Source organism: Cryptomeria japonica, chromosome 5 (assembly GCF_030272615.1).
Source record: "Cryptomeria japonica chromosome 5, Sugi_1.0, whole genome shotgun sequence".
NCBI classification, from domain to species: Eukaryota; Viridiplantae; Streptophyta; class Pinopsida; order Cupressales; family Cupressaceae; genus Cryptomeria; species Cryptomeria japonica.
The window spans coordinates 210,286,583-210,543,256 of NC_081409.1; the positions used below are offsets into that span (position 1 = coordinate 210,286,583).

The 256,674-nt window shown below is 37.9% G+C and overlaps 2 protein-coding genes across 12 annotated transcripts; both read right to left on the reverse strand.

Moving 5' to 3' along the window:
* Nucleotides 1-20,442: 20,442 nt before the first annotated feature.
* On the reverse strand, nucleotides 20,443-241,481 carry LOC131051716 (uncharacterized). 11 transcript variants are annotated; one of them, XR_009107183.2, is made up of 16 exons: nucleotides 241,092-241,479; nucleotides 210,135-210,343; nucleotides 199,206-199,276; nucleotides 192,980-193,068; nucleotides 184,905-184,958; nucleotides 168,771-168,866; nucleotides 168,591-168,667; nucleotides 165,979-166,171; nucleotides 126,720-126,794; nucleotides 57,422-57,702; nucleotides 57,164-57,233; nucleotides 56,978-57,073; nucleotides 40,850-40,925; nucleotides 26,670-26,741; nucleotides 22,662-22,710; nucleotides 22,078-22,497 (listed from the first exon to the last, which is right to left on the reverse strand). XR_009107183.2 is itself a non-coding variant. In XM_059221352.1 (15 exons), the coding sequence occupies exons 1-14, from the start codon at nucleotides 241,395-241,397 to the stop codon at nucleotides 26,695-26,697; spliced, it is 1,740 nt and encodes a 579-aa protein (XP_059077335.1). In that variant the 5' UTR covers nucleotides 241,398-241,479; the 3' UTR covers nucleotides 20,445-20,789; nucleotides 26,670-26,694. The 11 variants fall into 11 exon arrangements, 5 of the variants coding, with proteins under 5 accessions (XP_059077335.1, XP_057842312.2, XP_057842313.2 ...); XR_009372570.1 differs by having other exon boundaries at nucleotides 22,078-22,563; XM_059221352.1 differs by lacking the exons at nucleotides 22,078-22,497; nucleotides 22,662-22,710 and adding an exon at nucleotides 20,445-20,789.
* On the reverse strand, nucleotides 193,612-196,032 carry LOC131876326 (uncharacterized). Its single transcript, XM_059221353.1, has 4 exons — nucleotides 195,810-196,032; nucleotides 195,052-195,711; nucleotides 194,535-194,943; nucleotides 193,612-194,421 (listed from the first exon to the last, which is right to left on the reverse strand). Exons 3-4 carry the CDS (start codon nucleotides 194,662-194,664, stop codon nucleotides 193,856-193,858), a joined length of 696 nt encoding a protein of 231 aa, XP_059077336.1. The 5' UTR covers nucleotides 194,665-194,943; nucleotides 195,052-195,711; nucleotides 195,810-196,032; the 3' UTR covers nucleotides 193,612-193,855.
* Nucleotides 241,482-256,674: the final 15,193 nt, after the last annotated feature.

Sequence of the window (256,674 nt, forward strand, 5' to 3'; positions counted from 1 at the left end):
GGAATAGCAGTTAATCCAATTAAGTATAAACAATAATAATAAAATAAAAGCCATCCACATAACACCAAGATTTGTACATGGAAAACCGAGTAAAGGGAAAAACTACGGTGGGAAGCCTACCCACAGTCAGATAATACTTCTGCAGTAAGTATGTGAATTGCAATGAAGGGGCATGCACTTGCAGGAAGGCCAACACCCTAGAGTGCACTTCTCATCACAAAAGGATCCTCTCTAGCTACATACAAATCCAAACTACAATCTGGAGAAGAGTTGAACTGCAAAAGATAGCATCTCCTATGCCTGAGTACAGTTTCGGTTAAGCTCAATACCAAAGGACTAAATCCTCTTACATAAACCCAATTCAATCTCCAATGATCAACCAACTCCTCTGCCTAAATGATATTACATTATTTGCACATTATATTTCTTGACCATGACCTCTTGCATTAACCATGATGATCTACAATGGGATCTTACATCTATATATACAAACCCTTGACCATAAACAATCAGGTTGGCCACCAGATAATAAACCGATTACATAATTACAAACCATGTCGGCCTTAGACCAAACAAAGAATATCCAACACATATAACATCCCAGAAATACATCAATAAGTTCAATCCACATGTTACATTAAAGTCGGTCCATAACTTAGATCAACTGGGACCAAGTATAGGTTCATACGCTTCAGCAATGATCTCCAACTGCCTAGTCTTGAACACAATCATCGTCAGCATCCTGAAACTCCATCAGAAGCTGCACCAACACCACTTATGCAATTCATCAAAGATCTCCATCAAAATCTCTATAGGTGAAACCCTCGTTGGAACCAGAAACCAATCTTCTAAGCAACCAAGATAGCATCTGATCTCCAGACCAAAACCAACTGACCAAATATGAGTACAAGTATCATGAACAAGCCAATTCCATCATTAGACTATACCAGAGCCTACTGGATCATGTTAGATCCAAGTTAACCAAAAACCACTCAACCTGTCGAGACCAGAAGGGTGTCGGTAAAGCATCCAAACAACTAGTGTTGTCATCAATAACAAAACATCAATGCAACACATAATCAATTCCACCAAATGGCCAAAAATCTCCCCCTTTGGCATTGATGGCAACACTAGATGTCAAAAACATCTAAGTACCAAGAAATGCCAAACAAGTCTCCCCCTATAGAAAACAGCCAAGCTCTGAATATCACTCTCTTTCTTTTTCTTAATATCACTCCCCCTTTCTTTTTCTTTTGCTTTTTCACATCAATATCACTCCCCCTTTGACACCAATGCTAGAAATTTGATAGAAATATCAAAGAAAAAACATAAGTCTCTAAATCACAAAGCTGACTACTCCCATTAAGCAGTAGCATCCCACAACAATGTCGGAATGAATAGTATTTCTGATAATGCATGTTGTACTGATGTCAAATCGCATCAATCAAGTATTTACCGGGGCGCAGAAACTCCCAATCTATCTCTCAAGTACTCAAATGATTCCTTTGACAAAGGTTTAGTGAAAATATCTGCAATCTACTCTTTTGTGTTCACATAAACCAGTCTAACTTCATTTGCTTCCACCTTCTCCTTCAAAACCTTATACTTGATAGATATGTGCTTTGTTTTAGAATGAAATACTGGATTCTTTGATATATCAATAGCAATAGAGTTATCACAGTGAATAACTACCAGTGCATCACAATCCACCTTTATATCCTTCAACATTGCTTCATCCATAAAACTTGTGTACAGTTAGTAGCAGCAACAACATACTCAACTTCAGCAGTAAATAAAGAAGTAAATGATTGTTTCTTGTTGATCCATGAAACCAACTTCTTTCCAAGAAAGAAAGCTTGACCAGAAGTACTTTTTCAGTCATCGACATCTTCAGCCCAGTCAACATCTGTATATGCACATAAAGTAAAGTTATCATCCTTAGGGTACCACAAACCATATTTTGATGTACCTTGCAACTATCTAAAAATCCTTTTCACCGCCATCTCATGATTTTCTCTAGGATCACTCTGAAATCTTGAAACAATACAAACAACATTCATAATGTTAGGCCTAGTCTGAGTTAAATAAAGAAAACCTCCAATCATAGATTTGTATCTTGTAGGATTTACCGGTGCAGAAACATCTTTTCTTGTCAATTTCTCACTTTTAACCATAGGAGTACTTACCGGTTTATAATCTCCTATACCAAATTTCTTCAATAATTCCTTAGCATATTTAGTTTGACAGATAAAAATACCATTGTTAGTCTGAGTAACCTGCAAACCTAAGAATAATGTCATCTCACCAATCATAGACATCTCATATTCTTTCTCCATATTCTTAGAAAATTATATGCATAACTTATCTTCACCTCCAAAAATAATGTCATCAACAAATACTTCAACAATCAGTATATCAGTGATTTTATAATATAAATTACTGTCAGCACTGCTCTTAGTAAAACCAAACTTCAAAAAATATTTATCCAACCTTGCATACCAAGCTCTATTTGCTTGTTTTAATCCATATAAAGCTTTCCTTAACCTACAAACCATATATGTATCATCTGATAGTGAAAACCCATCAGGTTGCTCAATATAAACTTCCTAATCAAGATCCCCATTCAGAAATGCACATTTTACATCCATTTGATAAACCTTATAGTTTTTATAAGCAGCATAGGCAAGAAATAATCTCATAGCTTCAATCCTAGCTATAGGTGCGAAATTATGTCCATGATCAATTCCTTCCTTCTAAGAATATCCTTTGCAAACCAATCTAGCCTTATTCCTTATAACTTGACCATCCTCATTCAATTTATTTCTAAAAACCCATTTAGTTCCAATAACATTTTTATTTTTAGGTCGGGGAACCAAGGTCCATGTGTTATTTTTCTCAATCTGATCTAAATCTTCTTCCATAGTTTTCAACCAATGTTCATCTTTACATGCCTCAATTATTGATATCGGTTCAACTTGTGAAATTAAACATACCTCATTAGTTGTCAGTCTTCTTCTTGTCATCACTCCATTGTTCTTATCCCCAATGATTTCATCTTTAGAATGATTCAATCTCACATACCTGGGAGTCTTTTGACATTCTGTTCCTCTTCCATGTTCTTCAGTTACTATAGAATTCTTTGATGTTGTCGGAGTAAGTGGTTCAACTCTTTGTTCTGATAAAGGTGCTACCGATTCAGATATAATCATTTCCACGGTCGGGTCCTTCTCATAAACTCTGATTTGACTTTTGTTCAGCTCATCTACTTTAACATTAGCACTCTCCACAATTCTCTACTATCTCTTGTTATAACATCTATATGCTTTTCTTTCATTAGAATAACCAAGAAATATGCCTTCATCACATCTAGGATCAAATTTCCCAATAATATCATTTCTCCTAATATAACATTTACTACCAAAGATTCTGAAATACTTAATTGTAGGTGTGTTGCCAAACCATAATTCATAAGGTGTCAAACTGGTTTCCCCTTTGATATGTACTCTATTGTATGTATAAACCATTGTACTCACTACTTCTCTCCATTAGATATGAGGTAGACTAGCTTCCATCATCATTGTTCTAGCAGCATCCAAGATAGTTCTATTCTTCCTTTCCACAACTTCATTCTGCTGAGGTGTCTAAGAAGTAGAAAATTGTCTTCTTATACTATGTGATGGGGTTCTCCTAATTTGTTAACACTTCACCTAGTTGGTGTTGCTCAATTCCACCAACTCACCAGGCCTAGTTGCTCTCTAGACCTCCAAGTCCTTCTCAGTCTCTTCTAGGGCTTGTTTCTTAACCATTCCAAGGTGTTTGCTTCAAGTGTTTTAGCTAGGAACCCTACCAAGTTGCAATGCTTCTCATGTGCTCAATTATGGCTTCTTGGCTTCAACTTGTCAAATTGACCTCCTACTTTTGTGAGTTGATGCAGAGGTGTGGAGGTGTCTTTTAACATGTTTTGAATTCCTTTTGGATCCATTTGAGGTTTGCAATCATTATTTTTCTTACTAATTTCAATATTTTGCCTAGAAAAGGGCTAAAAGGAATTAGCCCTATTAGGCCTCCAAAATCCGGTTTTCTAGGGCTTGAGTGAAAACGGTCCAAAAGACCCCCTAGCAAATTTGGTTTTTCTTCAATGTTTCACCTAACCCCAAGTGATTTTTTTTCTTTTGGCTCCTTACTCCACCGTACAATATGCTAACCCCAAAAATGAGGGTTTTTAAGGGTTACTAGGCCTTCTAGCCAGCAATGACTGGTCAAGTTGGTGTTTGGGCATCAAATGACTTTTTCAAGGCATCTCCTTGCATTGGAAACTTTGTCCCAACTTCATGGATCCTTCCAAAAGTTTAAATGGTGGTTTGCCATTCACCCCTACACTTAGCACTTCAATTTCACCTTGTTTCCTCTAGCTAAGTTGCTCCTGGACTTGCCTAGAACAAGGTGACAGTCATATTGAAAGTCATCTCCAGCAATTGTCCCTTCATATGTACATTGTACAAGTGGTTTCCCTTCATGTCCCAATAGTCCGTGATGGTAGAACGTGTGGAATTCATGGACCAACCATTTTACATAAAATTGCTATATACAAGCCAAAACTGGCTATTTGCAAACCAAAGCAAGAAAACACCTATACAAACTAATTAAAAAGCTTGAAATGAAACCAACAACACTGTAACACACTAGAGTAACTCAATCCATTGCTGGATCAATGGATTCAATCCATTTGTATTTACAAAATGAGTAAAAACAATCCAAAATGTTGCCAACTAGTCTAAAAAGGAGTAGTTTCAGATTGTTGAACTTACAAAACACATTCTCCAACTTTGCTAACCATGCAAGAGAGGGTTCTTATAGCATTTCCCATGTGTGGATTCTTCCTAGGGCGTTGGACAATCCCTAACTCCATCGCCAACCAATTCAGGACAAAAGTTGTCATGACAACTTTTTGCAATTTTGCACTTTTGCACTTTCTGGTCTTCTCAACCTATAAGACCTATTCTAAGTCATCACTCATGACTTTTAAAACATGTTTAAGACTAATTTAACCCTCCCTAATGCCTATACCAAGTTTTGACACTTTTGACCATCAAGAAGGTCAACTACCCACTCAAACCACTATTTCAGCACAAAATGCAAACCTAAGAAGAATGAACTCAACCTAGGCCTACATTGACTCTAAACACTAACTCTTGGACCCTCTTGGAGTCCTTATTCACTAAATGACTTGGTTAGGGTCAATACAAACCAAAATTGAGAATACTAAATAGTCTAAGTCCTAAGTGCTCCTGCACCATTCTCCCAAACAAAAGAAAACCATGTCACCTCCTTGGGAATTAGATTCTGATCAATTCCTAGCTTCTTAAACTTTGTCTCAAGCACCCATGTAGCTTCAGCATCATCCATACCCTGTCATTTTATTAGGTGTTCCCAATAGGCTTGATGCCTTGTCTTCTTGGCGATCCTTGAACTCAGAACCTTCTCAACCTTTGGAATTGGTTTGGCTAGTAACTGAAGGTTGTTCACATCATCTGATACCTTTGAGTGACTGCAATCTAAACCTTGAATGGGTCCCTTGTATACAACTAAGTATGCTATGTTGAAAACCGATGACAATCCTATGTCATTAGGTAGATCCCCCTTGTATGCATTTTCTCCATATTTGGCTAGAATGGCACATGGACCTATCCTTCTCATTTGCAACTTGTTGGGTGCTCCTTGTTGTAGCCTTGCTTTGTTTAGGTGCACCATGACAAGATCTCCCACTTGAAATTGTAGGTTCTTCCTTCTTTCATCAACTTTTTGTTTGAGTTTGTTTGTGTTCTCTATCAATGCTTGCTTGACTGATTCATGTACTTCCTTCATTGATTGAGCAAAGTCTTCTGCATATCCACTTCTGCTGCACTTCCTAAGTCTCTCAACTCCAAAATACCTCTTGGGTGCACACCATAGACCACTTCAAAGGGCTCTTGCTGGTAGTCCTATTCATGGTGTCATTATATGCATATTTAGCTTGTGAGAGTACTTGATCCCATGTTTGACCATATTCCTTAGTAAGGCACCTTAATAAGTTTCCCAAACTTCTATTCACCACTTCAGTTTGCCCATCTGTTTGAGGATGGTAGACTGATCCAAAAGAGAGGTTGGCACCAAGATTTTGCCAAAGTGTCTTCCAAAAATGACTCATGAACTTTGAGTCCCTATCTAAAACAATGCTCATGGGTAAACCATGTATCCTCACTACCTCTTTGAAGAATAAATAAGCTATTTGGCATGCATCATGAGTAGTCTTGCAAGGCACAAAGTGAGCTGTTTTGCTAAATCTATCCATAATGACATAAATATTGTCATATCCCTATTTTGTCCTTGGTAAACCTACTACAAAGTCCATACTAATGCATTCCCAAGGTCTACTTGGTATGGGAAGAGGTTGGTATAAACCGGCATTTGTAGAAGTACCTTTGGCCTTTTGGCAAACTATGCAAGTCTCCACATACTTCTTCACATCTTGATTCATCTTTGGCCAATAGTAGTACCTCTGAACCAACTCTTGAGTCTTATTGACTCCAAAATGTCCACTAAGGCTGCCATTATGCTTCTCTTGAATGAGGTTTTCTCTCATTGAGCCTCTAGGCACACAAAGCTGCCCACCTTTAAACAAAAGTCCATTTTGCAAAGTAAAATTAGAAAACTCACTATGGAAGTGATTTTGATACTCCTTACACACCTTGTAGGCATTTGAAAAGTCTTCATCCTCCGGGTACAAGCCTTTAAAACTATCAACACCTATGCTTCTCAATTGAATTTCTTGGACTGTCAAAAGTCTCCTACTTAATGCATTAGCTACCTGATTTAACTACCCTTTCTTATGCTTAATTGTGAATGTGTAGGCCTACATGTACTCCACCCATTTCATATGTTTATGACTGAGTTTGTGTTGTGAGTTTAGAAAACTCAATGCTTGGTTGTCCGTATAGACTACAAATTCCTTAGGAAGGAGATAGTGTCTCCACTTCCTCAAAGCCTGGACTAAAGCATATAACTCAAGATCATAAGAGGAGTACTTCCTCTTGGCATCACTTAGCTTCTCACTATGGAAGGCTACTGGTCTTTCTTCTTGGCTTAGGATAGCACCTACTGCAACATTGCTTGCATCACATTCCACTATGAAAAGTTTCTCAAAACTAGGCAACACTAGCACCAGTTGAGTAGCTATCTTCTCCTTCAAGATTTCAAAACCTTTGTTTTCTTCTTCACCCCACTGAAACTTTGCCTTCATTCCACCCCTAATGGTGTCTAACATTTGTGCATAGATAGCATTGAATTGCCTAATGAACTTCCGTAAAACTGAGCTAGTCCATGGAGGCTTCTCACCTTTGTGGTTGACTTAGGAGTAGGCCAATTTACAATGGCTTCAACCTTGTTGGGATCCATCTTGAGGTTTCCTTGAGACAACACAAACCCAAGGTAAACCAACTCTTGCTTAACTCACACTTATCCAAGTTCATGGTTAGCTTTTCATCATACAATCTTTGTAATACATCTTGCAAATGATTAATATGATCTGCCCCATCCTTACAAAAAATGAGAATATCATCTAGATATACCACCACAAATTTACCTATGAAGTCCTTCATCACCTCATTCATGAGTCTCATGAAGGTTCCTGGCACATTGGATAAGCCAAATGGCATTACAAGCCACTCATAAAGACCCTTTGTTGTCTTAAAGGCAGTTTTTCATTCATCACCCTCCTTAATCCTAATTTGGTGTTATCCACTTTTAAAGTCAATCTTGGTAAATTACTTGACTTCTCCTAAACAATCCAAGAGGTCTTCTATTCTAGGAATAGGGAACCTATATCTGATGGTGATCCTATTTATAACTCTAGAATCAGTACACAATCTCCAAGTACCACCTTTCTTTGGGGCTAACATGGTAGGGACAACACAAGGGCTAATGCTTTTCCTAATTAGGCCTTGGTCTAAGAGCTCTTGGATTTGCTTAACAATCTCAACATTTTGTTGAGTCATTTTATAAGCTTCCTTATTAGGTAAGGATGCTCTGGGAATGAAGTTTATTTGATGGCTTATGGTTCTTTTAGGTTGTAAGGTGGCTGGTTGTCCATCACTTACTATGCCTTTGAATTTCTTCAATAAATCTTGCACCTCTATTGGCAAATCTGGCTACTCTTTCTTGTCTTCCTCTTTGGACTTCATTACTAGTGCAAACCCTATACCTTCACCTTCCTCAAGTGTCTTCGAGAATTGCTTTTCACTTACCAAAAGAACATTAGGACCTGCTGCCCTCTTTTCACCTTCCTCAAGGATAGACTAAATCTTGAATGTGACTCCATCTTTCTTGAATGAGTATGGATTCTTGGCTCCATCATGGATAGCTTGTCTATCAAATTGCCATGGTCTTTCCAATAGAAGATGGCATGCATCCATGGGTAGGACATCACATAACACCTTGTCCTTATACCTCCCAATGGTAAAATCCACCCATGCTTGCTCATTGACTAGGACATGTTGGCCTTTGTTCAACCAAGTGACTCTATAAGGATTGTTGTGAGGTATCCTTTGCAATTTGAGCTTACTCACTGCCTCTTCTCACACAATGTTGTCTGTAGACCCTGAATCATTGATCACTTTGCAAACTTTGTCCATAATCTTGCATTTGATCCTAAATAAGGACCTTCTTTGGCTTGGCTCTTCTCTGATCAGTTCTTTGATCAACATTCTCCTTATCATCAAGTTGTCACCTACCTCTGACTCTAAGGCAACCTCTGAAGTCTTGCTGCTTGAAGACTCTTCTTGAAGATAGTTCACTCTTCTTTCACTACCATATGATGATGACCCCTTCTCTAGACATCTATATGCCGGATGACCAAGTTCGTTGCAATGGTAACACTTCATTGTTGCAAAATATGAGGAACCTCTACCTTGGCCACTAGATCTTCCTCTAAAACCATTGTTGGACCCCCTTCCTCTATTTAATCCTCCTCTATTAGTGCCACTCTCCTTCTGTTCAATGAGTTTAGACTCTCCTTGTGTTCTTTGTTCAGAACTTCTTCCTCCAAAGCCTCCTCTATGGCCTCTATTTTATTTTCCTCTACCCCTGCCCCTATTGCTACTTGATTCATGTCTTCTTTTTAGTTTTTCCTCCACCTTAAGGGCAAGTTGATAGGTTTGATGGATAGATTTTGGGCTCATTTAACTGATTTCTTCTTGGATATTCCACTGTAGACCATTTAGGTACCTAGCAACCTTGAGAATCTCTTCTTCCACCGCATGAGATCTAAGGCTAAGTTTGTGAAATTCCTCTATATAGCTACTAACATCAAGGTCTTTTTGTCTTAAGTTTTGCCTCTTCCTATGAATTTGCACTTCATAGTCATCAGGGAGATAGACTTCTTTGATTTTGACTAACATCCCCTTCCAAGAAGAGATGGGTGATTTGCCCATTTTCTTCCTCTCATCTTGCACAAATTTCCACATTGTGAGAGCAACTCCTCTCATCCTTGACTTGGATACCTTGACTCTCTAGGCTTCAGTTATGCCTTCACATTCAAAATGGTTCTTCATGCCTTCTATCCATTCTAGGATCACTTCTACCTCCATCTTACAAGTGAACAATGGCAATCCTTCTAGTGATTTACCACTCAAGGCCTTCAATGCCTTCAGGAAAGGTTCTTGCTCTAGGATAGGACCAGGTTCGGGTATTTTGTCTATCTCTAACACTTCTTTACCCTTCCCTTCTACTCCTTCTACCTATACCAACACTTCATCTGCCTTGGTTTCGACCTCACCAAGCTTACTTTCTAATTCTAGCAACTTCTCCTTCAGGAGTCTATTCTCTTCCTCCTGATCATCCACTTTCTTTGCCAACTTTGCATTAGTCACCATGTTGTTATCTCCTACAAATTCCACTAAGTACATCTACTCACCTAGCCCAAATCGTATAGGCTCTGATACCAATTTGATGGGGTTCTCCTAGTTTGCTAACACTTCACCTAGTTGGTGTTGCTCAATTCCACCAACTCACCAGCCCTAGTTGCTCTCTAGACCTCCAAGTCCTTCTCAGTATCTTCTAGGGCTTGGTTCTTAACCATTCCAAGGTGTTTGCTTCAAGTGTTTTAGTTAGGAACCCTACCAAGTTACAATGCTTCCCATGTGCTCAATTATGGCTTCTTGGCTTCAACTTGTCAAATTGCCCTCCTACTGTTGTGAGTTGATGCAAAAGTGTGGAGGTGTCTTTTAACATGTTTTGAATGCCTTTAGGGTCCATTTGAGGTTTGCAATCATTATTTTTCTTACCGATTTCAATATTTTGCCTAGAAAAGGGCTATAAGGAATTAGCTCTATTAGGCCTCCAAAATCCGGTTTTCTAGGGCTTGAGTGAAAACGGTCCCCCTAGCAACTTTTCTTTTTCTTCAATGTTTCACCTAACCCCAAGTGATTTTTGTGTTTTTGGCTCCTTACTCCACCATACAATATGCTAACCCCAAAAAAGAGGGTTTTGAAGGGTTACTAGGCCTTCTAGTCGGCAGTGACTGGTCAAGTTGGTGTTTGGGCATCAAATAAATTTTTCAACGCTTCTCCTTGCATTGGCAACTCTGTCCCAACTTCATGGACCCCTCCAAAATCTTAAATGGTGGTTTGGAATTCACCCCTGCACTTAGCACTTCAATTTCACCTTGTTTCCTCTAGCTGGGTTGCTCTTGGACTCACCTAGAACAAGGTGACAGCCATATTGAAACTCATCTCCAGCCCTTGTCCCTACATATGTACACTGTACAAGTGGTTTCCCTTCATGTCCCAATAGGCCATGATGGTAGCACGTGTGGAATTCATGGGGCAACCATTTTACATAAAACTGCTATATACAAGCCAAAACTGGTTGTTTGCAAACCAAAGCAAGAAAACACCTATACAAACTAATTCCAAAGCTTGAAACGAAACCAACAACACTGTAACACACTAGAGTAACTCAATCCATTGCTGGATCAATAGATTCAATCCATTTGCACTTACAAAATGAGTAAAAACAAGCCAAAATACTACCAACTAGTCTGAAATTGAGTAGTTTCAGATTGTTGAACTTACAAAACACATTCTCCAACCTTAGTAACCATGCAAGAGAGGGTTCTTATAGAATTTCCCATGTGTGGAGTCTTCCTATGGTGTTGGACAATCCCTAACTCCATCGCTAACCAATACAGGACAAAAGTTGTCATGACAACTTTTTGCAACTTTGCACTTTTGCACTTTCTAGTCTTCTCAACCTATGAGATATATTATAAGTCATCACTCATGACTTTTAAAACATGTTTAAGACTAATTTAACCCTCCCTAATGCCTATACCAAGTTTTGAAATGTTTGACCATCAAGAAGGTCAACTACCTACTCAAACCACTATTTAAGCACAAAATGCAAACCTAAGAAGAATGAACTCGACCTAGGCCTACATTGACTCTAAACACTAACTCTTGGACCCTCTTGGAGTCCTTATTCACTAAATGACTTTAATAGGGTCAGCACAAGCCAAAATTGGGAAAACTAAATAGTCTAAGTCCTAGGTGCTCCTGCACCACCATGATTGTCACAAAAGTTATTAAACTCACCGAATGTGATGTCACCACCATGATCTAATCTTAAACTTAATCTTGAATCCTGTCTCACTTTCCATTTTAGGTTTAAATAATTTAGACTTTTCAAATGCTTCATATTTTTCTCTCCAAAATGTAGCCCACATCATTCTAGAATAATCATCAATGATTAGCATGAAATGTCTATCACCTTGAAAACTTTTTAACTCTAGCAAGGCCACACAAATCAGTATGAATAAGATAAAGAACATCATTTGATTTATCTTGTATACTCCTAAAAGAGGTTTTGACTCATTTACTCATTTGACATTCTTTACATACCGGATTATAGGGCTTCATAATCTTAGGTATATCCCTAGCAGCCTTAGTTGAACTGATTTTTACAATGCAATCAAAATTCACATGACACGACCTTTTTATGCCATAGCCAACTCTCATCAATCTATATAATCAAACATGTCTTCTCACCAGAGTTTCAGTGAAATATATTACCTTTTGTTTGTGTACCGGTTTCAATCTCCAAGCCAGATTTGTTAATGATTTTGCATTTCCCATCCTTGAACTGTAATTGAAATCCCTTATCTACCAATTGTCCTACACTCAAAAGATTATGCCTCAAACCTTCAACATAATAAACATTGTCAGTATTGTTCTTACTATCCAATGATATAGTTCCTTTTCCTTTGATCATACATGCTTTTTCATCTCCAAATCTAACTAGACCACCATCAAATTCTTGCAAAGACAGAAACTTCTCTTTATCTCCAGTCATATGATGTGAACAACCATTGTCAATTACCCATTCATCCTTGTCTTCAATTTTAGCAGCAAGTGCCTTCTCTTCAGGTACATTTTCTTCTAGTGCCAGATCATCTTCCTTGATAGCCAAAAATATCCATTCCTTCCCATTGTCGGATCCACTAGCAAAGTCTTATGTCGGTTCATCATCTAAATCAATAATGCCTTCCTCATCTGCTATATAGCATGATTTGTCTCTGTTTTTATTATATTTTTATTTGTTCTGATATCCAAGGTTAGGCTTAAATGATCTTCTAACTCTTTCTTCAAATCTTGAATTCCTTTCAGGACATCTAGATGCAAAATGACCAGTCTTATTACATGCAAAACATTTAAAAGGTGTTTTTCCTTCATACTTACTTCCTATGGGTCCTTTAGGTACTCTTTTAGCAAATAGTGCTTCAAGTTGCTCAAACTCATCATCTTCTCTCTTCATATCTTCCAACTCTTTTTCATATAAAGCTTTCCAATCTTGCTTACCAGTTGTAGAAGTAGATGCATGAGAAGCAGGTTCAGTCTTCATAGCTCCAGAAGGTCCAAATTCCTCAAAATCAAAAGCAGATAGTTTCCCAACCAAAGCATCTTTGTTGACAGATGTATTAGCCATTGTTCTCAACTCATTAATAGCAATAGCCTTCATTTTGTAAGTCGGTGGTAGGGCTCTCAAGACTTTAGAAACAATTTCATCTTCGCTCAGAGTTCCACCACAACATTGAATTCTCATAACAATCTCATTTACCCTTTCCATGAATGTAGTAATCCTTTCATCTTCTTCCATCCTCAGGTTTTCATATCTCGCCCGGTAACTATCAAGTTTAGCAATCTTCACTATAGGGTCACCTTCATTAAGAGTCTCCAACTTATCCCATATAGCCTTTCTAGATGATTTGATGATTAATCCCATTATTTTTTTATCGAAAAGAGCTCACAAGAAGGCTTCTCTTGCTCTACAATCATTCTCAAGCTCCTTGTCCAAGTTTTCCAGAGGAGGATTGTTAGATCCCGGATTATAGGGTGTGACACCATTCTGTGTGATCCCCCAAATCTCCTTGACAAGACATCTCAGATGAGTTTCCATATGAATCTTCCATACTATGTAATTTTTTCCATCAAGCCTCAAAATATATCTTCAAAAGATAGCTCCAGAAGAACTGGATGAACTTGAAGTTCTATTAGTTGCCATAGGATCTTCCTCAAGTAGTTAACATTTCTACAAAGAGGACCAAAGCTCGAATACCAATTGTTAGACAGTTTAGATAACCAGAAGACAACTAAGAGGGGGGTCAGTTGTCACAGATTACAGGAACAATCAAAAATTAAAACTTTACTACCGGAACCCAAAACATTAATACCGGAATAGCAGTTAATCCAATTAAGTATAAACAATAATCACTGAATAAAAGCCATCCACATATTACCAAGATTTGTCTGTGGAAAACCCGATAAAGGGAAAAACCACAGTGGGAAGCCTACCCACAGTCAAATAATACTTCTGCAATAAGTATGTGAATTACAATGAAGGGGCTTGCACTTGGAGGAAGGCCATCATCCTAGAGTGCACTGCTCATCACAAAAGAAGCCTCACTGACTACATACAAATCCAAACTACAATCCAGAGAAGTGTTGAACTGCAAAAGATAGTATCTCCTATGCCTGAGTACAATTTCGGTTAAGCTCAATATCGGAGGATTAAATCCTCTTAGATAAACCCAATTCGATCTCCAATGATCGACCAACTATTCTTCCTGAATGATATTACATTATTCGCACATTACATTCCTCGACCATGACCTCTTACATTAACCATGATGATCTACAATGAGATCTTACTTCTATATATACAAACCCTCAACCATAAACAATCAGGTTGGCCACCAAATAATAAACCGATTACATAATTATAAACCATGTCGATCTTAGACCAAACAAATAATATCCAACACATAAGACATCTCGGAAATACATCAATAGGTCCAATCCACATGTTACGTTAAAATCAGTCCATAACTTAGATAAACCGAGACCAAGTATAGGTCCATACTCTTCAGCAATGATCTCCAACTGCCATGTCTCGAACACGGTCATCAACATCATTCTAAAACTCCATCAGAAGTTGCACCAACACCACTTATGCAATTCATCAAAGATCTCCATCAAAAGCTCTGCCAGTGAAACCCTCGTCGAAACCAAAAACCAATCTTCTAAGCAAGCAGGATAGCATCTGATTTTTAGACCAAAACCAACTGACCAAATATGAGTATAAGTATCATGAACAAGCCAATTCCATCATCAGACTATACCAGAGCCTACCGGATCATGTCGGGTCCAAGTTAAACAAAAACCACTCAACCTACTGCAACCAGAAGGGTGTCAGTAAAGCATCCAAACAACGAGTGTTGGCATCAATGACAAAACATCAATGCAACACATAATCAATACCACCAAATGGCCAACATACAACATATTCATCTCCTAGACACAGCTACTTAGGATTTGTATCCTGCAAACATATCATCCTTGTTTGTGGAGTCTCACATTGTAAAAATAAAATGTTATCTTAAGGATATTCATCTCCACTTTGTTGACAACCTCATAAATTTTGTTAGCTCACCTTCATTGCCCATGGAGCTTGTTATACATCAGTTTTAAAATAGTCCTAAATTGTCACCTTCTACATTAATTAGGCATGTACCTAATTGGTTTGTGGCATCATTATCCTTTGTGGACATAAAAATTTTGAGCAATTTCCAAAAACGCACTTTTTGGATTTGGATTTGGATTCCCGATTCTTCAATTTTTTGGGAATAGCCTCTCCAATCTCTAATGGATTTATTTCTTTCTAAGGGGAGAAATTTTGTTTGCAAGCAATGGATCATGTTCTATCTTCGGGCTTTCATCATTGGAACAAGAGCTACTTCTTTATGGGGGAGAGGAGGGAGGTGGACGCGAGGTGGAGGCGAGTTCTTATCCTCATTTTCTCTCTTATGGGGGGAAAATTCATTGTGCTTGTGTGATAAAAGCAGTCATTGGGGGCTCACATTGAGTCCTCCTATCCTTCTCTCACTAGAGAAGTTATTTCATTTTTGGTCTTGTAGAGGAGTTTTTTCCCATTTGGTTTTCTCCTTTTCTTCAATTATGAGAGATCCATTTGTTTGTACATAAAGACTTCATCAAACCCTATAGTTGAGACCCATCCATGCATATTCATCATTATTTTTTTAGCTTTTTCCTAAGTTTAACTTAACTGGGGTGTTCGAGTAATTAGGATATCACCAAGTTAATTATCTAGTGTGGTACTTTATTACAAAATCTAAAATTAGAGTGTTTTCTTATATTTGATTAGGTTGAGTTATATTTAGAACATGTCTCATTCATTATAACAAGAACACTTGTCAACCTCTCTTTTAATCCTCTCCTAGGGTTTGCATATATATTTCATATTTATGCTTTTGTAAGCATTCATAGTAATTTATCCAATTCATTTACAGGTTAATCTAATTCGGATAAATCCTCTCGCAAGGTTGTATAACATTAATCATGGCTTTTCTCTTTAGATGTAATAGGCATTCTTGTTGCCAATGATTTTGAAAACTATGCAATTAGTTATCAACTCTAACAAAAAAATCATCATGAGAACTATACTTATGTTAGGCCTATTTAAGATATATCATTAATAAATAACCTTATTATTTTTTATAAATTACCAAATAACCTTATTATTTTTTATAAATTACTATTCTCTTATGGGGGGAAAATTCATTGTGCTTGTGTGATAAAAGCAGTCATTGGGGGCTCACATTGAGTCCTCCTATCCTTCTCTCACTAGAGAAGTTATTTCATTTTTGGTCTTGTAGAGGAGTTTTTTCCCATTTGGTTTTCTCCTTTTCTTCAATTATGAGAGATCCATTTGTTTGTACATAAAGACTTCATCAAACCCTATAGTTGAGACCCATCCATGCATATTCATCATTATTTTTTTAGCTTTTTCCTAAGTTTAACTTAACTGGGGTGTTCGAGTAATTAGGATATCACCAAGTTAATTATCTAGTGTGGTACTTTATTACAAAATCTAAAATTAGAGTGTTTTCTTATATTTGATTAGGTTGAGTTATATTTAGAACATGTCTCATTCATTATAACAAGAACACTTGTCAACCTCTCTTTTAATCCTCTCCTAGGGTTTGCATATATATTTCATATTTATGCTTTTGTAAGCATTCATAGTAATTTATCCAATTCATTTACAGGTTAATCTAATTCGGATAAATCCTCTCGCAAGGTTGTATAACATTAATCATGGCTTTTCTCTTTAGATGTAATAGGCATTCTTGTTGCCAATGATTTTGAAAACTATGCAATTAGTTATCAACTCTAACAAAAAAAATCATCATGAGAACTATACTTATGTTAGGCCTATTTAAGATATATCATTAATAAATAACCTTATTATTTTTTATAAATTACCATTCCTTAATCATAACAATATTACATCTAAATTTCATATTAATATTTACTTCAACTATACAAACCAAATAAATTTCAATGTTTATAAAACTTCCTTATTCCACATTTAATATTTATGATTACATTCATAATTATTAAATTATTCTATTATCTTTCTTTTTAAAAGTTATAATACTTAACAAATAAATTGGTTAAAAATAATAATCCTCCATACCACCCAATATATGTTGTTCAAAATAAACTCATGTTCACCCATCACTCTTATATAGATGTAAAATATATTGATTTATATTTTACTCATTTAAATCCTCCATATGAATCCACGGTTTTTTTTTCCCCGAAAAAAAATTGTAACATCTTATTGAAATATATGAGATTACATCTAGTAGAAGTTGAAAAAGCTTTGAAGGAGGAAAAAACAACATAAAGGTAGAAGAAGCAGCAATACACAGCCACAAAGGGGCAACTTCAAAAAATGAGCAACCACAAAAAGAAAACAAGCACCACTAAATAAAAGAAATACAACCCACCAAGACAAGACAAAACCCCATCAAGAGAAGAGAGGAAAACAAATTAACTAAACACAGAAAGTGTCTTTGTTAACAATTGAGAATCCTCTAGGTGTTCTGTAATATCCCATATATCAACATCCAAATTTAAACCTTCCTTTGAAAGGGTATCTGCCTCAAAATTTTGCTCTCTATAAACATGAACAAAGGATGCGAGGGCAAAAGAGTTGGGCATCCTTTCAACCAAATATTTAATAGGAGTGAGTCAAATTTTCTACATGGTTTATCCCATTTATCCAATTGATGATGACTTCTGAATCTCCAAATACTTGAATTTTATCTAATTTCATGTCCATGGCCAAAGTCAAAAGAAGTTTGAGGGCCATAATTTCTGCATAGTTAGTTGTACCACTACCCAAACCAACACTGGAGGAGATATAATGATTTGAATTACAAAATAAGATGCCTCCTGTCCCACAAATTCTAGGATTGCCTTGACAGGCCCCATCAAAAAAGCCCCACGGATGTGAATTCATGTTTATGGTACATCCATCCATAAATCCTTTGTGGTAGCATCTCTCATAGATTTGAAAAATGTCAACAAATGAAAAAGGTTTTATACAATAAAACTTTAAATAGACTTTCAACCATCATTTTTAAAAATATATGTTCATAAATTGTCTTAAATTTTATAATATTTTTTTATGACTGCAATATTTCTTCATACTATTTAAATTGAGTTAGAAATTAGATATTTTTAGTAATTTCTTAAACATATCACTAATATTTCAGGCATACATTTAAAAAAATATATATTTTATTAATTTTTATTGATTTATCCATTCTAATTAGACATATTTTTAAATAAGAATTTTTTTTCGTAATATAAGAAAAAGGTTCTTGAAAAATATTAATATAGAAGGTGATCAGATTTTTCTAAAATATACCCATTGTTTGCTAGTTTCTACATGTCAAACAAAGCTCTTTATATTTATAATAAACCTATGTTGATTAAAAAATAAAAAGATAAATATAATAATTAAATTAAATAAATTAAAATATTTATCTATTAAATATTTTTCTCTAAGAACTAGATTTGTAGAAAATGTCTCAATCATAGCAATTACATTTGATTATGGAAAACAAGGTCAATAATTTATGTGCAACAAAACCTTAACATATGGAATGGATGGAATCTAACTACTGTTGGTAGCAACAATGCAGGAAAACTGCGGGGGAGGGGGGGAATCAGTTTTAACCAAACTCAACCAAATTAACCTCAACTTTAGATCTGATCAAGAACAACAATAAAAAAGATAAACACCATATCAACAACACACATAACACACAAAATTTTGACGTGGAAAACCTGGTTAAGGGAAAAACCACGGTGGGAATCTACCCACAATATGATGATAATCTGCAGTAGTATGTGTAAAGATTACAATTGGGAATGCACATGCATTCAAGCACAATGCCTGTAGCTCACTGCCTTACAAAGATCGGACAACAATCCATATTACATGAACTAAAAGAATAACATCTCCAAATGGTTGATCATAGTTTTGGTTAAGCACATTGTCTGCACAACAACACTTCTTTGTACTTCTCCACTACGGAAAGAAAAATTTGCATGCTCGCACATACAATACTCTCACAAATCATAGACACAATTGCAAACACACATCTTACATCATTACAACACTTATTTATACAAATCATCAACCTTGACCTTAAGATCCACTCAACACATAAGACCTAATTACAAAATTACATCACACGATACATAAATCCATATGCAGACCAATACAATGTTGGCAAGGATATAGCATGGACCCAAATCAAAACCACGAACATGCAACACCACCGAATATCACACCAACATCACCCACAACACACAACAACCATCGAGTCGACCAAAAGTTGTATAACACGAAGAAAACCATCAGACCAATAAAATATTCAATATCGCGCACCATGATCAACACAGACCACCAAAACGCATAGAACACGATTAGAGAACATCAACAAGCAACGTGAATTCCTCTGCAATAAACACAACAACTCGGATAACAAAAACATCCTTATTTCATCACCAAAGCTCAAGAACACCAACAACAAACTGAAAGATGTGCTTGTGAAGTTCCAAATCATGAACCACCTGAACAAAGGACACACATGAACATCCCAAACACTCTCCAAATTCCACACAACATAAAGAATCAATTCAAAGCAATAAAATCTAGAATTCACAACTCTGAAATATCGAACCAATAGAAAAACCAACCATCACACCGGATCAAATAATTCGACCAAATCACCTTCACATTGAAACTCATACCGAATCAACTAGAGATAAGAATCACAAAAGCTATTAATCTGCATCAACACATCTACAACCAAACCATCTCAACTCGCTGTAACAAACAAATTCTCTGCAACAAAAATATGTTGACATCAATGACAACACATTCCAACAACTCTAATATCCAACAACTACAACATGGGTGCCTTACAAACACCTTCAATTAATGGTGATGTCATATAGAGAGAGCTAGTAAAGGTCAAGTCATATCATATTTCAAATTTTCATCTTTAATCAAAGGTAATTTCTTTGTGATGTTTTTATAACTCTTTTGGTACATTAAAAACATTTTCATTAAACTATGAGAATAAATAAACTAGCATGCCTTTTTTTAAAGGAATATGGATAAAGTATACCAAAAGATATCATAAGTGTTTATTATTCGGCTTAAAAATTATTATATTCTTATATTGTAATTAAAATCAAATCATATTATATTATGATATTGTAATTAGTATTAAAAAATTTACATTTTTTTAATTGAAGTTGATATTACATTATATTGATTAGTTAAATTATTTGTAATATGAAGTTAAAATTATTATTATTAAGATGATTATATTATTATATTTTTATATATTCTTGTTTTTAATTGAAACAAAAATAGGTTTTGAAGGGACCCAAAACCCTTTACAAACAGATTTTGAATGGATCTAAAACCTTCAACCAGAAAGTTGTCATAACAAAAGGAACATCAAAGCACCAGACAACCATGGGTAAAAATGGCACTCATAGCCAGATACATGGGTTTTAAAAATAGGCTCTCACAACCTAAAAAAAGTTGCAAAAATAACAACCAATATCCAACCTAAAACCAACCCCCAACCAAGAACCATGAAGATTTACATTTAGAACTACACTTGTGGAAGCAGAGAGACATGTCAAAAGAAGGCTTAGAGAACTTAGCTTTCTTGCCCTTAACAAAAATCCAACCCTCTTCCACTTGCGTTGCCTTATCATGCCAAGCCAGTGAAAGACCACCATTATCTTGAGAATGAATGCTTCCAACCACTGTCTCAGAAATATCATCAATATCCCTCCCTGCAGGCATGGCATTATTAGAAAAGCCACCGAATTTGATACCCAGAATGCTATATATTCTTGTTATTATATATTCCATTCAACTCTTTACAAAAGAAAAAAGCTTTTAATACCAAATTATTATTTTTGGATTTTTATATTTTATTTAACTCTTAACCAAAGTGAAAAATCAACACTACATCATCATCATCCTCATTAAATCATTATTATAATATCATGATTTTGATATGTATTTTTATAATTTTATATTGCCATTAAACTCTTTAAAAAAGAAAAAAAGCTTTTAGGATTATTTTATTATTATTATTATTATTAACAAAAGCAAAAACCCTATTAAGATTGTATTATTATTATATTTTTATTTTATAGTCGTCTTATTATTTTTCTCCTTGAAAAAGGGGATTTTATGTAAGAATACTTTCAGTTTCCCATAATTAATAATACTAGCATATCTATATTTTGAAAAAATTATGTAAAAGGCATCAAAATAAATCATATTTGTTCATTATTCCACTTAAAATTTATTATATTATTATATTGTAATTAATATTAAATCATTATTATATTACTATATTGTAATTAATTAAATTATTATTATATATGATTATATTATTATATTTTAATTATTCTTATTACTATATTTTTATATTTCTATTAAACTCTTTACAAAAGCAAAAATGTTTTTAAGACTAAATTACTACTATTATATGTTTATTATACTCTTTACCAAACAACAAACAATTAAAACTAAATGGATTGAATTAGTATATTATTAAAACTCTTTAAAGGCCCTTTTGCTTCAATCCCTACTTAATCTGCAGAAGTGAAATTCATAAATAACAGAGCATGCAACACAATTGCACATAAGGACACTAAATTTACATGGAAAACCTTGTTAGCCAGACGCTTGAAGTTACTGTCCAAATCTAGTCTAACAAATATAACAAGTTTACATTAGATTTCTATGGGCTACAGCCCAAAGGAAGCTACAACTCCCTAAAACATGATATTCTACAACTTACAATACTTTGCACAAGAAGGCTACAACCTCAAAACCGTTTACTTGACAATATTTGATGATTAATTTCCTACTGCAATATCCTTGCTCTTCTACATCTGTTGTTTTCTACATTTTCCCATGCATCATACTCATTTATTTATCTTTCCAACAAGCTTGAACTTCTATTTATATCCTTTGCAAGCTTTTATAAACACCGATTAGGTCAGCCTCAAGATAATGTGTAGATGAAATTTGCAACACTTAACCAATCAACCACAAAAACACATATGCCAAGAGAAATTACATATTTGTGATTCATATCAAAGTTCAATTGAGCCCAAAAATATCATAACACATCCTTCAAAGTTGGCACGAGCATAGATAAATGTGAAAAACATGCTCGTATCGGCCCAATAACCATAAATCACCAAGAATATCAAATTCTGCCAGCTTGTGGTACCACAGAGAGGCAAATATCATCATGTGGATCACAATATACATATTTTTCAGGTTTGCCAACAATCCCTATCCACTACTTTTACAATTTCAGATAATTTCATGTTGGCGCAAACAATTGAACACTAATGCTTGCCAATCCTTCCAAATTTTTGGAACAGCCAACACACTTTCACTAATAGAATTGTTTGTAATGCACTAAACCTCATGAAACTTGATCAAGACAGCCACGCTATCTTCATGGATATAAATCTACAACCGCAAGGGAAAATGATATGATGCAAAGGAGTGCGGAGACAAGAACTGAACTCGTCCTTCCTAGACAACCATTCACAAGAACTGAACTTGTTCTTACTCTATTAACACAAAAAGGTTTTGCAGTAGCCTCTATGCTTTGTAACTTGGAACATACATACCTTGTAGCAATATTGACCAACCTTACGAACCACAAGACCATATGTGCATCTGCAGAGAGATGTAGAGCAATTTATTAATCCTCTATGATGCAAAACTTTGTGCCTTTAACATTCTTGAGACTTATGTGTTTCTCTCCATACCACATATGAAGTCTTTCATCAGAAGCATATGCAACAGTACATCAATTAAAGTATATTGGCAGATGACATCCAACCATGAACTTTAGAAGATAAGGTACAATTGTGTACCAAAGACATCATTCCAAGTCTACAACACAACTCTTCATTAAGGACAGCATACAAGTGCATGTAAGATAGGTTGACATCAATGACAAGACAGACACCACATCTACAACACTTCATGTTTGTGTTCATTTAAATCCAATCAAGTTTTACTTGTGATTCTCTATCATTGTATTTAGCTGAAAATTGCCAAAGTTCTATAATTTTGTTGAAATTGTTTCTGCATTGGACAAGTTTAAAATATAAAATCTCTTGTCTAGTATAGAAGTCCTAAATTACCTTGTGCCCTAGCCTAAGAGAAAAAATGCATGATTTCTTTTAAGTTTGTTTGTATGTTTTACAAATTCTAGTTTTAGAAAGTATGTCATTTCTTTCACTATTCTAAACAAGGAGATTCCCCTCATAATTTGAAGAATAGTTTTACTCTACACATTGTTTTGTTTTGTGTTGCACTAAAAAGGTGAGAAATGAAACAATAACAAATAAAAAGTCAAATGTCCACATCACTCAAGAAGGCATGAAGTCCATCAAACAATGCTCTGATTAGCATATCAAGAGTGCGATATATGCAGATATTCATTTCTTTTCTTTTTCAAAGAAGACCATATCAACAAATCTAACATGTGTATGATTTTCTTATACTCGTGGAGTTCACTAGCTACACCTTATAAGTTCACAAAATCATTAATGAGTTGTAGAAGAGACCTTACTAATCAAATATGTAATTCAAATTGGTCATTTTGCATGCAAAGCCAAATTGATGATCTCAAACTTGAGCACATATCTTCTCATTTTCGCCTTCCCATAGAGGTTGTGAGAAAACACTTCGATCTAAGAGGATGATGAACAAAGTAGTGTTGTAGCTCCTAGGAGGTAGTTAGAGAACATTCATAACAATGAATAATTCAAGGAGAATCGCAATAATGATGATCATGTGTGTAACCAATGGCATGAGTAGAGAAGATTTAATCATCCACTTGGGTTGACACCAATGTCCACATACAATGGCAATGCTATAACTCTTTCTTAACAATTGCAAGGATGATGAAAGTAATGCAAGTATTTTTTATCTATATGATGTTGAAAGATCTAAAGGGATAGGAGATTAAATTAGGCATGAGGGGTCTCACTTTGCCTCTTATTTTGAGGTACTTATATCAGTGCTACCAAGAGCTGAATAAAATTCATGTCTTAAGAGAAACAAGTGGAAGTGGTGGTGGATACATGGGGAAGGTTGTCTAACAACAAAATGAACATGAATCCTCCTCTCAATCAAGTCATCTATTCATCAAGAAACTACCAATCAACAATGGTAAATGAGCAAGAAATAATGAAAATAATGAAGATCAAAATCAAAGCAAGATGAGCATTAGATATCCTCATCTTAGTCCACCATAATTGTAATATCCCCTTGTCCAACATAGGAATTTAGGAAGGGCCCCTTAACCTATTTCATCTTCATAGGCTAATTTAGGGCTTGGCAAAAAAATATTTTTAATTAATTAAATTAAGTTGTCTTACATTACTATTTTTCAAACTTCAGTTTAATTAATTACTTCATTTTAAAAATGGCCATTTGTGTTAAAGTGTTTTTTTAGGCAAGTGAATTAAAAATTGAAAGGGTCACTTTATGCAATTTAAAAGTGAAAGTTCTCAAAAGTTCATACGTGAAATATAAAAAAAGTTGTAAAAAAAGGGGGGGAAAGAACATCTACAATCATTTTCATATTTTCTCATTATGGAAACAGAGATTTAATGCTAAGCTTCTAATTTGCAAGTTTTGGGAATTAAAGCTTATAAATTTATTGGGATTTGCCAACAATGAGTGAAGAATATAACAAACTTTGGCGTGTTGTTTGCACAATGAAAGAAACAAATGAAAACTCATAATTTTTATTTAAGATGGATTTAACCTAACCACACCATTTTGAGTTTCATAAGGAGGTCATACAACTACCAAAGGCAGTAAAAGGGTGGATCAAATTATATTTTAGAAGGCTATAAAGCCTTTCCACATGCTAGTGTAGCCTTCCAAAGGATTTACAATGCTCGTTGTAGCATCATTTCGAGTAGGCACTACAATGAAATGCAAGTCTTAAAACGACCAAAATAGCAATAAAAACAATTGGAAATGGAAAACAAAGCAACAATCAAGATAAGGAAAAAGAGGTCAAAAGAGCATATAATTTAACAAAATCAGAAACTATTTAAAACCTCCCATTGTACATAGATTTCCCCAGGATGTTCGATTTGGATGTGTGCTCACTTGAAAATTCAGCAACATAACAATGCTCGGGCAAAGGAGTGAGATGGGGATTAAAAATGGTTGTTATGAATATATAGTTTGAGGATGAAAATAAATGGATGTTTGAGATTGAAAGCTTAAGACCAAGGGTAGAGAATAGATTGGTCATCTCACCTCATGGGATGGTGCTAAGTGGAACCATGAGCTAAGAGGGAGAAGTAAGATTGGAGTAGAATAAAGGAATTAAAAATTCCTTTTGGGTACTTGAGGGGACAAGACCCACGTGCTTATGTAAGGGGCCCATGTGCTTAATGTGATGGGAGGAGTTAACTTCACTTAATCAAACATTAACTGTGCACACATGATTAAGGAGTGAACTGAGGAAATTAGGAGAAAGGTAGAAGTGACGAAAGATGTGACATCTGAAAGGGATTAAGTAAATAAAAGAATTTATTTATTTAATTGATGGGAAGAAGTGGACTAAGGATGGGGATGAAAAATTAAATTAATTATTTACCTTAGGTTAGGACTTGGGAGAAATAGAAGAAAAGAGATAATATTGATTAAATAATAGGATATTATTTAGTTAATATAAATTATGATGATTATATGAAATAGGGGTGAATTGACCAAAGGTGGTCAATTTTAGGTGTATAATACCATTTTGGGAACTTGTCGTAACATGTTTGTAAGGCCATACAACTCTTGAAGTGGGTGAATAGTAAAAAAAGAATGCTTATTGGATTATTCGTCAGAGATCAACACTTTGAATTTATTATTTTATTATGTTCAGCATTACCAATTCTCCAAGTAGTAACTAAAAGTACGAAGTTACGATAGCAATTTATACATTTATCAATATTATATAGTGCATGTATTATTTAGAAATTTAGTAAAATAAAGTTTGTTAGCAATATTTGGAATTGTTAAAAAAATGCGGTGATTATTTATGAAATTATGTCAAAGAAACATTGGATAAAAATTGATTGACGAAATGCATGCATAATAAATAATTGTGAAACCTACAAGATTTGATAAAAAAAATCTAGTCAAAGTATCACAACAACAGGAAAAAGAGACTAGAAAAGAGGATAAAGAGAAGGAGGCTAGTAAAAAAAGATTGATCCAACAAATCAATTGCAATTTAAATTAATTCTATAAACATTCAAGACTCCCCCTATGATTCAAATAGGATCAATTGTCCCTTAAATTGTTCAAGGTTTTCTTTAAATTACACTGCTAAGAAGAAAGCACTACTTGAAATTCAGCAAATCTCATTTACCATATTTACAAGGGATGAATTGTAGCATATGCTCTAGTTTTTGGAACTAAAAAAGCAACTACAAATCACTATTTAAGATAATGATGCTGTGTTAGTTACCTATACCAAATTTAATAGTAACATAAATCATTTCAGCTATAAATGTAAATCCATACTAAAAAGACCAAATAACGCTACTTGTTGAGTAAACAAAATGCATTTTATAACCAAAGTGAGGCCTTGAAGAAAGTAGAAATACCTTTGGTGTTCTTTGAAATTGAAAGTCATGTCAATGAGCTAAGAAGTCTTGGTCCTAAAGTTGTGATATCACCTGTCATGTGATCAAGATAATGAGATAAAATTAGATGTAGGGGAAGAACAAAAATGGGTAAACACAAGTCAACATCTAAAAAGTGATAGAATTAAAATTGAATTACAAACAGAAAAATATGAAAAATGAAAGATAAATATCATTATTTTATTTGGTATTGTTTCTGCTTAGCAAAGATAGAGGTCACCAAGCAATGCAACATAAAGTATGGGAAATGAACATTTAATTAATAAAGTTCAAGTGAACATTATTTTCATGAGAAGAACTAGTAAGTGTTACTTGATAAAGGTTTGATCAAAGATGGTGAAATCATCCCTAATAACACATACATAGTGAATTCAAGTTGTCTAATTAATGCAAGAGCATTCAGGTCCACGAGCAATCCTTATCACTCAAAAAAGATTTTTCTTTACTAAGTTGCTATTTTTTTCTTCTTTGTTTGTGCTTGCAGGAATGATTTGTCAATTTTCTTTGGGTTGCAATCAACTGTCAACCAAAAGTTAGACTCGCCATGTTAAGAAGCTCAATGGGTATTCATCTTTCAAATTTGGCAAAATTTTGACCAAATTTGAGCAAGTTATATAGTTGTTGAATTTCCATGCCTATTTAGAATGTGAAACTTTAACCTACATTAGGATCTTGTCCAATCACCTCTTGAATCTCAACAATGTTCTTATCCCTTCAAATTTCATCCACTATTTCCTAATTAAAAAACATTAATGTGTTCAAGAACTTGTATGCTCTTGCTCAATTCACTACAATTCCTAGTTTCCCTATTTTCTCCACAAAACCTTGCAATTGCAAAAATTTTATAAGTGATGTGGATATATCCTTCCCCGTAAACTCTCGCAATTGTTTAAGACCCCTCAATTTTTGCAATGATCTTTCTTTCACTGCCCAAACCTTTGTGAATTTTTGCAATTCTATAATGGGTGCCTGAAAAAGACTAAGTGACGGTTCTAACCACCTATACACAATTTTCATGGACCCTTAAAGGCTTGACACTTGGCATATCTTGTCCAAAAATGGATAAGCCACCTCTACTCCTTTGTGGGCTATAAATAAGTATTTTGGGCTCCCTTTGGATGCAGATTTTGCTAGGAACTTCATTTGTAAGGGTTGAATTAGAGAGAAGTTGGAAAATATTGAGGAAGTTATATGAATCAATGTACATAATTGTAAGGCTTAGACCAGGGTAGCTAATAAGCCATGTATATTGTCTAAACTATAATGTACTGTACATATGATAGTCCTAATGTAATGTTGTAATGTTTAGTTGCAAGTTAACAACAGATTTTTAGAAGAATTGTCTATAAATTTTATTTTGTTTCCTGACCTAGTAACTCATTAGAGCCCTCGATCTTGACCTACACCAAGTGCTATCAAAGCAAGGTTAAATTCCTTTAAGACTATGGAATCGATAAGTAAGGGGACCCTAAGGAGATTGTTGTAGGAAGAGTGAAGAAGAACCTACAATTGCAAAGTGTTTGAAGACATGGCACACAAATTAAGTTGAACCAATCCTTAGCGCTTAGTTCTACCTTGCACAAGTTCTCATCCACAGACATATGGACAGATAGAAATGGTTAACAAGTGGGTTGAACGACACCTAAGGAATTATGTGGTAGGTCATTAGAAGGCTTCGGACGAATGGTTGTATTTGGGAGAACATTGCTACAATACCACTCATCACATGAGCATAGGCATCATGCCTGTTAGGGTCTTGTATAAGTATGATGTTACATATTTTGTAAACCAACTTATTGCTAATAGTAGAGCACCACATGCTAGAGATTGGATGCAAGAAAATCAAAATATTATGAAAGCTTTGAAGGAAAATATCTAATGAGCTCAAAACCAACAAAAGATGTATGTTGATAGACATGGGACGGAGAGGTTATTTGAGGTTAGGGATTTAGTGTTCATGTTGTTGCAGCTATATAGATTGTCCTCACTTAAGAGGACTAGCACAAAATTGTTAAAACCAAGGTTTTATGGACCATACAAAACCAAACAAAAGATTGGAGAAGTTGCTTAAGAGTTGAAGCTTCCAAAGCACATTAAAATTCACAATGTATTTTATGTTTCATGTCTTAAAAAGGCTCTCGGGTAGCATCTCATGCCTTCTGTAGAGTTATCACCATTTGATGAGGAAAAAAAATTGATCCTAGTTCCAAAAGCCATCATTAATACTCGAGAAAGGAAACTCAAAAATAGAAGCATTTCAAAATATCTAGTTTATTGGAAAGATTTGTCTACAGAAGATGCTACTTGGGAAGGAGAGTAGAATCTTCAACACCCAAATCTATAATTGCTTTAAGACAAGCAATTTCAAGGAGGAAGGATTGTAATGTCCCCTTATTTGACTTAGGTGTTCAAGAAGGACCCCTTAGCCTATTTCATTTCCATGGGCTAATTTGAGGACTTGGAGAGAGAATATTTTAGTTAATTAAACTTAAGTTGTCTTAGATTATTATTTTTCAGACAACTTTAGTTTAATTATTAATTTATTTACTAGGTGACCATGTGTGTTAAAGTGACTTTTTAGGGACCGTAAATGAACTATAAATTAAAAGGGTCACTTTATGCAATTTAAAAATAAAAGTTCTCAAAAGTTCACACACAGCATATAAAAGGAGTTGTAAAAACGGGCAAAGGACATCTTTGGTCATTACCATATTATCACATTGTGAAGTTTGGACATCTTGGTTCAACTCAAACCCTATGACAAAAACCATAAGGGTATTTGTTTTCCAAGAAGTGATTTCTTCCTAATCAAATTGGACATGATTTCAAACAGGACTCACACTTGGACATGTTGCTTGGAGAATAAGAATTTTTTTCCAAATTTAGGAAGTTTTTTTTATGGGAACAAAATTTATTGGAGGTTTTGTAGGCAAAAAAAATAAATTTTGGAATAGCAAGAATATTCAGCTAGATATTATTTGAAGTTAATAGTATATCAAATTAATCTAGTTGCTCCTACAAGAAATTCAAACTTATCAATCTTGGATGCCAAACTATGAAAATTACATGGCTAGATTACCGGTAGTAATGAAGTTTAAATGCCTCGTTAGAGGAGAATACTTGTCACCACAGTACAAGCCTCCCATAGAAGCTACGATCAACATGAATGGGGGTCGTGGGTCTAGGGCTATTCCTAGACTTTAAATTAGTCCTAACATCATTTGAAATTTATTGTAAAGGAAAACATAAATATTTTCTTTTTATGAGCTGCCTAATTGAGGCACAATAAGGCCATTTGTAACTTTTAGAAACATTTTAAAATTTCTCTTATCTTTTGGGGTGGGAATTATAAACTAATATTAGGAGGGATTTCCATGGAGGAGTTAAGAGGAGTTACAAATGGGGCACAATAAGGCCATTTGTAAATTTTAGAAATATTTTAAAATTTCTCCTATCTTTTAGAATGGGAATCATAAACTAATATTAGGAGGGATTTCCAGGGAGGAGTTACAAATTGTAAAATAAAGTAGTGGATAGAGAAAACATAATTAGTATTCAGTTCTTCCATCAACAAATCTATAAAAGGAAAAATTTGATATTATCAATTTCTCTCATTTTTAGAGCACTTGTGTTAAAAATCAGTCCAAGGATAAAATCACTTGAGGTTGCAAGATCTAAGGATGAAAACCCTTGAGGTCGTATTGGAGTTCAGGAACGCAAAATTTCAATTTCTCAGTGATTCCGCCCAAGAATTACACAAAATTCAATGAGCATTTTAGAATTCAATTTCGGAGTTGTTGATCAGTTGAAGAGTTACTTCCAGATTTTGGTAGAAGATTTGATCATTCTTATTTGCTTGCAGATTTTATCAAATATCTTGGTGGGAAAGAACCTTTTTTTTCAGCAGGTCATACTATCATTTGGCCATACCATTTGTAGTTGAATGTTAGTTGAGCCTTTCTACAAACCATACCAATTGGGTTGAAGGTTTGGCATTGGTGATAGTTGCAGTTTTGGATATTAAGTTATCGATGTTTTTTGCATATTGTGCTGGGCATGAATCCTTTCTGTAAAGTTCCCAGTTGATTTTGAACCCAAAATTTTACCCTCCAAGTTTATAAATTTGCAGATGCAGTTTCAGTTTTGATATAGTTTTGCTTTGTGATTTTGCTCAGAGTTTAGAGGGAACATATATATATATACTAAAAAATAGAAATATATATTTGCACATTCAAAAATGGATACATCTTCAATATTTAATGGCAGACAAGAACAGTTATACAAGGCTAACCTCAATCTGAATTTGACTGTGATAAAACTCAGAAATCCAAATAGTAATCTGCAATGAAGTTGCAGCATTCAATATTTACACAGTTGTGGCAGACATACCTCATATAGAATGTTATAAGCGATCTCCAAATGAGGCCTCTAGTGCCTAGATTGCAGGAGTGACGATTCTTTTATCACGCACTTCAGTTTGAAGACAACACAGTAGCTCTCAGAAATTTACAGTAGCACATAATTTTATATTGATTCTCAAAATGACACCAAATAATTCCCACGTCCAGAAATAAAGAATATATCTGAGACAACAAAGGAATGATGAAAATGGACACTAGTCTTTTCCAAAACCCACACCTAGATATTGCAGACATGTATATCAGAAATCTGAGCAACATTTCTGTGCACCTAGGCAGTCCGAGGCTTCACGTAGCAGCGAGGGAAGGACCTCATACACCTTAGATATCTTCTGTTGTCTTAAGCACTCTTCTAAGGCCACGAACTAAGAAAGAAGCCTGCTTTATCACTATCTTGCAACCCTCAATTTATTTCTAAGAAGATCATGCCATTAAAGGAAGAGTCTGCTGAAGAAGGATTCCCATGACCTTCAATATGTATGGTACTATGGTGTAGCTTAGAAAAAGTAATATGACCATTCAAATAACTGCACATATTAGCTATAATGTCATTCACCAAATTAGTTAAACTTCTCTCCTAGAAGCCACCCACAAATATTAGAATATTGGCCACCAAATTCGATACGGATATAAGACATAAAATATCGAACTGCAGATATAATATTTCTATAAGCCTGAACAATACCATAGAAGAATCTCCTAGCAATGATGGCGCCAAATCTCCAAACCCCTCTGTCAAAATCATATATTAAGATGTCTCATATAATAAAAGTGAAGTCCACAACCTGCCTTAACATGTTGATGGCAAGGATATATTCCATATCCAAACAATCTAATAAAATATAGACATCAAGCTCTCCAAAAAGGATACGCCCTGAATACATATCGAACAATTTTTTTTAATCCAATAGAATCATCAAATCAAACCAAGCATCCAAACTTTATTTCACCAAAAATATTGCAATTAATCCTAATCTCCACAAATTTGATACTTAACTGTTAAAACCCTTTTGTGAGATCTCCGATTGAAACCTCCAACAAACTGAACAATAATGTGCAATAGTGAATCTTGAAATGATTCCATACCATAGATGGAATTGGGTTTTCGTCCAACCCAACAAAATCAAAGGGTTATCATCCTATGACTTGTTGAACTAGAAGCCAAAAGCCCTTAGAGCTCTTTAGGAGAAAATAACAAAACCAAATGAGTCCCAATCTGCATTTTTATGACTCTCTAAGGAAGCTTCGAAAAGACTTTTCAAATTTCCCTCGCTTTTTATAATTTAACGTTAGCCATGTACATGTTGATGAACAGCAATAGGAGGCGAGATTCGTCTGCAAGCAAAACACCTATCACACAAAAGAGATCAAGTAAAGATAATATGCTCTATAACAACCAAAGAATTTTATATTATTGCACAAATGAATATTGGAGATACAATTACAATGAATGAATGAAGCCTTATAAAAGAAAAATGAAACCCTAAGTGCAAAACCCTAATGCTAAAATTAGGAGAATTAAAGTAATGCAAAGTAGGAGCTAAATTAAGCTCAACTACATGCTAAAAAAGAAATCTCTCGATAACAAAAAACACCTAAGTTTAGCTTAAGTGAAAAAGTAATTAAAAGACCTAATTAATAAATAATTAGATAAATGTCCTAATTACTCCAATACCCACCTTTAAGATTAACTTAGGGATGAGCTAAAGAGCTAGTGTGAATACAAAATGCATGCATGAATAAGTCTGGGCAACTAAGCCTGATTAGGTACTCATGTACAAACCAAAGAAAATCAATGCAACTCTCACAAACGGAAAAAAGGAGAAAACCCAGTGGGAGAAAACTCCTCTCCAAAAGAGAGAAAACAAAATAACAAGATGATGCATGGAGGACTCAATGATACCCCCAAGAACTACAAACATCATGTATATAAAATCAAGTATCCCTCCATAGGAAGGAAAGAGAGAGACTACATAGCCCCCCCAATAATGTATAATGTCCTACAAAAATGGTGAGTGCTTGAAGACAAAACATAGTCCAATGTCTACGAACAACATTTCTCCCCTTGGGAAGAAGATAAACCACCTACAAATATAGGAATGCTTCCCATTCTAGATAAGATTTGGTAGGAAGCAAAATCCAAATGTAGGATGTTGATGTCTCTAAAATTTGCTCTCGTGTTGCCAAGACGTTGGAAGATGATGCCACTAACCAATCAAGTACATATCCAATCACAATAGAAGGTGACAAACATGGAACCACTAGAAACTGATCTTGAATAAGCTTCAAAGACATAAGATGTGATAATTAATAAGTGCATCACAACTATCATCAAATAGGAGAGATAAACCCTCAAATGTGTCTCCCAAATCTAAAATGTGAGACTCTACAAGCAATGAAGCAATGTCTGTCAAATAGGAATCCCAATTGGGAAGACAAATAACTAAATTATCTTGTTTAACAAGAATAAGAGTCTCAATCAATGAAGGTACAACAACTTGAGATCTTAATGCACTCTCAAGCAAGAGTTGAAAAGCAACAAGTGAGAAATTAGGACACAATTCGTGGCCTTGTTGATTGCTCCCACAATATTTACACCTCCTACAATCCTTATACATCATTCACACCTCAAACTAATCTTCAAAATGATACAAAAATAGAAACCCAATTTGCATGTAACCCAAAAGGAGAAGATTGAGATCTCTAAGTACCTAATGAAAATTATACAAAAAAGGACCTGAGATCCAAATAGAGGACCCCAAGAGATTTCTTATGATATCTAGTTTTCAAAAAATGGAGTCTGGATGTGCAAGATATGGCCCCAAAAGCACAAAACTAAAAACTGACTTTGGAGGCCTGGAACGAAGTATTGGTGCAAAATCTTATCAAACCACCACCATGAGCAGATTGACACTTGAACCAACTTTTTGACAATATCCTGTTTGCCCAATTTTGACTCCGTATGACAAAGTTATGAGCAAAAAACTAGGAGTAGGTCATTTAGGGTTTTGAGCTAAAAATAGAGGAAGTCTACTAAATTTAGAGCAGTGCCTATTTTAGTGGTAATTAACCAAAAAAAATTCAAATATTGATGATGTCAGCTACTAGTGTACCTTGTACCAAAAAAAGCTGAAAAGAAGGATTCGACCACCTTTGATTTTTGAAAAGCACTTTTTAGAAAATTCACTTTACACGTACATGCACAAAAATCTATAAAAATTTCAATGAAATTTTTGAAACACCTTGCACTTTAAGGGAAATTGCAAACCTGCACATGTGTTGGTTTGGTGGTGTGGGTCTGTATTGTTGTACAGATCCGTATGGTACGGTACGAATTTTCGTACCACCAAAAAAATTTGCAAAAAATTTCACAACCCCCAATTTCAGCAATTTGACATGCGATTTATGGGTTTATGGGCCTTATGAATGCGATGGTGACCTCTATTTTTTGCCAAAGTGTGCATATTTTTCAGCTACCTTGAATCTTGCCTCAATTTTTGTGCCCTCAACCAATTCGACCCAATTTTTCAACTGCTCAAATTTTTGACAAAGTGACACTTGATCTTAGGGTTTTTAGATGCAATGAACGCGATGGCAATCTCCGTTTGAGCCCAATGTACACAGAAAATTCACCCCAAGTTGGATCCTTCAAGCATGTGAAGGAACTTGATAAATCTGATTTGATACCATGTAGAAGTTGATGATCAACCACAAGAGCCAAGATTCATCTGCAAGCAAAACAACTATCACACAAAAGAGATCAAACAAAGATAATTTTCTTTGACCAAAGAATTTTGCATTATTGCACAAATGACTATTGGAGATACAATTACAATGAACGAATGAATCCTTATAAAGGATAAATGAAACCCTAATGCTAAAATTAGGAGAACTAAAGCAATGCAAAGTAGGAGCTAAATTAAGCTCAACTACATGCTAAAAAAGAAAACTCTAGATAACAAAAAAACACCTAAGTTTAGTTTGAGTGAAAAAGTAATTAAAGGACCTAATTAATAAAAAGATTAGATAAATGTCTGATTACTCCAATAAGCCAAAGGGAAAATAATAAAGTGACCCTCTTATAATTCACCATTGATATAAATAGGTCACTTTAGCACTTAAAATAATTAAATATGAATAGTCCTGAAAGTCTTAGGACTTATTCGGTATTTAATTAATTAATTACATTTATGACCTTATCAAATAATTAAATAAGTCATTAAATTTACTTATTTTTCAAAAGCTTATAATTTTAATCATTTAATAATATTATAAGGTCAGAATAAAGGGGACATTACACTTTCTCCGAGCTATTTCACTTCCTAGACCTGGCCATACTCATTGAAGTAAATCACTGCAGTCTAGAGGGTTTATTTGGGCTGTTGATGACAGCCAATTCATTTCAGGTATTTGTTTGGCAGTTTTTAAGCATTCTTTGACAGTTGCAGCCAGTCGCACCTTTTCTTGAGGGTATTGTTCTGGTTCTGGGCAGTTTTCTATGTAATTTGAAGTATCATTTTCAATATTTTGAGCAACCGCCATAGGGAGTTTCTGCTGCTAATCGTTTCTGCATTTAGAGTTTAGTTGGATTATGATATTTAACCATTTCTTTGTCATTTCACATCATACCCTAGCTGATACAATTGATCACAAATAATTCAGTCAAGATTGTTTCTGTTATACCCAAAGACATTGTTTGGGAAATTCTAGATTTCATTCCTATAATTACATTGTATAAACTAGATGGTTTTCTGCTAGTTCAGATTAGATTTGTAAGTCTGGATGACTGTGCCACCAAGACATTAGATTATTCATTTCATCATTAATTTCTAACTTAAGTTGGAAGTCTAGATGGCTATGCCACCGAGTCATTAATTATCCATTTCATTTCCAACACTACATTCATTTAGAACTACACAGCTTACAGCCAGAAAAATGGTGCTCCAAATCACTGTATGCTTTCATCTTGACCACATCGAAAACTATGATCAAAAAGTGTGAGGATTTGTGCATTTCATCAAATATTTGTAAACATTTTTAAAAACCTAATTTGAGACATTGCACATTTCTATGAGCATTCTGCTTGACTTGTTGGGCTTCATGAAAGAGTTGTAAGACATCTTCTACCTTAAGAGTGTACACTCTTCCTCCCAACATATTGTCACAAGCTTGGAATTCTTGGAAATCAGTAAGTAGCATCTACATTTTCATGTCATTTATAAAGGCTGTAATGTCCCCTACTAGGAGGCTGTTGATTCCCAAGGAAATAATATGCATCACTACTCATTTCTTTACCTTTAAATTAATTACCTAAACTAGTGACTATGTTTGCTCATAGTACATCTGATATTTGCCAACTTCAAGCCTAAGCCTTTCTTCCTTTAATCCCCAGCCTTGGATGGGGATTTACTTGTCTAGGGCACAATGACACCACCTCCATAATGAAGCCCAGATTTTAGGAACATCAGTCCATTCACCCTTGGGGCTCTAGGGATGGATTTACTCTGCCTCTCCCTAACAACACCGCACCTCTCCTTAAAGAAAAGGAACTACAACTGGTTAAGATCTTGGGACTGTAAATATGTCTATATCTTGCTGTACTATGGAAATTAATTTATACATAGGAATTTTGACATATCTGATTTATATTTCTGATTGTCCTATTACTATTATATAAATCTATAAAATATAAGATATAAGATCAAATGAAACACATTGCATTATAGGCTATGTATATGCCTTAATTCCTAACTGAATTTCCATTATATCATGACTGTACAAATAAGCATAAATAGATAAAGCATGCTGATCTATTGTCTCAGAAATAATCACAATAATTTGTCTGTAATGAAAATGATCTGCTAAGGATCCGATCTTGCAAGTTTTATATTTCTTATCCTTCCATTCCCCTTACTTGATTGTCAGTTTGCTGCTTATATATCCCTTTCATCAAATGGAAGGGTGTGTCTCTTCCACGAACATCTTCCTTGTAAGAGTGGCAACCCTTCATGACTTATTTCACATTCTTAACTAATAACTGTTTTGTATTACATTAAAGGAAAGTATCAATATTACCAAGAATAATTGCATTAATACTCATTAAAATACACACATATATAAATCACTGTCATAAATAATGTTGTTCTTTGCATATACGTATCTTGTTAGTATTTATTTCCTGCAATAGTATTGATCTTCATAGAATTGCTGACATCGGAAGGTCTTTATAATTTAGACTGGAGCTAATTGCCAATGATAACATTATTTCACTCACTCCTATTAATTTTTATTAACTATCAAATGACAAGGAATATGATTTCCGTACCATGGGGAAGATGATCGATCCTCATACTGAGACAGATCCAGGAGATGGGCGATTAAAGTATTCTGGTTGGTTTATGGAATTGTGAAGTCTTACTTTGTAAGACGATTTCGTATTCAAGTTTCTGTTCATAAAATGGATATTAGATCAGGGACATGATAAAGTCCCCTACATTATTATGGAGAAAGTTTATGTTCACGATTGATATATTTCATATTGAAAGTTAGATTAACACATACATATTCTCAAGCATATTAGATCTACAATAGGGTTCTATATTTTGTATGCTTGTATAGTATACAAAGTTATTCAAGAATTGAGAAGCTCTGAGTATTGCACTCTCTTTTATATCGAATAATACCAAAATATTAGTCATATTTTAATGACTTGGATGGTTTACTATTTTATACAATTAAAATAAAATGAGAATTGGTTGAGCTTACAACCTTCCAAATCCCAATCTACCATTCCTAGAGATAATGGTGCACCTCCATTATAAAGGTAGTTCATCATTATTCACCAATTCCAATCCGGTTTCATTTAACAACACTTGCCCTTCACATGCTTTCCACTGACTTCACTTTATCTTTTGACAGCTTCCAGGTGATTTTCAACACAACAAATTGGTAGTCCACATCTGAGAATAAGAATGATGAAAAACTATCAATGAAGACCTATGGAACAATGGCAGGGGTGCACTGACAAGAACAGTGAGGACTCATTCCATCACACAAGCACAATGTATGAGGCCAAAATAAAAACATTGAACACCAAGCATCTGTATGTTGCCCCTCTCCAATCCTAGGAGCAAATAGCCTCACAATCATATGGCATAAATATATATGACAAGAATAATGGAGCATTCAAGTCATTTAAAATAAATTTGAAATTGATCAAATAATCCCGCAATCTTTGAGGCCCAAGTTAAAAGGACACTCAAGTGGATTATCAATCAAATCTTAAGTTCATAGCACCTAGGAACCCAAGATTGATAGGATTAGCTATTAAAGATAATCATACAAGTCTGCAATCTTTGTGTCCCAGGTTGAAAGGGCACTCAAGTGGATTCTCCCTCAAGTTGGAACTTCATGACACATGGGATCCCAAGACTGATCATATTAGATGTAACTAGCATGTGCCACTTTTGCATATGTAAATGTGAACGGGAGTCCAAGCAACTCGCATTTCTTCAAAGAAAGGAAAGGTTTATAAAATGCCGCCACATGTGGGTAACTCTCAACTAAGAGACTGCAAAGCATCTGCACATGAACAAAAAGCTTCTAGCCACTGTTCTGTTCAAACAATAATCAAGGTTGATGATGAATAGACCCCCTTACCCCAAGTACCTTCTATACAGAACAATCAAGTTCTTGCTGCAAGAAAACCAGGTGTTACAATTCATCATGAATTTTATCCAACCTATCTATGACAGCAATGTCGAAACCCAACTCCCACCTCTCTGCCTTTATTCTCATGCACACGTCCAGTCCATGGCAAACTTTAAAAACTTGTTGCCTCAGGTTATAAGTCCTCCTTCTACTCCCAACCTTTCGAATATCGCACCCTCAGATTTCTATCTTCAAGCAGCTCATTTGTCTCACACTTTGAACTGGAATACATATCCTTGGGATCAGTCCAAGTGCAATAAACTACAAGGTTTCCTGTTTCACAGCCAACAACAGATGGGGACACATTGACAATGGAACTTCACATCCAAAACTCAACCCATATCCTAGGTTTATATTTTTTACAAACACCACAGAGAGTATTGAAAATAGCATGAGTCCTCAGTCAGCAAATTGCTGTAAAGGCTTTTCCAGACCCTGTATTACAAAAAATGTTTTCTACAACTCCAGGCCAAGAACATCAGGTACAGTTGCTGGGACAGAAGGACAAATGGTGGCCACCATCTAAGTCACTGCATTCGAATTCGAGTTCGTTCGGCAACTATAAAAATTGGATGAAATTCGGCAAGGACAAAAAATTCGAAAAAAAATTCGACACTAATTCGGCTTATATAAACTATTATTTTTAAATATATGTAATATTTTTTATTTAATATGAATAAATAAATAAATTATTATTGTTTTTAAATATATTAAATATTTTTATTTATATTAAATAAAAATAATAAATAAATCTAAATCTATTCAATATTAATAAGTATTTAAATTTAATATGAAACCTTTAATCTGTTTAATATCAATAAGTAATTTAATATAACATAAATTTAATATGGAACCATAAGTTAAGGAAAAAAAACCTAAGAAACAAAACTAAAATTAATACGAAATTTTATACTGAATGCATAGTCGTGATGAATTGCGGGGAAAGAGCGGCGGCTCACACCCACAAAGCATGAAAGTGTGTCAATGACAGTCTGCGGGGCATGAACAATGCCCATATTCAGTCAATGGCAATCTGCAGGGCACGAACGGGCTACTTAAGTCGACAGACAGAGCAGAAAACCTCAACTTCAATGGCAGTCTGCTGTGCAGGGAGTAGTCGGCAATGAGTGCAGGTGGTGACCTTCAAACCTCGGCGAAAATACCAAAAAAAAATGCTAACCTTTATGTCATGCATATTTTAGACGAATTTTGACGAATTTTATTAATTTTTCATAGGTTCGCCGAATTTCGAACCTGAAGCCGAAAATTCGGCGAATACGGTGACTTAGGCCACCATTGAAGAATTTCCTTTTAGAAAGGGGGGGGGGGGGGACTTTGGAAACGATGCAAGAGCAATGTGTATACTTTCAAAACGCTGAAAGCCCAATCATTCAGAGTGAGTTCTGAATCGGCCACCATCAAAGGTGAAACGGTGACTTAGGCCACCATTGAAGAATTTCCTTTTAGAAAGCAGGGGGCGGGGGGGACTTTGGAAACGATGCAAGAGCAATGCGTATACTTTCAAAATGCTGAAAGCCAATCATTCAGAGTGACTTCTGAATCGGCAACCATCAAAGGTGAGTAGAGAAACATCCCCATTTTCACATCTCCTACATTTTAGCCCACTCCTATTTAGAATCAACAAATTACAAAGCGGAGAAACAATCCTTCTGCAATCATCCATTAATCTTTAAGTACCTTGGGGAGGAGTGTTAACAATGGTTTATGTTTTTTGTAGATGGACCTAATAAACTACAAGGCACAAGGAGGATGCAATATTTTCAGGGTGCATGCACACTTTGAAGGAGGAAGTTAAATGAAAACATGTTATTTTCAGTACAATTCACCTTTTTATGTTTAGTAATAGATCTTGGAAAAGCAATTTATGGCTTTAAGATTAATTTAATATTCATGAGATGACAATTTCTATTTTAAGCAAAGGATTTACTTCTGTCAATAAACTTTACACCTTAAGAAAAATATAAAAAGACAAAGTAGCAACATTATAAGTACCTGCTCCTAAAGTGAAGATGACAATCTCCCCAAGATAAGAAGGTATCTCACAAACTAGTCTTTCTAGGACACCTTCCTGAAACATGAATATCAATAACTGGCTTAAAAATTATTTTATTGTAAAGCAGAAAAAAAGAAGCAAATGAAATCATAACGATCCTCATAAGTGTGTAAGTTTTAGAGGCACAATAACTAGCAGTTTGGAAATTACTGTCAGGTATACTGAAAACAAACTATGAAAGATTAAGAAATATCCAGATGAGACATCTTATATTTTCTTGTACATTTCTATCCATATTCATTTACTAATATCTAGATACATCTTAGGCTCTCTTTTTCTAATTAATGCAAGGTGTGAGGAGAATTTTCCTATGGAAAAAAGTGTTTGACTAATGCATGGTGTAAGGAGAATTTTGCTATGGAAAATAAAACTTTTGTATATGTTTAAGATTTATTGTAAAATGCAATTGTTGCTCGCAACAAAAAAGCAATCGAATGGTTTTAACCTTAGTTACCGGTTCTTGCCAAAAATGGCTGGGTCCTGGTCCTGGTCCGTGCCCGGTCCTGGTCCGAGCCTGGTTCGACCTGGGTCCCACCCAGGTCCTGCCCAGCCGCTTGGGCAGGACCCGGGTGGGACCTAGGAGGACCCGGGTGAGCCCAAGCCTGTGGGTTCCCAAAAATGGGGCCCATGGGTTAGAAAACAAATAAAAACAATTAAAAAACAATTTTTTTACTCTTAATATTTGTATGTTTGAACTGTGAACATATATAATTTTGATGTTTGAAGTTTGAACATATATATATATATATTAAAAAAAAAATTAAAAAATATATATATATATATGTACGGACGAACCTGTACCCATACCCAAAAAAAAAAAAATTTTGCTGAATCCGAACCAGAATCCGAACCGGAACTGGTAACTTAGGTTTTAACTTTAAGACAATAAAAATCTATCAAAATAAGTGAATATGAATACTGGAACTGATTTTTGTGCTCTAGGAGCCAAATTGATCACTTGACTTTGAAATCATTAGTAGGTTTGATGATCCAAAATTATATGATTGATTTTTTTTTAAATTAACCATGGTAATTGACATAGACAGCTAGGAATCTAGGACCATAGAGGGTAGAATGTTCTAACGAGATATACAGGCCATAATGGGCAACCAAATTACATAAATATTCAATTCTTGGCAACTAAAAACAGAGATTTCTAGAGTGGGTCATAATCCTTTACTTGAGGCTGTCAAGAAAGTTGGTAACCTAAAGGAATGATTGGCTAATTGTAGTGGACCTAGCACATACCCATCCTCAAACTAAATTGTTTAAATATGTAATATAAAGTATAAACCATCAAGAGCCATATAAATTGAAAGAACTAGAACCAACATTGAATAAGTAGGTAGTTATCCCATGAGATACTCATCAATATCTTAAGGGTAAATAACTCTACCTCCATTCATGAATGCTGTACTAGCATTAAGAAGTCTTAGAGTTACAAGGTCAACTTTTCGTACCTGAAGAAGCATAACTCAAGGAACAGCTATGTGAGAAACACTTTATTAGACTTTCCAAATAGCTCTATACCCATAACATAAAAAGTAAATGACAACTAGTCTTGTGTATCTGAAAAAGGCATTGTTGGAAAGTGCCCTTTGGAGACAAGGATTTAAGAAAAGGGTGAGAAATTGCAATCATAGGAAATTCTAAATGCAATTTCAAGAAAATTGAGGGGTAGATAAATCATTAGCCTATGTTACCCCGAGTTTTCGGGACGGAGGGACAGGGGGACGGGGAAATGAGTTTCTGGGACAGATTTGTTTTGCTATTTTTGGGGACGGAGGCAACGACAAAGGGGACGGCTATATAAAAAAATAGGGAAAATTTAAAATATATGGGGAAATTTCAAATTTTAAATATATTTATATGATAACATTGATAAATATAAAATCAATGTGCATAGATCACCAACTGTATTTGAATTGTTCATAACCAGAAATATTGTTGCTGATATAAATAACACTTCCGACAGTGGAAGTTAGGCAATATGAAAGCTTATACAAAGTCCAGATTTAAGTACCTTGAATATTGATAAAAATATTGGGTAGAAAACTGGAATAACAACTTAGCTGATGAGCATCCCTACACAATCTGCTCTAACATAATTCTGCAATCCCTAGTACACAATCTGCACTAATATAAGTTTGCAGTCCTTATTACACAATCTCGATCTGCACTTGCAAAATATGCACTAGGATGCTGCTAGGACAGCGATCAATGATCAATCTCTGTACACTATTATGACATTCATTAGACACCTAAAATGAACCCATGTTAGATCTGAATTGTGGTTAAACATGCAGCATTGCCTCCTATGTCAGGGCCGTTGAAGTATAACCCCTCCAGCAATCCCAAAAGCTTCCCAAACTGCTGTATTCGCTATGGATAGTGACTACAGGAGGCCACTCAGTGCTTAAACCCTGGAATGATGTACTGAATGGTGTGAACTGTATGTGGAAGCTTGTAAACTGCTGTTTGGAATCCTTTATTCTGCTGCAAGGTGTGGGGGCCACTAAACAATACAATAAGTCCTTTTTTTTCAAAGTTAGGTTAGTTTTCTCTTTTTTTTAATAAGTGCAAATTGGAGGGGACAGATGGTCGTCCCCAGGACGATTGGGGGATGTCTGAGACGTCCACAGCCATCCCTGGAATGGCCACCCATCCCCCCAGTTTTCTTTTTTGTCCACCCAACAGAAAACATTCTGCAATTTTGGGGGGTTTTAGAAATGGCAAGGAAACTTTGCCTACCATCCTGTTGTGACGTTTTCACACATCGCCCCATTGCAAATGGGGACCCATGTTTTTTTGCTCGTTTTCGCTTTGCTTTTTAGGGTTTTGGTTTGAATCCAGTCGGTTTTGGGAGCTTTTTGAATTTCCTTTTCTAGAATGCAAATTTTGAATGCAATGAATTCGCCAGAATGGTCTAATTTTCAATTGGAATGTTGATGCAGAGCTTAAATTTGACTAAGTGTTGAAGATGAAAAGTGAATTTTTGTCCAATTGAATATTTTTGACCAAATTTTGACATTTTTGATTTTTGATCCTAGGCATCTCAAATGATTTGTTTTCGCCTTTTGAAGTGTTAAAATGTGTAAAATCATGTTATTTTGGCCTGTAGGAGCAAAATCGCTCCTGTCCCTCAGTGAAGGACGGGAGCTCGTTTTCAAATATTTTACTATTCCTACAGGGTCAAGATGAATTACGAATTGGAAATGATGGAGAAAGGCGAGATCTTTCCATTGAATATAAATTGAAGATTTTCATGAGCACAGAAATGCCTCCAGGGGAAAAATCGCTCCTGTCCCTCAGTGAAGGACCGGAGCTTAAAATCAAATATTGCTTTGTCCTTGCAGGATTTTAGCGTCTTGACGATGTGAAAAGGTCCAAAGAGGTACATTTTATCAAATGAATATAACTTGAAGCGCTGTCGGGGAGATCAACAGGATAACAAGTCCGGCTTGAGTAAGGTCCTGATCCTGAAATTTGGCTAAGTCTGGGATGTCCTGATCCTGAATTTGACTAAGTCTGGAAACTGAAAAACCTCAAAAAACTAGATTTTGCAATATAACTCCTGGAGGTCTGAAACCACTCTCAAACATCCTGAAAGTATATATGGAATATAACTTAAAGTATAAGAAATGTCTCTTATACTTAAATGTTATATTCCATAAAAGTTATCCTGATAGAGAGTGCGAAAAGTCAAATTTCGCTCCCGTCCTTCACTAAGGATCCAGAGCGAATTTCGCTCCTGTCCCTCACTGGAGGACCAAGGCGATGCGCTCCTGTCCCTCACCAAGGGACCAGAGCGAAATCCTTCATAGGGCATGTACTAGGCAAAGATCAAGCAAGTTTTATGTTTGAGGGCAAGGAAAGAGGTCAATCGAACCCGTTGAAGACAAATTGAAGATTATCAAACGTCAACAAAGGACCAAAATGCTTAAGTTCGCTCCTGTCCCTCAGGAAGGGACCAGAGCGATTTTTGTTGTAGATGATTTTCTCGCCAAATTTCAACCGATCTCAAGGCATGAATGAATGAAAGGAGGCATTGCGAATCCGTTGAATATAATTTTCAAAGGTGATGAAATGAAATGAAGGCCACAAGAGCAAGTTCGCTCCTGTCCCTCTCCAAGGGACCAGGGCGATACAGTGGTTATGTTGCGTCTTATTCAAGTTTAGAGCCGATCCAAGTCAGGAACAAGGTGGCAAAGGACGTCCTAAGGCATTTTCGATCAAGCACAAGTTACAAAGGTCGTCACAATGAAAGGATTTGCACTCTAAGACCCAGTTCGCTCCTGTCCCTCTCCAAGGGACCAGAGTGATATCTCCATAATGACATAAATTTCAAAAGACAAACAAGTTTCGAGCAACCAAGAGGGTCGAAAGGACATCATTTCACGTAATGAAGATGGTTGCAAATTGGTAAAAACAAGAACAAGCACAAAATGATGAACTTCGCTCCTGTCCCTCAGGAAGGGACCAGAGCGATATTGGATATATTGGCCAATTCATGCGAAATTTACGTGAGGTCAAGCTTTTGCAAGGTCTTAGAGGGTCCATGGTATGATAGGAAGGTGATGCATGAAAATTTCAAACGTAAAATAATCACCAAGATGAACATAGGGACCATATCGCTCCTGTCCCTCTCCAAGGGACCAGGACGATTTACTTAAGACTCTTCATTTTGCTTCAAGTCCATGCCAAGTCAAGGCTTCACAAGGTCATACGGGGTCCAAGGTTTTTTTTTTTTTGAGATGACATGCAAATGTTTTGAACGTCCAAACATTGTCAAACATGCTAAAGAGCTCATATCGCTCCTGTCCTTTGGACAAGGACCAAGGCGATTATTGCAAGAACACTCATATTCCTTCAAAGTTGAGGTAAGGCGAGGATGGACAAGGTGAAGGACGGCGTTTGGAAGACATCACCACGAAGATCGAAGTTTAAAGTTGCTAAGATTATGAAGAAAGACATGGATCGCTCCTGTCCCTCTCAAAGGGACAAGGGCGATGATCCCTCTAAACGTCCAAACACCTCATGCAAGCAAATGGAACGAGCATAGAAGGAACGAGCAAAGATGTTATTTGCTTCACAATGAAAGATCAAAGATCGAAGATGCAAGGTCTACGTAAAAATATAGAGATCGCTCCTGTCCTTTGGACAAGGACCAGGGCGATGAACATCTAAAGGCACTCATGAACGCATACATGACGATCAAATTCGAAGAACCTGACAAAATGGTCGATATTGAACGTGGAGATGAAGGAGTTGAACGTTGAAGTTGCAAAAATCATGACAAAATCATGGATCGCTCCTGTCCCTCTCCAAGGGACCAGGGCGATGAGGTACGTCCCTTTCATTTTCATAATTTTGGTGCCAAATAAACATTTCAAATTTTCCTTAAATGCTAAGTTCGATAAAATTGAAAATCCTATTTAAATTAGCATTTAATATGGCGTTGATCATTTATTAATTATTTTGCCTTTATTTAAAATCGAAATTTACAAATTAAAAAACGTTGGCAAATAATTAATTAAGTATTTTAATAAAAATTGAGTGAGCGCTTGATATTTATTTGTTTATTTTACACAAGGTCGGCCTTTGTTATTTGTTTAAAAATCGTTTAAATTGCCTTGTTAATTACCAAGTCGGCCTCAATGAATTGATGGTGTAAGCGCTTATATAAGGAGGGTGGTGAAGATCATTATTTTCACATTGTCATTTTGTCATCTCAAGTGCGATTTAAGGAAGACAGAGTAGTGCGAATTATCTTCAAGGTGGTGCGAACTTTCATTTCAAAGCAAGGTGGCGTGAAGTACTATCCAAGGAGGTGTGAACACTTGAGCGAACTTGCCAAGGACATATCAAAGGTGGCGAAGTTGTCATTTTGAAGAAGAATCACGTTGAAGACTATCTATACGTCAATTTTGCCTAGGCAAATTTTTCTCATTTGCATTCTAGAGTTAGCTCTCTCCTGAGGTATGGCGATATTGGTTTTATTGTCTTGATTTTGAATTGTTCATCGTCATTTCCTTAATTTTGAATTTTGGAATTTTGTTTTGCCTTAGCTCAGTTGTTTTTAGGAAATGGTTAACAAAGGACTTATCATTAGGTTTCCTAAAAATTTGCTCTCTAATTTATGTTATGTATTGCAAAATCATGTTACTAATTTTGAAATGTTGTGTAGGCATCAAATGGAGATCTCATCAAGGAAAATCAAGCCGGATCAAGGACGGTCTTCGCCAGGACGGTCTTTGCCAGGACGATCAAGCCAAGACATGGGCGACCTCTTTCAATCCAGTGTTCCAAGGCGAGGTACATCATCTTCCTGCACATCAAGGACGCAAGGAGTTAGAACAAGGGCTCGTTGAAGAAGCAAATAATTCCAGATGAATTAATTAAAGATAGCCTCTCAACGACATCAAGTTGAATATCTACCAAGTTACAAGTGTCAAATGAGGTGGCATCCTAGTCATCATTTCTCCAATCAGTGAAGTCCATCTCAGCATGTCCAGATTCAATGTACTTAACTCATGGAAGGTGGCACAAACTCCGATGTACCTACCCCGGTTATCCATTGGTCAATTTTTCTAAAAGGGACATGTGTCCAAGCAATGCAATTTTATCATTGGTCAAACATTAAATGTTATGTAATGGTTGTAACAAACCCTAATTAGGGTTTTTCATTGTTGAATCTTGGCCATTGATCTTGAATTGATCTAAGCCATCAAATTGTATTGTGGGCACTATATAAGCCCAGACATTTCATTTGTAAAAGAATTAGAGAATTAGAGAGATAATATAGAAATAGTTGAAAGTAATTAGTAGATAGAGAGTAGAATAGGAGGACAAGGCAAGAAATTGTTGCCATTGATTGTAAACAAACTCCATTTTCATTGAAGTAATGGTGAAATATGTCGTTTTCTTGCAACTTGCATGGTTTCTTGTTGAAGTCTTCAATCTTAGATGGTAGATAATTAGATGAATGGAGGAAATGTGCTTGATTGATGGTGAAATTCGTATATCCATACTACTAGCAGTTTGTTGATTGCAGACTTGCCTTGCGTAGTCAACTGGAATCGTTCAGCCTAAGCTCAATTTCAATTTGTCACCTCTTCATTGATATGCATCAACTTGGATGGTATCTATGCCTGCGGTGATGATTTGAACATCATAAAGCTTCCCATAGAAGATCGCACTAGTCTTGTGTAGATGTTCCATTGATGTCAAAACAAGACCTAGTTAGAGTTTCATCAAAAATCAAGTCATTGCTCCTACATTCTTAGTATTAGGATTAGATCCTCTCTTCGCCCTTCCTTTTTCATTTTTTCAAATCCAAGTTAGTCAGAGCCTGTGTTCCAGCAAAGCAGATCGGAAGTTCAATGTAAGTCCCCTTGTGATTCCAGCAAATCACATCATACCACTGGAGCTTATCCACATGTAGAGACCCTACCAAAAGGAACCTTGGAGTCATCCTAACTGATCCTTCATGCGAATCTTCAGCAGTTAGAGGCTTTATTCAAGAGAGGATAAGATACCCTTAGGTATTTTATTCTGTGTATGATGGTGTACAAAATACACGTCAACACATCCCCCTGTCCCTGGACCCGTTTTCGTTTCCCAAATGGCTAGAATTATGCCAGAAACGCATCCTCGAGTTTCACTGTCATTAGCTAATAGCTCTTCTAAAACCATGCTAACAGAAAGGGTACAATGAAATCATGAACATCTGTGAGAAGCCTTACTACAGCTAATAGTGCTACTTACAATCCTCATCACTTTGTGCTTGGTAGGGGTTCATCTATTGCTCCACCCATTCCCTGTAGTGTTCCTCAATGAAAAACACAAGAAAGTAAAACCCATTCCAAGCTACAATTGATAGGATTTATGTGAAACTAGGCACTAGGTTTGTCCATCCACCTATAGTTGCATTACCATTACTTGCGCTGATTCCCATGTACCTCTTACACATACAAGGAAATTGTGAGCTAAATATGCATCAAACCATAAATAGAAGCATCTAAAAATACTTGTTAGGAATTGGAATAGAATCTTGGCCCTCTTCATGGGCAATGAGTCAAGTACAATGCAAATAAATGTGCAAGCTACGATACACAATGCCAATTGGAATACTTGAGTGAAAGATATGTAATCAATCTACCAACAACTATACAGCTCATGTCCATGTACTTTGTACAAGCCATTATAACCTCAAACAAGATTAATGCCCTTCACTTCTTTGTTTCACAATTCCAAACATTGTCAATTTAGTGTCATAAAAATCAATTATTCTTATATTTAAGAAGATTCAATAATGTGTTTGCATTGTCTGTTACTCAAAGAAAAATAAATGGGGAAGGAATCAGCGAAAACAAGTGATAAGATATAGCCTCTTGCTAAAAACCATGGGGAAGGAGGGCTAGCATCAGAGTCACTTTTCTACAATCATTTATGTCAAACCTTAAAAAATCATTGTCAATTGACTTGATCCCTTTCTAAATTTGCAGCTTCGTTATCAATTTTTCTTACATGCTTTAAAATACCAAGGTCAAGTGTAACTTTTGCAAGCATCCTATGAAAAGTGAACTCAATAGATTACAATAGTGTCGGTGGCCTAAAAGGCACATGCAACACAGGTTGAGTGTAAATTATGAAATCTCAAACCTCCCAAGATCTCTTTGGTCAGGTCACGACGGTGTCAAGTAACTCATTCGTCTGTTGTGGCTTGTTTAATGAAGAGGATGTTGGTTGAAAGATCAAACTTGGAGCTTGTAACAAGTAACAAGTAACAGTGTCAAGTAACAATGATACTAATTGATTGCAATTGGCTTCTAAATTCAACTGTGTAAGAACTTTTGCATCAATGTTTCAGGTCACACTCCATGAACCATCATCAAGATGAAAGACAACAGTTGAAGGACAAAAAAAATAGAATATATATATATCATGCCCGTACCCAAGGGAGAAAAAATTGTCATATTAGGTACCAATACCCATACTTGCACCCATACTAGAATCGTAACTCAGAAAAAACTTCGAAAAATAAATCTTAAAAACTTGAAAAAACTTACATGATTCACTCACCTTTGATGAATAAATCTTCCTCATACAAGTCTTTCTCTCCTATTGGTGTAGGTCTTTCACTCCAGCAGCCTTCACTTTCAAATAAAAATGCAGGTTTGCTCATTTGTGTTTGTGAAGTGATGCAAAATATGGTATAAACTCTCACTTTCATTGAAATTAGGAGTGGGGAGAGTTTTTCATTTCAAAAAGTGTTTTTCTTTTTGTTTTTGGGCCAATTTAGCCACATGTCCTCCAAGGTTTGCTCGAGTGTGACTTGGGTTCACCCTATGGAGAACCCACAAGATACCTGACCTTACCCTGTACTAAACCCATACAAGGATAGTGGAGAATTCAAGAGAACATAGTAATAAAGGTAATTGTCTCTTTGTTGTTCTTTTAAGTTAATCTAATAGTAATTTAAATTTTATTTTATTTTTTGTAACAAAACCTTTGGTCAAGGTTCTACATTTGGTGGACGAGGATGGCATGCTGATGAGTTATCTCTATGAGGCCATGAAGAGGTCCAAAGAGATCATTTTGCATTACCATGGTGGTAACAATAAAAATGAGATCATATGCCGCATCTATGATTGTAGATGGATGAACCATCTATTTTTCTAATATATTAGGGTCGATGAGGAGGTCATGGAAAGCATTGTTTCATGCACAGATGGGATGGTAGTAAATGATGAGATTAGAGACAAAATTCTTCATGAGTTGTAGGCTTACAAGGGTGCTATGGGGAGGCTCTTTCCTTCAACTCAAGCCATTCAAAGGAGGAGAAACCAACAGCCAAGTAGACAAAATAATCCTTAAATGTTTATCTTGATACTGAGAGTAGAAACTAGACAACTTTTAACAAGTTCCATATTTTTTAATTAATTCTTACATTTTTTAAATGTTCTATTTTTATATGTGGTTGGAGAATTATAGTGCTAGCACACCAAATTTTCAAAGGCTAGCTATGTGTGTTTTATCCCAGCTCTATAGTGTTTCTGGGTGCCCAGCAGCATTCCTGGTATATCAAATTCATCCTGGACAATTGAGACAATTCTTCAGTCGAATGGATGGGCAGAAGTGTACCTGGCATAGCAAATTCATCTAGACATTTGAGACAATTCTACAGTCCAACAAATGTGACACCATGCTCAATACCACTTTTTTTAAAACAGGGAAAAAGACATCATTTTTTGGTCTCATGACCATCTCATCATGTCACAGACGTAGCACTTGTAGAGGTCATAACTTTGTTATACACAATCAAAATTGAGTGCCAACTGTTTACTACTACAACTGGTAAATTAAATACAGGAAATAATAATGTACATGGCAATGCATACCAGACACGGCAGTAAAATATATCTTTATTCGCACATTCAATTATTACAGAGCAGAGACCAAAGATGGTCGGCCAAGGATTACAATAGATCGGACAATACTATCCCCTTCCTTGACAATACACGACATATTTAAAGCACCCGACGGTTGCCGAGAGGTACACAACCGTCAACCAACCGACACATAACCACCCGAGACTGACAACCCACTCAATACAATTAATTAATACCTTGTCGGATAACAATTATTATCAAACATAACAATAGGCAATTTAAGCCGACAACATCATTCCCCCCCCCAAAAGAAAAAGTCGCCTTCCAGACGACAAGCAAACATCAAGTAACATTCGGGAAGACTAACGACAGACAGCGACTTCAATTGGACAACCCCAACTTGTAGTGTACCTGCCAAATCAAATGGGGGTCTAAGGGCAACACCCCCAGCGGGGTCGAGAGGTAGCGCCCCTCACAGGGTCCGAGGAAGCGCACATGATTTTCATGATTTTTTAAGATGCCAACAACATTGATTTCTGCCTCAAATCCACACGACGTGCAGTCTGGACTACATACGAACCACCTCTCATCTTCGTACAGAAATTCCTCTTCTACTTGTGCGTACGGAATTACCCCCGCACCAAGCTTCCCTCTCGATTGGTTGCCGTACACACTACTTGCATGGGCCCCTTCAACTAAGTCCGTACGAATTGTGTACGATTTCCTTCCTCCAACTGATTGTGTACGGACTATGTACGGATTTTTCCTTCATGCGAATTTGGTACTGATTGTGTATAGATTTATGTTGCCTTGCATAGTTTCGTACGGGTGCCTTCTGCCAATTCCTTCGTCTTGAATTCGTACAATCGCACTTCTCCAACTTCGTCTGGCAGTTCCATACGGTTCTTGTACGGACAGATGGTGGTTGTTGCACGATCAATTTCGTCCTCCTCCGTACGGACTGTGTTGTGCCTACCACCATATGGACTTACCTTCCAGGCTAATTCTGTACGGATTTTTTCCAATTTCATATGAATCTCAGCAAATTTCCTTCGGACACCCTCACACCTTGTACGGATTACTGTACGGATTTCTCTATCCAATTCTACACACTCCGTATGGATTTCTCCTTTAGTCAGTTCCATATGGATTCTTCCTTGCAATTTTGTATTCCCGTATGGATTTCTCTATACGGTTTGGCACACCCCGTACAGATATGGTACGGATGGTTCGATCTAGCTCGTACGAATATGTACGGCCCACTTCCTTGTTGATGTACAGCCATGTACGGACTACTTCCTCTTCCTTTATTGCTTTCTCTGCGTCGAGTTCCTCCTGCTTCTTGGCTACGTAATGTGCTTAGAGTGGCCAGTTCTGCTTCATCCCCATGCAGTGTATGGGCTAGGTTTTGCGCATATCTTTGTGGGTCATATGGCCTCCTTGCCATGCGATCCCTTACTCTGTAGGGTGTACGACCGGTGTCGTACGACCGAGATGGAATTCATTATGGCTTGTACGGTTCCTTCTGTTTGATTTTTCCTCTCAATTCCACATTCTTTGACAACACGCTTGCATACGATTTGACTCCGAACAGGTATGATTTCCTTCCATGCAAGCTCCTTTGTTTGTACAACCCCTGTCCTTTGTCAGTGGGCTTTTTCCGTCCACTTTCCATCTCCTTACTACCAATTGTATCATTCATAACTTTACATGCTTCCATCAGTTGCTTTTCACCAAGAGTTGTAGCTTCAAGAAAATTACATGTTGGTGAAAATACCTCTTAGTCCTCCATTTGCCAGTGGAGTAGTCCATTCAAGGAACTCGTCTCATCTTCAGAGCAATCTTCCAATTCATCCATACCCACCCTCAGACTCAAAGTCTGAGGGTGCCAGTTTTTCATTCACCGCCTGGTTCCTCAAGTCAATGACGTGCTTCCTACCATCACTCTTGATCGAGAGTGTGTTTCGCTTCCAGTTATGATTTGCCTTGGTAGTAACCAACCATCCCCTCCCGAGGAGTGCATCGTACGCCTTCTTCTGTAACCAAATGACTACAAAGACCAAGAAAAAATTGTGTCCCAATCATTACTTTTTGTGCCATCAATGTTCCCAACAACTGGATGTCATGCTGGTTGGCACCTACCAAGAGGAAGCTTAGTGGCCAAAGATTCGGCTTCCCCAGACATTTCCATATGTCTTTTGGTAGTACATTTACTCCCGAGCCTCCATCGACAATGGTGTTTGTCAACGTCTTCCCCAATATTTCCATCTTAACGACCATCGGCTTCCTCCCGATGCTCATCATCAACAACATTGGATCACTAGACTCATTCCCTTCGGCTCCCCTCAGTTCCTCTTCATGTGGCTTACATTGTTTTTGGATGACTGTGTCATCACTGACTGTGTTGGCAATTGCCATTCTCAGTTGCGGCATAGTTTGAAGAAGGTTTGCCACCTTGATGGGTACTGTTGTTTGTAGCACCTGTCGGACTATGTTCTTCTCTGACTCCCACAATGACATACTTGCAGTTCCATTGGAAGTTACTTGTTCCTTCGCCAACACTTGTTCTACTTCGGCTTGTTCCTTTTCCGTACTAGAGTTTGAATACATCGCCTTCTTTGTTTGTGCTCTTGTGATTGCCAAAACTACGTCCTCTTGTTCCTCCACGTCCAGCATATTAATACCCTTCTGATTCGGACAGTTGGTGTCTTCATGGTCACCTAGTTCACACCATTTGCACAATAATTGTATGTTGTCTTTCTTGTTATGGCAGTCTCTCACAAAGTGTCCCCATTCACTACAATGTCGGCACTGTATGATAGGACGTCCTCTGGGGTCGTACTGTATTTGGTTTCGCCCTCGTTGATTTCCATAACCACTTGGCGATACATTCTGTGATTTCAATGGGCTGGACTCTCCCTGTGTGAAGAGTACTTGTGTACTTCTCATCTTCAAATTATACAGGCACTCGTTGATTGAATGCCCCAGCACTTGGAAAATTTCACAAAACATATTTCTAAGACAATTACCTTTCATGTGCCCCTCCCTTTTGCACTCAATACACCATAGTTCATTACCTTCATTGTTGGTTCCTTTCTCAGCCTTCAATTCTTTCATCATTTTCAACATATCACGTCGAAGGGCTTGTACGGTTTTGGATTCTTCATCACTGCTACCTTCGGTGCTCTCATCATCATCAGTCTTCCTCTTCTCTTGGGAGGAGGTTTTATTTTCACTCTCGATGTCCATCGCTCGATTGTATGCATCAACGTATGAGGACGGAGGCACTACTTTCATCTTCTTGCGCAGTGAGGGTATCAATCCCTCCGTGAACCACCTCTTCTTCAACCCATCGGTTGGCTGGTTTTCCATCTTGTTCAACAGTTCTTTCAGCCTACGGTTGTAAGCGTGTACACTCTCATTTTTCCCTTGCTTAGTATTATAGATTTCAGCCATGATCTCATTATCATCCCTCAAGAATTTGAATTCTTCCAAGAACGCCCTCTTCAGATCACTCCATCTCGTCTTGTGCTGGGCGTCGAGGTTTGTGTACCAATTAATGGCGATCCCTTGAAGGGTGGCAGGAAATGCCTTCAGCCAGTAGTCCCTGTCATCTTGGCCATTTGCCTCCCAAATGGTTATGCATGTTTTGCAATGCCGTACCCGGCCCTCCGACCTGTCTCCCGTGAACTTTGGCAGTTTCTGCTTCTCCTAGGTGTTCAACATTATTTTCACTCGGAAGGTACGTGTGTATTCGCCTTGTGTGTCGGACCTGGGTGGACTGTTTTGACCACTACATTCTAGTGCTTTCCCTGCACTCTCAGCCACACAGGCGTCTTCTACACGTCCACCTTCAACGTCCCCAGCAATTTGAGTACTTCCAGGTGTGTCGGACCTTAGTGAACTGTTCCGACCGCTATGTTCTAGTGCTTTCCTTGCACTCTCAAACACACACGCATCCTCTACACGTCCACCTCCAACATCCCAACACTTCGAGTACTTCCAGGCTTCGACTCGTCTCTGTGCTCCCTCTGACCGAGGGTCAGCAAATCATCTAATCGCTTGGTCTTGACCACCCTGTGGCCTCTTCTCACCTTTGATGGGATCTACGAACATGAATCACTCAAGGCTGACCTGATTTCTTTTAAGACAACGGCACCAAAATGTTTACTGCTACAACTGGTAAATTAAATACAGGAAATAATAATGTACATGACAATGCATACCAAACACGGCAGTAAAATATATCTTTATTCGCACATTCAATTATTACAGAGAAGAGACCAAAGATGGTCGACCAAGGATTACAATAGATCCGACGATACCATCCCCTTCCTTGACAGTACACGACATATTTAAAGGACCCGACAGTTGCTGAGAGGTACACAGCCGTCAACCAACCGACACATAACCACCCGAGACTGACAACCCACTCAATACAATTAATTAATACCTTGTCAGATAACAAATATTATCAAACATAACAATAGGAAATTAATGCCGACAACACCAACACTCTTTGAAAGTGCATAATTTTTCAAGCAAAAAGTGATTGATTGACTAATTTCCCAACAGTATTCGTCTCTTACCTATGACACAATTTGTAAGCTGATCTTGTCGTCTCTTGCCTTATGTACCTTGTAAAGACCATAACTATTTCATACCAGCTAAGAATGAGTACTATTTTTTCTTAAACCACACAAGTTTAGAAAGGAATCCAATTATTCCATCAAATATCAATGGTTTGTGGTTTCTCCCCTATGAAACCATGCTGAAATTGATTTTGCAGTCTCTCACCTACAACACCATGCTGAAGTTTATTTGCAGTGACTTTTCTATGACACCATGTTGAATTCCTAAGCAGGAGGAGATGACTTCATGGTGATAGCCATGCTTCAGATAATTCCCTGATGACCCTATTGAGGACACTTCATGCACATCTCAAAAAGATCCTTTCTAGTTGTAGTGGCATAAGACATGTCACAATTGATGCTTTGAACATGTTATGATATCAAATTAGACAAGCAACTGAATTCATCCATTCACAGTTGTATGTCTAGAGTTTTGCCTCGCTGCCTAATATCTTATAAAGGGGAATTCTTTCATCTTCCCCACTAGTTAATATTTATATGATAACAAGAGCTAAAAGATAAATAATCAATGCAAATTAGACATATGGTATGTTGGTTTTAAGAAGAGTGGAGCTTGAAAAGTAAGGGAAGCATACAAGAATGTTAGTGCACCATGCAAAAGAGATTGCTAGAAATACCAGAAGTCATGCCAGTGAAGAGTTTGTGTAATTGGAGTTTGAATATAAAAAGTAGAAATGTGTTTTGTAACTTGTTAATGCATTCTGCCAAACAGTTGATGTAATGAAGTTTTGAGTTGTAATAGAAAACACTGAACTATGTTCTCTCAATCAGCATCTGTGTATACTTCTGAATATTCACTCTCATATTCTGTTTGCAACTTTGCATGCTGACCCAGCAGATGGTTGTTCAATTAACTTTCAATTGCACCATCAGCTGAGCTTTTATCATCTACTCCCTCTACTATCTGCCTTGCAAGCATCATAATGACCAGATCTGTAATTTATGTGGGGTCTACTATGATATATATAGGATTCTTATTGCTTTATAGACAAAAAGTACAAAAAAGAATAATCTCAAGTACCAATTCAGGAATATATTCTGTGGATGGCCCAATGATAGATGATGCAAGATCTTTCCCACTAATATTCCAGATATTTTTCTCCCGAGCAGCATAAACCTGTCATAGATAATTGTATTTTGAGATTCAGCTTCTAAATATGAACATTTTTGTCAAAGATGTAAAGATTCCAAAAGTTGAGCTTTAAACCTTAGTAATGATTACACGGTCTGCACAATTGAAAGCTAGTGCAAAATCTTGCAATAATCCTGCTAGGCGGCTGTAACAGACAATCCATGTATAAAGTTGAAGCTATATAAGAAGAAAAATATTTACCAAACTATCATAACAACATTATCTATTTTTTCATAATCAAAAATGCCTTTTGACAGTAGATGTAGATGTTGTAATTGACATAATTCAATCCAATGCCATCCCAGCTATTAAACTTTTAGAAGTAATGAAAACCTGTACATGTGGGGTTGAAAAACAACCCAGAGAGCTTGATCAGAAAATCTCTGTCGAGCAGCCTGGAGAACTGCACATACTTCGGTAGGATGGTGTGCATAGTCATCATATATATCACACCCCTGAATCTTACCAATAAACTCAAAGCGTCTACGAATGCCAATGAAGTTTCCTAAATGTTTGCTTGCAGCTTTAACAACTTCTTGAGTTGCTCTCAGGTCATTTCTTACATCAAAACTTCTATTTTGTTGTTTAGTAAGTGCTGCAACTGACGCAATAACCTGGAAAAGTTGACATCCAAAATGACAAATCTTCATGTGAAAACCAAAATACAAGAACCAAAGCCTCAGAAGCTGAAAGTTGCAACATTTATAAACCTATGAAGACCTTAAGTTTAAACTTTAAACAGACAATCTCACTACTCATGTCAATACCATTATACTGTTCTTATAAAAAGGGAGCAATGTACTCTCATTAGATAAGCAGTGCTTCCACATTTATATTCCAAAAAATTAAAAGAATTATTATACTCTGGTTTGGTTCAGGACAAGAAACATTTGCCTATGAAGCACTGTCAATCTCAACATCCACTAAAGTAAAGTCAAATAGGCCACAATCACAAAAAGATGATAGGAAGCTCAAAAAAATAAACGTAGTAATGAGAAGGCAAGAACAAAAAATCAATACTCACACAAAAACAAACTCCAAAACCAGATTAAATTCTATATCATACACTCATTAATATGTTGAATCTATGACACAATAAAATATAGACATGAATTTCTCCAATATTTTCATCAGTGCTTCCAAATAATTACAAATACACGACATAAAATTTGGAAATCTTAAACTTCAGGAATAGATATCCATCCTTTTCCTTACCTGCACTCATATCCAAATTTGAACTATACCAAACTCAAACTATTCAAAATAAATCCACAACTGACTCAACAATTTGAAACATGATATATAGACATTTCTTAGTAATGTGCATGTTTTTCTATGAACTCTTATCTAAATCACTTTTAAAAACTTTAAAACATAACCAATTACATGCTCCTTTGCTCACATACAAAAGTATACATAAAAAAATGAGTAGAAAAGTGGTTTGAACTTAAGGAAACAAGATTTTTAACTATATAAGCATTCAAAAGTGTTTTTTATGTACAAAAACCATGGATAGGGATAGCCATGCCATGAAAAAAAAGTAAAACATGGAGAATAGACTATAGTAGACAGGATTGTACATCACTAGCTTTAAAACAAATATTCCACTCACATCTCAAATAGACCATTAAAATTGTTGTACAGAAGATACTTGTGTGTGTTTAACACCTTGGTATCTACACGTGCTTTTTCTCCTCCACTATTATTGTCTCTACCTCAAGTTCACACTAGTCAGCCCACACATGGGGCTCCTATGTAAACACAAGAACTTCAACCTCATAGATCCAATCTAATAGTGGATCAACCTCCTCCAATACAAGGGAGATAAATCAAAGCCTATGATTTGCTTTTGATGTTGACAAAGGTTGTAGTGAATATAGACAAGATCGTTCAATCTTTTTGTATATTTTTATTCCATGAGATCACAAATAGTTCAGTTGCACTCACATGCTAAAGCATTGCATGGTTGGCTCAAAAAAATATATGGCAATGTTCTAAAGGTTTGACATCTTACTACTAGATGCTCCCACCATGTATGTAAAAAGAATATGTAAAAAGGGCAAAAAAGACATTGAAATTTCATTTAACTGGAGAAAAAGGAAAAGAACTCAAGCTCACTCGTTAGAAATATATAAGTGGGACTTTAAGCAACATTTACCTAATCTTAAAGTCATCTGAGTTACCTTGCACATATCAGACAAAGAGATCACCTGGTGCAATTCTAAAGATCTCAATGTCAGAAAGTAACATTTCTCCCATATAAGAATCTATTTCCATCCACTCTATGGTTGTTTGGAGACTGACCAAACCTCCTCATTGGCCTTGGAATTCAGACAAAGTGATTCAAGCAGACCACCCTCATTTAAACCTACCTAGACAAAGACTCAATGGACATGTTGGGTAACCAACAAATCTTGTATTGATTTTGAACAAAAGACTCAACCTTCATCTTCAAGAAGTAACAACAAAATGAGAACAAGATGAGTGGATTCAACCCTTATGACTAGAAACACATGTTACTTACAGCATCAATTGTAGTTCTAAAAATTATATTTCCCATAATCCTTTCTCTAAAATGTATTGCACCTAACAATGCATATTAGCAAATCATCAACCATACTATGAGAATTGTTAAAGTGATATTTGATTGCACTACATTAGCAAACATAATTAGTCATAGTTGAACATAGTTTCTTTGGTTACCCCTTATGAGTTTCAAACCTTCAGAGTGCCTTTTTAATATTGTAGACTAAAGCCGATGCAACTTGTCAATTAGCATTATAGGTTGAGGTACTTTCTAGCACGGGAAAAATTCATTAGATTGAGGTAATTTCTGATGAGGTGGAATTTGAAGAGCTTGAAAATTTAGCAAGCAAGCGAGAATCGCATATGAATCTTGAAGATGGTAACACTAAGAGTGATATACTTCTCTCTTAGGAGCATTGTGATGTTTCCATTTTTATGCTATTCAGAATAAAATACCAAAGTAATTTACCCTCTCTTGAACAAAATCACCTCAAATGCTAAGGGTAAGATCAACTAAAATGATTCCAAGGTTTCTACAGTCAGGTCTTGACGAGTGGGTAACTCAATGGTCGATGTGAATTGTTGTTTTCACTTGGGGACTTACACAATTGTTCGGATTAACTTCGTTTATCACGGATGGAATGGGTGTGCTGATAACTTAGGATATGACAATGTAGTTTTGGACTCAAGACTTACTAAAAAAATGGCAAAAAGGAATAGGGTTTAGGAAATCTATTCTAAGCCTAGGAATGTAGGAAATGATGAACAAATTTAGTGGAATCAAACTAGGCAAGGTCTCACCATCAAACCAAACAGAATTTGACACAAGCTTAGTGCAATCATCTAAGGTATACTTCATAGATTTTCAAACTATTACCATCAAGCATTGAGACCATCCAAGTTGATGCATAACAATGGATATGTAATAATTGAAGTTAAGTTTGCATAAATTTCCAGTTGACCACGCACGGCACACTTACAATCAACAAGAGGCTAGTGGTATGGATTGATAGATTCCACACAAATATACTCAACAATTTTTTCATTCAATCTAACAAACATTGAAAGCAAATTCTAATCAAACTTGGAGGAATTGAGAACCTTAAATGCAAAACAACACTTAAGAGACAAAATCACCATCAAATCAAACAATGATTTATATTCAAATAGTTGCAGCATATACCAACAATTCTACAAAAACTCTCCCTTACAAATGAGAGGCAATGAGATATATATAGTCTCATACAAAATAAATGGTCAAGATTAAAACTAAATCAAGGGCCAAGATCATGCCAACAAAACCCTAAAGTTGCCCTAATTAGCGTTTATATAAAAAATGGAGCCACCAACATATGGCCCAATAGAACCATACCTAGTCATCAAATAGGGAATCTTCTAGAAGATTCCTCCTTGCATCTCTCTCTCTCTCCTAGCATACTCGAAGAATCTAGCCAATACAGAATCTAACTCCTCCATGGAAATGTTGCGTAAGGTATCGTGTTGTAAATAAACCCCACTCATAATAAACCCTCTGAAATTTGCAATTCTTTACATATCTCTGCACATTAAACAAACAGTTAGAAAAACACTCATTCTTCAAGCAATGAAGATGACCTTTTGTTATTTGTCTTCCAAGATGTTTATTTCTCTGTCAAAAGGAGCTTGATTAAATGATGCAAATGTATAGGTAAGATAAGTAGACATTTAGTCATTGCTTAGATCTTTTGATCTAACCCACTTCACCTTTTGACTTTTTTAGGACAAGGAGGAGACTGGAAGAGAACGGATTTCAAAAATGCAGACCTACGACTTCGAGAGCAGATTTATGCCAACCATATACCCCTAGGCAATGGCTGGTTCCTTTCTTATCTTATCTATGCATTTGCTTTGTTTAATTCAGTTTTTCTCCTTTGCATAGGAAAGTAAGGATTACTCTCACGGTCTTGTGTGAGAGAAAATTTATTTGTAGATTACTTCTCGTAATCCTTTCTTTTGTTCTGTAGATTACTTCTCGTAATCCTTTCAACTGTATAAAATATAATGAATTAAATAACAATTGAAAGATTTCACTTATGTGACTGTAATCTTTGCCTAGGTACTTAAATTTTCCATTGAATTGTAAATATAATGAAAATTTCAGTAACAGGTCTTCATACTCATCCTTAGTTATATCTTTCATGTACGCTCCTCGTGGAATTCCAAACACCTCAACAATCGCATCCTCAGCAAGGTAGGCAATAATGGCACCCTTAAGAGTCTCGATCATTCGAGAGTGAGGATCATAACATCGTGCACACTCCAGGATAAGCTCATTGCACTGTATGGATTGCGGAAATCCAGCAGCCTGATAAATGCCACTCTTCATAATGTTCACATAGCTTGGGGAAGGAATCTAGTTCCCAATTCCGAACATCCGCTGTCGCATCTGATCCATATTCAGGAAATGCATGTTCGTGTCTGTAACCTCCTTCCATCTGGATGACATCTTGGATTTTGGATAGAATCCAGTCTCAAATATCTTTTGTTGCTCTCTCCTTTCCTTGAGTCCGGACTTTGACATCGTACCTATACGAAGCTAGAAGTTAAAACTTCAGAAAATATTCCTGACAATAATTCTGATTTCCTAATGATTTAGACTAATTTGGGTATAGAAATCAGAAAAATAATCCACTCAATAGATTTCAACAATTGAATGCAAAATGTGACAAGGTTAGGTATAAAACCCTCATGAAATTCACTGAAATTAACAATTTTCACACCAAAGTCTGAAAACACCTCCTTATACTTAGGAATTTATTCAAAATAGACTGCAAAGGAGTATACCAAATCAAACAATGACTAAAGAAAGGTGTGAAAGGTTGTGTTTTCACACAAAACTATGTCTTCAGACACCTTCCGAAGTCAACAATGGTTGCCAGCAAAATCTGAAGACAACCTGCAATTTCACAAATTAATCTCTAAAAACATGTTGCAATCACCCAAATGTGCACAAACTTGATGAAAACAATCATATGTAGGAATGTAAGTATGGTTGGTAAAAAGAATATCTTCTGAGGACAAGTCTGAAAATGAATTGTTTCAGACTTGCCAGCGCCTTGCAAAGTAGTAAAAATCCTTGAAAATAATAAAAAATGACAAAGGAATGAGCTCCATGTAAAATTGCCAAAGTGGGTAGGTGGCTGGAAATGAAGAATCTCTGAGGACAGCCACCTACAATGGAGTTTCAGACCTGCAACAGTGTTCAAATGGTCTGAAAATTGACTGAAAATGCCTCCAATCAGCCTCTAGGCAAAATCGCCTAAGGAGGAAATCAGCTAGGAGAAACTGTGAAGTCTGAAAATGTCATGCACAGGCAGCAATGGAGGTCGAAAAATCTCAGCAACAGAGGTAGATAACAGGTCTGAAACAATAACCAGCAACCTCTCAATAATGGCGCCACACACCAAAGAGGAATATCACCCAAAAATGGAGGTAAAACCTCCTCAACACAAAATCGCCTTGGGCTGGAAATGAGGAAAAATGAGCAACGAAACAATCTTCAACCCAATGTGTCAACTTAACACTTCACCAAAATTCACCAGCTTGAAGGAAAAATCGCCTTAGCCAGCACACACTTGGCAAATATAATAGTATAAAAATGTTGGGATCTCTCCTTTTAAACTTGTTTTCACCATCAACTTTCACCACACAAGCAATGTGGGATAAAAAACTTGTTCTTATACTTGCCTGGCAAAAAATCGATTTGCTTCTAGAAGGTAAAATTAATTTAATGTTCATTGCAAATCAATTATTAATTGTTTTCTATTTTTGAATAATTGTTGCACTTCATTAAAAAAAATTAAATGTTGGTCACTTTATTTAAAATATTTCAAAATTTAAATAAAAAATAACCAATAGAGGAAAATCGATTTAACTTGGGATAAACAAACCAATAAAAGTCATTAAAAAATTAAAAATCATTAAAATATCCCTTTGGGAGAAAATCGATCCAAGTAGGGATAAAAATCCTTATCAAAAATTCACCAACTTGCACAAAAATGGGTCGAGGGGAAAATCGATTTGGGTTTGGAATGAAAATTCCAAATAAAACTTCGTCACTTAGCACAAAAATCCTCCTGGGGGAAAATCGACCCCTGTCTGGACATTCATCCGGACACAAAATCATCAAAATCACTCTCAGTGGAAATTCGCCTAAGGTCTGGAATGAATATCTGCATAAAAATCCACAAAATCTCGCCACAAAAGGTCCTAGTGGAAAATTGATCCATGTCAGGGATCATCACAAGAGTCATTTGCAACCTTATCCATACTCCCAGTGGAAAAACAAGGGCAGTCAGGAAAAAATCCCAACACTTAGTTAAAATTAATCATCTTGGTGGAAAATCGATCCTAGTATGGATTCTGAATGGGGGATAAACAAGGCATGTCTAGATTCCAGGGGAAATCCATGTCCAGTCTTGATTTTGAGTAGGGGAAAATCCTGGGTAGTCAAGAATATGAGGGGAAAAGCACCTCTAGTGTGGAATTTTGACCTTTTAACCCTTAGAATATGGATTTTCATCCGAAAAATGTTTTCCACTCAAAATCACTAGGAAACTTCTAAACTCAATAAAACTCATTTGGACTTGGGCAAATTCACCAATAATTTGAGCAAAACAAAAGGAAACCCATCGGGATAAAGTGCAAAATCAACTTGAATAACTTCCTAATAGCGAGAAGACAACTCCAAAAGGTCTTAAAACACCTAGCACTTTAAAATCACCGACGTGGATGTTCAAAAACACGTTAACGCTCAAAAGTCTACACTTAGACAAAATTAGGATTAATTAAAATCTCAACTTTACACACTTGATCCTATATCTTCAAAAAACCTTAAATGACAATAGGCATGATCGAAATTCCGAGACTTGAGCACGTGAAACTCAAAATTGCCCACTATGCGGCCAAAACCCCAAACTAACCAACGCGGAAAGCAGGAAAAGAGGGGGTCCCCGTTTGCAATGGGGCGATATGTGAAAAGGTCACAACAGGATCCTAGAACCTTACAGATTTTCATCCAAGATTATTTAGATGGATTGAAACAACATTGATTGTGGACATGAAATCTTTGGAAAGCGTAGACTATAGTTGCACAATAGGATCCTAGAACCCTGCAGATTTTCATCCAAGATTATTTAGATGGATTGAAACAACATTGATTGTGGACATGAAATCTTTGGAAAGCGTAGACTATAGTTGCACTATAGTTGCACTACTTGAACTCAACAAAACCTCACTAGGCCCAAAAAACTTGGCAAAGTCTCAACAAAAAAACTCAACTTAAAAAATTGCTTAAATTTCATTAGAAACACATTTTTTTGCAAATTCAATGAGAAGATGCATCCAATGAGTACAAAAGTGTTTTCTATTATATTTGATTGGTTTCTATAGCCTCGGTGGAGTTACTCGCATGTTCCCATTAGCCAACTTAGATATTTCATTTCTTTGCATTTCTTTCTTTTCTTTTCTAGATGATATTTCTTTTCAAGTATTTCCATATTCCATCAATTCCTTTGGCTCGTAAGCAATAAAGCTTACTAGGGTTCGAGAATTACAGTGGCACTGAAGTAGGATATAAGATTTTTCACTAGTCACAACTTCACATGAAAATCTACAATAACTTGGACAAAATTAATGTGCAAAATATAATAATCAAATGATGTCAGCGTCGAGATACACTAAAAGTTTTCCAATCCCGTCAAATACAGATTCAACCTATGATATACTATACAAAAACAATTTCCACTTTAAAAGAACTTCATGGGGTATCATTCAAGAAATGGACAGAACAAAACCCAGTGAAACGCAAAGTGTGTCTTAACAACAACTCCCACATCAAAAGCAGATATCCCTCGGAACTAACACCTAAGCAAAGCCGACCTAAACCTAAAGCAAATCCCGGAAGCAGACCTAAACTAAGGCAAATTGAAAGCAAACCTATTCTAACTATGATACAAGGGGTAGGCTTCAAAAGAAACCTAAGGTTGGAAGTAATGCTTGACGAATTGTCCATTGATGGGCAACGGAACATCCTCACCAATTAAAGTTCTCAACTTGAATGCATTCTCTCCCAGTATCTCAACAATCTGATAGGGTCCTTTCCATAATTTGTCAAATTTGTCATGATCTTCCCTTCTCTCATGGGCTTTCTCCCAATACAGCACCTGGTCAGAAATTCTAAAGGCTTTTACCCGTGCTTGTCTGTCAAACCATCTCAACTATGCCCTGGTGTTTGGCGGAATTCTCTAATGCTATGTCTCTCTTCTCTTCTAGATTCATCAATTGTGTTAATCTTGTTCACACTCTGTCTTTGACCCCCATGTAATCCTAGATAAATCTCAATGTAGGAACTCTCAATCGTATGAGGAAGACAAGCTCTTGGCCATATACCAGAAAATATGGGGAAGTCCCCAATGAATTCTTAACTCTCGTCTGATCTGCCCAAAGGGCGAATCTCAAATGCATGTGCCAATCTTTTGGATTTCTCTCTAACAACTTCTTGATCATACACTGCAAATTCTTGTTCGTTGATTCGGCTAACCCATTACCCTAAGGATAATAATTCAATGAAAACTTAAGGGTTATACCATATTCAAAAGCCCAATTTGAAAATTTCAATGATGTAAAAGAAAAACCATTATCACAAACAATAGCATGTGGACATCCAAACCTAGTAATGATGTTTTCCTCTAAAAATTTAATCATAGCATCAGTTGTACATAACTTCAAAGCTTGAGCTTCTGACCACTGACTGCAGTAATCAGTCGCGATTAGAATGTACCTGTGTTGCGAAGAGGAAGGTGGATAGATCATACCAATGAAGTTGATACCCCACATAGAGAAAGGTCTGGACTCGATCACGGGCCACAGCAGCATGGCTGGATTCTTTTCTCGGACAGCAGCTACCTGGCATGTGTGACACGTCTTCACATGTTCATGAGTATCTCGGAACAAAGTAGGCCAATAATAGCCTACTCTCAAAATTTGATGCGCAGTAGCCAAGCTTGCACCATGACCTGTCCCAAATTTGTTTTGAAAATGCTCCATAATCTATTTAGCTTCATCTCTGCCAACACATCGCAAATATATTACTTCATGATTTCTTCAATATAAAACCAAGCCTTGTAACATAAAATGTTGACACTTTAATCTTAATGCTCTCTTCTGAGCATGGCTCATATGAGCGGGACAATTCTGGTTTAGTAAATAGAAAACAATGTCTCTATACCATTCATCTGGAGTGACATCCTCAATTCTATAGACTTGTTGGACCAATCCGAGTCAATCCACTGCTAAAGTTTGCACTAAGGCTTGACCTCTAACAAGTCTCATTGGTTGGATCTTGATGTCGTACTCTTGGATAGTGGTGACCCACTTTCCTCTCCTTTCTCTTAATTCATTCTACAAAAGGAGCGTCTTAACTGCTGCATTTGGGACTATGGCATTAACTTTTGTCCTCAAAATGTAATGTCTAAATTTCTTTATCGCTTTCACCAAAGCGTAAGCTTGTTACTCCACATTTGGATATCTTAGCTCTGCATCTTTCAACGGTGCACTCATAAATGCTATGGGATGTTCATCTTTATCTTCATTCTTCTACGTAAGGAGTGCAGCACAGTGTTGACGTGTCTGAAATCGCATTGCTACGACTCCATCCGGCCAATGCAGAATAGAATGTACTCGCTGAGTATCCTATCCTCTCTTGAGATAAGGAAATCCCTAATGCTGGTTTTGTTGATCAAAGGGGACGACCTCAAGGTTTTGATTGTCAGGTCTTGACTGCAGGATTACTCAGTGGTTTGATGGTTTTGTTGGAAACACAAAGGGGACTTACGGTGATATGGATAATTGTTGGATGAGTTCCCTAAAACTTTAACAGTCTCGTTATCGATTGGTTTCGGTTGCATGATACTATTTCAGAAGGACTGTGGATTCTTCTTGGTAAAAAAAAAGGGAAAAAGGAGGGATAGGGAAAGAGAGGTACAGCAAGTCTAAATTATTTAACTAAGATAGCATATTAAGAAAAACAGACAAGCACCTCCAAGTAACTAGATTAAACACTATCAGCCATTTAAGCACAATACTTGTATGAATCTAGTGCAATCTTCAAGGGAAAAATGAGTTTTCATACTATTAAACACAACATCATAACTTTAACATTCATTCAATGAGTATTCAATAACCGAACTAAGCATGTGAAAGGGTTCAGATTAACCATGCAAAAGGAATGACAATCAGTCAGTCCCTAATGGTATGAACAGCGAGGATTCTATCAGATGTTTATCTAGAAAATGCTATATAAATGAAAGAAACATAACTGAATAATTCAAATTGGTGAAGAAGGAGACCATGCACTCACAATGAAATTGAAACAGTCTTAACTTTGCATTAAATCCTGTAAATTTCGCTAGAGCTTCAGCAACAATCCATGAACTTCTTACAAAATGAGGAAAAACCAATCCCCTTAAATAGGCTTCAAAATAGATGAATGGCCCAGATCTAATCTAAACAAACGGCCCAGATTCATCCTCACAAAAGGTACCCATAACCATAAATGGAGGGCAAATATCAGCAACTACCCCAAAGGGAGCAATAACTACCCAAAAAGGTAATTAACAAAAGCTATCCAAAATAATTCAAAAAAGTGCACATACACAAAGATTTAAGTTTACAGTTGACTTGGAAGTCAAATATGACCCCTTTTGCCAAAAAGTGCACTTTTCAAAATTTAAAAGAAAAAAGCACTTTAGGAAAGCACTTTCTCTTTTCCAACTCTAGATTCCTCGGTGATGAACTCGACCTTGTCGTGCAGATACTTTCCCTAGATATCCCAATCAGCTGCACATTCTACTCAGACGTAGTCCTGAAATCTCAAGCATAACTTGAATAATTCGGTCGTCGGCGGCATAGGTGGATTGAACATCTTGCAATGGATACCTTGTAGGAGGCTATCCAAATTCTCCAGCTCCTCCCTCCAGTATGACTTGTGATTTTCAAAACATGATATGTCTGCTTGAAGCCCAGAAGCAAAATCTAGATCCTCTACAGAGTAAGCAACCTTGGGATTGAGTGGGTCCTCCCACTGCGGTTGCACCTCACTATCCTCCATACTATTTTTCCAACCAAGAACCATGGATTTGAGGATCCTTTCACCAAGATCCTTCACATTTGATAAAGTGTCATCGCACTTATCATGCATTTTATTGATATTATCCCTCATGTCGTCCTTCATGCTGAGGGTCCAATACCAGTCTTTGAAGGTATTGACACTATAAGGATTTAGGATAGTATCAGCAGCAGGGATCTGAGAATAGGTCTAGAATAGAGCCCTAATGAGGGGTAATGTCTTGGCCATCGCCTCATGAGTGTTATAGCATTCCTTCTTCAACTTACACATTTTCATAATAATGGCTTCCCTATGGAGGGCCATTTCGCATAGATCCTTGAAGATTTGCTCCCCTCTTTCTTTAATGCCTCGCATCCATTCCTTGACGGCCTTTGCAGTATCCCGTACTCCTTCAAATTCTGTCGTGGTCCTTTGTGCCAATGTCGTCGAGGGAATGTGGGATTCGGAAGCATTATGCAATGGTCTCAGGAGTTGATCAATGTACCCCTTAGCCTATTCAACACGAGCTCGATACATGTTCCTTTCAGCTATTATCTCTTCAAGTTGCCTGAGCATGTTCTGTACTGAATCCTTGAATTCCTCCTTTTCCTGCTCCTTGGTGGGTCGTCTGATGGGGACAGTCGTGATGCTATAATCAGTTAGTGTAATCTGATTTGTTGGCTTGACTACAGGTGAGGTGGCGATATGAAGGGTACAGTTCCTTTGCTCATCTTTGGTTATTCTGGAATATGCCTTGGGCTTTTTCTTCCCCTTGGGCTTAGCTTGGTCTATACGTGAGAAGATGCCCTCCAAATCGATGGGTGGCTTGGTGGTGACCTTGCGCTGAGCTCAAGCAATTAACCATTCTTGAGGTACAGTTTGGGTTGATGATATGGTTAAATTGGCAATCTATTCTTTGATGTTTTCAGTCGGCTCATCGCATATTTGCAGTTGTTCCATTACAGGAGGAGTAGAGGAAGTGTCAAGTTCCTTGCTCGCAGTCGAATTCTCTCCTACTTCACTGAACAATTGCCTAGTATTTTCATTTGATGGTTGTTCTTCAATCTTTTCAGGCTCGCGGATATCATCTGTCCTTTGCTCTCCTTCAACAGTGGAGTCATCCTTGGTAGTATTATGGAGCAGCAATTCATGGCGGCTCTCCTAGGTGGGTTCATGCAACTCAATCCCCTGAGTGGATGGAATCTCCCCTTCCTCAACTTGGTTATCAGGTTCGGCCGATTCAATGGCTCTTAGATCGGCATCCAGCATGTTGGGTGCAGGAGGATCATCAGCCCCAAATGCGTCAATATCACTCTGGGAAGGCAGAGCAGGTATATAATCTAGTTCTACTACATCATATGACGAACTGGGGTCCCTTGATGATGAAGTGACCTCTGGTCTCCTAATAGGGATCTTTTCCCTTCTTGTTCTTTTGGATGTCCAAGTTCCTCTGCTGGCCTTAGCATTCTTTCATTTCTCAGGCTTTTCGATCTCTTCCTTAGGTGCACTGGAAGTTCCCTCATCTTCGGAGGACTGAGAATCAAGGTTACCCATCAAGTCGTAGGTGAACTAGACTCCCTCATGTATCAGTCGCTCAATCTGCTGGTGCAACCATTGTTCAGTATATCTTCCTGAGGCTACCATAACCGCCTCGAAATCAGTGATTGGATCTTGCGACCAATCGATGCCTAGCAAAAGATGTCTTACCGCCTCAAATTCTCAGACTTGCAAGCAATTACCTAAATCTGTTAGTTGATCTAGGACCCGGCGGTATTCATAGAGTCGCATTTGCTGCACACTCAGCCTTGAATATTCGTGCCTTCGGACCTCATAGGCATCAGAGCAATTCGTCCAATAATATTCAACTGATTCATTTGCTCTGTATCGCTTGCCATAGGCTCTCTTTGCCAGATTGTCGTGCTCAAAGCATTTCCTTGGAAAATGTTCCTGTAGGCCATAGGAGGCCAGCTCTACAAAGGACTCCGCCTAGGATGGGCTCTTTAGATGGACATCCTAGTTGCCTATAATCATGCGGAATGCGAATCCAGCCTACTTCCTGTCCCTGAGTAAGCTGCCTGCCAGAAGTGACTGCCTTGCGACCTCCATAAGAACTATCTTGTCGGTTGGGTACCATGAAAGTCGGAGAGGGGCACCCTCAAAGCCAGCTATCCGAATGTAGGAGAACCTTGGGAACTGGATAAACCAGGCCCTATATCTCTGTACCAGAATAGTAGTTTTCTCTGAGAGCCTTATGTGTAATCCTCCCTGCATTAGCCTAACCAGGCACATTGTGAAGGCGTCATTGACGCGCTCATATTGACCAACTGCATAGGCCAGGCTGTTCTTTTCTCTTTGAGCTATATCCTGATAGTGTAGTTGTGGGTAACAATCATATACTTTAACCTGATCAGGTCCATTCCCAATTTCACCTTTCATTATCAAACCTGGCAGTGGCTGGTTCCTAGCGAACATGTAGACCAAATAGGAGGTCATAGTGAAGTACTTCTTTGTCTCAAGTTCGATCAGCTAAGTGTGGATGTTGTCACTTATGATCTGGGCCCAGTCAAACTTGGATTTCCCAGCGAAGACCTGCTCTATGAAGTAAAACATCCATTCTTCAAAGTAGTTGGATTGGGGAAGTCCCATAATCCTGCTGAGCAATGTGACCATGTCCCCATGCTCGTTGTGAAAGTCACTTCTAGGGGTCTTTTTCCCAATCCTGACGCTTGGAGGTCTTCTCTCCTTGTACCACTCTTCATTCATTAGTGTTTTGCATCTGGCGGGATTCATATCATACGCCGCCTGTGCCTCGTCCATAGTTGTTGCTATAGGGCTGTTTGGGAAGGGAATATCAAATGCGTCGTCAATGGCTTCAGGAGTGAAGTTAGCAAGGACCATGTCCTCGACAAGCACCAATTTGGAACCTGGTTGGTAATGTCAGGCAGCCTCTACTACTAACTCATAGTTTTGCATTGCCGAGGGAAATCCTGCCACTTGCGCGATGCCACTTTCCATCATCTGCCTAGGCCTGCCATAGGCGTTAAGGGAGAAGACTCGGTTTCTGAAATCTTGGATATCAATATGGCCCAGGTCAGTATCACCGACACTTTCTCAGACACTCTGAACTTTTGACTCCTTCAGTCCCCCTCTTTGATATTGATACTTCATCCTTTCGACTCTGCGAGGGATATCTGATTTGGATGCTCGCAATGTCTCAACTGTAGCAGGCATCTTTGATGATTCTACCGCCAATTTAGGCATTTTTCCTGCACAACTGGACGCAGATTACGAGGCGATATAAAGGAAGTAAAGCGGGTTAGATAAAGGATATGCCAGCATACAAGGATCAATTCGAAAACCGAATTTAAAGAACAGCATGACACCTTAGCTAAAAGCTTGATTGATTTAAACATGAATACTTATGAAGCTTTTCGATTGCGAATTTATACATAGGCATTTTAGGATCAATTTTAAAAAATGGACGATGCTTTAAAATTCTCCTAAGTCTGAAAATGGGTTTCGGTTAATTCCTAGGAATATATTCTGATTTCAATCGCATTGACATCTTATAAACGGAAAAAGATGTGGTTTTTGATTAATCAATTTAATTCATTTTGCACATACATCTATCCGATTTTGCATATATTTCAAATGATTTTGAGGGAGGTGAAGCACACTTACCTGGCGAAAATGAATGGCGTGAATTCACACAACTCGCCTTGCAAGAATGAATTCCAAATTTTGAATGGGAGTCTGCAATTTGAATTTTAATGGTTAACTCCCTATTCTAGATTTTCGCGCCTAAGATTTGGAGAGAGAAAATGTTGTTTTAACACTCAGACTTAGCAATTTTCTTACCTTGGTGATTTTGCCTCCTGCGTGATTTTACCTTGGGCACCTTGCAACTCCCCCTTTAAACTTCTAATCTTCTGCGTTCTCTTCTATGGCGACTTTCTCTCCCAACAGCGCTTCGAAAATCCTCTTAACCCCGCGATATTGCTAAGCTTCGAGACTTTTCATAGGTTTTTAAAGCTTTTGTATCGCGATTTTTGGAGGTTTGAAAGGCTTTTGCTGACTTTCAACTTTAACATTCACGCCACAAACAACGATTTTCGAGTTTGGGTTTTGTTCACGTGTATTTTGTACACTATCAAACACAGAATAAAATACCCAAGGGTACCTTATCCTCTCTTGAATAAAGCCTCTGATTGCTGAAGATATCGTGAGAAAGGATCAATCAGGATGACTCCAAGGTTCTTCGTTGTAGGATCTCTACGTGTGGATAAGCTCTCTGTGGTATGATGTGATTTGCTGGAATCACAAGGGGACTTACATTTGATGATTGAACTTCTGATTTGCTTTGAATATTGCTGGAACACAGGATTTTCACTAGCTTAGATTTGAAAAAAAAGAAAAAAGACGAGGGCGAGGAGAGGATCTAATCCCAATACTAAGAATGTAGGAGCAATGAATGATCTTTGATGAAATTCTAACTAAGTCTTGTTTTGACATCGCAGGACCATCTCCACAAGGTTAGTGCGATCTTCGAAGGAAAGCTTTATGATGTTCAAATCATCACTGCAGGCATAGACACCATCAGGCTGATGCATATCAATGAAGAAGCGACAATTGAAGTTAAGCTTAAGTTGAACGATTCCAGTTGACTACGCAAGGCAAGTCTGCAATCAACAAACTGCTAGAAGTATGGATATACGAATTTCACCATCAATCAAGCACATTTCTTCCACTCATCTAATAACATGAAATCAAATATGAGAAGTATAAAGACCATGCAAATTGTCGAATCGACCCATAAATTTCACCATTTCTTCAATGAAGTTACAAGTCTTTTACAACAACATCTTGCCAACAATCTTTGCCTTCTCTCTCTACTCTACTCTAATTGCTATTCTAATCACCTTCTAACTACTCTCTATTCACTAACTCCTTTCTATTATTTCTATCTATCTGCTTCTATATTATTCTAACTCTCTCTAACTCCTTTACAAAATGAAATGCCAGGGCTTATATAGTGCCCACAATACAATTCGGTGGCTTAGATCAATTTGAGATCAATGGCCAAGATTCAACAATGAAAACCCTAATTAGGGTTTGTTACAACCATTACATAACATTTAATGCTTGACCAATGATAAAATTGTATTGCTTGGACACATGTCCTCTCTGGAAAATTCCACCAATGAATAGCCGAGGTAGGTACATTGAAGTTTGTGCCACCTTCCATGAGTTAGGTACATTGAATCTGGACATGCGGAGGTGGAACAATCCGACTGGATGAGCGATGACTGGGATGCCACCTTGTCTGACACTTGTAACTTGGTAGATATTCAACTTAATGTTGTTGAGAAGCTAGCTTTAATTAATTCATCTGGAACTATCTACTTCTTCAACGAACCCTTTGCTTTGACTTCTTGTGTCCTTGATGTGCAGGACGATTGATGTACCTTGCCTTGGAATACTGGATTGGAGAAGTCGCCCTTGATGACGTTAGTCCAAAGAAGGTCGTCCTTGTCGATGCTAGACTGGAGGAGGTCGCCCTTGTCCTTGCTTGATCGTCCTGGAGGAGACTGTCCTTGATCTGGCTTGATTTTCCTTGATGAGAGCCTTCCGACTTGTAGATCCTTCGAGTTTGGGAGTCGCCATCTTGATACCTACACAACATTTCAAAATTAGTAACATGTTTTGCAACGTGGAAATATAGACTAGAAAGAGGATTTAAGTTTTAAATTAGGAAACATCATGATAAATCTTTGAATTATCATTTCCTAAATTTAACTAAGCCACTTGAAATTCAAAATTCAAAATTCAAAATTGAGACTAGGAGAATCTCGCCATACCTCCACTTGAGAACTAAATCTAAGAAAAGATGCAAAATTAAGCAAGTTTGCTAGGCAAAATGTGGATCGAAGTCTTCAAAATGTGCTTCTTCTATCAACTTCACCACCTCTAGCCTTCAACGCCTTGAGGAAAATTCGCTCCACCTCTAGCCTTCAACAAAAATCGCTCCTTCCTAGACCAAATTTCGCACCTTGTTGCTCTTCTCCAAATCGCACTTGAGTGAATGAGTGAATGATGGATTAACATCGCTCAAGATACCCCCACTATATAGGCGCTTACCATTGCAATTTCCCATAGGCCGACTTGGAAAATAGGCCAAAAATAAATAAAAATTTAATAAAAGAAGAGGCCGACTTTATAAAAACATTAAATAATACCCCAAGCACCCCAATTTTATTTTTAAATTAATAATAATTAATTTTAAATGCCTTTATAATTAAAATTTTGATTTTTTAAAGGCATAAATTAATTATTAAATGTTTTGCGCACTTATTAAATGTCAATTTAATTTCAAAAATATTTCAAGGTTTTATCGAAACTGGCATTTAATGTGTCATAGATGATATTGGCACCTAGGCATGGCAAGATAATGGACATCAACAAGATCGCTCTGGTCCCTGGGAGAGGGACAGGAGCGCCCTTACACGTTGGCCTTGCAATTCTTGTTTTTCACGTTCAACACTTCATCCTGGACATCCAAAATGGCATTTTACTTGAAATCTTGAGTTTGATCTATTCAATTTTTGGAACGAATGCTCCTTAGAACCATTTTCGCCCTGGTCCCTTGGTGAGGGACAGGAGCGATTTTTGTATTTGAGCCTAAGATCATTGATTCTTGGGGTAATTTCTTTGTTCACCATCTTCTTAAAGGCATTTCTGACTTTGCACAACCTTGCCTTGGCGTGGTCTTGGAAGGAAATGATTGTTTTAATGAATATCGCCTTGGTCATTGACTGAAGGACAGGAGCGCCTTTTAGTTTATTGCACAAATTCTTAATCGTATCAACCTTGAATCACTTTCTAAACGTAGAATATCATTCCCCCCTTCATCTTGAGTCCTGGAAGCAAGAAATAGTATTTCACAATGCTAGGTAATTAAGTATTTTGAAAATTTCGCTCAGGTCCCTTGGTGAGGGACAGGAGCGCCCTAGTCATTTTTCATCAACTTGATGGCCTTTGTTACTTCATTCCTCCGTGAAACCTTTTAAACATCATTTTGACCTTGCGTCTTGACTTGGATTCATCCGAATTTGGAGAGGAAGGTTAGCTAATGTGTTTTTCGCCCTGGTCCCTGGGAGAGGGACAGGAGCGATTTTGCATTTATAAGCTCACTTGTGTTTTGCTAGCTTCGAAAATTATCTTCAACAGATCGATTGCGTCTTCCTTCACCCACCTCAAACACGAAACTTGCCTTCCTTTTGCCAAAAACTTGTCTTGAGGGAAAATCGCTCTGGTCCCTTGGAGAGGGACAGGAGCGCCCTGGCCTTTATGAGCTCATTTATGCCTTGTTAACTTTCAAAACTATCTTCAATGGGTTGATTACGTCCTCCTTCATGCCTTTGATGTCTCAATTTGTCCAAACAAGGTCAGGAATGACTCCACTAAGCTTTTTCGCTCTGGACCCTTGGTGAGGGACATGAGCGATTCGCCTTGGACCCTTGGAGAGGGACAGGAGCGCTTTTCGCTCTGGATCCTCAGCGAAGGACAAGAGCGAAATTTGACTTTTTGAACTCTCTATCAGGATAATTTTCATGGAATATAACATTTAAGTATAAGAAAGAAGAAAGATAGAAGGAAAACTTATACTTTAAGTTATATTCCATATATACTTTCAGGATGTTTGAGAGTGGTTTCAGACCTCCAGGAGTTATATTGCAAAATCTAGTTTTTTGAGGTTTTTCAGTTTCCAAACTTAGTCAAATTCAGGATCAGGACATTCCAGACTTAGCCAAATTTCAGGATCAGGACTTTCAGACTTAGCCAAATTTCAGGATCAGGACTTTCAGACTTAGCCAAATTTCAGGATCAAGACCTCACTCAAGCCGGACTTGCTTATCCATGTGATCCCCTGGGCGACACTCAAAATGCAAAGGCTAACTAACAAAACCCTAAAAGACCAAAAAACAAACCCTAAAAAGCAAAAAAACAAGGGTCCCCATTTGCAATGGGGCGATGTGTGAAATGGTCACAACAGGTTTCATGGCGTTTTCAAAAACTTAGAGCTCTTGCAATTTCGCCTTATGGCGTGAAACTTTGACGATTCTATGCCCTTTGCAGACCGCATGAACTTCACGTGATCTTTGGAGGGTCTTCCAAATTCTAACTTCACGATTTTGGCATGGTGCGATTTACCCTTTAACTTTGGAGTTTTCGAGTGCTTTGAAAACTTCTTTTAACTTTTGCATTTACCCCCTTCAAAGTGGGATTTTCGGCACTTTCGGAGGTTTGAAAACTTCGGCGTTTCCACGCACTCTGCCAACTTCGGCACTTTTGGATGTTTTGCCAACCTTTTAACCTTTCGCGTTTTCACTTTAAAGTGCGAACTTCGACACTTTGGGGGCTTTTGAAAACTTTATTTTAACACTCCTCCCTCCCTATGCGAATTTCAGGTTTTGGAGGTATTTTTCAAACTTCGGCGATTTTAGGCGTTTTGCCAACTTTTGAAAATTTCGCTTTATATTTCTCCCTCCTTACGCGATTTTCGGGCTTTAGGAGGAGTTTGAAAACTTTTATATGCATCACTTACTGCTTGAAATGCAGATTTCGGAGATTTGAGGGTGTTTTTAAAACTTTTAACTTTTCGTACTATCCCTTTTGGAATGCAAATTTCGGAGTTTGGTGGGCCTTTGCCAATTTCGGCATTTCAGGGGGTTCTGCAAACTTTTATCCTTTTCGCACTTCATCTAAAAGTACAATTTTCGGCAATTGCAAATCTTTTTTCAAACTTTAACTTTCTACGTATTTTTCCTTTCTAAATCGCGAACTTCGGCACTTGGGTGGGTTTTGCCAACTTCGGCAATTTTAGGCGTTTGCCAACTTTCAAACTTTTCGCACTTTCACTTGAAAGTGAAAACTTCGGCACTTTGGTGGCTTTAGAAAACTCTTTTTACCTTTTATATTTGCCCTCCAAAATGCGAATTTCGGCCTTTTGAGTGGTTTTGCCAATTTCAGCACTTTGGGGCACTTTGCAAGGTTTTCACCCTTTTACCTTCCAACTAGCAAAAATCGCCATTTTCATCCATCTTGCAAACTCTCAAAACATCATGTAATTCTCTCCTTAGTGCAAATTTCAAGATTCGGAGGAGGTTTTGAAAATTTACAATTTTGCACCCTCTTATCTCTCCTTTATCTTCTTCCGAAAATCGGTGTCTTTGGGTCCTCATGCGACCTTCAGACGCTTTTTCCTTTACTTGGCGGACTTCGCCAGTTTCTGTCATCCTACACCTATCCCAGGTGTTTTTACAAGCTTAGACGATCTCTTGGAATTCCTGCCTGAAGGCTCAACTGATCTCACAGATTCACAAGTTCCTTTGATCATAACATCATCGTCCACGGACCAATTACGGGCTCGCTCAGAAGGACGCGAGACACTCTACGCGGAACTCAACAGGACGAAGGCGAGAAGGCCCAAAAAAAAGGAAAGGGGAGCCTGTCGGCGACAGGGAGCATGTGCAACGCACAACACAGGTATTTTCAGAGGCAAAAGAATACAAGTGAAACGGTCTTGTATAATCAGGACTGACCAAAACAGGAGCATCAGCGATGGCAGACTTGATCTCTTCAAACGCTTTCTTTGCTTCTGTCATCCATTCCATCTTGGCATCTTTCTTACTGCATGGGAGGTTTGTCTTTGATATAGCTTCAACTCTTTCTGGACGCTTGTCTTTGATATAGCTTCAACTCTTTCTGGATCAATAGAAATTCCTCTCTCTGAGATAACATGTCCTAACAATTTACCTTTTGTAATCCCGAATATGCATTTCTTGGGATTAAGAGATATCACGTATTTTCTGCATCTTTGAAATACCTTTCTCAAATCTTCAATGTGATCTTCTCTTTTTCTTGAGAAAACTATAATGTCATCCATGTAAATAATGATGCATTCTCCAATTAAATCTTGAAATGTGTTGTCCTCATTTTTGTTTTCAAAAATGAAGGACCAATACATAAATTTTTTGTGAAAAAATGGAAATTTTACTCTATGGCATGCTTCCCGAGGCATAATTTCGACTAATCCTTGGACTGGCTTAATCTTCAGTCCATCCTCAAACTACGTTTCGAATTTCGTTGCATTCTGGATTCGTTTGCTATGTCTTTCCTTCTATTTCAGGTTTTTTCTCCCTCGATGCAAGTGGAGAATTTTCCTTGAACTGCAAGTTTTAATGATTTCCATTGTTTTGGTCTTTGTAGGGAAATTTTTGGCTAATTACAAGCGCACTTTATTGAAAAATAAAAAACTTGTAATTTGCTTTTTATTTCCCCCTTGATGCTTTTTGGCTTTTTCAGTTAAAATAGGGATTTTTTGGTTAAGTTACAAGTAAACTTGTAATTCTTTTCTAAAACCCCTACTTTAATGGTTTTTGCTTGTAATAGGGATTTTAAACCCCTATTACATGTGTGCAAGTGAATTATAACTTGTAGGGGTTTTATTTTCCCTCTACAAATGATTTTAAACTTGCACATCTCTCTCCAAAACCCGATTTTGCCTAGGAGTGAGAAAAGTGACATTTAAAACTTCCTATTTTGCCCAAAAAACCCAATTTTCTCTATAAAGTGCATTTTTGAGGATTTTAAACATGTAATTGCATTTTAAAAACCCGATTTTTGCCTTCTTGATGAAAAAGTGCAATTTTAAACTTGTTATTGCATCCCAAAAACACGATTTTCTCCAATTCATGCTATTTTGAACTTGTCATTCTCTCCAAAAACCCGATCAGCAAGGAAAAATGTTTTTTTTGGATTTTAAGCAAGTTTTTGTGGAAAAATTTTTGGAGGTAGAAGGCATTTAGGATTCCTTCCTATTCTCATGCATTTGTAGACATCTTTCACGCCATTTGGAGGTTAAGATTGTTAGTTTCTTGGTTTATAACAGCAAACACGTTTTTGGTAAAAACCACGTTTTTCTCCTTCAAAGATGCCACGAATCAGCAATCTCCTAAATCGTTTTGGCTTGGTATGCTAAGGCGTTGAGGTTAGAAAGAGTTTTTGCCACTTTCCACACCATTTCCCTTGCATTTGACACCACGTTTTTATGCAAATAGCGTTTTTATAAAACGTGGCTAGGGTTTAGCATTGTGGATTGTCTCTATTTAATGGATTGTCTTCTTCATTCCAAGATTGTTGTATATTTTGGAGAGGCTTTTTCAATTTGAAACAAGGTATGCTTTCTTTTCTTTTCTTGTTTTCTTAGTTTTCCTTTCTAGTTGTAAATTTGTAAATATGTTGTTCTTGCCCCAAAAATTGGTTTTGTGAGAGAGATTTTCCTCCTTGATATGCAATTTTTGAATTGCATTGATCTTCCCCATTTTCCCTGTTTACTTGTATTCAGGATTTTAAATACCGATTACAAGTAGGCTGGAAATCTTTGTTCTTCCTTTACAGTTAAAGAATTTAACCATCTTGGTTAAAATTCCAAGTTGAAAAGATGTGAAATACCCTTCTTTTCAAAATCGGGTTTTAGGAACCGGATTACATGTTGAAAAGCTCTTCCCATTTTCATGAAAATGACATTTCCGGATTTTCCCAATTTTATCCATTCATGTCATCCATATCCGTACTTTCCATTATCGTCATTTTCCGCAAGTCTAATTCTCATTTTCCATCCATTTCTCCATTTGCAAATTTACAAGTGTACTTGCATTCAGGTTTTAAAAATCCGATTGCATGTATGCCCTTTCCAACTTGTATACTTGCGAAAATTTCCCCAAGATCCGAAATTGGTCAAAGTCAAGATTCCCCCATTTCCATTTATTTCCCCTCTTTCTCTCACAAAGTTGTGAAGTTCAAGAGTCGAAGTTTTTCCCATTTGAAGAAGGAAAAATGTTATTTGCAGTTGAATATGATGTTGCCTTAATGCTTTTAAGTCTTCATCACAGTATTCCAGGTTGTCCATCAATGTCAGATTTGTCGTCATTACCAATTCCAAAAAAGATGAAATACAAATATGACAAGTACCAAAACGAAGTTGCACCTTCCATAGTTTCCTCTCCTTTGTATTGTATCAGAGATACAGAGATAGGACATATGGACATGTCAAAATTTGTCAAGAGGGTTGAGGATCCACAAGATAGCAATATGCAGCGGCTGTTGGACAGCCATATCCATCACGCATCTTCTTTCCCAGTGGCTGCCCTAGAACTTGAATTTATTCTCACTTGCGCCCATCACTTTGACAAAGAAACAAGAATCATTAAAAATGATGATGGCAAAGCAATAATCCGCCTTGATGCAGACATAATTGAGAAGGTCTTCAGAATACCTCCCGCACCTGTTTACATGGAAATCTCCAAAGAGAGTGCAGCTGAGTATTATGTGAAAAGGGAAAAAGACTGTAAACGACATATCAACAGATGGATCCATGAGCCACGAGCTGCCTTCTCAAGGAGGGCTAAGTTGTACCGCTGTGACTTCAAATGGGAAATAGGAGACATCGTAACCCTCCTCAACGGGATAATGGGCCTTGAACATTCTAATGTTTTTGAGCCCTGGATGTACCAGTTCATCATGTTTATAAGGCAGTCCCATCATATATCATGGGGAGAAGTCATCAACGATGCTTTGTGTGAACAACTTTCAGCAGTCTCTTCCACCATGACTTTCTACATGAACTCATATTTGGTGGTACTTGGCAGCATCGCTTAGACATTTTTCAGGTCTTTCTACCAAGGGTGATCGCTCACTTATACCAGTATGGGAATATTATGATCAGTTACCTTTGAGACCTAGCAGATTACATTTCAGAAGAGTCCAAGATACATTCTTCGGTTACTTCATGTGTCAGTTTGATAGAACTCTGAAGAACAAAAGGGTATCAGATGAGGCATGGAAAAGGGTGAGTGAGTATGGATGCTTGTTTCTATAGTTCCCGACCTTCACCTGTATGAGAATCGGATGCTATAGTAGGCAACCATACATGCTTCCTAGATACCCAACTGATAAAATCATTCTTATGGAGTTGGGAAGACAAATCATAGCTATCCACACTCATCAATCTGCCAGACATAAGGTTGGAATGGAGATCTCTACAACAAACCCATTAAAAATTGGCTGCTATTCTCTTGTCACATTCGTTAAAGCCAAGGCCATGGAGACCGAAATGCTGGAAATTAAGCTCAAAAGGTTTAAGTCCAGAGCTGATTTTGATTACTGGGGTATGAAGGAGAAGATCAAAAAATCCTTCGTGCACGTGCATCGCATTGAGGATATCTGGGTAGATCTTCGTACACAGATAGAGGTTCTGAAGATGGATTACTGCAGGCTCACTATTGAGCAAGTTGTTGATTTAAACTTGGTGGATATTCCACAAGGGATGATTGACGATGGGCACGTACTTGATCCTGAATATATTTCATGAAGGGTTGAGGAAGCTCCACTTCCTTTAATCCAATGGTCACACAAGGAGTGCATATCCATTCTTGAGAGATTTCAGCCTATCTTGGCTAACACCAATGCTTGGCTGAAAAGTAATGCTGTTAGACTCATAAAAATCAAGATTGGAAAAGAAGATGATTCTACGGGGCCTCTTGGACGTAAGTTTGAGATTCAGGTTGACAACAAGGAAGGCGCATCATCTTCAGGCACAAAGATCAAATTGCGAGTTAGTTGGGCAATAGTGCTTCCTCCTAAGGAGATGACAGTTCATGGGAAGGAAAAGTCACAGTTTCATGCTCAGATGATCGATCTGAAAAATCCAGAAGAAGGGCAGCAATCTGATGATGCTCCCAAGTCTCCAGCATCGGACTTGCCTCATGAGATTATTCCCCCAGTTTCCATTGAGACGCCCCTTTCTCCTCCTGACTTGCTTGTGGATGAATCTCCTCGGAATGCCATTCCTATTTTGGCATACAAACCACGTCCTGATCATCAACAAGAGAATGTGCAGGAAGCTCCTGAAGATACTCCTACTTATATCCAGCTGTCAAAAATTGATACCTCCACTTCTGGTTTTGAAGAATTCATGAGGCAATCTTCATGCCCATTGGTTACTGAACAAACCGTGGTCGCCATCCAAACAAATATTCCTTCCAGGATGACCACGATTATTCAAACAGAAACTGCTTCTCCTTTGCCTACAGCTGCTACTAAATGATAGTTGAAGGCTTTACCTCCATGGCTTAGTTCTTTTACTCCAAAAAGGAAGAAGCAAGAAATCTCACCTAATGCCTTTGATTATCAGCAACTAAAACAGTCTAGATCCAAGGTTGCTAAAAAGTCCAAGACTATCTCCAGAGTAACTGTTGACAGCAACAAGATGAAGGTAGCTGAAATTGTTCAACCCATTGCAGATAAGCCACTTGAAGAGATGGCAGCTGCTGATTACAAAGTTACAAGGATAGAATTGGGTAAGCAAACGCATGAGGTGATTAAACATGACGCTCAGTTTTCTGTAGCTTCATTGGTACAGCGGTATTATGAACTTCTAGCAAAGAAAAACAAGCTAGAAGAGGAAAACCGACAACTTATGGCAGTTGTTCATAAAATCACAAACCCAGTTGCTGAAGGGAGTAACGCCATAGGTTCTTCCGGTTCCCAAGAATCAATTCGTGGAGTGGAAAAGGCTACTCAAAAGTTACAAGCATTGGATTCCTGGGTTGATCAGCTTCATGATCTATGTGCACAAGTGATGAAAGACATTTTTCAGATGATGTCGAAGTTGGAAACCGTTCAAGAGAAACTAGATTAGACTTCCGATACTTTCAAAAAGAATCTGGAAAGTGTTGAAGATAGTTTGACAATCTGGCGTACCATGCCCCAACAACAGTTGAGTGTTCTACAGGAGCATGCCATCATCTCTTCGAGGGTCATGTACTTGAAATTTGAAGAGCTTCTGGAAAATAAGGCCCTTGTTCTTAAATCCCTCATTGAGGAGATTGGTGATACAATGAGATTATGGGGTCAAGTTTTCTGAGATATTGTCTCTTATTGTGAAAAGGCTCTTGCAACATATTAAGTCAGGATGGAGAGTTGATTCCAGAAGAAGAAGTTCTTGCTGATTTACAGATGAGGATTCATAATGAATGGAGGAGCAACATTTCTCGACCGCTTCAATTCAAATGTTGATGAAAGACCACATCTTTTTGCATGAAATTCAGTCCATCCTGGATAAAAACAGCTCTGCACTCCTCCAATGTCATGATACTATCGTGAAGACCATGGTTGTTGCCAAAAACACCCATGAACCGGATCCCGAGGAACTACAAATGATCATCCAAAAGTTTGAAAGATTCGTGTCTTCACGTGCTACAGCTTAAGTGTTTTTCAACACTTAGTTGTATTTTTCCACATTTGTAATCTTTAGTTGTAGTTTTTCTTTTGACAAGTTACATGTAAAAGTCTTTTTGTCAAATGCAAGTTAACTCATTACTTGCACTTTTGTAATTACATGTAAAGCAACTACAAGTTGTGTTCAATTAGGACTGTAGTTGGAATAAGTCTTAGTTAGTTATTGAAGTCTTAGTTAGTTATTGAATAAGTCTTGGTGGTTGAGAGAATCTCTCAAGTTAGTTAGGATCCCCCCACCTTTTTCTCAAGGCTCCTCTTCTATAAATACTTGAGGGGTCTATTGTAATTTTTATCTTTTTGAAAGCAAGCAAAAACTCTATCAAATTTACAGCAAAAAAGTCTTTGAGCTTTCATGTGTGAATTCAAGAATTGAAAGGAATAAAAGGAAATTGCTCAAGCTTTGAGTCTTTGTGCTACATACTTGAGTTAGTGTTCTATATTATCTTTCTTGCAAGTGTTTCTTAAAGAGCTTAATCACATCTGATTTGCAGTCTTTGTGCTACAAGTAGTTGCGGTTAATATAGATTAAAATAAATATTTTGTTGAGAGAAGCTGTAAGTCTTTGTGCTTTCACTTGTTCTTAGGAAAATTTAGGAGTAGATTTTGTGAGAAATAGTTGTGAGTCTTTGAGCCTATACTACTTCCCATTGTTTAAGTAGAAAAGAATAAGATATTCCAGTCTTTGAGCTGTTATAATTTGTTCTTTATAGCATTAGTATAGAAAAAGGTAGATAGTACTTCACATAATCAGGTCTTTGAGCTTGATATTGTTGTCCTGTCCCGAAAAAAGTGACAGAAGTCTTTGCGCTTTCAGGAAACTTCATTTCCTTTCTCTCATTTCATTTTGAAAGTGGTTACTGTTGTTTATATCAAATCGCTATCCTTTTTTGTGAAGAGAAAAGGATATTGTCTTTCTTGAAAGAAGAAGAAAGATTACTATCCCATCCTATTTTATTTTCAAAGTTGTAGTTCGATAGCGAGAGTCTTCCCTTAATTAGGAGAGTTTTACTCACACGCTGTGGTTGAAACCACAATTTTGTATATTTCCCCAAGTGTACAAAATTTTCAACCAACAAAATGCAATATCCATAGCTCTCTGGAACATGGCTCCGGCATTGATTAAGCCTGTAATGTCCCCAAATCCGCAATCTAAAAAAAACATATAAACGATAAATTTCAACAATTGATTTTGGTATGAATAATTTACCTAGAGTGTAATTAGCCAATTCACTTAAGGTCACTTGTTATCAATAAGTCAATTCCCATTTTTAGTTCCTAATGAGATCAAGAGGTTTAGCTGCAATAGGATGCCCGTAGCGCTTATCAGGCCCAAGGGCGGTACACTCCCCCTTGGCCCAACCGTCGGCAAACCTTTAGTCATTCGCAGTGGGTGGCCTACCTGACAAAGGCCTAGTTCCTGCTATCCTTATTACTCTATTCTTCATTAATCTCATTAGGTTTGGATATGCAAATTGCCTCATTCATTAACATGGTAATATCTTAATTCATTCCTACTAGTCCTTAATTGAATAATGTTGTTTATTCCTCAAATTGTAGATGTAATCTATTTATTAGTTAATTTGGTCCATGGAAATTTATTCACATTGTATACCCATATATATATATATATATATATATATATATATATATATATATATATATATATATATATATATATATATATATGTTAATATATATATATGTTAATATATTATATTGATTTTCATTATATTAATCTCTATACCATTGTATTCTAGCCATATCTATGTATATGCTATGAAATGAATAAAATAAACTACATACATTTATGTATTGATGGTTTTAATGAACATCTACTCTTAGGTTTGTAACCCTACTGATTTACAAATAAACTTACTGCAGAAGTAATATTGGTGGATGAGTGACTTACCTGTGTACTTCCCACTTTTGATTTTGTCTTCACCCGATCCTATCCCTGGCGCATTCCCCCTTCTTCCGCCTCACGTCATGCTCTAAATACCAATCGAGAGGGTTGGCGCGGACCCGACCATGGGTTGTGACTGCTGAGGGAGGGGTGAGCAGTGGTGACTATTGGAGTCACCGCTCCCTGGTTCCCCCCGTCACTCTTTTCGGCGCCTTAAACCTTACACACCGCATCATGCCTTAAACCATACGCATTGTATCACATATAATGTGATTTGCTGGGTAAAATACGCCCGTAATAATATTTAAGGTTTTTAACATTATTTTATAAGGCATTGATATATTGTAAGTATTTTGTTTTTGTATATTAATATGGTTCTATTTAATAATATCGCATGGTGATAATATCTTATGTCATAATAATAATAATTATAATGCATTAAGTTTTATATTGTATATTTATAGTTTATATTTATTTAGTAACACAATATCTGGTAAATGTTATGTATCAATAAATATATATTTATTTAACAATATTTTATGGTAAAGTTAATTTAAGAGTTAATAATTAAAACATGATCATTTATATTAATATCAACAAGGAGTCATTTCCTATTTAAATAATGGGAGGTATAAATGTTATCTTTTATTAAATAATTACAAAAATGTGGGGTTATGACAGCCCTCCCCACTCAGAATTGCTTGTCCTCAAGTAATCTGGGATTAAGATGATTAATGGTCTCATCTCCCTCCCATGTGGCATCTTCCCTAGGAAGGTTCTTCCATTTGACTAAGTACTCCGTTATGGTCCTCCTTCTTAATTCTCTTTCCCGCTTGTCAAGGATGAGCTCAGGCTCCAAAATCAACTTCCCTTCATTATCAATTGGGGGTAGCTCGGTACAAGGGGAAATGTGTAGACCCAAAACCTTTTTTAGTCGGGATACATGAAATACATTGTGTATTTTACTGTGATCTGGTAGCTCCAATTCATAGGCCACTTCACCTATCCTTCTCAAAATTTTATAAGGACCATAGAATCGTGGTTTCAATTTCTCAACTCCATTGATTTCAATGGATGACTGCTTATAAGGTTGGAGTCTTAAAAATACCAAGTCTCCTACTTCAAAAGATCTTTCAATTCTTTTTTTGTCTGCATACAGTTTCTGTTGATTTTGTGCTTGGTGAAGATTATCTTTAAGGGCATTCATGATATCCGTGTTTTGCTGGAGGAAATCTTTTGCACCCGGTACATGACTTTCTGAGTGGATGAGATCCTTAAAGGATGTTGCTTCATACCCATAGAGGGCTTTAAAGGGACTCATTCTAATTGACATATGATGGGTTGTGTTGTAACAATACTCTCCAAGATGAAGTCATTTTACCCAAGCATTCTGCTAACCTGAAACATAATTCCTTAGATAACCTTCTATCCATTTGTTTACGATTTCCGTTTGCCCATCGGTCTGTGGATGATAACTGGTACTTGGCGTTAACTCTATCCCCGCTAACTTGAATAGTTCTTGCCAAAATATGCTAAGAAATCGTCTATCTCTGTCACTCACAATATTCTTGGGTAAACCGTGTAGCTTGAAGATTTCCTTAAAGAAGATGTCGGCCACTTGTGATGCTCCGAAACTTGAAGGAATGGCTATAAAATGTGCATATTTCGTTAATCTGTCTACTACTACAAAAATGCAATCTTTATTTTGTACCTTTGGGAGTCCTGTTATGAAGTCCATGGATATACTCTCCCATTTTTTATTTGGGATGGGTAGTGGTTGGAGTAATCCTGAAGGAAAAGTGTGTTCTTCTTTATTTCTTTGACATACCATACACTCTTGGGTGTGCCTCAGTACATCTTCCTTTAGCCCCTTCCATGAAAATCTTTCTCTGATCTGCTTGTAGGTCTTATAATACCCTTGATGACCTGCTAAAGGAAGGTCATGATAAGTCCTTATAATGTCTACTTTCATATTTGATCCGGATGGAATATAGATTCTGTTTTTGTAGAGGATGAGGTCATCAAGTACCCGGTAATTTTCATCTATTTCTTTCCCATCTAGAATGTTGCTAGAGAATTTGTCTTTGGCATATTCGGTACTTAGAGCTGCCTTCCAATCTGTAGATAGGACTGATAAAGACCCCAAGTAGGGCTTCCTTGAGAGGGCATCTACCACAACATTATACTTCCCTTTCATATATTCTATGTCGAAATTATATGCCTGAAGTTTACTCACCCATTTCTGTTGTCTATCATTTAAATCTTTTTGATTGAGAAAGAACTTCAAGCTGTTATGATCAGTTTTAACTATAAACTTCCCACAGATCAGGTATTGTCTAAACTTCTCTAATGCATGCATAATAGCTAGCATTTCTTTATCATAAACTGAATAGGTCCTTTCTGTGTCTCTAAGTTTCCTGCTTTCAAAAGCTATGGGATGTTTCTTTTGCATTAAGACAGCTCCGATGCCTTCTCTTGAGGCATCACAATAAAGCTCAAAAGGTGCTGAGAAGTCCGGAATTGCTAAGACAGGGCAAGAACTCATCACCTCTTTAAGCTTTTCAAATGTCGATTGGGCTTCATCTGACCATAAAAATGCTCTCTTCTTAGTTAAATTGGTTAAGGGAGAAGTTAACTTCGAAAATCCTTTAACAAATCTTCTATAGTAACTGCATAAACCTAGGAAACCTCTGAGATGAGTGAAGGTTCGGGGCTTTGGCCAGTTTTTGATGGCTTCAATTTTTTCTTCATCCACCTTAACTCCATGGGTACTTATCTTATGACCAAGATACAAAATTTCTTCCATCCCAAACTCACATTTTGACATTTTGGCAAAAAGAGAATGTTGTTCAAGTAGGCCCAATATTTCATCTATATGTCTCAAGTGTGCTTCCCAAGTTTTGTTGTAAATCAATATATCATCAAAAAATACTAACAGGAACTTCCTTAACTGTCCCCTGAAGATGTGGTTCATGCATGACTGGAAGGTGGCAGGGGCATTTGTAAGGCCAAATGGAAGGAACAAAAACTCAAAGTGGCCATAATGGCATCGGAAGGCTATTTTGGGAACATCTTCCTTCCTCAATCTTATTTGATGGTATCCTGATCTCAAATCTATTTTTGAGAAGTATACTGCTCCATGTAATCCATCTATAAGTTCATCCACCCTAGGGATGGGGTATCGGTTTTTTATAGTCTTCTTATTGAGTGCTCTATAATCAATGCACATCCGCATGGTCCCATCTTTCTTTTTTACCAATACAACAGAGGAGGCAAAAGGACTGGAGCTAGGTTGAATGTGCCCCATTTCTAGAAGCTCTTTGATAGCTTTCTCAATTTCTTCCTTATAGCCCCTTGGATGGCGATAAGGGGTGGAGATTACTGGTTTTGCACCTTCTTCAAGTTCAATAGTGTGTTCAAAACCTCTTTTGGGTGGCAGTCCTTTTGGGATGTCTTCAAACACCCGTTTATGTTTTCTAATAATGGGTTTAATATCAATATGAATGGCTTCCCCTTGGTTTGAATTTTGGTCTAGTACCATGCATTGGGCAGCCCACTCTCCTTGACTACGTCTAAAAATCCTTTCCATTCTTTTGGAGGTTACCATTCTGGTTGTGCCATCATGCAACCCTTTGATTAGTACCTCCTGCCCATTTTGAGTGAAACATAATTCCAATTTGGGGTGATCGAGGTAGAATCTTCCCAAGGAGTGTATCCAAGGAATTCCTAGGATTACGTCTGAATCCCCTAACTCGACCACATAGAAATCTTCTTTGGTGGGGTATTTCCCTAATGTTATGCTTAATTGAAGGATTTTTTCGTTACATGAGGAAGTGGATCCATCGGCAAGGGCTACTTGGAACCCTTTAAACTCCTGTGTTGTCAGTTTCAACCTCTTAACCAAGCTTTTATCAATAAAGTTGTGGGTAGCCCCGCTATCCAGTAGTGCAATTACTCTCTGCCCTTTGATCACACTTTTGATTCTAAAGGGATGGTGTTTTGAGGCTACGGAAATTGCTGCTAATGATACTTGCACGTCTTCGGTAAGTTTTTTCTTTTTGCTTGGGGGTTCATTGAGTTCTTCTTCTTCATCGCTAGATAAGGCTTCCAAGTTGTGTGCTTGGCTCTTCCTCCCACATATGTGACCCGGTTGCCACTTGTCTTTGCACTTAAAACACAATTTTTTTCTTCTAAGCATATCTCTTTCATTTCCCTCTTTGCAAATGTGGCCACGTTCCCATTTCTCATGACAATGGTAACATACGTTCTTTCTCTTAAGTTCTTTTTCCTTAGCAATGTTTCCCTTTCTAGGCCATTCTTTAGTATATGTATTTTTAGTGAATGTTTTGGATGATCTCTCCCCAGTTGAAGCATCTTCTAGGCCCAAAGCTTTATCTATGGCATCGTCTAGGGTAGGGGGTTTCAATGCCCTCATCAATCCTTTAATGGAGTCTTTGAGTCCCTCCACAAAAAGATAGGTGAGCCTGTCCTCATCCACTCCTGAGACCCTTACGGAAATTTTTTGAAATTCAGTGATGTATTCTTCCACTGTTCCCCTTTGTCTTAAGAGAGTTAATTCTTTGAAATCTTTTTATGGGTGTTTCCTCTCAAATCTCTTAATGAGCTTCCGAGTGAACTCGTCATATGTTGTTATACCATCATGACCTTGTGTGAGGGGGCCATGATACCACCATTCATGGGCTAAACCTTCTAGGTGTAAAATGGCAAATTGGACTGCATCGTCTTCTGTCATGGGGCTGAGATTTAAATATGTATTAACTTTTTGGATCCATGCTTGGGCTGATATTTTTCTGGAGCCATCAAAGTTAGGTATTGATAGTTTATTAACTTTGTGTTTTAGATCCCTGCTGAATGGTTTTCTCTTAGGGGTCTCATTTTTCTTTGCTTCACAAAATTCCCTAAAAGATACAACCTCTCTTACTTCTGGCCCTAATCCAGCGTAGGCCACAGCCATTTCTTCTGTGTTATTCATGGAGGAGTTAGTGTTTGTTTCTTCCCTATTATTTCCCTCTCTAGGTAGGAAATTGGGTTTTTGGATCCTGGAGCTAGAGGATGTATTATGAGTGTCTTCAGAATGATTAGAGTTTTCTTCTCTGCCATTGGAATGATTCCTAAGAGTATTCATGGTGGTATTCATATCTTGTAAGGCTTGAAGCAAAGCCTGGCTTGTTTTTTCATTTTGCTCTATCAGAGCTTGAGTTTTTCTATCATTGTTTTCCATAAATGTTCTAAGTTCATTTTCCAATGGTTCACCCATGTGGTTACTACTTCCTCTGGTTCTCCTTTGATAAGTTTGCATTAACAACCCTTAACAGGATGGCAAAATCAGGCTCTGATAGCAATTGTAATATCCCCAAATCTGCAATCTAAAAAAAACATATAAACGATGAATTTCAACAATTGATTTTGGTATGAATAATTTACCTAGAGTGTAATTAGCCAATTCACTTAAGGTCACTTGTTATCAATAAGTCAATTCCCATTTTTAGTTCCTAATGAGATCAAGAGGTCTCTCTGCAATAGGATGCCCGTAGCGCTTATCAGGCCCAAGGGTGGTACACTCCCCCTTGGCCCAACCGTCGGCAGACCTTTAGTCATCCGCAGTGGGTGGCCTACCTGACAAAGGCCTAGTTCCTGCTATCCTTATTACTCTATTCTTCATTAATCTCATCAGGTTTGGATATGCAAATTGCCTCATTCATTAACATGGTAATATCTTAATTCATTCCTACTAGTCCTTAATTGAATAATGCTGTTTATTCCTCAAATTGTAGTTGTAATCTATTTATTAGTTAATTTGGTCCATGGAAATTTATTCACATTGTATACACACACACACACACACACACACACACACACACACACACACACATATATATATATATATATATTAATCTCTATACCATTGTATTCTAGCCATATCTATGTATATGCTATGAACTGAATAAAATAAACTACATACATTTATGTATTGATGGTTTTAATGAACATCTACTCTTAGGTATGTAACCCTACTGATTTACAAATAAACTTACTGCAGAAGTAATATTGGCGGATGAGTGACTTACCTGTGTACTTCCCGCTTTTGACTTTGTCTTCACCCAATCCTATCCCTGGCGCATTCCCCATTCTTCTGCCTCACGTCATGCTCTAAATACCAATCGAGAGGGTTGGTGCAGACCCGACCATGGGTCGTGACTACTGAGGGAGGGGTGAGCGGTGGTGACTATTGGAGTCACCACTCCCTGGTCCCCCCCGTGACTCCTTTCGGCGCCTTAAACCTTACGCACCGCATCATGCCTTAAACCATACGCATTGTATCACATATAATGTGATTTGCTGGGTAAAATACGCCCGTAATAATATTTAAGGTTTTTAACATTATTTTATAAGGCATCGATATATTGTAAGTATTTTGTTTTTGTATATTAATATGGTTCTATTTAATAATATCGCATGGTGATAATATCTTATGTCATAATAATAATAATTATAATGCATTAAGTTTTATATTGTATATTTATAGTTTATATTTATTTAGTAACACATTATTTGGTAAATGTTATGTATCAATAAATATATAATTATTTAACAATATTTTATGGTAAAGTTAATTTAAGAGTTAATAATTAAAACATGATCATTTATATTAATATCAACAAGGAGTCATTTCCTATTTAAATTATGGGAGGTATAAATGTTATCTTTTATTAAATAATTACAAAAATGTGGGGTTATGACAAAGCCAAATGGCATCCTTCTGTATGCAAATGTACCCCACTTCGTGGTGAAGGTTGTTTTCAATCTATCTTCATATTCTACCATCACCTGGTTGTATCCTGAATATCTGTCCAAAAAGGACATCATCTGTGATCCATTCACAATCTGTAAAACCTCGTCCAATGACGGAAGTGGGTAGTTATGCTTTTCTAATGCTCTATTCAAATTTCTGAAATCAACACAGAGTCTTATCTCTCCACTCTTCTTTCTAACTGGGACCAAATTGGCAACCCACATCAAGTGTCGCACGGGAAAGATAATCATGGCTGACAACAATTTCTTCACTTCTTGATATATGAGAGGCTCCAGCAAAGGGTTCACTGGCCTCTGTCTCTGTCTAAATGGCTTACTGTCCGACTGGCTTTAAGGGAATAGTGTGTGTAATGATTGATGTATCATGTCTTCAAATCATCATATCCCCATGCAATCACATCGGAAAAATCTCTCATGTTCTTCAATATGCCTTCCCTTTCATTGGGTGTGCATGCTTTCCCTATGAATACATTTTTAACTTCTTCATTATTTCCCAAATTCACTGTTTCACAGGCACCTCCACTTGAGTCATGCGGTCTTTCTATTTTCATCTTATCTTGATCAAATATTCTTTCTAGCTCTATCATCCCCTTAGGAATGACATTCGTCTTCAAATATAAGATACCATCAGAATCATATTCTACTTCCTTGGCTTCCTCTTCATCAATAACTGACTAAAGAAAATATTTGTATTTGTCAGAAAATCCAATATATGCTTGTCATCTTCAAACACTTGGAAATTGGTGACATTATCTGGTATGGATGGAACTGATGCGAGCTCCATTGTAAACTTCTTCAATTCTTCCATGGCAATGGGTGCCAAGGAACTAGCAACCTGTGCAAGTGCATTTGCCACTTGGTTCTGTGATCTATATACTGACTTGATATTAAAAGCATGAAAGCTTTCGATGAGATTCCATACTCTATTGCGGTATCTTGTCAATCTTTTGTCGTGGCAGACATATTGCTTTCGCACTTGTCTCACTACAATCTCTGAATCACCAAACACATGTAAAATCTTCACTTTCTTCTAGATGGCTAACAACAACCCATGAACTAAGGATTCATACTTAGCAACATTGTTTGTACATGGAAACTGTAATCTATGAGAGGCCAAATAAGCTTCCCTTGAGAGACTGATCAGTTCAAATCTGGCTCCTGATCCTCTCTTTGACTTTGAGCCATCAAATCTCAATGTCCAAACTTGATTTTCGTAATGTAATTCCTCTTCTTTAGTTTTATCTTCAATATTATCTGCAATTTCCTCATCTGGCTTGGGCGAGGCCTCTTTAATCTCTTCAAGTGTCAAAATTTCAAGAATTCTCTTGTGTATCTAATTCAAAGATATCTTGCACATTGCACAAGAGAATTTAAAATGAGCAGCATTATGAATTCGGCACCAATTAGGCAACAATAAATCTTGAATGCGAGCTCGGTTGCCTAGCTCAACTCCCTCCTGAATATTCTTGAATACAAATCCTCTGAAACTTTCGAACATATCAACTTCTTCATCTGTGTCATGATCACTTTCCACTACAGCTTATGTGGAATTCACAATCTCGCGATTTTCTTCTATCTCTTTTACAGGGCTTTGAAGCATCAAAACCTCAGCAGCTTTAGGTCTATAATTTCCTAGATCAGTTTCTAAGAAAAGAATCTCATTGTTTTCCCCATATTTTGTTATCATTAATCTTAATCTAGGGGTACTATCAATCTTAATCTGGCTGGGTACACCTCTCCACGGTAGCCACATGTGAGAGAAATCATTCGAAAAGTAACCATTCAATCTCCTTGACCAATCTCGACTCAGAAGCATGCCATATCCATTTGGAATGTCTACAACTGATATATCTATGAAGTGTTGGACTCTTGGATCTGCAGCCAACTGCATATGAATATTGTTTAACTCTCCAATCACAGGTACCTCTGTCTTATCTAACTGTGTAACTCTTTTACTAGTCTCTATGGGAATGAGACCCAATTTTTCGCATATAGCCTTTGGCATCACATTACTTGAAGCTCCGGAATCCACCAGACAATTGTGTAAAAGATTGCCGAAAAGTCTTAGTGAAAGCAAGAACGGGGCCAACTCATCTCGATAGTTTACTGCTGGCTTATCCCTATGAACTTGCAAGTTCTCTTCTTTCTTCACACTTTCTTTGGAAATTTCATCATTTTTGACCGCATCTTCGACAGAACCAATCTCACTCTTTGGAAGGATTTCACCTTTAGTGGAATTTTCAGTCGTAACTGGTGAATCCTTAACTCTTTTTACATTATCTCTTGTAAGCAAACCTTTGCCTTCTAACATATCTTCTTTCTTTGGTGCATTTGCAGTCTTCATTAACTCTTCTTTGTTGGGCATATTAGATGAATCTTCAACTACACATACCTCTTCCAACAATTGTTGAACATTTGGTTCATCTTGAGCCACATTTATACTTGCTTGACGAGCATTTGTAGTACCTTTCTGAATATTGGAACTTGTTTGAGCTATAGCTCTTCCCGCAGTATTCTCGCTTAATCCATTTATCCATGTATTTCTAATCTCAGGTACTTTCATCAATTCAGATAATGGCAAACTCACCTCGACTTTCTTGAATTCTTCTAACACACACAGACTCAGCCTCTTCAACTTTTCTTTAGAAGGAGGAACATTCTTCTGTCTATACTCAGGCGAATCTTGTGGATAGCTTGGTGTATTACTAGCGTTCGAATTTGGTGGAGTAGCAAAATTGATCGGAGAAATGGAAGTAGTTAAAGGCTCTTGATGTCTCTGATTCCTCTGATAAACTCTGGATCCAGTGTTTCCCGAGGACTCATGAAACACCTCTTTTATTCCTTCAACTAAAACACTGTTATTGAATGGTGGAAAATAGTAATCTGAATCTTCAATAGGCCCATTGGCTGAAGCGGGTGGAAACTGAGAACAAGGCGGGACCATAGGTCCATTGGCCAATTCTGGAGGAAATCTCCCACTTTGTTCACATATTAAACTTTCTTCATAAACTGGAGGAAACTTGAAATCCTCAATGATTAATGCTTGGTCATATCTCGTAGTAGGGACAATTTCATATCTCGTTGTTGGAGTGCTCTCAGATGCTTCATTATTTCGCACCTCCTGTTGGAAAATATTAGCAACAATCTTGAATTCGGTACAATGCAACTCTAAATGTTGACTAGTGTTGTGTAATCTGCACCAATTTGATAAAGCGGCCTCCGCAAGGAAGACCCTATCAGTCGGTCGACTTTTCGAAGCTGGCAGATTGTCAAGAGGTGATGGCACATTTCCATTGTTGGGTGCAGTGTTCCACATTCTCTTCTAATAGTTCAGATTATTGCCACGATATCCTTGGTTGTTACCACTCTGACTATTCTTATTGTTGCTTTGGTAACCCTCATTGTTATTTTGATAATTCTAACTACTGTTGTTGTCCTTATTTTTGTATTCACAACAATAGACAACCCCTTTAAAAAATTTGTTTAAAAATGAAAATTTTACTCTAAGGCACACTTCTCAAGGTAAAATTTTGCTTTGCCCTTGGACTGGCTTAATCCTTTATCCATCTTCAATCCACGTTTCAAATTTCATCGCATTCTAAGTTCGTTTGCTATGTTTTTCCATTAATTTCGGGTTTTTCCTTCCTGACTGCAGGTGGGTAATTTTCCTTGGATTGCAAGTTTTATTTTTCTCTTGTTTTAGTGTTGTAGGGAAATTTTAAGTCAATTACAAGTGTACTTTATGTAATTTTAAAACTTGTAACCTACTTTTTATTTCCCCTTTGTTGTTTTATGTCTTTTAAGTCATTGTAGGAACTTTTTGGACATATTGCAAGTGAATTTAAAATTGTAAGTTATAAGAAATTGTAATTTCTTTAAAAAGTTCCTACTTAAGTGATTTTAGCATGTAATAGGGATTTTATTTCCCTATTACAAGTTTTAAAGTTACTTTTTAGTTGTAATAGGGATTTTATTTCCCTATTACTTGTAATAGGGATTTTATTTCCCTATTACATGTTTTTGGTCTTTTAAGTTGTTTTTCACTTGTAGTAGGGATTTTATTTCCGTATTACAATTCTTTTTTTGTTTGAAGTCATTTAAACTTGTAATGGGGATTTTATTTCCCTATTACAAGTATTAGTGACTTGTCTTTTTCTCTTTCAAACCCGATTTGCCTAAGAAATGAAAGTGAAGTAAATTTAAACTTGTAAAAGGGTTTCTAAAACCCGATTACATGTCTTTGAAGGCATTTTAACGACCAGCATTCTCCTTCCTAGAGTTCGATTTTGCAAAGACTTCTAGTCCGATTTTGGTGAAGAACCCTTGAAGCTAGGGAAACATGGCAAGTAGAGATCGATTTTTATGCATTCCCAGCTGCGTTTTGAAACACGTTGCTGTTTTTGGAAGGCGTTTTTTACCAGCAAAAGTCGTGACTTTGAGAGCCACGTTTTTCCACCATTCTTGCCACGAATCTTCCCTTTGCGTAGTCGTTTTGGTTTCTCTCTATCATATGTAGGCTTTGCAAGGCGTTTGACCTATTCTTCCTCCATTTTGGTAGCCGTTTTTGCTGTTTACGCTTCAAATCCGAGTTTGCAAAAACGTGGTTGGGGTATTGGAGCTTAGTTTGTTGTCTATTTCAAGAATCGGTTCTTCCATTCAAGGATTGTTTCTTCTCTTTGCAAGGCATCTTGATTAAGCAAGGTAAGGTTTATTTTCTGTTTTGCTTTCATTTCCTTTCCTTTTTGCTTTCTTTCCTTGTTTGATCTTTCTAGATGTATGTTTTGTTTTTGTTTTAGTTCAGGTTTGAGAGATATTTTCCCCTTTCTATCCAAGTCTTGAATGTAATTTGAGAATTGCATTGTATTTCCCCTTTCTTTTTTCCCTCTTTACTTGCATTTCGGATTTTTGAACTTGATTGCAAGTAAGATGAAAAAGTGAGTTTTTCCCCTTTGGTTGAAAAAACTTAATCATCTTTTGCCAAAAGTTCAAGTTTCAAAGTTGTTAAAAAGCTTGTCCTTCCAATTTCGGGTTTTAAAAACCTGATTACAAGTAAAGGTTTTTCCCATTCTCTTGAAGAAGATCTTCCAAAATTCTTTCCTTTTTCATCCGCATTCATCACCCTTGTACACACATTCCATTCCCATTATCTTCATCGCAACGTGCCAAGTTCTTGTTCAATGTCTGATCTACCATTATCTTCTACTCCAAAGAAGATGAAATACAAATACAACAAGTACCAGAATGAGATCTCCCCTTCTCAAGTTTCCTCTTCCATGGAGCATATCAAGGATACGGAAACAGGGCATGTTGACATGTCAAGTTTGTTAATAGGGTGGAGGATCCGAAGGATAGTAATATGCAGCGCCTGTTGGACAGCCACATTCTCCATGCTTCTTCTTTTCCGGTGGCTGCCCTAGAACCTGAGTTTGTTCTTGCTAGTGCTCATCATTTGATAAAGAGACAAGAACTATCAGAAATGATGATGGGGAGGCAATAATACCTCTTGATGCAGACACTATTGAGAAAGTTTTCAGAATACCACCAGCACCTGTGTATATGGAAATTTCCAAAGATAGTGCAGCTGGATATTTTGTTTCAAGGGAAAAGGATTGCAAACGCCACATTAACAGGTGGATCCATGAGCCACGAGCTGCTTTCACAAGGTGGGTTAAGTTATATCGTTGCGACTTCAAATGGGAAATTGGAGACATCATTACTCACCTCAGCAGGATGTTGGGTATAGAGCATTCTAATGTTTTTGAACCCTAGATGTATCAGTTTATCATGTTTATAAGGCAGTCCCATCACATCTCATGGGGTGAAATCATCAGTGATGCTTTGTGTGAACAACTTGCAGCAGTCCCTACCAACATGATGTTCTACATGAACTCATACCTAGTGTATCTAGCAGCATCACTTAGACACTTCCCTAGTCTTTCTACCAAGGGTGATCGCTAGCTTATACCCATATGGGATTACTATGATCAGCTGCCTTTGAGACCCAACAGATTACATTATAGGAGGTTCAGGATGCATTCTTTGGTTATTTTATGTGTCAGTTTGACAAGACACTAAAGAATAGAAGAGTGTCAGACGAGGCATGGGAAAGAGTGAATAAATATGGCTGCTTATTCCTTCGATTCCCGACTTTCACTTACATGAGAGTTGGATGTTACAGCGGGCAGCCGTACATGCTTCCTAGATTCCCAACTGATAAGATTATTCTTATGGAGTTGAGAAGACAAATCATGGTTGTTCATGCACATCAATCTGTAAGGCATAAGGTTGGGATGGGGATTTCTCCAACTAACCCATTGAAGATTGGTCGGTACTCCCTCATTACATCCACCAAAGCCAAAGCCATGGAGACCGAAATGCAAGAGATAAAACTCAAAAGGTTCAAGTCAAGAACAGATTTTGACTACCGAGGTATGAAGGAGAGAATCAAAAAGTCCTTCATACATGTGCATCGCATAGAGGATATTTGGGTGGATCTTTGTACAGAGAAAGAAGTCCATAAGATGGATTATTGCATGCTTACTCTTTAGCAGATTGTTGATCTGAACCTGGTGGACATTCCGCAAGGAATGATTGATGATGGAAATGTACTCGATTCAGAGTATGTTGAAAAGAGAGTTGATGAAGCGCCACTTCCATCAATTCATTGGTCATATAAGGAGGGTACTTCCATTCTTGACAGATTTCAACCTATCTTAGTGTTGTGCGTTGCACACGCTCCCTGTTGCCGACAAGGTCCCCCTTCCTTTTTTGGGTCTTTCCATCTTCGCCCTGTTGAGTACCGCGCAGTGTCTTGCGTCCCTTCGAGCGAGCCCACAATCAGTCCCTAAGATGATGATGTGAACGGAGGAGCCTGTGAATCCATGAGGTCAGTTGAGCCCTCGGGCACGAATTCCAAAGGATGGTCTAAACTTGTAAAATCGCCTTAGATAGGCGTGGGATGATAAAGACTAGCGAAATCCGCCAAGTAAAGGATAAAGCGTCTGAAGGTTGCATAAGGACCCAAAGACGCCAATTTTCGCATAAGGATATAAGAGAGATATAAGAGGGTGCAAAGATGTAAATTTTCAAAAAACCTCCTCCGTATCCTGAAGTTCACACTAAATGAGAAAGATTACACGATGTTAAAGAAGTTTGCAGGATTTGTATGAATGCCGATTTTCGCCAGCTAAAAGGTAAAAGGGGGGTGAAAGCCTTAAAGTGCTCCAAAGCATCAAAGTTGGCAATATGCCCCAAAAGGCCGAAATTCGGACCTTCAAGTGAAAACGCCTAAAAAGTTAAAGTTGGCAAAATGCCCCAAAAGGCCAAAATTCGAACCTTTAAGTGAAAGTGCGAAAAGAATAAAATTTGCAAAGCACCCTAAAATGCCGAAAATGGTGAATACTGCGAAATGTTTTTAAGTTGGCAAAATGCCCCAAAAGGCCAAAATTCGGACCTTTAAGTGAGAATGTAAAAAAGCAAAGTTGGCAAAATGACCAAAAGGTCTGAAGTTTCAAAGTGGTCAAAAGTCCGAAGTTTTCAAAGAAGCTAAAATCGCCGAAGTTTGCAAAACACTCATTATCGCCGAAATCCGCATTCTAGGAGATAGGTGCGAAAAGTTTGATGTTTGACAAACCACGCCCAAGCACCGAACTTCACATGACCAAGGGTAAATGCGAAGTGTTTAAAGGTTGAAAAATAACCCCAATCCGCCGAAGTTCAGATGAAGTCCGAAAATCGCGAAAAGGGTAAACCCTGCGAAATGTTTTTAACTTGACAAAATGCCCCAAAGGTCCGAAAATGCACGATTTGGAAGAGGAATGATAGAAAGTTTAAGGTTTAAAGCTCGCAAAAGCAACTGAAAGCCCGAACCTCGCATGACCAAGGTAAAACCGCGATTTTCGTAAAATTTGCAAAGTGTATGGAAGCTCCATGAATAGCGATTATTGCTAAAGTGTTAGGGTTTTGAAGTTTTCAAACCCTCCAAAAATGCAAAAGTTTGGCAGCTATGGCGAAGTTATAAGTTTGTAAAACTTGCAAATTGTTCTAAAGCCCCGAATTTCCAATAGGAGGTAAGTCACGATTTTTTTTTTTGAAAGGTTGAAAAAAGACATAAATCCGCCGAAGTTCGTGTAAAGCCAAAACCGCATTCCGAAGGGCAATTCCAAGAGGAAATGAAGAGTCTGCAAATCATGTCTAAATGCCGAAGTTTGAGCCAAAGGGCGAAAGTCGCGTTTTTTTTTATAGGGGTTGAAGAGGCGTAAGTATCAAAAGTCGAGCATTACAATCACGCCAAACTCCCCTCTCCATCCGTGAAAATCCCACCATGGACAAACCACGCAGAAGTGTGAAGGTTTAGGAGTTTTCAGAAATCACCCAAGTTTGAAGCCGTAAAGAGAAAACGCGCAAGGTAAATCACTTAGGAAGTAAATCGCCCTCCCAACCAAGGTAATAAAATTGCTAAGTCTGAGTGTAAAACTGCAAGTTCTTTTCAAACCATAGGCACGAAAATTTCAATAGGAAGTTAACCGTTAAAATTCAAAAATTGCAGATTTCCCCCATTCAAATTTGCAAGTTGTGCGGATTCGCATCATTCATTTTCGCCAGGTAAGTGTGCTTCACCTCTCTCGATCTTTTCAAATATTTGCAAATTGGATAGATGTGTGTAAAAAAAAATTGATTAAAATGATTAAGTCTGGAAAATCACATCTTTTTTTCCATTTATAAGGTGTCATGCAAAGCAATTGAAAACAGAGTCTAGGAATTAACCAGAAAACGCATTTTCGGACTTATGAAAATTCCTCAAGCTTTGTCCATTTTGAAATTAATGCCTAAGTAAATTCGCAATCGAAAGGCTTCACAAATATTCATGTTTAAATCAATCAAGCTTTTAGCTAAAATTGTCATGTCGTCCTTTGAATTCGGTTTTCAAATTGATCCTTGTATGCTGGCATATTCTTTATCTAACCCGCTTTACTTCCTTTATAAATCGCCTCGTAATCCGCATCCGGCTATGCAGGATAAATGCCTAAATCAGCGGTAGAATCATCAAAGACACCTGCTACAGCTGAGACATCGCGAGCATCCAAATCAGATATCCCTCGCAGAGTCGAAAGGATGAAGTATCAATATCAAAGAGGGGGACTGAGGGAGTCAAAAGTTCAGAGTGTCTGAGAAAGTATCGTTGATACTGACCTGGGCCATATTGATATCCAAGATTTCAGAAACCGAGTCTTCTCCCTTAACGCCTATGGCAGGCCTAGGTAGATGATGGAAAGTGGCATCGCCCAAGCGGCAAGATTTCCTCCGGCAGTGCAAAACTATGAGTTAGTAGTAGAGGTTGCCCAGCATTACCAACCAAGTTCCAAATTGGTGCTCCTCGAGGACATGGTCCTCACTAACTTCACTCCTGAAGCCATTGGCGACACATTTGATATTCCCTTCCCAAACAACCCTATAGCAACAACTATGGACGAGGCGCAGGCGGCGTATGATATGAATCCCGCCAGATGCAAAACACTAATGAATGAAGAGTGGTACAAGGAGAGAAGACCTCCAAGCGTCAGGATTGGGAAAAAGACCCCTAGAAGCGACTTTCACAACGAGCATGGGGACATGGTCACATTGCTCAACAGGATTATGGGACTTCCCCAATCCAACTACTTTGAAGAATGGATGTTTTACTTCATAGAGAAGGTCTTCGCTGGGAAATCCAAGTTTGACTGGGCCCAGATCATAAGTGACAACATCCACACTCAGCTGATTGAACTTGAGACAAAGAAGTACTTCACTATGACCTCCTATTTGGTCTACATGTTCGCCTGGAACCAGCCACTGCCAGGTTTGATAATGAAAGGTGAAATTGGGAATGGACCTGATCAGGTTAAAGTATATGATTGTTACCCACAACTACACTATCAGGATATAGCTCAAAGAGAAAAGAATAGCCCGGCCTATGCAGTTGGTCAATATGAGCGCGTCAATGATGCCTTCACAATGCGCCTGGTCAGGCTAATGCAGGGAGGATTACACATAAGGCTCTCAAAGCAAGCTACTATTTTGGTACAGAAATATGGGGCCTAGGTCATCCAATTCCTAAGGTTCTCCTACATCCGGATAGCTGGCTTTGAGGGTGCCCCTCTCCAACTTCCATGGTACCCAAGCAACAAGATAGTTCTTATGGAGGTCGCAAGGTAGTCACTTCTGGCAGGCAGCTTACTCAGGGACAAGAAGCAGGCTGGATTCGCATTCCCCATGATTATAGGCAACTAGGATGTCCATCTAAAGAGCCCATCCCAGGCGGAAGAGTCCTTTGCAGAGCTGGCCTCCTATGGCTTACAAGAGCATTTTCCAAGGAAATGCTTTGATCACGACAATCTGGCAAAGAGAGCCTATGGCAAGCGATACAAAGCAAAAGAATCAGTTGAAGATTATTGGAAGAACTGCTCTAATGACTATGAAGTCCGAAGGCGTGAATATTCAAGGTTGAGTGTGCAGCAAATGCGACTCTTTGAATACCGTCGAGTCCTAGATCAACTCACAGATTCAGGGAATTGTCTGCAAGTACGGGAATTTGAGGCAGTAAGGCATCTTTTGCCAGGTCTTGATTGGTCACGAGACCCGATCACTGATTTTGAGGCAGTTATGGCAGCCCCAGGAAGGTACACTGACCAATGGTTGCACCGACAGATTGAGGGACTAATTCATGAAGGAGTCCAGTTCACTTACCACTTAATGGGTAGCCTTGATTCTCAGTCCTCCGAAGATGAGGGAACTTCTAGTGCACCTAAGGAAGAGATTGAAAAGCCTGAGAAAAGGAAGAAGGCTAAGGCTAGCAGGGGAACTCGGACATCCAAAAGAACAAGAAGGGAAAAGATCCCTATTAGGAGACCAGAGGTCACTTCATCATCAAAGGACCCTAGTTCGTCCGATGATGTAGTAGAATTAGATTATATACCTACTCCGCCTTCCCAGAGTGATATTGATGCATTTGGAGTTGATGATCCTCCTGCACCCAACATGCTAGAACCCGAGCTAAGAGCCACTGAATCAGCTGAACCAGATAACCAAACAGAGGAAGGAGAGATTCCATCCATTCAGGGGATTGAATTTCCCCTGAATTGCATGAACCCACCCAACAGAGCTGCCATGAATTGCTGTTCCATAATGCTACCAACGACGACTCTACCGTTGAAGGAGAGCAAAAGACAGATGATACCTGCGGACCTGAAAACACTAAAGAACAACCATCGCACGAAGGCACCAGGCAATTCACCTTCAATGTTCGAATTTTAGCCTATGGGGCCACTTTGAGTTTTAAACTTTGTATTATGGCCATTTAGGCCGATTTTGCGTTTAAGTGGAATTTCGGGTCTTTTCTCCTATTGCACGATTTTACTTTTGAAGGCGTTTTAGGTTGTAATGCCCTTTGCAATTCGGGCCATTGGCTCAAAATGAGCGATTTTGACTTGGTGTTTATTTTTGGCTCCCAAGGAGATTTTGTGAACTTGAAATTACTTTTCACCTTTTCGGCGAATTCAGGGGTTTTTTGAAAATTTAAGTTCTCTCTTACACTTTTCGGCTTAGAGAGACATTTCGCAAGTTTTGGAAAGCCTTAAGTTTTGGGCCAAATAATGATATTACGTGATTTTTAGACTTGGATTTCAGCCTGAAGGCCCAGAATGTGCGATTTTAAATTTGATCTTCTTTCTCATTTTCGGCTCACTAAGCCCTTTTGCGTGACTTAGACGTTCTTCTCTCTTTTTGGCAAAATGAAGATTTCACAATTTGCAGAAAGAGGAGAAAGTCCGAGTTTCTCATTTTGCATTGGCACTTTGACTTGAACATTTCGGACTCTAATGGCAAATCGCGATGACCTTCTTCAACAAACTTTCGGGCATTTACCTCATATCGTGTAACCTAGGGTTCAACTCAAACATTTTGGACGAAAGCACGCGATTTTTCACTTTGCATCTACTGATCATTTTCAGCTTCGTTCCTTTTTCGGCCATTTGGAGGCTTAATAGCACCATTTTGAGATTGTTGTGATTTTTCAGCCCAAATCATGACTTTGCGCGAATTTCATCTTTTCGTTATTCCGACCTTTTCAGTCCCCTTTGCAATTTCGGGTCTTTTGCCTAAGATGCACGATTTAGACTCTATTAGTTTATCGGCTTGATTGGAGTAACTTGAACCCTCAAAAGCTTTCGGCCTGTTGGGTTATTTTGTGAGATTTTAACGTTTTATCATCTTCTATCAAACTTAGGCCTATGGGCGAATTTGGGTATTATGAAGGTTTGGTGATTTTCCTTTTGCCTCTGCGACCTCACATGCCTTTCTTTCAATTGGACAGACTCTAAAAATAACGGGGGGGGGGGGGGGGTCTCCTATGAAGCAAGGTGTGTGTGTGCGAGCACAATAGGGTCCATGAAACCCATTGATTCCCACTTCTCCCAACCCCATAAATGATTGTTTTATCATGGAGTGTAAGGGGTTTGAATAGTACCCCTAGACAAAAGGCTATTCGGAATTCAATTGCCTCTCATTTCCCTAAAATTGTGTTCATTCAAGAAACTAAGTTATCTGTTGATGGTATGCTAAACCGAGCTCCCAGCATTTGGTCTCGAGGTGCATGTCGATGCATTGGAGCCCATGGCAGTATGGCTCTCTTATGGGATCATAGAAGGATTGTTCCTCAATGGTGGATTTCAAGTTGATCCTCTCTCTCCTTGGTTGCCACTAGTTTGAAATCAGGTGAAACTTGTCTTTTCACTACTGGCTATGCTCCGACTAATATTTTGGGCAAAACTCAGCTTTGGATTCATATCAGATTTGTTCGTTCTTTGGTTCCCTTTCTCCCTTGGATTATTGTTGGGGACTTCAATGTTGTTTGTGGCTTGGAAGAGAAAAGAGGAAGTTTAGCTAGGCTTGATCCATCTACCAATCTTCTTAATGATAATATGGAGTTCTTCAAAGTGATTGATGTGAAGCCGAATAATGGGGCTTATACTTGGAACAATAGGAGAAGGGGAACGGAAGCAATTTCAGATAGATTGGATAGATTTCTTGTATCTTGCTTCTAGTTGAGTGACAGATGGAACACTAGCTCGAAGATTTTGTATTGGAGAGGATCTAATCAATAGCCGATTAAAATCTCCATGCTCCCTCCCAAAATCTCAAGAAAGCCTTCCTTTAAATTTAAGCTCATGTGGTTGCGTGATCCTTCTCTCCAAGACTTAATAGTTGTCTGGTGGTATGAAGGGAAACCTTCCTTTGGCACGGCGATGTATGTGTTTGTCAAAAGATTGCAATTTATGAAGTATAAGCTCAAGAGATAGAATAGACAGTGTTTTGGAATCTCCACTTCAACAAAATGGCAGCGCAAGCTCAACTTGATTCTATCACTCGTGTAATTCATGATCACGGATTAGTAGGGAAGAGGCAATGCCAATTAAGGACTTGGAGGAATGGCAATTACGTGAGGAGATTTTCTGGAAACAGAAGTCTAGAATCGACTGGCTTCAGGAAAGTGATAGAAATACTGCTTTCTTCCACAATTTTGTCAAAGCTAGAAGAAATGGCAACCTCATTCCCTCTCTTGTTTCTTCGGAAGGTGCTCAACTTTCTTCTTTGATTGAAATCTCTCAGGAAGCTTTTCGTTATTTCTTTTCACTGTTCACTGATGATTCCCTCCCTGCTTGGGAGGATGAATCGTCTATTCTTATTGCATTCCCTCGCTAGTTACTCATGAAATGAATATGGCTCTCACCCGTCCTATCTTGATGCAAGAAGTGGAAGAGGTTGTTTTTGGTATGAAAAAAGGTAAAGCTCCAGACCCTGATGGCTTCCCTGTTGAATTTTTTCAAGAATTTTGGGATATTATTAAGCATGACCTTCCAACAATGGTTCGGGAGTCTCACAAGAACAAGCAAATGTTAAGAGCCATGAACACTACTTTCATAGCTTTGATTTCTAAAAAAGAGAATGCAAATGACCATGTTGAGACATGGACCAGCTAGGACTCGAACCTAGGACCATCCATACGCTGCTGGAGTGCTCTACCACTGAGCTACTCGCCCCTCTTGGACCAGTCCATCGTCGGTCCGAGTGTGGCTTATTTCCAACACCAACACCCCCCCCTTAAGCCACACCTCTCATGTGCTTGGGGCTCCTAGCTTGGACCTGGCTCTGATACCATAGGTTGGATCAGTTTAGACCCATTGCATTGTGCAATGTAGTCTACAAGATTATCACTAAACTAATTGCAGAGAAACTCAAGTTGTGCTTGAAAGATTTGATTTCGACTGAGCAGGGTGGTTTTGCAATGGGTAGACAAATCCTTGATTGGATAGTGATTGTTGCAGAAACTATTCACTCTATGACGACTTTTAAAGAAAAGGTTATGTTCATCAAACTCGATATGGCTAAAGCTTATGACAGAGTTAAGTGGGCTTTCTTACAAAGAATTCTTCTGGCTTTTGGATTTTGTGGGGATTGGGTGGACTGGGTCATGAGCTATGTCTCTTCCACCTCGTCTGTTGTGGTCAATGGAGATCCTTCTGAGTTGTTCCACGCTTCTAGGGGCCTTCGACAAGGGGATCCTCTTTCACCTTATTTGTTCATTATCATGGCTAAGGGGCTTGGAAGATTTATCAAGGACAGGGTTAGACAGGGCTTGATTCAGGGTTGGAGTTGGGGCAACAATATACCCCCCTACTCTCATCTCCAATTTGTTGATGACACTACTTTGATGGATAGAGCAAGGATCAATGAAGCTGTTAACTTCAAGAGAACCTTAGATTCCTATTTGGCTGCCTCGGGGAAAAATATTAATGAGGCAAAGTCTTCTATCTTTTTCTTTAATACTCCTCGGGCTATTCAAAGCACGATTACCCAAATTCTCAGATTCCAAATTGGGTCTCTTCCTCTAGTGTATCTTGGGATTCCCTTGGGTACGGGGTTTCAACTCAAGGATTTTTGGCAAGAGATTCTGGATAAATTTTGTAAGAGTCAGTCATTGGACTTGCAAATGGCTTTTGTCGGCTGGCAGGCTAACTCTTTTGAAGTTGGCAATTCAAGCTTTACCTATTTACAGATGTTTTGTACAGGTTGGCCCCTCTAGCTTTGTGAAGGAGTTTGATAGCCTCTCACGACAATTTCTTTAGTCAGGAAATTTTCTCTCTTCTAAAAGGAGTTTGGTTAGGTGGGATATGATTTGTAGCCCAAAGAAAGCAAGGAGTCTTGGTTTGAGGTTTGCACGTGTGATGGGACAAGTTTTAGCTACAAAGCTATATTGGAGGTGGTGCACTTGTCAGGATCAAGACTAGGCTAAAATTCTCACCCAGAAGTACCTCGGAGGAGTTAACGGTGCTGATGTTCCCTAATATAGTTTGTTGGGGAAGGGTTCTATAATTTGGGACACTCTTAAAAGAGGTGCATAGCTCATCAAAGAATCAAAGATGGTCTCGTTTGGATCTGTAATAGGGGTGTACTGAAGCCCATTTCTGGCATGATTCCTGGGATGGCCACCCCCTGATTATTTCTTAGTATCCTCATCTTCAAGCCTTGTGTAATTCTTTGTGCGAAGCTAGCTAGAACAGGGTATCAGATTTTAAAACCACCAAGCTCAGAGGACAGCTGGAAGTTACTTGTTGGAAAGACCCTCATGAATGGCTTGCTAGGGGTTTAGAAGAGTGTTGTTAGGAACTCACTAGGATTTTAGCTGGTAGACCTTGCGGTGGCCTTGATTGCAGAGATATTTTGGCTTGGCATCCTAATCTAAAGGGAAAATTCTTTGTTGCTTCTAGTTACAATGCCTTGGATGGGAAGCTTCACGGTCAGGGAGGTGTGCCTTGGTGGAAGTGGGTTTGGAATAGCTTCTCATGGCCTAGATGCAACTTTTTTCTTTGGCTGGTTGTCCAAAATAGATGCCTTACCTAGGAAAATTTGAGGAAGAGAGGTTTTCATGGCCCTTCTATCTGTGTCCTCTGTAGAAATAGTGAGGAAAGTTCCCCTCATTTTTTTTCCATTTCTCATATTCGAGGAGATCTGGCATTTTTGGTAGGGAGCTTGAAAGCAAGCTTGTGTTCATGCTTCCTCCAGACTGCTTGGGTTCTTGGCCTGATTTTTATTATCTGGAATTTATGGTTAGAAAGGAATCGAAGAATTTTTCAAGGATCTGAAATTGGGAGCTCCCTTTTGTGGAAAAAGATTGTAGGCAGACTTCAAGAGACTATTTCAGCAAAATGCGACATGACTCTTATGGAGGCTTGTGATCTGGATACGGTTAGGAACCTTAATTTAGTGGATATTGGAGCTGCTTCTTCTTGCAAGAAGAGATTGCGACAAGCTAAACAGAAGATTCATAGAGAGGGGAGATGGCTCCCTCCTCCTGAGGGAGTTCTGAAGTTTAATACTGATGGGTTGTCTAGAGGGAATCCTGGTCAGGCAGGTATAGGTGGCATTGGTAGGACAATGATGGGAACGATGTGTTCTTTTTTTGCATTTATAAAAGACAATTCGAATAATCTGATGGAGGCCTTAGCTATTTTACATGGTGTTGAGAGAGGATGCTCTCTAGGGTGGAAGAGAATTATTTGTAGTCTGATTCTCAGATTGTGGCTGATATATTGAATGATCGTTAGTTGGAGGGGAGGGGATCCTTGATTTAGGTGGTTCCCTGGAATACATTTCCTTTTGTCATGTTTCTAGGGAATGGAATAAGGTGGCTGACTGCCTGGCTGAGTGGGCTTCTAAGAGGTTAGAGGGATGGGATGTGGATAACTGGGAGGCTCTTCCTCCAGATTATGTGGAGATTCTAAGGAAGTTAATTAAGGATGATGGTAACTTGTAATTGCACTTTTTGTGTGTTCCGTTGGGAACTAGCTTTGGTTCCCTTGTTCATGTTCATGCACCTCCCTATTCCACCCAATAGCTTCCAATGAGGGTTGTGCTCCAGGTGTGTTTCTAGGTACAAAAAAGTTGTGGCCTGTGTGTAGGCATTGTCGTTGGCATTCAACTAGAAGTAGATGAAGTGGACGTGCTGGTGGATTTGTTTTGAATGCATGGACAACAAAGAGAGCCCACTATGCCCTAAAATGTATCTTCATTTGATTCTAGTTGGACTGGACCATCTTGAGAAGTAGCTATGGATGTTACCATGGCTGCCTTTGCCCTCTCCATTTGCAATTTTCTCTCCTCTACAGTTGCAAGTAGGGCATTTATCTCTCTTTATCTCTTCAATGGTCCCAAAACAAGCCTTGGCATCATGATTACTAATGCCTAGAAGATGGTACTTGAGGCGATTAATGCCTCCATGATATATTTTTTCACATTTAATGCAATAAGCTGACCCAAGCTCCAATCATTCATAACCATTTTTCCAAGCAAGGTCTCTAGCTCCTACAAGAGAGTTCCTACAAATGATGGTGGCAATATCGAAGGGGCAGAGCCTAAGGATGAATTGGATGCAAAAGCCTCTCTATTTGCCAATATAAATTAACCTACAAATACAAAAAGAAATCACAATATGTTAATTTTTTAATACAAAAAACAACTTAAATTATACATTAATCACTAAAAAATAGCATAAAATTAGTTGAAATCAGTAAAAATTTAATCTAATGTAAAGATTCTAAACATCTTCAAAAAAAAAGGATTAGAAAAAAAAAAAATTAAGTTGGGAATTGAAAAATAGTGAAAATAGTTGAAAAAATAAAAAATTAACAAAAAAGGTGATGAATCTTATTTTGTGGAATTTAAATCTAAATATACTAATTAGTATTAACATTGATGAAATTTTTTTAGCCTAGATGCAACGAAAATGAAGTAAAATGTTTATTAAAAAAATGAAAATGAAAAATGGAAAACCTACCTATGCTTCTAATTTGCCTTTGAAATTCACCAAAAAATCTCTTTCGAACTTCTTTACTCAATGAAAAATCATTGCAAATGGTGTGTTTTCTGTTGGGGAGGGTTTTGTTGCCTTGGAGAGAAAAAAAGGGGCATCTTTTATATAAAATGGCCTTTCTCTACTACATGACGCCTTTTTTCTTGCGCACAAAGATTTTTTATCACAAACACACCAAGTTTGTGGCGAACACTCGGCAAAAACTCAGCAAGCTAAGGAGGCAAAAACTCGCTGAGGGTTTGACTCAACGAGTAGGCCAAGTATGGGGTAGACTATTATGTCCCTTCTTTTCTGAAATTATTGAGGTAATTAAATAAATAATTTAAGTTGTTACAAAATTGACTTTATATTTTAAATTGCAGCTTATATTCATTATTTAAAAAGGAAAATTAATTAAATGATTAAATTAAGTTGTTGATAAATAAAACTTACAAAATGACTTATATTCTGATGGAGAAGATGAAGGCATGTTGGCTGGAGTCTCGATGCAGCATATTTATGGATGGGTAGACGGACACTAGCCATCATCCACACATCAACATCATGGTTACATGTGCAAAGGGCCCATACTTTCTCAAGGTAGTTGATTGTAGAGTGCATCACAAAGATGTTGATTTTCAGTTCGAGGTCCTCAAGGAGGCTATTGAGGAGGTTGGGCCATAAAATGTGGCCCAACTAGTGACAGATGTAGGACATGTGTGTAGAGCTATAGGAAAACTTATTGAGGCATCCTATAAACATATTTTGTGGACTCCATGTTGTGTGCATGCCATCAACAATGCACTCAAGGACATGGCGAAGATTGAGTGGATTAGAGGAGTGCTCAGTGAAGTGAGAGATGTGCAAATGTTTATCTGCAACCACCACACTTCACATGCACTCTTAAGGAGCTTCTTGAAGGAGTTCTTGAAACTGTCCAAACCATATATGCATCCTGTTTTATTCTCTTGAAGAGATTGATTGAGTTGCAAGAGGCACTGCAACTCATGGCTATGACAATAGATTGGAATCAAAGGGTAGAGTCCAAGATAGAGTAAAGGAGGATGAAGGATATAGTGAAGAGTGATGTGATTTGGAGTGATTAAAAATACACTCTCCATCATTGCTCAGTTTTCTAGGTCATCCGATATGGGGATGGGAATGCACCTAACCTTGGAGAGGTGAATGAGTGCATCGATTATATGCTTGACCGGACGAAGATTGCAGTGTCATTGAAGGACCCCACTTTAGCATTCTACAATGAGCACATTCGACCAATCATTCAGCAGAGATGGTACAAGCTCAACACTCCCTTGCATATGGTTGTCTATGCATTGAATCCTAAGTGGTACTGTTGGTTGAAAATTTTGTACACTTGGGGAAATATAGAAAATTGTGGTTTCAACCACAGCGTGTGAGTAAAACTCTCCTAATTAAGGGAAGGCTCCCCCTATCTAACTACAACTTTGAAAATAAAATAGGACGGGACAGCAATCTTTCTTCTTCCTTCAAGAAAGACAATATCCTTTTCTCTTCACAGAAAAAGATAGCGATTTGATATAAATAGCAGTAACCACTTTCAAAATGAAATGAGAGAAAGGAAATAAAGTTTCCTGAAAGCGCAAAAACTTCCATCACTTCCTTCGGGACAAGACAGCAATATCAAGTTCCAAGACTTGATTATGTGAAGTCCTATCTACCCTTTTCTATACTAATGCTATAAAGAACAAATTATAACAGCTCAAAAACTGAAATATCTTATTCTTTTCTACTTAAAAGAATGGGAAATAGTATAAGCTCAAAGACTTACAGCTATTTCTCACAAAATCTATTCTTAAATTCTCTTAAGAACAAGTGAACGCACAAAGACTTGCAGCTTCTCTCAACAAAATATTTATTTTAATCTATATTAACCTCAACTACTTGCAACACAAAGACTGCAAATCAGATGTGATTAAACTCTTTAAGAAACACTTGCAAGAAAGATAATATAGAACATAAACTCAAGTATGCAGCACAAAGACTCAAAGCTTGAGCAATTTTCTTCTATTCCTTTCAATTCTTGAATTTACACATGAAAGCTCAAAGACTTATTTGCTGTAAATTTGGCAAAGTTTTTGCTTGCTTTCCAAAAGATAAAGATTACAATAGACCCCTTCAAGTATTTATAGGAGAGGAGTCATGAGAAAAAGGTGGGAAGATCCCAACTAACTTGAGAAATTCTCTTAACCACCTGGACTTATTCAATAACTAACTATGACTTATTCCAACTACAGTCTGTTGACGTGGATGAAATCGCATTGCTGCAAACTCCATACGGCCAACGCAGAATAGAATAGCCGACTGATTATCCTACTCTCTCTTGAGATAAGGAAGTCTCTAATGCTGTTTTCTAAGTTTGATCAAAGGAGACTACCTCAAGGTTTCTTTTGTCAGGTCTTGACTGCGGGATCTCTCAGTGGCTTTATGTGTTTATGCTGGAAACACAAGGGGACTTACGTTTGATTGGCAATTCCATGTATAAATTCCCGGGGACCTTTTACGGTTTTCTTTCAGGTGGTGTTGGTTAATTTGAAGCTGATTTAGCAGGACTGCAGATTTCTAAAAAGGGGGGATAAAATTGGGAGGAAAGAAAGGAAGGGTAGGGAGAAAGAGAACTGTAAATGTTAACTAGGACAGCAGGTTCACTCAAGCAGACAGACACCTCCAGGAAACCAAATTAAGCATCATCAGTCATTCAGACGCAATGTTTGCATAAACTTAGTGCAATCTTCAAAGGAGAAACCAGATTTTCATATTACCAAATACAATATTAGTACTTCTACATTCATGATATGTATATATTTGATAATCGAACTGAATCATAAAATAGCCCAGATTAACCATGCAGAAAGGAAAAAAGCAATCAGCTATCCTCTAATGGTATGGACTGTGAAGGTTCTATCAGATGCTTGGTAAGAACTGCTGTGCAAAATGAATAGACATAATTAAAAGCTTTCTAATTTAAATGAAGAAGGAGACCATGCACTCACAAGGAAACTTGAAGGTAATTTTAATCCATTGTATTAATTCCTGCAAAATTCCTTCAGAGCTTTCGCAACAATTCAAGAACTTCCTCCATTTGAGGGAAAACCAATCCCCTTAAATAGGTTTCCAAAAATGGATGAATGGCCAAGATCTAATCTAGACAAGTGGCCCAGATTCATCCTTACAAAAAGGGGGACCCACACCCATAAATAGGGGGGGTAAATATCTACAACTACCCCAAAGGGAGCAATAACTACCAAAAAGGATAATTACAACTTTTGAAATAATCCAAAAAAGGAGGTGTACAAAAACTTTTACAATATGTTGACCAGAAGTCAACTGTCACCTTTTTGGGACAAAAGTGCACCTTTTAAGATTTGGAGGGAAAAAGGCATTTTTGAGAAACTACTTTCTCTATTCTGGTTTCACATTCTTTCTGTAGAAACTGGTCTTCGCCATGCAGGTATTCTCGCCATAAATCACGACCTGCTGCTCGTTCCTTGCGGACATATTCCTGAAACTTGATACATAATTGGAAGAGGGGACCAAAAGGTGGCATGGGAGGGTGGCGAATTTTGTACTACATGCCTTCGAGATACTGGTCCACGTACCTTAAACCGTCCTTCCAGCTGGAGCGATTACGCTCGAAGCACAATATGTCTGAATGGAACTGACCAGCAAAACTCAAGTCTTCAGTGGAATAAGAAACCTTATCTGCTCCCAACCTTTCCTCCCAATCCGGCCGGATTACACTGTCGGATAGGTCATTTATCCACCCCGAAACCATTGATCGGAGGATGGTCTTGCCTAGTTCTTGCATGCTCCCCAGAATTGCCTCACATGCGTCATTTTCTTTGTCAATAATTTCCTGGGCGTCGTTCTTCATGGTGACGGTCCAGTACCATTCCTTGAGAATACTGATGCTATGGGGATCTAGGATGTCAGGCAGTGTGGGAATCTGTGTATGTGTCCAGAAAAGAGCTCTTAGGAGGGGAAGGGTAGAGGCCGCTACTTCATGCATGTGAAGGGATTTCCTCTTTACTTCCAACAGCCTGACTAGAGTGAGCTCACGATGGAGAGCCATTTCCTTTACTTCTTTGAGGATCTGTTCTCCCTTTTCCTTGATGTCTTGCACCCATTCCTTGACGGCCTTTGCGGTATCCCGAATTCCTTCAAATTCAGTTGTGGTCCTTTGCGCCAATGCCCTTGGGGGAATATGGGATTCAGAGGGGTTGTGTAATGGTCGCAAGAGCTTATCGATGTATCCCTCGGCCTGTTCAGCACGGGCCCGATACATATCCTTTTCGGCAGTGATTTCCTCGAGCTGTCTGAGTATGTTCTGCACTGAGTCCTTAAATTCCTCCTTTTCTTGCTCTTTTGTAGCTCGTCCGATGGGGACAGTCGTGATGCTATAATCTGCCAGTGTTATTTGATCTGCTGGCTTGTTCGCGGGCGGGGTGGCAATATGAAGAGTGCGGTTCCTTTGCTCATCCCTGGTTATCTTAGAGTATGTTCTTGGTTTCTTCTTCCCTTTCGCTTTTGCTTGATCCATTCGTGAGAAGATGTCCTCTAGATCGATGGGTGCCTTGGTGGCGGCCCTGCGCTGAGCTCTGGCGATCAGCCACTCTTGAGGCACTGTCTGGGTTGAGGATGGGGTTAAGTTAGCACCTTGTTCTCCCATGCTTTCAACCGGCTGATCACAAATTAGCAGCTGTCCCGCCATTGGAGGGGTGAAAGAAGGAGGAAGCTCCTTGTTTGCATCTGAGTTCTCCCCTATCTCACTGAATAATTGTCTGACATCTTCCTGTGACGGTGGCTCCTTGGTTCCCTCGAGCTCATGGATCTCGTCTGTTCTTTGTTCCCCTTCGACAGTCGAGTCGTCCTTGGCTACATGGAGGAGTAGCAATTCGTGGCGGCTCTGTTGGGTAGGTTCATGTACTTCGATCCCCTGGGTGGATGGGATTTCTCCTTCCTCTATTTGGTCACCCGGCTTAGTCAGATTGGGGCCCTTTTGCTCGGTGTCCGGCATATCTGGAGCAGGAGGATCATTGGCTTGGAATGCCTCTATGTCGCTCTGGGAAGGCGGAGCAGGTATGCAATCCAAATCTATGGCATCGTCGGACGAACTGGGGTCCTTTGAAGATGAAGTGGTCTCTGGCCTTCTTATGGGAATCTTCTCCCTTCTTGTTCTTTTGGACGTCCGAGTCCCTCTGCAAGCCTTAGCTTTCTTTCTTTTCTCTGGTTTCTCAGCTGATGTCCTTTCGTCTTCGGAAGACTGAGAGTCGAAACTGCCCATCAGATGGTAAGTAAACTGGACCCCCTCATGGACTAGCCTCTCGATCTGGTGATGTAACCATTGATCTGTGTATCTTGCCGGGGCTGCCATGACTGCTTCGAAATCCGTGATTGGGTCTTGAGACCAATCAACGCCTGGCAAGAGGTGCCTTACTGCTTCGAATTCTCGGACTTGGAGGCAGTTCCCCGAGTCTGTGAGCTGATCCGGGACCTGACGGTACTCAAAGAGTCGCATTTGCTGCACACTCAATCTAGAATATTCCCGTCGCCTGACTTCGTAGTCATCGGAGCAATTTTTCCAATAATCTTCAATTGACTCCTTTGCTCTGTAGCGCCTACCGTAAGCTCTCTTCGCCAAATTGTCATGATCAAAACATTTCCTTGGGAAATGTTCCTGTAGGCCATAAGAGGCCAGCTCTGCAAGGGACTCCTCTGCTAGGGTGGGGGTTCTCAATTGGACATCATGGCTGCCTATGATCATTGGAAATGCGAATCCAGCCTGCTTGCTCTCTCGTAATAATATGCCGACAGGGCGTGATTGTCTTGCCACCTCCATGAGGACTACCTTATCGGTTGGGTACCGCGGAAGTCGAAGGGGGGCACCTTCGAAACCAGCTATTCGGATGTAGGAGAACCTTGGGAACTGAATGAACCAGGCCCCATACCTCTGCACTAAAATGGTAGCTTGCTCCGAGAGCCTGATGTGTAACCCTCCCTGCATTAGCCTGACTAGGCGCATTGTGAAGGCGTCGTTGACGCGTTCGTACTGACCAACCGCGTAAGCCGGGCTGCTCTTTTCCCTTTGAGCTATATCCTGGTAGTGCAGCTGCGGGTAGCAGTCATAAACCTTTACCTGACCAGGCCCATTCCCGATCTCACCTTTCATTATTAATCCTGGCAGTGGCTGGTTCTTTGCGAACATATAGACCAAATAGGAGGTCATGGTGAAATACTTCTTTGTCTCGAGTTCAATTAGCTGAGCGTGGATGTTATCACTTATGATCTGGGCCCAGTCAAACTTAGACTTTCCGGCAAAGACCTGTTCTGTAAAATAGAACATCCATTCTTCAAAGTAGTTGGACTTAGGAAGTCCCATGACTCGGCTAAGTAAGGTGACCATGTCCCCATGTTCATTATGAAAGTCACTCCTGGGGGTCTTTTTCACAATCCTGGTGCTTGAAGGCCTTTTCTCCTTGAACCATTCTTCGTTAATCAATGCCCTGCATCGGGCCGGGTTCATATCATATGCCCCTTGTGCCTCGTCCATTGTTGTAGCTATGGGATTATTTGGAAAGGGGATATCAAATGCATCACCAATAGCCTCAGGGGAGAAGTCGGCAATAGTTATATCTTCCAGAAGCACCAATCTGGACTTTGGTTCGTAATGCCGAGCAGCTTCCACTACTAATTCATAGTTTTGGATTGCTGGAGGAAAACCTGCTGCTTGCGCGATGCCACTTTCTACCATTTGCCATGGCCTGCCATATGCGTTGGGCGAGAAGACCCGATCCCTGAAATCCTGAATATCAATGTGGCCAAGGTCGGTGTCACCAATGTTGTCCCAGACGCTCTGGACCTTTGACTCCCTTAATCCTCCCCTCTGATACTAATACTTCATTCTTTCAACTTTCCGCGGGATGTCTGATTTGGATGCTCGTGAGGTTTCTGCTGCAGCGGGTGTTTTTGATGATTCTGCCACTGATTTAGGCATTTATCCTGCACAGCAAGACACGGATTACAAGGTGATACAAGAACGATAATGCGGGTTAGATAATAACAGAAGTGCTTCAACAGACCGGGATTAGTTTAAATATCATTTTGGCTAACAATTTGATTAACTTTAACAGCATTACATTCCTGAAGATTTATGACTATGCAATCTCATTTTCGAATTTTTGGATTAATTTTCAACAGAGGCAAAATATGAGAAGTTTGAATTTGAAAAGAGATGCAGCTTCTGGCTAAACCTTGGGGATGAATCCTAAATTTCGGATGTTCGAATAACGGCGATGCAGACTTCAAGAATTTCAAATTTTGCGTATTTGCCTATTTGATTCACATATTTTTAAATGACCATACGCAATAAAGCGTACTTACCTGATTGGAGTGAATGATGAGTGATTGCCCGACCTTGTTGCGCGGGGCAAGCGGATGATCCTGCAAAATTTGAATCCCAACGGTTATCCCTCCTATTTAAATTTTCGCGGTTTGGAGGATGAAAGAGGATTTATCAATTTCACATAGTTCTGTGCCTAGCAATCTGAATTTTAAATGGTTGATGGGAGGATGATGCGGTGTCTTACCTCCTTGTTTTCGGATTTGAGAGCTCTTTCAAATTTTGAATTGCATTCTTTGAATTTTGACAAATTGGAGGCTTCGGATTTAACCTTCGCGGACTTCGGACCTGGGGTAAAGGGTGTGGTTTGCGCTGAATAGTAGATTTTGCGTTAAAAATGTGCCTTCGCGTTTTTCGCTTTGGCTCTTGCGTTACAAACTGTGCCTTCGCGTTTTTTTGCTTTGGCTCTTGCGTTACAAACTGTGCCTTCGCGTGCCAAAGTTCGGATCTTTAGCCCGAAGAGGAGATGCGTTAGATTTTAAACTCGACTTTGCCCTCGTTTTGGTTCGGACCTAAAGTCCGAAAATGATCGCGTTATACAATGTTTCTCCTTCGCGTTGGTTCGGACCTAAAGTCCGAAATGATCGCGTTGCTTTCAATTTTCGTCTCCGCCGAAATTCAGACCTGGGGTCCGAAATGCGATCGCACAGTGTTATGCTACTTCGACCTTTGCCGAAGTTCGGGGCTTAGGGTCTGAAGTGTGATCGCGTGATGTTTCTAAAACTTTGCCTTTGTGTTAGTTCGGAGCTTAGGGTCCGAAGTGGATCGCGTGATGTTTTTTAAACTTAACACTTTTGTTGAAGTTCGGACCTAAGGTCCGAAGTGTGATCGCGTGATGTTTTTTAAACTTAACACTTTTGTTGAAGTTCGGACCTAAGGTCCGAAGTGTGATCGCGTGATGTTTTTTAAACTTAACACTTTTGTTGAAGTTCGGACCTAAGGTCCGAAGTGTGATCGCGTGATGTTTTTAAAACTTAACACTTTTGTTGAAGTTCGGACCTCAGGGTCCGAAATGTGTTCGCACAGTGTTATTTCTTAACTTGAATTTGGAAATTTCGGACCTGGGGTCCGAAAGTGATTGCCACCTTATGTTTTTAAATTTTGAATTTCGAAATTTCGTACGCTTAAGTCCAAAAAAGGGAGTGCATAACGTTTTTTTACCTTAACTTGACTTTCGCCAAGTTCGGACCTGGGGTCCGAAAAGGAGCGCATTCGGTTTAAACTTGCCTTCATGTTTTAAAACTTTTACTTTCGTACAAGTTCGGAACTGGGGTCCGAAAAGGAGATGCATCATGTTAAACTTTGAAATTTTGGAACAAACTTTCGGCATTCTCGCCCGAAAGCCAGATCAGTCAGGAGGACTCATTGGTTCATTATTCCAACGTCGATCAGCCTATGGACTGATCACGAACTCGCTCGAAGAGACACGAGAAACTCTGCTTGGATCCTCGGGATAACGATCAAAAAACTCAAAACAGGAAACGGGGACCCTGTCGGCGACAGGGAGCGTGTGCAACGCACAACACAGTCCTAACTCGACACAACTTGTAGTTACCTTACATGTAATTACAAAAGTGCAAGTAATGTGTTAACTTGCTTTTTACAAAAAATACTTTTACACGTAACTTGTCAAAACAAAATTACAACTAAAGACTACAAAAGTGGGAAAAATACAACTAAGTGTTGAAATACACTTAAGTTGCATCACGTGAAGACACGAATCCTTTAAACTTCTGGATACTCATTTGCAGTTCCTCGGGATTCGGTTCATGGTTGTTGCATGTTCTTGGCAACAACCGTGATCTTCACAATAGTGTCATGACATCGGAGGAGCGCAGAGTTGTTTTTATCCAGGATAGACTGGATTTCATGCAAAAAGGCTTGGTGTTTCATCAATATCTGAATTGAAGCGGCCGAGAATTGTTCGCTCCTCCATTCACGATGAATCCTCATCTGTAAAACAGCAAGAACTTCTTCTTTTGGAATCAACTCTCCATCCTGACTTAATATGTTGCAAGAGGCCCTTTCACAATGTGAGACAATATCTCGAAAAACTTCACCCCAAAATCTCGTTGCATCACCGATCTCGGATTTAAGAACAAGGGCCTTGTTTTCCAGAAGCTCTTCAAATTCCAAGTACATGACCCTGGAAGAGATGATGGCATGCTCCTGTAAAACACTCAATTGTTGTTGGGGCATGGTACGCCAGATTGCCAAACTATCCTCAACACTTTCCAGATTCTTTTTGAAAGTATCAGAAGTTTGATCCAGTTTTTCCTCAATGGTCTCCAACTTAGACATCATCTGAAAAATGTCTTTTATCACCTGTGCACAAAGATCATGAAGCTGATCAACCGAGGAATCCAGTGCTTGTACCTTCTGAGCAGCCCTTTCCACTCCACGAATTGATTCTTGGGAACTAGAAGAACGTATGGAGTTACTCCCTTCAACAGCAGGTTTTGTGATTTTATGAATGGCTGCCATAAGTTGTCGGTTTTCCTCTTCTAGCTTGTCTTTCTTTGCTAGAAGTTCATCACACCTTTGTTCCAACGAAGCTACGGAAAACAAAGCATCATGTTTAATGACCTCATGTGTTTGTTTGCCCAACTCTATCCTTGTAACCTTATAATCAGCAGTTGACATTTCTTCAAGTGGCTTATCTGCAATGGGTTCTACAATTTCAGCTACCTTCATCTTGTTGCTGTCAACAGTTACTCTGGAGCTAGTCTTGGCCTTCTTAGCAACTTTGGATCTGGACTGTTTCAGTTGTTGATAATCAAACGCATCAAGTGAGATTTCTAGCTTCTTCCTTTTCAGAGTAAAAGAGCTGAGCCATGGAGGCAAAGTCATCAACTCCCATTCAATAGCAGTTGTAGGCAAAGGAGAAGCAGTTTTTGTTTGAATCACCGTGGTCATCCTGGGAGAAATATTTGTTTGGATAGCGACCACGGTTTGCTCAGTTACCAACGGGCAAGTAGATTGCCTCATAAATTCTTCAAAATCAGAAGTGGAAGTATCAATTTCTGATAACTGGATGCAAGTAGGAATATCCTCAGGAACTTCCAACACACTCTCTTGTTGATGATCAGAAGGTGGCTCGTATGCTGAAATGGGAATGACATTCTGAGGAGATTCATCCACAAGCAAATCAGGAGGAGAAAGAGGCGTCTCAATGGAAACTGGGGGAATGATCTCATGAGGCGAGTCCGATGCTGGAGACTTGGGAGCATCATCAGATTGCTACCCCTTTTCTGGATTATCTAGATCAACCACCTGAACATGAAACCATGATTTTTCCTTCCCACGAACTGTTGTTTCCTCAGGAGGAAGCACTACTGCCCGACTAACTCGCAACTTGATCCTCGTGCCCGAAGACGATGCACCTTCCTTATTGTCAACCTGGATCTCAAACTTACATCCAAGAGGCCCCATAGAATCATCTTCTTTTCCAACCTTGATTTTTATAAGTCTAACAGCATTACTTTTCAGCCATGCGTTGGTGTTAGCCAAGATAGGCTGAAATCTCTCAAGGATGGATATGCACTCTTTGTGTGACCATTGGATCAAAAGAAGTGGAGCCTCCTCAACCCTCCGTGAAATGTATTCAGGATCAAGTACATGCCCATCATCAATCATCCCTTGTGGGATATCCACCAAGTTCAAATCAACAATTTGCTCAACAGTGAGCCTGCAGTAATCAATCTTTAGAACCTCGACCTCAGTGCAGAGATCTACCCAGATGTCTTCAATGCCATGCACGTGCACAAAGGATTTCTTGATCTTCTCCTTCATACCTCTGTAATCAAAATCAGCTCTAGGTTCAAACCTTTTGAGCTTGATTTCCTGCATTTCAATCTCCATGGCCTTAGCTTTCACAGATGTAACAAGGGAATACTGGCCAATTTTCAATGGGTTTGTTGTAGAGATCCCCATTCCAACCTTGTGTCTAGCAGACTGATGAGTGTGGACAGCCATGATCTGTTTGCCCAACTCCATAAGAATGATCCTCTCAGTTGGGTATCTAGGAAGCATATATGGCTGACCACTATAGCATCTGACCCTCATATAGGTGAAGGTGGGGAACTGTAGAAACAAACATTCATATTCGCACACCCTTTTCCATGCCTCATCTGATACTCTTTTGTTCCTCAAAGTTCTGTCAAACTGACACATGAAATATCCGAAGAATGCATCTTGGACTCTTCTGAAATGCAGTCTATTGGGTCTCAAAGGCAACTGATTGTAATAGTCCCAAACTGGTATAAGTGAGCGATCACCCTTGGTAGAAAGACCTGGAAAGTGTCTAAGTGATGCTGCCAAGTATACCAAATATGAGTTCATGTAGAAAGTCATGGTGGAAGGGACTACTACAAGTTGTTCACACAAGGCATCGTTGATGACTTCTCCCCATGATATATGATGCGACTGCCTTATGAACATGATGAACTGGTACACCCATGGCTCAGAGACATTAGAATGCTCGAGGCCCATTATCCTGCTGAGAAGGGTTATGGTGTCTCCTATCTCCCATTTGAAATCGCAGTGGTACAACTTAACCCACCTTGAGAAGGAGACTCGTGGCTCTTGGATCCACCTGTTGATATGTCGTTTACAATCTTTTTCACTTTTTACATAGTAATCAGCTGCACTTTCTTTGGAGATTTCCATGTAAACAGGTGCGGGAGGTATTCTGAAAACCTTCTCGATCGTATCTACATCAAGACGAATTATTGCTTCACCATCATCATTTTTTATGACTCTTGTCTCTTTGTCAAAATGATGAGTGCAGGCGAGAACAAATTCAGGTTCTAGGGCAGCCACCGGGAAGGAAGATGCATGATGGATATGGCTGTCCAACAGCCGCTGCATGTTGTTATCTTGTGGATCTTCCACCCTCTTGACAAACTCTGTCATATCAACGTGCCCTATTTCCGTGTCTCTAATACGATCCAAAGGGGAAGAAACTTGGGAAGGTGCAACCTCGTTCTGATACTTGTCATATTTGTACTTCATCTTTTTTGGAACTGGAGATGACGGCAAATTTGACATTTATTGGAACCCTGGAATACTGTGATGAAGACTTAAAATTGTTAAGGCAAGATCAGAGTTAGCTGCAAATAACATTCTTCCTTCTTCAAATGGGAAAAACTTCGATTCTTGAACCTCACGATTTTGTGAGAGAAAGAGGGGAAATATATGGAAATGGGAAAATCTTGACTTTGACCAATTTCGGATCTTGGGGAAATTTTTGCGAGTATACAAGTTGGAAACAACATACATGCAATCGGATTTTTAAAACCCAAATGCATGTATACTTGTAAATTTGCAAATGGAGAAATGGATGGAAAATGAGAATTTGACTTGCGAAAAATGACGGAAATGGAAAGTACGGATATGGGAAACATGAATGGATAGAAATGGGAAAATCCGAGAATGTCATTTTCATGAAAATGGGAAGAACTTTTCAACATGTAATCCGGTTTTTAAAACCTGATTTTGAAAGGGGGGGGTGGGGTATTTCACATCTTTTCAACTTGGAATTTCCACCAAAAATGGTTAAATTTCTTAACTGTAAGGGAAGAACAAAAATTTTCAGCCAACTTGTAATCGGGATTTAAAATCCCAAATACAAGTAAAGAGGGAAAATGGGGAAGAATAATTCAAAAATTGCATACCAAGGGGAAAATCTCTCTCACAAAAACCGATTTTTGGGGGAAGAACAACATATTTACAAAATATCAACTAGAAAGGAAAACTAAGAAAACAAGAAAATAATAAAACGAAAGAAAGAAAGAAAGGAAAACATACCTTGAATAAAACTGAAAATGCTTCTCCAAAAATGCTATCAATCTTGGAATGAAGAAGACAAACCAATAAATAGAGAGAATCCACAATGCCAAACCCTAACCACGTTTTTGCAAAAACGCCTTATGTAGAAAAACATGGCAGCAAATGCAAAGGAAATGGCATGAAAGATGATTGAATCTCCTTCAACCTTAACGCCTTATCATTCCAAGATAAAACGATTCATAAAATTGCTGATTCATGGCATTCCAAATTGCAAAAAATGTGGTTTTTTGAAAAAACGTGGTTGCTGTTATAAAGCTAAAAACCAGCAATCACAATCTCCATGTGGTGTGAAAGGTGTCCAATCATGCATGAAAATAGGAAGGAATCCTAAACGCCTTCCTCCTCCAACAAATTCTCCACAAAAATTTGCCTAAAATCCTCAAAAAACATTTTTCCCTTGCAAATCGGGTTTTTGAAGACAAAGTGCAAGTTCGAATTGCATAAAACAATGAAAATCGGGTTTTTTAGAAGTTATAACAAGTTTAAAATTTCACTTTTTCAACATGTTAGGCAAAATCGGGATTTTTTGACCAAATAGCAAGTTTAAAATGTCAAAAATGCACTTTATGAGCAAAATCGAGTTTTTGGAGACAAAGTGCAAGTTTTAAATTGTCACTTTTTCATTTACAAGGCAAAATTGGGATTTTTGGAGAGATATGCAAGTTTAAAATCACTTGTAAAGGGGAAATAAAATCCCTATAGCAAGTTATAATTTACTTGCACACATGTAATAGGAGTTTAAAATCCATATTACATGTAAAAACCATTAAAGTAGGGGTTTTTGGAAAGAACTACAAGTTTACTTGTAACTTAACCAAAAAATCCCTATTTTAACTAAAAAAGCCAAAAAAACAATAAAAACAATAAAGGGGAAATTTAAAACAAATTACAAGTTTTCATTTTTTAATAAAGTGCACATGTAATAAGCTAAAAATTTCCCTAAAAAGACCAAAACAATGGAAATCAATAAAACTTGCAGTTCAAGGAAAATTCTCCACCTACAGTCAGGGAGAAAAAACGCGAAATTGAAGGAAAGACATAGCAAACGAACCCAGAATGCGACGAAATTCAAAACGTAGTTCGAGGATGGAATGAGGATTAAGCCAGTCCAAGGATTAGTCGAAATCATGCCTCGAGAAGCATGCCATAGAGTAAAAATTTTCATTTTTTCACAAAAATTTTATGTTATGGTCCTTCATTTTTGGAAACAAAAATGAGGACAATAGGTACAAGGCTACATATGATAGACTTACATCAATTCAAGATGATGAGGTATAGGTTGGGTTCTTTAGGTGCATTGATAAGATGTATGATCCTAATAATGCCAACACGATTTGCACTGAGTGGAGCAAATTTTCCACTCCTAGGGGTTATTCTGATGCAGATAAGATGGATATAGCAAATATGGCATAGGAAGACCCAATTTTGTGTTAACTCCAATTGCTATATGCTCATTGTTCATGATGTCGATGTGCGTAAGTGATATGAAAATCATTCACTCATCCTTAGGAGATTGCGCCATCTTTGTGTAGTTGTTTCCTCATGGCGAAGCAAAGCTTGGTTTGGTTGCACCAAGTCAACAATCAATTCTTGCATTGTTAGAAGTAGCATGGACTCTCTTAACCCTTATCTCCTTTTGTCTTTATTTTCAAAGTAAGTTTATTAAAGATTCCACGTTCCAGCAGTGTTCATTAACGTAAGTTCGTTTGTGATTACCAACAATGTCACATCATATCCACTAAGTCTATCCAGAAATTAAAGTCGATTGTTTGCATTATAAACCTTGGAATTGTTTCACTTGATCATATTATTTAGCATGTGAGGTTTCTTTGTTCAAGAGAGGATAGAATACTTAGTATTTTGTTCTATGTTCGACGTGTAAAAACAAATCAACAATGAGTCCAGTAGTTCTAGTGATGAGGAGTTTGGGGATGATTAGAGGCATCCCTTTCATTACATTTTGACATTTTGCAGTTTGTAATTATTTTGATATCATACCACTCATTGTAATTAATATTTTTGATATAATACAAATCTCCAATTTGACAATTTCATTTGTCAAATTTTATTTAGTATTCAAGTATTTAAAATTAAAATGAAAATCTTAAATCTTAGTATTTAGTATTTGCAATTTCGCTATTTTACTAATTTGCCAAAGTCTCATTTAAATTGTAATTCTTATAAATCTTTCCGTAACTAATTTTTCAAGTATTATATGTATATCAACACCGCCCCCCCGCTCCCTTGCCACACCCTCGATGTCCCCAAACTTAGGCCCTTAGTCCCCCCATCTCCCCGTTCCAAAACTCGGTGGAACGTGATATTTACAAGGAGCAATTGTGATGATGTCCTAATAGTGTTATCTTTTTACTTAACTATGTTTCATTAAATTTAATTTAAGAGTGGGGCAATGGAAAGTAGGCAGCTAAGCCTGACCCTATGTGTAAATTTGAATTCACAATTACATCTCTACCCATTTGTGTTCACAAAAGAGAATAAGATGCAAAATATCTATTTAATTTTTAGTCCAATCTTAATCAAAACAATGACATATTCTTAAACCACAATATTCACACAATTTTGTGTATTAGAAAAGCATGTCCTAATTTTTTTCTAGTAAAACATATCTAAGTCAATTCATTCAATTTAAATACACAGTTAATTAATGAAAAATAAAATGATGACACATACCGCTAGAGAATTCATAACATTATGAGCTCCTGGTAATTTTAATCTTACTTTTGCCATGGGCATTCCTGCATATGACTAGAAACAACATAATTAACACTAGAAATCATGGAAAATCTAAGGTTTCAGTTAAGTATAAAATGAGAACATGATTTGTTAGTATGCATATACAATTACAAAGTTATAGATTAAAATTTTAACAGAATCCTAAAGTTTGAATGGTGAGATAAAGTATTCTATACATTCATGATTCAACAGTCATTTTTGGACCAAATTTGGAGATATCTGATATACAGAGATAATGTTCAGAAGACACACTAATTTTACAGTAAAGAAAACCAGACTGCCACATGACAAAGAAAAATTATGTCACGTGTTACTGAGAAAGATCCAATGTTATATTTGGAAAGAAATTTAACCAAGATTAGCTTCCAATACCTGAGTATGCTGCAAAAATACATTAAAAATGCTCATAGCAACTGCTGAAATAACCTTCTAACACATTTTGGGGGGCTTGCGGTTGCCTTCTTGAACATTACTTAGTATATGCCTCAACTAAGAAGATGCCTTTTCAAAATAATCAAGGACAGCTTAGCATATGACATGACTAAAATTATTGCATACATCTGTATGATTTACATTAACGCCTTAATGAGAAACATCATTTCATGGAATAAGGTTTCATAGTTTGGATTTAACATCTTAGCTAAGTTTCCAAATTGTTAAGGGCAGCTATCAAAAGCAATTTTGCATCAAGAACTATGATAGATAGTGGAAGATCTTTAGGACCTTGCTTGCATTTGGGAGTAGAGGAAAACAAAAGCCTTCATTGAGATTTCTACAAAATGAATACATACAACACGTGTCAACGAGGATGACTATATGCATAAGCTTGTCTGTCACCAAGATGATATTCCAGAAAAAACACATGCACATTTCTTTTTATATTCATAAGCATTTGGCCCTTATAGTAGGATTTAAGAATAGCATACCTCGTGGCAATCTTCACCTCAATAAAAGATAGAATTATATTTTCAAAGGGACTCCTCACATGTCAAATAGATCCAAAATATTTACAATTTTTTGGAATCTGGCATTTGATCCATCAAAATATTCACATTAGCAATCTTAATGTGAACTTACACTCCTATTTGCCTAAGAATTCTGAAGAGGAGAGACATTCAAAATGGCCAGGCATTCCTCAAATGATTTGAAATTGTGTTACTAAGAAGATTTCAGCAACCTATGCAACAACCTATCTAAACATTGACCTAGGGTAGACCCTATCAATGTTTGTTGCCAATGATGATAAAGCCAACTCACTTGACAATGTTGATGTAAAATCTTTATTGGTTCTGCTAGTGCTCCAAGTATCAAGATGAGATTAAATGCTACAGACTCACATGTACAATGAAAAGAATGTAATGTCCCGTTTTAAAGACCAATGCAATATAGCCACAAAATGCAATGCTCTAATACCACTTGTAATATCTTCTTTGGTTAATACTTAGGAAGGGAACAATTAACTTGTAAATCAATTGCAAGAGACTTCTCTCCTCAATAACCTCAAATAGTGCTCAAGATATTAACAAAATAAGTTGTGATACTAATTCACAATTGATGCTTATTACAAAATGCAATCGATATTACTTATACTCCAATATTCCTGCTATCTCTGATATGGCTCTAAAATATATGCGAGATGGTTTGGCTTCCTTAATATAATAATGATACGATTAATTTGCCATCACAAATATGAAAGATTGATAAATATGCAATGAAGATCTTTATTGCCTCTGATAATCATTTTATATATATATATATATATATATATATATATGCAACCGTATTATTGACACGGGATCAATTTCTCAACTTGAGCGATCCCAAAAAATAAGAATAAGAAAAAATAAATTGATTCCATTCCCCTTCCTTCATCTCAATGATCTATCTTTATATCTGCTTCTTGGTTGTAAAGTGTTAGGGCAGTACATTAACAGTAAAGGTGTGATTCTTCTCTAGACTCATATCCTTTGATGAATTATATTTACCTTTAATGAATCGCACCTCTTAGTAATACAATTTCTAATTAATTAATTAATTATTGATTAGTTCCTGATTGAACTTAGCCCTCCTTTATGAAATAGCGAAGGTCTTGATTTAACTATTAATTCTTCTCATGATAGTAATCAGCGATTCAGCGGTGTGGAGCATTTGGGCAGCACCATAGTTCCGATACATATAATTATTCATGGCACCCTCAAATGACATCTTCATGATTTATCATATTTGGAAGCATCAATTGCTTTGTTCATAATTCTTATAGAGGATCGACCCATGATCATAGTGAGTTTGCTTCAACTGTACTATCAGTCGGTTATTTTAAACGTAATCTTCATGTGGTCTTTCCATCGTTGTCTTTATAGAATCTCTTAAGAAGTTATTGCAGACTATGGTCAAAGGAATTGACCACCAACACATAAAAGCACCCCCCTTTCATCATTCCCAGAATCTACATTCTCATTTTTATGATTCGGCAATAGAGAAAAAATTTCTTATCGTCATTAAGTGTTGGTTCCATCATTGAAGATATGGATATATCAATCTTCAATATGCCTTCAATTTTATGTGGTGCTCAATATAATGTGATCGCCAAACATGACCAAGTATGGGAGGGGCGGATATAACAATATTGATATTACTGCTCTTATTAAGTCGACATTTTATTTAGTACCTCACTATCAATATTACTGCATCTTAATTTCTCCAATTATTCCTTGATAGCTTTCATTCCAATTATGATCGACTCATATGTGATTCTTTATTGTGAATGGCACGTCTTGGTATGGCCATGATGGACCAAGATCTGGATATTGTAATGTGATCAACTATCCTTTGATGACATAAATCATTACCTTCATAAAAGCATTGTTCTTTAAATTTTATTACACCCTTCATCATTTGCTTGTTATCATTGTATACTTTTCTTTTTTCCGCTGTCTTTCTTCTCATTTCACCAACTTTGTTAATATCTTCATTGCTGACTTTAATCATTGTCTTGAAAACTTTCTCATAGATCGGCTATAAGCATGTATTGCTGTCCATATTTGTATGTGTCTTTGTAGCTATAATCTTCATATTTCATAGTCATTTAACGAGACTATCTTTATTATTTTCTTCTTCATGTATCTTGAAAACTAATTTTCTTGCTCCTTGTGTGTGATGTCCCCTTAATAATTGTTCTTCATTCAGTCACAACTAAATTGTATCTCTTTGTCTCATCTCTCCACTTCTTCCATCAAACTGCTTCATATTCATCATTTAATAATCTTGATTATTCTTAATACATTGTTATCAAACCATTTGGTTCCAATTGCATCAACTTCATTATAAAGATAATACAAGGAGCTTTCTCCATATTAACAATACTTGACAGAGTCTTGTTTGGGGACATCACAAAGAAGACGAGGATAAATACATATGGATTTAAAAGAGTGCTCAAAATCAATATCTTAAGCATTATCATACTACCAATAAACACTCTCTACGGCTCAAATTGTCTCCAAATTTTATAACCTAGATTTTAGGTTGTGTGGATGCAACTTGGGTGATGGTATGGAAAAACCATATTCAAAATTCAGCTGTATTAGCATTAGGTAGTACAAGCCTATATAATTCAGATTATCAACAAGGAAGGGAAGACACGTTTGTTGCACTATCTCATTCAACAATAATTTAAGGAACTTAAGAAGGTCAAACTATTGATGAGGAAGTTTGCACTTTTGTCAACACAGAATAAAATATATGAAGTATATCCTATCCTCTTTTGAATAAGAAAATCTCATATGTTGTAGGACTTGATCAAATGAGATGACTTCAAGGTTTTGAATGTCAAGCCTTGACTGTATCTGGATAAACTCAGTGATAATGTGATTTTGCTAGTAATCACAAAGGGACTTACACATCTGACAAGCTACTTTGCATCTAATATGGCAATCTAGTTGATACTTCACTTCTCAAACTAATTAAAATAAAGTGAAAAGGGATAGGGTTCAAAGTATCTAATCTAAATCTATAGACAATGACAGTAACGGATAATGTTGCAGATAGACAGCTTTCTCACAGAAAACTAATTCTTGCTTAACCAAAGATAAACTCACAACACCACAAGAATAGTGCAATATTCAAAGGAAAATGAAAGATTTTCAGATCATGAACATACTTTAAGTACCCAATTCTAGCACAAATCAAATAAACATCCACAATTGAACTAACAGCAATAATAGGCTCAAAATAACCATATGCAGAAACTTACAATCAGCAAATCCCCAATGGTATAAATCCATCAAATATCTGTACACTTCACCATTAAAATCACTGAACTATAACTAAGAGAAGGCAACTAGTAAAACACCATACTTCAATGCTTTATTCATTTGCTTCAACTGCTGATATAATAGCAACTCTCACACTACTCTATTCTACTTCTAATTCTACTTACTGGCTACTGCTACTTACTTTACAAATCGAGAGAAGGCCTCCTTTTATAGATATTACATTTGACATCAACGAACAGGATTAAGTCCCATGAATGGCACGGATTTGTCTTCTAGAAACCCTAAACAACCTTATTTAATTATTCTAACAACTTCCTAACTGTTTCCACTACAAGACAAGATTTACACGTTTCCCACAATGAAATAACAACCTTTTGTCACCAAAAAAAAACTGCTAGCTAGATGTTGGATAAGAGATTTGTCACCTAACTCTATATTCTCACGCCCACAGAGATGACAAATGTAACCATAGTTGAACCAATCTAACAAACTATTTACCAACCAATTCTCTGCTTATTTTACAAGGTGGCAACTACCTATTGTGACCATTTCACACATCGCCCCATTGCAAATGGGGACCCTTGCTTTTTTGCTTTTTAGGGTTTGTCTTTTTAGGGTTTTTAGGGTTTTGTTAGTTAGCCTTTGCATTTTGAGTGTCGCCCAAGGGATCACATGGATAAGCAAGTCCGGCTTGAGTGATGTCCTGATCCTAAAATTTTGGCTAAGTCTGAATGTCCTGATCCTGAAATTTGACAAGTCTGGAAACTGAAAAACCTCAAAAAACTAGATTTTGCAATATAACTCCTGGAGGTCTGAAACCACTCTCAAACATCCTGAAAGTATATATGGAATATAACCTAAAGTATAAGAAAGAAGAAAGATGTTTCTTATACTTAAATGTTATATTCCATAAAAATTATCCTGATAGAGAGTTCAAAAAGTCAAATTTCGCCCCTGTCCTTCATTGAGGATCCAGAGCGAAAAGCGCTCCTGTCCCTCTCCAAGGGTCCAAGGCGAATCGCTCCTATCCCTCACCAAGGGTCCAGAGCGAAAAGGCTTAGTGGAGTCATTCCTGACCTTGTTTGGACAAATTGAAGCATCAAAGGCATGATGGAGGACAAAATGAACGTGATAGAGCATCCAGATTTGATTAAAGACGATGAAATGATGGAGTTTTGTCTAGAAAGGTAAAAGCACCCCTGTCCCTCTCTGAAGGACCAGAGCGATTTTATTCATATACACATTTTTAGACCTTGTTTGGACTCGAACTCTTATTCATGGCGTGTAACAAGATGATATCTTCCTTAGCCAAGACATTTCATGGTGAAAAGTGAAGCATTTTGGCCTAGAGGGCAAAATTCGCTCCTGTCCCTCACTGAAGGACCGGAGCTTGAATTTCAAATTTGCACTGTTCTTGCAGGATCAAGACAATTTTATGATTTGAAGAGACCAAGGAAAACATGATTTATCCATTGAATATAATTTGGAAGGCTAACAAAGGATGGATAAGCTTGGATTTGCAAAATAGCTCCTATCCCTCTCCAAGGGACCAGGGCGAAAAACCTAATATCCAGTCCTTCTCGCCAAGTTTGGACAAATCTAAGCCAAGGCGCGAATTTGAAATGATGTTTAAAATGCCTTGAGGTGGAATTGAGATGCGAGAGTTGCAAATTTTGATGACAATTGGCAAAAGCGCTCCTGTCCCTCTCCAAGGGACCAGGGTGATTTTTACAAAATCTACAAATCTCCTTCCAAGATCACGCCAAGACAGGGTTGTGCAAGATGAGAAATGTCTTTCAAAAAATGGTGAACAAGGAATTGCCTCCAAGAATAGACAATCCTAGGCTCAAATGCAAAAATCACTCCTGTCCCTCACCAAGGGACCAGAGCGAAATCTTCAAATATGCCTAAGTGCCTAACATTTTGAAGTGCTATTTCTTGTTTCCAGGACTCAAGATGGAATGGGGAATCATGTTTTATGCCTTGAGGGTAATTAGAGGTTGATGTGGTCAAGAGTTTGTGCAATGAACCAAAAATCGCTCCTATCCCTCACTGAAGGACCAGGGCAAAAATCTCTAGAACATCAATTTTGCCTTGCAAAAAACGAGTTGAACATGCAGAGAACGAACAATGAGAATCATTACTTACCCCACAACATGAATTGGCAATTTGGAAGATAAAGATCGAGGACAAAAGTGGAAAATCGCTCCTGTCCCTCACCAAGGGACCAGGGCGAAAATGTCCTAAGGTACGCTCCTCCTTAAGATCAAATGAATTAAACTCAAAGTTCCAAATAAAAAATGCCATTTTGGACGCCAAGGGTGAGGTTTTGAACGTGAAAACAAGAAATGCAAGGTCTAAAATGAAAAAGCGCTCTTGTCCCTCTCCAAGGGACCTGAGCGAGGTTATTGACATTCGTTATTTTTCACCATGCTTGCGTGCCAATATCCTCCAAATCACATGAGATGCCAAATTCTCTAAAAACTTAAAATATTTTAAAAATTTCAATTAAATTGGCATTTAATAAAAGCGCATAGCATTTAATAATTAATTTTAAGCCTTGGAAAATCGATTTTTATTATTATTAAGGCCATTTGAAATTAATTATTATTGAATTAAAATTAAAAAAGTTGAGCGCACAAGGCATTATTTTGCCTTTATTTGGCAAGTCGGCCTACTCCTTTTGAGGTTTTATTTATTATTTCACCTTTTATTTGCTAGGTCGGCCTCAGGGGTAAGTGGAAGGTGAGTGCTCCATATATTGGGGGTGTTGTTTCACAATTCAAATCATTCAATCATCCTTTCAAGTTCGAAATTGAAGAGCAATTCGAGGAGCGAAACCCAGAGAAGTGAAGCAAATTTCTACTAAGTGTGGAGAAGCTAGTGGAGGGCGAAATTCATCTTGAAGGCTATTGGAGAGGCGTATTTCTTGCTAGTTTGGAGGATAATTTCCAGATTTTTGAAGACATTTGAAGGCAAATTTCCAGATTTTTGAAGAGGAAGGTGCAGTTCTTTTCCAAGCTAAAGGAGGTGCATTTTATCCAAGGGAGAGCTTTGATCTACACTTTGCCTAGCAAAATTCATCTATTTTTACATTTTTTCTTAGAGTTAATTCTCAAGAGGAGGTATGGCAAAATCATCTTGACACCCTTATTCAAGGTTTGATTTTTTTTAGACATTTTTTAGAAAAGTCTAAGTATTGCATGATTAATTAGGAAATGATAACTCAAGATTTATCATGAAGTTTCCTAATTAAAATCTTGAATCTTCCTTTTAAAGTTTAATTTTTAGATTTCAAGATATATTACTAATTTTGAAATGTTGTGTAGGTATCAAGATGGCGACTCCCAAGCTCGAAGGATCTACAAGTCGGAAGGCTCTCCTCAAGGAAAGTCAGGCCAAATCAAGGACGATCTCCTCCAAGAAGCAAGGACAAGGGCGACCTCCTCCAGTCTAGCATCGACAAGGATGGCTTTCTTCGATCCAGCATCATCAGGATAAGGGCGACCTCTTCCAATCCAGCGTTCCAAGGCGAGGTACATCATCATCCTGCAAATCAAGGACACAAGAAGTCAAAGCAAAGGGTTCGTTGAAGAAGCAGATAGTTCCAGAAGAATTAATTAAGGCTAACTTCTCAACATTACCAAATTGAGTATCAACCAAGTGTCAAATGAGGTGGCATCCTAGTCATCACTTCTCCAGTCAGTGTGGTCCACCTCAGCATGTCCAGATTCAATGTACCTAACTCATAGGAGGTGGCACAAACTTCTATGTACCTACCCTGGCTATTCATTGGTGGACTTTTCCAGAGAGGACAAGCGTCCAAGCAATACAATTTTATCATTGGTCAAGCATTAAATGTTACGTAATGGTTGTAACAAACCCTAATTAGGGTTTTTATTATTAAATCCTGGCCATTGATCTCGAATTGATCTTAGCCATCGAATTGTATTGTGGGCACTATATAAGCCCCGGCTCTTCACTTGTAAAGATATATAGAAGCAGATAGATAGAAATAATAGAAGGGAGTTAGTGAATAGAGAGTAGTTAGAAGGTGATTAGAATAGCAATTAGAGTAGAGTAGAGAGAGAAGGCAAAGATTGTTGCCAAGATGTTGTTGTAAAAGACTTGTAACTTCATTGAAGAAATGGTGAAATTTATGGGTCGATTCGACAATTTGCATGGTCTCTATACTTCTCATATTTGATTTCATGTTATTAGATGAGTGGAAGAAATGTGCTTGATTGATGGTGAAATTCGTACATCCATACTACTAGCAGTTTGTTGATTGCAGACTTGCCTTGTGTAGTCAACTGGAATCATTCAGCTTAAGCTTAACTTCAATTGTCGCTTCTTCATTGATATGCATCAACCTGATGGTGTCTATGCCTGCAGTGATGATTTGAACATCATAAAGCTTTCCTTCGAAGATCGCACTAACCTTGTGGAGATGGTCCTGCGATGTCAAAACAAGACTTAGTTAGAATTTCATCAAAGATCATTCATTGCTCCTACATTCTTAGTGTTAGGATTAGATCCTTTCCTTGCCCTCATCTTTTTTCCATTTTTTCAAATCAACGCTAGTGAAATCCTATGTTCCAGCAATATTCAAAGCACATCAGATGTTCAATCATCAAATGTAAGTCCCCTTGTGATTCCAGCAAATCACATCATACCACAGAGAGCTTATCCACACGTAGAGATCCTACATCGAAGAACCTTGGAGTCATCCTGATTGATCCTTTTTCGCGATATCTTCAGCAATCAGAGGCTTTACTCAAGAGAGGATAAGGTACTGTTGTGACCATTTCACACATCGCCCCATTAAAATGGGGACCCCCTCTTTTCGCTCAGTTTCGCCTTGTTCTTCTCTCTGCTTTTTAGGATTTTGGGTTAGTGAGTCAGTCGTCTGGACTAGGGTTAAGCCTTAGGGTTTCCATTTGATGTCTTCAAGACTGGTGTCCAGTCAATTTTGAGTGATTGTTGAGCATCCTTGCGTAGGTTGCAATTTTGAAATAAGGTGAATTTGTCAGGGATCAAGTAAGTCTGTCTAGGTTCAGTCGGAATTTTGAATGCGAGTCCAAATTTTGCCTAAGTGTTAATGATGGAATTGTGAACTTTTGTCCGGGTGATTTTTGACCAAATTTTGGAGATCTTAATAATTGATCCGAGCATTGGAAATAGCCTAATTTTGCCTTGTGAAGTAACTAAAGTCTTATAATCTTGATATTTTGGCCTATGGAAGCAAGTTCACTCCTGTCCCTCAGTCAGGGACCAAGGCGAAAATCATATTTTATGCATTTTGGTTATTGACTTGTTTCATTTGTCTTGTGCAGGGTCGCCAGGAGATGCAGTAGGACACGAATTGGAAGATTTGGAAGATTTTTGAGACTCAAAATGGCAAATTTTTGAAGTTTGAGGCCAAATCGCTCCTGTCCCTCAGCAAGGGACCAGGGCGAAGTGACTTGCCTAGACCATTTTGACCTCATTTTGATCAAGTTAAAGTGTCAAGGACGCGATGGAAGGTGAAATCAACATGATGGAGCATCCAGACTTAGTCGTTTGCAATAAAAAGTTGAACATTTGCCCTCAAGGACAAAAATCGCTCTTGTCCCTCACTGAAGGACTGGAGCTTGTTTCTCAAAATTTCACTATCCTTGCAGGACCAAGACGATTTTCGGATTGGAAGAGATAAAGGAGGGCATGTTTTGTCCATTGAATATAATTTGAAGAAATTTGCAAACAAGGAAATGTGCCAGAAGGACAAGTTCGCTCCTGTCCCTCACTGAAGGACCGGAGCTTGAAATCCAAAATTGCCTTGTCCTTGAAAGATTTGAACGATTCCGCGATTTGAGAAGATCAAAAGAGGTACATTTTACTCGTTGAATATAATTTGATTGCATCTTGAAGGAGAAAATTGGCCCTAGAAGCAAAATCGCTCCTGTCCCTTTGCCAGGGACCAAAGCGAATTTTAGTGATAGCTCCTGTCCCTCTCCCAAGGACCAGAGCGATTTTCCTTATAAGACAAGTTTTGGGCGAAGATCAAGTAAGTGTTAAGTTTGAGGCAAGCAAAGGAGGCGTAACGAATCCATTGAAGATAATTTTGAAGATTGCAAGATGCCAAGTAAGCCCATATTTGCCTAGGCGCTCCTGTCCCTCTCCCAGGGACCAGAGCGATTTTCTCCTAAGGCAAATTTCTCACCAAGTTGAAGCAAATTCCATGTCAAGGATGAGTGAAGGGGAGCATAGCAGATCCATTGAAGATAGTTTTAAACGTTGGCAAAGAATGATTGAGCCTACAAATGAAAATTCGCTCCTGTCCTTCAGTCAAGGACCAGGGCGAAATCAAGGCTATCTAATATTCCCTCCAAGTTTAAACCACTCCAAGCCAAGGTACAAGGTGGCGACGATGTTTGGAACGCCTCGAAGAGAAACAAAGTTGCGAGGATCGCGAAAAGTGATGAAATTACCTAAGTTTGCTCCTGTCCCTCTCCTAGGGACCAGAGTGAAATGTCTAAGTATGTCCAAATTTGAGGTGCCACTTCCGTTTCAAATGTTCAAAAGGGGGTAAGAGACACTATTTTACACTGCAAAGACAATTGGAAGTCGATATAAACAAGGTTGAGCCCAAGGAACAAAGGTTCGCTCCTGTCCTTCAGTCAAGGACCAGGGCAATATTCACTAGACTGGTCATTTCTTTCAAAAACCACGTCAAGGCGAGGTCACACAAGATCGAAAATGTTTTTGGGAAGATGATAAGCAAGGAACCAAACGTCAAAAAGTGATTAACTTGAGCAAAGAGGCAAGATCGCTCTTGTCCTTCAGTCAAGGACCAGGGCGATATTTATAAAATCTATCATTCCTTCCAAAAACCACGTCAAAGCAGGGGTACACAAGATCCGAAACGTCATTTGAAAGGTAACGAACAAGGAGTTAAGGTTAAAAGATGACAAATTTGAGCTAGAATTCAAAGTTCGCTCCTGTCCTTCAGTCAAGGACCAGGGCAAAAATCACTTGAATGACAAGTTTGCTTTGCAAAGGAGGAGTTTGGCGTGTGTGAAACAAACAAGGGGATCATTGCCTACCTCACGAATCAATTTGGCAACTTAGAAGACAAAGGCCAATGAAGAAATGTAAAGTTCGGTCCTGTCCCTCACCAAGGGACCAGGGCGATATTCACTTGAATATCAAATTTGCCTTGTAAAGGACAAGTAAAGTACGTGTGGAATGAATGAATAAAGTTGTTATTTAAATTGGTGATTAAAGAAGCGAAGACCAAGGAGTAAATGCAAAGTTCGCTCCTATCCCTTAGCCAGGGACCAGGGCGATAATAATCTTAAGAGGCATTCATCTACAAAATTGAATAGATCAAGCTCAAGATTCCCAATGAAGATGCCAGTTTCAACGTAGAGGAAGTGGTTTTGAACGTAAAAGGCGAGAAATTCAAGAGCAAAATGCTAAATCGCTCCTGTCCCTCTCCCAGGGACCAGAGTGATATGGTTTGCATCCTTTACATCTCTCACGTGTTTGGCGCCAATAAATTTTTAAATTGCATTTAATACTAAAATTCGATGAAACTTGATATTTTTAAAAAAAATTGGCATTTAATAGTGCGCACAAGGCATTTAATTAATTAATTTTGCCTTTAAAAAATCGAAACCATTAAATACGAAGGCATTAAATTAATTAATTATTAATTTAAATAAAAAATAAAAGAGCGCTTGGGTTTTATTTTAAATATTTTGCAAAAAGTCGGCCTCCTTTTATTTTAAATTTTGTTATTATTTACCTTATTTCAAAGGTCGGCCTATGGGAGATTAAGGAGATGAGCGCTTATATAATGAAGGTACTTTCAAGCATTTCAAAACATCATTCAAACATCATTTCATATGCGATTTGGAGAAGACAAGGAGAAGGTGCAAAATTTCCATCAAGAGAAGTGCGAATTGTGTTGAAGAGGAGCGAATACTCTATCATCATGTTGAAGACCCCAAGGGTGGTGAAATTAACTAAGGAGGCGCCTTTGCTAGAGGAAGATCACGTTGATACTTCAAACTTCGATTTTGCCTAGGCAAATTTCCTAATTTTGCATCTTTTTAGAGTTAGCTCTCAAGTGAGGTATGGCGAAGTTTCTTTTGTCTAAATTTTGAATATTGGTCATCCTAGCCTCAATCTTGAAATTTTGAATTTTGAAATTTTGAATTTCCTGTAGCTCAATCGTATTTAGGAAATGATAACTCAAAGACTTATCATGAAGTTTCCTAAAATTAATCTTTAATCTTATCTATGTTTATACATTGCAAAATCTATTTCTTATTATGAAATGTTGTGTAGGTGTTACAATGGCGACCCCGAAGGCAGGAGCATCCACCAGTCGTCCAGCTCTCATGAAGGAAGATCAAAAGAACGAAGAATTGGAGACCAAGATCGTGTCGAAGTGGAGCAACATTGGAGATACCAACTTGGGAAACTTCAGTACGAAGAAGTTTCGAGAGGTCCCTTATATTGGCAAGCCATCACCTATCGGCAGGAGGATAATTGAAAGTGGCATCATTAAGGCGGCCGGCTTCCCTCTAGCAGTTCAGTGCCATGAGTTAATGATCGAGTGTGCTCGCCATTATGATCCACAGTCCAGATCGATCGTGTCCAAGGAGGGAAACACTTTGGCTTACCTTTCAGAGGAAGCTATAAGTGAGGCTTTCCATCTTCCAGAGCACAGAGATATAGTCTACAAAAGCATAGAAGGAGCCAGGTCCATGTACGAGGATGATCCAGATGCTTGCCTAAGCATCATCAACAAGAATTGGTTACTTAAGAGTCGCCCTCGCCTGAGCAAGATTCCAAACACACCACATAGGATCGACTTCCAGGAGGAGTACAGAGATTTGATAACACTGCTCAACCGAGTTACAGGAGCCCCTCAAGCCTTCTATTTTGAGAAGTGGATGTTCTACTTCATCCAAGTGATAGTTCAGGGAAAAGGAACAATTCATTGGGCTAGAATGATTAGCCATTGCTTGGACGTACAGTTAAGGAGACTGAAGGCTACCAAGTCCTTCCACATGAGTTCATACGTCATATATGCCTTGATCAGGAGCTTTGAGTACGCAGGACTACCTCACAGAGGAGTGATTGGAAGAGGACCCGGCGAGGTCAGAGTTTGTGATTCCTATGTTCACTTGCATCATCCACCAGGAAGTAATTACAAGTTAGTCAATGATACCTTCACGATGAACATCACCAGGACGTTGCAAGGCGGGATTCACAATAGACTATCTCAGGATGCACAAGAGCTAGTAAAGAGGTACGGTGCTTGGTTTATCCAATTTCCGAAGTTTACTTATATTAGAGTTCATGGTTGTCCTTCACCTCCATACATGTTGCCGAGATATCCGACAGACAGAATAGTGTTACTTGAGGTAACTAGACAGTTGGCAGCTTATGTGAAGGCATTCAGACACAGACATGGAAATGGAGTTCCTGTGCCTATCATATTAGGGAATTCAATTGAGGTATGTCCTAATGCTCTAGCCATGGATGATGCAGAGAAGGAGTTAGCTTTATATTCATTTTCATTCTTTGCCTTGAGAGAGAGCTTCGATCCATATGGGTATATAGAGGAGACAGTCGGTAAAAAATATAAGCATGAGTTTCAGATAGAAGACTTTGTGATGAATCTCTTAGATGATCTTGAAGTGAAAAGAAAGATGCATTCTAGATTGCCTTTAGATTTCATCAGGAAATGCAAGATTTACAGAGTGGCCGACCAAGCTAAGGACAGTGGCAGACATCTCCAATCATCTTATGATCGAGAAAGCAAATCAGTGAGGCTAGATTGGAATGAACCCGAGGTTGTGGATCTAGATGCTTTGATGGCTCCAGTCTTGTCTTGTACTCGCAGATGGGTTGATGTGCAACATCAGAAGTTGAGAGATCAAGGCATATCTATGACTTTCACTTTGGAAGAAAGGCCAGCAGAAGGTGGGGCAAGTGTAAGTGAAGGTAATCCTAATCCCAGAAACGCAAGCGAAGGCAACCTTCGAAGTGTAAGTGAGGGCAATCTCCATCCAAGAGGCTCGAAGAGGAAAGAGAGACCTGAAAAAAGAGAATCTTCCAAGAAGAAGCAAGAGGCCAAACGAGATCGTTCATCCGGCACATCTTCTCGACAAGAGAAGAGGATACTTGAAGTAGAGGACTCTATGGAATCAATGGTACAGAACGATAAACAGGAAGAAGGACAGGCACCTCGAAGGTCACCAGGTGGATCTCTCCAAGATAATGAGTTGCATGAAGATAAAGAAGATAACGAAGTAACATCTCCTCCCAGAGAAGAAGAAATATTGCCTAAGGAGATACAGGTTAAAGAAACAAGATCTGCCATCCCAGATTGGTTAAAGGAAAGACTAACAAGGGTGATTGTGATCGAAGACAAAGACAATGTGATTGATTTAGAGAGCCTTGTTGGGAATTCTCAGGAAGTGACAGAGAAGAGGAAGGCTACTAAGATGTCCAAGATGATCAGAGATGAGACCGGATCCAGAAAATTGCAGATAGCTACACCGGCCGTGGACAAGTATGAAGGTGAGATCCTTGCAGAAGAATATGATGTAGAGACATTTGAGCTTGGTCCACTTACAGCCGAGCAGACACTAGATGAGGCCACCAATTCATTTGAAGCATTGAAAGACAAGCTTAGGGAAGAAATGGAGAAAAATAGAAAGCTTGAGAGAGAGGTCGGTGCATGGAGAACATATTTCAGCCATCTCAATCAGCCTTTGGGACGTCAGGATCCGGCAGTATCACCTATGCAGGCACTTCCCCTTCAATCAATTGGTGAGGCAGAGAGAGTCAGGAGTTTGGTTCAGCTTATGAGCTCTTGGATTGACAAATCTCATACAGTTGCTATGGAGTTTGCAACAAGGATGATGCAGACCATTCACCGAGCTATCCAGGTTCTTGAGATCATCCACAACTTGATGATAACGATAGCTGCCTTTGCTCATACTAAAGATGTTATCATTCCTGTACTGCAAGTTATCAGACAAACATCAAGGAAGGTCCTGGTGCAGGAAAAGATAATGGATGGAGCACCTCATAGTTTACTTCAGTGGTCAACCTTACTCCAGATGAAGGAAGTTCTCTTCGAGGACATCAGTACTAGATGCAGTCATGTTGAGGAGGTTATCCACCCGATCCAGGACAGAGTGTTTGAGGTACTACGTACTATTCTTGGCAGGAGGATCGAAATTGAGACGGATGTGGATTTGCAGGAATTGGAAGAAAGGGTCAAAGTCATCTTTTGTAAAGATGCGAATGTCATCACAGATGAGCAATGGGACCAGATGTTTGCTACCATGCTCCTGATTGAGAAGACTAAAGAACTTGAACCTGAATGGGACGCTGCTCTTCTCAGGGCATTTGATCAGGTCATCCACTTGGAAGAAAGAATGAGGAATCTTCCCGAGATTCCAATTGCTGAGATCGAAGGAATCATCTCCAGATTCATTGCATATGCTAAAAAGGAGCATTGGAAAGGGAATAAGATTCTAGATAAGAAGTTGTTATAGATGACATGGCACCTTAATTGGAATTGGTCTATGTCTCCTGGATTTTTGTGCCAAATTTAATATTTGGCTATGCATTTAATATTGTTCAGTAAAAAGGGGGCTATTTGTAATAAACCCTAATTACGGTTTAGGTGTCTAATCTTGGCCATTGATCTTCTTTCGATCTGGACCGTTCATTGTAATTGAGGATGCTATATATGCCCTCATTTCTTTCATTTTGTAACTAGAAAAACTAGAGATTAAGGAAAAATTAGAGAATTAGAGAGAGATTAGAGATTAGAAGCAAGTTACTTTGTAGCAAGATTGAGCTTTGAGGAAGGAATTTCAAACAATTGTTGTTCATGATGGCTTTGAGATCAATAAAATATTGAAGTTATGGTGTTTTATTGCAATTCTTGTGGTTATCTTCATGGTTGTTCACTTTCTTGAATCATTCTCAATCAAAGTAGTGTTTTAGTGTGAAGGACGAAGTGTTGGACTTGATCGTCGGTGAGATTCACTTTCCAAACCACTAGCTTCTTGCTGATTGTAGGAACGCCTTGCGTGGTCAACTGGAGAAACTTGAATCATTTAAACTTTCAATCGTTATTTGTATCTTGGATATGTGCCTTTGTGGTAGTGTCCTTGATCTTTGATGAATTGAAAAATCATTTGTTACCTTAGAAGATCGCATCAATTTCAATTGAGTTGTTATTTTATGGCAATATTGAAGTTGGTAGAATCTTGCCAAGTCTTGTCCACATTGAGTCATTCTTAGGGTTAGATTAGACTAGATCTCTTGCAAGCCCTACTCTTTTGATATTTTTTGAGAACTTGTTAGTATAGGAAATTCTACTTCGGAAACGTAAGGCCCCTCGATGACACAGCAATCACAACGACCACTGTTGCTTATCCACACGTAGAGACCCTACTTAAAAGAACATTGGAGTCACCCTAACTGATCCTTCTTGCGATATGTTCAGCAGTTAGAGACTTTATTCAAGAGAGGATAAGATGCCTTTGGGTATTTTATTCTGTGTATGATTGTGTACAAAATACACATCAACAGGTACCCTTGGGTATTTTATTCTGTGTTTGATAGTGTACAAAATACACGTCAACACTACCTTCTAATGATTTTCAATGAATAAATAAATAACCCATATGCTTTTAACCAAAAAGCTTTGCAAAGGCATTCACATCACTAACTACTATTTTTGGGGATTTTTCAAATTCTCAAATAAAAGTCACTACAAAACACCATTCGCAGATAATATTTCACAGTAACTGAAATTTCAAACCATCCACCACTTCAATATAAATTCACCAACTGACATCAATTTCAAAGAATAGAAAAGCATTCACACACCATAATTCAAAGATTACGAACATATGAAAGCCACCAGTAGTTCTTCTATATTAAAATAGCAAATAACAACATGCATAAAAGTTTTTTTGCTCTTATGACAAAAACAAAGTTTGCCCAAAAGATCCTAACCAGAAACAAAGTCCAGATATTTAAAACATGAAAGATAACAGTTTCTTGAAGAAAACCATTATTTAAAAAAGTTTTTAGGCCTCCCAACCAATGATCAAGAAAAGTAATTAAAACATTGAACATGAAACCGCCACCACCTATTGAGCTCCCGGTTCACCATCATCAACAATCTCAACCTCCTTCTCAACACGTGCCACTTCTTGAGCTTTGATCCTTTGTCCGTATTCACGGTACCTGTTCATAGTTGGCTCCATATTCGGCTCCTCTGGTATAGTAGTGATCCACAACCTTGTTTTCCACTTTGCAATCAACCCATCAGTAGCAGTTGTGTTCTTGTGCATCTCGTCCATCTCGGATTCAAAGGTAGAGGTGTGTATTTGTAGGCAAACCAATGTTTTAAAAGATTCCAAAGATATGCTTTGAGGGTCCCTGACATTCTTTAGATAATTGTCTTTGACTTGACACATCATTTCACTAAGTTCCAACATGTTCTCTTTGAAACTATCCATAAGGTCGACACCCAAAGCACAAAGGTTCTCCTTTATTTTCAACAGATCGCTCAAGTAATGCTTCAAAGCTTTGTCAATGTCATCAATATAGTCATGATAGATCTTTTCCTTCCAATCCAATGCGTCACACCAAATAGGATTAACCTCTTTAGGATGTCCAACTATTTTCTCGGTGGTTAATATGGCGTGGCTCAACTACATGAGCTTTGTTAACAGCTCCTTTCTTTTATTCTAAATATTTACATACAACATTCTGAACTTAGTAATATAACTGACGCCAACCCTATACATTTCATCAATCTAGTCAGTGATAACTTTGGCATATCCTAAGTTACCTTTGACTTTTCTCACAATGTCTGGATCAATTCCCTGAACCTGTGAACTTGAAGACTCTCCAGCGGTATGATTTATGAAGGATGAAATGAAATCCTTCAATGATTGCACTTGGGATTGGAGCTCAAGATTCTTCTTCTTCTATTCATGTGCTCTCCTAATCAATGCATGGACTGAGAAGTCAGCATGATAGACATCCCCTTCCAAGGTACAACGTTCCATATCCACATGGCTGATTTTATAATCCTTCTCGGTTACATTATTTGCATCTATACTCCCAACAGGATCAGCAATTTCTAAGATTAGGTGGGCCATACCCAGGACGTCATCGGGAATACGTAAGCTTGCTAAGTCGTTTAGAAAGATTGCTCTCTGCCTTCGCCAACTTCGACCTCATCGGTTGACACATCATAGGAACAAATCATGAGAAGATCTATAAAGTATTGTCATTACTAGCAATTAAGGACATGCAAAGTTGGTGGCATGCGTTATAGCATCAGATATTATCATTTTTGCAGAGAACATTAAATATGATATTTTCAAGAGCGCCATAGTTTGCCTATGACAGGATGGTTCTGCCTTATGACAGTGAGTTGCCATTTCATAACACAAATTTAAATTGGCTGGAGAAAGAACAAGAGGATATAGTTCAACAGTTGCGGTATTTTGCATGGAAAGCACGTACTGATTTCAGCAAATATAGGAAAGTTGTTGCTATTTTAAGGAAGATTACAGAACAAGCTGAAAACCACAAACAACGTTTGCAAGACAAGCTAGCAGAACAATTCACATCAACAAAACGGTGCTCCAAGCTAGGAAAGGTCCCATGGTGCAACCAGATGTTGAGCCAGTGCAGGGACATATTCTTTTGAACCTGTCTGACTTTTTCCGAGCTACTGTTTTTGATTGGGAAGAATTTGAAGATATCCTGTTGACACTGATCGAAGAAGAAGAGAAGGCAGATGAGATTGATAGACGGATTGCAAAGCAGAACACAACACCCGATGTTGGAGCCTGAGTTCAATGACTTCATAGCTTCTCCGTTGTGAATAGGTCATTTTAATGTTGCTCTATGATAATTCTATTTTGAAACAGTCGCTTTCAAGACCATTACTTTAGTAACCATTTCTTGAAACGGGAAAGACAAGATATGAAAGGGTTATAAATAAGTAGTTTAGGAAATTTTGAAGGGTCTTTTTGGCAAGGAAAAACTTTGATTTTGCTCTTACGAGCAAGACTTCTTTATCCATGTTTCTGTTTTCACTGTTTTGATATAGAACTACTGATGGCCTTCATATATTCATAATCTTTGAATTATGGTGTGTGAATGTTTTCTATTCTTTGAAATGGATGTCAGTTGGTGAATTCATATTGAGATGGTGGATGATTTGAACTTCCATTTACTACAAATATTGTCTATGAGTGATATTTTGTGGTAATGTAGCTATTTGAAATCTGAAAACCTAAAAAGTAGTTAATATTGTGAATGCCTTTGCAAGGCTTTCTAGTTAAAAGCTCTTTCCTTATTTGCTTTCTGGTTAAAATCATATGGGTTATTTATTTATTCATTGAAAATCATTTGAAGGTAGTTGCCACCTTGTAAAATAAGTAGAGAACCAATCAGTAAACAATTTGTTAGGCTGGTTCAACTGTGGTTGCATTTGTCATCTCTGTGGGTGTGAGAATATAGAGTTAGGTGACAAATCTGTTAACCAACACTAGATAAATAACTAGCTTTTGGCTTTTATTGTAATATATTAAAATTTAGCCAAAAGTTGTTATTTTTACAATAAATTAATTCATTTTTTGCAATAAATCGTACTCCATCTCATATCCAACTGTCATCTCTTTGTTTATGTATGTTTCTTGTAGCATTTCTCTAGAATTAGTCACTATTTTCTAGAAATCTAGAAATGATATCCTTTCGAATACTTCTATCTTTGTATCACATCCTCTATTAGCAAGTGTTGGCCTATATCTTTGAATTCGTCCTCTAGAGAGCCATTTTTGTGAGTATGTGACTCTCAATCTTCTTTGGAAAGACATCATCTTCAAAGTTTTGATCTGTGTTTCCCACTTTGTCTTGGTAATCTTCTTGAAACTGCTTCCTTACTTTAACTACATCTTTAATCATTAAGAGCTTCTAGGGTTTAGCATTTTAAACATTCCTTTTACTCATTCACACACTCATCCTAAACAACTTTCATAGAAATCCCACCATCTAGTCTTCCAGTTACTTTGATCGAAACATGGTTGATAGCCCCTCTTATGAACGCTAGATTCTACACAAATCTACTGGAAGATAAACCTATTGTTATGCAAACTTAGTATTTCATGTTGTTGTTGACTATTTTGGTCTTTGATCTGGAAATCAAGCCTTGAAGTCAAAGCCTTTGAGGAGTAATCTAATTTGGAAAGTTGAGATTTGGGACTGCACTTTGGATTTTGCACTTCATGGTTACATAAACTCAATCCTTACCCTTCCATTAGACTTGGTTTTGGATTTAGAAAGGCTCTAAAACTCAGATTGTGGAAGATAACATGGAATCCGTGCTTTGAAATTCAGACAATCTTGTGGAAACCAATTCCTAGGAACATGCCCTTGACAAAACTTGGCATTTGGACAACATTTGGAAATTGAATACTTGTTGTATGCCATGTTGCAAACCCGTTCTTAGGAACTGTTTTGGGAATTTCTAGAATCCTTACCAAGTTTGAGGTTGCATTGACAGTTTGACTTTGTCGTCCTTCCCTAATGAAACTCGGACCTAGAACTCATTCTTGGAATTTCGGATTGGAAAACTCAAAGCTGAGACTAGTTTTAGGATTCTCCAATCAGACTTTGGGAATTCGGACCAAAACATGGAGCCATGAAACATTTTAGGATTAAGGAGCAAAACATGCAGCTAGGAAACATTTTGGGATTAAGGACCAAAACACGGAGCTAAGAAACATTCTAGGAATTCGGACCAAAACATGGAGCTAGGAAACATTTTAGGATTAAGGCCTTATTCCTAATTTTAATGCAAAGTCAAAGTTTTAGATTTTGATGGAGTAGTTTTAGGGTGAAGCTTCGAGGTAGGAAGACTTTTGGGAATAAGGCTTAATCCCAATTGTTATGCAAAGTTCGAGTTTGGGACTATCCTTATATTATTTCCTTATTCCAAAATTCTTTTTGAAGTCTGAGCTGGCCAATACATTGGATAATTTTGGCTTTGTTCCTTGACCATCAAGTTTGGTCTTTGAATGCTTTTGTCTCATGTTTTGAATCATTTTTCCTGTATTCATTGCTCTCTTCCTAAATCATGGCGAGCCCTTACTTCATGCTCTCCCACATATCTAGGAAACTTTTAAGTGCATTATGAATAATTCCTAAGACAGAAATCCTAAGATTCCAAAGCTATTGAAAGACCTTACCTTGATTCTCAACCTTACTTATCAAAACACTACAAGCCTCCTATGCTCCCTATTACACCTCAGTGTTGGTATGATGCATTTTGATCTACATCTCTCTCATTCTAGCAATCTTTCCAAGACAGATCTATTGCAAAACTCCAGCAAAAGCAAGTGAAACAAAGGGGGTTCCTATTGAAGATAGGGTGTTTGTGCACAACACAACAAATGGTGACTCTGCTGGAAAAATTTCTAGCCATTTCAAAGATGACAATCCGGACCAAACCCAAAATCCTTGGTTAACACTCTGCGGACCAGGCCAAATGACAAAAGACACATTCGAGTTGAGAATTAAATTACATAACTAATCAAGCCACCCTTGTTTGGACAATAAAGTGTGTGCAATTGAGTTCAATCCAGCTTAAAGTAAGTTGAAACATCATAATTCTACCATGGCAAGCTACATAGATTACCCTAAATTCAAAAGTAACCTGGATATTGCCTTGTTGCCAGTCAAGTGTCTATAGCCCCAACAAGGTTATCACCTATAATTCTCATAAACATCATTCTCCTACCAGTCGAGCGTCCATAGCCCCGGTAGAATTGCTCACATATTCCCAAAGTCACAATTTGAATATAGATTCTTTTCTTTTATCTTTTCATTTTAGTACTATTTCTTTCTTTGATTATGCATTTCTGACCTGTAAGCAATGAAGCTTACAATGGCTTCGAGAATTATTGTGGTCACTAAAGCAGAGTTTTAGACTTTTTAACTTGACACAATTTCCCTTTGATAAACAACAGACAAGCAAAGTATTAAGTGTAAAGTGTGCAATGATCGCAATGTTGGTGACAAGACCTAACAAGTAACAACATTTTCAAAATGAAAAGGTCTTTTAAGCCAAATGAACTAGTTGTGGAGTAATCATCAATTGAGTGCTCTACCAAAACTAATATCAAAGAAACGAGAGAAAACAAGTCATTGACTCCATACACCAAAGCTATGCAATGTGTTGGTTGAAAGTTTTGTACACCTGAGGAGGCATGCAAAATTGTGGTTTCAGCCACAGGGTGTGAGTTTAAAATTCTCCTAATTCTAAGGAAAGGCTCCCCCTTTCCTACTATTACAAATTAACTATAATATGTAAACACTAATCTAGCTTGGGTGGGACAATATCCTTTTCTCTTTTTTCAGAAAAGATGATATTCTTTTCTCTTTTCAAAAAAGAAACTACAACTAAGAAAACAAATACAACAACTTAAGAAACCTTAACAACTACAAAAGATGTTTATACAAAAAAGGAAGTAAAGTTTCCGTGAAAGCTCAAAGACTTTCGTCACTTCCCTAGGACGAGAAAATAGAAATAAAGCTCAAAGTCTTTACTTTCCACTATCTTATCTACCTTTCAAAATGATTAGAATAAGAACAACGTACAACATACAACGACACAAAGTCTACTGATATGATGCACTTCTAAACTACAACAAATGGGACCAACTACAAGCACAAAGTCTACAAGAAGTTAAATTAAAGCTCCTTTCAACAATCTCATTAAAACCTCAAGCAAATGCAAAAAAATATACCACTATGACATAAGAACACAATGGATATAAGGACAAGGTTTCAACACAAAGTCTGAAACTCAAATGCCTTCTTGATATTACAAGAGAAAACCAATTTACAAGTATGAAGCACAAAGTCTTTATGATTGTAAATTTCTGCAGAGTTTTCTTGCTTGCTAAAAAGATAAAAAAATTACAAAGAGCACCCTCTGATATATATAGGAGAGGGGCTAAGAGCAAAAAGTGGGAGAAATCCAACTAAGACTTTTTCCAAAACCAACTATAACTATGACTTATTCAAATTACAGTCCTATTGCTAACCAACTTGTAATTTGTCTACGTGTAATTACAATTTACAAGATTACAAGTAATAAGACTACTTGTAATTACAAGTTTTGACACTACATGTAATTTGTCAAAGGGAAATTATAAATGCATAATTGAAACTAATCTAAGTGTCTCAGACACGACTCTATTTACCTCATCCTCTGTCTAAGAGGTCTTCATGCTACTACAAGATGCTGGCACTTGAAGTATTCAAGATCAGTGAAGGTTTTTGTGAAGGAACATCAACTTGCATCATTTGACCATGAATGGTAATGACAGTGACCTCATGAAGATCAACCACTAAACTTGAAGATAATTAACATTCTTTGTTGGTCACTGTGACAATGAAAGTCACTGCTTTTTAACACAGTGCTGCTATAATGCAATCTAACAATACATTCCCCTGCTTCATTACTCCTTCATTTGTCAAGTCCTCTCTGCTTCATGGTTAATGATATTTTGACCCTCTCTGTGCATATGAAAGCATTCTCTTTTCATTTGACATCATTTCTGCCATCAACAAATGAAAGCATTAGCTTTTGCTTATTGTCCATACCATAGATGGACTACTCGCCGAAAACTCGGCGAGTTTCAAAAACTCGCCAAGTTTTTGAGCCTGGCGAGTAGTTACCACTTCTACTCACCAAAAAACTCGCCAAGTTTTTGGCAAAGTCAAAAACTCGGCGAGTCCGAGTTAAAAACTCGGCCGCTTGAGTCTCTTAGCCGAAAACGGCAAAACAGTAATGCATTTTTTGTTTTTTGATTGTGTTTTGGGCTGAGAAGGAGGAAGTGGACTTGTAGTGAGTTGCAAGGTGATTTGGAGTGATTTTTGAGTGATTTAAAGGGGATTTGAAGGGAAAATCAGATTCCTAGGTAAGTTTTTGCATTTTTTTTCTATGCTTTTTTAAAACAATTTGTTTATTTTTTGTTGCATTTAGATGGATTAGAAATGATTCCTAGGTAATCTAAATCATTTCTAAGTTATTTGCACAAGATTTAACACTAGATTTGACAAGTTTTGTTGAATTTTCACAATTTTATTGAAGAATCTAGTTTTCAAAAAAAAAATCAAACCCTACTTTTTTTGAAAAAAACTTTGAATGATGTCTAAATTTATTTAAACTAATGTAGATAGTTTGCTAAATTGTTTAACTAAAATGTTAATTTTTTTTTTCACTTTGTATGTGTAGGTTAAGTAAGCATTAATCATGGCAAGGGAGCAATGGCCACTAGATCCATGCCCATCTGGATATATAAGCACCCGTCCTAGAGGTGCTAGAGATGGGGCATGGAGGTATGCCTATGAGGGACCCGATCCTGGGTCAGTTATATGCATAAAATGTGAGAAAATACTTCATGGGGGCATCAATCGCCTCAAATACCACCTTGCAGGAATAGATAGGCATGATGCTAGAGCATGCCCTAGGACCAATGAAGAAATAAAAAGACAAATGAATGCCCTACTTGCAGCTGGGGAAGAGAAGAAATTGCAAAAGGAGAGGGCAAAGCTAGCCATGAGATCAGCCATAGCTGAATCTCAAGGTGTTTCTATTGACCTTGAAGAGGAACAAGAAGCACTTGAGGGCATAGTGGGCTCTCGGCGTGGCTCACGTATCCGCAAACCCACCATCACCTCGCCCGTTGCTTCTGCTTCCTCTAGTAGAGTACCTGGCACTGTTCCACTTACATCACCACAAGCAGGGTCGTGTTGACGTGTTTTTTATGACATCGTTGAACACAGAATAAAGTTGCCTAATGGTCACTTCACTCTCTTGATCAAAGTATGATTGCATGCTAAGATTGCAAGAAGTTCAAACAATCGACTCCAAGGTTCCTTTATGCTACGGACGTGACTCAGTTGGCTGATGTGTTTGCTGGTAATCCAAGGGGCCTTACGTTTGCATCATTCTTTCACTTCTTTGTTGTGGCTGGAACTCCATCATCGGATATGACAATTCTGCGATGCTACTACTTTGAATTACATTCTCCATTGGAATCAAAGCACTAAACTAATTCTAATCTAAGTGAGGAAGGTAAAACCATGCAAGTTTTGAAAAATAACTCAAGTGGACACCATCAGAGAACAATGTTTCACTATTATTTTCTCAAAAACTTATCGCAACAATTTCATACAAAGCTCCCTCCTTTACAAATGAGGGGGGTCACCCCTTATATAGGCTTCAAGCCCTGGCTACATGCAAAACCCTAATTAGGGTTTTCCCTAAAAGATTCTCCACTCAAGATGCAACAAGGTGGGAATCTCCAATTAATAACCCATCATGCCCATATACAATTAATTCAAAAGTACCCAAAATAGCATCCATTGTGCATTAAATGCAACACCTCCTTCAAATTCGCCCAACATGCGTTGAATATTCATCCATGCAAAAATCACCCCATTATGTCATAAATGTTCCATCATTTCCACATGCGGCGGTTGCATGCAAAAGGAATCTGCCATAAATTCAACATGCAATGACCAGGTTGCCATTTGGTCAAATATTCCAGTAACGAATGCACCACTCTACTGCCACGTGTTCAATAGATCCTCGCCATGCAAGTGGACCCCACCGTCGTATATCCGCTCCTGCACATCTGGAATTGTTGGAGAGGGAAAATTCGATTCAAGAAGAGTTTTCTTGAAGTCTCTTCAACTTTCCTTGCTCAGTGAAGGTTTTTTCATCAATTTTGCACATTTCCTATTTTTTAGGAAAATTTTCAAATTAGGGTTCCGCGGTCCAAGAGAGAGAAAATTCTCCTACGAATCCAAATCTGTAAAACTTTTGAAATTTGGATGTGATTTGATGCCCGAGAATGGATTTTTTCAAATTCTTGTTCAGTTCATCCCTGATTCCTTCCTTGCCTTAGAAATTTTATGTTCAATTCATCCTTGGGTGTATTTCTTCCTTGCTTGGAATTTTGCCCCAAAGGAAGGAATTTCCAATACTTAGCCAAATTTTCATCTTTCCTGGAATTTTGTCCTGAAGGAAGGAATTTCCAATACTTAGCCAAATTTTCACCTTTTTCAGGAACTCTGTCATGAAGGAAAGAATTTCCAACACTTAGTCAATTTTTCACCTTTCCTGGAATTATGTCCTGAAGGAAGGAATTTCCATCACTTAGCCAAATTTTCACATGTCTCCTTTTCAACATCCCTATTTTTAGGGATCCTCCTAAAACTTAAGAGCCAGGTTCATTGGATAAAAAATTTCACCCCGATTCTGAATCTATAAAAATTTCCATATTTGGCCGGAATTTGATGTCTAAAAATAGCATAATTGAAAATTCGCTCGAGGGGAATTCTTCTTTTTATTCCTCCTTGACTCCTTGGATTCTGTGCCTTAGGCAAAATTTTAAATTCTTTGCTTGGACGAATTTTTTTTACCACGCCAAGGATTCATGAATTTTCTCTCTGTGAATGACTTCTTGGATTCAGCACCCCAGCCCAGACCTGGGCGCATTTTGGCTCTGTCCATGGAGAGGTGGATTATTGCACTTGTGAATTCATTCTTGGTTTTATCGCCCCAACCCTGACTTGGGCGCATTTTGGCTCTGTCCATGGAGAGGTGGATTATTGCACTTGTGAATTCATTCTTGGTTTTAGCGCCCCAACCCTGACTTGGGCGCATTTTGGCTCTGTCCATGGAGAGGTGGATTATTGCACTTGTGAATGGCATCTTCAATTCAGCGCCCCAACCCAGTCTTGGGTGCATTTTCACCATGTTCATGGATTCATGGATTTTTCCATCATTTCAGGCTCTTCGTCAGGATATATTTATGAAATATAACATTTAAGTTATATTTCATATATATTGTCAGGATGTTTGAGAGTGGTTTCAAGTCCATAAGAATCATAATGCAAATTCTGGATTTTGGGAGATCTTCCAAATTTCCAGACTTAGTCAAATTTCAGGCCATTTTCGGATCAGGATGACATTGGTGGATTGATGTGAATTTCTGGACTTGGATGATCATGCTTGCTTTCCTCTTCTGGAATAGGAGAGCCAAGCTTAGCCAAATTTTGACCACTGTCTGTGTTGAGATGCCACTTTGGGATTTGAAGGTGGGTTTTCCAGACTTGAAACAATTTTGTGCCTTCCACTTCAGGGATGATTCTCATACTTAGCCATTTTAGACCCCTACTTGTCTGCTTTCAACTTTCCAGATTTAGAAGTGATTGTGCATGTTCATTCTTCACTGTCTGCTAGCCTGATCCTGCCACAGAGTTAGAGCCTAAAACAGGACGCAGGAATGACTTACTATAAATAGAAACTTACTAAAAATAGAAATTACTAAAAATAGTAAGTTTGATTTTTGGCAAAATGGCGACATTCCAGGACTCAGAAAAATCCCTAAAAAATAGGGGCTTTCTAAAAATAGAAAGTTGCTCTGTTTGGGCTCAAATTTTACTGGGAGGTCCCTTGAAGGGTCCAAATTCCATTTGTATGTTTAGTTTTTCCAAAACCCTAACAGAAACCCCTAAAATCTAGGATAGAAGGCAAAAACCCTAAAATTCACAAAACGAGTCCTAGACTTAGCCGAATTCGCTCAAACAAAAAGCAGATTTAATCAATATGACCCCCAAACACTTGCAAAGCAGAGAGATTGACAAGACTATTGCGAAAAGACCACAAAAACGCAAGCCAAAAAATCGGGAGGGCCTAAAAAGAAGGGGGTCCCCATTTGCAATGGGGCGATGTGTGAAAACATCACAACAGGTCCATAGGTGATTATTTTGTGCCCAAGAACACACCTGGAGCACAACCATCATTAGAGGCCACTAGATGGAATAAGGAGGTACATGAGAAAACTGACATTGCAGTAGCTGATTTTTGGTACTTCAACAACATTGCATTCAATGTGGCGGAGAATGCTTATTGGCTGAATTTGGTGACTGCTATGACAGTTTCAGGAAAGGGGTACAAGGCCCCTTCTCGCAAAGATTTGAGTGGGAGGTTAGTAAATTACTACATAGTCCACTTGATTTCATTTTTAATTATTTTTTAGATTTCTTGTTTATTAAATCAAAATTGTGTAGTAAGACCTAATTTCACTTTGCACTTACAGGTTGCTCACAATGGCAGTTGGTAGGGCAAGAGAAGTGATGGAGGATCAAAAAATTAAATGGGCAAATTATGGCTGCACCATTCTTTCTGATGGGTGGACAGAAGGCAAGAACCGCACCATCATCAATTTTTTGGTTGCTTGCAAGGAGAATGTAGTATTCTTGAAATCTGTTAATGCCTCCAACAAGGTGAAAAATGCAAAAACATTGGCTGGAATGTTGGAGCATGTCATCATGGAGGTGGGGGTAGAGAATGTGGTGCAAATCATCACAGATAATGCAGCAGCATATGTGTTAGCAGGTAGAATCCTTTTAAATTATCACCTTTAGGCATTAGTAATATTTTCATTTGTTGTGGCTTTGTTTTACTTGGTTGCATATTTCTTAAGAATAAATTCTTCTTTTGCAAGAAGAATCCTCCAAGAGAGGCACCCCACTCTTTTTTGGACACCTTGTGCAGCACATGTCCTTGACCTTCTCTTGGAGGACATAGGAAAACTTGAGTGGGTGACTCCAGTTGTGGAAAATGCAAGGAGGATCACCAAATATATTTACAATCACCCCTGGGTCCTACATTTGATGAGACAACACACCCAAGGGAAAGATTTGGTGAGAGCTGGTGTCACAAGGTTTGCAACGATTTTCTTGACGTTGCAAAGCCTTCTTGCTGCATTGACTTCTTTGAAATAAATGTTTGTGAGTGGAGAATGGCTTAACTCACCTTATTTAAAGAAGCCTGAAGGAGAGGTTGTCGCATGCATAGTCTTCGACAACCAATTTGCACAAAGGGCTGCAAAGATTGTGAAGGTTGTTACTTTAAAACTTTAATTTTTAAATTTTAGTTATTCTTGATTCAAGTTTCTCATTACTAATTTGTAACTTCATTATTTAAATTTTAATCTTTTTGTAATTTGTATTTTTCAATTGTAGGTGTCAGAGCCCTTGGTTCGAGTTCTTTGCTTGGTGGATGGGGATAAAACCCCAATGAGATATCTTTATGAGGCCATGGATAGAGCCAAGGAGTCTATCAAAAATTACTACAAGGGGGATAGGCTCAAATTTGATCCCATTTGGGAAATTGTTGATAGGAGGTGGAACAATCAACTCCACCAACCCATTCATGCAGCAAGGTACTTCCTCAACCCTCGTTTTAGGTTTGGGGGTTCTTACTCAAATTCGAATGGAGAAGTCATGGAGGGCCATAGTACATGCATTGAGAGGATGGTACCTGATGTTGAGGAGAGAGACCTCATTGTGAGTGAGCTCCAAAATTATGAGGGACGAAGGGGTAAGCTATTCTCTTCAAAGCTGGCTAGGAGAAGAAGAACCACTCAAACCCCAAGTATAACATTTGCCACTTGGATTTTGGGATCTAAAGACTAAAATGATTGATAAATTATGTTTTCTCTTTTCTCTTTGCTTTCTAACTTTTCCATTTTATTTATTTTGCAGATGCTTGGTGGAAAAATTGGGGTGGAAACACCCCACATCTCAAGAAATTTGCCCTCAAAGTCTTATGTCAGCCTTGCAGTTCATCCAATTGTGAGCGCAATTGGAGCTTGTTTGAAGCAATCCACACGAAGAAGAGGAGCAAGTTAGTGCAGAAACGGCTCAATGACCTTGTCTACGTGCAATATAATCTTCGATTGCGCGTAAAGAAGGTAGAGGAACTACAAGGTGGTCCAATTGACTTGGATGATATAGATCCTTACAGTGATTGGACATCACAGGAGCAGCCTCCATTGTTTTCCAACACTGACATCACTGATTTGGAGAGGCAGGCTATCGAGGAGGGGGGTGGATTTGGTTTCAGGCTGGATGAAATTGAGGAGGATGAGGATGAGTATTCATTGCTAGTGCCAAAGGCAGGTGGAGACATAGCTTCATCCAGGATGGAGGATGAGTCTCAATCAACCATACCGAGCAAGGAGGCACAATCACGCCCAGTCCCACAACAGACTTATACGACGAGATAGTCTAGACCCTCTAGTTCTACCTCTCCCCATATTTTTGCTAGAGCTGGGAAGAGGAAGTTGTAATTGTAATTTGTAAAGATGTTTTTACTTTTGTTTTTACAAAAACTATTTAGTAATTTACTATTTTGCTTCCAGGCTTCCAGCCATCAGCATTCCTCATGAGGATGCGATTTTGTAGACACTTTGCATTTAAATATATCTAGAATCAGCTTGTTTCTTTTGTGTTATCATTTATTGACTCATTGGATGCATCTTCTCATTAAATTTTGCAAAAAAAATGCATTTTTTACTAAGTTTAAGCGTGTTTTTAAGTTGCCGAGTTTTTTGCCGAGTTTTTCGCCGAGTTTTTCCCGAGTTTTTTTTCCAGGGGCTTGGCGAGTCGAGCCGAGTCGCGAGTAGTTCAACTATGGTCTATACATTCATTGAGACCCTTTGCAATCAAGTCTTGGTGGCCCGATTGCAAGTATTGATCTTGCAAAGAGAAGACGTGGGAATGAGAACATGATTAACACTAGAAATCATAATAATGGAAATAATAATGAGAACCTTTGCTTTGTACTTACCTTTCTTAAACAAAGACAACAAGATTACAATTTGAAAGAAAACTGCCAAATTGATTCACCCCCCCCCCTTCTTAGTTTTTTTGTTGCTTTGCTTCCTACAATTGTTATCAAAGATAGATCCTACCACTACATAATCTGTGCCACCAATTGCATTAGGCATAAGTGAAACTGCACGCCAATCATTATTCTCCCCATGTCCATAAGTCATTATACGACAAGCAGTGTTGAAACACACCCATTCAGAACTCTCACTTGTAAGCTCACATGTTGCCCACTTTAGCATTTTTGTTTTGCCATTGATGTCAAATTCAAAGATTCATTTCATCCCTGTACACATATGTATAGTTGTTCTAGTTGTTTCAACAATCAACAATTTCTGGACTACACAGTAATCTTATTTTTGAAATATCTCGTACTTACAAGAATAGAAAGTTATTGTAATGATCATATTTCAAGATTGTGTGCTTCCAGGAATCAATGATGGTAATTGTATTTGAAGATTCTGCATTTTCAAGAATCAATGTTTGTTTGTTGTTGGGATCATCATAACCTGATCACAATTGATTGAAACAACCCAAATCTTCATAACCTGATCACAATTGATTGAAACAGTTGTATTATTTTTGCAAGTACGAATTATGGTGTAGTATGCTGTTATTCTTTCTGAGGGTTCAACCGATGAGTCCAGTTGGTTTGATTTAGTTACACCTGCCAAAAAGAGTTAATGAGTAGTTGTCGGTTAACTTCAGTTTATGACTGCATAACTGTACATAACTATTAACAAATAGAACACATTGAAAGTCCAATAAAAGTTGTATTTGAAGAGAGCATTCATTCGATGGTTTGGATACCAGCAAGGTTAGTTACAACCTCTTTGTAACTGTCTATATCTAACCGATAGTCTGGAAAAGATATATATGTGTTGTACGTGATGTGTTTTTTTAAAGAGGTGATGGTAAGGTGATTCTGAAACACTTGAAAGGAAGAGAAAATTAATGCTTTGTTGAGAAATATTTCTAAGAAATGACTGTTGTTGTATATCTTTGGAAATAAGAAACGTGCTGAAAGTTCATGGTATCATCTATGATGAACCTGGAGAAGTAACGCAACAGTTATAGGCTACTGCATGGTTTGGTTAGATTGTATTGAAAAGAAAATCTGAAATTAACAGAAGTCACAGAACTATTTTAAAACATTTCACTTATAAATTTCAGATATTGTGAAAACAATGTTAACACTTAACAGTGATATGTTTATCTTTTTGGTAATTGGCTTGAGTTTGTATAAACAGGTTCTCTGAAGTTTGCTGATGAACACAGAATTTATGACGATTTATCTGCAGGTTACTATAACTGGATCAGATCAAAATATCTTAAGGGTGACATTGTTCAGAATGGAACAATTTGCTTGTATACATTTATACTTATGAAGTTTAGCATTGCAGATCTGAAATCAGTGACAGTGATATGCTTTTGAATTTATCATTGATGTTCTGAAAATGTATTAACAGGTTCACTAGAGTTTGCTGCTAAACAGAGAGCATGAAGAATTCAGATTGTGAAAAAGTTGTTTACAGTTAGTTACATCTATCATTGTTGAAGAGTGATATTGTTTTGTTTTACTTGTATATCATCAGAATGTGTGAAGATTGGATTTGTAATTGAATTCAGTTGTATTGAAAACATTCTTAAGGTTGGTGCCTAAGACACTAGTTGGTGCTCAGTTTGTGACTCCTTAGGGTTGGTGCCCTTAAACATTGTAATTGGATTCATTGTGAGACTGCATTAGGACAGTCGATCCTAGCAGCATTTCTCACCATGGTTTTCCCACTTTGGGTTTCCACGTATTTTCTTGTGCATTGGTGTTATTGTGCAGTGTCTCTTTTAGATTTCAGTTTGGTGCTTTCATTTCAGAATTCAGATTAAAAGTTTTGATAAGATTTAGTTGAATAAGAATTTAAGTTTTATTTACTACTGATTCATCCCCACCCTCTCAGTAGTAAATCTGTGTTCTACAGGGTTCACCTTTTCGAAACCTTTTCTTTCTCCATTCAAAATGTTTCTACGAAAAACAACTGTCATTTATTTCAATTTCTATCGTTCTTTTGTTTTGGGCAGACCATAACTCGACCAATCAAAAAATATATATATAACTTTTTCTGATTGCTGGCTTGCCATTTTGACTTCCCACGATGCCTTCACTTATTCCCACAGATTGTTGATTGGTTCCTTCAAGAACGCCGAAAGATTGAAGTGATGCTTAAAACAAAGATTTTCAATTTTTTGCTAATCCCCAATCACAGGCTTACTTTACATCTTGGCATTAAAACATGAGGATTGCTAAAGGCCTTTTCTGCAGAATCAAATGACATGCTGTCAATGGCATATGCCTTCCCACCTTCTAATGCACTCAGAATCTGTCAATTGCATTTGTTCGAACGTTTCTAAAACCTTTCCAACAAATCCATTTCTTGCATTTCCTGCAATCATTGTTGTTCATGAAACCACATTTTTTGAGTCATCCCATTAACCAGTCCATGGACCTTGTCTATACTTCCACATTTTGCATACATATTTGCCAAGGTAGTTTGTAATGTCCCCACTTTGAAATAGAATTTAATAATAAATGATAATAATAAAATTAAAACATTAAAAATTAAATTAAAATATAAAATAATATAATTAAATATGATTAATTAAAAATTAATTAAGTTAATGAAAAGTCAAAAGACGTGAAAGGAAAAGTTGTGACTCCCTCGACAATGAGATATAAAAGGGAGAAGAAAACCTCATTTGAGGGGGGGATAATTTGGAAATGAGAAGTGCAGATCTGATTTAAATAATAAGTGTAGATCTGATTATGAAAGGTTGTGTCCCTTTCAAAGAGTAGAAATAATGAAGAGTTGCACTCTTTCAAAGGGTGCTAATGGTGAAAGGGTATGTCTCTTGCCAAAGGGCATACATGATGAAGAGGTGTGACCTCTCCCTCAAATTGAGAGATATAAAGGGAAGGAATCAAAAGCATCTAGTGACATCACCATTGATCAAATGAGATTAGAATTGTTATCAAGTTACAAGTAGTAACATTTGTGTTCTTGGTGGTATGCATGGGGATGTGCTTAATATGTATACTTAGTATATGAAGCCAGATAAAGTTGTTATGCAGAATCTAATAATAATATTATTATAAACTGCAATATATATGACAGTCATACTTAATTTCATATATATTTATAATACATGAGAAGGTAGTGTACTTATAGTCTAAATCATGTTATTACTGTCAGTATTTAAGAAGATGGAGATGAGATGTTCTGAAGAGGGGCAGTCTAAATCCAAGAAATAGGTTAAGTCCCAAGATAGGGTGGGGATCAGCAACCCATAAGCCTTGAGGGTATAGACCCAAGATAGGTAAGGGCTTGGATCTGTAAACTTTGAGGGAACCTATTGTAGTTGGTCTCCAAGCGCTTTGGTAACATACGTAAATCCTTCTCCCTTAAAACTAAAGTAGTAACAGGGTCTGATATCTATATTAATAATGATATTAATCATGTAATGAGGAAAATAGATAAGCACTTGTTAATAACTAATTGAAGAATATCAATCAATTTTAATATGTTGAAATAGATCAGGTAGGGGACATTACAAATGGTATCAGAGCTATGATCCTGCCATCCTGCAGGGTAAAGATGAACCATTGAATCATTCTAGTCAATAAGAAGAAATTTGACAATACGTGTATGCTTTGTGTTTGCAATTATCCATATGTATGCTTCGTGTTTTTCATGTGTATGCTCCGTGTTTTTTATTCATATTGGTAGATGACTTAGTTTGAGAAAGTTAAAATCGACATTGCTTGAGGACAAACAAATTTGGGAGAGGTGGACGGTAATGTCCCCACTTTGAAATAGAATTTAATAATAAATGATAATAATAAAATTAAAACATTAAAAATTAAATTAAAATATAAAATAATATAATTAAATATGATTAATTAAAAATTAATTAAGTTAATGAAAAGTCAAAAGACATGAAAGGAAAAGTTGTGACTCCCTCGACAATGAGATACAAAAAGGAGAAGAAAATCTCATTTGAGGGGGGGATAATTTGGAAATGAGAAGTGCAGATCTGATCTAAATAATAAGTGTAGATCTAATTATAAAAGGTTGTGTCCCTTTCAATGAGTATAAATAATGAAGAGTTGCACTCTTTCAAAGGGTGCTAATGGTGAAAGGGTATGTCTCTTGCCAAAGGGCATACATGATGAAGAGGTGTGACCTCTCCCTCAAATTGAGAGATATAAAGGGAAAGAATCAAAAGCATCTAGTGACATCACCATTGATCAAATGAGATCAGAATTGTTATCAAGTTACAAGTAGTAACATTTGTGTTCTTGGTGGTATGCATGGGGATGTGCTTAATATGTATACTTAGTATATGAAGCCTGATAAAGTTGTTATGCAGAATCTAGTAATAATATTATTATAAACTGCAATATGTATGACAGTCATTTCATATATATTTATAATACATGAGAAGGTAGTGTACTTATAGTCTAAATCATGTTATTACTGTCAGTATTTAAGCAGATGGGGATGAGATGTTCCAAAGAGGGGCAATCTAAATTCAAGAAATAGGTTAAGTCCCAAGATAGGGCGGGGATCAGGGACCCATAAGCCTTGAGGGTATAGACCCAAGATAGGTAAGGGCTTGGATCTGTAAACTTTGAGGGAACCTATTGTAGTTGGTCTCTAAGCGCTTTGGTAACATACGTAATTCCTTCTCCCTTAAAACTGAACGAGTAACAGGGTCTGATATCTATATTAATAATGATATTAATCATGTAATGAGGAAAATAGATAAGCACTTGTTAATAACTAATTGAAGAATATCAATCAATTTTAATATGTTGAAATAGATCAGGTAGGGGACATTACTAGGTTTAGACATGTTTTAACCATAAATAATCTATTTCAATATACTTATGACTCAAGCTAAATATATTAGGTGACATCTCCACCTTAACATGAATCCAAACAGTGATATTCCACTACTCAATCAATTATCTATTAACAAATAAATTGTTCATCTATCATAACTCTTAGTGCAAGTGTCAAACCAATTGTAATGTCCCCTACATGGAAACATCTCCTTTCCCAACTTCTTAAACACTAGCAATAGTAACAAAGATAAACATATTCTCCTTCCTTTCATTGTTTTATGAACTCTTACTGATCACAATCTCATATTATCATTTGTCTGATTAAGACACTATGTATATATATAAATGCATGTGTTTACAACCCTATTGATATTACATCATATATATATATACTGACTTGATTATATACACATAAATAAATAAATTATTTAAATAATATAATCAATTATTGATATGTTTGCTCAATGACCTATAATATACCTTATTGATATTAGTTAATAATATATTTAATGGGTAGTAAAGGGAAGACAGATCTGACGTAAAGCAGATCTGGTCTGCCACTGTTATGGATTTAAGTATTACTATTATACCAACTGCAGTCTATGTTAATATTACAATTAAATTCTGCATACAACATATATATATATATATATATATATATAAAATGTTAATAGATGCTTCTTGTTTCCTTCCCTTGATCAATGCCTAAAAACCAATAATTATATTTAGTGGGGTGTAAGGGCAGACAGATCTGACATGCATCAGATCTGGTCTGCCACTATATAAGAAATTACGCAGTCTATATTAACATTACTATTAAATTCTGCATTCAAAGATTATTAGACTTCATATCTTAAGCATACGTATTAAGCCATCCTCATGCATACCACTGAGAACAAGGGTGTTTTGTTTTTCCCCATCTCTTACTTTAATAATATGCGACCGGTTTATGTCAAAGGCACTTACTCAATAGAGTTGATCCAAACAGGATAAAAAAAGAAATAAAAGATAATCTCCCTTTTGTATCTCATGAGAGGGAATGGTTGCATCATTTGAGAATCAAAGTGATGTGTCTCTCCATAATCATATTGCATCTCCTCTTAACATAAGCAGATAGGTTAAAGACAAACATAGAACTTAATGATTGTTTGTTTAAGTGTTTAACTAATTGATGTTCTTCGTTAATAGCTCCATATAGAAATACAAAGTATCGTGATGGTAGAAGGAAGCTCATGCCAATAATTCACCGTAAGTCCATACTTTGCTCAACGTCTAGCTTGCAACTCCATCGCTCCATAGATAAGTCGTATTGGTGTTCAGAACTGGACTACGTATAAAATAACGAAGAGATGATATATTATTCGGTCAACACTATAGTCAATTAATTAATTATAATGTCGAACTAAATATGATTGTCGTGAAACGTTTGCTCCCCAAACTACTATCGCCAAAATATTGATATGCTCGATTAGTATTTCTTAGATTGATATCCACTGCTCAATAGTGATTCTTCACTTTACGATAAGGGATTGATGAGACGATTATTGATATTAAAGACTAATTACTAATTAGTCGATATTATAATCACTTCAATGGTGTATTAACAAAATATTTTTAAATCATTGTTTTAATTTAGATAGTTGTCTTCGTATTATTAAACTCCATAATAATGGTTGTTTGCTTCATTGCTTATTGTTAGTTCTAAACAAATGACTTCTCAAGTCTCCCTTTAATATAGACGTCGTTATAAACATGTGTAATGTTTATAATAATATTAATTTACTCTATTTGAATATTTTCAGAATATTATTATTAATGAATATTAATTAAATAATAATATTTAATAATTTTAATTAATCCTTCATTAATAAATATCATATTAATTAATAATAATTATTTCATTTAGGTTTTATATATATGTAAGCAGTATATTTCTAAGCATTAAATAAGTTCATCACAAATTACTTTGACATCAATGACAATTATTCATCACATGATTCTTTTAGTCATTGTTTACTCCTTTGTATTTTTTAATTGTATTATTATTATTTATTATTGAATATATATAAATTATGTTTACAATTAAGAAAATGTAAATTATGTTTATAGTTTATAATATATAAAATATGTTTATAATATAATATTAATTTATTTTTATTTGAATATTTATTAGTAATAAATATTAATTTAATAAATAAATAGGTTTCGAATAATCATTCTTTGGTAATTAATTAAAAATAATAATTATTTCATTTAGGATCAAGGAGGGGGCATGACATAGTTGCAACTCTGACATTTGGCAAAATTCCTTGATCCTTTATGTTTTGATGGATTTCAATTCCCTATTCCAAAGCCTCCATTTTGGCACAAACAGTGATGATGCTCGCAAAGATTATTGAATTTGCCTTTATAGTTTATACCTACCAACTATATAAATTGTTATATGGATGTAACTTATTGTCTGATTGCTAGAGTGGAGGTGTTCATGTAGAGTCCTTCCTTTGGCTCTTGTTTATAATCATATGGGTGTCGGATGATGAAGAGATGCTAATTCAAAACAAACCAAAATTCAAAGAAAACAAACAGGAAATATTTTTTTGTTCGTTTTGATTGCCCGCTCACCTGAGTGTCTGCACCACCCTGGATACTTGTGAATAGCAATTGGAAGTACCTCACACTGAATCATCCATCTTTCTCCTTCATCAAAACAGCCCTACCTATTCTTCTATGTGTTTGTATGATTCCAAGTTAACTCCATGAAAGATGCTTGTGGATTTTATAAATTATTGATGATATAACATATTAGCATATTTCATGCATAACAAATGCTTAAATTTCCTACATCCTTACAAATTGGCATTAGATAGTGGTAAGTTACAGACCTCTTTTGGATATATTTGTTAATTTATATGTTTCCCATTTTCTGAATTTAGAGATATTCATACTATAATATAGTTATGCAAAATATACCATCATTTAAAATATTGTATTTAATGGATAAGGTAGTAATGGATATAATAATGAGAACCTTTGCTTTGTACTTACCTTTCTTAAACAAAGATGACAAGATTACAATTTGAAAGAAAACTGCCAACTTCTTAAGAAAGCACTCCTTGGATGAAACTCTAGAAATTGAATATTTCCAATAAGAAATTCAGTTGTATGAGAAATTAAAGCAATAAAACTAGAAAATTGAAAGAAATAAACCTACCACTACATAATCTGTGCCACCAATTGCATTAGGCATAAGTGAAACTGCGCGCCAATCATTATGCTCCCCATGTCCATAAGTCATTATACGACAAGCAGTGTTGAAATGCACCCATTCAGAACTCTCACTTGTAAGCTCACATGTTGCCCACTTTTTCGGTTGTAACAGTCCTAGTAAGGAATGCAATCCTGGACTACAAAGTCAAAGGATTTTTAATGTTGCCATTCCACATGCGCCTCAACTTATTTTGTTACAATCATAAGTACTAAGTTAACCCTTCCTTTTCACACCTATAAAAAAATTTAACAAAAGTGAAAATTAAAAAAAGATGCATACAAGCAAAAAGATTACAATGAAGAAATTTCCACAGAGAAATTAGAGCTCCTTAAAACTTTTTTTTGTTCAAATTTTGTGGTGATGGTGTAGATCGAAATCCCAAAATCAAAAAAATGCATAAACAAAAGAAGATTATAATTTTGAGAAAACCGAGATTTTTTGAATAGTTAACAACTCCAGCCATTGAATAGTGTATTCCTGGAACTGAAATGAACACCTAAAGAAATTCAAATGAAGTTTATAAAGCAACAATTTGTGTTAATATATTATACAACTATTATATACATATATGAGTAGAAGTACAAATGCTATGAGAATTCAAGTAGACCAAGGTCAGAGATTGTCTACCAGTTCATTTGAGTAGTGGTTGTTGTGTAATGTCCCCTTCCTAAGTAGTTGACCCTTGGAGACAATTAGCCTTTTCCTTGGGTCCCTATAAGCTAATGTGGTTTGGTTAGGGGACTCCACATATCTTGGAGACCGTGTTATTTAGCCTCTTTGGCAATTCTGAGTGTTGCAATGAGTTCAATGCATCACAAGTTCCAAATGACACTCTTTGGAGCGTTTTCAGGCACTTGGTCCATTTTTCCTATTTTTAATAAGTGTTAGATCGGGCACCCACTTGGTCAGTTGGTGACAGTTTCATCTTGAGATGGTCCATGGATGGATTTAATATTGAGTCGGTGATATTGTTTTAATCAAAGGATCTTATTTTATATAATAATGTTAGAGCTATAAAGTTACATTAAATACTTATAATAATGTTATTAAATATTAAAAAGTAACTTAAATGGACACCAAGGAGACATAAGGAGTATTAAAAGTTCACTAAAAGGTGTATAATGTGGGAGACATGAGAAGGATTTAGAATTTAATAAAGTGTTTTATTTTCCCAAGAGGGGTATAAGAATTAAAAGGGAAAATAAGTGTTTTTGGGAGCTCATTTGCAACTTATGCGTGAGAATTTTATGAAGAAATAATGCAGGTTGAACAGTGTTCTTCCAAGGGCCTTGTGAGGACAAAAACTTTCAGAAAGGATATCCATTTCAAAAGTGAGAGATCTTTCCTAGTGGAATTGCAAGTAGTTTCATTCAGAGACTATGCAGAAGCTATATTGCAAAGATTTTCAGCTTGTATCGCAGGGTTGTTTCAAGAAGAGGATTTATTGATAAATTATAAAGTACAGAGGAGCAGATTTGAAAACATTTATTGCAGCTCTTCCTTCTTTTCTGCTGGCCACAGCTGGAGGAAGGATGTTGGAGGTCTAGGAGTCGAACGCCTTGGGTTTGGATTGATTTCGGGTATGGTTGGCAGCACTTAGGGATAGCAAAGGAAAGGACATTATTCATTGTGGAGAAATGCAAATTTGAAGGGTTATGGAGCCATTCCCAAACCCTAGCTTGCTGGTTCAGGGTTTGTTTCAGACATGAAATGTATTGCATCTTCTGGGCATATTTGGAATATCATTTTGAAGCCATTTAGCTTTCTGGGTATTGTTAGTTTCATTGTAATTTTGCTGTCCAAACCCTGCAATAAAGCTGAAAGTAATTTCCAGCTTGTGGGCATTTCAAATATTTAGTATTTTGATGTTTATTTCTCTAAGTTATATTGCAAAAATATCTATTGTTGCATCGTTGTTTTATCTATCAAAAAACCCCTCACATTCAGCATAAAAAAAAAAAAAGAAAAAAAAGTAGGGTGCGTATTACTTGTTAAAAATTCATGGATCACCCAAATTATGACTAGACGGTATGATTTTGGATATGTCCCAGTGAGATGATTTGATCAACCGGTAATAATACATTTGAAGGGTGAAACTGTACAGACGGAAAACAAACTTCTAGTCCCTGGCACAGATTCTCAACGTTCACATCATTTCATTTTCCAAACTGTCTTCTGTAGTATTTTTCCAGTTCCATTATTTGAATATTCATATAGGGTATAGTTTAATGATAATTTGATCTTAAGATTTTCAATACAGTTAAATCCTACTTATGCAAACAGCATATAACTCATGGAGCTTTCAGTCTTGCATGTACATTTAATCAAATTGTAGGAAAGGAATATTTGTTGTTTCACTAAAACCTTCCATGTTAAAAACTAATAAGAAAAATGCCTGTATCATTATTACATTTTCCAATATTCCCTTAAAAATATTCAACACATTGTTGATATATATTCTTTCCAAATCAGGCAAATTCAGAACATCTAGACTTTGGTACACCATCTGACACATAAAATGTACAGCGTTATATGTGGATGGTCAGTTTATTCACCTATCACCACAAGCAATCAATATCCCACTCGACTTGATTCGCATTATAAACCTCCTAAAAACATCCCTCACAGAAGCCTGTTGGATAATCAAGAAAGGATTATCATAAAGACAGAACTAAAGAAGAAAACCATTTTTCTGACAAATTAAACAGAATTCATGCTGAATTGAAATATCTAACCTCATCTTTAAAAAAGTCAACATGTTCCCATTCAACATTGGTGACTACAGCAAGGGATGGAGAAATTCCTAAAAAGCATTCCTTGTACTCATCTGCCTGTGAAATACAATGACAAAACAAAAGTTTACAGAATCTAAGCGCTAGAGAAAAATTGTTTCATTTCGGTACCTCCTAAAACCAGTTACCAGATCAAAATAAAAGAGTAAAACTTGAAACATCAAAATAAACCAGTCCATGGGATTAATGAGTATCTACACTTTAAGGTCAGAAAGGGCAGAATCCAATGCATTTTTGTCCTTTATTTATGTTCAACAATGTACAGAGTTCAACAAAAGAATGACATATTAATTATTAGTGCATTACAACTGTAGTCAAATATCCATTTTACCGTTTTCCACAGGAGCACATCCCTAGCCCTGAAACTGGCATCCCCATCCCACATTTGTCCCCACCAATTTTTTCTAGAAAGGAAAATGTTCCCAGAACAGTTCATTCTGTTCCAGATAAAGCAGGGGATGTTTGGACATCCCAAGGATGCGCAGGTACATTTGAGGCATTTGTTACCTGACCAAGGGATATCCAATAGAAATGAAATTTGCATATTATAACAAAAGAAATGAGTTGAATGTTGATCAAAATAGATGTAAAGAAAGCTTATGATCATGTATATTGGGCCTCTCTTTTAAAGGTACTGGAGAAATTTGGTTTCCATCCTAATTCGATTAACTAGATTTGTAGCTGCATCTATACCCCTCGGGTTTCAGTGTTAGTGAATGGATCCCCACAAGGTTTCTTCTCCACCACCAGGGGCATTAGGCAGGGTGACCCATTATCCCCGTTTTTGTTCATTATTGTGGCGGAGGCATTGGGGTGAATGATCAATAGATGCAGCATGGAAGGCAGATGGAAAGGTATCGGCATTGCAAGAGGAGTGGAAGCAGTTACCCATACACAGTTTGGGGATGACACACTACTTATGGGGGAGGCCTCGATAAGAGAAGCAAGAGTGATTAAATCAATCATGGATAAGTATTGCAGAATTTCAGGTCAGGCAGTTGATTGGCATAAATCAGAACTTTATTGTTTCAACTTTCAATACTACGATGGAGGTCCAAAGAGATATATCTAGAATTTTGGGAATCAAAATGGGAATGCTACCCGGGAAGTTCTTGGGCATCTAAACCCGCCCTCTGGAACAAGTTGGTGTAAAATTGTCTGAGTAGAATGGAGAGTTGGAAGGGTAAGTGGCTATCCTCTGTGGGCAGAATTATCATGCTGAAATCTGTCATATCAGCTATTCCTCTATTCTCAATGTCATGCCTGAAAATTCCAGCCAAGATTTTAAAAATCATAGAGAGGGGTATGAGAAAGTTCTTATGGAATGGAACTTAGGATAAGGATTAAATTCCCCTTCTAGCATGGAATAAAATTTGCAAATCTAAACAAGCCGGGGGAGCAGGTATCAGATGTTGGAATTTGATCAATATTGCAATGGGTACAAAATTGGTATGGAATATGTACTCTAATCCAAATCAGAAATGGGTGAGAATTCTATCCCACTAGTACTTAGATAGGCAGAGTGCAAACAAAATGTTGACTATTAGAAATCCTTGTAAAGGCTCAGCGATCTGGAATTTTCTTTTGGACTGCAGGAAGTTAATTCTAGATCATCTATCTTTGAAGATAGGTAATGGCTCGCAGGCAAACTTTTGGTCAGACTCATGGGAGGGCTATCCTAACTTAAGTGACGATGGGTCTTGGCAGGTAATCGGAATAATTGCTGAGAGGATTTGGGGGAGTAAAGTGGACTATGTTGTGAGGATGTTCAGGGAATGGTAAGCTGGTCATGGTGAGATCTGAGGGAACTAAACTTGCGACAAGAACTTGAAAGCAAATTCAGAGAATTGTTAGTGAGCTGATCTATCAAATTGACAAAAGGAGAAGGCAGAGTGATTTGGTGTGGAGCTAAAAGCGGGAAATACTCTATCAAAATCGGTAATAACCTCTTGGATGTTGATTTGGGGGAAGAAAAATGGTTGACAGACCTGTTCTGGAGTGCTAATTGTCTCCCCAAAGCTAGTTTGTTTACGTGGCTATCCTTAAGAGGAAGAATCCTGACAAAAGAACATTTAGATAAATTAGGCTATCGGAGCCCTTTTAGGTGCATTTTGTGCAAGTACGAAGAGGAAAACATTGATCACCTTCTACTTCAGTGCCCCATGGTGAATAATTGTTGGAGGAAATTGCTGGGAAAATTGGAATGGCACTCCCCATTGGGTGCAGACTTAAGATCCTGGTTACAGAGCTGGGGAGTTAGAGAACAAAAATCGATCTATTCAAGCATATGGAATATTGTGCCCTCAACTTTTTTATGGGAGGTGTGGAAAGAACATAGCCATTGTATCTTCCAAGGGATTAAGGAAAATAAAGCTCATCTATGGAATAGAGTAGAAAGGTCCATTTCAGAATTAGTTAGCACAGCCTCAAGGAAATTCAATGTGAACAAGTTTCCTTACAATAGCTAGGACAACAAGATACAAGCTCATTGGCCTCTCATCAAATACAAACCCATTAATGGGTCTCAAAGGGTTAATCCTTGTAAACATTCAGAGAGGATTTCTAGGTGGCAACCACCGGACCCAGGGTGGATCAAAATAAACTTTGATTGTGCTGCTCGAGGCAATCCGGGACCTTTGAGCATTAGGTACATAGCAAAGGATGGCAATGGTGTAGCAATGCCCAAATGCAAATAGAGGCTTGATCCAGGATCAAATAATGAAGTTGAAGTAAAAGCAACTATTTTAGTAGTCCAATTGGCAAGGAGATTACATGAGGAGAAACTACATCTCGAAGGAGACTCTCATATTATCACACATGCTATTATCAAAGATGAAGCCCAGAACTGGAAAATTGATAGGGTGATGCAATGTATCAGAAACCTCATTTCATCTTTTTGCAATTTCAAAGTATCTCATGTGTTAAGGAAAGAAAATAAGGAGGCCGACTATTGTGCCAACCAAGCTTTCGAGTTGCAAGTTGGTGAACTTAACATAGACATTTACTCCCCCTTCAACACTATTGTGAATTGATTCGAAGATTGGTTTGGGTGAACAGATTTGAGGTGGATAGTGAAATTCAAAATGAGAGAATGTGAGCCTAATGTTCCATGTAGATTACCAAGGACATTTAATGCTTGTCAGAAATAATACAACGACGGGTTTTTTTTGAGGGTGAGCGAAGAGAAAAAGATCTTTTCGAATCTTTGGTGCTATGTTGTGAGAAGGAATGTTTTCATTCCGAATGGACAAGGTGGCGATGAGCTTTAACTATGTCGTACCAAATGTGTGTGATATTAAACCACAGTTATTTCAGCTTGCACTGCCATTCTTTCAGAAACTAAGTGTTTTAATGGCATCTTAGTCTCTCAAGAAGCTTTGATATTGAAGCCTTTTAGCTTTTGTGGCAAGCTTGCGGTTGTTGAGTCAAGTTGAAGTTGAGAAGCGGGTGCACCTATTACTTGTCGCAGGTTCTTGATTCAAAGAAGCCTGCTCAAGGAGAAAATGGATCCAAACTTCTCATTACAAGCGGCGAGACCCATGGTGGCTTTCTAGGGTCATGTATAGGATGAAAGGCTTTCGAATATCTTCAAATTTGAAGAGGACTTCATTAACATAGTCAAGATTGTGTTAGGAGATGAAGAACTGAGGGCTCACTTTAAATACGAAACCAATGTCAACGTAGCCTCTATGTTTGTGGCTTGGTGCTTTGAGCTAGATAACAAAGAGATTGTGAGGTTGATAGTAAGCAGCAGCATTTGAGATGAATGGTGTGGAGGACTTGAAATATTCATGAGGATGTCGCGTGATGGTAAGGGGTTTGTATATCCAAACAGTCCATGGCTCCATGTTGGTGAATTTCATCCTCCTCTGCGCCCATACCTCATTTGGAGCGCAAATTGCAACAAGGAGGTTCATCATGCCTCTGCCCAAATTGGGATGCATGGTATCAAGGAATAATTTAAGGCGTGGGAAAGGTAGGAGATTAGATGGTAGGTCGAGAAATGGGACCCCTATGAATTGAAAACCACACACTTAGTTTTGGCATCTTCATCAAGGCGAAAGCGTGGCCGCCTAGGCGGATAAAAGAAGAAGAGGAAGGAGAGATGCACTCTGTGGATTGGATTCCCGCCCGCTAACATTGATGGTGCAGATGGCCCAGAGGGGGCAAGTGAGGGTGCCAGGGATGCAAGCGTCAAAGGCAAGGAGATTGTTGTTGCAAATTAAGATTGGTCCGGGCTTATGTTTTGCTTATTAATCTTTGATTTTTGTAAAAACTATGTTATTGTTCTTAGTAGTTTAAGGTGGTGCATGTACTGTGGGGTTCTGTTCAAACTTTGGCTGAGGGGTGTATCTTTTGGTAGCTTCTAGAATGTATTTATGGGGATTAGATGGACATTTCATGCTATTTTTGAAGACAGTGTAAATTTTAGGAAATATTAATAAAAGTACTATTTACCGATCAAAAAACACAAAAGAAATGGTTTATTATTAAAAAAATCAGTTTTAAAAATGGTGTGGGGGTTTCACAAGCCCTCACATGCCCCTTATCCAATCCTAAATGCCTCAAACAGAAAGCATAAACCTTTAGTTTTTTTTCTTTTCACTTTTGTATCTACCAACAGCGAGGTTTGGGTTCTAATTCTAGGTTATCAGCTCAGCAGCTTGAAGACATTCACTATTACTTAACATTTTTTTATTTTAGCAGCAATCATGCAGTGTTTAAAAAGACAAATGTAAGGGAAAAAAAAATTCAGCAATTCAGTTGGGTTTTACACTATGTATATCATATAACACTTAACAATCAATTTTACGTTTTTTCTACAACACAAGCACCCTTGTTGTGAAATATGGATCGAAGAATAATGACAGCGATTCTGGAAGACTGATTACCGTGAGTTATTGATCGTCTCCATCATTGAATCTGGTTTAAATACAAGAGGAAAGGTTGCCTACATAGGGACATGTCCATATGTGGCAGTTGCCGCGTAGGGACATGTCCATACGTGGTTGCCACGTATGGACATGCCCCTACGGAGGCAACCGTTCATAACAATTAGTTTGTTTATGTTTAATTTCCGAACTGTATGCTCTGTTAATATATCACTCTCCAAATAATAACCGATTTACCATCAGTTAGATTCACGAGGGCTATATCTTAACACTCCCTCTTAGCAGGAGTGGATCTAAGTAATTTTCTTGGGAGCATATTTTGTCATGACTTCCGACACAATTCGGGACAACATTTAATATAGTCTTGTCATGACAATAAACTCAATATCACGATATTCGGCTCAGTCCGGGACAATCACTTAAGAAGTCAATCATGAGATGATCACATACTTTAGGATCAAGATATCCGGCACAGTCCGGGACAACAACTTAATGTAGTCAATCTTGACACTTGGTCAACTATTGTCAAGATCGTCACCTTGAAATAGTAACCTTAAACATAAGAAGATCGTCATCTTCTTGAACACAGTTAGAATATTGCAATATACATTTTATTTATTTATTCATGAACAAATTACACATGGTAGGAATTTCATCCTAATAATCTCAATTATAATCTAGTCATACCAAGTTTACTTCTGAAGTATTCTATCTTCAATCTTGCAAGTGGCTTGGTGAAGATATCAGCATTTTGTTCTTCAGTACTCATGTACACTAGTTTTATGACGTTTCAATCTACCATATCTCTTATGTAGTGATAAGGGATCTCAATATGTTTGGATTGATTGTGAAAAACTGGATTTACTGAGAGCTTGATACAGCTCTGATTATCATAGTGAATTATTGTTGAATTCAGAGTTTTTCCAAATAATCCAAATAATAACTTTCTTAGCCATACCGCTTCACGAGCTCCCATTAAGGCTGCCATATATTCTACTTCGGTGGAGCTTTGTGCTACTGTTGACTGTTTTCTGCTGAACCAAGATATCATAGTAGAACCAAGACTGAAGCAACACCCTGTAGTACTTTTATGGTCAATGGTACTTCCGGCCCAATCAGAATCAGAATATCCTTCAAGTTGAATCTCAACATTTTCATACTTTAAGCCAAGTCCGATTATGCCTTGTAAATATCTTAGAATGTGTTTAGCAGCCATTAGATGTATCTTCTTAGGTTCACACATGAAGTGACTTAATACATTTGTAGCATAGCACATATCAGGATGAGTATTTACCAAATACATGAGTGAACCGACGATTTGTCTGTAGAGTGTGGGATCTGTAGGTTCTGAATCTTCTGCCTCAATTTTCAGCTTGTGCAAATTAGTTTCCATTGGTGTAGCTAATGGCTTACACTCCATCATCCCAAATCTAGTTAGAATATCTGTGGTGTACTTTCCTTGATTTAGGAAGATGTAGTTTTTCTTCTGCCATACTTCTAATCCCAAAAAATAATGTAGAAGCCCTAGCTAGATCCTTCATATCGAATTCTACTGCCAGATCTTGCTTACATTTCTCAATGAGATTATCCTCTCCTGTTATCAAAAGATCATCCATGTAAAGGACCAATATAATCATATTGCCATTTGAAGCCTTGAAGTAGATGTTGGGATTTGCTAGGTTCTTGGAGTACCCTAGTTTGGAGAGATAGTTGTCTATCCTTGCATACCAGGCCCTAGGTGCTTGTTTTAACCCATAGAGAGTTTTCTTTAGTTTACAAACATAGCAATTTTTATCACGTATGGTGAATCCTTCTGGTTGTTCTATATATACTTCTTCTTCAATTGAACCATTTAGGAAGGTAGTCTTTACGTCCATTTGGTGAATTTTCCATCCTTTGGATGCTGCAATTGCAATGATTGTTCTTACTGACGTATACCGGGCAACTGGGGCAAATGTCTCTTCATAATCAATTCCTGCTTTCTGAGAGAATCCCCTGGCCACAAAGTGAGCTTTATGTTTTTCAATGCTGCCATCAGATGCATATTTGATCTTGAATAACCACTTGGATGAGACAACTGATTTGTCTTTTGGTCTAGGCACTATATCCCAAACATCATTCTTTAGTATAGATTGATATTCTTCAACCATAGCATCTTTCCAAGCCTGTTTTGGTAAGGCTTCTCTGACATTTGTTGGTTCAGAATTTGTGAGTTCGGTTAGAAGTGCAGCATAACATTTTAGAGTTCTTGTTCTCTTATTTTCTTTGGAAATTTCATTTGGTTCTACATTATTCTCTTCAATCATTTTCCTTGCCCATAGAGGTCTTTTCTTGTTATTGAGTGTTTCAATATTTTCATCAACAAGAGGTTCAAAAGCTCTTATGATGTCCTCCCTCTCAGTGTCTGAAGGTTCGGAATTTCCTATGATATTCTCCCTCTCAATCTCAGTTTTGTGATCTTCTTCTTCTTTAGTAATGTTATCATCCTCAAGTTCTTTGAGTGTAGTGTTTTCTTCAAACTTTACATCTCTACTTATCTCAACAAATTTTTTCCCTAGAATGTAAATGCGATATCCTTTAGTATTTTCACTATAGCCAATGAAGATACCTCTTTTTCCGGATGGTTCTAGTTTTGTCCTCTTTTCTTTAGGAACATGTATATATACGGGACAGCCAAATATCCTTAAATGACTTAAGTTTGGTTTGTTCCCTGTAAAAGCTTCTTCAGGAGTTATGTTTTCTAGAACTAAGTGCGGACATCTGTTTTGAATGTAGACTGTTGTATTTGAAGCTTCTGCCCAGAATGAATTGTGTAAGTTTTGGTCATGCATCATGGCTTTTGCTACTTCAATTATGGTTCTGTTCTTTCTTTCTGCTACTCCATTCTGTTGTGGATTATATGGTACAGTATACTCCCTCTTAATCCCAATAGAATTACAAAAGTCTTTGAAGTTGTCAGATGTATATTCTCCCCCATTGTCGGATCTTAACACCTTAATTTTCTTCCCTGACTGGTTTTCTACTAGTGCCTTGAATTCTTTGAACTTAGATAGTACTTCATTTGAGTCTTTGCACTTTAGAAAATATATCCATGTTTTTCAAGAGTAGTCGTCAACAAAGATTATGTAGTATAAGGATCCAGTTAGGGATGGTGTCGACATGGGACCGCATAGGCCTGAGTGAATTAGTTCTAAAATAACTTTTGATTTGTGCTCGCTTGAGGGAAAAGAAACTTTCACATTCTTTCCCAAGGCACATCCTTTGCAAATGCCTGTGTGTTCAGATTTTAGTTGGGGCAGTCCTGAAGTAATCTTCTTTATGTTGGATAGAGCACTATATCTTAGGTGTCCTAATCTTTTGTGCCATAATTCATTATTATTTGAAACTTCAAGATTTAGTGCTTCCTTTTGATCACTGCATAGTTTGTATAGGCTACCATCTCTTGAGCCTACTATTATGGCATTTTTGATATTTGTATTTTTAGGCCAGAGTAGAACTTTATCTTCATTGAAGGTAACACGATATCCTTGATCAGCTAGGCCTGAGATTGAGACTAGATTTCTTTTTATTCCAGGTACAAACAAAACATCCTTTAATTGTAGAGATACTCCATTTCTTAGTTTGATAGTACAGGTCCCAATTCCTTTCACAGGATATGTGGAGTTATCTCCAATAGTAACCTCTTCACTTGAGTGCCCATTAAGTGTTTCAAACTGATTTCTGAATCCAGTTATATGCCTTGATGCTCCACTGTCTACGATCCAAGTGTTTTTATTTGTATTTATTTCGCTTGATAGAGCTAAGAAGAAAAGTGAGTTTTCTCCTTTGACTTCGGCTAGAGTAGCTTGTGTTTTCTTCCTTTCTGGACAATTCTTGTGAGTGTGCCCATATTTGTTGCATTTGTAACACTGAATTTTAGACATATCTCTTTTCTGATGGTTTTTATTTCCTCTCTTCCGTTTGGAGAACTTTTTCTTTTTGTTGAAGGTATTTGTATTAAGTGCTTGGATTTCTCCTTCTTTATTTGGCCCTAATCCTCTTGAGATTAGTCGAGATTCCTCTTGAATTCACTCATTCTAAGTTGTTCAAATTTGGGTAAGGGGGGTGTTCCGCTAATACATTGAATGTAGGATTCTCATGAAATTGATAATCCTCTTAGGGCTATGAGAGAGATTTCTTGATCATCTACCTCATTTCCAATAGTTTGTAATTGGTCTTTTACTTCAGATATCCTTGAAAAGTATGTAGATATTGTATCATCTTTATTCATCTTTATGTTTAAAAGTTGTTGTTTCAAGGTTAACATTCTGCTCGCATTGTTAACTTCATATGTATTTTTAATGGTTTTAAATACTTAATATGCTTTAGGCAGTCTGGCTATAGATGGAAGAATGTGATCTTTGACTGAGTCAATAATTATTTTCTTTGCTTTATTATTACGCCTTTTCCAGGTAGATTTCTCTGGTTCATCATTTGGCATGTCTAGATTTTCTTCTATGTAAGACTCTAATTCTAGTTCTTCAAGAATGGCAATGATTCGTATCTTCCAGGGTACGAAGTTGGAGGCTCCTTCGAGTCTATCTTCCACTCTCATATTACTTGATATTTTGAATATTTTCTTATTCGGATATATCCTCTGCGTAGATAGCCTCTGCGTCAATTTGTTATTTACTTCCGATAAATGCTTATGAGTAATATGGCTGTCTAATTTATTCTCTTAATATGCGGGCTCTGATACCATGTTGTGAAATATGGATCGAAGAATAATGGCAGCGATTCTGGAAGACTGATTGTCGTGAGTTATTAATCATCTCCATCATTGAATCCGGTTTAAATACAAGAGGAAAGGTTGCCTACGTAGGGACATGTCCATACGTGGCAGTTGCCACGTATGGACATGCCCCTACGGAGGCAACCGTTCATAACAATTAGTTTGTTTATGTTTAATTTCCGAACTGTATGCTCTGTTAATATATCACTGTCCAAATAATAACCGATTTACCATCAGTTAGATTCACGAGGGCTATATCTTAACAACCCTATGAAACATTTCTTTGATATTTCATCTTTAACAATAAATATGAATAGTAATGACGGCAATGAGATAGATTGTGAAGAAGTTCAAGTCAAACCAAGGGAAGTTGAAGTGAGTGCTAGGGATTCCCATTCCTCTAAAAAAATCCAAACTCTACTTCTGTTGCAACACTAAAAAACCATTTTTCGTGTCCATCCTCTCTTCAAATGTTTGCAAAAGGTCCTCCAAAAAGCTCTTGATGCAATTTGCCCCCATTTTGAGCAATAAAAAAGGTAAAAATGCAGAGCCACAGCAAGCATTGGTTGTGTCATGTTTGCAAAACTAATCTTTATAGGAGCTATAGTAGGATTGATCAGTATTTATTAGGTGAGAGTGGACATAGGGTTAGAGTTTGTGGGTGAAAAGCACACAGAAAATACTGAGAAGAGGGGGAGAGTGAATCAGTATTTTAAACTTTTTAAAAACATGAAACCACATAAAACATAGAAGAGCAATCAACAAGATGCAAACACTAAATTTTCTCATGGAAAACCCTTTCTGGTAAAAATCCATGGCATACAATAGCTTTCATTAACAAAATGGGCACCAACCCAGATTACACAAGTGAGCACCAACTCTCCTTGAAACAGAAATTGCAATGACGAAGTACCAACTTCACCAAATTGAGGCACCAACCTCAATACCTCTGATTTTGATATGTTTTTCTTCTTCAATTCATTGTACTCTTTATCTTTACAACTTCTACAATCTCATTACCCTGAAAAATCAGTCTATAAACATTTAAATAGATCAGCTTTTTATTTCTGCACCCTTAATCGACTATCATATCCTTCCCTCGGATTATATCAAACACAAACTGTTTTTGCCTTCCTTATAAATTCAATGCACCACACAATTTTATATATATATCAAAAATGACAAACTCAGTCCTTCGGCCAGCCTTATTAACCCCACTCTTACAGACTTTTTGCAGACCAAAAACACCATCTATATCCTCCACTCCAACTCAAGTTTACAACCTTCATGCCCACAATTGTGTGTATTGCTGAAAAATCAAATTCCAGAATTTAATACTCAGCACTACTCTATTACAACACGGCACCCCACCAACTCTCCAAAAAAATTTATAAATAAAACGCAAAGGTCAAATAGCTTAGCTTAACAACAAAAAGACAACTCAAGAAAAATGCAATAGATGAAAAGTGCTGTCAGTGAATACTCCAAAAATAGTCTCACATATTCTCCAAAACGATACCATATATACTCTGAAATAATTTCAGTTTGGTCAGAAAAGGCGTTACAAAGGCTTTTAGCAGCCCCTCACTTACAACTGTTGTCACACTAAGATAGGATAAAGAAAACGCAGCCCCCCACTTACAACTGTCATCACAGTAAGAGAGGATAAAGAAAAAGTTTCTGAAAAAAACGTATATCATCAATTCTAGGCTCTAGCATGATGACTTAGTTTTTCAAGCTATCTCAGCCCATGAATAAGTTAGTTCGATTCCATAAAAGGTCATTCTTTTGAACAGTCAACTGATGACTTGTCAATCTAATTTGGCAAGATAAGCCAGCAAGCAGGTGAAGAGGACAGGCAACCAGCTCAAGCAGACAACCAACTAGCTCAAAAAGACAACCAACTAGCTCATGCAAACAGCCAAGTAGCTCAAGCAAGCAAGCAACCAGCTCAAGTAGACAACCAAGTAGCTCAAGCAAGCAACCAAGTAGCTCAACCTAGCAACCAAACAGCTCAAGCACAAAACCAACTCAAGCAGAAAACCAGACAACTCATTCCACTTCTCTAATACTTTGAGTAATACTCCGAAATTTATACGACCTTGATCATCAACCTTTTGACATCAATGACTATTCAACAATGGGGATATAAAATTGAAATAATGAGTTGAAAGGGCAAAGTTGATTGTGAAGAATGCGCATCCATGCTATTCCCATCTATTGATGAGTAAACTAGACAACACATTCCACTTCTCTAATACTTAGAGTAATCCTCCAAAATTTATACGACCTTGATCATCAACCTTTTGACATCAATGACTATTCAACGATAGGGATATAAGATTGAAATAATGAGTTGAAAGGGCAAAGTTGGTTGTGGAGAATGTGCATCCATGCTATTCCCATCTATTGATGAGTATTCCAATTGGCAATATATCAACTAGAAATAGAGAGAAGAGGAAGGCCACTTCTATTGCAAATGGGAAAAATTCAAAAACGCAATGGTGGCATTGGTGGATTCACAACAACATGAACAAGCCAATGATTTAGTGGCCAAATTTTTTCATACCCATGTCATCCCATTTCATGTCGTATAATCTCCTTATTTCAAAAAATGTTGAGAAATACAACTACAATGGACCCTCTTTTGCAACCCCTGCAGAACACAAATTATGGACCTCCCTCCTTGGCAAATAATATTTAAAGGTGAACTTATTGATGGAGGAGATGAGACAAACAAGGGTTAGGAGTGGCTTTTCCATTGTTATTGATGTTGACTATAATTAGGGAATGGCGGATTCCAATTGCCTTGGGCAACATTGGAATCTGCCCAAGGGGGCCAGCCCCTTCCCAACGTGTAGGGCTGGGCCCTATACCCCACGCTACATACATACAAGCTAACACGCCAACATAGGGCCAACCCTATCCTTATGCATTTCGGTTAATAAATTAAAGGACTTTAATTTATAAAGGCAAGCCGACATGATTAAGACTATTGCTCCACACATAAATAAACACAAACTTCACATCATTAATCATTCATTCAGTTTTTCCATGCAAAATATATGTGCCTGCCTAATGCGAACTTAAAGGAGCAACATTGTATCTGCCATTACAGCGAATTACCTCTGCCATTAAAGCGAACTTCATCTGCTAGTTAAGGTGCGAAATTCATCAATGTGGAGAGCTAACTGAGTGCTAAGGCTGCAGTCCATAAAAGAGCAGACTTCATATGCAAATATTGCAGATCTAGGGTTTGGACCTGATTGCTGTTAAAGGGGGCAGATGTGACAATTTGATGCTTATGAAAGTGCAGTATTGTGGAAGGCATTATCAGTCCTAAGTGCAATCACCTTCAAGTACTTGAGATAAGTGTTGTAACCTTCATATGCATTCAATCCATAATCAGATCTGAGGATCTTTTCTGGCTGGGTTTTTCCTCCTAGGAGGTTTTCCCGGGGTAATTGTGTCTTGTACTTATTTTGCTCTTTTCTTGGTTATGCTTAAATCTGGAAAACTATAACCTATTCATTTAATCAATTTAGTTAGTAATTAAATTCTGATTTTCTGAGTTTACATTAATCTGAAAGTGTTAAAATCAACAATTGATGGATGGACTAATATTCTACATCAACCACTCATTAATATTATTGTTACATCAACTGCAAGTTCACACTTGCTTAGAGATTTTAATCACTCAAAGAAGCATAAGGATGCTAACTACCAGTTTGGCCTTTTGAAGGAAGCCATAGAGGAGGTTTGGTCTTATATTGTTGTACAAGTTGTGACAGATTTAGGAAGTGTTTGTAAACTAGCTAGTTTGATGGTTGAAAGAGCTTGCAAACACCTTTTTGAACTCCATGCTATGTACATGCTTTGAACTATACTTTGAAATACATTAGAAAATTATAATCAGTGATTTTAGTGGTTGCTGAAGCTAAAGACACACGAATATTATATGTAACCACAACATCACTTGCATTATTTTGATCTTGTTCGAAGAAAAAATTCCTTAAACCAATTGAGACTAGATATGCTAGCTATTTTATTTTGCTAGAGAGGATGTTGGACAGTTGGAGGTATAGGATGCTCTACAATCTATGGTGGTTTGTGGAGAGTGGAAGAAGTGAGCTCAATCAAAAACAAAAGAAGGAAAGAAGATGATAGAAAGGGCACTTTATGACACTTGGTGGTCCAATATTAGGAAAGAAATTTTTATTTAATATGATTATACTTTGATTTATTTTTTATTTTGTTGGTGTAAATAATTATTCATCTCGGATATTATTACACTTACTTAAGTTTACTTAGGAAATGCATTTCATAGCAGTTTGGGTATGAGACACTTGGGTGTTTGTGCCACATTGGGATAGCCTGTGTAGGAGAATTTCCACCTTTTGTGGACTTATCTTGTTGTTACACTCCACATTCAATGGGTGATCCACCTCATGTGGAATATTATATTGTTTCTCCTATCTACCCACACCTATTTCCTACCTACCCTTGTTTCTTATCGAGCCACATGTCATGTTTGTGTGCTCACATATCCATATACCCTTGCCTATATAAGCAGGCTCATATTCATTGTATGTAACGCTTGATGATCTAGTTGATCAATATTTTCATCTTGATAGAATACAGTTTATTCCTATCATATATTTTGTTCTCTCTTATTTGTGCTTTCCATTGCCTCTAGATCTTGGCAAAATCTCACATGGTATCAGAGCCATTAGAGTGCCATTGGATTGCCAATTGAGAGAAATTTGATGCTATTTGGGGTTGTGTATTTTGGAGCTTTCTATTGCAAGTTATTATGGAAGCTTGATGGATCAAATATGAGGTTACCATTGGATTGAGGAGGTCCAAGAAACTCATTTTTGCCTTTTGTTTCATCCAAATCGGACTTTGGAGGCCAAATCTAGAGACATTTGAAGTTTGAAGATGCGGCGGAAATTTTCGAGAAATTATAATTTTCCAGGAAATTTTCAAATAGCGATATCTCACTCATCCGGACTCCTTTTTTCAAGCAATTTTTTTTGTTTTGGGGTAAAATTTCGTGATCTGTACAATGGTGCAAAAGTTTTATGTTTTTCAGATACAGGGTTTTCAGAAATCATGAAATCCCGATTTTTACAACTTTGGAGGCTTCATTTGGGCTCATATGGACTCCTCTTCAGGAGCACAAATCAAAGATTAAAATATAGCCATACAGCAACAGAATTTCAACTTTCTACAAAAGTGAATCATGATGTCCACAAGGAGGTTCTTCTAATGGTAAAATTTCAGAAAAAACAATAATGATACAAAACGATTATAATAATACTCAGTTACCGGTTCTTGCCAAAAATGGTTGGGTCTTGGTCCTGGTCCAAGCCTGGTTCGACCTGGGTCCCACCCGGGTCCTGCCCAGGCGGCAGGACCCACAAGGAACCCAGCCGCCTGGGCAAGACCCGGGTGGGACCCAAGTGAACCCAAGCCCATGGGTTCCCAAAAACGGGGCCCACGGGTTAAAAAACAAACAAAAACAATTAAAAAACAAATTTTTTAATCTTAATATTTGTATGTTTGAACTATGAACATATATAATTTTGATGTTTGAAGTTTGAACACAAATATATATAAAAAAAAAATTAAAAAATATATATATATGTACGGACAAACCCGTACCCGTACCCAAAAAAAAAAAAAATTTGCCGAATCCGCGAATGCGTACCCGAATCTGAATTTGAATCCGAACCAGAACCGGTAACTTAGTAATAATAGTTATTCTCATCATACTCCTATGAGAAATTAGGGACCCTAGTGAATAGACACTGAAATGTAACCAATGTATAGTTACATTTCAACAAACTGGCTTGGTAGACATACTAAATGCCAAAGAAATTGCCTAAAATGCCATAATGGTCAGTATTTACATGTTGCTTCCTTACAACTCTTTATATGTGGCGCTTATGAATACTATAGGCTATCTATACAACAACCAAGCTTTTCCTGTATCATCACAAAAAAATTCAAAAGACACCATTTTCCTTGCCATAAATATGCTTTCAATCACAATGGCCAGGAAAGAAAACTTGTCTGGTATTAATTTATCAATTTAATTGACTAACATTTAATCTCCTTCAATTATGAAACCTAAATATACTAGAATATCTATGGAATACTTTTTCTATGCCACATGAAACAAATTTGAAATTCTAATAAATATGTCTATCCTTTATCAAGCCAAGAACTTGTCACGATCATGCAAATAATAGCAAATGATATATGTATCTGTTGTTAATTCAGTCAAAACCTCCAAGCATTTTATTTACAAACAATGAAACAGTAAGCATGCATCACTTTTAAAACCTATTGTTCCACACAAGCAAATCACCTTAACTTCAAAATAACAAAGAGAAAGGCAACACGCACCTCCAAAACAAAATAAGAGCCATGGCCTGCAATAGCATTTCCACCTTCAGGGAACTACAACATAGTAAAGCAGTTGTCATAATCTTTGTTTATATTGTATATAATAATAAATTAAGACAAATAAGTTGCTTTGTGTTGCCCACTTCAGTAAAATAGTTTTGTAAGTTGCTTTAATTGTTCATATTGTATATTAAAAAAAACCATAGTACAATATTTAGCATTTTCTACCATTGGATTACATATTTGAAAGTGATTAATTTTGAGCTGACAAGATTACCAAACGCCATGCTAGCATTAAGGCTCAACAAATGTCTCAAAGAAACATTTTCAAGATACATGACCATTGCAGAATGCTAATAGATTAGAACTCTTGAAGTGGTAAACAAACCTAGATCAGCTCCTTCATTAATCTATTATTACGGATATGGTACAAGGGTTCTTAAAAAGTTAAAAGAACCTAGTGCACAGTTGCAACTTGGAAGTCCTCTGTTCGGATTTGAAGACATGACTTTTAGTAGGACTAGAGAGTAGGCAGTTTTAGTAAATATCAAAATGTTAAAATGGCTAGTTCCAACATGTTGCACATGCATTGTCACCAATATCTACACATTCTAGCTACCATGCCTAAGAGAATTCCTTTTTAGTAGGACCAATAATACTTCATGATAATAAAAGCAAAAACTGAGGAAAAAATAAGGGTTGACTGCGACCCAAACTCCAGCTGTGCTAATTGGTTATTCAATAATCTGCAATTAACTCAAGGGTTGTTGAATAACCTGAGGGTTTTCCCAGATTTTTCAAAAAACTGCCTATTTTTACTTATAGAGCCCAGTTTTATCATTTTTCACCTCATTTTTCAGCTTTTCAATGGAAAAATAAATTATTTCAGAGCTCAGGTGAACAAAGGAACCTGTTAATCAGGGTTTTGAAAGGATTGATGTCATCAGAAAATTAAGGCACACTTCAGTAATTGTTAATTCTCTAGCTATTTCTATGGCAAACTACGGAAAAGTTGAACAAATTCTATTTTTATGTCTTAATTTCATTTCTATTTACCTTCAGTATATGTGGTATGAATTAAAAATAACAATTTTTTACTTATTTTACAGATAGTTCAGCATTTTTTTATTTGTAAGGTTTTTCCCTTGCTTTTCTTGTTTTAAAACCAAGCAATTGAATTCCATTCACACTTCCAGTTTTTTATTTTATTGTTATGTAAATGGAACCTACTATGATTTCAATTGGGCACTTAGAACATGGCATTTGTTTAATCTTTCATTATGGGCGAGGGGATTCACTTGGTAAACTTATCCTATAACATCTATAGTCATAGAATCTTAAGAATACCTTTACTTTTCATTCTAGCTCTCAATGTTGAATTTTGTATACCCTCTCCCAATACATCATTCCAATTAAAATATGCTTTCTTTTAACCATATATCCTAAGTACCTATTTTTATTTGGCATTATTTATAACCTCACAAGTTCAATTTAACATATTATTTTCACTGCTATCTCAACCATCTCCAAATGAAAAGACACGAATGAATTTGGATTGGAGATTATTAATGAAATAAATTAGAAATTTAGTGTACAAAATAATACTTTTACATTAACCACTAATAGAAAATATAATTTATAAATTTTAAAAGGAACTAGTTGATGTGAATATGGGGTCACTATTGACTTCCTCTACATTTTTTGTATTGAGAAAATAAATTAATACTCATGCATAGCATAAATTACACAAAACTAGAAATATAAATGTTCACCAATCTTGAATCTATCCATGAAATTTGAAAACATCATCTGCATTGTTATCACATTGCAATCCTTTCAGTAGAGTATTCATTAAACCTCCACAATATGTCAATAGAAATACTTTAAAAGATATTTAAAAGTGGTAAAGAGTTTTTCTTATCATTGTCAATTGAGAAACTAATTTTATGTATGACCCTCTTGAAGAGATTACAGTTCCATTTACCCTATATATACTAATTTTATGTATGACCCTATTGAAGAGATTATATTTCCATTTACCCTATATATTCTTCTAAAATGTTAAATATTATATGCCCCCTTTTAAATCAAACCTATATATCCTCCATGGAGTACAAGCATCTTCATAATTAGAGCCACTTATGGCTGAACAAATCTATTTGTAAGCATAACATAAACACCATAAACAATTCCTCTGCATGCACTAATGGAAATCAAAAGAAAATAGGGACAATGAACTAAAGCTTCAAGATTCAAACTTTGATAATTTATGTAGTAACCCACCCCGAATCACAGTAACACAACTGATTTGTAAATCTGATTTTGTTTCTTTTTCTGATGTTTCTGATTTTTTTGGGTTTTTGAGTTTTTGCTGATGCTTGTAGATAAAATGAGAAATACAAGAGAGATAAACTGGAATTGAAAGTAAAGGAAAGTAAATTACAGCAGAGACAAATTGTTTTGATATTTATTTGCATATAATGGACCATTACATACCCGTACAACCCAAATACAGGTCTGATATAGATCTGAGGCAGCAAAATAGTCACCTAGCGATTGTAATGCCACCATAAATAGCCTCTCTAGCTTATGATCTGATGTTCAATCTATTTTTGAAGGTCTGAGACAGTTCCTTATGGGTCTGAAACCCTGTGCCCAGCTAAAGTCTTGCTGTAACTCCTCAAATTGGGATGCGGCAGGCTGAGATTGCTGATAAATATGAATGCTTGATGCTTAAACAACACTGATCTGCAATTTACTTCTTCAATTCTGCTCTCCACACTTATTGATCCACTGCTTCTTTCACCAATAAGCTGATAAATAAAGATTTGCCCTATAGAATACCCTTAGATGATCTCACACAACTGTAGGCATTCAAACTTCTGAGAGTGTACATTCTCAAAAGCTCTGATCTACTGCTGAAAACCCTGTTCAAGGCTCCAATACAAGCTGCTGCTGTAAAAAATGAATTCCATAATAATAAAAAATCTCAACCAAAACTCACTTGATTTCTCCTAGATTGAACTTCCTTGGGAGGCATCTTTTTGGTATATGCTTGAGTTGAAACCAAGTATATTCCCTTCATGAGAGAATTCAAACCATCCTAGGGAAGCCTTTTTAATTTTTGATTAAGTTGTTTTAAAGAGACAAAGTTATGTCTCTAGGCATCATGACTCTCAAGGGGGTCCACTTGGCCCCTTTTTATAATAACTTTATTGAAGCATTTTATTTAAATAAATGAAGATATTAAAGTTATTATTTAAATATTCAGATTTATTCCCTGAAATCACATCCAATCACCCCCAAACTGATATCTGATGGTGCCACTGGTACCTGAGGTGATGACTGGGCGTAGTGCTCCAACTGCCAGTCTCCCCTAAAAATTAGGTCCCCTATCCACTGTATTAGCCTACGGGGACTCCTATCAATAGGCTGAATCCGATAAAGTCCTCTACTTGTAGTCCTTTCTTGACTACAAAGCCTTCATCAATAAAATTATGTGTAACACCACTATCCACCATACACATGACTCTTTGTTCTTTGACAATTCCTTTTAACATTAAACGAAAAATATATAGGAACATCGAAAAGAAAAGAAAGTGTACCTTGTGCTAAATCAGCATGCTCCAATGGTGGTGGCTGCTCCTCATGTTCACTTTCCGAACTAGTATCTGCTATAACATCATCATTGTCGGAAGTGACCTCAATGTAATGTACTTTGCCTTTCCCAAGGCATTTGTAACCAAGCTCCCATGGTTCCTTACAAGTAAAACACAACTTCTTCCTACGCAACTCATTCCTCGTCTCAAAGTACAAATTAGGTGATGTAGACTTAGGCTGATTGGAAACCCTCTCATCTGATTTGTCATCTGATTTGAATACCTCTCATAATTTCTCTAGCTTCCCTTTCATCATTTGGTGGTGGACTATTATCCCTTCGGTCACTCTTGCTAGTTGATCCTGTCTCAAGATGTTGTTTTGCTGCTATAGCGGCCGATAAAGTGTCTTGTTTTGGATAAGGTTTAGGCCACTGAAATTGTTTCCTTTCTTCCCTAACAATATACCTTTGAGTTCTTCTCCAACCCACTAACATGCAAAGCTCCAAAATGACATGCAAACATCTAGGTAATCTCAAATCTAAAATGCAAAGTAAACCCACCTTCTAGAACTGATCAAAATTGCCAAGCAATCAAACCCACAAATTTGTACTGCTCGAAAATGGCATGCAAAAGAAACCCACTTCATAAAACTGATCTATCCTGTCATGCAACTATCTAGGCATGTTAATAAAAGACATGCTCTGATAGGAAACAACATGTAAGATCTTGGGTCACCTCCAAACTAACATGCAAAAGTGGCTAGCTCACATGCAACTAGAATCTCTGACATGCACTGACAAACCCAACACGCTGGCAAGAAAACCAGCTCTGATAGCACTGAAATATCCCAGCCTTGGATATTGCTTCAAATCTGATTTGGGTTTTCGTTTTTACTCATGTTTTGTTTCATCATAATGTAATATTGCGACATGCAAACATGCAGATTGAACATGCAAGATGAACAATATAGATTTTCAAGGAAATCAATCAATGAAATACAGAGAATCTAAATAAGCCAATGGTATTTTGTTGATATATAAATGTATTGCCATTTACAAACACATGTTGCTGTTACAAATCAGAAAATGCCTAATGCCATCAAGTAACACATACCCAAAATGCCTCCATACATAAAATAACAAACCCTCTGAAAATTTGCAAGATAGATCATCGAGTCTCCATGAAAACTGATCAATGATGACCAACTATGGATCCTGAGATAAAATCACCAAGTGGGCTGATCTAGGTTTCCATCCAAATAGCCAAAACCTCTAGGGTTTCCGTCCTAGGATCTGATGAACCTGCAAGCTAAAGCTCTCAAGGAAAAGTATCTTTGAAAATAACAACTCAAGAATGACTCCTCATTTCACCTTTTCCTCCTTTTATAATGCTTTTCTTTTTCGAAAGTAATACTTTATTTTATTTCTTTCCTTTTTTTTTTACTTTTCCCTCCAAAAGTGGCTTTACTTTTATAATTTGTCATTGACATTACATAAAGTCACTTTATAAAATAAAGTATGACCAACTCCTAATTAATTAAATATAAATAATCCCAAGGACTTAGGTCTATTTAACATTTAATTAATTAATTTATTCAATCTAATTAGCCCACGGGGATAAAATAGGCTAATAATCTCCTCTAGGCGATCTTTCAGAGAAAGGGGACATTACACAATGCACATGTTAAAGGGCATTGCTAACATAAAAAAAAACCTCAAACATGGCAAGCATTTATAAAATCGTGCCAAGATTATAAGGATTTTAAAATCAAATAAAGGTGCTCTTTTTTTGAGTCAAAGCTCCTCTCAAGCTCTAAACATGATTTTGGCAATGGCATTACCAATCTAAAAAAATTTGCCATTCTAAGTTGAGGCACTACTTTTCCTAAATTCACCTTTCTGATTTCAATGGTCCACGCTATTTTCTAAATGCCTTTGCTTAGCTTTGAAGAAAAATCACAAAAAAGTGGCACCCTTCTAATCATAGTCAGGTCTAAGTGCAAGAAAAACAAGACTTTAAAAGCTAAACAATACTTACATGAGAAAGTCATTCAGTCAAAATTCACCAACTAATTTACTTATGTTGTTTTTAGCAGAGGCAAGGCAATTGTTCTATTTTTGCAGGCTTAAGGACCATTTCCCAGCATCATGTTTGCAGAATTTTCAAGGCAACAAATGGTCTTAAAGACTTTCAACAACACCACTCTTCTATTCTATCATATTCTTCTTGCTCTGTTGTAGTTCACCTATCATTTCAAATTCTTTTACTTCTAAAGACTAAATTTTCCTTCTAAGAAATTTCCTTGTTCAGATTTTGTATTTTAGATTCTAGGATGGCGAAAGAAAGCTGAGTTGTTTACCATGGCATTGCATGAGGATGTATCCAAGCACAAAAAACTCATATCAAAACAGCTCATACCATGTTCAAGATACCCTTCCTGTCTATATTAATAATGTGAAGATGGAAGAAAGAGTTCAAGCAGAGAGCAATTTGTTCAGCAAGTTGGTGTTGGCAAGGTATTCATTAAATTTTTTAAGTTTCTATAGTTTTCTAGAAGCTCCAGAAGGTTTGCAAGTTTCTTCAAAATCAAAGTCATCCAAAGTCACTATACAAAAGCCATGTTATTCTTGTCCTTCTATTTATAGCCTAGAGTCAGTTATTTTTAGATAAACCATCTCTGATTCTCTTCTCGTGCAAAATTTGTAACCTCTAAGTGTTCATTTGCAATAGTTTTGCCATCATTATAACTGAAAATTGCATGGTTTTAGGTTTTAGTTTTAATCTTAGTGGATAGGATTTTGCAATAAAAATTACATTGTGTGCAATAAAGTTAGTAACTAGAGTAGAAGTAGTTGTTAGCTTTTTATTTATTTTCAAGTAAAAAAATCGTAAACATTATACATAAGTGTCATCCACGCTTAGTTTTTAGCATGTAGTTCACACACTTGTTGCTAAAATTGTCATTCACTGAGTATCATGATTATTACATAATTTATTATTCATTCAATAGTATTTAGTATGCCTATTTTGCTTCTAAATTACTATTTAAGTGTTCGCCCTCATGTATCATCGGTGTTTTTTAAAGTTTTTATAAGTTAAATATCACTAGACAATTACAAAAAGCTTTGTATTGCAATAGGTATTAGATCAATCTCTTGTAACTTTAAATGCAACTGCCATGTTTATTGTATGGGTTTAGGCCTATTCAATCCTTGAGTAATTGCATTGTTTAGACTCTACATTTAACTGAACAGTGCAAGCATGTAGTCATCAAATTTATTTTCACTCAAAAAGCATTTAAATCATTTGCCTTGAGTTGAAGTACTGCTCAACCTTTTTCCCTAGGTGAATCCAAAAAGACACAATTTAGATCATATTCAACATGAACATGAAATAGCCTAGAAAACCAGCACAAAGATTGTGAAGAGAAAATACATATTGTTCATGGTAGGTTAGTCTTTGTTTTACAAGGAACTTCCCCTTCTAATTCAAAGAGCAATTACCCCACAAGTACCCCACATTTGTTCTATTTTGCATTTCACTAAGAAGTGTAAATTAAAACATTAACAAAGGAAACGTAATATTTCCTTCACTCTTCTCAAAGGGAAGCTTCCTCTCACAACTTAAACAAAGATTCTACCTTACATGCTGTTCCATTTTGTGACACTTAAAAATAATTAAAACAATAACATACCTAAAAGTATTTCCCATTGTTATCAATAGTATGTTAAGGGAGAATAGGTCTTTAAAATATACTAGGTATTAACATCATAATGAATTTAATGCTTATTGTTTCCCAGTTGTAATGATGATGATAAATGATGTTGGATTGGCAATGTTCTATTTATTCTTGAGTTTTATGCATGGTCAAAACCTACGGGTAAAAAAAATTGAACCAGACATAAGGAAATCGGAATCTAATGCCCTTGTAGGTTTTCAAAAGTAGCTCCCATATGCAAAAATTGCATCTAACTTGGCCATGCTTAAAATAACAACTTTAACTTTCACCTTCAAAAAGAAACTGTAATTAAATCATGTAATGCAACTTCCAAATGAAATAATTTGAGAGTCAGACATGATTTCTTTTTAGTAAACATTATCTACAAAGCATTTCAATGACACTAAAAATACAATACTTATCAATTATAAATTTGCTTACCATATAAAAATTATCATTGTTGAATAGGGACAGTTCTTATCAATTGCACTGCTTTGTTTAGTCTGAATCCCAGTGTTGACACATCACAAATATTGTTTTACTAACAAGTAACTACTATAAGCATATGTATATGATGATTGAACCCTTCAACTAAATATCCTTGAGATTAAATTTTAGAATGAAAACACTTACAGTTTATAACAGGAAACTGTATAAAGTTATAAACATTTTAAACATGCAATATCTTTGGAATGTTTCTATTCTAACTTCTATTGCCCAATAGATATCAACTCAAAATATTAGGCTCGAGGTATTACTTGTGGCACATTGGCACCTACAATAGCTGTGATATCATCTCCTAAACTGTGTAGCACAAAGGCAAGCATTGCAGCTGTTGTACTTTTTCCTGCAAGCAATGATAGTTTATAATAAGATTTCAATTACTCACATTATTAATAACTGCAAATGCACGATCATTCTTTAGAGAACAGTATAGCATCAAAAATAAAAGAAGAATTGTAATTAAATTATTTTAAAAGGATATACTTAATAATACAATGCAATAAATTTTCTTCAAAGCATGCTATGAGCACAATTGCAACAATCAAATGAGTAGAAACACATTGCTGAATGCTGTAAACTTATTTCTATTATGTATAAAGAGAAAAAAGCGTGCACAATAAACCTTCAAGAAAAAAGAAGCTCAAATAGATGAAAGATGGAGAATAAAAGTTGTGGAAAATATTTTCAGTCATAGAAAACGAAAATTGTGACTATAAATCAAAGAAACAGGACTCAGATTCGGCTTGGACTCGGCAAGGGACTCGGCGTCAGACTCGGCTCCAGACTCGGCTAGACTCGGGAAAGTGAAAAACTCAAGAAATTTAGAGATTTTTAAAGATTTAAAACTTGTTTCAAACACCCTTTATTGAATACACCTTAAAGACACAAAAACATCATCAAACTCGGCTCATTTGATTACATACACAAGTATACATCAATCACATAAGCATAAACGCAAATTGTAGCTGAAGAAAATAACAAACATAGATATATAAATATTGTCAAATGTATACAATATTACAAAACTCATGGAATAAAAAATCCATGTCATCATATGATCATCATCAAATGTTTCATACAAATACCAAAGGTAAATAGTAAATACTAAATACAACTACAAGTGTACAAGCCTATGGCTCAGAGGGTCGTGCACCCTCTCGCCCTAGCCCCCTACGAAGGCGTTTAAAGTAGGTCCTGGATGATTCAGCAGCCATAGTCGCTCCCCGTGACACCATGCCATGCTCACCAACATCAAGAACAGTTGTGTCACTCTGAGTCTCGATATTTCCTGTATCTGCTCGTGCTCTCTGCTCCTCCTCTGCCATGGCTACAGCCTCAGCCTCTATATCTACCTGGTCGATCCAATCAATGTCATCATCACTAAAGACAGTTGTAGGAGTCCCAGGAGCTGTCTGATTCTCATTGGCCCACTCTGCTTCAAGATCAACCTCATCTAGAATGATAGGACAGATGTCAACTAATGCATTCTTTCTCATTCTCAGGCGGAGGTTGTAGTGAACAAAGACAAGATCATTCATCTTCTCCACAGAAAATCTATTGCGCCTCTTGGAGTTTATGTGCTCAAACATACTCCAATTGCGCTCACAACCTGATGCGCTGCCTGGTTGGCTCAAGATGCGAATGGCCAACTTCTGAATATTTGGTGTCATTGGGCCAAAAAAGCTCCACCAATGATCTGAGTTTAAAATGAGAAAAATAAATAAAATCAGTCTCACTCATGAACTCATTTAACAAGTTACAATATAGTATTGAATAAAACTAAAATTAAGCCTTACAATTTATTTTTACCTGGCATCATAGTTGTCCTACCGTCTTTGGTGACAGGACGAGAGAAGGTCTCCCCTTGTGCATCTGAGAACAACTGCAGCTCTGGAAAAAGGTTTATCTGAGAAGTACCAGCAGGTCTCATCTTCTCCATGATTGCGTATAGCCCATTAAGGACCTCCACATCAACCTTGAAAGAAGGGATAAATCGGAATGTCGGATTCAGTTAATAGGCTACCGCATGGATGGGCCTATGAAGCTGATGATGCCATCTCCTATCAATGATCTCCCAAATGGGACCATACTTGCTCTCATCTCCTCCATAGACGAATCTGATGGCCTCCTTTTCCCTATCCATGGCCTCATAGATATAGCCCATTGTGAGCTTATCTCCATCCACAACTCGTAACAAAACCACCAAGGGCTTAACAAACTGCAAAATTGAAAATATTGTGTAATTTAGAAAAATGAGCAAATAAGAGAATACATATAATAAGTTATAAAACATGAAGTTAAATTGTAGAATTTATAAAAAAATTACCTTCACTATCTCATCACAAGGGACCCAAAAGTCTTGCTCATCAAAAATGCAGTCTGCCATATCTTTCCCTGCAGGGGTGGTGGCATAGGATGAGGAAGACCACTCCTCACCAACAATCATACGTCTCAAGGCAGACTTAGACCTAAGCATGGACTGCAATGTGAGGAAGTTTGTGGCAAATCTTGTGATTCCTGGACGAGCTAACTCCTTTTGTTCTGTGTATTGTCTCATAAGAGCCAACAGCTATGAATGATTATATACAAATTTGCAGACATTTCTTGCCCTTTCTACACATCTCTTGAACCATGAGATTTTTCCAATATCCTCCAACATGAGGTCAATGCAATGAGCAGCACATGGAGTCCAAACTATAGATGGGTGCCTCTCCATCAATAGTCTACCTACAGCAACATAATTTGTTGCATTGTAAATTGTAATTAATGGAGGTACAAACTACAAGATAGTAATTAATTTGCAAACAAAATTAGTTTGTAATCAAAAGTTTACCCGCAGCAACATAATTTGTTGCATTGTTAGTCACCACCTGTACCACGTTCTCCTCACCCACATCTTCAATCACCTCCTCTATCTGCTCACATAGGTAGGTGGCATTCTTGCAATGGGCGGAGGCATCAATGGACTTGATGAAAACGGTGTCCCCTGAAATAAAAAAAAAGCTAGGTCAATGATCATTCAATAAACCATTAGATAAAAAATAAAAAATTAAAGACTATATGAAACTAAAATTAATCAATCACCTGCAGAAGAAACAAGAAAATTAAGGAGAGTTCTATTTCTCCTGTCCGTCCAACCATCAGTCATGATGGTGCAACCTTTAGTGCTCCATATCTGGCGTTGTTCATCTAAATCCTTCGTCACATCATCCACCATTTGAGACAAAATGGGTCCCCTCAAATCACTCTCACTAGGGGCTTTGAACCCCGCCCCGCATATGGTAAGGGCATCAACCATTTCTTGCCAATAAGGAGACCTATCGCAAAGAAACTCAATGAGATAAGTTAAGTATAAAAATTAAAACAATCAAAGTTATCAAACATAAAAGTTAATAAAACATTCACCTGGCTACAAAGAATGGAATACAGCTGTAGCTCCAAAACCTACCAACTGCCATTTTAGCAGCATCATGGACCTCCTTGTTCCAACCCATGCCCTCAAGCGACGGCTGGGACCCAAGAGTAGTGTGAGGCACAAAGAAGGAATCCAACCTAGATTTACGAATCCTAGGTCCAATGCTAACACTCCCACTACAACTACTAGTGCTAGGAGCATGAGAAGTGGCGGTGGCACTGCCACTTATAGAAGCAGAAGTAGAAGTGGAAGCACCAGCAGTAGCAAACTGAGTGGGACGATATGGAGGTAAGGAAGAAGGGCCTCCAACACAACCTACCTGTGTCCCTCTTCCTAAAATTGTCTCTCTCCCAATGGCCGCTCGATCCTCCTTTAGTTTCTTTTTCCTTTCAATTTCTTCAACCATTACATAACATTCACATACGGCCTCAGGGACTGCCTTTAGGCATGGTTCGACATCATATCCACGCACACCAGCAATATGGTATTTCAGCCTATATATACCTCCATGGAATATTGTTTTGCAAAACACACATTTTGTTTGCCCCTTTCCTTGCCCTAGAAAATCCTCATGATATTTCCCTGCAAGGTCCTTTCTAATGGGGGGTCTAAAAGCTGAAGTAGACATTTTAGGATAGTTTTGTGAAACTTGAAGTTGAGGCAAATAATAAAGTGAAGTTTGCTGCAATAAAACATTACAAATACAAAATAAAATTAATACATATTACATACATTCAAAAAAACTAAAGTAGGGTTTGTCAGACCCTACTTTTAAAAAAAAGAAATTTACAAACCCTACATAGTACAACACTACAACTACATACTACATGCTACATACAAACATACAAAAGATTTTGAAAGAAAATGTAAAACTTTCAAAATAAATGAATAGAAAATCGAATTTTTGCATACAAGAAACAAACTAATCTTCAAAAAAACAATCTTACCTCTTACAACAAGCTTGAAATGAGCTCCAAAGTCTTCCTATCCAACTCTTGATGCACCAAATCCAAACACAATGCAGCTCCAATGTGAAAAATTGAAGAAAACTTGAGCTTCCTCCTTGCTGGTTTTTCTTCTATGCAACCTTGTTTTTCTTCCCAACTCACTTTACTCCTTTTTTTGCAAGTGAATGAAATGAAAGTCACTTTTAGAGATAGAAGATAATTAACAAAAAAAAACGGAATTAAAAAAACATTGCAAAGTAAAGAAAAAATTGTCTTTTACTTTTGGCCCACGCCGGCCAAGTCTAGTGAGTTTACTCGCCGAGCATGACTCGCCGAGTCCAAGCGAGTCCCGTTTCTATGCTATAAATAGACTGTAACAGAACAAGCAGGGAATTGTGAGAGTTGGTAACTTAACTTAGGGGAGAAACTTTGCATCAACTACTTGTTCCCCTTTGTGTCTTTAGTTTCATCTTGAACAATGCTAACATGGTAGATTTTTACCCTAAAGCCCTTAGTGCCTCATATTTATTGCCTCAATCAAAATTTATGTTTTACTTGACAATAACTGAAGACACATAAAAATTCTGCTGATTTGTTCCCCAATTTGCACTCTTTTTCAAGTGTTTTAGTTTAATCCTTTAGGGTTTCTTGGTGGGGCGTTACAAAACCTATCCACTCCAACTCAGAAATAACGTACTAATGATGCCAAGAAACCAGAGAAAATGTCAAAAAAACTGCAAAATATTCCAAGCATAAGGGGGGAAGGTGATTTTTTCCCTAACACGCACGTTCGTACAATTGTACAACCAAGTAATGATCCATACGGCCATCATTATGACACCAAAAATCTAAAAAAAAACCCTGAGACAAAGTCTCCCATTTTGATGTTTGGTAGTTATTTTTAGGGTTCTCGAGCCTTCTAAGCACGACAGCAAGGTCAGATTTGGCCCAAAGTGCTCAGAAAATTCAGCTACCTCCTAATTTTGCAACTGAAACCCTTGTTTCAAATCCTTATAAATTTGCAAATGGTATCAAAATTTAACAAAACAAAAGCCAAATCTGACTTTCTCAAACACCCTAGTTCCAACCGCAAGGTCAATGAAACCCCAAAATGCACCTCACAAGATCTCCATGCCATATGATCACTCTCCAATCCAAGAAGATGTTTGTAGCCCCAGAGCTCTAATACCATATAGGAGTTGATAGGTGACTCCCCAAGATCCCTACAAGAACAAAATAGCTTCCACAAGAGAGTATGGCTAGATAACTTGCATAACAATGCATAAATTGATAATGGTTGAATATGAATACAAATGTAGGTAAACCTTGCTTATATGGGCAACAGCATGAGGTAGTAGTACACAAGATCTTGACATTAGTCTTAATCCTATGTGATGAGACAACTACCCTTGATACAAACATTAAATGCATGATGCAATATTAAATGACCTAGATGTTTAAAGTAAATAATGAGACATGGCCCCATTATAACTAACCTCCAGAAATGGCACCTAGGATAACTAACTTGGGATGATACAACCTAACTTAAATACAAGCCAGGGCCTAAGTAAACATAACATGTGAAAGGTTCTGACTATTCAACTAGTTAAGATATAAACACATTCACACCAACACATATGACGATGCAAGTATTTCACCAACATGCTTGTCAAATAGCACAATCATAAGTGATTCACACCTCTCAATAAAACATGAAACATGTTCAGTTTGGTATGGTTTCTTATAGACACAACCATAAAAATGTCGGCGAAGGTGATGGCCTAGCAGCAGAACATTTCCCCAAGTCCCCATGTCTCAAAATGCCCCTATCCCGGAAACACAACGCTTTTTGGGGGAAACACATCCTTGTGGAACACTAGTATTAACTAATCTACCAACCGTGAACCTCAAGAATGGGATAACCTCAAGAGAGATCCTAGATTATCACAAGAGTTCTATAACCACTCTTCTATAGAATGTTTTTACTTCTTTTGACTCAAATAATAAACAAGGTAACTAAAGTGAAACAAGCTTAGAAAATGCCTCTAAAGCGAGTATCATATCCCAATTGAAGCATAAATAAAATTAAAATTGTAAGGGTCAAGTGGTGATGAGTACCATGTGAACCACTAACAGCAATGACATTGTATTTTTGTGTTATCTTTGCTAGCCAAGCATCTCTTTTATATCTGAAATAAAAATAAGAAACTAATTAAGTCAACAAGTTCCAAAAGGTAATCATGTTTTCAGCTAACTTCATAATAAAAGTTTAGCAGTCATTTATGACACAAGAATCAATTGATAAAAATTAGTATAACAACCTCACTCAATAATGCCATTATCAATTCAACAAGAGAATGATTTTATAAATGATCTAATACAATATAAAAAAATGAAAAGAGCTTACGCAAGGGAGTATCTAACTACCATTTCTGTCCATGGTATATACAAAATGTTATTGCAGGTGAAAAGAATGTACAGATGAAGCTACTATAATGAAAATTTTAAAATAAATGAGTAAGATAAATAAAATAAGAAAATAATATAAGAATCTAGTGCAATTGTCGTGTGTAATAGTTGATTGAAACTAGTTAAAGGGCTTAAGTTATGATAGTAAAGTCTCAAAATAAGAAATAATAGATATGAGAACACTTCTGATTTATCAGACTGTTAGAAAACAAGAAACCAAAGCAAGGTAAAAGATTAAAAAGCCTAGCATAGTAAAGTCTCAAAATAAGAAATAATAGATATGAGAACACTTTTGATTTATCAGACTGTTAGAAAACAAGAAACCAAAGCAAGGGAAAAGATTAAAAAAGCCTAGCACTTAGCATTGTCCAATCAAGAAGGAAAAAGAGAATTTTGACTTGAATTGAACATGATATACCATAATACAAGATTACTAGAAGGAAAAACTTACTCATGAGTTTTGTAGCCTGATTTTTAAACTATCAAAGTATTTTGAATTTTATTTTTGCTGAAATTGAGCACAAACTCAATCACAAAGACTTTGATTATGAATAAGCGATTTGATAAATTCAAATATTCACACAACTCCACAGAGATGTATTTAAAGCTGCATCTAAAAAAAGTATGTCTTAGCAAAAAACTGTTAAAAACTAAACCTATCAAATAAGTTAATTGAAATTAAGAACCCTATTGTACAGACAAATTAGACTGTTCAACTCAACTTAGAGAACTGTCGAACAGAGCATTAAAATTGAAGGTATAACTAAACCGACTCTCATGATTATTTTTTTGGCAGGTATAAGAGTCTTGTATTCATGTTACAACATCACAATTTGCTATTAGAACCACTTTTGTACCTTATTATAAGCTTCACCAGTCCTGCAGATGCACTATTATGAACAACTTCATGATGTAAATTATCTTGATTCTTATTACTTCCTACCATAGGTGTAAGCAGGGTAACTATAGGAATCAGCTTTCTCTAACTTGCAATTTACCTATGTACATTTCAACAAATGAAAAACTTTTAATTATCTATCCTTGTTTTACTTATAATGTTGTAAGCAGTGAAAATGCCCATTTTTTAACAATGCCCATTTTTTAACAAATAATAGCAAAAATATAATTTACTCTTATTGTGATTGGCTGAAAAATTTTAGGTCTTATTCCCCCTTGTACTGATTTCAAGAAGAAGCAATAAATATTATCCAATGTCTATGCCCTGCAGATGCCACATGGATATATCCCCCAATAAATGCAAAACTGACTAACTATTTTAGTCATATGTTGAAGAAAAGGAAAGAGATGTCCCTTGCAAGGAACTCAAACTTATACACACTAAAAAATGTTAAAGATAAAACAAGCCACATCCCATGATGCTCAAACAGCGCTCTTAGTGAACCACAACCTCCCAAACCAGCCTGCACCGCATATATTTGTCAACTATGATAAATTAAAATATGTGAATTTTAGAAACTGAAATTGACATAAAAAATACAAGAAAATTACACCAGGTTACATGTTCTAAAGGAAATTAATATACCCATCTCCAGGATATTGATTGATATAAATTTACTTTCTAGCCACCACTAACATGATTTTGCTTCATAAAAAGTTTGATGGAGCTAAATGTAATGCAAGGGTTTTCAAGAGCTGGACATATCATAAGGAACCATGGTGGTTAAGTAGCTGTATTTCAAGTCACTTCCACTAGGGTTAACACCAATTATGTCATCTTTACAGAAAAATGATGGATTTGTTGGTAATGGATCAGCTGATTCAAAAATGGTTGAATATTTCTGATATGGATGCTTCCCAAGTTAGGTACATGTTGCAAGACCCTTGTAAAATCTCTATAGCCATTGTCTAGGCTGCTACAAACCTCGTACAGGTTAGTACAAGCATCATCCACGCTGCTACAGGTGTTATGCAGATTGCTATTAGCAACATGTGTGTTGCTACAGGTCATAACAGGTTGCTGCAACTGCAAGTGTTAATCTTGCACCCTAGTTACAAGTTATAGGGCATTGTTATTCTGTTGGGGTGGTCATTGGGACGATTGTAAATGCTTTCAGCACTATGGAGAATACTGGGATGATGAGATGTCCCCACCCAAATTCAAAATACACGATAAGACTTTGTTGCTAACCTGAGAAAGCTCCTTCTATTATCTTTAAGGATTGTTGGAATTGTTTGTCATTATGGCTGCTTGTTGATGTGAAAGCAAATGAACAAGGTTATTATCATTTGTGTTAAAGACCAACTGCATTTCATGGCAATCAAAACGACCAAAGTAGGTCATGATAATCAAGAGCAGACTTTAATGATTAGATTGTCGCAGTGAATTTGTGAAGATATATAAATACATACATGATAGCCATCTACAAACAAGCAATAACTTTATTCCAAGGAAACTATTATGTTTTATAACAACGACTTTGTGAGGACAAGAAGTTGGTATGTTATCCATCCATCAAGGAATGGATCTCTGGAAGGCAGCACATAATATACATCCATGTCAATCATGTTGTATCAAATATCCATTCTTCATTATCGATGTAATGGGAACAAAAAGTATATCAATGTTCATGAATACGTCCGGTACAAAGAACAATAGAAGAATCATCAAAGAAGTATCGATTGGATTATATTGTCAAGAGGCAGTTTCAACAGCGATTAAGGCTATCAGTAATCTGTAGAACAAAGATCTGGTCCTTAAGACAATGACTTGGAGAAATGCGAATTACAATAATAAAGATGATCAAGACAAGGTAGCAGCATCTATTAGATTAATGAGACCTCGATCTATCTAAAGAAGGCACGATTAATATCTATAGTAGTAAAAAGATTCAGAAGGACTTGAGGGGATAATGATCAATATCATAATATTTCTATGTATTGTAGAAGATTATTCAAGCATCAAGTAAGACCAGCTTTGGCATCAAAGAAATTATAATATCAATAAAACGTCGATAATTATCGTTGACCACCAACCTACAGAGATAGGAATTACAAGAGTATCGATAAATATCAATTAAGATATAGAGACTTTTACTATTAATCAATCAGATCAGACTAGATCAGAACTGTCATTTAGATACAGGCAGTACCATCATTGTTCTTGGTGGAGAATCAAGCCATCCGTATTGACAGAAAGCATTCAACAGCTTGATAAAGACAGCGATTCTATTTAAGTTATACAGCTAAATAAAGAAAGACATTATTGTAGATCATTTCCTTAATTATTAAGGGCGGCGATTATTAAAACAAATATCAAAAGAAATATGGCCAACTTCTCTTGAATGCTGGGCATGACTTCACATGGAATGGTGATTAAATACTCTTGGCATAGTAATCAGTAATATGCAGTGGACTAATTATATGAGGCAGTGATTAAGAAGTGATAATACGTTTCAAAAAGAGACTATCCAAAAGGTATGATCTTTGCTATTCGTATATGTTAGTGAAAGATGGCAACAAAACACTATGCTGATCGATGCATTAAGAAACCATAAGACAGCGATCTCTAATTAACAAGAGAGGGGTGTAATGAAGAGTTTTGTTTGAGAAGAGGTATGTCTTGTAAAGGAATAAATAAATCTCTTGGAAGGTATAAGAGAAGATGATGAAAGTTGATGGAGAAAGTTGATGAAGATTATTTAATTCCATGAACATTTAGAAGCATTAAATGTATTTACTTTTCGAACATACCTTTGAAATCATTTAAGAAAAGGGGATAGTCTGAAATGATCATTTATGTTGTTCTTTTGAATACCCTTGAAATTGTTGTGTTGGAGTATTCTATTGAAATTGGCTCTACATGTTTGTCATATTTTTCACCACTCTTTGCAACAAAGGATTGACAAAACTTGGAACTATGGGCCCAATAGAGTCTTTCTCATTTCACCAATAATGATCATGTGATCTTCAGGCTTGACTACTCGTGCCTTGGCTTCTTCTAATTCATCAATTTGACAAGTTTTGATCAAAAACACATTCTTTGATAGAAGGGTTTTCATGAAGCAGCTCAAAAGGATATATAGAGAACACCTTCAAGAATTACTAATTCTTCCAACAAGTCAATTAAATCATGCAATAAACTCCCTCATGGGCTCATTGTTATACTCCTTCGAATTTGAAAGTTGAATAGAACATGACCATCATTATTTGGTTTGCAATATGACAAGAATTTAGTGCACATGATCCCCTAGTTGGTGATTTAACCTACAACAAGATCATGGAACAATTGTCACTACTCTGCCCAAACTTTCAATGATGAATTTAATCACATCTTTATGTAAAACTCACGAAATGCCACAAGCTATCATAAATGTTGAGATGTGCTCACATGGGTGTTCCGTGCAATCATCATGAAACTTTGAAAAAAATCTTCCTTGAGCTTAATGTAAAATTATAGCAAACTGCAAGCGCCAAGGGACCAATGGTGGCTCCCCACAACAATGGAAATACAAGTGAATTTTCAAGATCATTACCATGGGCATTATCGCCCATTTCCTAAAATGGTTCTTAACTTTACCTTGATCTCTTGAAAATATGCCAATAAGTTCACAAACTATTGGTGAAGATAAATTTTTGCTTCAATGTGGTTGAGGAGGCATCTTAAAAGCAACATGTGATGTATATACCTTATTAGCTAGTATAGAAAGTCTTTAGTTGGAAGTGATAAATCTTCTATTTGCAAGCTCTGTTTGGTGTATTTCATTCCCCAATAGAGTAGCCAAAATATGTTAACATTTTAATTTGTCTAATTCAAGACAACTCAAACTACAACCATATGTATGTTCCAGCCATTCTTCAAATTATAAAGGCAAGCTCCTTGAAATCTAACTAAACCTAAAACTAACAAAATTTACAAGTATGCACATTGTACACAATTTCACTGATGTTTTGCATCAATCTAAATATCCAATTCACTACATTTTTGCCCCAGACACAAGCACCAAACTGTCAACAACCAAGATTCAAAACAAGATTTTCAATATTAACGAGAGTATGCTATTAAGCACAAACAATGAACACAACTTCCTACTAGCTAAAACAAAGATTTCCATTCAGTTGCAACACAAATATTTGAATAGATAACAAACACAACTTTCTACTAGGTAAAGTAGAGAACAGGCAATGATCAAATGGACTTGCATTACACAATTACAAAAAAGATGAATTGCTAAACAGTATACAAAAGTAACAAAACCAACATTTACATCAATTCAATGTTTGACAAAGTTACTCAATTCAATTTATTCGACAAAATTAAAAAACATAGGAAAACAATAAAATCTGCTAAACAGCAGATTTTGCAATAGAAGTCTAGCTTCAAATATTAATATACATTCATTCACTAAACAAAACACAAAAACTTGAATTCTCCACTCGAATGACAATTTTGGTTGTTAATTCTAGTATCAACTCTCATTACCGATTATGTACTCAAGGCACTTATTTAGTAAGCTCCTTAGAGCCATCTTTATGATTTATTGTATTATGAGTGGAAGACTTATTATAGTAGTTACAAAGTGACCGTTACATTAATCTTAGTTACTAAGAAGTAGATATGAAAGGTTATAATATTGAAGAGAAGTCTTGGTTGAAATAATAATGTATAAATACGAAGACATTTCAAAGATTCATATCATCTAGTTGGTGTAAAATTACTTTTTTTTCCTATTGTCAATGTTGTCTACAATTCACTACATTATAATATAATGCATGTTTTCATTTTAGAAAAAACACAAATGACTCAATGTACATTTTGTGTTTTTGATTCTTTGTTCCTACCCTGGAAACATAAAGGTTATCTATAGACCTCAAACTGTTACCTTTCAATAAAAGAAATTCTGGTCTTTTTAGGTACATGAAAGTTTAAGTAGAATATTCTTCAGTTGGAGAGGTCATATTTCAATTTACCTGGCTGCCTAATAATATGAATCAATATAAACAGTGTTATGATAAGAAAAAGCATCAATTCACATGGGTTGAAATACAAGTCAAATCTCATGGATTTAAGTAAGAATAATTAACCAAAATAGAAAGCATATCATATACATATAAATTGTAATGTCCCCATTTTTTGAATGAGCCATTTATCGGAGACCTTAGCCTATTTTTATTCCTGTAGGCTAAGTCAGATATTTTCAAGAAATAATTTCTCATTAAATTTTAAATAAAAGAAAATAAAATAAAGTAATTCTCTCTAAGATGGGATATAAAATGAGTTGAGATCCAAAAAGGAATTCATTCTTAACTAGTTATTTTCTTGGAGAGCTTTGAGAGATTCTGCTTTCGGTTCAGCATACCATAGGATGAAAACACTTGGGTTCTTTCTTGGTTGATTGGACGAAAACCCATTTCAACCAATTTTGGGTGAATTCATCCAGACTTCACAAGTGCATTAATCAAAGAAACAAGGATTTTACTTGTAGTTGTCAACATCAGATTACCAGGTACAAATTAATTGGGATTTACAAGCAAATAATTAATTTGTTTTTGGGGTGTGTGCAAAATGAGATACCAGAAAATATCAATGTGTGTGCAAGTGGAAATTTTAAAATTTATCAGTGCATGTGTGTGCATTGAAAAGGGGAAAATAAAGAAAAATATATATAAATATTTTGTATCTACTGAGTTCCATCCCAGCCTTACCCTTACTACTTTCCAAGCAGCAAGGAAGGGATCTAGAAAGGAGTGTTCAATTGCCAAATCCTATGCCAACGTGGCCTTGGAGGGTTCCACTAAGTCTAGCGCAGCCTTATGAAGGCTTAATAAGTCCTATCGCTGCCTCTTATGATGAAGTTGCAGCTCCTTTGGGAGTACCGTACCAAGCGTAGGTGCAGCCATACAGTCTTGAGGAGAAGCAAATAAAGTTTTGATTGGTCTGTAGAACATTCTTTGATCTAGGCCAGCAATTTATGAATTTAATATTAATTTTGCATTGGTAAACTTCTGCTGGATGTAATTCATTGATAATGTATTTCTGTATCAGCAATATCAAGGGTTTAACAATAAATTTCATTGTGATTCTTTCTGCAATATTTTGGGGTAAAAGTGAAGCTGATATAATACGTGAGATTTAGAAATTAATGTTATGCTGATTATTTGCAATACCAATTCAAAATAAGTTGGAACCAAACACAGACCAGCAGAGTGCCAACTGTTTCATGAAATGCCCATGGGAGTTTGATAAACAAAATTGTGATTTTATAATGGATTTACGATTCTGATTTTTAATAACAGCAACTAATGGTGTTTGTGCTTAGAAGTACTTCACATCTGGCCATATGCAAAGTGTTTGAAAAAATACCAGTAAGCTAAAAATTGGAATGTATTGCAAGTTTGGGAAAATATCTTGGTAGGGGATATTACATAAATTATCAATGTTGGACACCAATCCACGAGTTTGTGGTAAGCTATCCAATTTTGACTTCTATGTTGCAAATAAAAAACATCTCTACTTCAATTTTCCACTATCAACTAGAACACATGATCACTGCACCATTGGTAAATTTATATGCAACAGACATGCACATTAATCTTCTGTTATTTTGAAAAATGGTTGTATTTCCATCTAGACATGAGGAAAGATGTCTGGCCATGTAATGGATTTCGCATGTAGCAAGATATTATTGGCATTTAATATGCATTCATATTCAGAAACACCATAAACCATTGCAGGAAAAGCCTAGGATACCATATTGCATATATCAGTTCTGTCAAACATGGCATAGTGGAACTTGGAAGTGTGTAGTTTTAGCTTCAAGGACAACATTGATCACTTTAGTTTGCTGACAACAGTTTATTATCATTTTTGCTACATGCCAAGGTAAGAAGATCCAGCTAGAAGCAATGAAAGGAACATAATTTTATGCACCATCTTTTTTTATATTGTCAACAAGGGGATAAACCAGACCTAAAATGTATTATATCAAATCAAATGTTCACACACACCTAGTCCGTCTAGTGAAGAGTTGAAACAAGCCTAGGCTATGTCACTGCTACTCGGGATGGAAAATAATTTTAATGGAAAAATCCCAAAAGTGTTCATGTTTGTTTCATAGTTAGTGATATATGAAGAAGCAAGTGGAGTTGCACGCGAAAAATCGATACTACTTTGACTTCTAATTACAGGATGTGACTATGCAGCCTGATTTAGGAAGAGGATCTCGAAGGAAGTTGTGGCTATGCTATAGCATGTGCCTAAAGGAAGCCTCTCCTGGCATATGCAATACCAGATCTTATAATTCATGTGCTAAATGGTTAGGAAGGCATCCTAATGACCTTTGCCCTTGTAAGTATTGCTATGTTTCCAACTGGCTGTTTGCATGTGCTTATCCAGCCAAAACAACGCTCGTCTTGAAAATTTATTTGACCCATGCTAGTGAAGAGTGGAAGGTATTAGAATTTGCACTTACACTCCTCTTTCTGTGTCTTCTAATTTTCTACTGTTAGTACATGCAAGCATGCCATACCCGATTCTCTCTCTTGTTTATCTTCTTATGTTTCAGAAGGCAGAAATTGGTAATGAATCTTATGGCCATGATATTACAAAACTGATTGGCTGTAGAATACCAAAAGGAAAACAGCACAATCTCAAGAAATTTTGTATAACAACGATCACCAAATCCTAACTTTAAAATCACCATTTTCCTTAAAAGAGATTCTTTGGAGTAACTTGCCAATTTGAGTTATCGTAAGACAATGACAAATGGTTGTTCAAAATTTAGGACATACCCAAATGCAATTACATGCCTTGCTAGCTTTCTTTGGCTCTTAGGTATCCTGTTGTATTTCATACCATTGAATGGTAAAGAATCCAAGATAAATACATATTATAAAGGATTGACATCATACAATCCAATTAAAATTGCACATGAAATCCTTAACGAAATTCCACACTTGTAACAAACTATGAGACAAATGTGTTCTATAAAATTATAAATCATTGAATCTTCCAAAAGCTTGGCTGAATGGAAAGCATGATAGAGGATGAAAAGTGCAAAGTACTGGATTGCATATTCCTCCCCTCTAGTAACAAATTCTTAAAAATGCTTGTGCACTAAGTGGTTCCAACTGCCTTGCCACTATTACCAACACACATGGAAAAAATGCCATTAGTGAAAAGGCTACTCATGTAGATGAAAAAATCGCCTAAATCATGATTAATCGTGCGTCAATCTTGCAGACGATTTAATCGTCATTTAAATCACGCGCGATTTTTCTGGAAAAATTGCGAATTTTAGACGGTAAAAATTGCGATAAAATCGCAACTAAAATGTTAAAAATTGTGTTTAAAAAATGTGGAAAAGAAAACACATTGCAACCCTAAATCCAATTTCGGCAAAAAGTAAAAACAGTGTTAAAAGGTCGCGCAAAAATAAAAAACGCAATTTCGGCTGGGTTTGACTAAACGTGCAACGGCTTCCCCAACGACCAAAAGTAAAAACAGTGTTAAAAGGTCGCGCGAAAATAAAAAACGCAATTTTGGCTGGGTTTGACTAAACGTGCAACAGCTTCCCCAACGACCGACGCCCGACGCCTGAATTTAAACCAGTAATATGTTTTTTTTTACTATTTATAATTTTATTTACAATAACTTTGACAATTTTTGATACTAATATATATAATGCTGAGTATTTTACTGGGTTTGTTGATTGAATTTAGCAATTCTATTTGCAACAATTATTGTGCCTTAGAAAGAAAGCTAATCAGTGTGTTATCTAATTGAGTTCTACAAAATTAGTGTATATGTGTGTCTTTTTAGAATATTTTAAGAAATTATATATTTTTAAATGTTTGATAAATTTGCCGATTTTTTCCCCATTCCCGATTATTTTTTAAATTTCGGCCAAAAGATTTATTGCCGATTAAGAGTTTTTCATTTTTTGAAATTCTATTGAGAATACTTTAAACACACTGAGAGAAAGTCCCACAAAAATGGAAAATCTAACCATACAATCTCTCTAATATTTAAGTCATTATCTTATATTGGCTTAAACCCTTTTAATAACCTTCCACAATTCAAAAAAAATACAATTATTAAAGAATTAAACAGCAAATTAATCTTACCATAGAAACTTCAAGTTGGTTTAAAATATCACCACATAGCAGTCTGTGTATTTAGTGTGCAGATTGATAATAGACATTCCTACCTACACATATTGCTTCTTTGTTGTTTATGAATAGCCCATTTAGGCATGTTTGCATCTGATATGTACAAGTGTAACTACAGGTTCATAAGGAAAAAATAGTAAACATTATCAATAGCAAGCATAGACAAAGTGATGAAAAGTCAAGAAACGAGGATCAGTGATTGCACATAGCATAACCCAGTACTTTAGGTTGAGATATCATTTACTTAAAATGTTTCTTTTAATGCCTAGTGGAAAATTAAGATGCAGGTTATATTTCATCCATATGAATGCAGGTTATATTTCATCCATATGAATTATATTTTTCAATCACTTACTATTGTTTAATCTTCAATTATCTGTTAAAATCGATATTTTAAGTTTGTTTGTTTACAACTAAACTAGCATTGAAAACAAAGTGTAGGAAACTAACATTTGTATTCCCAAAGTATGTGCGAATGATATTTCCTCATTATCCTCTGGAATTGCAGCAGAGACCACAACAGCAACTGGGAGAGAAGTCGGCTTGTCCTTCTCCAGTAAATGGGTAGATGAGTGACCTATATATAATCTTGCCCCTGCTCTTTTCAACGCATTCATATAAATGCTCCAAGTAACATCAGAGCCGCTTACTTTCCAACCCTGTATAGTAATCAAACAACATAAGTTCAAGTGTCGATTAGCCTCAATATACTACTAGACAAAGATATCACTTCAATAGCAGGAAACGATATCAAAAATTAGATGTTGCTTTAACAAGTATGGGATGATTTTAATAGAATCAGATAACTTTCAGTCAATTTAGTAATTTAAATTTATGCAATCATCTCAAGGTTCCTTTAAAGAATTTTTATCTTAAAATGGATTTGTTTTCCAGTGGCAAGGTCATTCATACAGTAAATTTAAATGCTAATTACCAAGAATGTTGGAGGTACAGTAGATTTAAATGCTAATAAACAGATAAGTTAGGGAGAATCAAATAAATAATAGCGAATGTGGAATTTGATCAAATAGTCATGATAAATTATACCCAACTTTTCTTTTATTTGTTTAAAAAATCAATCACTAGCAACTCCAAAACTTTGGCATTTCAAATCCCACGTATTACCATTCTCAATCTAGCCTCATAGCCAAGTACTTATCAAAATATTAGCATACCCACTCACATCCTTCTCTCCTACATGACCCAATAGATTAAATAAGTGATGACTAAACTCTCACCAGTACAATAGAAAGAACAATCATGCTATAAGACAAAAAAGCATCCAACTTGGCCAAACTAACTCACCTTTAGTACCATTTCAAACAAGCTAACAAAGACAAATCCCTAGCATAAGATATGGGCGTGAAATTATGAATCCATGTGCAAAAACAATACTTTTATTTGAGATTCACATTTTTCAACCAGGGTATTGCCTGCAATAGAAGATACAAACCAATTCTTCCTGCCGATCGCATGTTTACTGGAACTATAATAAAAATATCATATAGTATCATTCTGTTGTTGAAAAAAACTTATCATTTTCTTTTCACTCAAGTTTTGTTGGTCTTGGATTTTTGCTTCTTATTTTTGAATCATATTCTCTCCCTACAATCTTTATTTGGGTGACCCACGCTGATTTGGATGGAGGGGTTTCTACAAAGAGACCTAAGTGGTGGGAAACACTTGTTGGTCATGTTCAGCATGATGAAATGGTTGAAGGCAGACCATCCAGAGGCAAGAGCAAGCAGGACACATTTAACTTTGCTCTTATGGCTAACATTCAAAGTGTTTATGAACCCCACGATTTTGTAGAGGCAAAAGGTAAATCTGAATAGAAAAAGGCCATGGAGACCGAACAACAAAGTCTTATGAAGAATAAGACTTGGGTTCTTTCAGATCTTCCTCTGGGGAAGAAACCCATTGGCTGCAAATGGTTTTACAAAGCAAGTACAAATCTGATGATACACCTAACAAGTACAAAGCATGGTTGGTGGCTAAAGGATTCTCATAGAGAGAAGGTATTGATTATGACGAGACCTTTGCTCCTACAACAAAGATGAGCACCATCTGATTGCTTCTAGCCATCACAGCATAGTTCGGCTAGAAATTCCATCAAATGCATGTGAAGGGTGCCTTCCTCAATGGAGACTTACAAGAAGAAATGTACATGACTCAACCTCAAGGATTTTGGGTTACAAGAAAGGAGCATCAAGTATGCAAATTGACAAAGGCTGGCCTAAAGCAGGTACTCAGGGCCTGGTACATAAAGATTTATAGGTATTTGGATGAATAGGGTTTCAGAGAAGTCCTTCGACTCCTAACTTGTATGTCAAAAGCATAGATAATGACATCATCCTTCTCCTCATTTATGTGGATGATATCATCATAACAAGTAGTGAGGCACATTTGATTGAGCAAATCAAATGGAATTTGAGCAAGGCTTTTGACATGACAGACTTAGGCATCCTACATTATTGCCTACATGTAGAGATTTGGCAAACAAGTGGTGGCACTTTCATTTCTTAGTCTAAATATGTCAGGAGTTTGCTAGACAAGTTCAAAATGATAGATTGCAAGATCTCGTCTACACCTATGAAGAAAGGGCTAAATATTTCTACCAAAACAAACTCAAAGGTGATCAATGAGTCAGCATTCAAGCAACTAGTGGGCAGCCTTACCTTACAACCACTAGACCTAACTTGAGCTATGTTGTGAGTTACACTTCCAAATCCATGACAGCGCCTAGGACACGACATTGGATTGCAGCAAAGAGGGTGTTGAGATATTTGAAAGGGACACTCACCTTTGGCATTCTATATAGCAAAAGCAAAGATGTAATGTCCCCACTTTGAAATAGAATTTAATAATAAAGGTTAAATATTAAAAATTAAATTAAAATATAAAAGAATATAATTAAATATAATTAATTAAGATTTAATTAAGTTAAAGAATGGTCAAAAGATATGAAAGGAAAAGTTGTGACTCCCTCAACAATGAGATATAAAAGGGAGAAGAGAATCTCATTTGAGAGGGGGATAATTTGGAAATGAGAAGTGCAATCTGATTTAAATAAGAAGTGCAGACCTGATTATGAAAGGTTATGTCCCTTTCAAAGGGCAGAAATAATGAAGAGTTGCACTCTTTCAAAAGGTGCTAATGGTGAAAGGGTGTGTCTCTTGCCAAAGGGCATGCATGATGAAGAGGTGTGACCTCTCCCTCACGTTGAGAGATTTAAAGGAAAGGAATTAAAGCATCGGCAACATCACCATGGATTGGATCAGATCAGAACTGTTATTAAGTTACAGGCAGTAGCATCTTTGTTCTTGGTGGTATGCATAGGGATGTGTTGAATATGTATGCTTAATATATGAAGCATAATAATGTTGTTATGCAGAATTTAATAGTAATATTAATATAGACTGCAATATATATGACATTCATACTTAATTTCATATATATTCATAATACATGAGAAGTTAGTATACTTAATAGTCTGAATCATGTTATTACTGTTACTATTTAAGAAGATGGGATTGAGTTGTTTCCAAGAGGGGCAGTCTAAATCCAGCCAATAGGATGATTCCCAAGATAGGGTAGTGTTGACGTGTATTTTGTACACTGCCTAACACAGAATAAAATACCCAAGGGTACCTTATCCTCTCTTGAATAAAGTCTCTGATTGCTGAAGATGTTGCAAGAAAGGATCAATCAGGATGACTCCAAGGTTCTTTGATGTAGGGTCTCTACGTGTGGATAAGCACCAGTGGTCGTTGTGAATGCTGTTTCATCAAGGGGCCTTACGTATCCGAATTTGCAGGAACAGAATTTCCTAATACTAATGAATTCCAAAAAAAATCAAAAGGTAAGGTTTGCAAGAGATAGATTCTAATCTAATCCTAAGAATGACTCAATGTAGGCTTAGACTTGGCAGGATTCGACCAACTCCAGTATTGCCAAAGAATTACAACTTTACTGAAACTGATGCGATCTTCTAAGGTGAATAATGATTTTTCAAATCATCAAGAATCATAGGCACTACCATGAAGGTACATATCAACGATTCAATAATGAGTGAAAGTTTATGCAATCCAAATATTTCCAGTTGACCACACAAGGCGTCCTTACAATCAATAAGAAGCTAGTGGTTTGGAACGTGAATCTCACCAAAGATCAAGCCCAACACTTAGTCCTTCAAATTTAAATACTACTTCGACTGAGAATGATTCAAGAAAGCAAACAACCATGAAGACAGCCTCAAGAATTGCAATAAAACACCATAACTTCAATATTTTATTGATCTCAAAGCCAAAATAGACAACAATTGCTTGGAATTCTTTCTTCAATGCTCAATCTTGCTACAAAATAACTTTCTTCTCTCTAATATCTAATACCTCCTCTAATCCCTTATTTCTCTAATTCTTAATGACAAAATGAAAATGAGTGAGGGTATATATAGCATCCTCAATTACAATGAACGGCTCAGATCAAAAGAAGATCAATGGCCAAGATTATGACACCTAAACCCTAATTAGGGTTTATTACAAATAGTCCCCTTTTTATTGAACAATATTAAATGCATAGCCAAATATTTAATTTGGCACAAAAATCTAGGAGACATAGACCAATGATAATTAAGGTGCCACATCATCTATAACAACCTTTCTTCTAGAATCTTATTTCCTTTCCAATGCTCTTTCTTAGCATATGCAATGAATCTAGACACGATTCCTTCAATCTCAGCAATTGGAATCTCGGGAAGATTCCTCATTCGTTCCTCCAAGTGGATGACCTGATCGAAAGCCTTGAGGAGAGCCGCATCCCATCCAGGTTCAAGTTCTTTGATTTTCTCAATCAAAAGCATGGTAGCAAACATTTGATCCCGTTGCTCATCTGTGATAACATTCTCATCCTTGCAAAAGATGACCTTGACCCTTTCTTCTAATTCTTGAAGATCCACATCTGTCTCAACTTCGATCCTCCTGCCAAGAATAGTACACAATCTTCGAACACCTTGTCCTGGATCGGATGGATAATCTCTTCAACTTGATTGCATTTGTTACTGATGTCCTCGAAAAGAACTTCCTTCATCTGGAGTAAAGTTGACCACTGGAGTAAATTATGAGATCCTCCATCCATTATCTTTTCTTGTGTTAGGATCTTCCTTGATGTTTGTCTGATTACTTGTAGAACAGGAATGATAACATCTCTAGTATGAGCAAAGGCGGCTACTGTTATCATTAGGTTGTGGATGATCTCAAGAACCTGGATAGCTCGGTGGATGGTCTGCATCATCCTTGTTGCAAATTCAACAGCAACTATATGGGATTTGTCAATCCAAGAGCTCATAAGCTGGACCGAGCTCTTGACTCTCTCTGCCTCACCAACTGATTCAAGGGGAAGTGCTTGTACAGGAGATACTATTGGATCCTGATGTCCCAAAGGCTGATTGAGATGGCTAAAGTAGCCTCTCCATGCACCGACCTCTCGCTCAAGCTTTCTATTCTTTTCCATTTCTTCTCTAAGCTTGTCCTTTAATGCCTCAAATGAATCGGTTGCTTCATCCAATGCCTGCTCAGCGGTGAGTGGACCAAGCTCAAATGTTTCTACATCATATTCTTCTGCAAGGATTTCACCTTCATACTTGTCCACTGCTGGTGTAGCTATCTGCAATTTCCTGGATTCTGTCTCATCTTTGACCATCTTGGACATCTTAACGGCCTTCTTCTTTTCTGTCACTTCCTGAGAATTTCCAACAAGGCTCTCTAAGTCAATCACATTATCCTCATCCTCGATCACAATCACCCTTGTGAGTCTCTCCTTCAACCAATCTGGAATGGCAGACCTCGTCTCTCTAACTTGTATCTCCTTAGGCAATGTTTCTTCTTCTCTGAGAGGAGATGTCACTTCGTCACCATCCTTGTCTTCACGTAGCTCATTGACTTGGAGAGACCGACTTGATGAACGTTGAGGTGCCTATCTTTCTTCATGTTTATCATTCTGTACCATTGATTCCATAGATTCCTCCATTTCAAGTGTCCTCTTCTCTTGTCGAGAAGATGTGCCGCATGAGCGATCTCGATTGGCCTCTTGCTTCTTCTTGGAGGATTCCTTTTTCTCAGGTCTCTCTTTCCTCTTCGAGCCTCTAGGATGAGGATTGCCTTCACTTGCGCTTCGAAGGTTGCCTTCGCTTGTGCTCCTAGGATGAGGATTACCTTCACTTACACTTGCTCCTCCTTCCCCTGGTCTTTCCTCCAAAGTAAAAGTCATAGATATGTTCTGTTCTCTCAACTTTTGATGTTGCACATCAACCCATCTGCGAGTACAAGACAAAACTGGAGCCATCAAAGCATCTAGGTCCAAAACCTCAGGCTCATTCCAATTTATCCTCACTGCTTTGCTTTCTTGGTCATAAGATGATTGGAGATGTCTGCCACTGTCCTGAGCTTGGTCGGCCACTCTGTAAATTTTGCATTTCCTGATGAAATCTAAAGGCAATCTGGAATGCATCTTTCTTTTCACTTCAAAATCATCTGAGAGATTCATCCAAAAGTCTTCTACCTGAAATTCATGCTTGTACTTTCTACCAACTGTCTCCTCTATATACCCATAAGGATCAAAACTCTCTCTCAAGGCAAAGAATGAAAATGAATATAAGGCCAACTCTCTCTCTGCATCATCCATGGCTAGAGTATTAGGACATACCTCAACTGAATTTCCTAGTATGATAGGCACAGGAACTCCATTTCCATGCCTGTGTCTGAATGCCTTCGCATAAGTTGCCAACTGCCTAGTCACCTCAAGTAGCACTATCCTGTCTGTCGGATATCTCGGCAACATGTAGGGAGGTGAAGGACATCCATGAACTCTAATGTATGTAAATTTCTGGAATTGGATGAACCAAGCACCATACCTCTTTACAAGCTCTTGTGCATATTGAGATAGCCGATTGTGAATCCCGCCTTGTAATGTCCTGGTGATGTTCATCGTGAAGGTATCATTGACTTACTTGTAGTCACTTCCAGGTGGATGATGCAAATGGACGTAAGAATCACAAACTCTGACTTCCCCGGGTCCTCTTCCGATCACTCCTCTGTGAGGTAGTCCTGCATACTCAAAACTTCTGATCAAGGCATACATGATGTACGAGCTCATGTGGAATGACTTGGTAGCCTTCAATCTTCTTAACTGCACGTCCAAGCAATGGCTAATCATTCTAGCCCAATGAATTGTTCCTTTTCCTTGAACTATCACTTGGATGAAGTAGAACATCCATTTCTCGAAATAGAAGGCTTGAGGAGCCCCTGTAACTCGGTTGAGCAAAGTTATCAAATCTCTGTACTCCTCCTGGAAGTCGATCCTATGTGGTGTGTTGGGGATCTTGCTCAGGCGAGGACGACTCTTGAGTAACCAATTCTTGTTGATGATGCTCAAGCAAGTGTCTGGATCATCTTCGTACATGGACCAGGCTCCTTCTAAGCTTTTGTAAATCATATCTCTATGCTCTGGAAGATGGAGAGCCTCACTTATAGCCTCCTCTGAAAGGTAAGCCAAAGTGTTTCCTTCCTTGGACACGATCGATCTTGACTGTGGGTCATAATGGCGAGCACACTCGATCATCAGCTCATGGCACTGGACTGCTGGAGGGAAACCGGCCGCCTTGATAATGCCACTTTCAATTATTCTCTTTGCGACAGGTGATGGTTTGCCAATGTAAGGGACCTCTCGAAACTTCTTCACACTGAAGTTTCCCAAGTTGGTATCTCCAATGTTGCTCCACTTCGACACTATCTTGGTCTCCAATTCTTCATTCTTTTGATCTTCCTTAATGAGGGCTGGACGACTGGTGGATGCTCCTGCCTTTGGGGTCACCATCTTGACACCTACACAACATTTCATAATGAGTAACACATTTTGCAATGTAGAAATATAGACTAGATTAAAGGATTTAAGTTTTAAATTAGGAAACTTCATGGTAAATCTTTGAATTATCATTTCCTAGATATAACTATGCAATTTGGAATTCAAAATTCAAAATTTGGACAAGGGAGATCTCGCCATACCTCTTCTTGAGAACTAACTCTAAGAAATGATGTAAAATTTAAGCAAGTTTGCTAGGCAAGATGGTAAATCGAAGTCTTCAAATGTGCTTCCTTTATCAACTTCATCACCTCTAGCCTTCAACGCCTTGGGGAAAATTCGCTCCACCTCTGGCCTTCAACTTAATTCGCCCCTTCTTAGACCAGATTTCGCACCTTGTAACTCTTCTCCAAATCGCACTTGAGTGAATGGATGAATGATGGATTAACATCGCTCAAGATACCCCCACTATATAGGCGCTCACCATTGCAATTTCCCATAGGCCAACTTGGAAAATAGGCCAAAAATAAATAAAAATTTAATAAAAGAAGAGGCCGACTTAATTAAAATATTAAAATAATACCCCAAGCGCTCTAATTTTATTTAATTTAATAATAATTAATTTTAAAGGCCTTCATAATTAAAAAATTTTGATTTTTTAAAGGCTTAAATTAATTATTAAATACCATGCGCCTTATTAAATGTCAATTTAATTTTTTTAAATATCTTGGAGTTTTAGCGAAAATTGGCATTTAATGCAATTTGAAGGATATTGGCGCCCAAGCATGGGAAAATAATGGATATCAACAATATCGCTCTGGTCCCTTGGAGAGGGACAGGAGCGCCTATACACTTTAGCCTTGCATTTCTTGTTTTTCACGTTCAACACTTCATCCTGGACGTCCAAAATGGGATTTTCATTCGTAACTTTGAGTTTGATCAATTCAATTTTTGGAATGAATGCTCCTTAGAACCATTTTCGCCCTAGTCCCTTGGTGAGGGACAGGAGCGATTTCACCTTTTGCCCTTGGTTTTTGTCTTTTCCAATCGCCAATTCAAGTTGTGAGGTAGGCAATGGTCATTATTGTTTGTTCTATGCATGTTCAACTTGCTTTCCAAGACAAAAATGTTCCTTCCAGAGATTATCGCCCTCGTCCTCCAGTGAAGGACAGGAGCGATTTTTGGTTTTGATCCTAAAATTGTTGATCATTGGGGGCAATTCCTTATTCATCATCTTCCAAAGGCATTTCTCACTTTGCACAACCCTTGCCTAGACATGGTTTCGGAAGGAAATGATTGATTTTATAGAAATCGCCCTGGTCCTCCAATGAAGGACAGGAGCGATTTTTTAGTTTTTTGCACAATCCTTTAACCACATCGACATCTAATTTCCTTCAAGGCGTAAAACATCATTCTCTATTCCACCTTGAGCCTTGGAGACGAAAGTAGCATTCCAAAATGTTAGGCATTTAGGCAAATTTAAAGATTTCGCTCTGGTCCCTTGGAGAGGGACAGGAGCGATTTTGCATTTATAAGCTCACTTGTGTTTTGCTAGCTTCGAAAATTATCTTCAACGGATCGATTGCGTCTTCCTTCACCCACCTCAAGCGCGAAACTTGCCTTCCTTTTGCCAAAAACTTGTCTTGAGGGAAAATCGCTCTGGTCCCTGGGAGAGGGACAGGAGTGCCCTAGCCATTATGAGCTCATTTATGCCTTGCTAATTTTTAAAACTATCTTCAATGGGTTGATTACGCCCTCCTTTATTCATCCCAAACATGAAACTTGCACATCCCTCGCCAGATATTTGTCTTGTTGGAAAATCGCTTTGGTTCCTTGTTGAGGGACAGAAGCTTCATTTGAAAATCGCCCTGGTCCTTTGGAGAGGGATAGGAGCGATTTTGTCACTTAGGTTGGTTTTCTCCTTTGTAGCCCATTCAAGTTATATTCAACGAATAAAACATAATTCTCTTGATCTCTCCAAGTCGCAAAATCACTTAAATCCTATGAGGATAATGCAAATTTAGAATTCAAGCTCCGGTCCTTCAGTGAGGGACAGGAGCGATTTTTTGCTCTCAAGGCCAAATCTCTTCACTTTTTACATCGAAATTCCTTTGCTGGGAAGACATCATCTTTTTACATGCCATGAATAAGAGCCCAAGTCCAAAAAAGGTCCAAAAAGGTGTGTTTGAAGAAAATCGCTCTGGTCCCTTGGTGAGGGACATGAGCTATTTTGTCCTGTTAGGCAAAAAGTTCAACCGTTCACCGCTTTTGACTAAGTCTGGATATTCAACTATGCTCATTTCATCCTTCCTTGTGCCTTCGATGCTCCAACTTGATCAACCAAAGTCAAGAATGACCCTGATAAGCCATTTCGCCTTGGTCCTCCAGTGAAGGACAGGAGCGATTTTGTCTTAATCACTCAAAATCATCATCTTCAAACCTCAAAAATCCTTAAAATCTTCAGTTCACGTCCAATTGACTCCCTTGGCAACCCTGCACAAGACAACTTAAACAAGTTAGAGACAAAAATGCATTAAATAATATTTTCTCCCTGGTCCCTGGGAGAGGGACAGGAGCGAATTCTCCTGAAACCTTCAAAATTTCATCATTCAATCACTTTATCATGCAGGATTAGGTCATCTTCAAGGCCAGGGTCAGTCATCTTGCTTCCAACAATTTGGTCGAAACTTACCCAGATAAAATATACCATTTACCCTCAAAATACTCGCACTTAGGCAAAACTTTGAATTTACCCCAAACAGAATCCTGACTTGACCTAAGACAACCCTGACTTCAGTAATCCATCTTCAGGTGGAGGCATAATAACTTTCAAAATTCAACTGGACTTGTCTTAAAAAACACATTCAAAAGAAACCCCAAGGGTTTAGACCTAGTCCAGACAGACCTCACTCAAAATTCTAAAAAAGCAGAGAGAAGAGCGGGCAAAAACCAAGCGAAAAAGAGGGGGTCCCCATCCTAATGGGGCGATGTGTGAAATGGTCACAACAAGTAGGGATCAGCATCCTGTAAACCTTGAGGGCATAGTCCCAAGATAGGGTAAGGGCTTGGATCTGTAAAGTTTGAGGGAGCCTATTGAGTTTGATATCTAAGCACTTGCCAACATAGTCATCTCCTCCTTCCTTAAAACTTGAGTAGTAACAAGGATTGAACTTTGCATTAAGAATTATGGATGATATAATTAATTATCTAATAATAGAATTAATTGCCTAGTATGATGGATTGACAATTTATTCATGAATAATTGATAAATTATTTAAAACTATGGAATATCACAGATTTGATTTATGTACAGGAAAGACCTAAAAAAAGAGTTGTCTCCTAATCAATTTAGTTTAAGTCATAAGTATATCAAAATAAATTAATTATTATTATAATAGAGGACATTACAAAAGATGGGGCTGGTTAGGTTCACAGATTCAGATTGGACAGCTTTTGTTGATGAAAGGAAGTCCACCTTTGAATATGTTTTCAATCTTGGTATGGGTGCAGTCACATGGACCAATAAGAAGCAACAAGCAATATGTGATGTCCCAGCCTAAATGCTACAGTGGTGTGGATTCTCATTGGGTGTGTACCTGACTAGGACCCACCCACAATCAGGCAGCCACATCCACGAGGGGATTCCTACACTAGCACTCTGGTGGGACAAAAAACCCCACTCTTAATGCTAGTGGTCACCATTCACCATGAGTTCAAGCTTTTGGCGTAGTGGTTGCCTTGCTTGGTATCAGAGTTGAGGTCTCGAGGTCGAGCCCTGTGGAGCGTGGGGGGTTGTGATGTCACAGCCTAAATCCTGTGGTGGTGTAATTTCTCATTGGGCATGTACTTGGCTAGGACCCACCCAAGATCGAGTAGCCACATGTCCATGAGGGGGTTGGCCTGCACTAACACTCTAATTACAAGAAAAACCCCACTCTTAACCCTGGTGGGTGCCATTCACCATGAGTTTGGAATTTTCGCATAGTGGTTGCCTTGCTTTTGTCAAACCCTTCTGACAATCTTCCAAAGGTTTTTGTCCTCGAATTTCTACTTCATACAAAGTTTCATAAATCCAACCATATCAAATCCATAAGCCTAAGCTTACTACTACATCCAACCAACGTCCTTATAAAGAACTCCAGGACACTTCTAGAGATTAGAAAATATCTAGAAGATTAGATTACTTTCCATTTTGTCACAGTTGGAGAAATTTAAATACTTTCTATATTAAGTTACGTTCCATTTTTGTCACAGCTGGAGAAATTTTCTTACTTTCCAGATTAGGTTACATTCCATTTTTGTCACAGCTGGAGAAATTTAAATAAAGTGACTTATTTTATTATTTTCACTTTATTTTTAATTAAATTAATTAATTAAAGTCATCCTTCAGAAATAAAATTAATTATTTTGTGGACAACTTAATTAATATAATTAAGTCACTTTATAAAAACTTGAGGACATATAATAGCTCTTTCCTCAGCAAAAGTAGAAGATTAGGGAATAGTCAAAGCAGCATGTGAGGCAGTATGGCTACAAAGGATGCTTTCAGACGTGCAAATGTCTCAAGCAGGGCCTTCACCCTCGTATTGTGAGTCGTGACAATCAAGGGCTGGCCAAGAATCTAGTCTTCCACGAGCATACAAAAGATGTGGAGCTTCATTGTCATTTCATAAACCAACTTGTAGATGATGGATCAATGATGTTGTAGCATGTTCCAATTAAGGACCAAACTGCAAACATTCTTACCAAGTCCTTGAGTACTAACAAATTTGTAAAATTTTGGGATAAGCTTGGTGTAGTTGACAAATTGACCATTAAGGCAGGATATTAAAATAATATTGTAATATTTAGTTATAACGGTCAATTAAGTTGTTACGATATACTCTAGGAAAATTCTTTATTCTTTTAGTTATCATCTACTTTTCTTAGTTGGCAATCTGGTCCTTATTGGATAAATCATTTGTAACTCTTATTTAAGGAGACTTTCAATCCTTTAATTAATATTGAATATCTTCGTAATTATTCTCTATTTCATGACATTTTGTAATACATCTCTCATGGATTTTTGTTATCGGGAAAAATTGTATAGTTAGTAATGTTAATTATCAATAGTTAGTTAGCCGACGGGTAGGTAGTTGGAGTCGCGACGGTTGTGTCGCACCCCTTCGGCTGTCATATATTGTACCACCTCCAGGTGTTGGAGGACATGTAATATGTACGACAGATATAATATGAACATCCTTTGACATTAATGGAAAGATTATTCTGGTACTTCTTTTGTATTTGCATTGTGCATTACTGTTCGATTTTTGTATTCTTCCTGTTTACCCAATGAGGTAAACATTTGGCGCCGTTGCCGACACGAACTCGGAACAGGAGACATGGATGGCGCACAAACACAATGGGCCTACCCGTTGGTGAGGTGAACCCAGAGGTCGACGATGCCCAAACAGAACTCTACGTAGGAGAAGACACCGCGACGAGAGAATTTTCAATTCTACTCCAAGTAGCCATTTAGACCTACGTGCGACGAGAGGCGGCGGAGGCGGAAGTCCCACCAAGTGTCGTGTGGACAGCGTTGGAAGTGAGTCCGGAGGTAAATCGGTTGATGAACCATCTCCCCCGACTGCTAGCACAAGCATCGTTGGCACAACAAGCTCGCCTGGAGGAGATTGCCCGGGAAGAGCGACGCCAACAAATTTTGCAGCAGTACGAGGAACGGGAAGCAGAACGAGATGGTGCCAGGTCAGGGGCATTTGAACCGTGAGCCATACGGGGCGGAATAAAGAACACTTATTGTAATAATTATGTCATATTGTTGGCATAAACTTGTCTTCCACATTATGAATGAATAAAAGTGTTCTACTTTTTATGTCATTAAGTATATAGAAAGCGGTCTGGGAATTAATGCCCAATACACTGAATAAAGACAAAAATAAGCAACAATATATAGATGAACGTGCAGTAGCCCAACGTGCCTTGATCCTTGAACAGCAAGCGAAAAGGCGACAGAGGTATAAGCGAAGAGAGGAGGAACGCTCCGAAGGGGACGGTGAGGCCAGCGGCCACCCACGGAGTCGGGAGGAGTTACTTGCGGAAACCCGCCGCAGGATAGAGTGTACCAAAACTCAGTTGAGGGATTTGAGGGACTTGCCACACACACCAGAGGCTAGGAAAACTCCAAGGAGTGGGGAGGAGGCAGGAGAGGGAGAAGACACCGGGGCTGCCAGGAGTGTCGGAGGGACACCAGGGCACGGCGGTCAAGCACCCCTTATAGGATCTGACCCATCCGGAGTAGGACAACAGCCACCAGTAGTAAAAAGGCAAGGTATGGCACAAAAACAAAAACTTCCAAAGTTCCATGGGGATGGGAAAGAAGACCCTGTCCGCCACTGTCGCACTTGTGAAACAATTTGGGGAGCGAATGGTGTTACCGATGAGGACGAGTGGGTAACACAGTTTCCCGCAACCCTGAGGGGCGTAGCCATCGACTGGTTTTCGGATACAGATAAGGCTAAAATTAGCACATGGGCAGACTTGAAGAAGGAATTTCAAGCAGAGTTTCGTCTCCTAAGAGATGATAATGAGATCGTAGCCGAAATCTACGGCACGAAACAGAGAAAGGACGAGACTGTTCGAACCTACAGCCGGCGGCTCAAAGAGCTGCTAGGAAAGATGGAGAACCAGCAGGCAGACGGACTGAAAAAACGGTGGTTCGTGGAAGGTCTAAAGAAATCCCTTAGACGAAAAATGAAGATAGTACCTCCTTCTTCATATTCCGACGCCTATAACAGGGCAATGGATTTAGAAAGTGAACAGAAGACGTCCAAGAAGAAGAAAAATAAATCCTCATCAAAGGATGATTCCTCTTCTGACAAAAGTGATAGCAGTGATGACTCTAATCGGAAGGTACGGGCTCTCCAGAAAGATATGGAGCGAATGATGAGAGAGATAAAGGCAACCAAAGGAAGCACAAGCAAGGGCGACAAAGGGGAGTTATGGTGCACGGACTGCCGTACCGACGGACACACCAAGGGGTCTTGTCCGAAAAAAGCATTTTGCGATATTTGCCAGATTGTCGGGCACCTTACCAAGGAGTGTCCGTACAATATGAGGACACGTAACCAACAGGTTCTCTTTACAGAACCATCTGCGTCAGCTGGCACGTCCCAGCCTGCGAGCAACAACGCCTCGTCTGGCTGCTATCGAAATAACAGGCGAGGAAGAGGTAATAATAACAATACGAATAATAGAAGCCGAATCCAATACGACGCTAAAGGGCGGCCGATGATACAATGCTGAGCTTGCAATCACTGGGGGCATTTCGCCAGAGACTGTACAGTGGAGGAAGCACCACAAAAACTTTGCAAGTGGTGCGGGCCGGGGGACCATGATGATGGCAATTGTCCCAAATCTGGCGTGAACCCGTTGAATGTAGAAACGGAGGATGCACTCGCCATAACAAGGTCCAAGACGAAAGCAGCCACTTATCCAGATCCCCGCACGGAAAAACGAAAGGCACTGGAGGCACAAGCGGAATTGGAGAAGGAGGTGTCAACGAGCAAGGATGCACAGGGGCTTGCGGGTACTTCTCGCTCTGAAGGAGAAACAAACATTATAAACCAACTGTTACAGGTCGAGATACCCGTCAAAATGAAGGACCTCCTGGAAAGTATGCAGCACTTGCGAGCGACATTGTTGCAATCCGCAATAATAACCCCAGTAGGCCAACCAATACATGGCAAGGACAACCTTGGCGAGACAGCGGCAGACCCATTAACCCTGACGATCAACAATGGTAGACACCCAGCAGTGGTGGAAATGGGTATATTGGGCACCATCCTGACCGACACAATTGTCGACGGTGGGTCGGGAGTAAATGTCTTGCCAGAGGAAACATGGAAAAAATTGGGTAAACCTACTCTCTGGCCGTCCACCTTTAATTTATTGGGAGCAGACCAACACGGCATCAAGCCGCTTGGCACACTCATGGCGCAACCAGTGACGATCGGAACACAGCCGTTCGTCTTGAATTTTGTGGTTATCCCATTGAAGAAGAAGGGGTATGACGCGATCCTCAGCAGAGGCTGGTTGGTGGCGGCCAAAGCAAACCACAATTGGAAGAAGAACACCTTGTCCATGGAAAAGGCTGGCCGAAGGTATACCATTGACCTCAAAACTCAACTAGTCAGTGAAGAGTTGGCGTCAGAGTCAGAGTCCGATGGAGACGATACCGACGAAGGAAAAGAGGGCAGGGAACCAGATGACGAAGGCATCTTAGGAATTCAAGCCTGTTCTGAGGATGAGACGGATTCTTTGAGAGGGCTCTTCCATTGGCAAATGGAAGACTATGAATTATTGTACGGGTGCAATATGTTGGGGATTGAAGGACCTGACATGAACGAGTTTCCGCCAGAATACGGACAATACAAGGAAGGGGATGTCCCTATGGATGACGCACCAGCACACCAGTTTGACAAAAGTAAGCCCATAAGGTACCAAGAATCCGCACTTCAAGTTACAAACCTTGGAGAAACTTCAGAACAGAAAAATATTTTGGTCGACGACGACTGGAATCTGGTCTTAAAGACGGCGGCGTTCAAAATCTTCATAGAATACAAAGATGTGTTCGCTTGGACGTATAAGGACCTCAAGGGGGTACCACAAGAACTTTGTGTACATCGGATCCCTCTGGTTCCCAGAGCCGTGCCCGTACGGAAGAGGCCATACAGGATGAACAAAAATTATGCGGCCAGGGTAAATAACGAAATTGACCGCATGCTTGAATCAGGGATTATCTTCAAAGTCCAAACGAGTGAATGGGTATCACCCATTGTGATATCCTTGAAAAAGGAGGCCGATCAGATAAGAATCTGTGTAGACTTCAGGTGTTTGAATGCTGTCACAATTAAAGATCCATTTCCCATACCATTCACAGACACCATCCTCGAGGAAGTAGCGGGTCACGAAATTTATTCATTTATGGATGGATTCTCCGGATATAATCAAATTTCCATTGCAGAGGAGGACAAATTGAAGACCACCTTTGTCATAGAAGATGGCGTCTATGCATACAACCGGATGCCATTCGGGTTGTGCAACGCGCCAGCTACCTTTCAATGGATAATCCTCCATATCTTCGATAAAATGTCCATAGGAAACTTCAAAGCATTCTTGGATGATTGGTCCATTTACAGCACGGAGGAGGCACATCTGGCCGCACTTGGCGAATGCATGGAGAGATGCCGACGAGCCTGCCTCGCCCTAAATCCCAAGAAATGCAGATTCATGGTGCCTCAGGGCAAGTTACTAGGGCACATCGTCTGCAAGGCTGGACTGAAGACAGACCCTGACAAAGTACGGGTCATTGTGGAGATGGAGGCGCCCGACGATGTCACTGGCGTCAAGTCATTTCTTGGACACATCGGGTATTATAGGCGGTTTATTAAGAACTTTGCCCAAGTATCATACCCACTTGACAGGCTGACACGAAGGGGGGAGCCGTACGTCTGGGGGACGGCCCAAGAAGAGGCTTTTCAAGAGTTAAAGTCACGATTGGTGGGTGCGCCAATCTTGACATACCCAGACTGGGACAAAGAGTTCCATGTACATGTCGACGCATCCAACTTCGCCATAGGGGCCACCCTGGCACAGGTTGGCAGCCACGGGCTGGACCACCCAGTGTATTTTGCAAGTCGACTCTTGTCAAACGCAGAGAGGAACTACAGCACGACGGAGAGAGAAGCCCTCGGCATGGTATACTCCGTCCAAAAATTCCAACATTACCTATTGGCGACACCATTCACATTTTATGTGGATCACCAGGCGTTGATGTATTTGGTGAACAAGCCAATCATCCAGGGGCGGATTAGTCAATGGCTGTTGCTGTTACAAGAATTTACGTTCAACATCATTGTCAGACCTGGCAGGAGCCGTGTCATAGCCGACCAGCTATCACGGATCAAGTCGGGAGAGCCGACCGAAGGCGTTAGCGAGGATTTTCCGAACGCCCATCTTTTCCGCATTGCCATCCTTCCTCATTGGTACACGAGTGTGGGTGAATACCTGTCAACGTCAAAATTTCCTAAGGAAATGTCAGTAGGCGAAAGACGGAAACTTGTATTAAGAAGCCGAACATTCCAACTTATAAATGGCCTTCTCTACAAAATGGGACCTGACCAGAGCCTACGACGATGTGTCTTGGAAGAGGAAATCCCAGGAGTATTGAGAGAAGCCCATGAAGGGGCCGCTGGAGGACACATGGGACCGGATACGACAGCAAGGAAGGTCCTACTAGCTGGCTTATGGTGGCCGACACTGCATAATGACGCCAGAGAATGGGTGACAAGTTGTGATACATGTCAGCGTGCTGGGCGACCGTTAAAGAGAGATTTCATGCCACTTAACCCGTCGCATGCTCAAGAGTTGTTCGAAAGATGGGGGTTAGACTTCGTTGGTCCATTGAAACCGAGTCGCGCCCAACGATGTAGATACATTGTCGTGGCGACAAAATATTTGACCAAATGGGTCGAAGCGAGGGCTTTGGCAGACAATTCTGCCGTCAGTACGGCGAAATTCATTTATGAACAGATTATCACCCGGTACGGAATACCTATTCAACTGACAAGTGATAGAGGAGGGCACTTTGTAAATCATATTATTCGACTACTAACAACCGAGTTCAAAAATTTTCATTCCCTATCAAGTCCGTACTATCCCAGGGCAAACAGTCAGGCTGAGGCGACCAACAAAATCATCGTGTCGGTAATTTATAAGTCCTGTGGGGTGGAAAAAGAAGACTGGGAGGAGCGTCTGCCTTCGGTACTTTGGGCGTACCGCACAACTTACAAAGTAACCACCGGGCAGACACCTTTCCAATTGATGTACGGCCAGGAGGCGGTGGTACCGATGGAATTCATGGTGCCAAGTCTCAGAATCGCTATTGACAACAAGCTAGGTGACATGGAAAGCCTTCGAGAGAGACTATACGCCCTAAATAAGCTGGATGAAAGACGGACGATGGCACAATGGGTGACAGACGTGGCCCAGCAACGCAGGAAATATTGGCATGACCAACACATTCGGCGGGCGAGGTTCACGCCGGGCCAATTAGTCCTAAAGCATAACGGACGGAACAAGATTAAGCCCGGCAAGTTCAGAGTGAAGTGGCTAGGTCCTTACAGGATCCGAGAGGTCGCAGCGAATGGATCCGTCAAGCTCTCGACCCTCGACGGACAAGAAATTCCAGAGGGCATCAACGGGTCAAAACTGAGAGTGTATCACCAGAGGCTGGAGGCGCGCAGGAGCAGCCTGACAGGAGGCGCGCACTCGCAGTCAGATAATGAAAAAAAATGAAAAAAAATTAGAACATTTGAAAAAAATATATATATATAAAAATTTGAAAAAAAGTATATATAAAAGAAAAATTGAAAAAAAATTGAAAAAAAAAAAAAGAAAAAAAAAGAAAAAGGACGAAGAAAACGACCACCGTACGGTGGACACGTAGTGGCACCACCGTGCGGTGGCACCACCGACGGTGGAAGCCACCGTGCGGTGGAAGCCACGAAGGCCCGTGAAAATAAAGCCGCACACGGAGGGAATAAAACGCACCGCACAAAGTAAGGAAGAAAGAAAGCGCAGAAGGATACCGCACGAAGCAAGGAAGAAAGAACACCGCACAACAAGCAAACACCGCACGCTAAGGAAAAAGACACCGCACGCAGCCATTGTTCGGGTGAAGCACAGGGTTTCCAGCAGCTGTTGGTCTAAGCTGTGGGCATGGTCGCTAGCCCGTCCATCCCCGTGACCACTCCCGTTCACATTTTGTACTCGCCTTTGATTTCAAATCTAAACTATTTCCGCGCAGAAGCCTGGTGCCAAGACATTTGTGGGTGAAGTAAGAAGAGCAACAGACGGATTGCAATTTCAGTCCCTTGGCTGAGCGTGGTTAACATAATAGTTGGGCGGACGCAATTACGGTGGTTGTGCATGGTTCTATACCATCACCCGAGAGTGTTGGTTCGAAGCAATAATTCTTGATTGAGTCGTGAAGGAGTTCACGTTTTGCTCGCAGGAGGTCATTATAATCACCTCCGCACGGTTTTGCTGCCAGGAGGTAGTTAGGTGTTTTCCATTCGACAAGGCAAACTCAAGAAGTGGTTACCAGGTAGTAGTAATGGAGTCCGCGGGAAAAAGGACTTGGAAAAAATAGTTGCAGGATAGCAGCAATAGGAGGCCGGATGCACGTATTCTTCCTTCAGGTGTTCGAATAGCAGGTGGCACAATGGAAGCCAGGCAGAAGAAACAAACACCACAGCAGCCCACCGCACGAGGGAAGAACACCTTCACTTCACAGAATATCACCTTTGAGGGATTGAATGGGGTGGAATGTTGGAAATGGTGGCAAGAAACGCCGGATGATAATTTGGTGAAGACAAGTCTTCGCAAAGCAGGGGTCGAATGGGCTATCCGGATGCCTGTGTTCGCCATTCGCGAGTACGTGGGAGCATTGCGATATATGGTTGATACGTTTGATAGCCACTCACGGACAAGCACATTTGAGTACCTTGGGAAGGATATCACCATATCCTTCAAACCTGCAGATTTCATGAGAGTATTTGGCATCCCAGGCATACATGGCAAGAAAGTGGACTTGAAGGCGAAGAAGATGACACCGGAGGAAAAGGAACATTGGATTACGCGAGTGTCCCGAGACTTGACCCCAGCAGAGTTGGCGAGCATCATAGACGCCACGAAGGGTCGTGGGATGCGTAAGTCCTTTGTCGCAGAGGGTCATTGGCGGTGCATAATGGACGTCATCAAAAGCAGGTTGACAGGGTCGGGTAGGGCATCCGACATCGCTCTGCCACAGATCGTATTGATGAACGGGTTACTGAACGGTGTCGTGTATGATTGGGCTACCTTGTTATCAGAGCGGATGTGCGCATTCTTGATGATGGAGCAGCGCACCTTTTACATGCCCCACTATGCCATTGGACTGTTTTTAGAGGCCACGCGGGAGGTTGTGCCAGAGGCCGAGTTGGAGGTACGGCCGTAGGGACCTTTGGCAGACGGTGAGCCTCCTATCATGCATTGGCGCCACCTTGACATTGGCCACTCTTCCGCGAAGCGGAAAAGGATATTAGAGACCACCTCAGCGGAACCTGATAGTGGGCGAGAAACTTCTAGCAGTGCAGAGGATGAGGAGGATGAGGATGACAGTAGCAGTCGGGCCACAGACGAGGGGAGGATGGAGCCCGCCGGAGAACGTGTGCTGTTTGCACCACCCACACTTCCACTTGGCACACTTGTGGGGTCCTCAGTGGGCAGTACTTCGATTCTGGCATTTGGGCAGAGCCGCACGCCCATTGCACTCGGTCCCATGCAGCCGGCGGCATCACCTTCAGCCATATCACCGCAGCAGGCTTGTGCACCAGCCGCAGGACCGACTCCCGCAGAGGCATGTACTGACAGCAAGGCGGAGTTGTGTGGTCCACCGCAGGGAGGCGTGGCAGAGGAGATGGTTGAGACAGAGCCTCAGGTGCGACTGGACATTGTGGGATCCGACGCAGTGGTGACGGTTGCTGCCTCCTTGTTGGAGGAGCCCATCGCAGGACATGTTTCCGAAGGGGAGAGAGGGTCGGAGGTGTTGAGTGCAGCTCCATCGGTGGCGGCTATGGGGAGTTGGCTGACCCGGAGATTCCAGATGACAATGATGCCACCCGTAGGAGCAGCTGTATTCTCACCTCGGCGAGAGCCTCCCACTGAGGTGGTGGATCTGGAGGATTCCTCGACGGAGATGCAGGCACCAGCAGAGGGACAGGTCACTGGAGAGGGTGTTCCTACTGGCCCAGAGCAGGCGACTGCTACACTTGAGGGGGCGGGGGAGACACCATTGTGCCAGCAGGATGCAGCAGGTGTGGTTGAGGAGACTTTTGAGTTACCACGTGGGCTTCCTGTACCTACACCGGGACTGGAAGGGGAGGATATTGAGGTCTACTTGGCAGATATGGTGACAAGGGGTCAGCGAGTGGTGGCCACGGCTCAGACACGAGCTCTGCAGCAGGTTGTGGAGGAATTAGAGCAGGTCTTCCAGTTTATGCGCGACGGCTGTTCCGCAGCTTTCACTTCATGTTTTGAGACACGAGGGTGCCAGTTACCCAGAAGGATGCGATGTTGGAGGCTTGGAGTGTGCCTCAGCCCGTCGTGGAGAGTAGGGTGACGACTCTCGTCCGGGAGATTGAGCAGGTTTACAGGGAGGCCTACTATGCCTTACGCCAGACACAGCATGAGTCTGCGGTTCGCGAGGCTGCTCGAGTGGAGTTAGAGCAGGACATGGCCAGACAACAAGCCTCGTGGGCAGCCGAGAGATCAGAGTTGGTAGCACAGCTTGAGACAGCCCGCGAAGAGAAGGTTGCGGTGGACACCCGTCTTTCGGAGGAGCAGAGTGCGCGGAGTCTCGTCCAGCAGGAGTTAGATGTTGTTCAGGCTCAGTTGGTTCGCATGACAGAGTCCGCCGATACCAAGGAGAAGGAGCTACTGGAGGCTGCGCTTATGGTGAAGACGGCCTTAGAGAAGGTGTTGGTGGTAGAGCGGGATGTGGCAGCACGCACCCAGCAGGTCTATGAGCTCCGCGCCCGCCTAGCGGCCCAGACACCCGCCTCTCAGCCTTCGACTTCAGGGACGCTTCCTCAGCCCCCTCCTTGACTTTATCTTGGTTGTATATCTATATTACATTGTCTCCATTTTGTTGTTAGTCGTCGGAGATGACTTCTTTTTTGGGGGGGATGATGTTATCGAGAAAAAGTGTATAGTTAGTAATGTTAATTATCAATAGTTAGTTAGCCGACAAGTAGGTAGTTGGAGTCGCGACGGTTGTGTCGCACCCCTTCGGCTGTCATATATTGTACCACCTCCGGGTGTTGGAGGACATGTAATATGTACGACAGATATAATATGAACATCCTTTGACATTAATGGAAAGATTATTCTGGTACTTCTTTTGTATTTGCATTGTGCATTACTGTTCGATTTCTGTATTCTTCCTGTTTACCCAGTGAGGTAAACAATTTTGAGATTTAATTGCTTTCATTACACTTATCAATTTGCATGACTACTCCTAGGTCTGAAGTAGAAAGACAAGCAACTTCCCTTCAAGTTGGTGTTAGATATCCAAATTTGATGCAATTAACTTGTATAAATCAATTGAATACTGGGAAGAATAATTTCGACTAATTTGCATGGAAAGCACATAACGTAGACGATTTGAGATAGTGGTCGTTAGTTGACAACCTTGATTGGACAAATGACCTTGCTACTTGAAACACAAGGTAGTTTTGGTTAGGAGCGATCCAACAAGAGACTTCAAAGCAAAACATTAAAAATTTAATAGGTTTTAAACGGGGGAAATAGATAGTAGGACTCATTAGGCCCTATCTAAAAGGTTGGCAACTATAGGAAGTTGCCCCCTGTAGATAATAGAATTTCCCAATCTCCTAATCTAGGAAGGAAGCCCTCTCCTTTCTTTAAGGAAGGTTGCTAATGCTTTCTCTTTAACTATAGATTATGAGGTAGGTGGATAGGAACCATATGAGAAAGGTAGGGGAAGTGGATGGTTATGGTTCATTTGACAAAATCCATCTATTGAAAGTAGGTTCCATGCTAGCTTGGCAAAGCAAAGTCTAGAAGTTGAGAACTATATCAAGATATATAAGGAGGCAAGGAAAACACCAAGAAGAGGAAATTACCTTAATAAAGAAGTGGGAAAACTATAGATCATAAGGCCACTACTATGGGGGGCCTTCCTCATAGTGACTAGATAACTAGATATGTGCCCCTCTCTTCTTTTCAATTCAAGGCATAGCAACTATATGAATGAATAAATGTGCTACTCTTTTGTAGCTACAAATGAATGAGTGAATGACCTACCCTTCCCTACCCAAAAATGAATGAATCTCTCAATGGGGATAAAATACTTGCAATTGAGGAATCCCCTTCTAATATGAACTCTAAACAAAACCATCTACTTCCTGTTTCAACAAGCCCAACAAGAATCCATAATTTTCTCATCTCACCCACATTCCTGAAAGATTGGGAAGCAAGATATTTTATTTTATTTTTGGTAAATTGCTACCAAGGGGGTAGCTCCCATTACATAAATTCAGAAAAAAGAATTAGATTTCTTGTACATTGTTGCCGATTGCATTTCAAATGACCCTTTTGGGGTTTATATTGATAAAGCATTATCGACCCTTTTGCTACCTCTTGCAATCTCTGAACTTGTGTTTCTATTAAAGATCTTTCTTAAAGCCGACAAAACCAATGAACTACTTCATGTTCTTCTCAATGATGCAATCCCTGTACAATTCAATAACTTCAGCAAGATTTTGGTTGTGTCAAGCCTTCTTGCAGTTAATGGAGTCGCAAAATAATCATATTTTAGGAGACTTGTTAAAGTTTGTGATGGCAGTGATAGCTTCATGGGCATACTCGTTCTTGACAAAGTTGTTAGCCATTAACTTCCCCACCATTTTCCTGCCTATTGAAAGAACTACCGTGGAGAGAATAGGTCTATTAAGTCTCCGTCATCAACATGCCAATAATTGAGCTTTTGTGCTCCAATCACCTCAATGATTGCAGCGTCCACCAAAGGGTCCTAAATCTTGAAGACCCTTCGCAACAAAGTAGATAGATCATCCTATGTGCAAGGTCACCTACAACTGGGGATAACAATGCGGTTTTCCATGTTGAGATTTGAGTGTGTTCTCAACCATTATAGAGCAGATTTTCTTTAAGTGTGTCTATGTCATATGATCCTCATGAGTGAAGCACATATCCCATGTTTTGACATGATCTTCAATTCCCCAAGGCAATCTTCATAGCTCATCTCCATCCATCCATGACCCTTTGATCAGTCTATTCAAATTTCAAAAGTCAGACACTTGTGAGGAAAGTGCACTTTAAATAGTTGCTAGGTCACCCCAATCCTACATCTTGTTGGATATTCTAGAAGAGTAAGATTGATCAAGTGCTTGATTGGATAGGTAGTCAATGGCTTTATTTGCTTCTCTATATGTGTGTTTGATTGTATAATATTCAATCAAATTGAGGGTCGTGTTGATGTAGTCAACCCACATTGAAAGTTGCCATCTCAATATCTTTTCGGTTGCTATAGCACCGGGCACAAGTAGTGAGTCCCTTTCAATATCAATTAAGACAAGTCCTTTGTTCACACATAATTTGAGACCTTCATAAAAGTGCAGCAAATTCAGCTTCATTACTAAAGTCATCCAAAATTTTGACAGTGCTAGCCCAGCACAAGTTTCCCTAGTGGTTGCGAATTATGAAGACTGTTCCAAAAGCCCCAAGATTTCCCCTCACAGCACCATCAAAAATGAGTTTTAATTGTCCTTGGGGGAGACACCATTTGGCCACCTTGCATATAGCCTGCATAGAATCTCAATCATCATTGCAAGGGGATGGTGGAGCTTTTAGAAGTGGCCATGCAGAAAGGATGTTATTATTCTATAGGGAGAAAATCCATTTTTTCTTCTTGCATGCTCTCATGTTTTGATGTTCACAGATTGCAACCTCATTCTTGTTTAATATTCTAATTTGTTTCCACATTGGAGATCTTAGGAACAAAGATATTGAGGATGGAGAAGGTGTGGGTAATGTCTCAAATGGTACTAGAATGCTACAAGTATAAAAGAAGCTGGCTAGCAACTATAGATAGTAGGGCGCACATTTCTTCGGATCATTGTAGCACACTAGCACATATCCACAATTTTGATCTTTGCATTAACTTGAACCATTAGCCAAACCCAAGTGAAAAAGGTATGCTCATACAGATGAACCAACCACCTTATTACACTTCTCCCGAATTATTTTGTTGAGAGTAGGATGAGTCTCCTCTCTATGTTGCCCACCTACACCAAGGTTGTGACAATTGTTGTAACGGTCCAAATGATCCAACTACATTAGAATGAACAAATCCTTTTGACATTGTACAAAAGCCTTTGAATATGGTTGGCAAGTTATAGGGAAAAGACTTTTGCTTTCCTACTCAAATTCAACAAAAGGAGATTCATTGCTCACAAAAGTTCATTATTTATGAGTAGGACCCCATACCCCTTCTTATTTAGCAGTAGTAATCATGTGCGAGAAGCAATTTCAAAGTGACCTTGAAGTTCAAAGAGTTGCTCACCCCTTACATTCAGTTGGTAAATGCTTCCTTGCCCAGGTCTACAACATATCCCTCCAAAGCAAAGATTAGGTGGCAACCCACACAAATCCCAACCTACAAGTTGTACCCACTTGAGAAAGGTATTATTCTTGCATGGACAATTCTTATCACTAAAATTATGATACCCCCCCTCCCCTAGCGCTCCTCCCCCCCTACCCCCCACCACTCCACCTTATTTATTTCAATCATTGAGAAATGACAAACTAAATAGAGAAGAATGGGAGCAATCCAGCTATCAAATTGAGAGTCAAAAGCGAATTTGGTTTCAGATCTCTTATTAGCACTCTTTCCTTTACATGAGGAGCAGCATCCTTGTTCTAATCTATCTGACTACAAAGGAGATACCCACCCATTCTTCTAACTCCCTTGCAACCAACATTGGATAATCCAAAACCACTTCTTTATCAGTGCTTTATCATAGCTATAAAAATCGATTTTCACATTTATAAAAAGGCAACCCCTTCCCCTACCCAATCTAGGCTTGGGAAAGTAGGTATCAATTAATTGATTCAATTGTTCAAATACTAGGATATAGAACTTTCTTTCTTTCTTTCTTTCTTTATTTCTTTCTTCCTCACGTTCCTCCTTCCCTTCTTTTGTATTTGTTGTCCATCTTTCTCTCCTATAGCACATCAATTGCCCTATTAGCCTATGGTGTATATAGATAGGTGTCTTCCATATGGTTGTAACCCTATTCTCCACTTTCTCTTGAACCTTCTTCTACTGCTAGTTGATAAAAGAGATAGCCCAGCCTTTCTAAGTTGTAAATCTAGTTAAGAAGGCGGGGCCTATAAAAGAGTAGGGCAGAATTAACAAGAGCAGATAGTTGGGCTTCCCGATGGTCACTTTCCCCGAGCTACGTGAGTAGTAATCCAAAAGGAGGCAAAAGCGAGGGAAGCATGTAATGTCCCCGTTTTGATATAGGATTTAATAATAAAATTAAAAGAATAAAAATAAAATTAAAATTTACGCAGGAGAGAATAAAATTAAAATAATTATAACTTAAAGTTCAAATGAATGGTCAAAAGGCATGAATGAAAAGTTGTGACCTCCTTAAACATGAGGCATAAAAGGGAGAAGATAACTTCATTTGAAACAGCAATTTTAATATACAATCTAAAGTGCAGATCTGTATTAAGTAGTAAGACAGCAATGAGGGGACATGTCTTTTCAAAGGGATATCTCTTTCCAAAGAGATGTGTCTCCTCAATGAGATATGAGGGTATAAAAAGAGTAAGTAATTAATATGGAGAGGGGGGATATGGAGAAAGGGAAGAAAGAATGGATTATATGGATCAAGGAAGGATTAATGGAAGAAGAAACGAATGGGCAGAAAATAAGGAAGTGACTTTTAAGGACAGAAGAGATGAAAGGTTGTGACATTTTGAAGGGATGATAATTGTGAAAGATTGTGACCCTTGCAATGGGAAGGCATGATGAAGGGGTGTGACTCTCCCTCACATTGGAAGTTATAAGGGGGAGAAGGTTTCATTTGAGAAGGAGAGTGGAAGGGGATTCCATTTTAGAGCAGACAAAAAGGGGCGTCAATGGCATAGAGGATCTGATATATCTTAAGACATAATCTCAGGCAGTCCATCTAACTACTGTTGTGTGGTATGGTCATTCTATGCAAACCCATAAGTGCTATAACAATATAATATATATCTATTTTCAGACCATTATATTTTGCAGTTACTTCATGTAATATATATATCCTCATACATTCTGAGTGTTTTCCATGCTGTGATAGAAGGAAGAGGGTCTGCAAGAGGGGTACTGTGACGAGGCATTTCTCTATGGTACGCCAACTCAATGAGGGGACCAAATGGTCCCATGAGGCCAAGACACCAACTCAATGAGGGGACCAGATGGTCCCATGAGGCCAAAGGGGTACAGAGGGTACTACCCATTTGCCTAGATGAGATGGTTTTCAAGGCACCCTGTTGCAACCTCTCTCTCTTATCATGATGCATAAGTACAAGGGGACCAATCATAAAGGGAAGGAGAAGGTTGGCACAATGAGGGGATAACGGAAAGGGGACACATCACTAGGTAGGCCACCCTATCTGGATGGCATGGGCCACATGAGGCCAACAGGGATGGCATATCCGCTCTTGGGCTCAGGGTAGAGGGTCCGAGACACCCCATCAAGGTCACTTTCCCCTATGCTCTCCTATGGTTGAGCTTCCAAGACATTTAGAGTATTTAATGCATGAATCACTATTACTAATTATGATCTAAATATATATAAATTAATTCTTAATAATGCTGCTGTGAATTCACTAATCTGATCTCTGTTCTACTAATCTGATTACTGTTCTGCTATGATTTCACAAATCTGATTTCTGAGATTGTTGTCGTAAGAAGTTTCTAATCTGTTGCAGGGTTTCAATTGGGTAAAACGTATTTCCTAAATCCACTTATCCACTTGGAAATTAAGAAATTGGGGCAAACTTAGGGCATACCCAATTAGGGGACATTACAAATAGTATCAGAGCATGATCCTGCCAGCCTGCACGGAAAAGCTAAAACACTGAAATGCATTCTATTCAAAGCAATTTGAAGGTCTAAAAAAGGGATCTATTAACTTAGTCTAAAAATAAAATCTAGTAGACCAACATTGCATTTCTAAAGATGTATACCCTTAACTACTTCATGACTAATGCATGATGAGCATGCTTACTCCATGTATATTTAATATGCATGCTTTTCTCATGAATGCCTTGTGTTTGCTTCATGTCTGATATGTTTTCAGCATGTATGCCTTGTGTCTTATGTGCATTTATGTGTTGCCTCATGACTGATGTACGTCCACTCCATGAGCAACTTTCTCATATATGCTTTGTACCTTACATGTATTGCTTTGTGCCTTACATGTGTGCTTCATGCCTTACATGTATACTTCATGCCTCTGTGTATTTATGTGTATTACTTCATGTCTTACATGTTTTACATGTATGCTTCATGTCTTATGTATTAATGTGTACAGTCCATGCTTTACACCACGTGTATTTGTGTGTACAATTCATGCCTTATGTGTATACTTTGTGCTTTAAGTGTTTGCTTCATGCCTAATGTGTTTTCAGCATGCTTACTCAATGTGTGTTTTATATGTATAACTTTCTCATGTATGCTTTGTGTCTCGATTGCTATGTATCATAAGTGTATTTGTGTGTTTGCTTCATCATTGATGATTTACAGCGTGCTTACTACATAAGTACGATTCTTATGTATCACTTGCATCTTATGTGTATTTATGTGTTTGCTCCGTGATGTTTTCAGCATGATTACTTCATGTGTGTGTGCGCCCTCAGATCATTATATTCTGCAGATGCTTCACGTAATATATATATCCTCATACATCTTGATTGTTTTCCATGCTGTGATAGAAGGAAAAGCGTCTGCAAGAGGGGTACAGTGATGAAGCATTCCTCTATGGTATGCCACCTCTATGAGGGGACCACATGGTCCCATGAGGCCAAGGGGGTACAGTGGTTTCTGCCCTTGGGCCTAGAGGAGATGGTTTTCAGGGCACCCTGATGCAACCTCTCTCTCCTATCATGATGCATAAGTACAAGGGGACCAATCATAAAGGGAAGAAGAAGGTTGGCAAGATGAGGGAATAATGGAAAGTGGACACCTCACTGGGTAGGCCACTCCATCTAAATGGCATGGGCCACATGAAGCCAAGAGGGATGGTATATCCACTCTTGGGCCCAGAGTAGAGGATCCAAGACACCCCATCGAGGTCAATTTCCCCTATGCTCTCCTATGGTTGGGCCTCCAAGACATTTAGAGTATTTAATGGATGAATCACTAATTCTGTTACTGATTATGATCTAAATATATATAAATTAATTCTTAATAATGCTGCTGCGAATTCACTAATCTGATCTCTATTCCGCTAACCTGATTACTATTCAGCTATGATTTCACAAATCTGATTTCTGCGATTGTTGTTGTAAGAAGTTTCTAATCTGCTGCAGGGTTTCAATTGGGTGAAAGGTATTTCCTAAATCCACTTATCCACTTGGAAATTAAGAAATTAGGGCAAACTTAGGGCATACCCAATTAGGGGAAATTACAAGGCAGGGCTTCCCCAATCTTGTTCCAGCAGTAAGCCTACATGTAGAGATTGTGGCTACCCAGAAGTGACACAGCCTTCCTTCCAATGGGTTTTCGAACAAAAAGTCAGAAGCTATTATCTCAATTCGAATTGGAAGCCACTTAATGGATAGATAGGGAGCTTGGGGAACTAACTAACGATCCCCACTTAACCTTACAACCCAGCTGGCAGTGCAAAACTATCTAAATAGGCAGGCAGAGAAATGGATGCACTACTTTCAAACTCTCCGGAAGGATGGTTGGCCGGAGGGAGGTTGCTCCAGTCTATATAGTTGGCATGGAAGTGTAACTATTTACCTCGGGAAGGGGAAAGGATTGGAAACCGGTAAAACCAGCACCCTATAGATTGTAGAGTTGATTCCAAGAGGCCTTGACTTTCTTTGTTTCTTTCTTTCCTTAAGGGGGAAGCTTGAAGTGCTTGGCAAGCGTCTGTTCTTTTGCAGGCCAATTGAAAGGAGGACCCCATCAGCATGCTGCCAAGCCCGGGGTAGAGAGAATCTTGTCCGGCCTCACTATAAAGGTAGGGCAATTGAGGCTAGGTTGTCGTCTTCAAAACAAGCGAAAGAAATTTCAAATTTCTTCTGTCAAAAAAATCTTCGACAGAAGTCCAACTGTAACAAATAAGATCAATAATAGAATGTTTTCTTTTGAAGCAGCTTTAATCTTAGCTCTTTTATTATCGGCATCTAATCATTGGTGGCTTCTTTCCTTTTCTAAGATGGTTCCAAAAAGATTGGTGGGTACATATGAAACCACAATTCAGTATATAGGGCGACTGCTAATCCCCAGAATTGAACATGAGTACGATTGAGCTGGCTGTCGATTTTTAGAACCGTTTATGCTTTGTTTGAGTTCAGTGTTAAATAGAATTTTAGATATCTTGGATGAGGGTGGTGTTTCCACATTAAGAATTTCGGTTTGATAACCTTAACTTTCTTTTTTCTTCCATTGACAAGTCTCTTTGCCTCTTTCTCTTTCATTGATTGCAAAAAGTTTTGCTTGAATTGCAGCTATTTCTGTCATCTGGGTATAATTATTAGTAAGGCTTGTGCCCAAAGAAGCTTAATTAACAAGCACTGAATCTAATCAATTTGCTAAGAAAATTAACGCGAAGCTGGAAAGAGGAAAAATCCTCTAAACAATTTCGAAGAATTTATGCAACGAAAATAACAAGTGCTCACTTGTTTCAAGGCGAGCATGGCAAGGGCTGAAAGCCCGCTTCCACCAATGCCCACAAAGTGTAACCATCCTTTCTCGTCTTCAGCACTAATCCCACTTTTGTCATTGCTTTCTCTGCTTGAATTTGCTCTACATAATGTATTTGGCCATCTGCCGTATTTCCCCGCTTCTAGTTGGTAGGAGACACGGGATCTTCCTGAATGATTGTGCTCATTCCCCAATCTAGAGTTCAATTCCAAGTGCAAGCTTTTTATAACTGCTCTGCGAATAGGTTGTGGGTTCAGTAACCCTGACAGTAGTGCGTCCATTGTAATGTTTTGGTCCGTTGATCCTCAGAATCTCTCTTCCACTGGGGTTTATATATGCATGCCTACAGCTAACCTATAATTATGTCTATGGATTCAACGTCTTCTATGTTTTTTTTTAAGTTGGGGTAGGTACACGGGCAAAACATTAAATAATCTATAGGAAAGTCAGCCTTCTCAGTTTTTGACTTTTGTTATTATGTTGAAGGCATATTTTATATGAAGTTTTCTATTCATTCGAGGAGAAGGATGCATTTAAATATTATTAATTAAAAAAAATGTTCGTAAAGAAAAAAATCTAATAAAAAAAATTTTCAATAATATTTTTTTTATAAAGAATATTCTATCTTGTTTTTTAAGTTTTTAAAAAAAAAAGGAAAAAGAAAAAGAAAATTTTTTTCAATATTATTTTTTTTATAAAGAATATTCTATCTTGTTTTTTAAGTTGCTAAAAAAAAAGGAAAAAGAAAAAGAAAAAGTAAGAAAATAAATATATTATTAAATTTCGAGGAAAAGAAAAAAATAATATTAAAAATAAAATTAACTTTACTCTAATTCATTTTTTCCTTTTTCGTTTAATGATTAATTTTCATTATTTGTAAAATTTATTTTAGTTATGTGCACGAAATGGAGCGCAGGAGGAAGCTAGGGTTTACAGGCGGAGGCGATTTCCGGTCACGAGGATGGGATAATGGCGCCAAACAGAGGGATTACCAGCGGCCTTGGCGCCCACCGCGCTCAAACTAGTGGCAATGGCAGGACCCGAGCCGGAGGAGAAGGGATGGAGTTAGTTACGGGAAAACCAGATCCCCTTTTGAGCAAGACAAAACCAAATGGGGGCATTCGCGATATCTGAACTTCCCGAAATGGAGCAAGTAGCAAATGGAAGAAAGATTGAGGAAGAAATTTCCAGTACCTCTAGAAGACCTTACCACTGGTGAGATGTCGACAACGTCTGATAAGAGAACAATCAGCATTTGCATTGACTCGGAGGCTTGGAAGGAATCGGTACAAGTCTTGCATGACAGAGCTTTCTTCATGAAATGGGGAGGGGATTGGCTAGCTTTTCGTAAAGTTAGGAACTGGGTCAACGAAGAATGGGGGAGCCACTTTGAGATCAAAACCCTAACTAATAGGTTTTTCCTTATCATAACTGGGACAGCTAAGGAGAAGATTGCGTTGATGGACTCTAGGTTGTTTTTGATGTCGAGAGTAGGGTTTTACATTAAGGATTGGACCCCTAATTTTGACCCTTGACAAACCACCGTAGAGAAAATTCTTGTTTGGATCAGACTTTACAATCTCTCGCATGAATACTGGAAGGAGGAAGTTTTTAAGAGTATTAGTGATAAACTTGGGAGATTCATCAAGTCAAATGAAGCGGTTGACAAGTTGAACTCATGCATGTATGCCCTGTTGGCATTTCAATAGAAAGGAGATTGTTGGCATTTGAATAAGGATATTGAGAAGGTTGTTGGAGATTATTGATATAACTAAAGAAGGATGATTACTGTCTTAATAATATTATTTTGTCATTGATGTCAAGAAATTGATTTTCTGATCCAGTATGATGTTGCCATATCTTGAGAAGTATGTTTTGATGAGTATTAAGAGGTCGGTAAGTGACACAGAAAGAATGTGATAATGAAGGGGAATAATAAGTTATTCAATGGGCAACTATTACCAAGTTAGACAATGATGAGATCATGTTGTTTTGATTGTTTTGATATCCTACATATGAGAAGTTTAATACTGTACTATGTCACCGAGCAAAGAACCTAGTCGGTAAACCCTAAGGTACCTAGTCGGTAAATCCTAAGGTTATCGATATCAGTTACAGAAGGCAAAATGTCTACCGAGTGAAGTTTAGTATTAACCGAGTAACAACCGAGTTATAATAGATCGCATTGGATGAATAAAAGCATTATTTAATGAAGGATGTTGATGAGCTGGAGATGAATAAATGATTGGTATGTCGCGCAAGAAGTTTGTTGAGGATCGACGACATGGAAAATCAAGAGGAAGATCTATAGCACAGATTGAACCGCAATAACCTAGCACAAGTTCCAAGGAAGGAATGGAAGTTCCAAGGCGAGGTAAAACGTTTTTCATATCGAAGGATACATTGAACCTAGTCAAATTTGATAATCTGATGGCTAAGATTGATCATGGGAAATGTGATCAAGGAGATTAAGCGGTTAGAAATTGTTTATAAATAAGGAATTGTTGATGAAAAATGCATGCGGGCAAATGTATGCACAATGATGCTACAGTAATGTTTACCGAGCACAAAAGCTTGAAGATCTGATTGAAGAACAGATTGAGAAGCCCAACAAGCCCAACAAGGGACAAGATAAGTCTTATGATAAGATTGTTTTGAGCAAATAGAATCTGCTTTAGCATTTCAGATGTAAAGTTGCAGATATATTTTATTACTGTTATTTATTTTGTAAGTGACAGGAAATCTCTTAACCGAGTGGACTTAACAATCTTATTTGTAAACCCTCTAGCAAGGTAACATTCTAAATGAGTGTTTGAAATCCTTTGACAAGGTCACTTCTAACAAAGTGCAAGACTCTAACAAGTGTGAGGGAAATCCCTTAACCAGGTCACATCTAGCAATGTGTTTGTAATCTTTAACAGGATTAGCTTTTAACCGAGCATACTCTAGAAGGGTATATTTCTTAGTGGGTCCGAAATCCCACAGTGATTTTTCTCTATTTGGGTTTCCATGTTAAATCTGGTGTTAAATGTGTTATGATGTTTTAAGTGTATCTATTTATGAGTATCGAATGATTTACAATCATAGTTGCATATCAGTAAAGGTTACCGAGGTTGAATCTGGTGAATATATTGTATTGTAAAGTTTTTATGATTCACCCCCCCCCCCTCTCATCTTAACTAACAATTGGTATCAGAGCTTTGGACTCCGGAAGAAAAGTTTAAAGGTATTTGAGGCAAAGACTTGAAGATGTATAAAAGGGATGCACCAAAGCTGAAAAAGTCAAGTTTCTCCACATGGCAAAAAAGGATGAAGCTGCATTTATCAGGAATTGGAGAATATTCAACATATTATCTAGAGAATGATTACATAGCACCTAGCACCAACCTGATGACAATGGAAGAGATAAAGGCAAAGCAAGAACATATTCAAGCTATGATTGAAATAACATATGCATTAACTGACTCAAAGTTTAATGACCTAGAAGGCTGCAATGATGCCAAAGTGATGTTGACCAAGCTTATATCTATGTATGGTGGTGATGAACATGTTCAAAGAGCAAAAGTAGACAATCTAAGAGGTCAACTTGAATCCATGAGAATGAATGAAGGTGAGAACATAACCCAATACAGTACAAGGTTAAAGGAAATTGTCAATCAAATCAAAGGAGCAGGAGGAACTATTGAAGAAAAAGATATAACAAGTAAGTTGCTTAGAACACTTCTACCTACTTATGTCATTCGAGTCTCTGCAATCAATGAATTAAGGTCTGTGCCAAACATGTCAGTCTCTTTGGATGCTACTATCGGTAAGGTACATACATTTGAGTTAAGTAATTTTGATAACAGTGGTTCCTCGGTAAATAAAGTTGAATCTGCATTTAGTTCTTTTCATCTTGGTGAATCTAATGACTATAATGATAGAATGAATAAGTATTCTGAAGGAAATCATAGTGGAGCAGGTGATGGGATGGGGTTAGGGATAGACTAGCCTAGTCTATGCTCTTGGATCCTTTCCTTGGATCACCTAGTGTTCTCTACACACCCTAGGGTCTCTAGGACCTCCTTTGCTTGAGGAATCCCCTAACCTTGCCCAATCCACCCACCAATGAGTTGCAATGCTTCTCCAAAGTTCTCACCTACTCATGAGACTCAAAACCCCTTACTATGGCTAATAAGGGCTAGGCTTGTTCCACACCTTCCAAGGTCTTAGCAAGGTTGTGTCAGGTCTATTTCATGGTCTTTCCACCCATTCATGAGCCCCCAAGAGGTTTCAAGCCTTCAATCCCTTATCGATTTCACTATTTTGTGTTTTTGCCTTCAAATAGGGCTACAAGGATTAGGACCAATTAGGCCTCCTACCGGGTCCTTTAGGGCTCCCTCTCACAAACGATGCACAAACAACCCAAACTCCCAAAATGGACTGCCATTCATTTGGCAAGGACTCAATGATTTTCTAGGTTTTAGGCCTCCAAGTGTCTGTACACTGTTCTAGGTGGATTTTAAAGTTTTCAAGGGTTTTTGTGAGGGTTTTTAGGGTCTGCCTGGGTCACAGTGAGTGTTTTGAGTTTTAGCCACCTTGTTTGGATTGGTGGAGGCTCCTCCTTCACACCAATGATGCTTCACTCACTCCTCTGCACTTCCTCCAAAGGATTCACTCTCCACTAACCAACCTTGCTCTCCAAGACCTTTGCAATTTGACCTCTCCTAACCGGGCACTGTCTAGTCTCGCCTAGGAGTGGGTCTTTGCTTGGCCTTCCTGCATTTTTAAGGGCCCTACTTGCATGGGACTATAGTACAGGGTCTTCACTTCCATTCCCCATGGTTTCATGGTGATTCCACAATGGGGAATGGAGTTATGACTTCATTTGCACAACCGGTCCAAAACTAGACAGTGAGACTACAACTTACAAATTAGTTACAAACACACTCAACCGATAAACAAAAAGCTAATCTAATCACTCGCAATGAAGATATATACACCAAAGAAGACATTTCACACAGGTTTTCTCACAAATCAATCCATTAGTTTGCTCGGTAACTTCATTCAAACTGACTGGTAACTCAAAAATAGTCACAATCAAGCTTTTCTTCCTTGGGCCGTACAATGTTTGACATCCAACCCTTTAACTTAGGGTTTGTAACATCTTATACTACCCATACCTCAGCCGGTGTGCCAAATTTAGGGTTGTCTACGCCAACCTAAGGATTTTGGCCTCTTGGTGGAAAAGTTGCTTGACAACTTTTAAAAGTTGTCATGCAACTTTTGCAACTTTTGAGCAACTTTCCCAATGTTTCTTTTCATGACTCCTAGACCCACATTGGGCCAACCTAAGGACACCACCATGCTATGAAGGACCCCTAAACACCACTAAGACACACATACCCTCCATTTTCAAGAAAATCTAAATCTTGACTTCTGACCCCTAAGATCTCCACTAAGACGCAAACTAGGACCTATGAGCACATGGCTCATTATTTTATGTACAATGGCTTCATAAGAAGCATAACACCAACAAAACAAAGAAGGAGGGAGAGATTGTAAGGGTGCTCCCACACCAGCAAGTGAGAGATTTCGTAAAAACATGGAAGAAGTACACAAACTGTATGAGGAAATCAAAAAGCAAGAAGAGTTTGAAGCATTATTAGCCAGAAGGTTACCGAGAGGAAAAGGTAAGTATAAAGGAAAGCTACCTTTGAAATGTTTCAATTGTGATAAAATAGGACATGTGACTTCTAACTGCCCTGACAAAGAATCTAGTGAAAAGAGAGAATACCGAGAAGATAGACAGAAAGACAATCACTACAAAGGACACCGAGACTTCAGAAGGAGAGATAGAAAGACATGCCTAGTAGCTGATGAGGAATCCAACGATGATAAATCTGATGAAACTGAAACAGAGGAAGTTGTTTATGTGGCTATCAAAGATGGATCGGATGAAGAAAGGTATGAAGAAAAATCCCTAATATCTCACATAAAAAAAAATGATTCTTGGATCATAGATAGTGGATGCTCACATCACATGACTGGTGATAAACACAAGTTTGTTAAATTAGAAGACTAGGATGGAGGATATGTAAGATTTGGTAATGATGCACCATGTCCAGTGAAAGGTAAAGGATCTATAACACTTCTTGACAATGCTAAATGCGATGATGTATACTGGGTTGAAGGTTTGAAATACAATTTGTTGAGTGTAGCACAACTAAACAATACATGATACCGAATAGAATTCCAGAAGGGATGTGTCAAAGTTCATGACAAACATGGAAAGTTGGCTGCTACCGGGACACAAACAAGAGGTAATACATTTCATCTTGACTCAACTCGGAACAAATGTCTATATGCAAAAATAGAAGATACCTGGTTATGGCATAAAAGGTTTTGTCATGTAAATTTTGATAACTTGATCAAAATAAGTAAGAAGCACTGAGTAAGAGGTCTACCGAGCTTGGAAAAACCTGAGAGTGCTACGTGCCGAGAATGTCAGATGGGTAAGATGACAAGATCAAGCTTTACAAGTAAGTCCTACACTTCTAAAAGAATTTTAGATCTAGTGCACACTGATCTTTGTGGTCCCATGAAAGTTAAGGGTTATTATGGTGATAAATATTTCATATTATTTGTGGATGATTACTCAAGGATGATGTCAGTTATGTTTTTAAAAGAAAAATCAGAAGCTTTTCAAATGTTTAAATGGTACAAGGCAAGAGTTGAAAATGAAATAGGAAGACAGTTGAAATGTCTTAGATCTAATAGAGGAGGAGAGTTCACTTCTGATGAATTTAACTTATTCTGCAATGATCACGGTATAAAAAGACAAGTGTCTGCACCGAGAACACTTCAGCAAAATGGGATAGCTGAAAGAAGAAATAGATCAATTGTAGATTGTGCCAGAACCCTGATGATTGAAAAGAGGGTACCTCAAACATTTTGGAGAGAAGCAATAAGCACTACATTTTACACCCTGAATCGAGTACAACTGAAGAAAGGAACTTTGAAGACACCATATGAAATCTGGTATGATAAGAAACCTAATGTAAGTTATTTTAAAATCTTTGGAAGTAGATGCTATGTTCACAAAGATGACAAAAATGGAAAGTTTGATCAGAAAAGCGAGGAAGGAACATTTCTTGGTTATTCTTCTAGAAGTAAAGCATTTAAATGCTTGATCAAATCATCTAACAAAATAGTGGAAAGTGCAAATGTGAAATTGATGAATTTGCAGAAAGAAATGATGAAGGAAATTCCAAAGAACCAGAAAATTATGAAGAGTTTGTTTATGTTCAATCGAGAAATCCTACCGTGAAAGTTGCTGAAGAAAATGAAGATAATATCCAGTTACCGAGTGATGAAGAAGATCATACAGAGCCTACCGATCCCATATTAGCCAAATATGTCAAAAGAAATCATGCATCAAGTCAAATTATAGGAGATAAGGATGATCCAGTGATGACAAGGAACAAACTGAGACAAAACACATGTCTGATATCTGAATTTGAACCGAGGATAGTAAAAGAGGCATTTAGTAATGAAGATTGGATAAATGCTATGACTGAAGAAATTGAACAAATCAAGAAGAATGAAACATGGACATTGGTCCCAAGATCGAAAGAGAAAAATGTAATCGTTACAAAGTGGATTTTCATAAACAAGCTAAATGAAAAAGGAGAGGTCATTCGGAATAAAGCAAGACTAGTTTGCAAAGGATATGCTCAAGAAGAAGGAATTGATTATGGTGAGACTTTTGCACCTGTGGCAAGACTTGAAGGAGTGAGAACATTGTTGGCATATGTTGCTTACAAAAATTTCAAGGTATATCAAATGGACGTTAAATCTGCATTTTTGAATGGTATACTAGAAGAAGAAGTTTACATTGAACAACTTGAAGGATTTGTTGAAGACAAGAATAAAGATCAGGTATGTAAATTGAATAAAGCTTTATATGGTCTGAAACAAGCACCTAGAGCATGGTATGAGAGACTGCACTCTTATTTGATCAAGATTGGATTTATAAGGACAAGTGAAAACAACAATATGTACATGAAGAATGATGAAAATAATGGTATACTACTTTCAACCATATTTGTTGATGATATTATTTTTTGTGGAAATGATTCTCTATGCAAGAACTTTGGAAATGAAATGTGCAAAGAATTTGAGATGTCATTAATCGGTGAGATAAAGTATTTTATAGGTTTACAAATACTGCAAATGAAAGATGAGATTTTCATTATTCAATCCAAGTATATAAAGGAAATCTTGAAGAAATTTGGAATGGAGGAAATTCTAAACCTGTAAGCACTCCTATGACTACCAATTGTAAACTATCAAAGAGTGATGAATCTGCATCTGTTGATGAGACACTTTACCGATCTATGATTAGAAAGCTGCAATATGTGGTTCCCAGCAGACCAAATATAGCACATGCAGTAGGTATAGTTGCAAGATTTTCTGCAGATCCCAAAGAAACTCATTTGACAGCAATCAAGAGAATTTTCAGATACCTGAGAGGCACTGAAGATTATGGCTTAGTGTATCAAAAGAGAAATGTTTTTGACTTAAAAGTCTATACTGATGCTGATTGGACAGGAAACATTGATGATAGGAAAAGCACAAGGGGTGGAGCTTTCTTTTTGGGAGATAGACTAGTAAGTTGGCTTAGCAAGAAACAAGGATGCATTTCACAGTCAATAGTTGAAGCTGAATATGTCGCTGCAGCATTGAATTGTACCAATATAGCATGGATCAAACAACTGTTGGAAGGTATGAATGAGAAAGTTACCGAGCCAGTAACTATATTCTGTGATAATACTAGTGCCATTAACATTTCAAAGAATCCGGCAATGCACTCTAAGACAAAGCATATCTCTATAAAGTATCATTATCCCAGAGAAGAAGTCCAAGAGAAGAAAGTTGTGCTAGAATATATCAGTTAAAAGGAACAAATATCAGATATTTTCACAAAGCCATTGCCAAGGGACACTTTTGAGTATCTCAGAAGTCAATTAGGGGTCCTACCCCTATCTAGTACTCACTGACAAAGTTTGGTAAAAGCATCAATTCTATGAATCTAAAGGATAAATATTTATGAGTTGATGTTGCTTTACACACTTTAGGAGGTTCCCTAAAGATCGTGCAAGGAAAAAGTGATTGAAGACAAAGATGCTCTGACCGTGAATGAGACTGCAAGGCAATCACTTCACAACGGAAGAAATCATGAATTAGTTTTTCTTTTTGGCATTGTTGTCAAAGGGGGGGAATACTAAATGGAGAAGATAGACTAAATGGAGAAGACAACAGAAGTCTAATGACAGGGGGAGAAGACTTTAGGAGCAGTCTCAATAGCAATCTAAATCTGATTCAGTTGGAATAAATCAAGTTGGTATTGCCATCAATGCCAAAGGGGGAGATTGTTGGCATTTCAATAGAAAGGAGATTGTTGGCATTTGAATAAAGATATTGAGAAGGTTGTTGGAGATTATTGATATAACTGAAGAAGGATGATTACTGTCTTAATAATATTATTTTGTCATTGATGTCAAGAAATTGATTTTCTGATTCAGTATGGTGTTGCCATATCAGGAGAAGTATGTTTTGATGATTATTAAGAGGTCGGTAAGTGACACAGAAAGAATGTGATAATGAAGGGGAATAATAAGTTATTCAATGGGCAACTATTACAGAGTTAGACAATGATGAGATCATGTTGTTTTGATTGTTTTGATATCCTACATATGTTGTTGATTATAAGTTTAATACTGTACTATGTCACTGAGCAAAGAACCTAGTCAGTAAAACCTAAGGTACCTAGTCGGTAAATCCTAAGGTTATCGATATCAGTTAAAGAAGGCAAAATGTCTACCGAGTGAAGTTGAGTATTAACCAAGTAACAACTAAGTTATAATAGATCGCATTGTATGAATAAAAGCATTATTTAACGAAGGATGTTGATGAGCTAGAGATGAATAAATGATTGGTATGTCATGCAAGAAGTTTGTTGAGGATCGACGACATGGAAAATCAAGAGGAAGATCTACAACACAGATTGAACCACAATAACCTAGCACAAGTTCCAAGGAAGGAATGGAAGTTCCAAGGCGAGGTAAAACATTTTTCATATCAAAGGATACATTGAACCTAGTCAAGTTTGATGATCTGATGGCTAAGATTGATCATGGGAAATGTGATCAAGGAGATTAAGCAGTTAGAAATTGTTTATAAATAAGGAATTGTTGATGAACAATGCATGCAGGAAAATGTATGCACAATGATGCTACAGTAATGTTTACCGAGCACAGAAGCTTGAATATCTGATTGAAGAACAGACTGAGAAGCCCAACAAGCCCAACAAGGGACAAGATAAGTCTTATGACAAGATTGTTTTGAGCAAATAGAATCTGCTTTTGCATTTCAGATGTGAAGTTGCAGATATATTTTATTACTGTTATTTATTTTGTAAGTGACAGGAAATCTCTTAACCGAGTGGACTTAACAGTCTTATTTGTAAACCCTCTAGCAAGGTAACATTCTAAATGAGTGTTTGAAATCCTTTGACAAGGTCACTTCTAACAAAGTGCAAGACTCTAACAAGTCTGAGGAAAATCCCTTAACCGGGTCACATCTAGCAATGTGTTTGTAATCTTTAACAGGATTAGCTTTTAACTGAGCATACTCTAGAAGGGTATATTTCTTAGTGGGTCTGAAATCCCACAGTGGTTTTTCCCTATTTGGGTCTCCACGTTAATTCTGGTGTTAAATGTGCTATGATGTTTTAAGTGTATTTGTTTATGAGTATTGAATGATTTACAATCATAGTTGCATATCAGTAAAGGCTACCAAGGTTGAATCTAGTGAATATATTATATTGTGAAGTTTTTATGATTCACCCCCCCTCTCATCTTAACTAACATGCCCGTATCTGTGTCATGTGGAAACCACATCCAGGGCTCCCAAAGGCCATCAAGATTAGATCGCTAGAGGGTTTATGGAGGCAAGAGATTGAAGTTGAAGAAATCATGGTTAAGTGTATGTCCTGCAAAGAATGGGGTCACGAGGATTGTGATTGTAGGGTAGGATAGAAGGGGAAGGGAAGGGCAGACCGAGCTTTGGAGGAGCCATTGTTAGTAGGGTTGGAGGTGTCTAAGCAAATTCTGGGCCACACAGAGGCCAAGCTGAGCTCTGACCCAGCGATCTCAATGGCTAGGAATTTTTATCATAGTTCTGAATTTTTAGCGGGGGTGAAAATGCCATTGGTTTCTTGCCCTGCTCAGGAAGTGTTGATGAAGGTCTCTGGTCCAACTGGAGATAAGGCTGCGGCGGTCGTGAATGGCGTGTTGGGTGAGATTTATGTGGATCATCCTCAGATTCAGTCAGGATGTCCGGTTGGGGAGCATGTGCATCAAGATTTTAGCGGAAGGTGTGGGGGCGCCTGCCTCCATTTAGATGCAGCGATAGAGGAGGCTGATCATGGGCTTTATATTAATGACTGTGTAGTAGGTGGGGGGATTCCATCTCAGCACAGGTTTACTATACTTCTAAGATTGAGTTGGAGGGCCTGGGGAAGGGTTTGAATGTCAAGTCTCTGGTGAATTCAGACGTCATAGCAAGGAGAGTGGAGGGAAAAGCAATCAGCTTCAAAGACATCCACATGTCCCCAGGCAAGATGGACAATGGCTTACCAGCAGAGTTGGAGTCTGAAGAGGAGGATGGACTGAGTGATGATTCATTGGTTTTGTCTGTTGAGATAGGGGAGACAGAGGTAAGGACCATTAAACATACCAAATCAAATCCCTCTAAGTCCAAAGGGAATTTGAGAGGAAGGAAAAATAGGCAAAAGTTGCTTGAGGAAGCAGGCAACATGAAGGGCCAAACAAGACTTCTTAGATCCGGGAGAGACTTGTTCTCTCCTGGACAACAATCAAGTTCCTAACATGGAATGTTAGGGGCTGCAATGCCCCTAACAAGAGACGTCTAATCAAAAGAGGATTTGATCAGGCTAAGTCGGAAGTTATTTGCATTTAGGAAACTAAGTTGGGACGAGATGATGCAGTTAGAGTTTTCCGTGTAAGACAAGGGTGGTCTGGTACTTTTGTGGAATCAGAAGGGGCCTCAAGAGGGCTAGGCATTTTGTGGAATCCACTGGCTGTTCAGGTGGATGTTGTCTCATGCTCTAAACATTGGCAGATGGTAAAGGTGAATTCGAAGACCATGAACTTTTCTTGTTTTCTTATCAATGTTTATGGGCCCACATTGGGTGTGGAGAAGTGTCAGCTATGGGAGGATATTTCAAAGCTTTTAGAAGAGGTGAGGCCAAACTTAGCTATTGTTGTTGGGGACTTCAACACCGCTCTTTCTTTCTCAGATAAGCGTGGAGGGGTGAGAAGGATGTGCGGGACGCAATCGAACTTTCAGACATTTGTGAACTCTAATGCCCTATTTGAAGTGGCTGCTAAAGGAGGGAATTTTACTTGGACTAACAGACGACGAGGCTTTTCCAACATTGTTGAGAAACTAGATAGATTCTTCCTTGCAGGGGATTGGAACTTGGTGTTTGAGGCAGAAGTTTTAGCAATTTCAAGTTCGGACCACTTCCCGATCTCTTTGGTTGTGCAAAAAGACAAATTTCCACTTTGGTGTCCTTTCAAGGTGGAAAAGATGTGGTTAAGGGAGTCGGGTTTTAGAGATCGTGTGGTTGGGTGGTGGAAGGTTTCTTGGCCTTTCAGTTCTTCAAGAAACTTAGTTTTGTGAAACAGAAATTGAAATCTTGGAATAGGGAGGTGCTTGGCAATATTTTCGATGAAAATAGAAGGATTGAAGGGGATCTGGGGGCTTTGAATGCGAAGGTCTTGGCAGAAGGGATGGACGAAGTTGATTATCTCACAGAGAAAGATCTGCTTAGTAGATATGGGAAAGTATTGTAGAGGGAGGAGATTTACTGGAAATAGAAATCGTGAGAGAATTGGCTCAAAGCCGGTGATAGAAACATGAAATTCTTTCATAGTTTGGTGAAAGAAAGGAGAAGCCTCAATAGAATCCTCTCCCTACGACTTGTGGATGGAACAATTACGAAGGACTCAGACCACATTAGTAAGGAGGCAATTGACTTCTTTGGAAATCTTTGGAGGAAGAATGGGGTTGGTCAGGTGGGCTTGCAAGCCGAGCTTTTGGATTTAATTCCTCCCTTAGTGTCTAGGGATGATAATAAGATGCTTGAGGAACCAGTCTCGCTAAAGGAAGTAAAATCTACGGTTTTGGGTTAGTTGGGGAGAAAGCACCAGGCCCAGACAGGTTTCAGGCATTCTTTTTCCAGTTCTTTTGGGACTTGCTTGGTGGGGAATTGTTAGAAGTGGTTGAAGAGTCAAGGTCAAGGGGTTTTGTTTTGAAGGAATTCAATTGTACTCTAGTGGTGCTTATTCCCAAGAAAGCCAAGCCAGAAGGGATGGAGGAGTTTCATCCCATTTCGTTGTGCAACACCATCTACAAAATCATTACAAAAGTTGTTGCTAGCAGGCTCAAATTGATTTTAGATAAGTTGATTTCTTGCGAACAGAGCGGTTTTACCCAAGGAAGGAACATTGTGGATGGGGTTATTGTGGCCCATGAGGCAATCCACATGGCCATGAAGAGTAGACAGAGAAGAATGATCCTAAAACTAGATATTCGGAAAGCCTATGATAGAGTTGATAGGTCTTTCCTAGTGGCTATTTTAGCAAGGTTTGGGTTTTGTAAGGCTTGGATTAAGTGGATTTCTAGTATGATTATGTAGGTCTCTGCCTCAGTTTTAGTCAATGGAAGTCCTCAAGGTTTCTTTCCCACCTCACGGGGCATTCGGCAAGGGGATCCAATATCCCCCTTCCTCTTTATTTTGATGGCTGAAGTTCTTGGTCGGTCGATTTCTCGTAAGTGATCTCAGGGGATGTGGAAAGGCATTGAGATTGCACGTGGGGTGGATTCCACAACTCATTCTCAGTTTGCTAATGATACCTGTCTTTTTGGAGTGGCATCTATGCATGAAGAATCGGTTATGAAGAAAGTGCTGGACAAATTTAGTTGGGCTACTGGTCAAGAAATTAATTGGATGAAATCAGAGATCTTTTTCTCCCACACTAAAGTTGGGACTCAAAGAGAAATCGCCAAATTGTTTGGGATAAAGATTGGTCAGCTTCCTAGGGAAATTCCTTGGTATGCCGCTCTTTGTTGGAGCTGGTAAGTCGGACATCTAAAAAGGTTTGCTTGATGGTTGCAAAGCAAAGATGGAGGGCTGGAAGAGCAAGTGGCTATCTTTGGTTGGTCGTCTTCTGATGCTGAACATAGTTGTATCGGCTATGCCTATCTTCCCAATGGCCTGTTTTAAACTCCTAGGCTCGGTCATCAAGAATATGCAGTAGAAGATGAGAAAGTTTTTGTAGAATGGAAATTAGGAACAGGACAAAATCCTGCTTATGGCTTGGGACAAAGTTTGCAAACCCAAAGGAGGAGGAGGTGCAGGGCTCTGTGATTGGAGACTTATCAACGAGGCTATGGGGGCTAAGTTGGTGTGGAAAATTTACAGTAAGTCGGAGCAGAGGTGGGTCTAAATATTACAAGCTAAGTACTTGAATAGTGGAGAAAAGGAAAGGATCCTAACGGTTGAAGACCCCCCGAGAGGTTTAGCTTTGTGGAATTTTTTGTTGAGCTGCAGGAGCCTGATTATCAATCATCTTTCTTGGTCGATTGGAGATGGGTGAAAGGCATGATTCTAGCAAGATTCCTAGGACAAACATCCATCACTGGAGTCTCAAGTCTCCCTGCGCATAATGACAAAGACTGCTTAGGTTTGGGGTTCAAAGGTGTGCGATTTTATGTCGCCAGATATGCCTGTGTTGTGCCAGCGTTGGAACTGGAAGGACCCCCATGAGTTAAACTTGGGGGAGGCGGACGAGCGGTTGTTGAAGAAGATCTTGAATAGTAGAGAGGTTTCGTGCTCTAGGGAGGAGGTTGAGATAGTTTGGTGTGGTGCCAAGAGTGGCAGTTACTCTGTGAAGGTGGGGTTTTCTCTTTTGGAGTCTAAAGGAAGGATGAAGGAATGGGAAGCTAAGGTATGCTGGAACAATGTATGTTTATCGAAGGCGGGTACCTTCTCCTAGCTAGCTGGCAATAGGCAGATTCTTTCAGGAGACCGTTTAAGGAAAATGGGGTTTGCAAGTCCATTCCATTGTGTGCTCTGTGTAAAGGCGAAGGAAGATGTGGACCACCTTCTGCTTAATTGCAATTTCGCCTAGTAAGCTTGGTGTTTTGGCTTGTAGAGACCAAACTGGAAGGGTCCAATGGCGAGGAATTTGAGCGATTGGTTGGAATATTGGCCTTTTTTGGGAAAGTCTTCTATATTTGCTGCCATATGGAAGATTTTGCCTTCTATTATTTTATGGGAACTCTGGAAAGAACGGAACCGAAGAGTGTTTGAAGATAAAGCAGAAAATAGGGATCGCTTTCTGATCAGGTTGGAGAAGGCTATTTCAGAATTGGTCACTAATGTTGCTTCTTAGGTGAACTTAGCAAAGTCTCCTTTCTCTCAGT

Bases quoted from the DNA above. Each gene is read 5' to 3' on its own strand.
- LOC131876326 (XM_059221353.1), bottom strand. From the start codon at position 194,664: ATGGAGAAGATGAGACCTGCTGGTACTTCTCAGATAAACCTTTTTCCA. The intron at 194,422-194,534 runs GTAAAAATAAAT...TTTTAAACTCAG, and splicing joins TAGGACAACTATGATGCCAG to ATCATTGGTGGAGCTTTTTT.
- LOC131051716 (XM_059221352.1), bottom strand. From the start codon at position 241,397: ATGGACGCACTACTGTCAGGGTTACTGAACCCACAACCTATTCGCAGA. The intron at 166,172-168,590 runs GTGAATAAACTG...TTGACTTTGTAG, and splicing joins TTGATTGCTTGTGGTGATAG to TCCAGGATTGCATTCCTTAC. The intron at 57,074-57,163 runs GTTTAAAGCTCA...TATCTATGACAG, and splicing joins ACCGTGTAATCATTACTAAG to GTTTATGCTGCTCGGGAGAA.